The sequence below is a fragment of the Ornithodoros turicata genome, chromosome 8 (genome assembly GCF_037126465.1).
Source record: "Ornithodoros turicata isolate Travis chromosome 8, ASM3712646v1, whole genome shotgun sequence".
NCBI lineage: Eukaryota > Metazoa > Arthropoda > Arachnida > Ixodida > Argasidae > Ornithodoros > Ornithodoros turicata.
This window is the reverse complement of record NC_088208.1, coordinates 28,617,116-28,870,502: the sequence shown is the minus strand read 5'-3', so window position 1 is coordinate 28,870,502 and position 253,387 is coordinate 28,617,116. Positions and strand designations below refer to the sequence as shown.

The 253,387-nt window shown below is 46.2% G+C and overlaps 14 protein-coding genes and 1 long non-coding RNA gene across 22 annotated transcripts; 13 read left to right on the top strand and 2 right to left on the bottom strand.

Moving 5' to 3' along the window:
- Nucleotides 1–15,845: 15,845 nt before the first annotated feature.
- Nucleotides 15,846–49,588, top strand: LOC135366325 (uncharacterized). The gene is made up of 8 exons (XM_064598997.1): nucleotides 15,846–16,358; nucleotides 28,079–28,186; nucleotides 28,306–28,374; nucleotides 29,186–29,452; nucleotides 29,551–29,962; nucleotides 45,337–45,494; nucleotides 47,536–47,598; nucleotides 49,146–49,588. Exons 1-8 carry the CDS (start codon nucleotides 15,846–15,848, stop codon nucleotides 49,398–49,400), a joined length of 1,845 nt encoding a protein of 614 aa, XP_064455067.1. The 3' UTR covers nucleotides 49,401–49,588.
- LOC135366114 (uncharacterized) lies at nucleotides 35,070–36,147 on the bottom strand. The gene is made up of 2 exons (XR_010414100.1): nucleotides 36,060–36,147; nucleotides 35,070–35,293 (listed from the first exon to the last, which is right to left on the bottom strand). It is a non-coding gene; the product is annotated as an uncharacterized LOC135366114 (long non-coding RNA).
- Nucleotides 49,589–51,106: 1,518 nt separating the features above from the next.
- On the top strand, nucleotides 51,107–56,463 carry LOC135366113 (uncharacterized). The gene is made up of 3 exons (XM_064598765.1): nucleotides 51,107–51,164; nucleotides 54,789–54,860; nucleotides 55,207–56,463. Exons 1-3 carry the CDS (start codon nucleotides 51,153–51,155, stop codon nucleotides 55,510–55,512), a joined length of 390 nt encoding a protein of 129 aa, XP_064454835.1. The 5' UTR covers nucleotides 51,107–51,152; the 3' UTR covers nucleotides 55,513–56,463.
- A 4,390-nt stretch (nucleotides 56,464–60,853) lies between these two features.
- On the top strand, nucleotides 60,854–62,876 carry LOC135366112 (cuticle protein 16.8-like). The gene is made up of 3 exons (XM_064598764.1): nucleotides 60,854–60,931; nucleotides 61,741–61,845; nucleotides 62,067–62,876. Exons 1-3 carry the CDS (start codon nucleotides 60,920–60,922, stop codon nucleotides 62,319–62,321), a joined length of 372 nt encoding a protein of 123 aa, XP_064454834.1. The 5' UTR covers nucleotides 60,854–60,919; the 3' UTR covers nucleotides 62,322–62,876.
- A 3,854-nt stretch (nucleotides 62,877–66,730) lies between these two features.
- Nucleotides 66,731–67,732, top strand: LOC135367567 (cuticle protein 10.9-like). The gene is made up of 3 exons (XM_064600858.1): nucleotides 66,731–66,838; nucleotides 67,160–67,294; nucleotides 67,403–67,732. The coding sequence occupies exons 1-3, from the start codon at nucleotides 66,731–66,733 to the stop codon at nucleotides 67,730–67,732; spliced, it is 573 nt and encodes a 190-aa protein (XP_064456928.1).
- Nucleotides 67,733–86,779: 19,047 nt separating this feature from the next.
- Nucleotides 86,780–93,242, top strand: LOC135366110 (cuticle protein 10.9-like). Its single transcript, XM_064598763.1, has 3 exons — nucleotides 86,780–86,838; nucleotides 88,583–88,714; nucleotides 92,241–93,242. Exons 1-3 carry the CDS (start codon nucleotides 86,827–86,829, stop codon nucleotides 92,589–92,591), a joined length of 495 nt encoding a protein of 164 aa, XP_064454833.1. The 5' UTR covers nucleotides 86,780–86,826; the 3' UTR covers nucleotides 92,592–93,242.
- Nucleotides 93,243–97,746: 4,504 nt separating this feature from the next.
- LOC135366875 (uncharacterized) lies at nucleotides 97,747–245,054 on the bottom strand. Of its 5 annotated transcripts, XM_064599835.1 has the most exons (6): nucleotides 244,866–245,054; nucleotides 227,558–227,733; nucleotides 216,917–217,101; nucleotides 187,000–187,132; nucleotides 99,150–99,269; nucleotides 97,747–99,098 (listed from the first exon to the last, which is right to left on the bottom strand). In XM_064599835.1, exons 3-6 carry the CDS (start codon nucleotides 216,991–216,993, stop codon nucleotides 98,139–98,141), a joined length of 1,290 nt encoding a protein of 429 aa, XP_064455905.1. In that variant the 5' UTR covers nucleotides 216,994–217,101; nucleotides 227,558–227,733; nucleotides 244,866–245,054; the 3' UTR covers nucleotides 97,747–98,138. The 5 variants fall into 5 exon arrangements, with proteins under 5 accessions (XP_064455905.1, XP_064455906.1, XP_064455903.1 ...); XM_064599836.1 differs by lacking the exon at nucleotides 227,558–227,733; XM_064599833.1 differs by lacking the exons at nucleotides 216,917–217,101; nucleotides 227,558–227,733 and adding an exon at nucleotides 190,478–190,554.
- On the top strand, nucleotides 114,932–123,295 carry LOC135366869 (endochitinase-like). Its single transcript, XM_064599822.1, has 9 exons — nucleotides 114,932–115,100; nucleotides 116,651–116,742; nucleotides 116,986–117,213; nucleotides 118,152–118,414; nucleotides 120,643–120,746; nucleotides 121,044–121,167; nucleotides 121,412–121,606; nucleotides 121,760–121,882; nucleotides 122,190–123,295. Exons 2-9 carry the CDS (start codon nucleotides 116,673–116,675, stop codon nucleotides 122,874–122,876), a joined length of 1,794 nt encoding a protein of 597 aa, XP_064455892.1. The 5' UTR covers nucleotides 114,932–115,100; nucleotides 116,651–116,672; the 3' UTR covers nucleotides 122,877–123,295.
- On the top strand, nucleotides 125,390–142,913 carry LOC135366324 (uncharacterized). The gene is made up of 19 exons (XM_064598996.1): nucleotides 125,390–125,561; nucleotides 125,748–125,837; nucleotides 125,965–126,186; nucleotides 126,987–127,249; nucleotides 127,379–127,482; nucleotides 128,112–128,235; nucleotides 128,834–129,025; nucleotides 129,342–129,464; nucleotides 130,446–130,639; nucleotides 130,952–131,035; nucleotides 132,907–132,977; nucleotides 134,223–134,654; nucleotides 134,886–135,086; nucleotides 136,106–136,368; nucleotides 138,265–138,368; nucleotides 139,645–139,768; nucleotides 139,835–140,023; nucleotides 142,041–142,163; nucleotides 142,238–142,913. The coding sequence occupies exons 1-19, from the start codon at nucleotides 125,555–125,557 to the stop codon at nucleotides 142,370–142,372; spliced, it is 3,045 nt and encodes a 1,014-aa protein (XP_064455066.1). The 5' UTR covers nucleotides 125,390–125,554; the 3' UTR covers nucleotides 142,373–142,913.
- LOC135366323 (uncharacterized) lies at nucleotides 144,285–159,739 on the top strand. Its single transcript, XM_064598995.1, has 18 exons — nucleotides 144,285–144,459; nucleotides 145,859–145,941; nucleotides 146,037–146,258; nucleotides 146,699–146,961; nucleotides 147,095–147,198; nucleotides 147,327–147,450; nucleotides 148,205–148,396; nucleotides 148,530–148,652; nucleotides 148,983–149,176; nucleotides 151,371–151,654; nucleotides 152,543–152,689; nucleotides 153,998–154,198; nucleotides 155,038–155,300; nucleotides 156,647–156,750; nucleotides 157,857–157,980; nucleotides 158,051–158,239; nucleotides 159,041–159,163; nucleotides 159,236–159,739. The coding sequence occupies exons 2-18, from the start codon at nucleotides 145,860–145,862 to the stop codon at nucleotides 159,368–159,370; spliced, it is 2,874 nt and encodes a 957-aa protein (XP_064455065.1). The 5' UTR covers nucleotides 144,285–144,459; nucleotide 145,859; the 3' UTR covers nucleotides 159,371–159,739.
- On the top strand, nucleotides 167,812–178,371 carry LOC135366870 (endochitinase-like). Of its 2 annotated transcripts, XM_064599826.1 has the most exons (12): nucleotides 167,812–168,065; nucleotides 168,113–168,155; nucleotides 169,039–169,108; nucleotides 169,310–169,352; nucleotides 169,587–169,906; nucleotides 170,057–170,257; nucleotides 171,113–171,375; nucleotides 172,504–172,607; nucleotides 173,832–173,955; nucleotides 174,023–174,211; nucleotides 177,688–177,810; nucleotides 177,972–178,371. In XM_064599826.1, exons 3-12 carry the CDS (start codon nucleotides 169,054–169,056, stop codon nucleotides 178,104–178,106), a joined length of 1,557 nt encoding a protein of 518 aa, XP_064455896.1. In that variant the 5' UTR covers nucleotides 167,812–168,065; nucleotides 168,113–168,155; nucleotides 169,039–169,053; the 3' UTR covers nucleotides 178,107–178,371. The 2 variants fall into 2 exon arrangements, with proteins under 2 accessions (XP_064455896.1, XP_064455895.1); XM_064599825.1 differs by having other exon boundaries at nucleotides 169,310–169,906.
- Nucleotides 181,448–186,762, top strand: LOC135366878 (endochitinase-like). The gene is made up of 9 exons (XM_064599840.1): nucleotides 181,448–181,635; nucleotides 182,099–182,184; nucleotides 182,423–182,623; nucleotides 183,526–183,791; nucleotides 183,891–183,994; nucleotides 184,501–184,624; nucleotides 185,762–185,950; nucleotides 186,060–186,182; nucleotides 186,576–186,762. The coding sequence occupies exons 2-9, from the start codon at nucleotides 182,124–182,126 to the stop codon at nucleotides 186,714–186,716; spliced, it is 1,209 nt and encodes a 402-aa protein (XP_064455910.1). The 5' UTR covers nucleotides 181,448–181,635; nucleotides 182,099–182,123; the 3' UTR covers nucleotides 186,717–186,762.
- Nucleotides 193,509–201,483, top strand: LOC135366874 (endochitinase-like). 2 transcript variants are annotated; one of them, XM_064599831.1, is made up of 9 exons: nucleotides 193,509–193,655; nucleotides 193,767–193,862; nucleotides 194,833–195,027; nucleotides 196,585–196,847; nucleotides 197,995–198,107; nucleotides 198,744–198,867; nucleotides 199,964–200,155; nucleotides 201,034–201,156; nucleotides 201,271–201,483. In XM_064599831.1, exons 1-9 carry the CDS (start codon nucleotides 193,577–193,579, stop codon nucleotides 201,439–201,441), a joined length of 1,356 nt encoding a protein of 451 aa, XP_064455901.1. In that variant the 5' UTR covers nucleotides 193,509–193,576; the 3' UTR covers nucleotides 201,442–201,483. The 2 variants fall into 2 exon arrangements, with proteins under 2 accessions (XP_064455901.1, XP_064455902.1); XM_064599832.1 differs by lacking the exons at nucleotides 193,509–193,655; nucleotides 193,767–193,862; nucleotides 194,833–195,027 and adding an exon at nucleotides 195,250–195,612.
- LOC135366872 (endochitinase-like) lies at nucleotides 201,741–215,881 on the top strand. Of its 2 annotated transcripts, none has more exons than XM_064599827.1 (10): nucleotides 201,741–201,806; nucleotides 202,775–202,891; nucleotides 203,020–203,104; nucleotides 203,725–203,919; nucleotides 204,762–205,024; nucleotides 211,752–211,864; nucleotides 214,209–214,332; nucleotides 214,442–214,633; nucleotides 215,481–215,603; nucleotides 215,683–215,881. In XM_064599827.1, the coding sequence occupies exons 1-10, from the start codon at nucleotides 201,756–201,758 to the stop codon at nucleotides 215,863–215,865; spliced, it is 1,446 nt and encodes a 481-aa protein (XP_064455897.1). In that variant the 5' UTR covers nucleotides 201,741–201,755; the 3' UTR covers nucleotides 215,866–215,881. The 2 variants fall into 2 exon arrangements, with proteins under 2 accessions (XP_064455897.1, XP_064455898.1); XM_064599828.1 differs by having other exon boundaries at nucleotides 201,766–201,801.
- Nucleotides 226,024–238,626, top strand: LOC135366877 (endochitinase-like). The gene is made up of 8 exons (XM_064599839.1): nucleotides 226,024–226,238; nucleotides 230,846–231,058; nucleotides 233,481–233,743; nucleotides 233,854–233,957; nucleotides 234,059–234,182; nucleotides 235,301–235,492; nucleotides 237,124–237,243; nucleotides 238,346–238,626. Exons 1-8 carry the CDS (start codon nucleotides 226,184–226,186, stop codon nucleotides 238,490–238,492), a joined length of 1,218 nt encoding a protein of 405 aa, XP_064455909.1. The 5' UTR covers nucleotides 226,024–226,183; the 3' UTR covers nucleotides 238,493–238,626.
- Nucleotides 245,055–253,387: the final 8,333 nt, after the last annotated feature.

Here is a 253,387-nt window from a genome sequence, read left to right as displayed (position 1 = left end):
CAACAAAGCTTCTTTGCGTGCGCTGCTTATGAACTGCACTAGTTACGCAAACGCAATGGCCCGCATGAAGTAGTTGCCGTCACCGCGGTTGCTTGTCACGGCGTTTTACAACCGGCTTTGCGTCAGACGCCGCTTGGAAATGCACGGTCCAAAGCAGGAGACATAAAGTCGTTAGTGGGGGAGCCTGCAGACACGTTGTTTGCTTAATAGGACACCCGTTGGTATTGTATTGAAAACGCAACCTAAGCTCTGTGTGATTAGGGCAAAGAAGTCATCAATTTAAACGGAGTTTCTGTAAAGTGAGTCAAGTACGTTCGAGACATAGGTGCATGTTTTTGCTTCAGTGGGTTGTTACAGCTACAGGGTTTCGGCGTGATGGATGGTTGATGGGGTTTAAATGAATTATTTCTCGTTGGAGGGCAAATTGCTCTAGATGCCCGTGGCCGGTGAAGGCATCTAGAACACCTACATTGTTACGTCCTGCAGTTTATTTACCTTGAGATTATGCTGAATGGATGTAGATGGCCTAGTTTCGGTGCTCATAGGTTATGTCGTCTAAAACCCGGAATTACTACATCGCACTACCTTTAATCATTTTTACGAGGTTTTTCTCTTGGAAGAGTTTGGTCTGGCTGTAAATACTGCCCACTATATAGCTGTAACAAAAACCCAACTTCTTGAACGGTGTTAAGTGCTGGACATCTAGTGCCGGACAAACGAACTCACAGTGCAGTCATAGGCTCCTTTATATGTTGCATATACCAAGGACATGCATCGACACGGACCCCTGGGTCAAAAGTTTTCCCAAGCGCTGGACTTCCTTTCAATCTAATATCTCGTAGAATTCCTTCTGGTCTCATATACTGTGTGAAATGATACCGCATGACAAGTTGCTATGCGCTAGTGCTCTGTGTGGCCTTTGCGCAGTCTTTGAGCACCATCCAGATATAAGCGTCTTCAGATCTAAGGAGCATCATAGATAATTAGGCATGCGGCCACATTGCCTGTTTCGGATATCGTCGAGTCATGTGCTTCTTTACAGGCGCTTTCTACATGGACGGGAAATAGCTCTTTGCCATGTTTGAACTCATTCGTGTTTGTCGTTTCGTACTGGTGTCTTTGTACGCTGGTGAGCGAAGGTGCGCGTATGACTGCGGTCACCAGCGCAGGTTACACGAAAAAGCGCTGAAATTATACAGTGCTTCAAGTACCAAACTCCTGATAAACTTATCATTTGGCCGCAACGGCCAAAGAAGGCGAATCGTCAGCGTGTGCCCTCAAAAGAGCATTCGCTTTCCTATCCACACCTTAAAGGAATAAAGAGCTTTTTGCTTTTTCAATCAATCAATCAATCAATCAAACAACCGGTTCCGCTACCATTCATCAACGTCACGCCCGGCCGGACGCACAACGTTCACGCCACTCCATCAATACTTTCACACCCATAATGGCATATTACAGTGAGCAACTTCGAGCACGACGCCGTGTTGCCGAAACACACGATGCCCTCCAAATGCGAGGCACACGCGTCTCAACTACGCTACATGTGCCATTCACGGGGAACGTCAGGATCGTTTACGAAAGCCAGATGACACAACGTGCGAAACCACTTTCCCACTATTACGTACACTTCCTTCTGACCACGCCAGGAGATAAAAAGTAAACGACTGGCTTACAAGAGAGTGACCACAACCGTGGACTACCGGCCTCAATAAGAGAAGAAAACTATCTCCCTTATCGGTGAGCGCAATCTCGCTCGTTCCCCGTTTCGAGTTCCCCTTCCGCCGCTCTCTTCGGCAAGGGCAGTTGGCGACTTGACGAAAATCAGTTTACGGTGTCAGCAGCAAGAAGTAAAAAAAATCTGGGCAGGTGTTCGATCTGGTTCAGATGAATATGTAAGGAGAGCCCCTCCTCGTTTTTTCCCTCGTCCCATCAGCTGGACAGCGGCGGCGGGCAATTAATTCTTCTGAAACGAGTACAAGGTTCTCATTTACCGGAGTGGCCAATCCGCGAGGCCCCACTCACGTGTGGTGCGAAAATGGGCAAAGGACATTCGTCAAAACTGCGAGCCACTGGTTTAAATGAGCTGGGTGATAAGGGTTGTGCCCCCTTTTTTTCGATTATCTAGGTAGCTATTTAGATCGGAAGGGTGGTACCACGTGGCGGGGCTGCCGCTTGGCGAGGGTGAAGGTTACATCAAGGTCTCGGTTGGCCGTTTGAGGTAAGCCCGGTGTAAGGTTACGGACATTCAAGATTGTCGTGGACGTATAGTCCTGACGAGAAAAGGATGCGGTAGGTCGCAGAGTGAGTTTCTTCCAAAATTGAAGTTGTGCTTTACATGCGAGCACATTCGATACCCTCCGGAAAAGTGTACGACGATAGTGACTTAGTACAGCTGAAACTTAGTACAATTGATAGCGCCGTCGGCATTGGACCATCATTTTAACCGTCCAATTCTAGTCGAAGAAGTAGGAAGGGAGTTGCCTCAGGACAGAAGCCGCCGATATTTCGAACAGAGACTGTTCTTCTTCTGGGCACCGTCCTCATCATTGGCATGGTATTTAAGAACAGCCCAGAAGAAGAACAGTCTCTGTTCGAAATATCGGCGGCTTCTGTCCTGAGGCAACTCCCTTCCTACATTCTACCGGTTCGCTGGATTTCTATCCATCTATAGTCGAAGAAATGTATGGTAAGTCAACAGCAGCGCTGTGAGATCATTCTTGAATCACATACGATCGCACACAGAACAACTGTACCCAAATGGGTCCTCCCTTAATTGGCATAGTAAAGCCCTTCGTGTCTCCTTCAGCTTTCGTTTGCCTCCGATCTGGCAGCACGAACTGCTGGGTCTCTCTCTGCGTCTATGATGTTTTGCCTCCGCTTCCGCGGCACGCTCGTTGGGATCCTCACGTGGCACTCTCTTGTTTGCGGCCTCGGCTGCACGAGGAGTCGTGTCTTCGCGACCTCTGCGCTTCCGTTCGCGTTCTCGTGTCCGCCAGAAAGCTTGTGCGTCAGCAGGACCCTGCATGTCCATGGCTTCTGAAGCAGAATCACTAAGGGTGTCCCTGTAAAAAAAAAAAAAAAAAAAAAAAAAAGATAATACAGCGAAACATGAGTCGCGACATTTTCCGGTTACACCAGTAATGAGAAATAAATAAATAAGTAAAAAATCTGTGAACAAAGTTCAATATATGGAGAACACTCGCCGGATGTGCGCATCCTTTTCAGAGGACCCCACATTGTTGCTATGAAAGGAGGGGCGTCAAGTCACGAAGAAAGGAAAGACAGAAGAAGAGAGAGGAAACAGTAGACGAGAGAAAATAAAGAAATATAGCCGTAAGTCGATGGATGTGCGCACAGCTGCCCAGAAGTATTGGCATTAAAATAATACGCGAAGAGTCGTTTGTATAACGGCTCTTGGACTAGTACGACGCGCCGCTATCGCAGCGCTTCATGCGCCGTTGTACCGGCGTAGTCTTGGAGTTAGTGCACGGGTTGAGAAGCTCTTCAGGACATCCGGTCCTCAGGGACATTACATCACCGTCGATCAGCGCTCATGTAGGGGACCCGTCCTTCTCTACCGTTGGTGATCCGGACGACGAACGTCACAGCCCGGTAGACATTTCACCATTCCATAGTTTACGACTTCAAGATCATCTACTGAGGACTCCGAAAGTCACCGGGAAAGGTTCGGTGCCCCGTTCCTCCGAGGGCTCTATATAGGTGGCGATGACTCAAATCATTCAACGATATGGCATTCGCGGCTACCGTCTCGCACCAGTCACAGCACTCCAAGGTCACCTCCAGTGCACCGCACCGCCTCACAGTTCGCAGTCCTCCTCTGGTATATCCGCCAGCGGTATTTCCACGAGCCGGCCGCTCAAGTATCGGTGGCGGTACACCGCTGTCCGGCGCACGGAACCAACCGCATCTCCTACGACAGTGGTGCAGGAACACAACCGGCGCTAACCTCCACACCTGGCCTTCCCAGTCAGTCCTCTATTTCGTTTCTAGCAATTTCTAGCTATTTCGTTTCTATGTCTTTACTTCTTCTGGCGGACATGTTTCGCAGGAACGTCTGTTCCATCGGGAACCTGCAGTGAGCTCTGTTCCCGGCCTCCACTTGCTTCGTAAAAGTCCTCACAGGCACTTCTTTGGTGACAACCCTCAGCGCCCACGCTCACGTATCGGCTGCCGTACCGTTACCCACCCGCCCTGGAGTCAACACTGATCACGTTGCAATTGCCCACGCCATCCTGCTGCTGCTGCCATAACCGCAAGCTGTGTGCCCAGCTTTCCGTCATCCACGAGTCGTCCTCATTATCGTTATCGTCGCACCAACGCAGACCGCAAGCACCGCTCCGCGTTTGAGGAAGGTGTGATGCAGTGGCCCACGGACGAAGACACCGCGCCTTGCACCAGCTCACCCGCTGCTTAGTTCTATTGACGCAGTCCCGGAATGAGACCGTGGGTTGACTAGCTTCCCAGCGCGTCTGGTGCCCCGCGACACTCCATCGCCGTCGATCATGACTCATGTAGAGGACCACCACCTCGTCGACACCTTCTTGGATCCCTTCACATCTGTGTTACCGCAGTGATAAAGACATTGCATGGATGAAGGCTATAGAACTCAGAATTTCTTCCTTACGTCGCCGTCACACACAGACACACACATAAAGAGGATGAGATGGGGCTGATGCCGGCCAGCAGGCTGGGTCGCCGTCATTTTTCTTCGTTTCAATGCGTTTTCAATAAATTCTTCTTCATTTCAAGCAAAATCATACTTCACCCGTGATAATGTAATTACCAGCTCCCGTGGCATAGCGGTTAGGATGATCGCTTTCCACGCAGGGACTGGGAGGTGACATGGGTTCGAACCCTGTCACCGGCTGTGCTGTCTGAGGTTTTCCCTGGGTTTTCCGAAGACTTTCCAGACGAATGTCGGCACAGTTCCCCCTGAAGTCGGCCCAGGACGCATAGTAACCCCCCTGTTCCCCACTCCTTCCTGCTGTCCTCTCTCCACCTAATCACGTCTGTACGGCGCTCATAGCCACAGTTGCTTCGCGGCGGTAACACGGAACTTTAAAAAACGTAAAGCTAGTGTAATTCTAAAGCATCACCCCTGTATTTGTTCCCCTGGCAGTGCTGAAAAAGCATCACACAATACTGCGAGTTTCTTAACTTTTCATTACAAGGCACAGACTATACCAAGCTCATTATTACGCAACAACCGTAGTAGGTGTTTACTTTCTTTATCGCTGCCCTCCATTTACGTTAGAACGTGATTCGTAATCTGCGAAATCATAGACGTCATTTCCTCTACCCGAATTCGACCAAAGACGTAAATGCTGGCCACAGCACGTACTAACCGCATTGCATCGCGGCTTTAAACAACGATCTGCATATCTCTTCTCTCGTGGGTCGAAAGGCGTGCGCAGCGGAGAACAGTTCCTCCCGGTCACGCCTATCTGCAATATACGAACTTTATCGACGCCCGAATCGCAAGACCACCTGGCTGCCCATGCGATATAAATCTCTTTCATCTGTGCGGACGAGGCAGAATCCAAAAAGAATATGTGTGTCAAAAAGAGTCGGCTGTCCGAGTAGGTTTCTGACCAGAATGAAACACGCGAAAGCGCAATTTTTTTTTAAAGACAACCTCGGTTATTTTTAATACAAAGCGGATGGCACATCGCAATTTCGTTGAATAGTTAAATAGGCCAAAGGGATGTTTTAGTGTCCGCCTCATAAGGCTGCAGTGCAACGTGATACGCCTGGGTTAAATTAATGGCTCGTTTAATGAATTATACGGGAAGGGACAATAAAAAAACGACACCGCTGTTTTGGTGCGCCCGCTTCGTGTAGGCTGCCAGGGATCATTAAGCTGCATGTATAATGAGGCTAATAAAATGGTCGTAAACGTTAAGATATGCCGAATGTACGACGTTGTTAAGTCCAGTGCGCCGCAGCTTATTGTGTGCGTAATTGGCACATAACAGTTTAGTCCCAGAGAAGAAAAAAAATTGAGCGATCCAGTCGTTATCGTGTTTTTCTTTTGTGTTCGGAATAAAAAATCTGGACCGTCACGTTTTTCTTTTTCTTTTTTCCCTCTTCTTTTTAGCGCCACATCACGCCACGGGAGAAACGGTCCCGAAAAAAAAAAAGGTCCCAACGGGCAGGAAGATCCCAGAAAGGTCCCAGAAATTACCCAGGCAGGTTCCGAGCAGGGCCAAGAAGGACAAGGGAAGGGGGGATATGTTTAATGCAAAGTAAAAGCAAAAAGAGAAGGGAAAGGTTAGCCACGGTGTAGGCTTGCTACTCCCAAAAAGCTATCAAGCAAACAAAAGGACAAGCCATAGAGTAGAGTCTTCCATTTGCAACTGTGGCAGCTCCAGACCTCGGGTATCTGCCTCTCCTATCTAATTTCCTCTATAGTCATTTATAAGCGATTGCAGGCCTGATATACGATGTTCCCATAGACTGAAAGCGAGAGTGTGACGCCATAATGGCATGCAGATCGCCCGACTCTTGGGAAAGATGAAGGCGATAACGCATTGCGACACGTACGCAGGTTTAATTATGCGAAAAATTGCGCGCGACATATTAATAGCCAGAGTGCAACAACGCCCATACTTTCTTCTAGTTGCCAGGGCACTCTACGTGATAAAGAAGTTTGATGGGGTCATTACATTGTATACGGTGCATTCTAACGACTAGCGAATGCCTTTACTACCACAATGGCGGGTTGTGCAGTCTTGCGCAGCATCGAAAAGAGCTGCGCCCTGACTTCAGTAGATGGAAACAATTGCAGTGTGTATTTTTTGTCGGTGCACTGCAACAAATGGTGGACAAGCTGATATTCAGCTCATTCACTCATTCATTCATTCATATCACTGGATTGTACACGTACCAGGGGTACGAAGAACCACAGACAGAACAGAGTGACCGATTAAATGATTGAATGGAAAAAGAAAATTATGGACAACAGAGTAATCGAACACGGGAGCTTTAGATTTTAGTACATTGTAGCACCCAGTACATAGCAGGCATATACTTCAGAACCGCGCTATGAACAACAACAACTACATGACTCACGATGGGATGAGGTGATTCACCGCAACAATTGCTGTACTATACCTCAGTGCATGTGGGTTAACATATGAGTGGGATGACGATGAAAAAGATGAGGAATACACACTCGCACACACATGACACACGCAAATGAGGAATCACACACGCGGGTGCGTCTAACTGTTGGGGATAGCACTTCATCCGGTCGGCCACCAGAGATGTAATGCTGTAAAGATGACATCCCCGCATTCGTGGCAAAAGCTCTGAGGTCAGAGGAGTTCAAGCAACCTAGTAGACGTCATGAACAGATAGAATGAGTGCAGGCATTGACCCACCGCTATATGAATTGGAAATATTACTCCCGAATCCTGATTGAGATGCAGCACAAAATATTGTTAGCTGGCGCAGTCATAAAAAATACTATTTTTTTACGATTTTAAGCGATTATGGATCCAATAAGCCTCAGTGTCCAATGAAGACATACTATATACTATAAATTAGGTTGGTACTCCATAATGGACAAAAAATCTGAAGCCTATACCCCAGGAGCATTGCCTATTATCCTCACGCACAACGGTATACAATTAAGGCCACCAGATCTGCCAAGTTCGCGTGCAGTCCATTGTTGTCTGATGAAGTCGGCATTGTAAAGGTCAGTTATGCGAGTAGGCACAGCGGGAAATCGATTCTGCTGTCGAGCTCTATAATGATCAGGCCCAGTTTGAAGCACGTGACCACCCAATCGTGCAACTTGCTTTACGCACATCTGAGTGAGCAAGAATGTACCATTTCCATTGTGACGGAGGTTATGCTGCATAGCCAGCATCAATAGACAACGCGGGAAGATCCCTGGTTGGAAAAGTGCACACACACACACATATATATATATACAGGGTGTCCACGCTAAGTGTGAACATATTTTTTTAAAAATATATCAATCACTTTTTCCGAGATGAAATCAATTGCAATATAGCATATGCTGAAGGGCATTCCCTAGGGGTCATTAACAGACTCCTAAGGCAATGTCTTAATTAACTTTCAATAATTAACTTTTTAATTATAAAAGCTACGAAGTTGCTTCAATGAGAACATCTGATCTCTTCGGTCACCAGATACCAAAACCGTCTCTCACACTCTCGTTACTTAATCAACTCAAAAAGTTTTCGCACTGCAACTAAAAAGTTTAATGAGTAAAGCAAGAAGTAGAAAGTACTGCATTCGGCTCAACATGAAAAGAAGCGGCCAAAAACATTATTCTAATGCACAAAAATAGCATAACAATTCACACTTGGATATTTTGGTAAGGTCATTGTCAAATGTATTTAGCAGCTTACTTAGATTGTACTGCAAAGTTTGAAAGCCATAGGAAGTCCTACATTGAAGAAAGGAGTATCTACAAGGATTGCGGTAGCTATAGACGTGGCTCACGCGTTTCAAATTTGCCATGTCTAGAAACTCGTTGTCATTTTCTCTAATGGCTTTCTTATATCCTAGAGCAAGTCTGTAGTTATACAAGTTGTGAATTTTTGGTATATAATGTTTTGTGAACAAGCCTAACGTTGTATGTCTATAAGGCAAGTTTTCTAAAATCCTTAAGATTTTTTTCTGAACCAGTAAGAGTTTGGAGAGTGAGTGTTTCGAGGATGTGCCCCAAACAAGAAGACAATAGTTGAAATGCGGTTCAATTAGCGTACGATATAACAATGTCAAAATGTTGGCTGGTGAGATGAATTTGTACTTAAATATTAGTCCAAGACTGGAGCACGCCTTCGCCCGAACATGTTGAATGTGAGCATCCCAAGTTAGAAAGGCGGTAAAATATACTCCTAGGAGTTTAACCTTTTCAACTACTTCAACTTTTTCGCCACATAAAAGTATATCATTTGTTAATTGGAAGCTTCGGTTGCGAGATCTGAAAATGATTGCCTTGGTTTTGGCTGGATTAAGCCGCAGACGGTTTGTATCTGACCATTAGTCAGAGCTTTCTGCTAGGTTTTTCGTTACGAACAGCATGGTCATATTTTATTGAACTCGTACTCTATATTTATTGTATGCTAAAACAGTCCGAAAACCACGTCAATAACAAAGACATTGTGACACCTCTTACCCCCCCCCCCCCCCACACACACACGAATATTGTGAACGCCGCGCTGATATCATGACAGCACTCGGCAGCGCTGTGTACGAAGCGTTCAGCTTACTATTGACCCAGAAAGCGCATTCAAAACAATTGTTCGTCCGGTCCACCGCGCTGCTGTTCCAAGCCGGAAACGCAGCGTATGTGACGTGTCACCATTCTGATGTGGTCAACGCATCAAACATTGTCGTACACAACGCACGAAACAAGGGTCACGAACTCCACTCACAACATGCTGTAGGCCTTTGTCTATGAGTGCCGTCGCGCATATCGACAGCATAGCCTCCGGTGACATTCGATCTCCACGGAGCAAGCTCGTGCGCAGTGCCTTGCAATGGCCAACATCTATCACCTGCGACGCTCTTGCGAAAGCATCTGTCGAAATCAATGCACATCGCCTTTGCAGTCGACTGGAGGGGAGTTTTGACAGTTGCTCAATTCAAACATCATGCAACATTTTAGAACGTCTTTTGTGAAAGCGTTTAATTTGGAATTTAAGCGTGTTTCCGTGTCGTGGTCCTCGAGTCGCACGGATTGGCGCAGTATGTGAAATGAAGGGAGGCACTCCGACTGTCAATCATCCGGCGGGTGAACCGTAGCAAATTAAGAGCGACAACCAGGGCAGCTGATGGGACGGGTACAAGAATGTCTGATTCCAGTCAACTCGGGACCTCCGACCATGTCATGGAAGGAGGTTGCAGCCCTTCGGCTGATTTCAGTGACATTCGTGCGTTTCCGCGTTCGAGGCATCTACCGACGTAATCAAGGACGCAGCCGCAACGTAGAAGAGCCCTGCATCTGTAAACACATGCGCGCTAACCCATACTTTATTCTGTCCGTGTTTCCTTGCTTTCCTGATGTCCATCTTGTCCTGTTACGTCTTTGTGTAAGCAGATAACCCGCGAATATAGAGCAAGGCGCTACTTGCAAAACAAAGGACGACTCCATAACTCCATGTCTTCCTTTCATCCTTCCAGTCCAATCAATTCAAATGACAATTTCATGCTTATGTTGTTGGGAAGCTCAGTTGTCATGCTTTGCACGTGCCAACGAGGACAGGAGCCACCATTTTTTATAGTAGTTTACAAGTTGAGTTATGAGAAATGTCTCAAGCGTGGCTGGCAACGTGGACCGAATCGAAAGATAACAGGAAACAAGTACTTTTCTTGGACACATTTTTATTTATAAACGGACGGAGAATATGGTGTCAACCTGGGCATTTGTCACCCGTACTACCCGTATTCGATACGCGCCATGTGAACAAGTTGCCATGCTAGGCTTTTTCCTCTGCGGAATTCGAAGCACTGCCACTGTGGGGAGTCATCGAAACTTGAATAATCTTTGCCGACGCGGCAGGTGGCGTGTGTACGCACACGAAGCATGTACCCTATATGTCAGTTCCGATATGCAGCTGCTGTGTGGATCATGTCGGCATTTGTGGAAAAGAAGGAAGAAAAGCGCTTCATCAAACACGAAACAATGCATTTCACTTGCGATGGCGCAAAACCACTAACTGTAACTAAGTGCAGTGGTTTATCCAGATCACCCCCTACACCCCCCTAACATCCCCAAATGTTCAGTGACACCCCTCTAAGGTTTTCACCTGTGTACCCCCTACAGGGTGCGCCCTGGCGATTTCAGCTTGACACATGTCGGTAATGATATGTTAAGCTGTAATGACGTAACTATAATAATGTCCCCCCTCCCATTTTTTTCCAACACCCTTCCGTGCGTGGGATTCTGGATAAACGACTGACTAAGTGGATGAGTGAAGTGACATCTTCATGTGATAGCTACACAAAATGCACCACCACCAGGATTACACCACATGTTCCCAGTCGGCTAGAAGTACTACCTGATTGCCTACACTTGGGCATACAGAAGCAAAAGGCTCAGGCCACGGATATTTGGAATATGGGTTGCACTGGTCACGTGGTCTACACATATTACACTAGGACATGCGTTTCAACAGAACATAGACGAAAAATAGCTGAGGACTACGCATTCTCTTTCTTTTTTTCTATTCGATTCCTTGTTATCCATTGCGCAGGAAATCCGAAAGTTTCTCTCTTTTTCAGTTATTTTTAATTTACCACAATTACATTTCTCGCCACCGTTTTGGCGCATTATGGCCTGAGTAGCTGATGCGCCCTTAAAACCTGAATCATCCTCATCTCTTTCTCACGCACCTGGTATTACCACCGCGACGCAACTGCGGCTGTGAGCACGCACACACGCTGGACAGACGGAGAAAGAATTAAATAGGAACCCGTGGAACAACTAGTATGCTCCCTGAACTGTACCGGCATCCGTCTGGGTCGTCTGCCTTCAGAAAATGAGCTTGCATCAACAGGCCGAACTCGCCGTGCCGCGTCGTCAACAGTGATGGGCGAAGTACCTCAAAATTCTACTTGCAGTAAAGTACCAAGTACCTGGCATAAATTGTACTTTAATTACACTACAGAGTATCGCATTGCATATGTACTCTTTTTAGGAATTCCGCGTGAGCGCCACGAAGCAACTGTGGCTATGAGCTGCGTACAGACGTGGACATGTGGAGAGAGGACAGCAGGAAGGAGTGGGGGACACGAGGGTTAGTAGGCGTCCTGGGTCGACTTCAGGAGGAAAGTCTGACGGAAATGCCCAGAGGGCGCAGCCGGTGCGGGAGGAATCGAACCTGCCTCACCTGCCAGTCTCGGCGTGGAAAGCGGTCGCCCTAACCACTATGCCACGGGAGCTTACTTTTCTTTTTTTTTGTTTTTTTGTTTACAAAGCTATGCTTACGGGAGCTTGTGCCAAATGTACTTCAAGTAAAGTACGAAATACTAGGGGAAATCATCAAGTACGTTGCCAATTTAGGTTGTTCGTAAATGCATGAAAAGCGCGATGCAAGCTTTTATGTGGCTTTCTGCAAAAATGCAATCCGTGTGACCATTTAAAAAATGGTACAGTGCACAAATCGAAAGCATACGTCCACTTCAGTCTTTTACTTTAGTGAATCATGGGATACTAAAAAGTCAATCACACATTGTGAAATGGAATATTCACTAATAAAAAGTGTCCAATGTAAAGGCAACGTAAAAATGCATTAGAATCGTGTATTGCGAGAACCAGAGAGGTTTTGTTTTCATTCATCCGACGGAACTCTTCTTCCTACCAGCGTTCCCCCTTTCCTTTTCAATTTTGTTTTTTGCTTTACGTAGGTGTACTCGGGCAGCCTGTCCGATTTAATCGTGACTCACCTCCTCTTTCTTTTCTTCTCTCCATCATCATCACCATTATCTTTGTATCTATCGCAGTGTCATCACGTGCGTATGTCTGTGTAACCAACTTCTTACTCTCCTCCTCCTCTTTCTCTACCTCGCCACCTCTTACTCTAGGACAACATTTTATCTAGGAGTTTCTCCAAAAATGCCCCTTCAAGCCACAAAGAATATTTTTCCGTATTTTTCTCCTGGAGTAACAGTTGGGTACTTGAGTACTTCACGGGAAAGTACCTTAAAGTACCTTAAAGTAATAAAAAAGTACCTTAAAGTACACTACAAAGCACGCACTTTAAAACGTACTGCAAGTAAAGTACAAGTACTCATAAATATACTTCAACTTGTACTTGGTACTTCAAGTACACCCCATCACTGGTCATCAAAAACACCGTTTCATTCATGAAGCACCCGCAAGGCAAAACGCATTAAGTGCTCACGGCAAAGATGCTAACAAACTGTCGCGTAAACAGATCACGATCGTGTCAATACAAAAATGAGATCGATACACAAATCCTGCTAAACGCCCGACGAGGACTGCTCTCTCAACGCCCCTCCCAAATTGCCAGAGGCGACGCAGCAGGTCAAACACGTGTACATGTGGAGGCCCTTGGTGGAATATATCACATTTCGCGAAGCAATTAACGCTATTAGTAGTTGGCCGAACTTACAGGGGGGGGGGGGGGATATGTTTATTGGGAAAAAAAAAGAAGAAGAAGAAGAAGAAGAAGAAAACGTAGAGGCAAACTCGTCTCGCAAGTGAATTTCGCGATATTTGTAGTTGGGCTATTCGAAGAGAGAATAAAACTCTTGCGCCATGACTGAAGGTGTCAGGGCGGAACATTCTTATTAGTGACCCACGCTTTACTGCGCTCCCTATATCTTAGCAGTGAGATGTCATAGAGATGTCATAGATATGTCATAGATATGTCATAGATATGTCATAGATATGTCACAGATAGCATTGATAAGAGCTAGGGACCAGCGGCATGGCCGAACGGGTTAAGGCGTTCCGCTCGTTCGTGGGAGCCAAGGTCGTGAGTGAAGACACGAATGTTGGCACAGTTCCCCCTGAAGTCGGTCCAGGACGCGTACTGAACCCCCTGTCCCTCATTCCTTCCTGCTGTCCTCTCTCCCTCTGTCCACTCCTCTCTCCCTCTGTCCACGCCTGTACGCCGCTCGTAGCCACAGTTGCTTCGAGGCGCTAACCCGGCATTAAACAAAAAATGAGAGCTAGGAACTGGTCAAAATTTACCACCCGCATAGAAATCTCCCCTTTTTGTGCCTTCAACACAAGCAAAACAAAAGAGCAGAAAAATGTATTTTCTGGATGCCCAGTCTTCAATGCACTCTATCCCTTGGTCCGCTGAAGTCGCAAGATGCCTTTATCGTGGATTTTGTTCTACAATGTATTGAAATATATCAGTGAGGAAAATAAAAGTTGTTTCAAAAGCCTGATTTCTTCTAACGCCAAATCGACTACCTTCGACGAAAACAGTTTTGTGAGGAAATTGTATGATTTGTCCCACACAACCATGCTCATATTCTTTATTCATTTCAGCACAGAGTTTGAAGATCGGGTAATAAGTAGAGTAAACCATCGTTATAACGAAACCGTTTTATTACAAGACCAATGTATGATGGATAAGTGTTTTATTAGAATTATCGCCTTATTCGAAGTCTGACGCAATTCCGTCGGAAATGGGTGCGTTTCGAACCCGATTATTCAAATGCCGCTGTACGCCGACTCCGCCTACTGCGGTGGGTCAGTCAAACCAAGAATGGCAAACCTAGCTCATGTCTTTTTCTTTGCACCTAAATTAAAATACTGGCGAAGTGCTATTCACCACGATTTGTCTCGTAGCTTGAATATTTCTTAGGGCTCCTGTGGTGGCAGCGTTCACTTTCGAGTCTACTGGCGCTATTTTTGTGCGACTTCCGGGTATATCGAACAACTGCTTTTGTCGAACTCCTTCCGGTCCCGTTGAATTCGTGATAGCGAACGTATACAAGTCTGTCTTAAATGATATTTCTAAGTCTCTTCGTCTCTTCTATCAATATTTCATACGCGAGAACTTTCCGATAACCCTAGCTTACTTCCGAGCCTAAGGAAAATGCAGGAAAACCATAGCTGCACGCTCACAAGGCAGGTCACAATGACAATCACTCCAACCTTTCATCTGAAATCTTTTCATTATCTGTTAAATTACATGAAAGACATTTTCTTTCGTGTCATTCGAGTGGACTGTGCAGTCCTCAGCAAATTGAAAAGATAAGCGAATGCCGTCGCCGACTCCTGAAAACGTTTTTGTGCAGGGCGATTGTTTTGCATTTCTTTCGCGTGCGGCTATTGAGGAAACGGTGCCACAGACATTTGTCTTTGTGAGCAATGTCCTTTTGAGCTGTCCACCCTATTCCTTTGGCCACCGTTGACAGTTCTCGACTGGCATAGATAACTAACTATTAGCATTCACCGTTTAACTGATACGAGGCTTTTCCTTGTGACCATTGCGTAAAAGAGTGCACGGCCCGGAGCGGAGGCGCGATACTGATCGTGGTATTCCAGAAATGTCGCCTGCTCTCGGACTGTCCTACCCGCTGGTATCTCTTGACGTCGTCAGGTTTTGTGTGATGCAACGCTGTGGACTCGGCCGGTATTTACGTTTTAAACAACGTAAATACCGGCGCACTACAGCACACACCACATGCGCACTATGTGGTCATGGTCTTGTACGTGGTGTATTGTCTAAAACGATACCAGTTTATTCTGCCGCAAGTTTGCCGCGCAGAGGATGTGGTGTGATGTGATAAAGAGGGAAAAAAAGGGGGGGATGTGAGTGAAATATTTAATGCGTTTTATTCTTGTAAGGTCATATGAGCACCCTAAACAAACTTAAAGTTAGCCCAGTTTCAGGGTTACAAGATGCTGGCGTGCTGGATACGCGCTCTCAGGATGCTCGGCATTGCTCATGCTAAATGAAATGGCTACAACGGCAGCATATGAGCTATATTAGGGGAGGGGGGTTATGTTTATAAAAAAAAAAGAAGAACGGGAAGGTTAGCCAGGCAAAGAGCCGGCTTGCTATTCCAAATAAAAGAAAAGAAACAAACAGAAGAAAGGGATATTAGGCTGCAGGCTTCTTGTTATAGAAAAATTTATGTATTTCCTTTTATTTATTTTTACTTCTCACTCCCGGCAAAAATAACCTGTTTCCACGAGAGAATATATAGACAGCTAATATTTCTTAACACTACCTTGTATCTGCTCCGTTTTGCGGCTCTGTCACAGACTGTAGTCAACAGATAACGAGACCCATGGCAATGTCTCCTTGGATTGTTGAATTTTTGTGCTCTTGTTCAACCCTCTGCCCCTACACATGATCATGCAGTGGAGCCAGCGCACCACGGGCGTGGATAGTCCTTCACAGCAGGGTGGCGAGCACTACACTGAACACTACACATCTACACTACACTACACTAAACTAAACCAAACTCCAGACCAAACCGAACCAAACTCCAGACCAGAACAAACCAAACTCCAGACCAAACCAAACTCCAGACCAAACCAAACTCCAGACCAGACCAAACTCCAGACCAGACCAAAACAAACTCCTGACCAGACCAGAGCAACCTCTAAACCAAACCAAACTCCAGACCATACCAAACCAAACCGAGCCAAACTCCAAATCAAACCAAACCAACCCAAGCCAAACTCCAGACCAAGCTCCAGACCAAAGCAAACCAAACTGCAGACCAGACCAAACCAAACTCCAGATCAGACCAGACCAGACCAAACTCCAGACCAGACCAAACCAAACGCGAAACCAAACCAAACCAAACCAGACCAGATCAAACTCCAGACCAAACCAAACTGTGGTAAATACAAAAATGTGAGCCATTGATACGCTGATTAGAAATGACTCGTCCGTGCAATCCAATGACGTTGGAGGTTGTCATGCGGATGGGGAAGGTCATCTCGCGTTCTTGAGCAGCACAAACTGAAATGTTTGTTGCTGGTTTCTAAGTGCGGTAAGACAAATATGTAGAAGTAAGCGAGAGGTGGCATGTTTATTTTTGTTCTCGACAAAAGCGCAATGGTGTCGTCTACAAAAGACTCTGTCGAGTGTTCTGGTCATGGCTCAGGCAAAAACGGCCATATATGCCACACGAGTCATCAAACGTACCAGAGAACTGCTTAAACACTCCTCGCCGCAGGATAAGAGCCTTTCTCGCCAAGTATGCTTCCCTGCATTGATCAAACACAGGGCGACGTCCTTTGCTGGAGCCCAAATCTGCGTTTTCCTGTACCGTCTCAGCAAGGCTACTGAATGGCATGCTGCTACTCTTCACGCAGCAGGTTTGCACATAGAGTATCACGTAGGATAATTGAGGGGCATAGCACCTATTCGGGCGAATTTCGTCTGCTATTTTTTTAAACCGGTGTTCGTTTTCATTCTGCGGTAACAGAGCTGAAAGCGAATCTGTCTTGGGCGACAGCTACGGATGAATGATGGGGTGGCGGCGACCGCCCCCCTCCCCTGGTTTCCCCCACCTTCCGACGCCCTTCCAACATGCTCATTCCGATTTCTAATTCCAGTGTGTGCACAGGGACAGTTCGCAGGATAAATTTGCCTTAATTGAACGTGACCCATTTCAGCAAATAATATTTCAGATTGAAAGTCAACAACCACAAGACAGACATAAAAGGAAGTGCTGAAACATACCGTGTTATCGACCATAACACAACAGCAGCCTAACCGAGCCAGCGTGATGATTTGATCAAATCCCGGAAATACACGAACTGGATTGGCCACACACGATATGGAATCATATTTTCGCTTCGCGATCGTTACAGTAATTAAAGTGAGTCACTGCGTTTGAATAGGAATGCCCGATTGTAGAACTCACCCCTGCTAAGCGAGAAATGATAACTAATGATATTCTCGGCGATTGGAGCCACAGAGTTGTGTATGATCGAAATCGCCGCCCGGGGGCGCTGAAATCCACTTGAGGCCCGTTTTGGGTGCTTCGCCCCGACACAACCTGGAATTTTGTTCCTCATCTTGCTGCACTTGGTCGGAGCGACACTGGAAGCTTGATCTGCGGATTTCCGCCACGCCATTTAGACACCACACAGCGAGGTGGATAATGCATATTTATGTGTTTTTGATATATATTTAGCAGCTGGGAATGCCTACCGGACGGTGGTTTTACGGTTCATTATTGCGGGGTCATGTTGTTATTTTATACGCTTGGAGTCGTTCATAATCGCTGAGGGAAACCGCGCTGGTGCGAAATTGCGCGTGCGGGTAATTATACGACAAATTAATGAGCTTCCGGAACTTCCGGAAACATGGATGGTTTAAGAGATATCGGGAGCATATTCTGTGAAACTGTAAATGGATAAGGTTGCGTCGAGATCACTGAGGTCCACAAGCGAAAGTGGAACTTACTATAAAAGGACGCTTAATTATATACTGCATTTTTCTAAATTTCTGTGTCAGACTAGTGCTACCTGCAGCACGTTGACGTGAACGACTCCCGGGGCCTTCCCGACGATGGCTGCAATCCGCACCTGCAATTTGGCAACGCTATAGAGTTCACACCGTTGTCCACCTTACGTTCAAGTTCACGGATGAACGTACATATCCTGGAAAAACACTGCATGCGCCGAAGTCACCACAGAATAATAAATAATAATAATAAAGAATAATAATAAAATAAATAAATAAATAAATAAATAAATAAATAAAAATAAATCAATAAAAAAAGGATAAAATAAATCCTCTTATCTCCTCGGAAATGTCGAAAATGGAAGAACGTTGAAAAGAAATCCTTTATTCAGAAATTATATTGTCGCCAAGGTAGTGTTTCCGGGAGAAATCTGTACATTCATATCTGGGAAACAGTTTTTGTCGTACTGATTGCGGACACATCTTTATCGTCATAGCATAGTTATGTCTACTTTGTAGTATTTACCTAAGTAATGAACAACATCCTGACCAGCATAGGTATTGTGAGGGTGAACGAGCATCATCGGCCATCATGAAAATATTTAATGGTTCTGGAAAGCATGCGTTATTAGTTCAACGCAATATACACAAAAATAAATAAGCATAAAATGCAAAAATAAACAACATAATGCAGTGCCTCAGCTTTATCGGCAGCTCACAACTTTCACAAAGGGGGGAAAAAAATAAAGAAGGAAAGAAAGAAACAGAGCATTACAGTACAATGCTTCGACTGGAGACGTCTCGAGATCTCCATCTCCGGCGAAGTCATGTCACTGTCCAGCGTTTGCTTATCAGGTCGTCTCCACGCATTCTCCCGCGCGAGACCAACGCTAACGACTAGTGACCACGTGCACGCGATTGCGGGGCGACAAGACTCTGAGCCGATGGCATCGCCCCTCCGAGGTACACGGCCAACGCCCCAACGTGGAAGTTTGCTTTCGCTTTCTGCGAAGTGTGGGTCCCACGTGGGCGCCTACGCAACCAAATGTCGCCGTTGGAATTTCAACGAGGAAATTTCATTCCGGCCTGCATCAAGACCTCGTTAAATTACCGGGGAGGGCCTTCGCTCCGGCTACCTGTCGCCCGTCGTGACTTTGATAACTGATCAGTCTCCAGGTGCGACACTAAGCTTGTTCCGTTACATCGGGGATGTGCGATTGCTGATTGATGTTTTACAGTGGATCCCGGATTTATTACGTGGTGCGTGTGCATGATATCCAGTACTTCACACAAGAGGGAAAAAAAAAGGTGTGGGTTGGTACAGCTTGGGAGAAAAGTTTACGGAAAACCGGGGTGTCGCATTGCTCTGTTGGGGCCATACCCTGCGGCAAACAGGAACGGTCACACATACTGAGAGATGGATAGAATATCCGATCACCTTTTTTCTTATTCGATCTCTTCCTGATAGCAAGCAGGGAGCGGCTCCGATGAAGAAATATGACAGTGCCGTCTTTCGTAAACTTTTGTCCCATGCTGTACATATAGGATTCCCCATAACCAATAGAGACACTTGGAAAGCGCCATATTTTTCTGTTCTAACTCTCAACTCTAGGTGCTACCGAAGATCTGTACGTAGTAACAGCAACCTGAAGTCTACCGATCGCAAACATTATCCGATATATTCGATCCTGTTCATTAAGTCACGCGTCAAAATCTTGCATTTGCGAGTTTTAAGTTTGTCGAACGGGCTCTATATTACTGACGACGAACGCTTTGAATGTAAGCTTTCAGAAACAGTATTTCGTTATTATGGAATGCCAAATATTGTTCGCAGTAATGTCACACGAGGACACTTTAGTAACACATATCCTATTGATAAAATAGCATAAATGCAGGCAAGCCGGTGAAGGAAATCCATGATGAAGTCTTGTGTTCTTGTGAGCTGCCTTCTGTTCGTCCTTGTTCTTGTAGACCACGCCCAGGCTTCTTCATCGTGCATATCATATTCATCTATGGACATCGACATCGTATTAGTCTTCCTTTAGTCTGTCCACCCGCCTATTTCCGTTCCAACTCTTACTTACTGCCACCGCAAAGGACATAAAGGAAAGTAAGAAGAATAATCATAATAAAAAAAGAAAGGAAAAAGGTTGACATATGCTGTAATGGGTGTCATTTCCTACCTAGCCTTCGTACGTGGTCTGGTAACCATGTTACGTGTGACTGTAGCTTTGCTAAGCTCATGGCACACTACAAACTACTTTTTTTTTCTTACCCGCGCAATAAGCGTAGCACAATTACGGACTCATAGCCACCATTTTGAGACGCAGTTCTATGCACCTTGCATCCCACAATGGAAGGTACTGTATTCCGTTTCCTTCGACCTACAATTATCTGTATCACGCACTGCCTTGGAGGAGAATGAGTCTTCACTGCTGCGGGTCCATTACCAGACTGCATGCAAAATGGAGCCAATGAAGCGTGAAGTCTGAGGGTCAGTGTCTGGATGGAGTAAGCGACCGGAAGCCAGTTCCTCTTGTTGTGATCGCCCCTGATGCAATCCAGGTACACGCTGAAGGAGGAACTTCACCATATAGCACGCTCTCCGGCAATCATTCTGCTGAGCGATAGTTATATCTACTTAGATCGCTCCTGGGCATTCGATCGGGTTGGGTTGGGTCAGACATGTGCAAAATACTACGCAAAAGTATTTAAAATAAGATACTAAATACTCGACGTAAAAAGTATTTAAAATAGAGTATAAAATACTCGAAACTGAAAGTAATTAAAGTAGAGTAGCAATTCTCTAAAAAGTACTTTAACACTAAGTGAAACGCGTATTCTGAGCGTGGCCGTACGAATGAAAGGAATAAACTTCAGCCGCCATAAGCATACCTTTTATTAGCAAGGTCTTGGTGTCAAGTAATGTTTGGTAAACTTTGGAGGTTCTGCCCCGAATCTTCGTAATCCCTTCTGTATGTCAGCTCGACCCTTTCGACCTCTGGCGCGTGTTTATTGCTTTCGTGACCAATGAAATAAATGCCGGGATTCTCTTGACAGAAGAACTCCCCTGAGATGAATAAAGGAGGAGGGAATAAAACAATGCAGATCGTGCATGAGGCGATGGAATTTAAAGCCACGTTCACATGGTACCAACGTAAGTACTTAGGGTACTCGTTAGGGTACTCACTTAGGCTGAGGAAACAAAAGTCTCAGGTCGTGAGAAGCAGATACTTTGAACAAGTGATCGGAGTTGTTCTTCAGCTCAACGAAGCGTCCTAATATGATCACAATAATCTGATCAATATTGTTAATCAATTAATCAATATTGGTCATCTGATCACTCACATATAATGAGGCTTCGCCGCACTTCAGCCTTAAAACACGTCGTCATCACCACATCTGCATGTCATTGTTGTTGTTGTTCGGAGTACTGGAGCTCATCGTACCTCCTAGCGCCAATAAATAGATTAACAAATATATTAAGCAGAAGATGCCCTGATGTTGACACATGCGGAACCTCTGACCACATGATGGTAAGTCTGAGAACAAGAACCCTCGTTATCGATGTAATTGCATGTCCAACCGTGTATCAGCTACCTAGATAAGAACACCACTTACATAAATTGCCAGAAATGTCATAGTTCGATGCTACTGGCTACAAGTAAATAACGGGTAATTTCGATAATTGTGTAATGACCGAAAGGATTGCCGCACCACCCGACAATCTGCTTGTGAATCTTTAAGGGCCACGTCTGGTTTTGAGGATGGAGTCGTGTTCGGTAGCGACGTGTAGATGCTGCACGTAAAATGCGATCTCGCATTTTCTAGGGTAAACAAGAAAAAAAGAACCGCTATGCGTGTACATCGTGTGTCCCAGGTCGCACGATTCTTTCGGTGCAACATGACGTCACATGCGAAGGCAGATCGATCGGTAATTAAACGCCACAGGCCATTCAACCGGTCATGGTGGAGGTTGCTGAAAATTGAAATTCAGTTCCTTTATGGTCAGGATGTTATTTATTACTCAGGTAGACACTACAAGGTAGACGCAGCATTAGACATTTTTTAGTAACACCATAAATTCACACTGTATCGAATGTGAGCCTGCTATAGGTCTAGGCTATCAGACTGTACCAAATAGAAACATTTTGCAGGATCAGCAATTTTACACCTCTTGCGGGGGGGGGGGGAATATGTTTAATGCAAAGTAAGAAGGAAAGGGAAAGGTTAGCCACGGTGTGGGCTTGCTATTCCCTAATGCTTTCAAGCAAACAGAAGAAAACAGCTGGGGTACAGAAAATTATCAAAAAATACAGAAGTAACAGCTCCTTCACTAATCGTTGCGCATCAGAGAATGCCCAGGAGTTTAGATTCCCGAAGGAATCGTGTCAGCGCGGACGTGACTTCAGCGTGCTGGGTAGGGCCAAGTAGCACCGCGAGGGAAAGCTCTCGGTAGCCTAGATGAGCAAGGCGGCGCCGGAGACTCGATCGGTGGACTTCGTACCGCTGGCAGGCAATGAGAATGTGTGGCACATCGGCTTCTACGTTGCACGTTGGGCAAAGAGGTGATGGGTGCTGATTCATCTTAAATAGGAGGAGAGGAGTTCGGGCCACCTCTTGCGGATATCATAAGTAACTAACGTCTAGCAAAACTGCGACATCACACTGTTGAACTGAAAAAAAAAGAAGAAAAAGATAGCCAACAGTAAATACGACGCCCGTGCAGATGAATAAGACGCAAGTTATAAAATTCAGTAATACTAAATAAAAATTAACTGCGAATATTTTGCATGGCGACGCTGAGCATCACAGAAAATTATGCGATAGCGTCTTGTGTGGCGGAGGGCATCGAAAGATCATTCCAAAAATCACACTTCACTTGACATGATTATACGCAGATATGTGTCGTTAATTGAGATCATTTCTCAATTAGCACTCTGTGTCTTCATCGCGATAGTCTCATTCTCATGCTCTTCGCTATACATAAGATGAATCTTCCCTTCTGATGAGTTTATGTGGTACACAGTTCTTCATTATAACTCGGCTACGTGATCAATGGCTTGACTTGGCTTGACTTGACGAAGCCGGGAGAAGCATTTACCAATCATAATATTTATGTCTCTAGGGCACTTGGAAGTGAGGAAATTCATAATACGTGTACATTTCCTCTCTATCTGACGCATTCCATTCATGGGCACCTTTAAGATTCACAGCTATTCGAAGTGACCGAGAAGAAAAAACAAAAAAGAACTCTCTTTCTTGAACATGTCGGTCACCGAATAAATTTGGTTCTCACCTGTAATCACTGGGGCGCGTTTTCAATACACATCACATTCGATCGACACATTATTATAAAAGTGACCTCGCCGCTGTATTTACATCTGAATGCCGCGGATCAAAAGAACGTACGATCAGCGGACACACCTACACCTTCTCGGAACGCTATGCCTTCATTGCCGGATGGAATATAGGCGCGCCAGTTGTGGCGGTATCTGTTCTGTAACGTGGCCACATTACTCTTCGCCGCTGACTTGCCCGAGGGCTAGAGCAGGAGGGCACCCGCGAAAGTCAAAATTCGCGATGTAACATGAAGTGAATAGAATATTTATTTCACTTGTCTACGAAATGTTCAAAATATCGCAAAGCCTGACGGCAGAAAAATCTCAGACTAGTGTGCCACACGGTCGCCGTCCCCCAGAAACAAAACGATGTCATTTACCTTCTCCAGTTCCAGTATACAAAGAAAAAATGCAAAGTACGTACTATAAGTGCATTAATTTGTGGTTGCCTAACTAAGAGAAGTACACTATGTATAGATGAGCCCCGTTAGTTGTACACGTCCGTTGTGAAGAGCAACGTGGCGGCAGGACCACTGTCGCAAAGACTCCTGCTCACCCAACAAAAACAGTCTGTGTTCTAAGTAGTCTGTCACCAGTTGAGTCACCATGGAGAGTCTAGGGTGCATCAGGCGGTTTCTTCTATTCTGAGCTACGGCTGTGCAGCGAAATTTCCAAAGCGTAAAAGCTGTCGTTATCATGATTAGCTATATACCATGAAGCTATATACCATTGGCTCGTCTGTTCCATGATGGCGACCAACTGTATAGAAGCTAATTTCTACCTACACTCTTAAAAAAAAACTACTTTGTGTCTACTTTAACTCCTTTGGTTGCCACATATATCGCATTTACTCTCACTCTCAAGAAGGAGTCTGCTCACTCCCTTCAGAGCCTTTAACTCGCTACGGGAGAGTATAATATTAGGGAGCTAATAGTAGGGAGCTAAAGGGTCCGAACCTCCTAAAACCAACCTTGTTTCCAGTACCTTTCGCTTCTTGGTATGAACGAGACAGGTAATTATGGGTCCAAAGTGTGGCAGTTCTATTGCTTCTTGTTTGCATATATTCCGCGTACATAACCGCGAACATATCCACCAATTCAACCTGTTCTTGTAAAGCCTTGACTGTCTTTTACCTTTTTCGAGCACTTTCAGAAGCAGCAGAAACACCACGCTTTGGACCCATAATGACCAGTCTCGTTGTTACCAAGAAACAAGAGGTACTCTAAACAAGGCGCACACACCATTTTAGGAAATTCTCTTGACCTGCTGTAGCGGAATTAAAAAACTATGCTATTCAGGCGAATGTAAAACCGAAACCGCACAAGCCGCGAATAATTAAATCCGCGAAAGTCAAGGGTTACCCCTACATAAGGAAGAAATATTACCAAACCGAGTTGCGCGACGCGCGCCTGAAGGCACCGAAGGCGTACCCGTGCAGCCTGCTGTATCATCATAGACGCTTTTCGCGACAACGCGTCGTCTGAATTCTGAAATGACCAGTTGTAAGATGTGCTTTGGGGCCTAGACGGGTGAAAAATGGGTGCTTTGACAGCGTTGCGTAAAATCTCACCAGGCCATGTCGCTACCTTACGCCGCTGTCGAGTGATATATAGAGACTAACGGCGTTCATGAGGCACGAAGTCAATTAGCGTACGGGGCTTTGTAGCGCAACGAGGCTGATATATGACCGCGCGCGCGACGCACACTGCACTGCTGTGGCCCGAGGCCTGGGAGTAGCGTGACTTTATCTTTAATTGCCTCAGAGTCGCACTGTCATGGCGAATTTCGTGCATTCTATGTTTTATAGTCGCATGCTTGTACGCTGGACGCGTGCGACATTGTGAGGTGACGTAGCCGGACAGCGCGGATAATGCGCGATGGGCGTGTTCCTCGTGACACCAAAGGAGCTTCGTTGATTGGTTGGTGTCGTGTCGTTGCACAGCGATCTGCATGACGGCGTGGTGGCACGTTGCTGACGGATCTTGCGTCCTGGGCTGACTTCACAAGGAACTGATATTTTGTGGTGCAGAGTCTGAGGAAGCTCCAGGGAAAGTCATCTTAATCACACACCTACAGAGATCTGCTACTTCCTTTCTTCTTTTTTTGTTAGTTTTTCTTGACGAAGCAGTAGAGTCAGAAAGAAAAGAAAAACGGAAGAAGCTTACGCGGAGCCCAATGTAACCTGCCTTTCGGTTTAGGAGAGGATAAAGAAGCGTTATCAGTCTCAGTTGCGCAGATGGCAGCTGTGGTCTCATACCCACATGCTGTCTACGGTGCTGTCGCTTCTCTCTATCCGCTTGAAGTTCGTTTTCAATTGGCGGGTTGAATTTTATTGCGATTAAAAGTTTGGGCAAATAAGTATTGATTCACTAGGAAACAGGGTTATAACCCTACCTACTTAAGAAAAAAAAGCGATGTGGGATTGTGGGCCAATCCATCATCCCAATTAAATTCTTACATATAATACACTTCCACGTGGCTGCAAGATGACGTGCTCGTCTTTCAAGTTGTTGCACGTCGCAGTGATGCCGTTGTGGCTTGGGTGCACTTCTGTGGGTCGCGCTCTCCTAATGTGGACATATGTTTCTATTTTATTTTTTTGAAGAGTTGCAAGCCAAATATTGGCTGACCTCTCTCAACACTTAAAAAGAAGAAATGTAATATAAGCGAGCGTGCGTCCAACAACGCATGAATGCGCAGTAGAAATTTATGCATTACATGAAAAATTAATGAAATTAATTTTTCTATCTTGCATTAATTAATGAAATACATGAAATTAATAGACCACGCTGGGTGCGACGTCGCACCGATATTGCAAAGAGGCAGCAAGGTCAAAGAAGAAATACAAATACAACAGAAAACGTAAATTGAGTCTACAGCTTTCGTGTAGCCGGGTTACACTGAAACGTGGAAAAAGAAACGTCAGATTAATAGGAACACGAACCATATATTAATGATATGCAGAATAGCCGAATAATTTACTTAACTGATCATTAGTCGAATACCATAGTATAGTAGTCGAATGATCGATTAGTCGGATATTAGTCGAAAGGATAATTGGTCGAAGAGTTTAGTCGAACAGTAGTGGAGTTAATAATTAGCCTAATAATTTAGACGAAGTGTAGTGGAATCAAGTAGTCGAGTAGTAGTCGAGTAATAGTCTAGTTGGTCGGAAATGTCCGAAATCAAAGTCGAATTGGTAGTCGAAATTAATAATTAGCCGAATAATTTGCCGAATATGGAGGGATTTGCCGAAAAAGAAACACTGGTACCACACTCACCCAATGGCATGTACACCAGCGCGATAATGGCACAGCGCTCACAGCTCCACAAACTAATTGAACATTTCCCGATACCCGGCCTTGAGTGAAAAGCTGCACGCTTCCTCTGAAACGCTCCCTACAAACTAGTTCCTGGAACTCGACCTAGTTAATCCGCTTTTAGCCACGAATTTAAATGTGGCATTCACCATAATACGAGCATATGTGAGTACAGACAACAGCTTGAAAAGATAAGCGCATACGTGATTGTTTTATGACGTATATGCAGGATAAAGAGGAAGAAAAAGCACTTGTGCTGTATAGTTGACCGAACGATACGAACGATTCCGCTTTCCAGGAAATGCAGCCACATGATCGATGAATGCACAACAGCCACAGGCACCACAACTATATGACGGCCCAACTCTCGATCCACTCGGATTTCGCCTACACAAATCTAGGACTGGTGCCGAATTCATTAATCGGACTATTAATTAATGGGTTAATTAGACATTACGGCGTCGATGCTGATTAATGGCGCGCATGTCCGTCGTTTCCCTGGTTCCTCTGTGGCCCTGCTGTTCGGCAAGAGGAATTCAGTCGTTGTCTTTCCGTAGAACACATGTGTAGCTGCAAGTCGGAAATAACTGAATAGAAACAATATCGCATAATCAAGATCAGCACCATGAAAACTAGGACATACGATCAATCAACGGGTCCTTTGACTGATTCAGTGCGGGCTCAATAGGTTTCGTGCTGCTACACTGTGTTGCCTTATCGACGATGAGTGATAGACCGCAACGTCTTTAACGGCTACAACTAAGACTAAGCGCCTTCACATTGGTGACGGTTCAGCTTTGCAATATATTGTGAAAGTATAGTGAGGCAACACCCAAGAACCGAGAACACGAATTATCCACAACGTGAATCAAGTAGCTTTGGTTCAATACTCAATAAGTGAAACCTAAATGACGGTTATACCGATGCCCCGAATGTGGTGAATGACGCATATACACCCACATGCAGTCGAACCAATTTTTCGAACGTCATCGTCGTCAGACAAGGCGCTGAGGGCACTGACGATTTTCTAGATACAGCCGGGCTTATGGACATTCTATGGCTCGTTAAATGTGTGCTGTGTCCGCCCCCAGAGATTCCGACAATTTTTCTCTCACTTGGTCTAAACTTTTGAACTACATGTTGGACTCCACCATTTTAAGTCGTCATTTCTTTTGTACTTTCTGTGCCAGTATTGGAGTAGCCAGTTCGACTGCGTTGTAACTCACATCCCGATTTTTTTTTTTCTTTCTGTATCACATCACCATCGAACGAAGGCCGCTACTCGAGTTGCCTTCCTCATAGTCTACATATGAGAGCTCACATTTGAGAACTCTTAATACTCGTATGATTATAGCCTATATTACCCACAGTTACCACACAATGAAAAGAAATTCAAATACGCGTACTACTGTTAGCTTTTATACCGGTTAACCGCTGCTCCTTTTCTCTTCATGACAGATTTAATGCGTTCGGACTTTGTCATTGTTCTGCACAGCGCAGGGACGAACGTGCTCGCAACGGGGAATACCTCTCCGGCAACAAATTACCTGCCCAACCAAAGACAAAGGCCGAATCGTCGAGCGACCTTGAAAAAGACAACAGTGTGGGTTTCCCTTTAAATTATGCGCCCGCGCGCGAGGTATGGGCGAGGGCGTCCGTTTTGCCTTGCCCGATATTAGCCAGAGGAGGCTGGACACGCCAATTGTTCCATTTTGCCCTTAGATAGATTGGAAGACAGATTTTTTCAACCGGCCGCTTTCTCTTTTACCTGTCCTCACCTTCTCTCCAAGGGTGAGTCTTGGGCGAGGCTACTCCGTAACTCTTCCGGCCGCCACCGACGGTCCTTCCGAATGTAGGTCATACTTTTCTACTATAAAACCGCGTGGACGGTCGCAGAGAAACCACACTCTCTAATCGACTCGAGACGAGAACCAACCAACAATGATTGCTCAGGTAGGCACCTGCCGTGGCTTGAGCCCCCAACGCCCTCATGGACTTAGGATACCTTGCCGGGCAACGGACGTGCTTCTTGCGTCGCGACGGCGCATGTGCTACGCCGACATTCTCTGTGCCCTTGTAGAGTGCTGCGGGGTTGGGGTTCGGGATCGACGAAGTAGGGTCCAAACCTGTGCTTGATCCAACGCAACCGTGAATGACCATGAGATAAGCTTGTGATTAGATACGAACGTTCGCACCCTGGTGGTAGCCAGGGGTCAGGAAATCGGTGCAAATCTACATTCGTGACGAGTCCGCGATTCAACGTGGGAAAACACATGGGTGTGGTCGCTAGCAGGCGCATGCGTAACTTCTCGAGGAAACAAATTGTTCGGTTTGTAACGTTACAAAATCTCGTGCTCCATTTTTGTATCTACATTAAAATTTCTCTAATTGCGTTCCGCCAGCCAGCTTGCGCCGCGAATTAGCACAGGCGGCAGGAAGAGATTCATTGCCAGATACCGCAGCGTTACACATGAATGATCGATGGCACTCGTTCTCGTTCTTTAGATAGCGCGATATTTAGAGGTAGTATGTTCATGAACAGTGCGTTTTCCGAACGACGATTCACAGGCACAAATATAATTTGTTCGAATGCTTTCCACAGCTCGTTGTCCTCTGCCTGGCCTCCGCCGCCTACGCCGGCGTTGCCCCAGCCTTCCACGGTGCTGCCTATGCTGCCCCAGCATACGGTGCCGCCTATGCTGCTCCAGCTTATGCTGCCTACGCCGCCCCAGCCTACCACGGTGCTGCCTACGGTGTCGCCAAGGCCCCAGTCTTCGCCGCTGCCGCCGCCCCAGTTGTTGCCAGGGCTCCAGTCTACGCTGCTGCTGCTGCCCCAGTCGTCGCCAAGCAAGTCGTACAGGAGGTCTACGTAAGTGCCTTACCGCCACGTCTACTCCACCCCCCTCCTCTAACTATTGAGTAAGTACGAGAACCCGCTGGGTAACTGGTTCCCTGTCACTTCTGCAGGCCCCACAGCCATACAAGTTCGGCTACAACACCGTTGACGAATACGGAAACCAGCAGTCCCGCCACGAGGAGGCTGACGCCTACAACAACCGTGTTGGCTCTTACAGCTTCACTGATGCCTACGGTCTGAGCCGTCGCGTCGACTACGTCGCTGATGCCGCTGGTTTCCGCGCTTCCGTCCACACCAACGAGCCAGGAACTGCCGCTTCTGCCCCAGCTGCTGCCGTCTACAACACCCCAGTTGTTGCCAAGGTCGCCAAGGTCGCCGCCCCAGTTGTTGCCGCTGCCCCCGCCGTGCACGCCCCAGTCTACGCTGCCCCAGCCGTCGCTAAGGTCGCTGCTGCCCCAGCTTACGCTGCCTACGCTGCCCCAGCCTACGCTGCCCCAGCCTACGCCAAGTACGGCGGCTACGGCTACCACTAAGGAACGTGCTGTGTGCTAGGACCTTAAATATATTATTTATGTGCTTCCTCAGTCTTCCACGTTCGCGATAGCAAGTTGTGATATTGTGCATCTTCTTCTTCTAACTTCCAGCTGTCTTTTCTTCGTTGAAGCGTTTTAGTCTTGTGCATCCTCCTGCACGAAGCCATTGGGATTCGTTTCCTTCTGATGCTTTTTTCTGTTAGCGATGCTCAAATCTGAAATGCCAATTCCTCTTTCGGTCTGTCGTCACAGTCTTATTTCGTTTTCCAAATCTTGCTTCCCTTTTTCCTGTCCTTCTCCAACCATACCTCTCGTTTGCATGGCTGAATCTCTCTCAGAGCGTGTTTTGTGCCAAGTATTCGGTATGACATGTCCATGTTTACTGTATTATACTCAATGCGAATAAATGTTTGTTGTTTTGTTGTTATATCTGCTACAGAGTGAAGTTAATTGAACGACTGCCACTTGCTCATCCACACAGCCAATCGTGGAATATGAAATCCATTTTTTTATGCGATGATGTCACTCCGTAGAGTAATAGGGGCTGCGAAGTCACACGCGTAAGCAAAAGTGTCCGTTATGTAACACAAGTTGGTAAGGAAGAGTCAGCCCAACTTCCGGTACTCCCTGTGCAACTTGAGAGCAAATAGCGCCTAGTTCCTGAAGTTTGTGGGCAGAGTCATTACGAGCAATCGCCTGAGGCTTCGGCACTTCACTATAGCCCCATTCAAAGGCAAGGCCCGAAGGGCTCGTGAGACAAGAGGCCTATTGCGTACATGAGCGTGAACGAGCGAGTATATCTAGGTGACTCAATAAGGGTGGGGCCATGGCTCTATCTGCTCCACTATTGCGGGGAGAACGGACACATATTACGTGAGAAGCGCGACGCTGGAGCATCGGTTACGCGTGAACAGATGGGTGTTTAGACGGCGTGCAACACGTCGGAATTTGCAGCCGCGTAAACTGCGACGGAAATTGCTGAGAAACTCGTTGGTGGACGACCGAAGAGGCGACTCTAGCATTGAACGCATGAGCGATTTTACGGATTACCTATAAAGGGAACATTGTGACTTGGTTCAAAGAATGACAACAAGACTTCTTCAGTACTCTCTGCCTTAAGTTGATTGATTGATTGATTCCGTGTTAGTGCCGCGAAGCAACTGTGGCTATAAGCGGAATACAGACGTGGACAGACGGAGAGAGGACACCAAGGAAGGAGTGGGAGACCGCTGGGGAGTTACTATGCATCCTGGGTCGACTTCAGGTTCTTCCTAAAATGAGTTTCGTCACTCTTTGGACACTCGGTTTGTCTTCGAGGTCTCTCTACGCTCATTTCCTATTATTTTGCCTCATTACCTTTCATTAGCATACAGCACTCAGGTACAAGAGCTATGAGATAGCCGGCATTCGTGTTCATCTCATAAACTGCCATGACTTCTTTTATGTTGTCGTCATTTTTGGAAAGTGCAGCATTTATTTATATCTGAAAAGCCGTTTCGTCGTTCACTGAGCTATGTAACTGTTCACACTTCCGTTTTTCAAACGACATGCTCACCTGTGCTACTTGAATCACAAATGCATTAACACGAAAATCGAAATTCCAGATAAATCTGTGCTTCAAGGAGCTAGGTATCATAACCCTTACGTTCGAGATGCACCACGCACTACTGAGCGAAAACGAGCCCAGTGCCAGCGACACGTAACGGTAAAAAATGAATAAAACCAATGAATGCTCGCTTACGAATATGTCTTCGAAATTCGACTGAAAAACTTTCGCAAACGGCAGAAGCAACGGTTCTGTCTAACTTGTGCACGCTGCGCAGGGTACGACAGATTCATAGATCCTACGTTTTCAGAGTGTACCTATTGTCGTGCGGGCTTTTTGTCTCATTTCTCACTAGAATGCCTATACTTTCATGATGGGCCTATGCCCTCCTGCCCGACCAACGAGCGTTTGGTGGAAGTGGCGTTCGAGGAAGTCTCGAAGCTTCCATTTTTGAATTGGCCACTTCTTGTGTTTCAGTGTCGTACCTATCGTTTTCCGAACAGTGCGCAGCGACCCTTTCAAGCACTTATAGAATATTTGCGGGGAAAAAAAAAAGAGAGAGAGAGAGAGACAAATTCATCGACACATCGTTTTGGACTGAATTCTCGAAAGCACGTGTCGTTGGAGACACACCGAGAACCGAGTGTATAAGGAAACCACACAAGTGATGCTTGACTGCAGATGTTCTGCACACGGAAGAAGCAATCGGCCTGAATATGACTTGTTGAAAGCTGCTCTTAAGAGCTGCGCTGGTTTCCGTGAGTGGAGACCATATACTAGGCGTCATGGAAAATATGAGCCAGAACGTCACAAGCATCCTACACTTCGAGGCAAGAGCACGAAGTTCCCCCCCCCCCCATTTATTAAGGCACTCGAGAGCTTCTTGTATCGCTTGCTGTCTATTTGAACCACAAAAATCAGATAAATATGAAGGTGCACAATTTACTCTATACGCAGCTTGCTCTGCACTCCCTCAAGACGATAAAACGAGTATTTTGTGGTTGACACCAATTTCGGTTGATCCTCGGGATATGTAATTTGCCTGGCCTGCATCAGTTTCGTTTCAAGTTCATATTCAATAGTACGATTAAGTTGTAGATCAGGATTTTGCTTGAAAATATGCAGATTGCGCGGTGCAGAATGTAGACGGTTAAACATCCAGATTCAACGATGATGACCTAGGTCAGTGGTTCCCAAAGTGTGGTCCGCGGACCCCCGGGGGTACCCGATAGTGTTCGCGACGATCGAAGACAACCCGAAGACCGTCTTGGCGAGTGCTGGTCACGTCATCTCTGAGGGGGACGATATTGATATATGACGATATATGATACTAAAGAAATATATTACCTTCTCGTTTCCTTCACGCCGCTTATTTATGTAAACATGAATCGTACTTAACGGGGGTCGTCGAATGGATTTTCAGTGCTTTTGAGGGTCCGACACAACGATAAGTTTGGGAAACGCTCCTAGTTCATGGCGAGTTCCACAAGAGATAGTGATGCAGAATAGCTTACGCTAGCACTGCTCGCGTCAGTGTAACATGTGTCGTGTTTCATTGGTCCTTCTGTTCGCTGTTCGTTCGTTTCTGCACTGAACCCACACGGGCAACAGTGCACAGCGCTGCACGGAAACGTCCACGGGAGTTCGATTTCAAATGGATTCGATTCAATCTGATTTCGAAGGAAATAACGGGGCTGAACGAACCACAGCCCGTATAAACTTGGTGCATCTTCAGTGAATTACTATTGATTCGTTGATTGATTGATTTTTAAAAGAAAAAAAAATTGAGATGTTAGTCCCGAGCCACTCGGGACTGGCTACTCCAGAACTTATTGCTTGTGCATACAATCTACTCCTATTCTTAAGAACGTCAATTCAAATTTTCACTTATCCCTTTTTATCTAGCTTAGAGATAAATTCGTTTCTCCGCGTCCATTTACAGAACTGAATCGAACTGAATCAAAGAATTCACGAAGGCCCTAGACGGGTTAAATCGACGTCCAACAGCCCCACCATCTTATGAGACCATGTGCGTGGAACCCAGCTTGGAGCACTACGCCCGCAGCAGGCACACGAAAATATCGAATGCCTTTCGTCACATCTCATCAAGATTGCATCATTCACACACCCTCCAGGTACTCTTGAAACGAAGTGAAACTTCCACCCTAGATACGCTTAATGTAGAGCAATTGCTGTTCACATATACGAAGAACGTAAAAAAAGTAAACGGTGCAGCTTCCGCATTGCTGTGCAGTTGGAGTCGTTACTCGCGTCACGTCGGCAGTCCCATGGAACCGCTTTCAGGTTCCCAAGCCAAAGTGGTTTATAAGTACTCGAAGAGCATCTTCTTCGATGAACTTTTGTATCAGCTTACAGGTAAGAAGCAAAATAAGTGTCCCAATTAACCGCGCTCCCGGTAGTCCATGACATTTATGACAAAGTAGAACTGCACGCAAGCAGCTTAATTACCGACATGCCTTAATTAACCTAGTTTGAACTTCTTACTTCGATGAATTATATGGTGATTCGTGTGTACTGATTTCTGTTTAAGAAAAGCGTTTTCTGTCACGTGCTATTGCAACATGCCCCACATAGTATACCCCAACATCTCGCGAGATGGAGGCGAGGGAAACTTATATCGAAACGCACTTTATTAGTGAGTTCTAGTGCATCGTACGCCGTCGCCTTTGCGTGCGTTAAGGGGGGGATATGTTTATTAAGAAAAAAGAAAGGAAAGGTCAGCCAGACGGAGGTCGGCTTGCTATTCCAAAAAAAGGAAAATGGGGAAGAAAAGAAAAGGCAAAAAAAAAGAAGAAAAGGAAAGGAGAAGAAAAAAATGAGAAAAGGGGAAAGGAAAGGGATAGCGTGGTGGTCCTGTGCAATGCGCGAAGCCCTCTTTATGTTATGCGCGTGCGCAGAATCACCAACGCTATCCCTTGCGTACGCAAAGACGATACGGTAACCACCACCTTATTTGGAGTTGAGGAATGGGGACAGCAGCGAAGCTAAAAAAAAAGAAAGAAAGCATTTCGGGAGGGGTTCTATGGGGACTTCACATGGGGGAGGAGGATATCATCCTCTTTTCCCTCTCTCAAATGCACTACCAAGGGTACGATTTCGAGGGCCACTGAATGAGGAGTTTACGACATGCAGTACGACTGTACTACGCCACTGAATGAGGAGTTTCATCGACAGGGGCGATACGCTACCCCAATGCTGGTGGTGATGTGGGGAATGAAATAATGAGCGCCCTTCACAATAACGATGGAAGCCCAATGGTGTCCAAAGACGTCAAAAGAGCTTTGAGGGCAGAGCATTTTTTGGGCTGGATTTGGCCGGGGCGATTCGGGGCTGGGTTTGGTGATACCGTACGGTGCACTAAAACCCACTATTATTTCGAACCTTATACCTCACGGTCACCCTAACATTCCCGCTGCATCACCTCGCTTCAAAACACTCATCATCCTAACCCTCATATATACCAGGTACGTGAGAACTCGGACCAATTATCACTGGTTTCGTTATGCACGCGTATGTGTTACGCAGAGTGTACAAACAGGGAGATTTTTGCTTTAGTTGGACGTTGACACCACAAAGTCACTGTTGCTATGAGCGACGTAGAGACAGATGCAGATGCACGCAGAAAGTAGCAGCACAGGCGAGAGGTTAGTATGTGCATATCTGTGCCGGGACTTGTCGGAGAAGTCAGTCGGAGGACGCAAGAAAAACCCGCGCTTAACTGTCGACGGAGTAAGTGGAGCCCGCTCGAACAGACTAAGAAAAAGAAGAATTCGAAGAGTAAGTTCAGCAAAAAAAAAAAAGAACGACAAAAATACGTGTTACAGATAAAAGGGAGATGGTACAGGCAAGCTGGTATTAACTCATGGTGAAGGTTTTGGTGAAGGGAACCGAAAGACACGGTCAAGCAAGGCAGACAACAATTTCTCAACGTTGTTGTCGTCTGGCTTGGTTGACCGTGTCTCTCGGATCGTGCCCTTCGCGATGAAAAATATCTGTTCTTCGTGAATTTGATGGAATAAGTCCATGTAACTGAGAACTCTTCAGCTGAATTTGAAGTGCATCATCAGGCATCATCATTTAAATAAAGTTGTTCTGCTCAGGCAGTAGGACATAATTAGCTGTTCTTTTTCGGCAAATTGTGCCCTATGCATGTCACAAGATTTCATATCAGTCGACATATCACGGTTCTCGATTCAATTCACAGTAGTTTCATTCATGCACGTGGATTATGTATACATAGGACTGTGAGCACAAAGCGTGAAATGCGGTTCCCATTATGGGGCATCCATTCAGTCACAAAACGGACTAGTGGTTCTAGCAATGCGTTTTGTCCTCAAAATAAGTCAGCAGCCTTCATCATGAACTCGCAAGTAGCACTAACAAAAAGAGTAGAATGCTGAAGAAAGGACACACTCCTCAGTGACGCTGCTATTACTATTGTTACTGTGTCCTGGTCAAGATGTTGCCTATTAGTCAGGTAGATACTACAAGGTAGACGTAACTACATTAAGACACTCACAATTGGATAAACCTAGGGAAACCAGTAGACAAGCACGCAATTGTGGGACATAGACACAGAAGAGATATGTACAATGCACGCAGTTCCAGTTACTGCGTGTTCGTCGCGTTACGCTACGTCACGCATCAATCCAGAGCCATCTGTTGGAGATAGCACAGACCTTCCTTCAACTGCCTGGCGCCGCCTGCAGGTTTCCAAAGGAACGTTCCACTTAGCGTATTCTGAGCTCCCGTTGTGAGAGGGCAGCGCTGAATGTTGCCTACGAACAGATGACGATAAAGTTTCCTGACTGGAGAAAGGTAAATAAAAAAATGCACAGCGACGTACACGGTGAAGTGCGCTTGAATCGACCGGTTTTTTCCCCCCGACAAAGATCCGATTGCACGTTTATCGGTGATATTATTAAAGAAGCACCACAGGAAGATTTTTTAGGATAAACATAGGCGTCGCATTTGATAGTGCAAGACGGTGGTGCAAGAGTACGCGAAGCTTTTGTGTGCAAAAAGAATACAAAAACATTGTGCCTCTGTGGACGTGTATCTGTCAGAGACGCACACTTGATAACCCTCTTCAAAACTCGTAGAGGAGCTTTAGTTCCTCCACATCAGTCCTGATCGGCAATGATGGGATGTGCTCGGGAGCTTCTCAACACGTGGCTCCACTCCAGGACGTTGCCGATAGCACTGACTTGCTTGTGCCTTTGCGCGCGGTGGTAGTGGGGCGTCGTCGTCGTCGTCGTCGTCGTCCACGGGCCGTCACAACACTCCTAGTCCTCCTGAGACGCGGAGGATTGCTTGCAGTTGAGGTCCGCGTCGATACCATGAAGAGAAGAATGAGGATGACACCTGGATGAGCTACGGCTGGACACACGACTTGTTATCTCAGTGGATGCAGCAGTAGCACAATGGGGTGGAAAAGTGCACTGCGAGCCTTGCGGGTTCCAGTGAGGAGCTGAAGTAGCGTGGGCTCCAGGGAGTGAAGGTGCCAGTACCGCAACGGTACATGAGCGGTGGGCTCCAAGAGTAGTCGCAAGAGAGGTGCCAGGGATGACCATCGCGAAGCAGGCGGAGGTCGTGAACAGAGCTCACTGTGGTATTGTAACGAAGACCGGACAGGTTGGTATATATTGCTGACAGTTGCGACGAAGAATACACAGGACGAAACAGACGATGTCGCACTGTGGTAGCCCTGCGGGTCCCTGGTGGAAAACAGGGCCCGGAGCCCGTCTGCCAGTGGATGTTTGTTTCTTTATGGGCGTAAGAAGACGTTAGCCTTGTTAAATTACCGAGGAAAGCCAGACGGGCAGGTTGGGTGGCCTGGGTTCCTTGACAGCTAGCACAGGAGGTGCGTGTGGTGCAGTTGACAGCGACCTAGCGCGACCGGTACTAGAGCACGTGGCTGGGAAAGGTGAAGCTGGTGGGCACCCGAGGAGGACCGACGCGAAGGATGGGGCGGCGTGACACAGTGAGGATGACCGCTGCGTACTCAGTGGTGCGAGGCACCGTGATATGCCAGGGGCTCGGTGCTCAACTTTTCGTTATTCCATACAGCACGGTAAACCTTCCCAGGCCACACTTTCCGAGTCTGTCACTTAATCAGATGGACTGTCACCCCTTCTCTTTGTCAGAATTGCTTGGTGCATGGCCAAATCCATCCAGGTTCAGAGGCCAGAGACAGGAACTCCCCAATCATCATAATAAAGGAAAGTTGCTGATAAATGCATCGCTTCTCTGCGGTGGTGCTTCTAAAAGACCTCGCTGTTGTCGGCCTCACAGAGGTGGGCAACGTCACGACTAATGATCTGGGAAGGTGGATGTGCCTCCTGGGCCGACTTCTAAGGGAACTGTGCCGATATGTCTAACATCACCTGACGGAAAACCCAGGCAAAAAAAAAAAAAAAAACAGACAGCACAGCCGACCCCGGGATTCGAACCCGGGTACCTCGTCGGGATTCCTTCACAGCTCCCGCACGCTGGCCAGTCGTGATGTTTATTTGAAATAGCGGTGTACGGAAACGGTATTTACTTTCACGTGCCGCCGCGTGGCGTTTGGATCGCGCCAACTAAAAAACATTTCAATAACGAATGGTGTGTCCACCATAGTTTAGTTCAGTTCAGTTCAGCATCGCGCCCCAGGTCGTAGAATGGGCATGCAGCGCCGATGCCTAGAGAGTTCTCTGAGGAACTACCCCCCCCCTTTTTTTTTCTTGACCTTTGTTCTCTGAGGGTCACCAAATGTATACAGGAGGTGGCATCCCTCTACATGAGTCCTGATCGGCGATGATAGCATATCGCGGAGGGCCGGATGTGCTGCTGGCGTCACGTGACGTGACACGACCTGGCGTTGAAAAAAAAAATGCATTCTGAAAAGACTGCGTGGTGCTGGAGAGCTTCTCAACCCATGACTTCACTCTAGGATGTTGCGATAGAGCTGACTTCTGCTAGCTTGTGCTAGCTTATGCCTTGGCGCGTGGTGGTAGAGGCGTGTCGTTGTCGTCCATGGGATGGGCCGCCATAGACTCTTCAGTAACTTGGTATGCGCTGCTGAGGTTTTGGGTACCCCGAAAGCGGTCAGACCTTTCTCGAAAGTAATAACATGTCGAATCTTCCAGTCTCCACTGTTTGGCATCTTCATTTAATAAGGTGGACAATTTATGTTCAAACAACAAGTGCGAGTTCCAAACAAAGCAGCCTTTGTCCCAACCTTTGTCTCCTCTAAATTTCTAACACATAAGTTAGATACGTGTACAAGGGCAATCTAATACCACCAGAATGCTTCGGCAGAGAACTTGACAGATAAGCGGAAGCTGGTTGAAAGCTTTGAGATATGATATCCAACGTTTCAAAAATTGTAAGACAAATATCGGTTTTCCACAACGCGTATGCGCGTCCGCGGCCAGCTGCAGGCGGCCGCCACGTTAGATGGCAGGGATTAATCTGCTTCAAGGTCACGTCGACGTTTGAGGCCGAGACTTGACGAAGCTTTGTACGAAGGTTCGAGTCCTACAGCTGGCAAACATTTTCAGTGACTTTCATCTTTCATCGAAGCTTTGTACTCATAATCCCGTAATGCGCTTTCTTTTTTCCCATGCGCACTCTTTCTGCCCGTCTTCTCATTCAAGTTTGCGGCACGGTTGCCATGACTACTGGCATGAAAACGCGACGTTCGACATTCCACCGACAGGGGCGACGCGAACGTAAAAATGGTATATTACTCAAGTTGTGACGACTTATGTTTTCTATGGGTATAAGAAAGCAGCGCGTTCAGATCCCTGCTAGTTCATGCAATCTTGCATTCTCTCGGTTTTTGTTTTCGAGCGCCACACGATGACTCCTGTTACCAGCACGGCGAGTTTTATGGAGACCGTGTGAAATGCCAGTACCTTCCCATTAGCCTGAGCAGCCGATTATTGTTACCTCGTGGGCAATGTATCAATCATTAATCTAATTTCGGAATAATCCAATTTAAGAAGTAACGGGCATCGTGTCGCTTACAAATATAACCCTCTACGCTTGACTTCAAGACGTCATCCCACGAAGAGAAGCAGAGAACCTGAATTTTGGCACATTGTTACCGACCCGTATAGATCAAACGGCCGAGGACGACGACAACTTGGCAGTTGGCCACAGAGTTGCTTAAACGCATCGTTTTCCGCGAGTGGCGGTTACACACAGGGTGTTTTGTGTTGATATTTAAGAGTACGTTAAAGAACGTTCAGTACTGATTTGCCTTGAAAGTAACATAACTATCACCCCAAGCTAAGAACAGTCAAATTAAAACAGGGACCTACGACAGTGGCCATCACTCACGATCATAGTTGCCTTGTGACACCCCCCCCCCCTTCGCTTCCCCCTTCCGCCACCCCCTTTTCATCATTTCTCCGAGCAAGGTACCGCCAATCTAGGCAGGCAGACCGCTGGAACCCCCCCCCCCCCGTCACCCCCCCCCCCCCTCTTGAGACAACTTTCGTTGATTGTACATACGTCACGATTCCTTAGCTGAAATAAGCTTTTGTTACAGAAAGGCATACCTGTACATTATGCCTCCTACAAGATGATGATGATGATGATGATGATGATAAAAAAAGGGGGGGATGTGACGTCCGCATGACCTATTAGGCCTTAGGAATACGGCGGAAATTCCGCTGAGACGCTCGCTGTACTTTTATAGCCATTGCTACTACCAATTTCCTATCACTCCATTAACTTATAAGGCATAACGTTTTACTTTCCTGCAAAATTTCTCTGACGATCCACTTATCATCTAATGCGTTCAGACGGCCTTATTCAGCGTCTCATAATAAAGCAATGGTACTTTTAGCTATTTTTCTTTTTATTCAAACCAACCAACCAGCCAGCTATCGACAGAAAAATAACTGTGTCTCACATGTCAAGTTGTGTATGGTAAGTTGATCAATAAGGTGTTAAAGTAACTTATGGAAGTTTTGCAATTCTACACCGGCTTCTTGTCATACGTGGAACTGATGTACGGACACGTAGAACTCGTGCTACAGCGATAGGCAACTGGAACATTATCGGCAAGTTGAACCCCTGTCATCACACTTTTTTCTCATACATCTCACGCAGATACGAAGTGTGGGCTTTTACGAGAACGATACGTAGATTCTTTAGCATTCACCGACCGTGCCCTTCTATCAACGTACAGCGAGCCATACCCATAAAAGGAGTGGGCAATCGCAGCCTACACATAGAGGCGTGTAAACAACTGTCACTCACAAAATAAAAGTGCTCGGAGAAGCCCTGACTGATGCTTCATCGAATAACGTCATCTCCCCTCCCTATTTTTTGAAGAGACCTTGACAAGGACTCTCAGGCAAGGCCTCCCTGTCGGTGCAAAGCTGGAGAAAGGGACAAGGTCTGAGCCGCGCGGCGAAGAAACAAAAGGCGTTGGAGAGGTCAGCAATTATTGGGAACTTCGATCCAGGTCAGAGACATTACGTCAAGCACCATTATGTGCCCAGCGCCCTTGACGGTCGGCGCGCGAAATGTTGGACGACCCAGACGCACGCGTACGCATATGACCTGCATCTGGATGGAGGCATGCCGCCGTTTACGTCGGACTTTTCACTTTCGATGACGATAACGATCGCCATTGCGAGGTGTTACCTTCGATGAACAAAGCAATATCAGGCAAAAAGTCGTTAGGCACCCCCTAATTTCGTTATTCATTCAATACGTGTGAGGGAAAGCGCTACGTGGTAGGCGGCTTATCCGTTCGTCGTGCGTACGCATCGACGCAAAAAGTGGCACGTTGATGACCTGAACCTTCGTTCGTTTGGTTCGTTTGATTTCCGTCTTACTGACAGTTCCAATATAAGGTCCAACTGGATTATATGGGTATGTGTGAGGCGTGTCAAGTCGGCGTTACGCAACAACTTCAGTTTACATATCCCATACCATCAGAGACGTATTTCTTCCGGTGGGATTAATCGTCACGAACAAGTTATATAGAGGTCTTTCACTTGTCAGTGTACTCCTAATCCTGGTGAGACTTAATTCTCGAGCCGTTATCTAAAGCTACTGGAGCAGTTACACGTGTTATTTTCTTTCCTTGCGGCTTCTCATTAGATTAAGTCCTGATTATCCACATGTCTGTTCTGAAACGGAAAAGAACAAACTCTAAAGAGAACAATTGAAAGTAATTCAAGAAGGAGTTAGACGTGTATTGAAAAACGCATCCGTTCCTGGGATCCCTGGAATCCAACGGGATGATCTCTGCCACTCTGGGGTGTTGATGAATTCAATTCGAGGGTGTTCTACGATGTCTACACATTCTTTCAAACGTTGGACAGGAACACGCGGGCGTCTTTCTTCGTAGGTTTAGAGATGCCCCTGTCACGCATAACAAGCATTCCTTCGCTTCAGATGATACCACACCTTTCGTGTCCCGTAACACATGTCACCTGCCGATGCATGCATGCAGAATGAAGCATTAAACCGCGCACGTCAGCCGCGTTTTCTTTGTCTGTCGTTTTCACTGACTGCCTGGGGAAGACCCCGCGCATACATCCGGCAATTAGCCTGTCACAGGGAAGAGATCCTGAGAGGATCGGCTCTGAGACAATCTGCAGTCTGTCAAAATAACGCCCACCGCTGTCGACCTGCAAGAACGAATTCGTCCCATTTCTTTGTTCTTTTTAACGGCGGCGTCTCTTCGACGCATGGGTGTCGCAGTAGGGCATATATTTCTCTAGGTCGCATGGGACGCCTCGGATTCCGGTGAAACAGGTCCAATGTGAGATTCGATTCGTATAGGCTCAATATACGAGATTGCGACCGCGATACGACGCCGAAGTTGAGTAAGTTCGGTAAATCTTCCCGGTCATTTCTGTCACCCTTTAGAACTGTCTACTCGAGAGACTACCTCTCAGAGCTTCCCTGAACTGCAATAACAGGAACATGCATGACGATACGATGAGGTATCTCTCCGCAGCACTGCAAGCCAACTGACTACCGTTGGGAAAGCCGTTTCAGCCGCACTAAAATACTATATACAACAACCTTATATTGGTGATAATTAATAGAATGACCCATCGCCAGAGAGGAGGATACTTTATCCCATTGATGGTATAATGATAAGCCTCAGAACGAGGACAGGCGTCCTACAGTGTCCAGAAAGGCAATAGGGCATGGCGCTGGTGTGCTGGATTTCACTGCGCACCAATCAATTTTGTTATTGTGAAAGAGCGAGGGTCGAGCTGACTTACAGACACTGGTTAGGGTAATCCTAAATGTTAGTAGAATGGACACGGGAAAGGGACTGAAGAACCGCCAGAAATACTTGTGGGAAAGGAAAATTACTTTGCTGCGAGCGCGAGAAGTCATCTGCCCGTATGTGACGCCTTTTACGTTGAAGGTACAGCTCGCGTCAAGGTTAACTTGAACACGGCTCCTGTCTGCGAAGCGCTCCGAGACAGCCAACCCCGGCAGCGCCTACCCGAAAACAACGCTTTCATAACGATGGTCACCCCCCCCCCCCCCAACTGGAATCAAATGACCCAAAACACCCTTCGCCGTTAGTTCTCCTAAGGACCGCCAGGGTCCGCAGGCTGGAACAGCTTTTTTGTTAAATCTGTTGCGAGCTGTACCATGAAGCAGGAGAGGCGCAATCTCGGAAAATTATCTATTCGGTAGCCTGGGCCTTCAGTAATCTTCCGTCTCATGTTTCGCCGGCACTTATCGTTGTTAGAAAATTAACATTGAAAATTACTGGCAACACCGCGTCAAAGAGGTCACCAAGTGCGCATTGCTCGTAAAGCATGGCGGCGCAACTATACATTGCCTGCGGACAACACTGGGTCTAACAACGGAAGAAGTTGGCTAGGTCTCGGCTACGTAGCCAACAGAAGCCGCAAATCAGTTCATTTGGGAACATAGATCACTGTTACTTGGCGAATTGGGGATAATATCCTACCAGACGAGTTTTGTTATTATGTGTGTGTGTGGGGGGGGGGGGATATGTTTATTGCTCATAAAAAAAGAAGGGAAAGGTTAGCCATGATTATTAGAAATTTTATTAAAAGGAATTCGTATTAGGAACGCTCTGTCACGTGTATAACTTGTTGTGCTTGGCTTACAAGCAACAAGCTGTCAAGCTATATGTCGTCGGCCCACTGCTGTTCTACGATAACTCTAAAGACAATCAACCTGTAACGTTAACAACAATATCATGAAACGGAGAGCGAGACAAAACAAATAAGAAGTAACCTTATTATCCTGTGTAACGAACCACGTTTGTTCGGATAAAAGTCCTTCTTGTCTCTTTTTGCTTTTAAAGTTGTTCATTCGTTTCGTGTACCTATAATTGAGCGTGCCGATCTTGAGTATACAGAAGGAGCTGTAGCGTGAGACCGTCATTGTGCATATCTAATCGTGCATATGTGCAATGGTACTATTCAGCACGCAAGCGTTCAATACAAATCGTACGTAAGATCGTGATGAGAGATCGTGATTTGACGTTTGCAGACACTAACGAGAACAATATGTTAGTATAACCTACTCCTAAGACTTGGGAAGGTGAACACGTTGTTTACATTCTCATTCAATGCCTATAAAAAACGCGACGGCTGCACAATGCATTGGGTGGGAAAGTATCTCGGCACTTCGCCAGCGTATCTCTCTGAAAGAACTTTCAGACATGGCTTAGCAGTCGAACCAGGATTTTATGGAAAACGGGAGGAATAGTGAGCACGAGGACATCTTTGCCCTCGTCCAAGCCTCCTCGCCCGAGTGTAATCTCAACCAGCGACCTAGGCGAATGTCCATGAGCCAAGGGAAGGGAGACTATCTTCCGCGATCAGGAACATCTGAAGCTCTCGTACGATGTGTAAATGGGTCATCCAGATCCACTACACGTGACACCTTGGGATGGTGAAATAGAGGCCTTTACAGGCTTAGAAATGTCTAATGAAAATGGAAAATGAAAGTGCCAAATTGCACCTGATAAAAGGACCTGCAGCCTCACACCCAGCTAAAGGATATATACGCAACAGCCACATGTATACACGTGACGAATAGTTGAGATTGTTCACTGCTGCAGGGCGGGCACCTTTCTTCATTCTCTAGTCCGAACTATGTAGCCAGTCTCACGTGACGGTATGCTGCTCGGGAGGTATCGCGAGTCCTGGGCTTACTTCATAGGCAGCTGTGCCGGCATTTGCCCAGGCCCGTGGCAAGAAACAAAAGCATGTTACTAAGAAGAAAATGTGACAAACAGAAACTTAAGGACGATTGCATTAGACTGGATTACGTAAAAGATATATATATATATATTTTCTAACTGCAAGAATGAGCGGCACAAAGTTCCTAAGCACAGGAGTTTCCAAATATTGTCCGAGCAGCGGGGAGGCACATGAAAGGCGAGAAGACACGAAAGGCAAATGAGAGATACCTAAAACATAGTGCAGGAATAATGAGAGATTTCAACCACTGCACGCATCCTGTCGACAGTCTGCTACACACCAAGAACACAGGTTAAAAAAAGAAGAAAAATATATGAAACAAAAAGAAAGAAAGAAACCGAAAATATGGTCTAATAAAGACATCCCCAGACTGAAACTCAAACATATTCGCGCAAAATTCTGCGTTGCGACCGTAACCTTGAAGCAGCTCTTACTTGCCGCACCTATACATTTATCAGATACGCATTTCCGATACCGTTCCTGGGGGGCGAATAATGAACGTCGGTATCTAACCTCTGTGGAGATTTATCTCGCGTTCGCGATTTCCCTCCTCCAAACAAATGATCAGGATTTCAGGGGAAAGACAAAAACGAATCGGTCGTAAACACGGTAGGCTGTATCTTCGTTACTATTCAAATGAGCTCCTGTTAGCGCAGAGTATAAAACCTCGAGGAGGCACCCGGAGGCACAGCGTCACTTTCAGTTGTGCTCACGCAGTCAGGATGTTCGCCAAGGTACGTAAAATGCAGCTCTTCGGCGCCGTTGTGTGTGCTATAGACGCTGTGTTCACGTTCCGTCCCCAGGGATCTCTAAAACTAAATAGGCTTCAGGGTCCCCTCGCCTATTGCTTCAGTCACACTGTTGTCGCCGTTGTACGGTCTGAGTGTCAGCCTCGGTGTCTTCTGTTAACCTAGTCGATATACGTATGCCACAAACTGAAGAACAATATAGACGCACTCTGTTTGAAGCTCACTCTGGACAACTAAGGGCTGCTGGAAGGTGTTCCAGTGCGCCTTTGTGTTTGGGGAATCACAAGGAAATTCGTCGCGGTAGACAGCGCTTCGAACATCAAGGAACCTTCGAAGTGCACTAAGCTCTGAGGAATCGCTCAGGGCGGAACTAGAATACGGTGGTAAGAAAGATAAACCAAGTCAAGTCATAGTCGGACGTAAGGTTTGTGGCAGGGTTCCTGGTCGGTGAAACTTACAAGTTTCTGGGCTCTTGCAAGTCTTTTGAATGTTAAGCTAGTTCAGGTAAGTACCGCAACCTAGCAGCAACATTGGCGCGACTGGACGAAGAGTGTGAAAGAACCCTTTTGGGACACTTAAAAGAGCAAGAGGGACCAGACCAGGAGCAATTTCAAGGAATTTCATGGAATCTTTGTCGAATTCACATCGATTAACCGTTGAAATTCGCAGAGTTCCCACTATTGGATAGTTAACCAATTCCAGGAGTGAATCTCAGTGCAGTGCTCGTAGACAGTCAGTTAATTTCTCTTTATGGTACCTGGACTACCGAATGGAACTGTGATTGTCCACAGACTTTGATACTACAACCTCAGTTGGCGTCCATACCCGTACTGTCGTCCTTCGGGTAGCTTATACATGTATATATAGTTCAGGACCCATACTTGAACCTATTGAATATAACACAGATAGCAGGCACTGTCAATATCAGTGTTGGGGATTTGAGGAAATAAATCGGATTTAAACTAAATCCGCGGTTTGCAGAAGTCGATAAATCTATCCAAATCAAGTCCGGATGCAAATTTATTCGAGTAAATCAAATCACTATAAATCCGGATGTATTCCCAGCACGCCAAATCAAATCCCTTTTTAAGTCCGGATTTTTCAGATCCATCACAAATCCGGAAGAGGAACTAGCACTGCTGAACAGCTGTGGAATGGTTTCAGAATCGACCGCAGTTTTAGAAGCTCGGCTTTTTACACATAATATCTAATTACTTCTAATCAACTAACTTCTAACTAACTTCTAACTACTGTACTTCCCTGTCGCTGGTCTTGGTACGGGTACACCTGCCACATGATACATTTTTTGCTGTGCAGTACGCAAGAAAATGCGTCAAATAAACAGATGGGAGAGAAGCATAATGACTGCACTGCAAAAATTGGTGGGGAGTAGGAAAGATAACATGGGTCCTAGCGTTTTTGTTTTTGTTTTTTTTTCGGCGCGTGAAGTATAATAGGCCGTACATTGACGTATAAGCACCATGCAAAACCATCGTCGCCGTGTTCGACCAGTACCACAGAAGCACAGTCGTTTATCCTATGAAGAGTAGTCGAGGTCTTCTGTGTGGCCTATTTGCTGAACATTGAAGTGTATTGATTTTCTGCTAGCATTACATTACAAAGTATAACAGAGACAGGCAGAGCCGGAGCAAGCGTTGCGCCACAGTCGCGCTAGCATGCGCATCGCTCATGCATATAGGCTGAATTTCATAGCAAATTATGCAAATCCGGATTAAAATCGAAATTTCAGAAAAACGTGATTCAACCAAAATCAAAATCCCTTAGCAAAAATGTGATTCAATCGAAATCCAAATCCCTGAGCAAAAGTGTGATTCAATTCAAATCCAAATCCCTGAGCAAATGTGTGATTCAATCCAAATCCTGTTCACAATGAAGCCGCCAATCAAATCTAAATCAAATCTACCAGTCTCTTTTGTGGATTTAAATCCGGATTTAAATCAAATACGACATTTCAAACCCCCAACACTGGTCAATATATGATTTCTCTTTTCCTTTCCACTTGCAGCTCGTGTTCCTCGCAGTCATCGCTGGTGCTTTCGCCCAGTTTGTTGTTCAGCAGCCATTCTTCGTAAGTTCATTCACTGTCCTTCACGCACACGTAAATGCAGGAGAATCCTAATGACGGATCGTTGACTCGTTCGACCTGGTTCGAAGACATCAGCACGCGAAAGACGAGTGCTGTCGGGGAACATTACGCGCTCTCGCGAATTTTCCAAAGAACACGCAGAACACCATAGCTTCGGATTTTCCAAGAGGAGGTGACATCAGCATGAGCTCTGGTGTCTGCACCACCTTGGAACATTGCCAGCAGCTGTCATGAGGGGGGAGGGGAGGATATGTTTAATGCAAAGTAACAAAAAAGAGAGGGGAAAGGTTAGCCACGCTGTAGGCTTGCTATTCCCAAAAGCTATCAAGCTAACAAAGGGGGATAGAAGCAGCTGAGACACAGAAAATTATGAAAAAATACAGAATAAACAGCTTCTTAACTAATCGTTGCGCATAGGACGTATCAGAAAATGCCCAGGAGTTTAGATTCCCGAAGGAATCGTATCAGCGCAGACGTGACTTCAGCGTGCTGAGTAGAGTCAAGTAGCACCGCGAGGGAAAGCTCTCAGTAGCCTAGATGAGCAAGGCGGCGCCGAAGACTAGTCCGGTGATTTTCGTACTGCTGGCAGGCAAGCAGTATGTGCGGCACGTCAGCTTCTACGTGGCGCGTGGGGCAAAGGGGCGATAGATACTGACTCATCTTAAATAGGAGGAGTGGAGTTCGTGCCACATTCAGCCGCAGCCGAAGAAGCAACGATTCCTCGATGCGCGGTATGCGGCGAAGAATGCCTGTCATATGAGGAGATGGAAATATACCTTGGAGTAGCAACGTTGCCAGGCGGGTTGCAGATCGCGCACACTGTGACGTCATACTCCTCAAAACTACATATTAATGTTATGATACTTCCACATCACAGAGCAGGAAAAAAAAATCGGACAATATAACGCGAGACATGTAGTTTGCAACGCCATAAATTCTGTACGACTATGAAGACACGAGACCTAGTCCGCACTCCGAATAGTGTCACTTTTAAGCAATTATTCTTAGGGTTCTTCGTTTTCGGGTTAAACCCGATTTTGCACGATAGTTTCCCCTCGAACAAATCTTCAAGAATTCGGGTAAAACCCGATATCTACACGAAATCCTTGCGGTCCTTCAACTTGCCGTCCTCAGTAAACCGTCGGAAAAGTGAATCATAATATCAGCAGAGAGAGCTATTTGTGACAGTGGATTTGTCCTCCGTTTATGTTCCTATCCTGCAGGAGTCAAAGACGAGCTTTTGTGACGGAGCTCGGGCAACTGTTCAAATAGCGCGGTCATTCACTATCCCAGTTTCGAGCAGAAATATAAAGATTATTGGTTTTCGTTCCAGTGTCACAGTAGTGGCTTGTTTCGTATGCCCTTCGTTTCAGCCGAAAATTTCCCGGTGACGCGTCAAATAGAGATCATAGCGCCCGATTTCTCCCCGAATTCTCGTGCGTAAATAGCACCCGATTTTTCACTCCCCAATTTGAAAAATCATAAAACCCGAAAACGAAAAACCCTAAAATTTATTCTTCATGCTCCAGGGCCAGCAGCCATACCACTTCAGCTACGAAGTCCCCAACCCCGTTTCTGGAAGCCACCACTTCCACACCGAGTCCGCTGACGAGAACAACGAGCGCAGTGGATCCTACGGCTACACTGACGCCTTCGGACTCTACCGCCGCGTCGACTACACCGCTGGCGCCGCAGGATTCCAGGCTAGTGTGAGCAGCAACGAGCCAGGAACATCCCAGACTCCATCCGCCGCTGTTGCCGTTGGAGCTCCAGGTTTCTTCTAATCACAGAACACGCCTCCTAATTTATAAACCAAAAAAGAACAAAAGAAAGAGAATGTAGTAAGTACGCTAGGGATAGGTATCCACTCACCAGAGGTGATGACGGTTGTATGTGCTCCCATGGAAGCCTGGTCTGTTTGCACGAAGAGAAATGTGCGTTGAAATAAAAGGTTTGTTTTTTTGTTTCTGGAGACCAGATGTCATGAGGTTAATACTGAAACGAAATGTATCATGCCACTGCAAACGGAGACCTGGTTTCAAAGACGTCCGTCGAAGCTAATGCTTATCTGTTTCCTTACTAAGACATGAGCAGAGTGCTCTAGGCTAGGGAAGGAGGAAATGGGTGATATGTTGCTGGTATACAGGCAACGTCCGCCCCCTATGAGGCGGAGGCCAACACCTACAAGCTGTTCACACCATCAATACCACCACCTACAAAAGGTAATTGCTTCGGTGGACGACACAAAAGTGTAGGCAGTGTCCGCAAACTAAGCCTGGCAGTGGGCGCTCAATGAAGCCTTCGAAGATATTTACGTCTTTCGCTGTGCGACTCAAGCTCAAGCGGCACTTCTGAGATGAGCAGAGCAACCGCGGCGCGAGTCCTCTCTCAGGGTGCCACGAAGTGTGACTGGCGTATAGGAATACTGCCGGTTGGTTAGGTGCTCGGCGTGCCGCTCTCCAATGGAAGATGGCTCACTGGGTTCTTTCTGTGTGGTCGCGCCTGTCGCGCTTTAACATCTTCCGTGCTGACCGATTTCCTGTGGGGCATGTAAGGCTTCCAAATCCGCAGAGCATGTCTTTTTGCAATGCCACACGACACTACACCTTTGAATCTGTGTATAGGAAATGCATGGCTTGCCTTCCATGGACTGGGCCACTGTGAGGACTTTACACCCTCTATACCTGTCGCATGGAACGAACAGAAGCAATTGGCTTTGCTGGTTACGGAAATTAACTTCCAAGTGTGGATTAACCGGTGCCGCTTAACGTTCGGTCTCCCAGACTTCGGAAGAGCATGGGCCCATGTCCCGTGGCAGGCGTTATTTTGTTCTTGGGGCGGTTGAGCTCGCTCTGTAGTTGTCCGCGTAGGTAGCACGCGAAGCGTTGCGGAGGTATTGCATTTAGTTAGAAGTGGAATCCGCCGAGTACTTCACAGTCCTTGAGGCTCCCCATTTTGGCAACGGTTGGCAAACATCTTCAAATTACTTCACTTGATAATGCCTACTTGGTAAACGGCGACCTAATTCATAAAGTTAACAAAGTCCATCAGGCACTGTCCGCTGTATGCAAGGACCTGCACCAGGACCATGTCTACCCTATACTAATGTTCTACGATTACCACGATTTATGGTCACCCGCACAGCTGAAAAAATTAATCTGAAACCCCATCTAGAACTCGCCAGCGCAAACAACCACCACTAAGCCGCTTATGTACGTCGTCTCTCGGCATTACTTTACATAATTCTTAACCGTCCGGTAACCCGCGCTAAACCCAATCTAGGGAATTTCACTCCTGGTAAACACTCCATCTAGAGCGCCAAGGTGTTATCAATGTTTATCGACGCACAGACCTTTTTCCGTCGCCATAATCCTAAGCGGCCAAGAAGTCGACCGCATTCCAGAAGAAAATTGCACCTCCATGTGGCAGGGGAGCACGCAATTTAAATAAGCTCAACAGCCGCGGGGTATTTAAGACGGATCCACCCGGCGCAAGATTCACTATTCGCACGCTGCATCTGAGTGTTGTACACAGCAATGACCACCAAGGTAAGCGGCGTCGCGCGTTTCACAAGATGGAGCAGCCGCTGGATAGGAAGGCAACCTTGTGGTCCTCCGGTTATTAGATCACTGCGGGAGACGATTCGTTCGGATGGCAGTTCGCAAGAAACTGGAACTAACGGGTCGCTATCGCGATATTCTTCTTCCGGCTGTGTCTAATTCAAAGGGGGCTACGAGGAAACAGTGCTATGTTGTATAGGCTTTGTGGGGCCCTCAAGCCAGCCGAAGGAATACAGAATCTAATGGTATTAAGCCTTGTACTGCAAGTGTCAACTATACTACCCCGAACGCGCTGTGACGTATGATGTAGATCGGTGCCCAGACCTGGTCGCTGCAACACCATTTTAGGGATCCTTGCCGTCCGCACTTGACATCGGGGACCCAGGGAGGAGCGTGTATAGACGGCCCTGTACCTGGTTGTCACTTACTTCCACCTGTCGGGAACTGATCGCGTTGGCCACCGAAGTGGTGAACTGAAAGGCAATATCGCGTTCAGAGGCTCATAAACAAAACTTTTTCATTTAGCACTGCCAAGGTTCAGCAAGTGAGCCTCCCAAACGTCTATAAGGACAGTTATTTCAGCGTGTGTCCAACAGCCGTTCTTCGCGCGCTCCCCCAAAGTCACCGAGGCGCTGTGCGGCTCGCGTCGAGAACTGCGGAGAGAAGGAAAGTAACTCGGAAGCACTGCGCCTGCGCAAACCCTCCCTGGGGTGTGTAATCCCGTTCGGGAACGGCAGACAGATGTCCGCATCGTTGATCTCGGTTACCCAGACCCAAATTGTCTGCACGCGACAGTCGCAGACTGATCACGATTCTTCTTCTTCTTCACTAACTGAGCGGGAGTTGGAACTTGGTGGCTGTCCAAAAGGGCGCCTGCAGCTCCATTTCTTGTGAGTTTCGCCAATATGGCAGTGACTATCATACGTGACACTCTGTAGTGAGCATCACATGTACTATTGTGTTTTGTTTACACTTTTTCTTTAGTAGCGGCTCGATATGCCGCTATTCTTCAAGAATGCACATAATGCTTTCATGGCCTTGTCTTGTTGTTGAGGACTGGACCAAGGTCCAAGAATCTTGTAGAAGCTGAATGGACGGTTGTCAAGTTTCTCCAGTGTCGTTTGAAGTTTTCTTCTATGTTTCTCAAACACTGGACAATGCATTATGACGTGGTGCGTATCTTCAGGGACGTTGCAAGTTCTGCAGAGTGGGGAGTTTGCTAGCTTCATTTTGTGAAGGGTTTTTCTTGTATATAATTGTCCCAGTCGGGTCCTGTGAATAGCTGTTTGAATAGTTCTGTCTAGGCTGACAGGGATATTTGTTGTCAGACCTGGATCTATTGTAGAGAGGTAATCTGCGGGCCGTAGAGATGCCTTCCAGAGGTTTCTAGTGAGTTGTTGAATCGTGTTCTTCAGATGGATTTTGCTGTCGGCCTTTGAGAAGGGTATGGCACTAAGCCTGGTCTTCTGCAATGCTGCTTTTGCTGCCTTGTCGGCAACCTCGTTGCCTGGAATTCCGCAGTGGGAGGGGATCCACTGTAGAGTTAGATTGTGTCCATTTTGTATGACCTCTTGGAAGGTGACAAGAATTTTATAAACCAAAAAGTTGTTGTCACACTGTTTGGTGATTGCCTGTAGGGCTGATTTGGAGTCGGTGCATACTAGCCAACTTTTGTGCACGGATCTCTTGATAAAACGGAGTGCCTTCAGTATCCCGTGAAGCTCCGCTGTGGTGGAGCATGTGTCGTGTGAGAGTCTGTATCCTTTGACTGTCACGATTGCCGCAGTCCAGATCCACCGCCAGTGGGAATAGCGTACAAAAACACGAACTACTAAGTCCGCAACGTCGATGCCAGGTAAACTAGCACGTAGAATTTGGACAGGTGAACCATCTTTCTAGGTTTATAAAATTAATCAATAACTATTTTATGCCGTATTTTACTGCACAGAGCCCCAAATTTTTATTATAGTGACGTTTCAGTAAAGCGGCGTGTAAAATGTCCAGGCAAATCGTTAAAAACAGCGCCCTGAGCGTTCGTACTGATCTGGTGCAGCTATACGTAATAAGCATATGACTACTAATACATCTGATCAAACACAATTGCTAAACGGCTAAATGACTTAAAATTACTTCTCTGCAACAGAACTGTACGCTCCACTCGAGCGGGATAAATATGCTTGGAGAGTTGTTGTTTTTAAGTGCTTGGCTTGGCTTGGCTGCTTGAAGAGTTCGCACTAAATGTCACTTGTTTCATATTCGCCGTTGAAACACTGCATGTCATCATGAAAACGTATTTTCGTCGTTGCGTTACATATATCACTCTAACTCGATTGGTCGCTAGCTGTATACCCAACCCGTAAAATAACCGCTCTAATCGATTCCCCCCTGTCCCCTTGCGTTTGCCCCCGTGTTATACGTGCGCATAGCTAAGGACAGAGGGAGTGATTGTAAACGGACCTTCAATTCTTCAGATGAGCCGAGTCTCAAGGTTTTTTCGTCTTCGCTTCCACATTCCCTTCTGGAAAATAAACTTTAATTGAAAGCGCGATGTGATCAGAACGTAAAACGCGAAGGGAGGAAGCGCGGCGATTTAGGAATGTAACCTCATTGTTATCTTGCATCTCTTAGAATGATGGATGCCCTATGCGCACGCCAAGTACTTGAACGGTGTTCCAAATATGTTACTTGATATGCAAGGGGTAACCGCTCTTCAGAAAACGACACGCTGTCCTATTGCACCAGTCAATGTTTTCTTCAATAGGTATATAACTGGTTCAATACTGTTGACTCGACTACTCTGCTGACTTTTATATGACCAATGCCACAGAAGGAGAGGGGAAGACTGTTGATACGTTAAGGGAAAGAGCATCACGACGAGAGACTGTTCTTCTTCTGGGTCAAAAACCGAAAAGTATCTGCTCGAAATATCGGGGGTTCTCGTTGTGAGGCTCTTAACATTTTCACCCGATTTTCTTCTTTACTGTGTTCTGTGATACGGTTAGCCGACGACCATTTAACCGTATGTTGATCAGACCGTTTTGTGTCGTATCACGAACTTCTGCCGTGAGTTACATTTGACATCTGAGTGAAGTGCCCGAACTCATCGTCACCCAGTCATGTATACCTGCGCGTTCTTTTGATGCGGCGAGAAATGCATGTTCCACACTTGGGGTTGGCACCTGTGCTTTGTTCTGTTGGGTTGGATTGGATTGGCCAGTATAAGAAAGAAAAATATGAAGAGGTTAGTCCCGACCCAGTCAGGACTGGCTACTCCAACACGCGTATGTGGTTGGAACAATAGAGCAAGAAAAAAAGAAAAAGGAAACAAACAAACAGGAAAGAGGCAGAGTAGGTCAAGCAGAAGAAAGCATAAAGGAAAAGGGGGAAAGGAAAGGGGAAGACGTTAGACACCGAGAAACACTCACTGGCTCATAATGTCAGAGAGGATGCGAACACAGAGTGTCACAGAAGCTGTCACAGAGTATCAAGCAGGCTCGAAGCAGTGAGGAAGTCGAGAAGGGCGCGCAATGATTTTATTCTGTTCCTTCTACCTATCACCATAGGAAATTGAAAGTGTTCCTAAATTTTTTTTTTCTCCTTCATCTTTTTCAGATCATATGGATATGTTTCGCAGCTGCTGTAGCGATAAGCGTTGAGGCTATGCCGCCCAATGACCCGTCTCAAGTAAGTTTATTCGAATACAAGTGACTCTGTGTTGATAAGTGTGTAAGTGTCGACTGCGTGTGCAAGATGTGTCGTCCGTATTGGTGGCCTGCCCCGGTCAATTCTCGTTGTTTACGTAAGTTTGTTCCTTCACTAAGTTGTCACCTAGGGTTCATGCTTCTTCTTGAGTAGCCATGCGGAGAAACCAGCACGAAATGCTCTGTCGCTCAATAACGAAGAACAAATGAAAATGTCCTGCGGCTGTCGACACGTCGACATTAGTGCATAAGATAAGGAATGTGTTGTCAGCATCACATCAACAGCACTACTTAAGCACAATGAGTGGAATCTATTATTTTCGTTCCAGTCGTCAGCGGAATACTACTTCTTCAGGTACAAGAGCACGAACCCCTTGAACGGATCGCACACAGCCAACGCCACAGGTCAACACTTCCACGAGGAAATTAGCGACAGCGACAACGTTCGCTCAGGATCCTACGGCTACGTGGACGCCAATGGTATCGAACGCCGCGTGGACTATGTAGCCGATGCAAGCGGCTTCCGAGCCGTTGTGCGAGCAACCGACACTGGTCCTTTTGGAAAGGACTCGAATGTGTATCGCTACATCACGCACAATACAGAATTCCCTAAGCCAAAGAATTTTCCCCAGTAGTATAGTTGCAGGGTCTCCATCTGGCTGCCATCTGTTGAACTGTCGTAGAATTTGGAAAGCAGACTGAGGCTAGTTAGGCTGATGTGAACTATGCACAGGTGCCACTGCCTCGAGAATGAGGATCGAAGGTAGACATGTCCAGGTATGATTTCATTTAGAACAATAATAGTCGAAGACAGACAACGTATAGTCAGTGACACGTTAAGTCCTACAATTGGGACCGCCCACTCATCCGTGGAAGGCTCCTGCGATTGGCTACGAGCCTTCGCACGACGCTCCATGTATAGTGCCGGCTCTCTCTCCCCCAGTCCCCACTTGGCCGCGCCATCTATCGTCCCACACGCTTCGCTCTGCAGCCTGTTCTCAAGGAACGACTTTCGAAGGTTACCGTGAGCTGTTAGTTTAAGTCGAAGTGTGTAGTCTCTGTCGTCCAATCCTCATTGCCAACGAAACGATACCTGGACATGCCATAAAATAAAATCTTCCTGCGTTGCGTCGGATTCGCCGGAAAGAAATCACTGTGACAGACATCCTCTCATATTTCCTCATCACTCCCCTATCTTCCACTCACCCCACAAGTCTTCTAGATATTCAGGTGGTCACACGACAATCCTGTCGTCAACAATCATTGCGATCTCACGAATAATGGCTGTACTACGGACCGCGCCAGCGTATAACACCTCGCAGATAAAACCGGTACCCTAGTCAAGTAACATGCTTCAGCTTTCATTCGTATGTCCTCTCATTGTTTTCATAGGACAAGTTCAGCTGTTCGCCCTTGTGCTTGAGACGTCTGAGCGGCTTTTAGAAGAGAAGTAGAACATGTATGGCTTTCTAAGTGTTGTGCTAATTGTACCTGATGGTCGTGTAACCTCTTGTTATATGTTCCAGTGGAATTCAACATTCTATGTATTGTCTTGCCATAGGCTTATTAAATACCCTACACAAGTTTTTGGTTTGCTCTCTCGGGAAAAGTTTCGACTCACCACTTTCCATTGCATGATGATGATGATGATGATGATAGGAGAAAAAAATGGAGATGTGAGCCCACTCACTGCGGGACAAGCTACTCCAGGTCTAGTAAAGAAAAAGAAAACGGAAAAAGAAAACGTCTGAAAAGACGAGAGCTCTGCTATGTTCTTAACGAAGGTGACGAGTGAGCGTTGTGCACCCTGACGATGAATCGCAGGCCATTCGCTCAGCACTTTCAGGACGTCAAAGAGTCGTTGCAAAGAGTGAAGTTGCAAACGTGCAGATCGAAACCGCACACATTCGAGAAGAATGTGTTCCGAATCTTCACGCACACCACACGTTGAACACAACAACGAAGCATGGGGGCATATTTTGAACGGAAATGCGTTCGCCAACGAAACATTGAGTCGGAGTCTGTGAAGCAAAGCTTCGAGCGGCCGCTACATCCGGGGAGGGATTCGGTAAGACAGGTCCGGGTCAACATTCAGTTTTACGCAACAGTGACGTCGGGTCTGCAGAATTCGACCACTGACTCCGAACTGAACGAAGCTGGACGACTCACAACATACGTTTCGCATCCTCAGAGGTGAAATATATCTTTTGCGTGGGACCTCGTTGGTGAGCATCACGTGCCTCTCTGTCAGCAGCATCATTCCCAGCAATGCCGATGTGGCCGGGGATCCACTGGAGCTCGATTGTGTGCCCTTTTGCAACAGAGGCATTATACGCTAAGATGATTTCGTACACTATGACCACAAGGCCACTGGAGGCCACAGGTGCGCGTAGTGCTTGAAGGCCGCTCTTATAATAAAAAAAGATTGACCAGTCACCAGGTGTTGCTTGGTTTGCAATGTACTGAACGGCACTGAGAACAGCATACAGCTCTGAAGCCGTAGATGTCTTTTTACATTTCCGCATTGCATCTCTGTTGTTGTCCCTATCAAAGAGGCAGTCGAACTCGTTGAACAAAAAATAAAGAAGTAAAATTATGAAAGGGGAAGGGTGATTGATACTTGATACTTAACGGTTTGGAAATGAATTCGCTGCAGGCGGTCTTCCACAATGAGCGCCGAATAATAAGGAACGCTTGCAATGAAGTGTGAGGACCTGAGTTCAGAAGAAAACGTAAGGCCAAGGTCGGCTTCTTTCGGCACTTTAAAATTAAAAACGTCAACCCGACCAAGCATGTCTAGAAGGTTTGCTGCTTCTCTACATGAGCGCTGCTGGGCGAAGATGCAGGATTACGGAAACCCGGATGTGTTCATGATCCTCCCAACAGGTGGCCTCAGTTCAGAGATGTCATTCAGACGCAAGGGAACTGCGACTTAACGCTTGAGATGCTCTGTAGCGAGAGCGGGAGAGATAGAAATAAATTGGAGGCGTTGGCCGCTCTGGTGCAGCCAGATAACCCAGACCACTTGGTGCATGTTATATCGGGACGCTGACCACTCGTGAGAGTTGAGTCTTAAATGGCAGCGGTCCTTATGTCTTTCATAAAGCGCACAAGGCAGCAAGGTGCGGGTGCCTCAAGGCTGCCAAATATTCAGCATTTAACATCAGACTGTGCGCCTGAACAAGAGGGGGGTGGGTATGTTTAGTAAGAAAAAAAGAAAGGAAAGGGTTAAGCACTCATGCTTGCTTCAGTCAGATCCGCCGTACAAGATATATCCGGGGGGTATATGTGTATTCACACAAAAACATATATCGGTTAAATTCGCAGCCAGTTATTTACGATTCCATTCTTTTCGCGGCGCGCCGTGACGTCACTGATAAGAACTTTCGATTTATGTTCTGTCATGCTATCAAGCCATAGATTCGATATACGAAACTTGCTAATTACTTTTGCCATACCTCAAAATAGCCCTAGATCGCCCCAATCTCCACGTACACACTTGTGACGTGCACTAAGGTATGCTACGTCATGCTTATATCCCAGTGAAACCGAAGCTGGACGGGAACATGCGGTTCGTCTTACTTTTTGATCTCCAAAACTACGCCGTTCTGGTGTGTGAAACTTCGCACTTGACGTCAACACTTCACTTACAGTCGGATGCACCTGTAATCTCAGTTACCAGCTCTGGAGTGTCCTTTTAAGCTGCATGATCAACTCACGCAGCGTCTTCGTAAACAACTCGAGATGTACAATGAGTTCGCCTTGGATGGAACCTTGACCAGAAGCAACTGTCACTTCCCTGGAAAATCTTCCGCGCCCGACGTTATCAGTTTGAATCACGTGCCGGCCTCTCGCACTCATCAATGAGCGTAACGGTACGCCCCCCTTGTGGCCCCAGTGGCCTAGTACTTGGTAGCGAGTGCACCAGTTTGCGAGATAAAAAGATGCTGAAGACCGGTAGCCATCAAGTTTGCGGTGACATGTAGAATTGTCGTTCTTTGCATTATCTTCTGAAATATGGATGCGAGGATTGCTCTTATTTCTCCTGGTTGTGTTTTGTAAGAGGTCTGGTTATCATGTAATGAATAAAAGTCATGCTTTGTATTGATCACTCTGTGTTGCGTGGTGGATAGTCACGTATGTGTTTCAAAAGGCTTCGTATAGATTGCTAAAACGTTAACTGAAACGGAGCTTTTGTCCAGCGGTGCGGGGCGAGAAGCACTGAATGGAAGCACAGTGTGGAAGCACTGAGTGTAGCACTGAAGCGTGTTAGCAATTCAAATTGAGTGCAGTTCACTTCCGCGAGCGCGTTTTCAAATTATTTAATGATGATTGTTTTACGAAATTAGCGTAGGGGGTGCACGTGTAGTTTTATTGGTTTTGAGTGGAGCCATTCGATATAATTTCGTAGCTTGTTCGCGCCAAGCAAACAAGTATGAAGAACGATGAAAACACAAGTCACTAGCCCCAATTTATGGCAATGAATGTGAAACATGTTCTTTAGTGTGTACGACTTACGAAGCATAAACGTCTACACGTATGCTGTGAGCTACCAAGGCGAAAAAAATATTGATGATGATGATGTAAACGGATATATCGCACGGAGCGTTGTTATTTAATCAACACAGTGAGTGATTATAATCGCAGGGAACACGTTTGGTGCGGTAACAGGGAAGGTCCCCCAGTGAGAAGGTCAATCTGTACCAACCATCATTTTCCGGTCCAATCAATCACGTTTTCTTCCACTTTCTATTGGCGAAGGCTGCAATGGCATTTTTTTTCTTTAATTCCGTTTTAGCGCCGCGAAGCAACTGTGACCATAAGCGGCGAACAGACGTGGACAGATGGAGGGAGAGGGCAGCAGGAATGAGCCGGGGACAAGGGGTATTAGTATACGTCTTGGGTCGACTTCAGGGGGAACTGTGCCGACATTCGTCTGGAAGGTCTACCGGAAAGTCCAGGGAAAACCTCAGACAGCAGAAGAGCCGGTGAGAGGATTCGAACCCGCGTCAGGTTCAGGTTCAGGTCACCTCCCAGTCTCGCGGTGTGGCAAGCGATCATGCCAACCACTATGCCACGGGAGCTGGTGGTTTAACGGCAAGAAAGAAACAGCTGCAGCCCAACCTTCACAAAGGTGGAACGGGGAGTCATCACTATTCTGAACTATTTACTAGCCTCATATTATATAAAGGAAAAGTCGAACTCATACAAGCTACTGCAAAAATGTCACAAGGTCGCTTACGATACAAGAAGAAGCGCCCGCAGGCCTCCGTGCCTTGCGCACTTTATTCTTCCTCAATGGCTTCATTCGGTCAAATGGCGTTGTCTCAAACTTGTCTTCCCTTTCCCTCTTCCATTCGAACGTGCTCTTCGTTCTCCGCAAGGAAATTCACCCTAAATCAGCTTTGTGCTCACATCCTTTCTGAAATTGCATGCTCCAGCAAGATGATTCACAAAACATAGCGAAACTTCATATTTATCACTCATATTTATTGTTTCCTGTGTTTGGTTGTTTGTTTGTCCTATTTGTCGCAGCTGACCTTTTCCTTTCTTTTTCTTTTTTTTCACCCACAAACGCGTTTTGGAGTAGCCAGTTCTGACTGGGTCGGGACTAACCTCTCCATATTTTTCTTTCTTTTCCAATCCAATCAAATCACTCAGAATCAATAAGTTTCGTTGCGTTCCCTATCCACTACCACAGCGCAACACAAAAATGTTCCGGTTCATTCCGGATCAACACTAAAGAGCGAGATTACGCAACTCAATAACGAGTGAAGCGGAATCTTCCTGACCGCGTTCATCATCTCAGGGCGGTTGGAAGCGAACTTTCGCCTTCACTTATCTTTCTGGGATGGCGAATGCCACCGGAATATTTTAAAAAGAAGAGAAAGGAGTCGCATTGATATTACTGGGTGTTTCCTGATGCTTCTCTTCGATAGGAACGCAATAGGGTGCAAGAGAAGGAGTTCGCTTTGGTATAAAAGCCGCACGGTGCTCTGTCCAAGACACTCTGCCTTTCAGACGTCCCGCTCCTCCGACAACATGCTCAGCAAGGTGAGTCGGAAGGGGCTCCTGGATTTATTGTCAAGCCCCTCAGGTGTTCTCAGTGCGCCTCTCGTGTGCTCCCCGTTCCCTGGTGTCTCTCGGCCCGAATGACGTTTACCCTCTGTGACGTACGCGGATCGTCTTGCGGTGCTTCCATCGGCTCAGAGTGCTCGATGCAAGATTAGGTTATGTTTGGTGCTGGATACGTTCATGGACAGTAACTAGGCAGCAAGGGAGCTCTCAATGGACACTGGAACAGTGTGCCACAGAGCTGTTGCTGCTCTGAACCACGGTTCCGGAGAAGGATTCATTGAACTGGAATAGTAATGAAAGCTATCGACCGATGATCTTAACCAGCGCAAGATCAGCTAGTTACGCATTTGCACCTGCACGGGATGTTTTTTTTTCTTTTCGGCTACAGCATCAGTCGTCTTACGCACCCTCTGGGTATATTGTTCCGCATTTACGTTAACTTAATAACTTAATGAGTGCTACCGCGTGGCGGAGCATTAGAAAGGAGTACCACGTTTGTTTCATAAATGTATGCTACGTCACTGCAACTGCGAACGAAAGGCTTCCAACAATATTACTGCACTAGCGGGGAACAAAGTACTATCGTGAAGGAGTAAGAGAGAGAGAGAAAGAAAAAGGTATAGAAGGAAATAAAATGGAGACGTTCACCTCTCCGGTGCAGCCAGGCTGTCCCAGAACACTAATACTAAAAGTCAGTCTTCAAAAAAATATGGTCACAGCATCTAACGCACCACGGCGCGAACAAGAGAGCTGCTAAGACTAACATGTTTCCTTGCATACCTCAGGTCGTATTCCTCGCCATCATCGGCACTGCCCTGTCTCAGGTGTTCCTGCAGCATGCACCTCTGGTTCATCATGCACCTCTCGTTCATCACGCACCTCTGGTTGAGGTAATTACCAAAATGTTCTAGCTTCTGGTCATATGGGGGATATGAGTCTCGCAAAAGTGTTCTACAATGACGAATGTTATAGAAGACGTGTGCACATCGACAAGTCCTATAAAATTTGGTCTCTAACTGTTTAGCTTCCAACTGGGCGCCCTTGGAGATGCATACAGAGCATGCTTTCGTCGTAGACGTGTTTACGTCTGACACCGTATTTCCTCTTGCAGGTGAACCCACCTCAACCGTACCATTTCAGCTACGATGCCGTGAACCCCTTGGAGGGATCCCACAACTTCCACGAGGAGTCCTCCGACTCCAACAACGCTCGCACCGGATCTTACGGGTACACTGACGCTAACGGCGTTCAGCGCCGCGTCGACTACGTCGCCGACGCCGGAGGTTTCCGCGCCACCGTCCACACCAACGAGCCTGGAACCCAGACTTCCGCCCCTGCTGACGTACAATACAACTCCGCCTACTAAGCAGTGATCCAGGCGAACCCCTGCTGACTTCTTCCGATTGCGTCGTATCGATGCTAGGAGTACTCGCAAGGAAGAATGGCACATGTATTCGTATTTATACTGTGACTGTGTATCGTTCAATTTGTGCCCGAGTGTCAGTGTGATGTATGCGGCACCGGCGTGCTTCAAACGCAAAACGAATTTCGTCAGAAGAAGAATGAGTTGGACCATCCACGGTGGATCCCACGATGCTGGTTTCCGGACCCTTGCCAATAACGGTGCATGAAACGTTGATGCTTCAGAGCTTTGCTTTCGAGAAGAAAAATGAAAATATATGTTTTTTTCTTTATCTATACCACTGTCTATCTATGCGATATGTACGCGATGCTTGCAGAAAAACAAAAAGAAAAACGCGAGAGAGACAGATAGGCGGAAGTGGTCTTTGCCGGTGGCGGCCCGTATTGAACGTGTCCTTAATCTCTCGGTCGTGCAACTCCCAAGAGAGAGCGATTCTGTAAGAAAACGGTGTGTCTCCGCGAATGACGAGTGAGAATAAATGTTGTCATGTCGATTACACCTGAGCGTCGTATTTGTCTTTGTCACCACTTCAGTATTAGGCACGGGAGATAGATGGCTCCAGGTATATGGGAATGGGCGCACAGAAAAGTGAAAAGCGTCGAAACTTTGCAGAAATTTTTACATCATGAAATATACCCGAACGTTATATCTGAGTAAATGTAAATCAGGTGGTGGTGGTAGTTATACTGCCGAGCCGCTCTCCCGTCTGATGTAGCGGCGTGCCGCACCGGAACCATGGGGGTGGTGGTGGTGGTGGTGGTGGTGGTGATGGTGGTGGTGGTGGTGGTGATGGTGAAAGGGGTGGTGGTGAACATCACTGCATAGCACGCTCCTAGCCAACCACCATCTTGAATGGCATCGTTCTTTCCTCTGATTTGTGGGAAACGGAACGCGTACGCCTTTTTTGTGACAGTTATACAATTCATAATTGTCGCAAAAATAACGCATGCCTCCCGTTTCCAGCAAACCAGGGGTGCGAATTATGCCATTCGAGATGATGGTTGGCTAGGAGCGTGTTATGCGGTGAAGTTCATATCTAAGAGGTTTTCCTCAGACGCTTTCAGACATATGTCGGCACAGTTCCCCTAGAAGTCGGCCCAGGACGCACATTTCCCCAGGGCGTCAGTCGTGACGTTGCCCACATACGTGAGGCCGACAACGGCAAGCCCTTTCACCATCACCACCACCACCACCATCATATCTAAGAGTGTGGGGTTGCCACCTGTCGGTATTTCACCGGAACAGTTCGGTGTCAGGGTGAAGGTGTGATCCGACCCAAAAACGTTAGAAAATTGGCGAAGTCGGAGTAAAAACGCGTGCAATGCGGTGAAGTTCTGTTTTCCCCAGTAATTCCCAGGCCAACTTCACAGGGCTCACATCGTGCATAACGATACGCAGTTAAAGTGCCAGTACAGGCTGAAAACGAAATTATAACGTGGTACGCAAAGTATAAACGCCGCCATTACGGGCTTCCACGAATTTTCAAGAGGATCCGCAAAACGTTATAGTTTCGGATTCTCCAAGATATGACGACGTCATTGCGAGCTCTAGCTCCTGCCTCTTAGTAGTAGCCCAGGCACCTCCCGCTCTCCACTCTCCGCCCCACTATGGAAGACCGCCAGCACCTGTGATGAGAAGACGGGAGCCGAACCTTCGAGAGGCAATGTCGCGTGGCAGGTTCCTCGAGCTATGACGTCATACTTCTCATCATATCTCATCTCGTCATACGTCCTAGATGGCATTGACACTCCCCGATGCTGTCACAGCGGTGCTCTAGAGGATCTGGAGCACATTCTCCCTTATTGCTCACACTATCAACGTTCCCGAACCGCGCTCTCCGGTCCTCTTAAACAGCTGGACTCGCTCTCTCTCAAAACTGCTTGTTCCCCGGCCGAATCCATCCCACCGACCTCAAAGCTCTTTTGACCTTTTTGGACACAATAGGACTTCGACCCTTATTGTGAAGGGACTCATTATTTCTTCCCCCGCATCACCACCGGCAATTGGGTAGAGTATCGCCCCCTGGCAATGAAACTCCCCATTCATGACCTTAAAATAAAGTTGTTGTTCTCTGCGTACTTCTGCATTGAAACAATATTTTTTTTGTTTGGGGGGGGGGGGGGGGGGAACAGTGTGAGATACGTGGACTGCAATGGCATGGATTGCATGGCATGCAATGGCGAATTCGGATTGGACTGGCATGTATTCTGAGGACGCGAGATTCAGACCGCAGGGGCACCTTGACGAATCACGTGCAACTAATGGTGGCGTACTATTTATGTACAAAGACACTTTGGGAGCACTCAAAATGCAGACGATGATTTTGTTACACGCAGGTCCCGAACCGTACCACCGTACCACGTAAGATTGATTCTCCAGTGTGTTCTATTAGTTCAGCGCTACCTCGCGCTACCGGGTAGCGCACCCAGCGCTACCTCGGCTACCTCGGCTACCGGGAGGTGGTGTCCTGACAACACGGCTATGTTACGTATACGTTGTTCAACGTATTAGACACGTTTGTTTAGCAAGGAGGCTGAGTTCGCTACGTGTCAAGCATACGGTTTGGTGCCACGAAACATTACCTGGGAGCTAGTGTCGGAAGCGTCGAGTTTTCTTGAGAGGTTACCAAACATTTCGCACTGCGTCCCACACTAGCTATGTCGAAACCAGCGATTCGGAAGTGATCGCACGTTAGTTCCTCACCTGTATCTGCGCACTTTTACGTCAGCCTGGTGGCGCCGAGACGAGCACTATAGCAGAACCTTCTCCAAATGTCATCAAAGACGCAACGAAAATCAGTAGAACCACATTAGAGAGTAGAGGTGGTGGCGGTGTTTGTGGAAGGGCCCGCCGTTGTCGGCCTCACAGAGGTGAGCAACGTCACGACTAACGCCCTGGGGGAATGTGCGTCCTGGGCCGACTTCTAAGGGAAATGTGTCCAGGAAATACCACAGACAGCACGGCCGGCACCAGAATTCGAACCCGATGCTTGATAACATGGCCTAAAGAGTACCGCACCTATCTACCGCACCTATCTACCGCACCTATCTACCGCACCTATCTACCGCACCCAATCAAGGAATTGTTCTGAGCCGCTGCCGGTATGCACGATAACTTCACATAGACGTTAATAACGGTATACTGAAACTGTCTATCGCCCTCACCCATGTTTATTGATTTTCTCTATACCAGCACTATCTGTACGCCTGCATTTCTTTGCAGAAGTCTATCTGTTGCCAACTTGAAACACCTCTGGAGAGGAAGTAAGGTAAAAAGCAATTCTGTCACACAACGAAATTTAGTATTTTCGGCAAAATGCAGCGAATATGCCTAGCCATTCCAACACGGTAATCCTTCGGTATAACGAAGCCAACGGGACTGAAAAGCGAATTCGATATAAGCGGAAACTCGCGAAAAGCGGAAGTGTCACAAAAACAGTAACAGTAGCGTCGGAAACATCGCGAGAACCTAAAAATAGGTATTCATGCAAGCAAACTGGCAGGCCTTGGTGGTGATCAGTTTTGGCAGCACTTTAATTTATGCAAAAGAGAGAAAGAGAGAGAGAGAAAAAAAAACGCGTAACCTGGGTTTGTCGCACGAGCTTCCGCCGGCTCGCTCTTCGTACTAAGCGGAGTCGGCTGGCAGGATTGCTTCGAATAACCATGTTCGAAACGCATCTACTTCGGTCGGGTCAGTGCGAGACCTGGAATAAAGCCATAATTCGAAAACAAACAGAAAATTCGTTATAACGAAGGTTTGTTGTACGTCATGTTCGCACAATCTGTTCAAACTGCATGATGTGCATGTCAACTTCCTGCTGCACGAGCCTTTCTTCCTTCACAGTCGCGTGCTCTTCTCTGTCGCATCTGCACAAACATCAACTTAAGAAACAAGAGCTCCTTGAAAGTCGTTCGTCACAAAAGAACTGTTTATTCGGTCATTACTTCCCTGTTTTACAAACTACGCAATCTCCAGCTGAATTACATATCCTCACATCTGTGGGATACACGCTTGAGAAACGTCGCATCTACACAACAAAACATATTGAATTCGGGTTAAGACCTTTATGTCCAACGTCGAGAGCTGGACACACATGTCCTTGCCGCCACCTTGACTTGCCACACAATAGCTACGGGAGGCAATCAAAAACATCAAATATTCATCCACCATCACGAGAGGCAGACACAAAGACAGTTGATGCAACCGGTCCTGAGGAGGCAAAGACAAAACAGAGTCTCTCTTTTTTTAAAGTCACTTTGCTTCATCAGGGAAAGGCAGGGCCAGAGAGAGAGTGAGGGGTGCTTGACAGATCAGGCGGCGGAGGAGTTGCATGTGACCCCAGAATTAGGACAATGGATGAAGGGGTTCTAGAGTATAAAAGCACACTACCTCTGAGCATGTCAGTCATCGGAAATATTCAATCACTCCCATCACAGCTCAAAGGAATAATGTTCGCTCAGGTGAGTGCGAGTTGACGCCTGCTTTCAGAGGCTACAAGGCGTTGGTTAAACCTAACTCGCTGTGTTGACGGCGCAAGACAAGTAACGCATAAATAATTCAATTCATTCAGTGTCTATCACTAAATTCAAAAAGTAAATCAGGATGTATGTTTGTATGTGTACGTGTGTAAGAAGAGGGAAAGACAGCTATTAATATTCAGTTCAATTATTCAAATTCAATATGTGGAAGAGACCGAGACGTCCATAGTCCTCTAGCCCCATAATGTCTGGGTGTCCCCTATTCAGGACCTTCGCTACGATTCCCACTGTACTGCCTTATAGGTTCTTCTCGCCACTCTTCTTGGATATGCCGCGGCTGGCGTCCCTGCCTATCGGCCTGAAGCAGCTTTTGGCTATGGCGCTCCTCTGGTAGCTGCTCCAGCCGTACTCAAGGGCGTTGAAGCCGAACCCGCTTATGTAAGATTGCGCCTTTTTGACTAAAGTATTGCATACCCACACTGTGCCGTACAGACAACACATCCTTTCTCTGCTCGCATATCGTGACCTTTGACTCACTTTCCACAGCCTCCTCAGCCATATGAGTTTGGATACGACACCGTTGACGAGTACGGAACACGGCAGAGCCGCCAGGAATCCAGCGACAACGCCAACCAGAAGAAGGGCTCTTACAGCTACACCGATGCGAACGGCATCTTCCGCCAGGTTCACTATGTCGCCGATGCCGACGGATTCCGCGCCACTATTCATACCAACGAGCCAGGCACCGCTTCTGGAGAAACGGGAGGCGCCCTCTACGACGCCAAGCCAGTGGAGGCCAAAGAAGCCGTAAAAAGTGCCGCTGCATACGCTGCTCCTTCGTACGCAGCTCCCGGTTACCTCTACGGCAAATACTAAGACCCTTAGTTCCTAGGCATGCTTCCCTAACGTGGCAATGTAGGTTTTGCAATTCCATGCACTTCACGACAGGGGAATGTGCGTGATGGTGCAATGGAGCCAAATCAAGTTTATAGTATGAACAAGGCTGTCCCTTCCCGTGCATCAGCACGTGCTATTGATCACGCCAGAGATTTCTCATACTGCATAATCGGGACACCATGTTGCGGGAAATTTGGCAAAATCCACTTTGTGCCTCGCTTCATATTGTTTGTAAAGTGTCAGCCCGAGGGCTGGACATACAGCCCTCAGACTGAAGTTTCGCAGCTGTAAATCTGTGGCGTTTGGTCATTCGTGAAGCAACAACGGGGTTCCCGTGGCTTTGAGTTTATCTTCTTGCCATTTTCGTGATATGTGTGTTGAGAAAGTGTATTTATTTTGCCCAAAATAAACTGTACAAACAAATGAACAGGAAGCGTGCATATTTTTGCCGTGTGCTGAATTGCGTCGAAATGCAAAGGACAGTTCAGGAAGTTCATTACCCACAGTGCGCTTGTCGAGATAGTCAGTAAGACCACAAACCGATGAAACTTGAGAGTACCGTATACCATACAGTAAAGATAAAATAGCAAATAGTAAAACTACCGACGCCTCAATCAGTGGTCACATCAGAATACACCTAACAGCAGCAAAGACGACAGATAATACGTTTAGGCTATGGTTAGGTCTAGTCTGTTGTAGGTTTGTGTCCTTAAGGAGCGGGCCAAGCCCAATATTTTAGGTATACCGAACGGCCTTCCGTCAAATGTAGCAAGGATTGACTGGAAATACCGACGGGTACCTTCACATTTTGAGCACAAGGACAGCAGGTGTTCGTCCTCTGCTGACTCCTCTGTTCGTCCACGTCTGTCTTCCGTGGCACCTCTTCCCTATAGCAGCAGGTGCCTTTCACTGAGCGGTATTCGTTGCAGTTCGGTACATCAGGATTCTCTGGATACATAGAACGCATTTCGTTGGATGCCTGCAGATATGGTGTTGAAGTGTACTTTGAGGATAGGGCACATCAGAAGTATTTAGAGTTGTCTGTAGCGCTATAGGGACCGTGCAGTAAAGTTTCGGAGCGGAGAAAGAATGCGCTAAGTGGTCGTGTAGCTTCCGCAAACGAATGCTCACGAACGTACAGAGGCCTTGTTTCGATCGCAAGAATAGTCCACATTTCGTTTGCTTCCCTTATGATTGTCTGTTTTTTCTGAATGGCAGTGAAGTTGGTAGTGATGAAAAGGCGATGCAGGGAGCAACCGGAGAGTTAAAATTCTACCACTTTGGCGCTGTCGCCACAGTGTTCGGCGCGCCACCTGGAGAAGCGCACGTGCCCTGCGCACCACTGCGTGCGGCGATAAAAGCTGATCATCCGGGAGTGGAGCCCAACCTTTTGGATTGGTCTTCTCAATTCTGTGTCGCTTTTGATTGAGGGTAATGACAGCCAAAATCCGAAACGTCACCGAATCAAATGAAGGGGCTCTCCCTCGATACAACCGTGTATACAATAAAGAATATTTGTAGGGTAGTGAGGTAGATCGCTAGAATATAAGAGTTTCCGGTAGCGGAATGCATTCAATATTCATGGTGAGTCTTACTTTGATACCGTCAGTACGCCATTGCATCGCGGTGGCTACTTCCAGTACTTGCGATGGCCACTGCCTGGGGAACTCTCCCAACTCGTGACAGGCGTTTTGTGTTTTTCAAAACCAGCTAGAGTACGATGCAATAAAGAAGAAACAGCACTACATGCTTTCCGGTCGATACTCGTCAGCGAATCCAGTCTATGAATGTCGTCAAAATCAGTCTATGACTTCCTGTTTGATTTCATTGGCGATCGTACATCAGCGTAGAAGGAAAGGTCAATTGATGCCGAGGCAATGGTGCCCCGCCGCGATGTTAGCTGAAAGAATCGAGAATGAAGTCGCACAATGCCTTGCGAGACAGTCGCTAATAGCAGAACCATTGTGCGCCTGCGTGAGCTTGCCCCTAGTCTTTCTTAGCACCTTTTCTTTCTTGGAAGAAAATTGGAAGGAACCCTCGAAAGTATTTAAATATCGTAGCGCTCATGACAGCTTCGTGTTTCACACCTATTTTGTAACATAATCAAATGCTTTATTTGGATACCGTGGCCGTCATTCCTGGGGCTCAATCTTGATCTGCGCAAAGCGATCGTTATAGCTATTATTCTTTCAAAGCGTTTCAAAGCGTCGAGGTTAGTGTAGTTTCCCTTTCTTTTATGAATAACGCGTCCTGGAGTAGCCAGTCCCGAGTGGCTCGAGACTACCATCTCCATTTTTTTTCTTTTAAAATCAATCAATCAATATTTGCGGGCTCATTCCGTCACGCGCATTGGCCGTGACCCGGGGAGAACGAGCGTTTAGCAATCGTTACGGGATAGCGAAAACTTCAAAATCTAGCCCCTGGTCTGCGTGTCGAACTAAACCATACCGGCAGAACAGGCGCTGTCGCTGAAATGGAGCTACATGGGTGTCATCGAGCATGCACAGAATCGGGTCACGACATTAAGAGTGGAGCGACATCTGTTGTTCGTAACTGCAAATTACGGGAATGGCGGGTCAACGGAGGCTGGGCGGGAAGCTTTGAAACGCCTGTAGAGGAGATGGTGTCCCTCCACCACGTGAGTCCCGATAGGCGATGATGCAATGTCTCGGAGGAGGACCGGATGTGCTGGTGAGCTTCTTACCTCGTGTCCTTACCCCAGGCTTCTACCTCCTGCGATGGTTTTCAGAGTGGTCCTTGGGTGGTCTCAAGTGCAACGTGAAGTTTGGGATGGTGAAGGGTCGAATTGTCTACCGACTGTTTTTGTCGATGTACGGGTCACCAAATGTACAGGGGAGTGGTGTCCCTCTACGTCAGTCCCTGGGCGCGGCAGTGGGATCGGATCGGTTCACCTCTTTCTCCTCCTTCTTATTAATACTAAGAAGTAGATTTACACGTAAGGTGAGTCAGCCTATTTTTGGGGTGACATAGGCTGCACGTGCCGCAGGGTAGGACTGCGGGTAATTTGGACCACCTGGAGTTCTTTTGACGTGCGCCGGGAACTCTCCGACACACGGTGCTGGAAGCAATGCTTACCTTCTTCCTATTCTTCAAAAAGTGGCGCATAGTTCATTGGCGTTGCCGGGTATGTTCCTTGGCACGCGATAGCAGTGCCGCGTAGTCGTCGTCGTCCACGGGCCGCTACGCACCGACTGAAGTTGTAGCAAGTATAGCAGCATAACACTGGTCGATATACTGACTGCGCGATTGAAACATTTGTTGAACTAGTGTATAAAGGCTTGAACTGGCTCGACATATGTACGGGTATTTGCGAAGCAGCACAACAGAAATGCCGAATTACTTTAACATGATACTTCTTACTCCGCGCGGCTTCAAGAAAAGTGAACACTAGCAAACAATGGCTTATGTGGCCAGGTCAGGTCAGGTAGGGTCATGTGTTAGGTCAGTTAGGTCATAGCCACCAGAATACTGAGCTAAGCTATCCCAATCATAACTAGGGTTCCTGGTTTTCGGTATTTACCGAAAAGCACCCATAAACGTAGGCCTGTAAATTTTTTACGCGTTCGGTGAAAATAATTATTCACCTATTGTCGCCGAAATGAGGGCTTCAAATGTCTTGATATAATTTGCCGTCCCTTGGTGCTGAACTGCTTGGCAAGGGACAGGGGACATGAGGTCATTCTTGAAAGAGCAAATATTTCGTATAGCGAGCGTTTTCGAACTTAACGCTCCTACAGCGAAAAGAGCGGTGTGCTATGTCACCTGCATCGCTTAACATGTACCTCACAATTTTTTTATAACAAGTTCTGGTTTTAATAGTTGTCAATTTATTGAAAAAGAAATGGAAATAAAGTGTTGGTTCAAGTGCGCGGGAAACTCCCATATCGTTTCTAGCTGGTTTCCACCGGGTGTCATCACATTTCAAAATATTACCATAGAAAGCAACCGATTTTTAGTGGACGAAATAGCCACCGAATTTTCCCACCGAATGTACAAAAAAGTTAACACCGAAAACCAGGAACCCCACAGTCATAACGTTCAATGGACATGCTTGAGGACCGGTGTGTATTTTGCCGTCCACAAGACATCAGTGTCGGCAACACTGTACAGAGACCGCAATGCAGAACCAAGAAAGTACACATGCAGAAAGAGAAAGCGGAAGCTGTATTGGCTACTAGGGTAGTTATCAAGAATGCCGGATGGCGGATGTGATGTGGGTGCCCTTTCGGTCTGAATGGGGCTGTTCAGCACTGACATGAGTGTCATCGGACAGCACGCAATTTCGCAGCCGCTTAGCTGCGCCAGGCGCTTCCTTGGTATCATTCTTTCGATGCCCTGCAAAATAGCATCCGGATTCCACACAACACGACATACGTAGCTGGACGCAACAATTTCTGCGTGTAACATCGCAATCAAAGTTTACGTCGGATCGACCATTTCTTTCGAAACACACATCAAAGACTTCCCTCGTCCTGCTCCTGCTACGAGGACCGCCGCGGCGCAATAAGAGTGACAGGGAGGAAACTGGTGCAGGATGCACCATTAAGACACGTGTAAAGAGACGACGAACGTAAGAGTTTCGCTAACGATAAGGTGAGGCGGCCTATTGTTCGTCCGGAGGCGGGAAAGAAAAAGTAAACGAAAGGCAATAAAAGAGGCATTTATGCTCAACCTATCGTGCATGATTTTATCACACGATCCGAGACCTCAAAAGCCACAAGCGAGCGAATATTTACCCGTTATTCTCGCTTTCAACGTCCGTAATGATACGTCCGACTGGTTTCCGGAAGATGTAACAAAGATGTAGAGTTGCAATAGAAGTTGTTAAAGCAGTCTTCTAGGCATCATTTTGTAACAACAAAATCGCCCGGAAAGACGATGAATACAATGTACGGCTCCACTATAACCAGCGTTCTTTTCACACAGGTATCATTCACAAAGGATAATAAATAATATGTAAAATGAAACGTTAAAGTCAGGCTTGTAAAGTGTGTCTTGATTTGAGTGCTCACTTTGTTGTTGTTTTTTTTTGTTTTTTTCTTTTTATCAGCAGACTTTTGTTCTGTTATTTGCTTGTATCACTGTAGGTTCATCGTGCGGTCAGGATGGCAATGAGGGCCTCACGTCATACAAGATACTTGACCGTAGTCCTATTATTCTCCCATCACTTCATAATTTCATATATTCATCCTTTCACTGTTTACAAACAGAAGGCGCAACCGGAAGTTGCCTAGGGTTCCACAGCGTTAGCGACTACATGTGGCGCCACGCCGTGTCACTCATTTCAGTTAAACCCTTTCACTGTTTACAAAGAGTGAAACGGTTTAATGTCTTTTTTTTTTAGTTCCGTGTTAGCGCCGCGAAGCAACTGTGGCTATGAGCGGCGTTCAGATGTGGACAGATGGAGAGAGGACAGCAGGAAGCAGTGGGGGACAGGGGGGGTTAGTATGCGTCCTGAGCCGACTTCAAGAGGAACTGCGCCTGGAATTCGTCTGGAAATAAGTCTTCGCAAAACCCAGGGAAAACCTCGGACAGCACAGCCGGTGACAGGATTAGAACCCGTGTCACCTCCCGGTGTCGGCATGGCAAGCGATCATCCTAACCGCTATGCCACTTGAGCTGGTTTTAATTCAAATTAACACGGCGTGGCGCCACATGTAGCCACTGACGCTGGGAACTTAAGACATCCGGTTGTGCCTTCTGTTTGTAAACAGTGAAAGGGTGAATAATACTAACCGGTGTGCCCTGTGGTAGGGAACCAGAAATTAAACGAAAAATATCCTTGCATATTGTTTCCCATTGCAGCCCTCAAGCCGATCACTTCTTGTTTGCAATGGAAGCAGCACGTATGAGCGACAATCGACTGAGAGTCAAACAGTAACCTACAGTTTACTGATCGAAGCAAATTAATAGGTTTAGAATAACTGATAACACTTCGACTTCAGAAGAGGACAAGAGGAGAAGTCTGGTACACAGTGACATTATTTCGGAAAAATAAAGCTTGGTTGCCAGTTCGGTGATCCGTATTGTATCCGTCCATTCTGTGTACGCTCCGGGATTTTTATCGCTTGTATCAAACAGTAAACCATTCCGTAATATCTTACGTCTTATCGGCTTTATTCTTGTTAGTAAACCGTATACGGTTTAGCTAGGTGATTGGCAGTGCATGAAATTGCGACACTCGGACTACATTCGTTCGTCTCGCAGTCACATCGAAGGGACTGTGCTAACGCCTTAAACAATGCTAACCCCTTGTTGTCACTGCCGCGATGGAACTCACGACATCAGATTGCAGGAACTGCGTGGGAAAAGAAACAGTAATGTGCTTTTGGTGATGCGTCTGTCAAAGAGTCATAATGCCTAATGGCAGTCATTTAACGCCGCTTCGACTGTGCACGGGCAATCAAGGGACGACCTTTGACAGACGTGCACCATTGTGTCTCATCCGTTGTGCAAGCTTTCATTTACGCGCCATAAACAAAGAATACTTTGTGGAAAGAAAAGCCGTTTCCTGGCCCGCATTAATGCAACCAGTCAGGTTAAAATTTGGGGTTATGCTTGCTGGTACGTCTAGTTATATGAACCCTTTTGTGTGTGCTGAGTCAAGTATAAAGCCATATGAGGTTTGAAATTATTAGCCCACCTGGTTTCACTAACGACTCAGTTCGTGGACCTATTTGACGCTTGAAGCCACATGTGCTGTGAAATCCCAATGCTGAACTTTGAACGCGAAAAATTTTAAACTTGCAAATATGTTCTGTTTGGAAGTCGTCTGTGAAGCTAACTTTACCTAGCACGTTTTCGAATTAAATCATATTAACAAGGTCTTGCAAGCACAGTCAGTTTAAAACCGAAGCAAGTAGGAAGTGAATAGACACGTATCCAAAGCAATTATGACGATGGATATCCTCAGAATATCCTTCGGACGTACGAATCCGTGAGGACATTATTCGTGCATCCAGAGGATATTCGGTGTTGTTGGGGGAAGGGGGGGAAGGCGACGTGGAGTCATAGACGAGGCAGAATCGACCTAAAGCAGCGAGGGAAGCCAACCAACTAGATGACTAATTACCATTAACTTTTTAATGAAGGACTTTCCGCCACAACTGAGATAGCAGAACGGGACACAGCAACTTTATTTCAATGGTGATTGGGGAGTTTCATCGCCAGTGTGATAAAGGAGACAGTCCTTGTTGAAAGCCATCTTTTCCATGTCTTTTTTTTTTTTGTAATTATCCCAAAGCAAAATCGCAAGCAAACATCCTCAGGCGCACATGACCTTCGCCGTCGGAGCTTATCTGGGCCCCAAAGCGGTTGATCTGGAAAGCAAATCTGAGATCCCAATCATCCCCATCGCTCAAAAGCACGTGGATCCCTGACGTGGGATGAGTGTTGTCCTCCTTGCGCTCCTAATACGCACGGTTTCAGTTCATTTGCACAGCAAAATTCGGCTATATGGGTCTTTTAACATACCTCATCGTTTCAGGATATTTTAGAAAATAGACTTTTTTTTTATCTGGTGCAGCTGAAAAAGCAAACGAGCCTTTTGGGCTTGCTCCTATTCAGCTTGGCGGCACCGTCACGCAGCCTGACCCTTCTTTCGTTGTCGGTCCTCCCCACAGCTTTCATAGTTCACGACCGGCACTCACAGACAATCCGAGACTGTCGGACACCACAGCTGCACCTGCCACTGCCGCCACGCCGGCGCTGCGTTGGGACATCCACGTGCCCTCTTTTCCTCTCCCCTTGGAGCGCGTCTCTCCACTTCCGTGGCTACAGACACAACACGCCGCGATTCTTGTCTAGCAAGGACTCTAATGCTAACGCATTAAAACAGAAAAAAAAGGAAACCCGGTATACATACACACATCATGTACACATAGAGATCAGAATACGAAGCGGCGCTCATTAGATTTATGTCATCTCTCGCTTGCTTTTCGGCAATACTTGTACAGCTTTGTAACTATTCGGATATCTTCGGTTTGGAAGAAATATCGATTCGGTTCGCATTACAAACATACATAATTATTGGCTTACGTATCCGAAAAATTCGCGCAGCTCTATAACAACAACTTCCGTCACTGCGGGCTTTATTACACTCTTCGTCGTGTACAGACTCAATTCCCCCGTGCCTAGTGCATGCCTACTATTACACAAGTGCTGGCGGATCTCTATAAATCTAGGAAGCGACATTGTGCATTATATGTGGTGATTGAGAGGGAGACCCGACGTGCGATAAAGGTGTTGGTGGCACTGCGTCTTTCCCACGACGAGCCGCCTGCACTGGAAACCTCGTGGTAACCCCTCGCCTTTGTCTACGACGTGCAATTGTTTTCGACGTTTCCATTGTCCAGGCGCGCATCGCCTATCGACGCATTAGGCGAGTTTCTTTCTCTCGTCCAGGTGTTAATCGAGAACCTCACCACTCGCTCCAGTTCATCGGTTCCTTATTTCCGTGCTAAAAGGGGTTCGAGCCCATGAGACAAAATGCGAACTTAAAAAAAAAAAAAAGAAAATGGAGAAGAAGAAGAAGAAGGGGATTGAATTGACTGAAATATAAGAAATATGCGAGTCCCGACAGAGTCAAGGCAGGCTACTCAAGTACACGTAATTGGAAGGGAAAGTACAAAAGGCAAACCATATGGAACCCAAGATGTCCAAAAGAAATCACAAAAGACAAACAGGTTGTTACCTGCAGGTTCAGCTTCTCCCTCGCTTTTGGAAATCTCCTGAGCAATGTGCTACGTTACGAGTCGTGCGCTCGTACGAAATATGGGTTGGTTAATTTGAAGTGGCGTTTAATTACCGATAAGACGATCTGCGTGCCGATATGGCGACGTGTTCCTCTGGGCCATCGTGAGGGATCGACTTCACCGGAAACTGTGCCGACCTTTGCCTTATCGCGTGACGTGACGTGCCTTTTGAGGGTGCCTCGGAGCGTTCTACAAAAACCAAGAAAAAATGCGCAGACACCGTATAGACTTAGCGAACCCGTGCCACCTTCTTGTCTAGGCGTACAAGGCTTTGTATTCTACTGAACGATTCCTTGGAACACCCTGCGAAAAATATTAATTTTATTGTATGTTGATCTTACATTCTCTTTACCACTTTTCACTCCTCATTGCATTCCCATTCATCTCAATAAGTCGGAAATCACGCACTCCGTCGCTAGCCGGCTACGACTATTAACTCTTTCAAGATGACTGATGGGTGCTACAATGAAGCACGGACAATGGATAAACTTCTTCGCCTGTTACCTATTACTCGAGATACACCCCTTACTGAAATGCATGCATGTATCTCCAACTTCGTCCTTCAAGATCAACAAAAGAAACACCCAATGAAGTGCTTCAACGCATAACCACTTCCTTCCAGCTAGAGCAACGGTTTTTCCGGCACTCCACTTTGGCAATTCAGTCACGCATCACCTGCACCGGCACGTAGTCTTCATCCGATGTGAATTCGATCAGGGACTTTTAGTGCCCATTCGTGATCCAACACGAACCGAATTGTCAGGCCAAGCAACTTTTCACAGACAACTACATCCACAAGGCCTGTCCACGAAGACCGACCGACGTACCTCAAGATTACAGGTTGCGTCGCCTTGAGGCATTTTCTCGGAGTCACCCCTCCAACCGTCCTGATTAGTGGTGTGTCTGCTCTCGACTTCTCACCCTCTCTGTAACGAGGAACTCCCCGCGAAACAATGCCGAATCATCGCCGGTGGACCTGTCGGCGGCGCGACCTTGCGCGTAAAGAAGCCACCTAGGAGGTTTTCCGTCTGCCCGTTCCTTTGTCTGCTGTTGTCCGCTGACGCAACGGGCGCTCCAGCAGTGTCGTTCGGCGAGATCGGAATTGTGGAAAGTGGTTTTCTGGGCCTCGCCCATAATTGCTCGAGCTGGCGTAGGCAGGGATAAGGGCCGGACGAGACGACAATGGAAGGGTGCCAAGGAAGAATATAGATTACGACTCCCACAGTCCCTTCGATTGGGCCCGGTGCATTGATATAAATGTAACAAGTATGCGGCGTAATAATGGGATCACGAAAGCATACACGCGTTGCGCCACTCAATAAACAATTGTGTCGCAGGCAACGTGTGCCCGTATGTGTTCATTACGGCCATTCTTCCCGCTTTCCGAGCATCGATACGTACATTGTTACAGCTACACAAATCACGATTTAGGGGCAGTCCATTTTCGGTGTAAGTGAAACCGTGTAGAAAGTGAAGCCACGAATTACCATTGTCATCTTCGCAGGTTATGGCAGCACGTACAGCTCGCATCCGAGTTAATCTGAACGCCATTCCGGCCTGCGGACCCTGGCGGTGCTTAATAGAAATGACGGCGGACCCGTGTGTTGGTAATCCATTTACAGTTAGAGGGGATGACCCTCGTTAGGAACGCATTGTTCTCTGCTAGGCTCTGCAAGGGTCTGCAAGGGTCTTCACGCTTTGACGGGAGCCGCACCTTAGTGAACCTCAGATTGTCAACGATTATCAGTTTCTTTTTTTTTAAGTTCCGTTTTAGTGCCGCGAAAGCAACTGTGGCTATGAGCGGCGTACAGGTATAGACAGGTGGAGAGAGGACAGCAGGAAGGAGCGGGGGACACAGGGGTTAGTATGCCTCCTGGGCCGACTTCAGGGGCAACCGTGCCGACGTTCGTCTGGACAGTCTGCCGAAAAACCCGGGGAAAATCTCAGACAGCACCGGCGGTGGTAGGATACGAATCCACCACCTCCCAGTCTTCAGCACGACCTCATGGCTACGACTAACGACCGGACGCTTTGATCCAGCCGCCCATGCCGCTGGTGACTGTCAGTTTCCTCGCGGTGTGCTGACTAGCCGGCAGTTTAGTAAAGTTTGCGCGTGTATATGTGTGTGCCTTCCCATAATTCAGTTGGCTTCCTTCTTACGCCGAAAAAAATGCTGTATCTTTGGGCATTGGGCCAAGCGAGAAAGTTGTAGCCTCACCGCTGGCGGTACATTTCTGGTCGTACAGTTACTATCACGTGGTCCTATACAGAGCGCAGTAGACAAGGACGGAGGCAAGGGACAGGACAGGCAACAGAAGCACTTGTCCTGTCCCTTACCTACGTCCTACTGCGCTCTACCACGCTCTGTATCATAGGCGTTATGTACTAATGAGCCCAACTCGTTACCCTTCTGTTATTAGCATTTATTTTTGTATTATCAGTGTCAACTCAGTCATTCTCAAAGGTACCAACAGGTCCATCGGCCGAGAAACACATTATGCGAATCATGATAAGTAGATTAGCATGGCGTTTCGACTTTTTCGGTGGCCAAAAGAAGAAAAGAAAAAGAAAACCGTGAACAGAACATGGCACAGTAAAAGGTACAACTTCTTTCGCAATTGTCGTATAAAATTTAAAACAAGCATATATTGTCATGCTAATCTGTATGTTCTATGCACATATTTTCATAAAACCTTTCAGAATACTGTTTTTTGAAGCTGTGTAAAACATGCTTCGTACGTATAGGATCCCCCCTTTTTTAGTATGAAGAACATTGCACACGACGCTAGAATGCTATGGACGCTCCCAACGAGTAAAACAGAAAATAAGTACACACACACACACACACAAATAGAGATACGATGATGAGATGCCGGCCAGCAGGCTGGGCGCTGCCCCAGTGCCACTTGTACGTGATGAGAGATGATGATGATTATGATAAGGGGTCCGGTAATCAAAGCAGGGTGGAGAGGCCTGTTGATGACAAGAAGTCCCAGAGGTGACGCAGACCTTGGCGTGTATGAGCTGGACTGGACCATGGGCCCAGCACCTTGCCTATGGTAAAGGGGCGATGATCGATCGCATGCAGTTCGTGCTGCAATATCGCACGCTCCCGCTGGTAGTCCGGGCAGTCCATAAGTAGGTGGTGCAGGTCTGCACGCACACTGCATGCTGCACAAAGGTCCGAGGGCGCACGGCCAAGACGCTGCCTCATAACTGGTGTAAATGCAACATTCAGCCGCATGCGGTGAAGCAGGGATGCGTAGTGTCGCGGAAGGCGATGAGGAAGCGACAGTGAAAGAGAAGGATCCACTGCGTGGAGCAGAGAGTAGGGTGTAATGTCATGCAGCCTGATCTTGTCTTGTCTGCAGAGAGAGCACGGACGAGTGCCTGACGATCACCTTTGGGCAAGATGATAGAGTGGGCTGAAGCTATATGATGACCCCGCAGGGCCGCCCGGTCGGCCTCTTCATTGCCGGGTACGCCGACATGACCAGGTACCCACTGTAATACTACGCAGTGGCCCAGGTCTAGCAGCTCCTTGTAAGTTTCAAGCACGTCAGCAACAATGGACGCGAGAGGACCTCGAATGCCCATTGTTGCGAGGCATTGGATAGCAGCTTTCGAGTCTGTGTAGAAGACCCATGGCCGAGATGAACACTGCAGGATCTTGCGCATGGCAAAGAGCAAAGCATGTAGCTCAGCACATGTTGACGACGTCAGATGCGAGAGACGGAAGATACCAGTTATGTCTTCGGACGGAATAATATAGGCGCATGCAGAGCTGGATTTTGTGGACGAGCCATCCGTAAAAACAGGAGTAAAGCCTGCATACAGCTCGCTCATCATATCCAGTGTGAGCGCCTTGGACACACCTGCAGCGACATCATCCTTTCTCTGCAGCCCGGGAACGGATAGTGAAGCAGATGGCAGAGGGAGGGTCCAAGGTGGTGTTGGACGCGCCTGGGGTTCAACTTGAAAACGTGGCAGGTGAGGCTTTAGCTGTTGAATGCAGGGCCTGAACTTGTTATTCCTGCGACGGGAAAGCTTCAGCAGTAAAGGGTGGTGCCGGTGATGAGCCAACAAACGGAGATAGTGACGGCTCGTCTCATTAAAGCGCTGGATAGCAAGCGGAGTCTCTCTCGCTTCTGCCATGACTAAACAAGTATCCGTTGTTCTTGGCACGCCCAGGCACACACGAAGGCTACGTGCCAAAAGACACTGAAGCTTGGACTCGGAGGATGGCGAAATCCCGTGTAATACTGGAAGGCTGTATAGGAGCGGACCACGCACCAAGGCTCGATGAATGGCCAAAAGAGATCGCGCATCGCAGCCCCACATGAGGTGGAGTACTGGAGCTGCTGTCCAGCCACAGAAAGACGATATGGAAGCATGATAAGTACAGCACACCGTGTTCCCTACTAATTTTGATTCGTTAACCATCCACGGTGCATGCGTTTACAGTAAGCCGTTCACGTACCTTAGCGCGGTGCACTGCGCCGGTAACTATGACCTCATGTACAAGAAATCAGCAGAAACAAATTGAGAAGAAGAAAAAAAAAGGCAACAGAGCACGCATTGTGCTTGTGCACTGCAAATGCATTCATTTAAATGAGGGGAAAGCCGTAAAAGGGGGGAAACAAAAAGATGTTACGAACAATGCCTCTTGGCTTCTCCAGACAAACGGCGATCGCCGAACCCAACCCAGCATTGTCTCCTTCCGGAAGCTGTTTGTGTCACCTGGACGGAAACGCCCTTGCATCAAGGGGTTTCATCTGTAGTTTGAAACGCTGCTCTCAATGAAACATTGAAACTTAGAACGGGGTCTTTATAGGTGAACCAGCTGCGCTTTAACGTGCCTGGTGGCCTGGGTCGTTCAAAGAGTAGGAGCACTCCTAGCCTACAATTCTAGGACGTTTTAGACGCCCACTACAAGTACAGTCAGTGTTTGAAATATCGGCGGCTGTAAACCTGAGGGTTCTACATCAATCACGCCAAATTATGACTTCCTAGTGGCCGCAAAGACAATATAGCCAAATATCAAGTCCAGTCAAGTCAAGCCGCATAGACAATATCAAGTAGGGCTGCTTAGATGTTGTGAAGAATTGTTAATTGTCACCACGTAGAACGTCTACATCCACTCGGGAGCTGCCACCCTGAATCGCGCAAGAATATATTTCTTTATTTCATACGACAACTGACGCCTGATTATGATGACGGTATTTTCAGTTACGACACTGTAGCCCATTACGTGTGGTTTACCATATACGAAAGAGATGATTATCACCTGGACGGAGCACACACGGTAGGTGATCAACTCCTGGAGGCGAGGCAAAATCGAAACTGGACAGACATGGTGGAGGAGTACAATGAGGGCGTAAGTTATTTCAGCGCACAGGAAGTCGCTTAGTGCCACCTGTATCACCTTGTTTGGCCATCCAAGCATGCTACAAAAAGACATATCGTGGACTTCCTTACACTGACCAAAGGAAAATAAAAACGTCAGTGAAATTTGAAAGCTTTCAAGAAAGGAGCCAACCCGATTCCTGTCTCCATTCTTCTTTTTTTCTTCACATTACGCATCGCGCTGAAATGCGGAACGCTCCGGCCGCTCGCTTCTGGAATGTCAGGCCGTAACTTAACTCAGCCATTTCATGGGTGGGATTCGTTCTGTCAGCGAGGCAAAGAAAAGTAATGCGCCAGCCCAAGCCGAGCAATGCGTTCCCGTCACGAACCCGTGACAATGGAGGAATGCCATTTACCGGGGCAGGAAGCGCCAGCGCGACACACGAGAAATGTTCCGCTCAATCTCAATAACTTTCGAGCTGCATACTAAAGCGTCTGTAATCGGGGTGTACTGGACAGGAAATGGAGCAACAGATATGCCTTCCGACGGTGATCGTGGATTCACACGAGCGAAGCGACATCTCCACGAAATATTCCAGTTGAAGAAGCCGAAAACTGCTCACGGGGCACAAGTTCCTCCGCGTCTTATGTTGAGCGTTCTCGCGGCGCCGGAATATCGAGAGTGACGTATACTGCGCCCATAGCACACGACACCATCGGCTATGTCGTCTGCTACGTTATACGTAGAGTTCCTGGTTTTCGGTGCTTAATATTTTGGACGTTCGGTGGGGAAAATCCGTGGCTATTTCGTCCAATAGGAATCGGCGGCTTTCGGAGGTAATATATTTTGAAATTTGAAGACACCCGGTGGAGATCAGCTAGAAATGATACGAGAGTTTCCCCTGCACTCGAACCAACACTTTATTTCCATTTGTTTTTCATTAAAACGACAACTGTTAAAACCGGAACTTGTTATAAAAAATTGTGACGTACATGTTAAGCGATGCAGGTGACATAGCACACCGCTCTTTCCGCTGTAGGAACGTTACATTCGAAACCTCTCGCTATATAGACGAAATATTTGCTCTTTCAAGAATGACCTCACGTCCCCTGTCCCTTGCCATGCAGTTCAGCGCCAAGGGACAGCGAATGATATCAAGACACTGAATCCGTCATTTCGACGACTATCGGTGAATAATCATTTCCACCGAACGCGTAAAGAGTTTACCGGCGTACGTTTATCGATGCTCTTCGGTAAATACCGCAAACCAGGAACCCTAGACGGTATCAAAGGGCTATGGTATAAAGGGCTTATACGGTATATCTTGTGGCTGAGACGCGGAATATTCCGCACGGTTAGAAGAGCACGAGAAGGCATGATGTTCAGCGCCCACGGGGCAGCACAAAGCTGTGAAGTTTAGCACATCTTCCGCTGGAGTATCCCGGGGGAACATGTGAATATACAGCGGAGACTCTCCCAGACGGATGAGCGAATGAGACGCGTGAAACGTGATAGAATAAGATCAGAAGGAGGGTCGTGGTCACGAGCGGAAATAATTCTCTTGTGGGGGGGAAAGCTGTTAGCCCACTTCATCACTGGTGGTACAGAGAAGAGATAAGGGGTCATTGTTGTTATTTCAGCGGTCGAGTCACGTTAGGATGCCGAGTACAGTTGTTGATTGTGACTTCTGCTCTCGAGTGGTTGCGCCAGACGTGATGAAGTGTTAGAAGTCGAAATAAGAATTTGTGTTAGAATTATACAGGGTGTGTGCAGAAAAACATGGCCGGCATTTAGGCACATAGCTTGTTGCCTACCTAACTAACGAACTTCCGGTGGCGCACGATGGCGCATTTATGCGTGCGAAATCTGCAGAAAAATTGTGGAAGCCATACTCAGCTTAAAAAATAAACGGAACAACGAAAACGTCGGCTTCCGTGCATCAGAATCTTTAGCATCAGAAGCTTTAAAGGCGAGCCCCGTATGGTTTGCTGATTGTTTGTCTTGTCTGATGACGATGCCCGTATGGGTGTCGAAACGTCATAGTAAAGTTGTTACTTTGTTACGTTAAGCCAGTGTCCCTTGATTTCAGAAATGAAGAGGAAGAACAGTTGCAATTGCACGCTTTCAACTTCTTTGCGCTTTTGGACAAATGCTACCCAGAAAACCTTTAGCTGCAAAGCTTTCCCAACACTTCTTGGCCTCGTGCAGCGAGCTAGCCATGGAGTGTCACAAAAGCGGTGCTCCGCATTCTGCGTGATGCGGGCCTTCTGGGCTGCCTGTGAGCTGGGTTTCTTCTGCTTTATATATATATATATATATATATCTGTATGTCTTTTTATGTTTTATTTCTTTTTTTTTAGGGAATAGCACGCCGGCGTGCTGCATGGCTGACCTTTCCCCTTTTATCTTTTCTTTTCCTGTTTTTTTTTTCAGCCAATAAATTCCCCCCCCCCTCCCCAAGCAGCACGATATGTTGGCCCAATATTGGTGTAATATGGCCACTATCCAGCCATTATTGGGCCAAGATGCTGTGGTGCTTGGGTTGGCAAATCATGATGTGTACTCCGTACATTGGCTCCCAGCTGTAAGAGCCTTCTATTCGAGGGGAGCCCAGGAGGAAAGCATGCTGAATATGCGGAAAAAGGATGCAGCAGTCAAAATATAAAAAAAAGGGGGTCGGAGTGCAACACATCATGTGGGATCGTATTCCGAAGGATGCGGACTCTTCAACAAGTAAGTGTGGGCATTTGGTGCCGTGTTGATCAACAGCCGGGGTATGTGCGTCCCGCTGCCTCATTATGCAAGTCAGGACTTTAGATGTCGACAGTTTGTCGACCAGAGGATACGTCTTCCGCTGCGTAAGTGCAGAGTTGCAGAGAGAGTGTCACGAGATGCAGATCATTTGACGAACAGACGCAAAACAGACATGGAGGGGCATAATGTCCGCGTCTCTTTGTTGTTATCTTTGTTGTTCGTTTTCTCTTGTTCATCATGTCCTGAGCGGCGTCGAACTCACTGCCATACTCTCCTCAGATTGCAAGAGATCCTCACATTCAACAGGACATTCCAGTGGAGTCTGTAAAATACCGAAGAGGTATATTCCAGTGTCACCATTAGCTCTTCTTGTGGCCCCATCATAAACTACCTTGTCAGGCTGTCAGGTTCCGATACAATCAAATACAGTGAGCGCCCATGACAGTGTTTACGTGGGCACGTGCGGTGCGCTGCAGTAGCTGGTCCACCCATACTCAGTGGATAACTCGCCGCGTGAAGACCAGCCATTGAGCCGTCCTACGGCGTCCACTTACCCACGAGAGACGTACGTAAAAGATAACCAACTTACTGATAACGCAATAACGCGGCAGCATAATGCTCGGATGTCACGGGTGACAATATGTGACATGTCCTTGTACGTTTCGTTTTAGCCACACGTTGAACTTGTCATGGCATGCGCCGCGTCTTTGCGGACGCCTCCTTGATCAATACTCTGCCAACAGAGATCTCGCTGTGCCACCCGCTGTTAGGGCATTCTGTTTTCAGTAAAACTGGGAATTGCAAGCAGCGCTACAACAGAGTTCGACGTTAGTTTCGACTTATATTCAAATGAGGAATCATTCCTTACTTTAGGAACGGAGAAGCGTGTGGAGTATTTGGCACAACATTGAGCTAGGCTATTGAGTTATCCAAATGTCAATAAATCAAAATGGCGTTCTCGTAATATCTAATCTAATTTAATAGTGGTGGTGGTGCGGATACATCATAAACTTACAATTGCTCCAATACTGGACCAATATTAGACCAGTACTGCCAAAATCCAGCCAAATAATATAATGGTGCGCTGTGATGCCACTCGTAGCGTTACTCTGGCCAGTGTGGAGACCAACATCCAGCCAATGTTGGAACAACTGGTCGTTCTGCTTGAGAAGCTTCACACAAAAGGGTGTTTCAATTTTAATTCCGTGCTAGCGCCTGGAAGCAACTGTAGCTAGAAGAGTGTATCCGAATGGTTACTAAATATACTCTAAGCAGAAGGGTGTTTCTAAAAGTCTTCATAATGGTGTGTTTGCATATTCTGGTAAACAAATTCCACGCCAAGTGGGGTGTATTCCATTTAAAACGCTGTTTCACATATATGAAGGGAGTGCCTCAGGACGAGAGCCGGCGATATTTTGAACAGAGACTGTTGTTGTTCTCTGTTCGAAATATCGGCGGCTCTCGCGACGAGGCACTCCGTTCGTACTTCCTTACCGATTCGCTGGATATCTACCCGTCTGTTTCGCGTAGGTATGCTGCTACAATTTTGAACACTGCTAGTACCCCTTTCTGTTAAGCCCCTGCCAATGAAAAAGGTGTTTGTTTTTTAAAAAAACAATTTTCTGCTGAAAGGTTTTAAAAATACTAAAAACGATATCTTAAATATCTTAAAAATGTAAATACTAAAGATTTACAAAAAATATCGTGTATATTACCGCTTCCCCTCGCTGTGCTGCCACATCCTGCCTACTCGATCACCACGTGTGGTAGAGTGAAAAAAAAAAAAAAAAAAAGACTCCTCCCGCTGGAAAATATGTGATTCATCAAAAAGTATACTCACTAACCCTGACACGAACAGGGTCTCGTTCACTTCTTCATTCAGAAAAGAATAGCGTAATAAAAAGCGACCGTGTCTCTCCCATTATTTCTCGGAATCCTGTACTGGGTGTTCACAAGTCCATTCTTCCCCTGCATGATGAAATATCATGAGGGGGGGAGGGGGCTGGACGCAGGGAGGGGAGAGACGATCAGGATGGGCAAACAAAACGTGGAAGGAGAAAGCGAATTTTCCCCCGAAGTAGGACAAGCAGTGTGGTGCACACCTTATAAAACGGAGCGGTTCCCACGATGGCCAACACAAGCTCGCAGCTTTTGACCGGACATTCACCGTTGAGCGTACTCTTCCGACACAAGCCGCCATGATTGCCAAGGTGAGAGTCTCCTTTATGCGCATTCGTCACAGCGAGAGGCTACCCAGACGGATTACGGGATTATACCGACGACTCCTCTCGCTGAACGGTCTTCACTGGTGAATGTGGTGTGCGGCTGCATGTGGGATTGTGGCCGTCGGTAAGACGCACGATTACAGTTTTTGCGCAGCTGAGTTCTAGACAGCACCATGAAGGAAAGACGAATCGTTGGTACCGGACGCGTTTTAAGGGTTTGCAATATAGGCGATATATGAGAAACATGATGAGGGTCCTCTTGTAACCATGAAAGAGCACACAGTGAATACCCAACTTTAATGGTGTTAATTATTGGGTGATTGGATTCATGGAAACGGATATAACGAACCCATGTATATAATGTATATAACGAATTGCTTGACTCTCACCTGTGGCTCCGAAATTTCGCAAATTTTAGAATACTCAATTTTCGATACAAGTGTGCTGGGTTTCTACGAAGAGGCGATAGCCAAATACTTAAAACTCTAAGTCCGAGAAATCAAGAAGTAGGCATCCTGCTTAACCTCGAATTCGAAGTTGCGTTCTTGTAATAGGCACTTCAATTTCGAATCCCATAACAATGCTCCGAAGTATTAAGATGCTGTTATAACAGTAATGGGACACATTGAGAACCCACTTGTCATGATGCTCGAAGAACGACTACGGCATAACCACGCGGCTCTGGATTATCCGCCATAGGTCTGTCGCACTAACCAAGATCTCTTCAATAGTAGCATCGCCATGATAGTTTTTTTTTTTGTTGTTTTTTTGTTATTGTTCATGAGAGCATGAATGCGGGTATACGAGAGTAGAAAACGCATCTTCCAACGGAATTCAACCATTGCAGACAATTTAGACTTTACAAACAGTGCGGAAACAACCAGTTAACCTCAAAGTACTTGGTATACTCCTCGCAAGGTGCAGAATACGCTCTATGAAGAGCACAACCCGATACAGTAAATGTTCGTTATAACGAAGCTGCTTTGTTCGAATCGTTTTATTCGAAGTTTTACGCATTCCTGGGCGAAATGCATGCGTTTCGAACCGAATTATTCAAGTTGTACTGCCCGAATTACTGCGTTGGGTGAGCTAAACGAACCCCGTATTGCAAAACCAGCTCACGCCTTTTTCTTCGTTTGCACCTAAATTAAAAGGCAGGCAACGTGCTCGTCACAAAGATTTCTCTCCATAATATTAAATACCTTCGCGCGTCTTATATTCGATTCTAATGTCACTGCTTTGTGAGATCTTCGCTAATATCGAATTACTTCGTTATAACGAGACTTCACTATATTTCGCTTCTGTTCCATAGAATTTTGTCGGATTTCACGTCGGATACTACAGTCGTTGCTGGTACTGAAAAAAAAAGAAAGAAAAGTCGTTATGCCGCTATCAAAACATTGGATTAAATAAGTGTCTCTCACGCTGCACGCATATACTGATGTATTTTAGAATAGAATAGCACGGGGAATTGTTTTTGCTTATAGAGATAGCTCGCCACATGTGCACACAGAAACTTTCAGTGAAGAAAAACTTTTTTTTTTCGAATTCGCTCTCGTCCTTGTCCACGGAGAAAATACATTCTTCAAATACTTCTTTGTACGCGGTGTTACTGAACACCGCGTATGCTGCACAGAAAATAGGGTGCACAGAAAACAGGGTGTGAAGACCAGGGTGTACAGAAAAACATGGCAATAAACGATATCACGAATCATCCTTTTATCTTCAGGTTGCTCTTTGCCTGTGCCTCGCCTCCGCCGCTTATGCCGGAGGCCGGTTTGGCCCAGGTCCCTTCGCCGGCCACGGAGGTTTCTACGCTGCCGCAGCTGCTCCCAAGGCTCTCGTAGCCGAGCCCTTCTACGTAAGTTTGAATGCTTCAAGGATATCCTTTCCAGTTTCTTCTCGTTTATGCGGCGCTACCCGTTAAACGCCCCGCGGATATGTTTTCAATTTTCCAAATTGCGCGATTACAAGTGGCCGCTTTTCAGAGACGTGTTCATGAAGTGAAGGAAGGATGTCGATACGCTGACTTTCACGTAAAATCCACTTGTCTGATGTAGCAGGGCGTGTGTTTATCCTCCTCCTTCTATGATCGCTCAGAGGCGCAGCGCTCTTGTTCTTTCTTTATTTTAATTCTCCTTTGAAGTGGATCTGCTCCGCGTCGCGATGTTCGCTTATTTTGAAAGACAGGAAGAAACTGGCGAGACGAGCATGTTTTCTTTGTACTTCTGTAGCAGGAGAGGTATCAACCAGGTCAGTATAGAGAAGAACTAAGAGGGCCCCCTCCCATGGGCGCCTCTGGTTGCTACATTATTTCGGCAGTTTGCTAGGAACTCACTAACAAGAGCTAACACTGTTACTATTTTTGGTGATCACACTTTAGTTATTATCTTACCCCCCGTTGCTTCGATGAAATCACTCTTTGACAGTTCCATCATACAGTAGAAAACCTCAACTTTAATAAACTTATCCGCTGCACTTTATAACTGCTGAAGTATTCTACATGGAACCTAACCTTCTCGAAGACTCTTTGCGTTACGCAAAAGCAATGGTTCTGACTATGACGTGTAAATGTACTTTCAATTATTATTATTATTGTTATTATTATTATTATGGCTGTGGACTCCTGAATGAGGGGCAGTCCGGTCGGTCCTGAAGGTGATGGCAAAGCTTACTGTTGTTGCCCTGTATCAAGTTAACAACGTCATGACAAAAAGAAGAGTGTCGAGAGGAATACCTTGTGCACGCCAGAAATGGCACTCTCAGGCCAAGCCAGAGGTCCTCCCCCACATCCCGCAGGCCCTTTCGTCGAAAGACACTTGAAAATACATACCCCAGTCTGCTAAACTTTCCTTGCTTAAAGACACTGCCATTGCAGTTAAAGTGCCTGGCCCCTTACTCATGCTGCATGAAAGACATTCTACTAGTGCCTTCAACCCTTCTTCCCATCTGGTTGGGGCCCCCCTCCTGATGATGATGATGATGGTGGTGGTGGTGCTAGTGCTGAAAGAGATCGTCGTTGTCGGCCTCACAGAGGTGGGAACGCCACGACTAAGGCTCTGAAGAAATGTGCTGTATTGAGCCGACTTCAGAGGGAGCTGTACCGACATATGTCTGACGCCGAGGGAAACCCCAGACAACACAGACGGCACCGAGATTCGGACCCGGGTACCTCCCGGTCTCGACGTGATACGCGAACTGGAGGTCCCCCTTCTGAAATCCTGGGTACGCCCCATTGGTTTCCAACGGGGAACACGGATTTCCCTGCCACGGGAACGGACGACGATTCGCATAAGTATAGATATAATAAGATCAACGGCCGTGGCAAATTTTTATCCGGTCATTACCGGTAGCAGAGTTTCCCCGCGCGTGACCTTGCGGTGCTTGTGGTCGAAAGTTAAGTGGCGGGGAACCTTGTATTTCGGTGTTGCACGAGAAATTACCTCGTATTATTAGTGCGGGTCATTTCACAACTGTAATCCCCTTTTAACAACGGGGAAACCTATTATTAGCAGTCGATGAACTGTTAGGGACTCTGTGAGAAAATGATGGGGTGAAGCTCAGATTACAGTTAGACCGTGGTGTGAGTTACAAGTCTGTCGTAAGAAACAAAATACCAACTGGTGCTATACTGCGTTGTGCCATAACAAGTTAATTTTTTTTTCTATATTGGAAAAATGAAATCCCAGGTCGGGGCCTGATATCGCGAATACAGACTGTGCGTTCTTCTGTACTGTGGATGGACTGGCTCCGTTCGAAACTTGGGCACCTGACTTGAGGGTTTATTTTGATTGATATTTTGCTTTGATTTTGATTTATTTTTTGGGTAAAGTGATAGCCGTATATTCCTCCTGCCACTAGTAAACCGTGTATGTCCATTAGCTACATTTCAGATGGCCCCACATTACATCCTCTCTAACGTTGGCAAAATCTCGAAGCTTCCCGCGCGCATTTCTTGCCAGATGGGCAACACAGACTGCACTGCTCGATCTAGCTCGCGCACTGTGGAATAAATTTTCTTTCAACGTTCCTCTTCATGTAGCATATCCAGTATGGCGGGCTAGAATATAGAATATAGAATATAGAATATAGCTAGAATATAGCCTTCTAGCCCGCCATATATCCAGTTAAAGCGAAACAAAACATCAGTGCCGATGCCGATGATGATGATGATGATGATGGTGATGTGAGCAAGAAAAAAATTAGTGCGTAAGTCGCGAAACTGGATTTGGCTACCCGCGCACCCGCACCGCAGATTAACCCAGGAAAATTAAATAAGAATAAAAAGAACAAAAAACAAGAGGAGTTACAATGAAAGGAAGTAGATCGACAGGCACCGGGAGAGGGTGGAGTTCAGTGGAGGAGAATCAAAATTGGGAAACACGTGCATCGCATTACTACACATCCATCAGCACATGACCACATGCACTTAACGTCAGTCTTTATCAGTCGAACTATTTCAGTGCGGAACTAAACCAACTTCCATGGCGTGCGCGAAACATTTTTCCCGTTCATTACGAAACGTGCCGTATAGTCGTTAGGGTCCAAAAAGAATTACTTAACCGTCCACAGTCATTAGACGACCTCGTAATGTCGTCGGAAGGCCCAAGAATCGTGGCTACTTTCTTTTGTAGACGCCGCGCCTGGAGAACAATACGCCATCTAGAGCAGGGTGGTCGAGGCCAATCAACCGTGGGAAGGGCCTTCTCAGACGAAACAGAGGAATGAATTTCGCAATTGCCCACATAACCCTTCACAGACTAAGGGATAGTCGGATCAACACTTTGTCACGAACTATGTCATCATCTGTGGCACCATGTAGCCTACAATTACTCCTTTGTTCATCTAGTGTAAAAGCTTATTAAATCTGTCCTTGCTCAGCATTACAAAAATCCTCCAGACTTCCGCTCTGGAGGATCTCTGCCTATTTTTCCATACTTATACTTTTAAAGATGCCTCGAGTTACGTTCGAACCTCGAGACACTGGGCGCGCAAATGTCCTCCTCCCCATTCTGCTGGCCAGTAACGATTTGCTACAGCTTCATCGAAGGTTGAGTGGATTGGATTTATGTTAAAAATAATATGAAAATGCGCCTCTACAATTGTGGAACCGATTATACCAGCTCATTTTTTATTATCACCAGACCACCAGGGGTTGCTGGGGTTAATGATGATATCATGACAGCATAAAGAATGAAAGTTTTCCCCCATGTTTCGCTTGTTTGACTTTTTATGCCCAAGTTATCTTAACAATAGTAATGATAAAACAGAGTACGAGAATAAGAGTAAGTTTACTTGAGAGACTCTGCCTGCTTTGAGCAGTTCAAATCTGTAAATGTCCTCTCCTCCTTCACCTCCTATTTATTTGAACCGTTTCGACCTTACAGGCACCTCAACCATACAGCTTCGGCTACAACACCGTTGACGAGTACGGAAACAAGCAGCACCGCAACGAAGAAAGCGACGCCAGCAACACCAAGACTGGATCTTACGGCTACACCGACGCTCACGGCATCTACCGCCACGTCAACTACATCGCCGATGCCCATGGCTTCCGCGCCACCATCGACACCAACGAGCCAGGCACCAAGGCTGGAGCCAGCGCTGACGCCGTCTACAACGCCAAGCCCGTCGTCACTGGCCCCGTTGTGAAGGCTGCCGCTGCATTCGTCGCGCCAACTTACGCAAAGTTCGGATTCCCTGCCCACGGTCACCACGGCTATGGCTCACGGTACTAGGCGTAGTCCTGTGCCGGACTCATCTCTTAACAGAGGCCCGAGGCAAGGCCCTTCGAGACAAGGACCCATTCTCATTCCTCTCACGTCTTCACGGCTCGGTTGTGTGTTCAGGTGTGCGGTTGAGCTATACAGGGTTTGCGTTGGTGATATATTTCACTCTTTATTTGTGAAGTTGTTCTGCCTACCTTAATATACTCATGGCCAGGGAGTAACCAACCAGAGAACGGTCGGTTCCGCTGCTGGACTTTCTACCAATCTTATTTCTGTGGAAACATGCCTTATCATCGATGAAAAGGCAAACAATTAGACGTCATATGTGCCGCTGGCATGTATTTCAGTTGCCCACACACGCTTAATTGAGGCGGACGGCCTGAAGAATTGATTTCGGGGAATGTTAAGAGCATTAAACGTTGTCGTCCTTCGTGGGTTCCGATTCCTCAAGTTCGTATGCGTAAAGTATTTTCATGATTGAACTTATCATCTCTGCTTTGGTGATTATATCCTGTGGTATTCATCTGTCTCCTCCTCATGTCCTGTACTTGTGACTAGTCTTCCAGTTTTTGTGCTGCAGTTCGTTTGTTGTACTGGATACTTGCACGTGATAAGTGTATACGCTGTCATTATGCACGAAATAAAATGTGCTTGTAGTGATATCCTAGTTAAGCTCATGAAGTCAACGTGTCCTGTGTAAATAGTGATATCCCAGTCACGCTCATGAAGTCAACGTGTCCTGTGTAAATAGTGATATCCCAGTTACGCTCATGAAGTCAACGTGTCTTCTACAAAGAATCGGATGAATCCTTTCTAAAATCAAGCCAGAAGCAGCACCAAGCCATACATTCCTTACTGCTGCCTTTGTGCACCTTTCCTGCAAACCGTTGAACTAGAACATAAAAACATGACGAAAGCAATACAGAAAGTCGGCAGACTTCGTTTCATTGTCTTTTCACGGTGATAAACTTACGTGATCCAGGAAGCAACTTGCACAAGCAGTCCTTTTGGCTACGCAGACGAAGCACCGTTACATAAGGCAGTTAACATTAATACGCACAAGAAACTACAAAAAGAAGCATGCATACGGGCAGTAGCAAAAAAAAAAAAAGAGAGAGAGAGAGAGAGAGAGAAAGAACAGAGAGAGGAAAACGAAACATTCTGGTCCTGCCACGAAGTGAATGGAATGGTGTGATCTGGCGACAGAGCTAGATAATATAAATAAAGTTACAACGTCGTGGAGGGCGTTGCGTTCCCAAGGTGGTGGTAGTGGAGGTGGTGACGAGGACAGTTGACTTGTTGCAGGGCCGTTGTTGACTTGACAATTGTGGGCAGCATCACACCCCTAGCATTGCACGCCAAACAACGCAGATGAATTACCACTATTCATTCCAGTTTTGGAATGCATTAAGCTACTCTTTACTTTTTCATGCTTAGTAATGCATTTCTGTCATTACTTTCACTGAGGAATGCCATTACTTTGGCATTACATTTTCCGCGAAGTTCCATCCGTCACCCGTGGTGTTTTGAGCGCGGTTAGACTTTTCCTTTGTTACACATTACTGGTGATAGTAATTAGAGTTTCCGCATAATGGCTAAGTCCGAATGAGTCCATCGAGATATGAGAGCGGTATGCATAATCTATATGAGCAATCATAGATAAGATTAATTGCAGCGTAGAAGCAGTTGGTGTCCAAAGATTCCACTTGGGCTCTGTCCTCCTTCTTGATAACGTGGTGGGTGACAAAAACGGCTGGCAAAGGCCACCTTGGGACGTTCCTTGGATGTAATAGGCACAATTCCTAACTGATGGCTTCAGAGTTTACACAATGTCTGACCTTTCAGACAAAGTAAACAGTAATGTCATTACGCATCGCTCGGCCGAAACCTAATGGCATTACAGTACTCATTACTCCTGCACAAAATGTAATGCATTACCGCTACTCATTAGCGATATGTAATGCATTACTCTCCATCTCTGATCAGACGGGGGACGACACCGGCTAACTTCACGAGGAACTGCGCAAAGACAATTGTGGAACGTCCGCGAAAAAACCTCAGAGAGCGCAGCCGGTGGGAGGATTCGAACCCTCCACCTCCCAGTCTTCAGTATAGCCTTGAAGCTACCACAAACATATGAATGCTGTACCCACAGTCCGCATGTCGACACAACGTCTCACATGAAACCACGCCATGCATAATGCGACCACATGTCACTGCCGCTCAACCAGTTCCCTACAAGGTCTTGCCACATGGCCATCGTCAAATGGATCATGCATCCATACGGAGGCCATCCGCCGTATCCGCGCTATGCTTTCAGGGATTCCTAGAATGTAGCGTGCTTCGAGAAGTTCTGTACTTGATTCTCGTTGCACATTCCACCGCAGGTCTTTCCTTTGCCGCTTTCTCAAATCAAGGGCGCGTTGGACATCCTGCCAGCAGCACTCGAGCGTCCCGAGTGAGCTTTAAACAGAGCGGACGACTGTGGCAGCACTGCTCCGGAACGGTATTCGTCGGTTGCGTCGTTCGTGATTGACCACCACCACCGATCCACCGATTGATAGAAGAAAAACGTAAATTACTGTTTCTCTTTGCCTTATCAAGAAGCGCAACAATATGGAGATGGTTCCGATTGGTCTCCTCAAACGCGAAACCTCTCGCGATGATTGGACAAATCGTTTGAGGAGACCAACGGGCGCCTGCTCCTCATTGTCGACTTCCTTGAGGGAGAGGAATATGGTATAACTTATACCCCTGTCACACGGGTTGTCTTAAATGATCATCGAAGCCAATGGCCACTGAACGCGCGTAGTGCCATCAAGCGCGTAGCGTGTCAACCTGTCAGAGAGCATTGGGTCCAATGCCCGTTGAGAAGTTGACGCGTTATACGCTTGGTGGCGTGCTCAATGGCCATTGGTTTCAATTTTCATCGAAATCAATGCCCATTGAACGAGCGTATAGCGCCATCAAGCGCGTAGCGTGTCAACCTGTCGGAAAGTATTGGACCCAATCCCCTTTGAGAGGTTGACACGTACGTTACACACTTGGTGTCGCTACGCGAATGCTCAATAGCCATTGGTTTCAATCATCATTGAAGACTACCCGCATGACAACTACGCATGACGGAGCAATTAACAAGCTAGAAAACATTCAGAAAAAACTGTTAGATTTGTTTTTATGACTACGGGAGGAGCATTCCAATGTCTACTTTACGTAGCCAATGTAGTTTACCACTCTTGGCAGCCAGACGACGAACGAACAGGTTAAAAAACATTATCAGCTAGTTACGCGCAAACTTAAAATTGCTGCTAACGATTACCTCACACCTTTATCTGACTCCCGCACCAGAAAAGAGCAGATGAAAGCAGAAAAAAGACCGTTATCGAATGGCATCGCTTGTCCGCAGATGCTGTCAATGCTAAGAATGTTGAATGCTTTGTTAAACTGGTGGAAGGGTAGTGACATCAATGCGTTATTCATTGTTTTCGTTTGTATGAGTACACACTATACTGTAGCCCTCCCCTGCCTTGGCCCCCAACAGGGGGCTGGACGTATGTCTAAATAAAATAAATAAATGACAGGGATACTCAGAAGCTCCCAGAAATTCTGATAACATGTGGTGCATCACACGGACAAACGCATACAGATAGTGTAAAATACACCCTACGAGATGGACGTAACTATAATATCCATTTCTGAACTTTTTGCGTCATTTAGCCAGCCTAACCGAAATTTTACGTCCTTTTATGTAGCACAGTAGCACATAAAAGCGTTGTGCACCTGTAAAATATTATCGGCTGTTGAGCAAGAAAGTAATGCAGAGTAGGTCAACTAATCGGGTTTTTCTGAACGATTTAATGACTCCAAAGTTTTGCTTCTGCAATGACGTACGCTGTCGCTCCGGCCAGCGAAAAGGTTCGTGGCGTATTAAGAACGTCCCACATAGACAATATGAATTCCTGCCTACGCGGGAGTTAAGTATTTTTCTCTAACTTGCCCACCATTCGTTGTTTTCCTTTTTGTTTGTTTCTCTTTTTCCTTTTCTTTCTTTGCTGAGAATGGCAAGCGCCATCATAGCCCAGGCTAACCTTTACTTCCTTTTTAAAAATATATTAAACATATCCCCCCCCACACCATTGTGCTTATTGTTTAGGATATTTAATATAACCAAGTATTGTGCTTATTATCATGAAAAATTATTACATGAGCCGCCGCATGCTCATGTAACTGCCGCACGCTGTCAACATAAAGAAAGAAAGAGTGAAAAACGTAAGTTTGCGATGGTAGATACTGGATGGAGCAACCTGCGCAACAACTCTGCCTGTAGACAGGAAAGTAGCGCCACCTTGGCTTCAGGGTTGAAAGAGACATGCAAAGCCTTCGACATGACGTACGGGAAACAGCGATAGATGGCGGCTGGTTTACGTAGCAGAAATACAACCACCACCGAAATACTGTACCTATGCCCTCTTGCACAAACGTTCAGGCAATTTCTAAGTGCTGCCCTCGGCAGTTTTGCCAGTGCTCTAAGAAAGAGAAGCGTCGAAGACAGTACCGTGCGCAGAAAGCACTACCGAAGCTACCAAAGGCAGGACTGAGGAATTGTCAAAACGTCCGTGCAAGCGGGTCTTGGTATTCGCCTCATTGACGCACATTGAGTCGAAAGCTAGCAGAAGTACAAACGGCACGCTCGGAAGGTAGTGTCATAAAACGTCAAATCAACAGAAAACATGCACCAGGGGCCCGAGGTCACGTCACATGCACAACACGCTTTTTTTTTATAACCATCTCATCTCAGTCGTAAATCAGGAGATGAAATTTCGGAAAAAAGGTGTACTGCTGGACCCAGCTAAAGTCGCCATTTGAGATATACGGCTTCAGGGTCTCAGACCCAAGTCTTACCACGCAGTCACAAGTTCGCTGTCTTCATTTTCCTCTTCTTCTTACGCTTCTTCTTCTCGCTCTCTTTCTCTACAGTCTCTCAGCACGGGTAACAGTAATAACGTTGCACAGCGAGAATATTTTATGAGTTTAATAGTGTCGTGCTCACCATTAATCACTGGTAATAGATACTATGTATTCATGACGTTTTGTGACCGTTCGTCTTCAAGACATAACGTGTCTTTGCACAGACAGCGCCACAATGAATTTCATTACACACATAATGAATATAAACGCTATATTCAGAAGTAGAGCATAATCTCAATGTCCACGAAAGTCGAGTTTGGGATGCCTTGAAGTAGTCACACATTTTGTAAGCTGTCTCACACCGTTGACTGCAGATGTCTCAATACACATTGAGATTAGTGTCACAAGTGAAGCATTGTACTTTTCAAGTTTACGGCGTTTCGCCGAGTGTATCATGCAGCTCCTGGAAAAGCCACTTCATGGTTTCAGAAAAACATTCCACCGAAGATGGGTACATCCATCAACCAGAAATAAATACCCTGAAAGTAGTAGAGAACCAGTTTGGGCTCGAGAACAGGATCGGAAGATGTTAATGCATGAAATATGTACAAAATGCTGATGCTGAATTGCGAGAACGGGCTATTACGTTCATGAATTGCTAATGTACCCTTGCCTTTCACTTTGCGCTACTTTTGCTACTCTTTCTAAGATAGAAACTGTTGTAGGACGGGGAGCCGTTCCTGAAGGACTATTTGCGTAGGTAACCCCCTGGGGCTCTGCTGATGCACGTCTTTGATGGCTAATATAGTCGGACACCGAGTCAAAAGGAAGGGTTGGAAATGGCCGTACGGAGGTGTACAATGGAACTGCACGCGTTACGTGGGTAACAACCGGCTGAAGCTGTCGAGTTTGCTGACCAAAGGGCCAGTACGTCACTGATGACTGGATGGGAGCATCCTCCACGTAAACATGCGGTACTTGCTGGCGATGGAAACTTTGCAGTCCCTTCGGGACTCGAACCACTGGAACTACCCGTGTAATAGGAATGTAATTTGGAATATAATGTACTCGTTGTACGCGAGGCGTCTCTCGCATTAGCGGCTTTCGCCGTGGTACGTGTATGGCATCGGATAATGTAAACTTCGTAAGCTTTTGCGGTGCTGGATCGTGAAACGCAGGAAAGGCAGCTACAGCCGGAGCAGGGACTCCTGGAACTGGGTGCACTTCAGTCACGGGCTTTTGAGGCACGCCGCTTGACGGAGGGTTAACAAGAGGTCGTGCTGTACGCTGGTGCTTGTCCTTGTGGACTGCTTTGTCGGATACCCCGTTGGGTTTTAACGCTTGCGCCGGGGGCTGTTCTGCCGTTACTTCTACGTCCGCCGAGTGTTGACTCGACGTGCCGGGTTCGTTGGTCTTAATCCATGCTCGAAATCCATGTTCATCGGCAACGTAGTTCACTTCGCGATAAATCCCGTTGGCATCGTGGTAGCCATATGAGCCTTGACGCCTGTTGTTCTGGTCGCTCTCTTCCCTGTGGTACTGGATAGTGCCGGCTCCGTCGTCGATGTTATACCCAAACTCGTATGATTGTCCTTGCTTTGGGTAAGCCTGGAAGAGAATGTACTTTGAAAGAATGAAACTGAGTAAAAGGGAACTTACGCCAGCGTCAACCTCAAATGCAGGAGCGGCATGCACTGCTGGCAGTCCCTGGTTGCCATTCCGGTCAAGAACGTCCACTCCTGCCGAAACAAGGCCGGTCACCAGACACAGCAGAGCGACCTGTCACAGAGCACCTATATGTAACATGATACAGGAATGCGGAGTCCATATGGCAGTTCTCATAATAACGGGGATGCTTAACAAGATGCGTATCAGCAGGACTTTGAATGGGAAAAAGAAGCTTATTGTTCAGCCTCGTCGTTACACAGTTTAAATATTTGTTGTCAGCTGCCGCTATGTTTGTGTCGTAGTGTTGGGAATGCTACCAGCTTTAGACAAGCGCGAACAAACGAACACACGAAGGCGAACACAGGCAGGCGTTAACTCACAACTGGCGATTTAATGAATCGCACAACTGAAGAGGAGCCCCCCCCCCCCTCCCCGGCTGTCAAACTGGAGAGGAAAATACACAACAAAAGAAAGGACAAAGGGAAGACACAGTGGTGACAGAGATAAGGTCACCGGTTGATTACCAACTTGTACTCCTGCTTCATTGCTACTACTGTTGTGATAGCAGGACAAACCTGTGGTAACGTACACATTATTGTTCCCATTTCATCATTGTCATCACCATCATGGTCATCACCTGCTAACGTCTGTACCAGGTTATAGCTACTGCTGTTTCTTTTCAAAGAGATCTACAGCGCGCTGGTTGACTTGAACCATGTTGAAGCGACGCGAAACAGCGGCTGCGGACACGATGGACGGTCGATTGTTTGATTGATTGATTTAAAAAAATGATGGAGGGTTCGTGTCACTGTCTTCGTCTGTTATTTAGCGTTACTTCGACGTAGCGTTCCTTTTCAGACAAACTGAGGTACGTTTTTTTTTTTATTCCTGCGCTATTTGCCGTGTAACAAATAGGAATGTTGTTAATTGGACAAATATTACAAAAGTATAAAACCATGGCGCTTGTTACCAGAATCATTTTTCCAATAGCTAGAAATCACCTCGGCCTAAGCAGGGGTACATGGCAATTCCTTCACTGCCTAACTCCACTACTATACATGTGGTCTATCTCCACTATACCGCTCTGCGCCACTGCGGGTGAATGACACGCTCTTGTGTTTTCCTCGTCTTTTCACTGCGACACATTCTATATAGGTGTGGATCGAGAAAAAGAGAAGTGGGAAGACTTCTTTTTTTTCACCTGTTATCAACCGCTGCGATATATTGTCGCTCTTAATTTGTCACTTCTGGTTAGAAGTTTCGAGTCACGTAGGTCTTCAGTCAGCTCGGTTTATCTTTCCTCCAACGCCAGCGGTTTCCCAATATGGGACAAAACTACGTTTCATAGCGACCGACAAATTGCGTTCTTCCTTTGTTTTTGTTTTTTTTTTCTTTTGGCTAAAGCACGGCTATTGACCGTGAAACACTCGTCGCTTCACCCAAGGACTGTTTTCCTCTAAGGTTAAGGTGCCAGAACCAAAATATCCCTCCGTGCCGCCATCCTAGTTTTGTCAAATACTACCGCAAGACCAATTATGATACGGTTCGATGGTTGTGATTAGTGGAGGGAACAGTTATAGTATTTAGAAAAATACGCTGGAGCATGGAGCGTGACTTTAGTGATGTATCCGGCAAAGCGGAGGACCATTTCCCGGTTATATTAGGAAATGAACCGCAGTTAAAATGTAAGTAATTTCCATAGCTTGACAGAGTTAACTGAGCCTCTTCTGTGTCTTGTGTTCTCTGAGTCTCGACGTTTTTGTTCAGGACCTTGAGGATTGCGCAAAAGAACACTCCATCATGACTGTACTCAGCTGCCGCTCACCTCAGGACCACATAGCACGCAGACGGTACTGTACGTACCGCCACCCTGATCCGTTCGCTATACTTTCTTCGGCACTATAGACGAGTTTGCGGGCATGACGTCACGCTCTTGCGGTGGCGCTGTAGCCAGCAGTCGTCTGCTTGGTGTGGGCAAAACAGCAATCAATTGGAGTGATTGGAGTGATCGTTTTCATGCAAAGTGAGCATGCCGCGAAACTGTGTATCTTTCGGACACACAACCGGATGGGGAAAGGGTGGCGAAATCACTTTTCATCAGTTTCCGCGCAACGCAGATCGAAGAAATCGTTTGGTTGTCAGTCGTTTTGATCAGCTAAACGGAAAGATTCCCCGACATCGTCTCTATGAGATTCCCTCACGATACCTGTGTACAAATGAACGTCGCTCACACGAATCGGTGCACGGTAGCAAATCAGCGCGGTTTTCAGAAACGCCCCGATCAAACAGCTCGCCTAAGGTGAAGTAACTGTGTGCTTCCAGCGACTTGTACGCTTGCACAGTATCAGTAGTGAACTGACTCGGCGAAAATATTAGATAAACTACAATGCGACTGTGATCGGCGGTATGTTTTGTGGCCGGGCTGTCCAGTTGTCAATGTGCAGCGCAAAAGGATCGTCATGTTGTATACCGTTCATAAACAACTTTGAGCGCTTCCGTTACAAATTCGTGTGGCGTGGCACCTTTGTGCAAGTGAGGGGGATGGGGGGTATGAAGATTTCTTAAGGAAAAAAAGGAACGGGAGGGTTTTTGGGTAGCGTAAATGTGTTGCGTAAACGTTCATTTCGGCATGGTATAGCCTTATCGCCACACTTTCCAAAAGTGGTAGCGCTGGTCGTATACAAGTCACATATTGAGCGAATCTGCGGATAGCGCTGTACGGTTGTTCAATTCAGGTAGCAGTCCCCCCTGAAGTATCGACCTTACGAGAGTACCTCATCCTGAAACGCACATTATTGATATCCAAAAGTGGAAGATCAACAACAACAACAACAAATAAGTAATGATGATGTAATGGGATGTTTCGCCGCTGAGGCGCCACGCTATCCTATTGGTTGAGGCGGAGAAGATGGTGAATGATGATGAATGTTCAGGGTTCACGCAGGAGCCCCGTTGCTGCTAAGAAGGTGATGAGGGTTCAGTCAAGGTGAACAGCAGGGTGAGCTAGAGATCGTGCACGTAATGTTATTCAACCGGAACATGCTGTGTTCGTAATGTCGGCGGCTGTCGACCTCTGGCTTCTGCTTCTTATACGTAGCCCCCCTAACGCCTACAGCCCTGAGAAACTGTACGCACGAGGTACTCAAACTGAGGAAGTGTTTTCCGCTGTTCTTGTTTTCCGCTCCCTTCTAGATAACCCCTTACCCGTGTCGTAGGAGTGAAGTGCATGGAAGTTGAGCGCTGTGTGGGTCTGAGCATACAGCTATCGCGCTCCGATCAGAAAATGAGAAGAGTGGCGAGCGCAATTTCAAGTTTGTACTATTGTCCAGCATAAGTCACGATATTTAATTGCTCGCGAGAGGTTAGTTATTAATCTCGGCGCTAATTATCTTTGTGTCGCGATATTACTTTTGAACAGAGCTTTCGCAGCAGAGTCTTCGTCAAGCCTTCTGGCTTTTTACTCTCTCCCATCCGAAAGGAAAATAAAAATTGAATTGCATTGAATTGAATTTAACATGTTTTTGGGACTTCTTCGTATCGTAATTAACAAACAGATATGGAGCCCGACCTACAATATCTATGAACCGTCTAACGCGTCATCCTTAACCGTTTAAATATCGTGCCAATATGAGCACGGTGGCCAGAAGAAGAACAGCCCCTGTTCCTGTTCGAAATATCGGTGGCTCTAGTCCTTCGGCTTTCTTTTCTTGAAGACACCGTAACAAGGCGTGCAGCAATAGTATACATTAGTTATTACTCGAAGGCATGGGAGGCCTATCCTATGTCGTCGCATGCCTCCCAAAAGGGTCGGAGCCCGTATATACTTAGTGAGATGGAGTGGGCACTTAAGACTCCTCAACGGCTCATTACAATAGCTTGGTCAGAGTCCAATTTTGCCCCCGGACGCACTGTTTATACGTGTGCGTGTACATGATAAAAACAGAGTCTGACACCTTACACTGGGGAGTCCGAAGAAGCTGTTTTTATAACCATCATCACGGACATTCCCGAAGAAGAACGTAGATCAGCAAGAGCTATCCCCTTGGCAAGATTGCGCAATGATTATGCCAGGCTTTCCTCTTCCGGATATTTCGACGATTGCCTAATGACTCTTACGGTCAGGGACGCGCGTGTTGATTCCGACGACGCTCAAAACCGCTCACATGTCCTCCCTACATAATCCGATGGCAATAACAGTGACGTGCTTGAAACCACTATACCCATATCAATTACGACGCACCCGCGTATGCAGGGTTGTTTGGATTTAATCCACATGGATTTTATTCTGTGGTCTCTTTTTGGGTTTTAGCCACACTATTTTATCCGGATTTTTTATAGAGATTTTCTCCAGATGTGGTGTGAAGGACAATCTGAATTCAATGTCAAACGAAAAACTCCCGGTTTGTTTTCTTGTAGTGTTGACCAGCTGTTTGCGAAAGCCCAGTTAGCAACATTAGCTTTTAACTTTTTTAACTTTGTAACTTTAACTTATAACTTTTCAGATTTAACTTTTTCCCGCATTCTTCTACTTCTGCCCATTCAGGGAGAGATTTTCTTCCGCTTCCTAGAGGCACTGGAACTGAAGTGCGCCGAAACACGGCAGCTAATCCAGTCGTGTAGGATCCACGCCATTCAACCACGCGTGCATGGAACTCCACTTTTCGGAAAACAATAGAAACTGATACAATGTGGCTGGGACAGGCAGTTCCGTAAACAGAAACTATGAGGGGTCACCCGAAATCAAGAACAGCAAAGCACATTTGTTTTTACTCTGTGTCACATTTCTAGCCTTTTATATAACCTTGTAAAATATCCTAAAATATCAGGGTTTTATCCAAAAAAAAGCCCACTGGAGAGGATATTTTTAAAAATATCCGGATTTTTTTCAACCCTGTGTTTCACCATGTGTGATATCTCATTTGCGTGTCTCATGTGTGTGTGCGTGTGTGTGTATGCTTCATTTTTCATCGTCATCCCACTCGTATATTATCCCACACACACTGAGGTATGGTACCGCAATTGTAGCTGTGAAACACCTCATCTCGTCATTCATGTGGATTGGATTGGATTGGATATGAAAGAAAAATATGGAGATGTTAGTCCTGACGCAGTCATGACTAGCTACTCCATTCATGTAGCTGTTCTTGTTGTGCTTGAAACGGTAGAAAACATTATGAAGCCATGAACAAGTGCAAGAGACCATGTGATTTGCGTTATGGAGACAGTGTATTAGGTTCGTGAGCATGCAAGGAGAATGTGCAAGGTGTTATCGGAGTTCTCTTGCTCTGCAGCATTTCGGGTAGCCGTACACATGTAGGGGAGGTGTAGTATTAGGGTTGTTCAGGTTGTTCCTGGGCACATTATAAAAATAAAACTTGTAACTAGGGTAGCTTTCTAGCCTCATTCCTTCGGAAGCGGGAGGAAGGGGATTCAGCGGTGTGTAGCAGAAGTCGTCGGGCGACGCGTCCAATTTTTCAATCTCTCTTCCTTTCCTCATGATTAAATTCAAGTAAATTAAATTCAAGTATGCAAGACTGGTGTAGGGGTAATGAAAAATTTACGTTGCAAATTTGTTTTACGTATAACTAAGCCAGATCGGGGCTCCTGAAGAACAACCGGCACGGCTCCTTGTGGTGTTACATTCAGGAACGCTTAAACATAAGTCGTTACTGTTCCGGAATAGACACTAGAAAGTACGCGTAGCAATACGTACGTAGCTGTAAGCCTGTAAGCATGATAATAGGTCTGCATATTTGAAGTCATTTTCGACGAACGCGGGTTGGGAACAACCAATGTTTGTAGAATATTAGCGGCTGTCAGGCTGATCCACGTCTCTTAGCAGTTTCCTTATAATAACGTTCGCCAGATATAGATAATACCAGGATTCTTGTCCGCTGAAGGGGAGGTATCCGTACACGAGAAGTATTAAAGTACCCAAGTACCCAAGCAGCACAACAGCCTGGCCCAATATTGGGCCAAGATATTGTCCTGCTTGGGTAAGCTTTAATGCTCGCCGGAAGAAACCCACATGCCCGCTGTAGGGGAGTGTCCGCCAAGGAGAGGTGTCCGTAAGGAGAGGTCTCACTGTATACAGATTGCTACACATAATATGAACATAGTGAGCTTTGTTATGGTAAGTATTAATGCGGTACTCGCCGATTTTCTGTGAAGCGGACACATTCTGCAGCTGTAGCGTGCCGAACAGAATTCTGAACGCATTGTGAGCCTCCACCATTTTACCATTTAGATGAACAAGCAAATATATTAATACTGTCGGGCAAACAACTAAAAAACACTAACTTAACTCTGGAATAACGACTCCGGAAGAAACATAATGTGATGATTTTCAATTTAAACTCACCGCCTGTTGCACTCCTCCCGGAAAGAATTTTACCGCACTGCTGATCTCTTTCCGGAGGATGCTCTATCACGAACTAACCGCCTTTCCGCATAAACGGGAAACGCACGTACATCAAACTCTATCATTATCGTGATCAACACGTTCCCACCGCGACGAGCACGTCAGTCGCCGGAGACGCTTAGGCATCTTCCCTGCTAAGCGCATAAAAGAGGACGAGACGCGTGTGACATCCATTTACTCATGAGTGCCATGTAGTCTAGCGCAAGGGTCATTGATTTTTTTCTTCTTTTTTTTTGCATGGAACTACTACTGCTCTCTATGTCCTTTTTTCCTCCATGTACAACTGTCGAAACGCACTTCCGAGCTGAACGATGACAGCGCTAATCTTGAAGAAGCATGCAGGTAATGGCATCGGCTCCTCTAAAGTATGGGGTATACAGTATACGAGAGATTGCAGTTTTCCGTTTGCCCAGCGATAATGCGGTCCTTACGTGTTATTTCGGAAGTTTACTATGTTCCTCTGGGGCTATTTATGACACTAATTTGCATCTATATCTTCGAGACCAAAGTGAGTATTACGTATGTAAAAAAAACGACAAAAAAACAAAAACAAATGGACTGCCAAGCCTTCACCACGGAAGGCGTTGTGGGATTTGCTGCAAATAGAAATTCTGCCGTTTCGAGAAGCCACTCAAAATGTTCCTCGACTTGTGTTACATTATCGTCTAATGACAGGAAATCTTCTGAAACTGATGAGCACCCCCAGCAACTGTTTGTCCCGTGGAGACTCAACGTTCTTGGTCGGCAAGCCGCACGCAATGTGGTCGGAAGAAAGTTCTCAGTTCAATGAACCCTTTATTCGTAAAAGATATCTGAGATCCACTGCTACAAAATGTTGACACGCTTTGCTGCATTGATACCCGAACCTGCACTGCATGTTATAGTGCGTTATATAGTGCATAGTGATATACAGTATAGTTAGTTAGTTAGTTAGTTAGTTAAACAAATTAGTAGAATAAAGTAAGCCTTTGGAGCTTTCAGCAACCCACCATGGGTGCTACCTGCTCCATTGCAAGAGCTGTATAACTATTACATCCTCTGAATCAAGTGAATCAATCTGAATCAGTATGTATATAAAGTGGGCAAGGTGGACTCGCCAAAACTGTTTACTGTGCGGGACAGTGGAAAACACTGAACATATCATCATGCATTGTCCAAAACATGCTGCACAAAGAGGCATCTTGAGGCAGACCCTTGGCCATCTCGACAGCAGGGACTTCAGCATAGAGAAAATCTTAGGCGTATGGGACGCTAAGCACAGGGACGCGGCCTTCAATGCTCTTGTCAATTTCATTGGATTGGGAAATCTGGACTAGAAACCCTGTACTAGACGGTGCGTGGACATTACTATGATCCTTGATGTGAACGGCGCGCTCGGTCCTGCGTGGTCGCGTGGTCGCGGTCGAGACGCTCGCCCCGGTGAACTTTTGCGGTGCGCTCGCACCTTCTGTGGTGCAATCGTACCGTTTCCTTTTTTTTGGGGGGATTGGGGGTAGCAGAATTCGCTTGCGCGAATTCAACCTCCCTTTGTTATTTTACCAACCATCAACCCAACCCAGTATATATACCGTTATATAAACCGCTGTTTCAGTTAAATCCCCGGGCTAAATAATTCGCGAACCGGTGCACCAATCGAATAACTTTCTTTTTTACAAGTATCTGTTCAATACCGCCTACAAGATGCGCGCCGTGTGAATGAGCTGGAGGCGCTCATTATTTAAATAAAAATTCAAATGAGTTTCGTGAAAAAAGCTAACTTCTAAAGCAGGGCGCCGTCGGCAATAAAATGGGTACTACCCCTTCTTGGACCTTCAGTAGATACCTTTTAGAGAAAAATCTGCAACCGAAGTGGGTCATTTGTTGCAGTAATTAATTGGATTCGGTTTACATATTTTTGTCGCAGCTGGTCGCGGTGAAGCGCAAAAGGACGCTCTTTCACTCCCATGTCCACCAATGAATTACGTCCTTACGCCAATGAATTACACCAATGGATTACGTCCTTTTGCGCTTCGCCGCGACCAGCCGCAACAAAAATACGTTAACTGAAACCAATTAATTACTGCAACAAATCACCCGCTTCGGTGACAGATTTTTCTCTAAAAGGTGTCACTGAAGGTCCCAAAAGGGGTAGTACCCATTTTAATGCCGACGGCGCCCTGCTTTAGAAGTCAGCTTTTTCAAGAAACTCATTTGAATTTTTATTTAAATAATGAGCGCCTCCCGCTCATTCACGCGGTGCGCATCTTGTAGGCGGTATTGGACAGATACTTGTAAAGAAAGTTATTCGATTGGTGCACCGGTTCGCGAATTATTTAGCCCGGGGATTTAACTGAAACACCTGGTATAGTGCAAAGAATGTAATTGACTTCTCCGTGACACAGGGCAATATGAGTGTAACGTCTGGAGTAATGCATGAAGTGAGCGCTTACATAATGTTACTACAAGTATCGCGATAATAAAATAACTTGAAATACACCTTCTCAGCAAAATCACAAGCCGTGCAATTTTCGCACTGGGAAACGGAAAATCCTTTACTCATCAGTGTGTGCACATTGCATATTGAACACCTCATCAAAAATATAACTACTTCACCCTTTCTGAGAAGTATTTGTTTCGTTTCACTCACTTTCCTCATTGGTACTGTATTCAGTAGATGTCACGCGCGCGCTGATGTGCAGTATCGCATAATACTGCAACGCGCAAAGACAAAAATAATTGCATATTGAGTGATGGGGGCTGATCCAACCGAAACCTTATTTCCACATAAATCTACACATCCAATACATAAACAGAAGGAATTATATATTATAGGCAAAACAGAAACAGACCGATTTACCCACGAATTATTCTGCCTCACAAAACAAAGCATCCATAAGTGTACAAGGACCAACTTGCTCTCCTACCTGCAACATGATCGTGAGCATAAACCTCTTCAGCGAAGACTGCGTATATTTTCACTGCTTTTGGGAAGATCCGTTCGAATCGCGCACCCAGGTGATTTTGCTCTCACTTTCTCTCCCGTTTACCGACTTTATACGGCACGCAGCGCCATGCCCTACTTTACATCCTGGTAGCGCAGCTCAACAGGGGAGAGGAACCACCGAAGACTTTCGCTCGTGTCATCCTCGTGGACAAACTCCATGCCTGGAATGTTGGTACATGCAAAACATCTGTCAAACGCGTGAACTGTTATGGATGAACTCGTGTCAGCGTGCCGGTGTTGATGACCCTTGCAAGGGAACGCCAAGGCCGCCATAGGTGTTTCAGGTTTAGGAACTTGTACTTCTGCTTGCACTGTATGGTGGTCAATTGCACGGTTGTTTTTGCATTTGCAGTGTCCATAGGCGTGGCAGTGATAAATGGTTTCAACATGTAGTTGTGACGCTGACGGATAAGAGGTCCGCCACTATGTCTGCGTAGATAAAAATTATGAAGGTGTGCCTTGTGGCTTTTAGTAATGCGATGAGCAGGGATCGAACGAGAACCGGTGTATTAAGCATATGGCCGATGGTGATGAGCAGGGATATTACGCATTGCAAGAGTCTTTTGATTGAGTTTAATGTTACGCGTACTTAAGACTAGAACATAATGGCAGTCCGCTGTAGATGCAACGACCAAGAACATGAGAAATTATATGATGACGATGACATGGTGTGCAGCCATCCAAACAGGGGACGAAACCAGTCTTGGGAAAAGTCAGTTACAGCTACAGTGCGAAAGTAAGCAAGTTACACGTGCAGCTGCTCGGCACAAATAGTAACAGTTAAGTTACAGCAATAAGTCACATAATTATTCTACAGTTACTTTCCAAAATAGCAAAAACAAAGTACTCCGGTTCAAAAACTTTTATTTTAAATTGTTTAGTGGGACATTAGACGGGACCAACGCTTCTTCCATATTGCACTTAGGAGCGCTGACCACAGAACTGTTTTCTTGTCATCAGAGTAATCGTAGCGTTTCATATTGTAGCGATAACAAAATTAACTATAATTTGAGCCCTTTTACAAGACTCGTGCCATGACGCGCCACGCGCTTTCTTTGTAAGTAGGGGTGATACCTGCACCCTTTTCACCCGTCTGTTCTTTTCACCCTTTTCCATCTCCGCCAAACAGCTGCAGTCAGTTGCGTGAGCCACGAACAACATGCGACAACGGGTACTGAAAGAAAATGCGAACGCTTTCCGAAATTATTGCGAAAAACTTACGACTCTGAAAGTAGCTCGTTAATGTAACTAGCGACTGAAAAAGGTAACCTAATTACAGCTGAAAGTTGCTTTCTTAGGAAGAGTGATTAGTTACAATTACTAGTCACTAGTCCCTTCTGATCAAGTTACTTCCCGCAGGAGTGATAGGAACACATGGCCTTTCTGTTCCGCCTCACTGTGGGCGCCAAAAGACTAGGGAGGACAAAGGAAACGAACGCGTGGAATGTCGAAACCCCACACTTGAGTTATATTCGTTACCTCACAGTCACAGGTTGCTCTATGTATTTTGGGTGTTTTATTCTGAGAACTGGCAAGGGAAGCAGGCAAAATGAAATCCATTTGAAATCATCCGGTACTGTATCTCGATGTCTTGCTTACGTAACCCATCTGACACCTCTGGTTGGTGAGAAACATGTGCTTTTTCCTGACACGGCTCGCTGTTATCCACAGTTCACGATCGCTTGTTCCCGTCACTCACGCATCGGTCTTTGGCAGGTCAGTGGTGCTATTACGCCAGCCGCTGACCTAGCAAGAGAGGTGCTGGCTGCGTATACAGGAGGTCGGTACCAGACCATAGGTTCCGGGTTGGACTTGGTGAACGTATGCGTCAGTGTCACTGTACGAAATTCTCAAGTGCGAAGTCTTTAGCGATGGAATCTAGGCACGCTGAAATCTCACCGCATGAAAAATAAGTTAGCAGAATGAAATCGAAGCACACTGTCTAGTCGTCCAGCTGACTGGCCTCGTGCTTCCCCCTCCTACCAGTCACCCACACACGAGATGTATGCAAAGTTCCGCTCCGCCCGCCATAATCCACGTGGGACACATGTCGTTCATAGCCGGGCTTGCTCGACGAAGTAACCCTAATCGCGGTGGGCGTATCGTCCATGGTAACGAAGGTGACGCATCATCGTAAAAGGAAAACTAACGAACCATATACACAAGCTTCTTCTGCATGGCGAAGCGGGTAATAATAGCGGCCATACAAGTAGAAGTATCGGTGTTTGTGCTTCTGGGCTTCTGTTACTTCCTCTTGTAGCACCGTACTGGGCATATCACATCCACGGAACAAGTTATAAGGTCGTTCGACAACAAACGGAGCTCACCTTTCTCGCAGAGGGAAAAGAAACAACACGATCGACTTTCCTCTTTTTCTTCTTTAGCTTCTTGGTACGTAACCAGGAGTGGCTTCTGTCACACCTACGTGCCTACAATATGTAAATACGCGTTTGTCTGGACACGAACACCTCACAAACTGTCACATACATGTCGCACCCTTTTTTCGTTTTTAAACAAGCTTCGAGGAAGGCTTATAGTAAAAAAGGGAGTTCAGCAGTCACAGCAATGACGCAATGCACATGACGTAAGTAAACAAGGAAGGTGGATACCCAGTGCATACGGGAAGAGAGAATGACTAGACGAGAGTGACAACCAGAGGAAAGTATCTGCCCCTCGGATATTACAGCAGTAAACTTGTCCAGGCTCTAACTTTTCTCACACAGTTAATGGTGTAGATGACGGCACTCTGTTTATGGCGAGAGTTGTTCCATGTACTGTAGTAGACATCACCTCGAACATTGCTTTCCAGAAATGCTTTCCAACACGCACAGAAAAATAACCGTTCTTCAAGAGTTATTCATGGTGCTGGAACATTTCTCTGCTCCTTTCTTACCTCCAAGAACGAAAGCGTGGCTATAAGGATTCTTGATCTCTTGGTGTATCGCTTTTTGAAGAACCTTTTATATGTGAAAAATACGGACAGGCTGAAGAACTGAAAAAAAAAATATTTTTTTTCGAACGGTTATTACTTTTTTTTTTCAGACATTTTGAAGCAAGCTAACCAGGTGGGGACAGTTGGTAACAGCCCTGCACCTTGTTTCAGCTGCAGATTCTTTATTATAGACATGCAGAGTGAGATGCGATGAGGCTTGAGTCTGTGGTCCGCCTGCTGGGACTACGCTCTTATGCACGAAACCTTTCAGGGTCCTCTATTTGACATTTAGTAGCTAAATAGCCGACCGTTCTTCGAAAAGAAGGTTGTGGCAGGGTGGCCAAGCACGCAGCGACAATGCGCACAACCAGGTGCGATTACTGGGGAGCACTAGTGCTGCGGCCATCTTTAAGACGCGTAAGACTCATACCTCATAATACCTCCAGAAGGAAATTAGTTTCATGTCTTTACACCAACAGTTATGGACCAGCTAGCCATGCCACTGCGAACCTATGTCTCGCTTTTGAACACAGTTCTTGGGCTTGCCTCGCCAGCTTTCAGCCTGCGTGCCTGCGTGCGTAACGTTCGCCTCCTGCACCAGTATCAGTAACGGAACAACACAAAATTGCAAGTGCGATAAACTTCTATGTCTGGCCTGCAGCTTGATGCAGTCCCCGACTCCGGCATATTTCGGTATCATCGATATCCTGCGGCTTATTGTGGGCACCACGCAGCTTCATGCAACACCCACAGGATGGCGTGCCACGATCGAGGCTTCGTCCATCATGTCAGCTCGCTAGAACAATATCATTTACTTTCCAATGCGCAAAGCATATACCAGTCCACACCAAGGGCACATTCTATTTTCTTTCTCTCTCTTTCACTTAATGACACACAGATCTTGAATCACGAGTGGGTGAGTCAAATTCCGGGCGACACTGCCACAGCGTAGCCTAGAGATGTCTCATAAATTTTAAAGAGGATCCTGCTTATATCCTAACCTACAACCAAAGCACTGTCGGCGTACCACTGGGATGTCTGATGCTCGCATGCTCTGATTGGCCCGTTAAATGCCGTCGTAATTTACGTCATAATGCATGGTTGTCGTCTTAAAACCTGAAGTAGTACCCAGCTGGAGAGGGTGGACACGTAATTTGAGGCCTAGAGAGACTGACGCTGAGATGTCTTGCAGCGAAATTTACTTTTTTAGTTGCACCCTGCTGTGTCTGTGACCGGCCTTGAACCATATCCACGTAAATAGGCTCAACCTTCAAACTTTTTGCTCTCTTGGACGGTTGATTTATGAAAGTGAAACCACAGCAGACCGCCCCTACGGAGAACCACGCCGCTGAAGAAAGGGTTCCCGCGGGTAACATTTTTATGGGCTAAGCGGCTTCCTGCTGCTTGTTTTACATGCACGATGTCTTTAATCCTCACAACACGATCGCCGATTAGAATAGTAAACAAGAATGAAGTAAATATGAAGCGAAGGTATCTTCTCACGCCATTAGATCAAGAGTTCAAGGCTATAACCTGAGACAAGTTCCACTCGTAGTAAACACACCTTCCAATACAATACCAATCTTCATTGTGCAATATCATCAAATTATGTAATTCATGTGACTGTTACACGCGGAAAAATGACACATATGGATCTAGTGATAACACGTAGTGTGGATAGATCCTGTATAAGGCAAAGCTGCTTTATTTTTAAGCGCATTAAAATTTGGTTCGCGCGAGCGCCACGCATTTCACAGTACAAAAAACTAGAAAGAGTATGTGTAAATCGCAAGTAGAAATAACCTAATACAAATTTGCTATTCAAACCTAGCTGTACTACACTCCACATGTACACACCTTATTTGTAATCAGGTTTTATGCATCAAACATTCTGAAATGGCCTGCTTCACTTTTTCATAATTTCTCGATATCAATTCAGTGTTTTCCAAACTGTGGATCAAGACCCCCGCACAAGCGTCGTGGCAGATTCAGCAGGGGGCAGCGTGGTAGCAGGGGATGCAGCCGTAGAAAAACAGTAATCTACGACTGCAGTTTCTGCTGAAGTCATGCACTTCCCAAATTTTGAGGGGGGGGGGGGATTGTTAGGGGAGTACCTGCTCTTGAGCGCTAAAGCCAGGAGTGTGTATTGTCACCAAGCAGGAGAACTACCTATGGATGTAGTCCACTTTGGACAGACACTAACTTCACGTTACAATCCTACAAGCTACATAACAACACTCTCTAAGGAGAGTTTGCTTTTCGTACTGGCCATACTAAACGAACAAACCAAACACGGGAGTGTCGCTGCGCAAGGCAGTACAGTCCTAGCGAGCTGACTAGAACATGATAGCTTGAACCTGCCCTTGAGTGCTAAAGCCAAGGAAGTTCTCTCTTTCTTTGCCATGATGTGCTTTCCGAGCTTGGCTTCTCTGTGGTGGCATCGATGAAAACAAAGTACAGGTCACGGGTCAAATGAGAGGAGATCTGCTATGCGGAAAATGTGCTCTCGTTTCGAGAAGCTGTACTCGAACAAACCAGCTCACTTCAGCCACTCATTCACCACTACTTGCACGCGTGTTTATTTACTATTTTTTCCTCTTTGTGCGATGCTTTCTAGCCCAGCTGATTCACTCAGACTATATGAACGTCCACGTCAATTCTGTTCATGCACTGAAATCGAAGAGCTTTCACCCTCACATACTACACATGCATGGTTGACGGCACAAGCCACGCCTACAAGCCTATAGCGCCTTTAAGCCACAGGGAATGACGCAGAAGGACCTTGCGTAATTAACAGGTATCGAATCAATGATGAGCTTGGCATGCTCCTGACTAAGATACAAGAACAATAATTAAATTATCAAACTACGATGTCATGGGGGCTTCCCCGCTTATGCCGCCGGATCCTACTGAGGTCATGTGACTTGAACTAGGACAGAAGCTTAGTATTCCTTCAGTACTCCCGTGTCTGCTGTAAGTGACCAAAGAGCCCAGGACTAGTGCGCGGGATTTCCTCCAATCCCCAAGAATCATGGACGTACTGAGCGGTCTGATGTCGATGGCTTCTAGGTGACGCATAAAGGCGTGTCGTTCTCTCGTGTGCCGTATAGGCACGGGTCATGAGGATGTGCTCACGGTAGCTGGTAAAGCACAGTAGGTAATGCACAGCATTGTGTTGCTGAGGCCCATCGTACGCCAAGACAAACTGGAGTAAGATACGGCTGCCACTAAACGCGAATATATTCCTGTGTGTGGTACACGCGGAGTCTACAATGACGTGAGGAGAGGGATGGCATCGCCTGGAGCGACACTTTTTTCGTGTAGTTATTTTTCTCGTGAGGAGATGTGCAGCAGCGACAGTGGATAAACACGATAAGAGAAACGAATGAAAATGGAGTCGTAGAAGCCGGTTTAGGTAATCCAGGCGGACAGACGTCGCCGCGGAGGAACGTCCCTTGACTTTCGCGTCGGTCGTCGACCTTCGCCTGAAGACGACCGGAATACCGGATGGGACGACTTTCGGGGTGGGGGTCTCTCACGTTCGGAGCCGTCCCCTGAAAGGGTCTGTCAGAACCTCCTTGAATCTCACGACGTTTGCGTCCACGGGTGAGTCCGTATACATGCTTGTTTCATGTTCCGCGTATTACGCTTACTTATAGTTATCGATTCTTTGTACTACCGTTTCCTTCTCTTTTCCTACCGTTAATGACAATGGGTGAATTTCATTGAGTATGTACCTCTTCGTTTGTACCAAAACTTGAATACACAGCTCTCATCTGGGGCCGCTATCAAGTATATTTCCAGGGCACCCAAAAATCCGCGCTGTATGCGCTTTATTCCGGACTATTTTAGCGCTACCTTTAGAGTTACAGCAATGAAACATCTCTTATCTCCGTCTTCATTATATCACCACATGGAGCATTTGATCCTCACGTATCTTCCACTTTCATAAAAAAAAAGGAACAGTAATCTGCGCTCATTAATGTGCCGCCCTTCCTCATGCATCTTGGAACGATTCGACCGTCATTCCAAGGTTAGGCTATATTCTTGCAACAGCAGTTACTACCTCGAATCTTTCATGTCATCCATTTCTCTTGAATGACCTCCCTGGTGAATGTGCCTCGCTTAGTAGCCTAATTAAGTTTAAGCACGCTGTAAGTAAAGTTTACTTCGTGTTTGATGAGTAGCTAATGTGTGCTAATATGGTCTCTATGTAACTGTATGGTACAATATTTAGCGTTCAGCGCACTAATTTGTATTTCATCACTGCCATCATCACCATCATCGTTCCAAGTGTATTTCACCAATGCCACTAGTGTAAGTGATGTGTAGTTGCTGGTCTTACACTAGGGTACCGAAATCTCCATTTTATTGTTCCTTCAAAAGAATCAATCACATATTACATCACTGCAAACAATCGCAGCCGCTGTAGTAAACACTCTAAGCGTTACCTACGTCGTTACGGAAGTCGTTCAAAATGTAACAGAGAAATGTTCAAATTCATATCGACCACTCCGCACAAACTCACCAGAAAGAGCACAACTTAAAATCAGTCACACGCATAGTGATTGCGAAACTACAGTCAAATCATCAGGGTCGTACATGGAATAAGGGTGCATAATAATAACAATAATGGTGCCGGGATGTTACACGTACGGTTTGTCTGCTAGTAGTGTACTCCTGCTACATATCCAGTGGTTCGTCATGCTTACGTAATCGTAAGACCGAAACCAGACATAAAGGTGCCGTTCATTTTTCTTTATTTGTCTCAAAACGTAGGAGGCTCTCCTGGATCAAATTTTGCATATGTTATCTGTACGCAACTCACAGTAAAATAAAATTATAATATCAAAATCGGCTGATTTTACTTGATCGTTGCCGTTCAATTGAGAGATCCATCTTGCCCCTTCTTTCTGTTCCCCGGACATTCATATCTCCGTTCTGTCGCACGGACGGATGCGCCATCTCATTTGCGTCCGCATACTTTGAAACAGGATTCAGTACATCCTGTGTTCCCTCTTTTTAGAAACGTAATCTTATTGTTTCATTCTCCAGAACCTGACGTAATGAAGCATGCAAAGGACCATCCTTCATTCACGCCCTGCTCACATGTTGTTTTATCGTCTTGTACACTGATTATTATCCATCGGTTACAGAGGGAAATTCTGCAATTCCACAATGCATATACGTCTACGGATATTATGGCTGACCTATTACGTAATTACTTCCTACTTCGTTACTGCTCAATGTAAGTACTTTCAACTTAGGGGCTCAGAGTTTTGTCCATAAGTTATGTCTGCAAAAAATGTATTCTGGTGGCCAACATCAACATAAATTCTAGTCAAAAACTAAAAAAAGAAACCGGTGAAATAAAGCTCTATAAAGCTTACTATATAAAGTTAACGTTTACTCTATAAAGGTCTATAAAACTTACTTTTTTTACCCGTAATACCACGCCGCGAGGTGAAGAAGACATGCGCTTTTGTTTCAGTTGGAAGACGGATCAGCAAACAGGTTCCGCGGTTACCACACAAGCCAAATACACCACGTATCGTGTGCTACTACAGCGCATGGGCTCTTTATCGGCCAGAGCCCATGAATTACGACATCGAGGACATTCCACTCGACAAGTGTACGCACCTGATTTACTCTTTCGTGGGCCTCAGCAACCAAACGTGGGAACTGTTCAGTATTGACCCCGAGTACGACTTCAATAAAGGTAAACTGTTTTTCTTTATCTGGCCGCATTCTAGGCACGTCTCTCATTTAGTACTTTGTAGGCCAAGTTATATCTCTAAGCCAAAGATCACGGTGTAAGACTTTTAAGGACTGCTGTAAGAAAGTGTTGCAGTGATATGGTAGGTGTTGCGGTGGTTAATGTTTGTTTCGTGTGCTCAGGGGTGGGATATGGAGTTTATTAGAGGAAAACAGAAAGGTCAGACAGACAAAGGCCGACTTGCCGTTCGTAAAATAAACAAAAATTAATGAAAATATAGAAGAAACAGATAAGGCACAGTCAAAGAATGTTCTAGGTATATCTTGTTGGGACACCTCTTGTTAGCTGCCAATGCTTTAGGCCAAGAAATCAAACTTGTGATTTATTGTGATCATAAGCTGTGATTATAAATAGTAATCATATATAGCAGATCACCAGTGTAGATTATAATATACACCAGCTCCCGCAGAACAATGCTGTGTGAGATACGCTGTCATTACCAAAAGTGTACCCGTCGTCTAGGCAATTTATGTCCGGAACGTGTGGTAGTGTAAACCTGTGATATGATGTTTCAGGAAAACAAAAAAGCGGGGGGGAGGGGGTGTAAACCTTTTGATTTCAAACACATTTTTTTCTTTTAAGTAGACACACAGCAGCTTCGGAGGCTATATGGCAGCAGGCATATATTATTGTGCAAGAAATAATTTAAAAGGAAGTTCCCTTTCAGTTCTTTCAGCATTAAACATATCGTCCATGTATTATTGTTAGATATTGTTAAGTATGAAAGTATGTACATAGCGAGGACCGAGTATATGACAACTACACTGACCGATAAGAGTGTTAAATCGGAGTGGTCGTTTCAGTAGATTATCCAGTTTGGCACGTTCCTCAAAATTTGTCCAGACTGTTTTTCTTCCATGTTTCCAATTTTCTCGTTGCAGGAGGTTATCGTCGGTTCACGTCTTTACGTAAAAAGTACCCGCACATTCGAACCCTCCTGGCCGTCGGTGGATGGGCAGAAGGGGGCAAGAAATACTCGGAGATGGTGAGCCAGACCGGTCGCCGCCACACGTTCATCAACAGCGCCCTCAAGTGGGTCCAGACGTACGGTTTCGACGGTTTTGACCTCGACTGGGAGTATCCCGGTGCGTACGATCGCGGAGGTGCTTTTTCCGACAAGGCCAACTTCCTCCTGCTGGTCAAGGTACGTTGCACCGGCACCGTGGAATGACACTCCAGGTCAATGGCTTTCTTGGGGACGCGTATGAGCGAACGCTACTTTCACGTTTCATTTGTTGCTAGAAAGCTTTAGTCTATCGCACCCAATCAAAATATAAGATTCTGAGTGACGCACACTGTCATGGCGCTGTCAGGACACGTAATAGCGCTCATAATTTTTTTATAACATTGAAATTGAAAATTGTAGGCAACGCTGTGTCGAAGTGATCACCAACTGCGCATTGTTTGTAAAGTACAGCTGCAAAACTACATCGCATATGGACCACACTGGGTCGAAAACGAAAGAAGTTGGCTATGTGTCGGCTATGTAGCCATCATGAGCAGCCAGCAGGCCAATCGGGAACGTAGACCATTGTTGCTCGAGAAATTGGCCGTCCAGATCCAGAGCCGTTTTTCCTCAATGTTACTAACAAACTAAAAAAATACTAAGATTCTTTGTCACATTCGTAACTCATTGCTCTGGATTTACAAGCAACAAGCTGTTATGGAGAAACAGGTGGGAATTGTCGCAGTTTTTACTTCTGACTTTGCTATGACGAAAGCACGTTCCACAGACTGGTTAAACCAACGCTGGATGTTAGTGCGATCTTTTGACTACACAATGCACATATTAAACTACAGCTGACTTTTAAAAATAATGTATGAAATAGATTTGTGCGGAGCTCGTCAAGTGTGACAATACGCTCCAGTAGCGGGAAAGATGGTCACACAGGCTGGGACAGATTGTCTCAGCTGCATTTTCTCGAAATCTTTATTGTGGAGATGTACCGAATGCAATACAATTGGAAGTGCATGTGGAAAACGAACTAACCGAGCAGAGAAGAACTTATTATCTTAAGCCATACATTTTATATTTCAACACCTGTCCGAGCTGTACAGGATTCATGCAAGCTAGCCATTACGTGTTGGTAGACCTGCATTGTAAATGTAGAGAGCGGCGCTAAACTACGTAGATGTATTAAAAAGCTCCTGAAGCACTTTCTCGCGGATATAGTTTGTGCTGTCAGTGGCTGTACCAGTTGAAGCACTTGACAACTTACCCCGCCTCATATGGGACGATTGACCCCTATGACATCCGCAATGACTATACCTCAGCAGTTGACTTAACTGTGAAGCGTATTCTGCTGAAGATTCGTGAAAATGTTTCCGAAAGTTGAGTAAACATTACGAAAACGTGCATTCACGTTTTAGAGCGTGTCGTGCAAAATTTGAAAATTGCAAGAACGGAGAATTTTACTTACTCGTGACAGAAGCAAGTCTTTTGCTGTGCGCACCTTGCCATACTTTCCATGACTATGAAAGTTTCTTCAGTTAGTGGATGCTCGTGTCTCTAACAAACAGCTGGAAAATGGCTCAGCTGCTCTGCTTCGTTTTCTTTAAGTAGCGAGGGGGGGATATGTTTATTAGACGAAAAGGAAAAAAAAAGTGCGACAACTGAACCATGTGACAACTTTCCCCGGTCTCTCCTACTACGCCGTAAGCATAAACTGCCCGTCAGCAGCTTTACGGTACCATTAGGGGAATGTCGGTTTTTAAAATGGTCGACGTGCACAGCTGAGCATAATAAGAGCTCTCTAACAATCAATGTCGGCTCGGTTCTCGAATGACGCAAGCGTTAGCAGTTGCAGTTTCCGCGGCGCCACTGTGGTGTGAAACCGAACTAAATGCGACCGACGACAATTCTGAGAGTTCGGAAAAGATTAAACTGAAACGCTTCGTTTCAAATCGGTTTGTTTCGATTCGCCATAGAGCAAGAACAGACAGGCGCGGCGGTGATGTCACAAGAAAGACAACCCTGACAGCAACATTCAATGGATGGTATCACCCTTGGGGATGAAACTCCCCACTCATCACCATTTAAATAAAGTTGTTGCTGTTGTTGTTGTTCAATTATAAGTACCTTATAAATAGCTATAAACAACTTCACTTAAATATACATCTATGCATCTGCACAGCAGGAGTAACAGGAGGATTTCCTGCCTTGAATGCTGCAAAAGAACTACATTTGAGACGTTTGCTGTGCCTGTATAAAGAGGACGTGAATGAAACTTTGTTACGGCGTGGAAGAGTGACCTTATCGTTAACATCGTGTCAATATATTTTTATGCATGTACTGGAACCTTCACGTTAACGACCTGTGAATGATGACTCATCATATTTATTGAAAGCGTCTTCTGTCGCACGCTGTTTTAGGAACTGCGGTCGGTCTTTAACCAGTACAGACTACTCCTGACAGCCGCTGTACCGGTGGCTAAGTTCAGGCTCCAGGAGGGCTACGAAGTGGCGGAACTATCCGAGTAAGCACAATTTTTGGCATCAGGACTCTCAAAAATGGGCCACTAAAGGATCTCATGTGGAGAGACCTTGTTGAACCTCTTCACTTCATTTAGAACAGAAAGACGGTTTCGGTTCTCTTGATATACCGCGGCGGTATAAAGCATCCACTGTCAATCCAATGGAGAACCAGTTTTTACTCGAAGTATTCTATAGTGCGAAATAGTTGCTACAAAAATAGAAAGTGGATGTTTATAGAGTTGTTTGCGTCGCTATTCATTTGGTTATCTATGACTTACTTCCCTGGTAATCCTTGTCAGGATTCTGGACTGGATCAACGTAATGACCTACGACTTGCGTGGAAACTGGGCGGGGTTCACAGACGTCCACAGTCCCCTCTTTAGAAGACCATTCGATGAGTGGGCGTATGAAAAGCTGAACGTGGTACGTAGTTTCCTCAGTATAGGTCCCGGTGTTACTTGTACTACTATCTGCTTGGGGGGTGATGTCGAAGTTTGGAATGTGGAAGTTGGCTGCCTGCTTGGACCCTGAAGAAAAGCACCACGTCCACCTATAGCCATAACCCACCACCACCAGAGTGCAGTTGTTATGCTCACTGTTCCTGATAAATGTTCCAGTAGGCACAGCTTAGAAGTGTAATACCTATCGTGATAAATGTTCCTTGCAGCACGACGGTCTTCAGCTGTGGGTAAGCCTCGGGGCTCCCAAAGAGAAGCTGGTTGTGGGTATTCCTTTCTACGGGCGGACATACACTTTGAGTGACAAGGTTAACACTGGTCTAAGAGCCTACATCAACAAGGAGAAAATGGGAGGGCTTCCCGGGCCCTATACGAATGCGACAGGATTCTTGGCCTACTACGAGGTATTCTCAAGGACGGTTCTTATCCATGTCGCTCTCGAAAATGTTCTCAGTAGTATACGGTTTCTCAAGTTATCGTGTGCTGTAAATGCCATGGTCACAAGCCACGTCGAGCCGAGCCAAACGGATTGTTAACCAAACATGTTCCTTTTCAAGATATGCCCACACGTCAACTCCGGTACGTGGACAAAGAAGTTAGACGACGTGGGACACTGTCCATACGCCTATTACGATAACCAGTGGATCGGGTATGAGGACGAAGAGAGCATCGCCATTAAGGTAAAGTCGTGAAATCACATTTATCCGCCACACTTATGCACTACAGAAGCAGTCTAAATAGCTGACAGTTTAGCAGTGCCCATCCATGACCATTGGAGTTGTAGCATACAATGAGAGTTTATAACAACCTAATCTCGAAAGTAATAGTGCTTTGTATTTCGAAGCTATCGCAGTGTCGAAATTATAGTGTCGAAAGAAGAGGAAACTCTAGTGTTTGCCGTCCTTAAGTTATTAGTGGCGTAAACCTCACGTGACTGCATCCATTTGCACTTCAAACAAGGTTGCGTATTGTGACACTTTCGTTTAGGCGGACTACATCAAACAGCATGGCTACGGAGGTGCAATGGTGTGGGCAATAGACATGGACGACTTCCAGGGCGTCTGCGGCAAAAAGAATCCCCTCATCACAGTGATCAACGAGAAGCTTGCCGATTACGAAGTTCCACCTCCCGACGCCTCTGCTACGACTCAGACACGGTCTACCTATGATGACGGCCTGTGGAAGCCGAGGTCTACTACGCCACTTTCCACGACGTCCACTACACCATCCACAACTACAACTACAACTACAACCACAACCACTACTCCACCCACCACAACAACTACAACAACTACTCCACCCTCCACCACAACTGCAACGAGCACAACAAGCACGACTACCACGGAGCCCACCACCACAAGTACCTTAGCAGCTCAGAGGATTACTTTTCCTCCAGAAACGATACCACCCACGACAACAACCACTACGACCACTGTCGCGCCTCCTCCTAAGAGTTACCCACGTGACTGCGACAGCCCAAACATCTCCTTCATACCGCACGAGAACGACTGTACAAAATATTACTGGTGCGTTTACGGTACTCCCATAGTCATGTTCTGCGAGGGCGGCACCATATGGAACCAAGATGCTGGAAACTGCGACTGGTCTGAGAAGGTTGCCAGACCCGAATGCAAGCACATCACGAGGAAATCCAAGAAGCCGAGAAAGAATTGAATGCCGGATAAGAAAGTGCTATAAATAACAGTATTATCTCTCGTGTGTTGGAGCGCACTGTTGTGCCACTGAAAACTGCTGCAAGCGTAGTTGTCCTTGAGTCTTCTTCTTGTCATTCCGAAGGATACACGTAACGAAAGGAAGGAACAAATGATCCTGGTACTTAGTCGTGCGCGGCGACTACTTAGTTTTTTTATTTTATTATTACTTTTTTTTTTACGGTGTGACGACATGAGAGTCAGGTGCTTCCCTAGATTTTGAACAGTGTGGACAAACGGACCGACGTTTCTTGTTCCCGGTGAATGAGGGATTGCCTAGCTGTTTCTGTTTCCCTTTGTTTGTGGAATCCCTGAAATTCCGCATCGTCTGCCTGTCCAAGCTATTTCACGTGGCGTCTAATAAATAGTTGTTCTGTCCAGTTGTCACTGAAGGATTGTGAGTTGCAGTGTTCACGCGTGACAGTGAGTAAGCACCGTCGGTTGCAGGGATAGAGCAAAACGCTGGAGAGAATCGCAGTCTGCTGGTTTGTTTTTGTGTTAGAGCTTGCCGTAGTATTGCGATACAGTAACTGATGGAGGAGTTCCAAACAAATTCTTTTTTATACTGGTTTGTTTTTGCGTTAGTGCTTGCCGTAGTATTGCGATACAGTAACTGTTGGAGTAGTTCCAAACAATTTTTTTGTACTGGTTTGTTTTTGTGTTAGAGCTTGCCGTAGTATTGCGATACAGTAACTGTTGGAGTAGTTCCAAAAATTTTTTTTGGTACTGGTTTGTTTTTGTGTTAGAGCTTGCCGTGGTATTGCAATACAGTAACTGTGGGAAGAGTTCCAAACAAAAAAATGCATGGACTGGTTTGTTTTTGTGTTGGAGCGTACCGAGTGTCGCGATACAGTAACTTTTGTTTATTCCGTATTAGCGCCGCGAAGCAACTGTGGCTATGACCGGCGTAAAGATGTGGACAGATGGAGAGAGGCCAGCAGGAATGAGTGGGGGATATGGGGGGTAAGTATGCGTCCTGAACCGACTTCAGGGGGAACTGTGCCGACATTCGTCTGGAAAGTCTTCGGAAAACCCAAGGAAAACCTCACACAGCACAGCTGGTGGTAGGATTCGAACCCACCACCTCCCAGTGTTCAGCACGACCTTGGCTACCACAAACGAGCGGGAGGCCTTAACCCGCTCCGCTATGCCGCTCGTGATACAGTAACTGTTGAAGGAGCTCCAAACAAGTTTGAGTTTGAGTTTGATTATAGAAAAAAAAATCCATAAGAGCTCCAGACAAACATTTTTGTAGTCTTGTTCGTTTTTGTGTTAGCTTGCCGTAATATTACTATACAGTAACCGTTGAAGGAGTTCCAAACAAAAATGTTTGTAGGCTGGTTTGTTGTTCTTTTAGAGCCTGCCGTGGTATTGCTATACAGTAACTGTTGGAGGCAACATTTTTTTTTTTTGTGTGTGTGTAAACGAGTTGATGAAACAAAAGTACACAAAAATGGGGACCTCGGAAAGCGGTAACAGTAACGGTTTAGCGGCAAAGTAGAAATTAGTGGATTAATAAACTGGCCTGCACCTTGTACTGCTTTCGCCATAGTTGTCAGAAATCGATAGATCATGGTCTATCCTTCCTCAAATCTCCAGCCTTCGCACATTTATTTCTCCCGAAGGCGACAAAAAAGAAACAAAAAACAATACGAGCTGCTGAACCACTGATTGAAGGTTTCCGACAAGTATGTCGCAAGCAGCACATACGTGGCAGCTGCATAATAGCACTGAACGTATGCTCCTGTTTTTCGTGTCTCCGAATACGATGATCTCAGACATAATCTCGTTCGTTGGTTGTCTTTCTTACCCAACATTTACTTATTTATGATACTCTCCGGGCTTATTAGAAGATTAAGCTTAAGAGACTAAATAACACTATCAATATTCAACGATTACATGTCATACTGCTAACCGAAGAACGGAAATAGCGAACCAATGAACAATCTGATGAATTTTACATTTACCACATAGTTTGCCGGAGGAAAAGATAATAATTATTCGTTTTACATCGCGAGGCAGCTATGGGCAGGAGAAAAGAAGCCTGTCAAGTGACAGAGGAGGCAAGAAACAGAATAAATTATGGAATCATGCTGGTCTGTAGCGACGTCTCAGGGGCAGGTGGGAGGTTTCGTTCTCGCTGTTTGCATGCTGCATAACATTCTTTTCACTTTATCCTAGACGTGCTTCCTGGGCACAGTAGAAGACGACGGGTTACTAGACGCCGGTTCTGTTCATAAACAAAGGCGGCGTCATGAGGGACGTTGTCATGGGGCAGGCTTGCTTGTGGTACATGTGGAAAGAAAATCCTCGACGTACAGGAACGAAAGGAACAATGCAACAAATGTGTTGTCTTCTCGAAGTTGTTATTCCAGAATGTTACGTCACTTCCGCTGCTAAGTTTCACTTTATTGCACGTTCTGCGTTCATTCCCCTCACTTCCTCTGGCAACCGTGGGGCAACCTCAGCGACGAGATGAGACGAGATATATATGGTAAGAAAACACGTGTCGAGGTCGACCATTCGCCAGAGGTTAAGTACGCCGACGGCGTTTTTTGGTCAGCAGCGATGGAATGTAACGATCACTCTCCACAGACGATGAGCTTCGGAGCGTAACGGTTGCAGAATTGTTTCTCCATTATGGCATGTAAGTAGTCAAGGTTCTCACTTGAGCTTACAGGAAGACTAGGTAAGGTAGTCGATTGCAAGCATGTTACACATCCATATTACTCATCCATGTACGGTCGGACGCCATGAAAACAGAGCTCTTGCCTAAAAGCGGATCATTCACGTGAGAGTCAACGCTGATGCTCTTCACTGCTCTTGATTTTAGGGTTTAGGATGATGGAGAAGTCCGAAAGTCACATGCTGTTCATTCTCGTGTCCTCGGTGTGTATAGGAGTATGCTACTGCGTTAGCGGAGGTAAGCTAAAACGATGGTGTGGGTAAGCACACGTAATTTTTTCATGCTGATGATCCTTGATTTCTCATGTATTTGTGTGAGTGCGAGCAGGCTTTCTCATACGACTACAACGCCTGTGCGTTTGCAGGTACGGACGCGCTCCAGGGCGTCGTAGTTCCTCGCAACAAGTTCACCGTGCCCGTTGTGTGTTATTACTACGGCTGGGCCATCGCCAGGCCAACGCCTATGAACTACAAGATGGAAAACGTGCCTCTGGACATGTGCACATATGTCGTGTTAGCATTTGCAGGGATAAACAGAAAGACATGGGAACTCAAGAGCATCATACCCACCTACAGAAGGGACCAAAGTAAGTCGACTCTTCCATACGTGCACTTATGTTTGGTCTTCGGAGTTTAGTCACCCCGTTATCTCCGTTTGCATTTCCGCAGTGTGTATGGCAGGTCTTGGGCAGGTGCGGTGTTACCTATGCTTTGACAGTGCTTCACACGAAGCTTCACATCTATAGATTGGACCGTATAGTGAAACATAGTGAAATTCGAGGTATACCTGTGATATATCAAGTGCGTCAATTTGTGTTGCCATGGCAATTCTTGAGCACTGGTCGGAGACTGCCAGAGGTCCTAAGCCCTTGAAGCCCTGCACAACACAGTGCAAGAATGGTACAGCAAAGCGCTTGTACAAAAAAAAAACGGTTGGGCCCTCAACTATCATGGGACAGGACATACATGCGGTTATCGGCCCTATGCTTGTTGTAGGAAAATTTAATACGACGTGGAACGGTCAGTACATGGACAGTGCCTCAAAACAATATTTACAATTTATGAGCTATGAGGCAATGAGGGGCGATATATACATTGCTACGCTTCATGATACAAGAGGGATATGCACTATTTACATTCGATGGAGGATGAGACGAGTGATGGGAGTGATGAGTGATGGGAGGGGTACTGTTCACGGAGGGGCACCTCGGACAGATACGGAGCCCCCTTGCACCAAAAGCGAAGGGTGGAACCGCCATCGCTGCAGAAACTCGTCGCCGCCGAGTGCAAAGAGTTCTTGTTGCAAGCTATTGCCCTATGCTTTGACACAGAGATGTTGCTGCATCGATTGAAACGCAACTGACGCACGGCTCTTTTTGTGTTTTAGGCCTCTACAAGAACTTTACAAACTTAAAGACACAGCACCTATACCTGCGAACTATGCTGGCTGTCGGCGGCTGGGAAACGCACGGGAAGCTCTTCTCCCAAATGGCGAGGGACCCGAAGAGGCGAGCGGCTTTCGTAAAGAGTGCTCTCAGGTGGATGCAGGACTATGAGTTTGACGGACTAGAGGTGATCTGGATGTATCCGGGCTACGACAAACGCGGTGGCATCGTACATGACAAAGAAAATTTCGTGCAACTCATGAAGGTATTGCTGCCTTTTTTTAAAAATTTATATCGCTCTCTGCCTGCTTGGAGTACTGGTGACTCTTAAGTGACGTCACTCTCACGAGCAACTACCTATACGAAGGTATAACCGCAGTCATTCTTTGTTTAGGAACTCAAGGCAGCTTTCAAACCACACCCGCTGTACCTTACCGCAGCTGTTCCCCTGGGAAACATGTACCTGGAGCAAGGCTATGACATACCACGACTTGGAGAGTAAGACAGTAACTCATTGTACATACTAAGAAACGTATAAGAAGTATTATTGCAAATTCCACTGCTGGTTGTAGTGCAGAAAAACTTGCACTGACTTGAGTGCACGTGCTGCACTGGTCGCTTCAGTGCAACGTGCAATGCAATTCACAGGTCATTCCCTTCGCTCTCTTTTTTTTTTTCTTCTTTGCTGTACTCAACGCATATCGGCGTACTACACAGCGGTGTAAGAGAACGACCAGCGGAATTCACCTTTGGGCATTAGGCTGGCGTTTGCCGCAATTACTAGTCCCTCAGACACTAGCTGCCAGACATATGTCAGTAGAGTTTCCCTAGATGTCGGCCTAGGACGCATATTGCAACCAGTCCTTTCCGAGGGTGAATGTCCAGAAGCTTATGTGAAGATTAAGGACTATTTGAACCGCTGGAGAGCACATACTTCAGGATTATGGGACGAAAATGTGTAGCAAATGCAATGCAGGGTGCAGAAGCCGTAACTGTAAACGCAGTCAAATTTACGCCTTTTTACTCAGAGTGCATAATGAATAGCCTACTGGTTACAATTACGGTGGATGCAGATTTAGACGGCCCTTTCACCAACGAGCTGTTCAGAAACACCTCCACATTTTCAGGAACATTGACTGGTTCAACGTGCTCGCCTTCGATTTGCGTGGAACGTGGAACCGATTCACAGACGTCCATGGCATCCTGTACAAAAGAAAAAACGACACAAAGTACTACCAAGAACTCACCATTGTAAGTACATCAGCGAGTTTGAAACTGCGGTGAACCAGAAGCTGCTATGCGTCGACTGTGCATGACCAATGCATAGTCGATTACATCAGAGTAGGGATCGTTTTCGGGTTTTCTGATGTTTCGAATTGCGGGGGGGATTGGGTCCTATTTACACACGAGAATTCGGGTAGAAATCGTGCGCTACGATCTCTGTTTGATACGTCATCGGGGAATTTTCGGTTGAAACGAAAGGCATACGAAACAAGCCACTGCTGTGACACTGGGACGAGAAGCAAAAGCCTTTATATTTCCGCTCGAAACAGGGGCAATGATTGACTGCGGTATTCAAACACTTGTCCGAGCTCCACAAAGTCTCGCCTTTGCAGGAGAGGATTATAAAAGGAGGACAAAGAGTTTGTCACAAAGAGCCCCCTTTGCTGATATTACGATTCACTTTTCCGACGGTTGAACCTAAAACGACAAGTTGAAGGACCGCAAGGATTTCGGGTAGATATCGGGCTTTATCTGAATTCTTACTGCACACCTCCACTATTTACTAGTCACACTGGGTAGAGCGATGTCAACAAGTTTCTTTCTAACTGTAACTTTCTTCCCCCAGGAAGAAGGAATGAAGCGGCTGCATCAACTGGGAGCCCCGAAACAAAAACTCATGCTGGGAATCGCGTTCTTCGGACGTTCGTACGTCTTGAGAGACCGGAAGAAGCATGGCGTCAAGTCACCAATAAACTACGATGTGAGGCCTCTGAAAGGGCCATTTGTCAGATCTGATGAGGTCGTCGGGTATTATGAAGTAAGCTGCTACAGCTAAGTTCCTTACCATACGTATAAAATGCGCCGGGTGTAACGCAACAAGTAAAAAGCGATAACTTGACGTTTCGCAAGTCATGTAACTTCCGTCATCAGAAGGCGATTGAAGTGATGCATCATGAAAGTCGCATAAATTCAGAAACGTCAATTAACTGTTTTTCACATGTTTATTACTGTCTTTAGCTAATCCGGTACATCAAACTTGAGGACATAGGAGGACGATTACCAGTACTCAATATCGCACTTCGCAGTCTGTAAGGTCGCGAGAAAAATTATACGTGTTGAATTTCTTCTCACAGATTTGTCCTAACGTCAATTCCGGAGCCTGGCACCGAGTGTTTGACGAGGAGGCGAAATGTCCGTACGTGTACTATTCCGACCAATGGATAGGCTATGAAGACGGAGAAAGCGTCGGTCACAAGGTAAAACTTTTCACCCGTTGATCGTGCACTCACTGAAGCGGCATCCAACCTTGTAAACACAGTACGGATGTAGATTATCGTATTCCAGTTTGCATACTGGCACCGGTGAGCCTTATACGTACGAGTGCAGACCAGAATATTTTCTCTAAAGGAGGGTAAAGTTCTGCGAGGGGGGGGGTGCAAGTGTGTACCCCCCTACCACCTCTTTTTCTGGAGGCGTACATTGCGGACTGTGCGGTTGTTAAGAGATTCCTATTATGACATCAGAGAACTATCATTACGACCTATGACTAAAGAGCACACACGTTTCACAAGGGACCTCGGAGGTCCAGGGTGGGGGCCACGGCCCCGGTTGCCCCCCCCCCCTTCTTCCCTCCCCCCTCCTCGGTACGCCCATGGCTCAGGATATGAATAAGTGAAAGTAACGTGCTGGAGCAGCAGTGCCACGGTCACATTTTAACTCCTGATTAAACACAAAAATTGTTATAAATAAAGTGGCGTTATAAAAACAAGCAATGAATACTCTGCGAGAAACACTGTCGCTGCATAAAAGATCAGTTCATCAGTTTTATCAGTTTATTCGCTTTTTTTATTGTGTGTTAGCGCCGCGAAGCAACTGTGGCTATGAGCGTATGAGCGGCATACCGATGTGGACAGACGGGGAGAAGACAGCAGGAGGGGAGGAGACAGAAGGAGTGGGGGACAGGGGGATTAGTATACGTCCTGGGCCGACTTCAGGGGAACTGTGCCGACATTCGACTTGAAAGTCTTCGGAAAACCCAGGGAAAACCTCAGACAGCACAGCCGGCGGTAGGATTCGAACCCGCTACCTCCCAGTCTTCAGCACGACCTTGGTAACCACCAACGAGAATCTTTAACTGTCTGCACCCCCGGTGACTGCAGTTTTTGTGTGCACGAAAGATTATGAATTCAAAGAGAGCTGTCTCCTTGAAAACTGTACGCTTCCATTTTCCCACACAGATGGATTTCATCATTCAAGGGGGCTACAGAGGGGTGATGGTGTTCAACAACGACCTGGATGACTTTAATGGTGTCTGTGGCCCAAAGGATCCGCTTATGACTGTCATATTCAACAAGGTGGGAGAGAAGGAAGTGCAACGACAGAAAGCCGAGCGAATGCTGCAATTAGGATTGAACACTTCAGAACCCTACACGCAATAAATTATTCTTCTTATTTAAATGTTTGACGTCGTTTGTATTTCTTACAAAGTTTATGTACCTATGCGTCTAACGTACCCATGCGATGCCGAAAGAGAGCATAACCGTTACACACTACGAAACACTGCGTTCTGCAAAGTTCTCGCACACGTGCTTGCTCAGCCTGCTAAGGAGCCGGGTCCACTGTAATGTGATATCTTGGAAAATCGAAGGGCGTCTCTCACAAAGTGATGAGACCGCTTCATCAATCCCATCGAGTCTTTCATTCGCGTCATAGAAAGTGCACTCAGAAATAGATGAATGCACAGAGAAATGACGTGGAAACTGGAAAGAACAGCCATGGCAAGTCAACCAGTGACACTAGCGGAGAGTGAAGACCTCAAGCAATGCCTGTAAGTCCAGGTGAAAATCTTGAGTCGGGTCACCAGCGGGGAGTGCGTTAAAAATAGCATCCGATTAGTCTCCCACTACACCTCCTAACGTCCCCCAAATGTTTGGTGACATCCCATATCTTTTTACCTGTGCTCTCCCTACATGTGAGCCTTTCGTATTCCACGTGTAATGATACGTCGAGCTCTTATGACGTACCTGTAATAATGACCACCTTTTGAGAGTCACCCCTCCCCCCCCCCCTCCGTGCTAGTATTCCAATAAACAACTGGTGCCTAACCTATATGTGGGACTAACGTCTTTCATTCCCCACATCACCACCAGCAATGTAGTAGAGCATTGCCCCCTGGCGACGAAACTCCCTATTCATCATCTCACAATAATGGTGTTGTTGTTGTTGTTGCTAACATCTTCGAGCTAATAGTTTCGTCTGATCTTCCCAGTCATATTTATCCATAATTCCAACTCGCAGCGCATTGTATTGGAGTCACCACTCATATTAGACCCCTAGCTATGGGGTAGCGTTCCACTCCTAGAGTGGAAAACCTCCCCACTACATCATCACAATATATATGTTGTTGTTGTTGTTTGGAGTCCACGTGCAAACAAAGAACTCGCAGCGTGAAACTCAAGGTTTGACGCAAATGCTTGTGCCAAATCTCGTAATCTATTGCGCAAAGAAAAAAAAAAGAAACCGACACAACTTCCCGGTGAAACGGAGTGACTCCCGAGGCAACGCAAGAGTGAAATTCCGCTCGTTAGAGGGCATAAAAATTCTTTTCACCGGACGCGACGGTGCCATTCTCTGTCACGCCACACTTCTGTAGGTATGTGCACCATACGTTGTCCCTATTAACGTGTGCATGTTCTAGAATGTTAAAGTTTTCGTATAGGTAATATTTCCTTGAGCGTGAAGGGGAAGACAAGAGACACGGAGGGACGAAAATCGAAGCACTCTAGATATGGGAAAGGAGGAAAAGGGATTCACTAAAGAAGGTGCTATAAATTGACCGACGGCTATGTAACACCACACTGGTTACGGATTATTTCTCACGGCCCATAAAACAACACCGTAACCAGCTTTGTATCAGCCAGCCGTCATCAAGACTGGCGCCTTCCAAGGTCAATCCCCTTTCCCATGTTTCATGATGCCGGTGCGAGTGCCAGCCTTCGTGTCCATCTGCTTTGTGTCTTATCCTCATACTCAAGAACATGTTACCTATTAGTTCATTACACCAGCTTGCTTTTCTCTTACTTGATTGTTGAATTGCTAAAGTTTGTTTGTTTCTTTCTTGCCTTTTCGGACCATCTAGGGGATCGATTATGATGATGATGATGATGATGACTGCAGTTTTTATGGCGCACCAGCATCTAAGTGCGCCAAAACAGTGATATGTGTGGCGAGGTAAAACTGTGTGATCGGTGTGATATGTGGGGATCGGTGTGACAGTTTACGTGACTAAATTTTCTTTTAAATAGGCTCGAGCGTGTCTCTTGCTTTCAAACCTCTTTTTAAACTAAACGGTGTTAGAAGCATCAATATAGTTTAAATTTACATTCATTATCAATTTAAACTACGCTTCAAAGTGTTCCATTTATTTTCCGTGCCTATTCCTACCTGGACTTGACAACGTTTTTAGTTTTCATAGCGGAGGTGAATTGCCCACCTCATCATCATCATCATCATCATCATCATCATCCAATGCGTGTGTGTGCCATTCTTATTTATTTTTATTTTTTTTACGTTGCTGTCAGAATATCCTTTTAGTAAGTCGAGATCAATATGACTCGTGCAAGGCAGCGTTGCCAGCCGCACTGACATACGCCGCTGTATTGCCAACAATGGAATCATTCCTTACATGTTCTGTCGCAGCAATACTCCAAAAGTCATGGGGCCATTCTCCGTCTTGCTGTGTGCTCAATTAGTACAGCCGTTCCTGACAGGTAAGGCTGCAACTGGGCAACAAGAACATATTCTGTATTTATTGTGAGCATTACTGTACTGTACACCTAATACACTGAGGGCATGTTACCCTACCCTTCCCAAATAAGGTGGCGCTAGAAGTTCTAGCAAATTATTGTTCCAGAACAACCGGCGGCCTAGACACCATGATAGTCGCAATATACAACCGACTTCTATCCTTTGGTCACAGCCTGTGTTTCCAATGGGTAGCCGGTCACACCGGCCTGCACGGAAACACCCGCGCAGACGCCTTAGCACGTCGGCAGATGGGGACGGCACCTCCAATAACTGTCTCCTACCACTTTCAGCCTCATCGTGTCGGTTACAGACACAGCGACTCCGTCATAACGGCACTCGGCAGTTTCAAGAGGACGCTGTCCGACTCAACGACCATCTCCGGTCTATCGACCCGTCGATGGATTTCGTTGCCACACACCACTGCTCGCGTCAAGAAGCGTCCATTCTACACAGACTACGCCTTAATGCCGCCAGGACACCCCTGCTTCTCTGTAAAATGGGTCTTCTCCAGTCGTCCAAATGCCCCACTTGCGCTGTTGAAGCTGATGTTCCACACCTTCTGCTCGACTGTCACAGATTCGACACCCCTCGAGCCACGCTGAGACGACGCCTACTCGAGCTGCTGTGCACGGACTTTTCTCTGGCCACTCTGCTGGGCCCAGTACGAGATCACACACAGCGGTCTGTGACCAAAGCAGTTTTGACTTTCTTGAGCGATTCAGGTCTTATGAACAGCCTGTGAACTCAGTCGTGCAATCCCACTCTTCTGTGCCCCACTCTCACCCTCAGCGCTTTAACCTCATGCTTTCCTTTTAAAGTCATCTTCTGTGATCCATCTCATCATTCTTTCCCCGTCTGTTAGTCGCCTTTCTTTTTTTTTTGTCATCTTTGTCTTTAATCTACCTCATCCTTCTTTCATCATTTGTTAGTTTATCCTTCATTTAATTCCTTTTTTTATTTATTTATTATTTCTTAATTTTCCTTCTTTATTTATTTCTTATTCCTTCCTATTTCTTCCCTTCTGTCTTTCATTCTTTCTTTTAATCTATTTTTATTTCTTAATTTTCCTTATTTATTTCTGGAATAGCAAGCCGACGTCCCGTTTGGCTGACCTTTCCCCCATTTTTTTTCTTTTCGTCTAATAAATATATCCCCCCCCCCTTACCCAACAAAAACGCAAGTTCGAAAAAGAGCTCTTCTCTCGACAGGGTTTGCTCTGGCAGATGCAGGAATGCCCACAATTCCACAAGAGTACGGATCCCAGGCTCCACATCCCATACGCAATCCAGGCATGTTCAGGCCGCCATTCAGGCAGCCATTCAGGCCGCCGTTCAGGCCGCCATTCAGGCAACGATTCAAGCCACCTTTCATGTCGCCGTTCAAGCCGCCGTCCAGCCCGTTCTTCGATGTTCAGATCCCATTTTTCTTTCCCACCACCAAACCCCCCGGCCGATCTACAGTTCAAGATACGTCTAGTACCCAAATACTGGACATAACTCCTGAAAATCCCACTGTGAACGTACGCACTGAAAGTTCCACTGTTACAACTACCACGACGACACCAAGTTCCCCCCCAGCTACACAGACAACCGCAACTCCCAAACCGCTAGAACCAGTTGAACGACCAGAAACAACAATCGGTGAGCAAATTTGTTTGCATCTTGTGCACGTACCGAACGTATATTCCGATGACCGCTTATCCGATGAATGTGCTGATGATGGTAGGAGAAAAACAGAAGATATGTGCCCGCTTACCCGATGCAGTTTCTCCTCCAGCACCTTCACGTTTAATACATATTCCGTGCGTTGCGGAACAACAACAATGAGTGATGACGAACAACTGCGCAGAACCACTTCTGCTTTCGTTTCAGAAAATACGTTCATAAGCAGAGGTGGAATACCTGTGGTCTGCTACTACCATGGCTGGGCTACGACGAGGCATAGTCCAATGAACTACAACATCGAAGACATTCCAGGCGATCTGTGCACCCACGTCAACCTGGCGTACGTTGGGATTGACATGGACAACTTAGATATAAAGTCGATAATCCCGTCATACAAGAATAACACAGGTAAGTTCTAAGCATGACAGCGCCACTGATGACGTTCCCGAATGGACCATTTATAATACGCGTTGCCTCCCCCACCCCACTCCCCCACCACCGGCATAATGTCGAATGTTGTGCAGTGTGTTGCGTCTTCTTTACAATTACTTTTCCATACAATTTGTAATGGACTTGGAGATACTTCTGGAGTTACGTACTTTGCATGCGACTTGGCATTCTGCTTCATATTAAGTCCTCAATTGTTTTGCACTATCGTTTTGCATATGTTTCTAATAAATTAGGAAAGGCCTCATTTTACCGTTTTATTGCGCCATTTCTGAGGCGTTCACCGAGTTTCTGTGAACAAGCATTTTATTTCAGTTTAACGAACTTGCCTGTAAACGGCCCAAGAGCCTAAACGATAGTGCAAGGACAACCAATGAAACAGACATCCAGTTGTGTTAGTTAAATGCACAGTGTAATCTGGTGAGTTACTTGTGTAATCACTCCTCCCTCTTGTCCTTTCTTCATCTGTGCACGTCAGTATGACACTGATCTGCGCCAACTAGGAACAAAAAAAAAAAGAGAGAGAGAGAAGATGTGGGTTTGAGTCCTACAGCTGGCTAACCTTTTCAGTAACTTTCACCTTTCATCGTCAAAAAAAGAAAAAACAAGGTAGCTGCCACCAGGTGGTAGCGCACGTGCATAACCGTACCGCAAATGTTAGTGGTGGTGGTGGTGATAGGGCTATCCGTTGTCGGCCTCACGTATGTGGGCAACGTCACGACTCACGCCCTGGGGGAATGTGCGTCCTGGGCCGACTTCTAAGGGAACTGCCGACATATGTCTGAAAGCGTCTTAGGAAAACCCACGAAAAAACCCCAGACAGCATAGCCGGCACCGGGATTCGAACCCGGGTACCTCCCAGTCTCGACGTGACATGGTCAGCACGCAAACCACTGAGCCACAGGAGCTGGTGCCGCAAATGTTCCATTGCACTTTCCGCACAAAAGAACTACCAATGGGAGTCACCCGCTTATTTCCAGAGCGCTACCGAGACTTCGGCGCCTTGAAGAACAAGTTTCTCATACTGGAGACCATGATTTCCATCGGGGGATGGGACCATGGAGGTGGACCTTTTTCATTCGTGGCCGCCGATGCGAGTCGCAGGCAGACGTTCGCCAACAATGTCCTCAAGTTCCTCCAGGAGTACAAGTTAGACGGCGTCGACCTTGACTGGCGTTTTCCTGTCAAAGAATCACGTGGAGGAGATCCAGAGGACGAGGAAAACTACGTTCAACTACTTAGGGTGAGCAGACAGGAGCTTCCGTTGTAGCACGTTCTTTTAGATTGTCGGATGACCTTCTCGTTCAAAGAAGGAAACTGGACTTGACCGACGGTATTTCTGTCTAACTGGTGCTGGTGTGGTCGCATACTGGGGAATCCCTCCATTATCCAGAGCCATCTCTGCATTCTGATTGCAGGGTCATTCAACTCCGCGAGAGTGCGTACAGGTGGGGGGAATATGTTTATTACGAAAGAAAAAAAAAGAAAATAAGAGGCAGGCAAAAAGGAAACGTCAGCCAGGCAGAAGCCGACTTGCTATTCCTTGCAAAAGAAAGAAAAAGAAACCAGAAAAGGAAAAAGACGAAAGCGGCACATTGGCAGCAGGGGGTCATGAGTGCACGATCGCTCAGAGGCGTACATGTGCTATTTGTATCGCGTTACCAATAATCAGTACTACCGAAGCATTTGGACGCAAATCGTAGATGCCGTTTCCTGCAAAGGACGTGTCATTTATTTATTTATTGTCGGTGTCCACCAACAGCTGAAGCCTACATGGAGGTGCACGCTAAGTGATACATCACACCAATACAATAAATAATACACATAACAAGGAGAAAACGCCGTGCAACATTAGTCACACAAAGAATAGTAAACAGCAGATCTAAAAACCTTTTAATCGAAAAAAATATCAGCATCATCATTTTGGATATCATTGCAAGAACACTCTATGCGAACAACCGGAGAGGATCTACCAGCAAACCGGGGTAAAAAGTGAAAGGATACCCTTGGAGGCGCGTAAGGACAAACAGACAAAATGATAAAAAGGCATGATAAATACTTTTCAGAGGACAAAATTTGCGGATGAAGCTCTCTAATTATCATCACAAAATAGAGTAGTTTTTTTTATAATGAACACCAAACGCTATCCACTTGCGAAAGATGTCCATGGCTAAGTCCATGCAAAAGAAAACGCCCACGGCATTCAATTAAGGGGTCGCTATGGTGCGAGGATATATCTCGTCATAGAATGAAAGACGGTGTTACCTTGACACCAACATCAAAGGAACGGGGGTCATCCGTTACGTCGTTCGTGATTTATGATCGATAGAAAAAACGCAATGTACGTTTTTCCCTCTAACCTCTCCTTCTCAAGAAGCTCAACAACGCGAAGCGCGCCCTCATTGGTCTTCGCGAATCGATTAGCCCAATGATAGCGTGAGATCATTCTCTCCGCACTGTCGCACTTCTCGACAAGGAGAGGGAGAGAAAAAACGTACATTGCGGTTACTATCGCTCATGGATCGCGAATGACGCTATCGATGAATTCCGTTGCTTCTATGAAGATCTTAAGGTAACGGGGCACCTTTCATTCCACGAGGAAGAAATTTTTGCACCCCAGTTCCCCTTCAAGCCGTGTGGGCTTGTGGTTCTCGAAGGAAGTGACGTAAGCTGCTTTGGGCTTGTTCTTTTACTCTGGGGAGGTCTTACTCCCAGAAGTTCGTGTCCAAGCTAACTCGAACATCGAGCTTCATGCACCATACTCCATTACAAGAGTACCACAGTCCTTCGCCTGACGTAGAAGAAAGTAGAAAGAGGTGCCCACGTAGCCTGTTTGCTTCTCCCCGATACACTACGTCCATGCAGTGGAGGCAAGCTTCACGGGAGACCGTCACGGACGGACACACGCTTTGTCTGACTCCATTTCCGATGCGTGTAATGCTCTCCGCACTACTGTGTCAACTACAAACCCTGCCCGGTGATACATGCATGACTTGGCTAGTAACATTTCTTTTCATCTATGCCTATATCCATTCGAACCCCTTGCAAAGTAACATGACGTCACACCGTAACGCCGAACTGCAGTCTAAAGTGCGCTTTTCCGAAAACCGTTCTGTCGTGATGTGCTCCTCCTTCGCAGGTGTTCCACAATACTCTTCGTACCAAGGGGTACACGGTTACAGCAACGGTGCCTATTACTCCTTTCTACCTCGATGACGCGTACAACATTCAAGAAATGGTGAAGTACGTCTTTCACACTCTAACCTCTGACTTCCGCGAGATATACGAGGTTACTCATGAGAAGGTGCAGTATTTCTACCGTTCCGTAGAAGCTACCACAAGAAGTGCAGGAGCCGAAACTTGCAATGATGCAACGTCAATGATGAGTGGAGGGCTTAAAAATCCTGCAAAGAATTTCCAGCTTCTACAGGATTAGTCTAGCAAGCGTTACACATTTCGATGGCATCGTAAAAAATAGAAGACGGGGTTTATCCAACTCTAAACTTTGCATACTGGTAGTCATTTGTCTGAAGTTTCGTTGGAATTTTTTCGTGAGCGTTATGGTCCTGTGGAAGAAAAATTAAAAATCGAGCAAAATTTCACTCTATGCATTTTCTATGGCCCATCTCACTCAAAAGCCGCCATTTTCTTCTGTGTGCGCTACATTTTGGTTTCACCACACGCAGGGGGCACAAGCATACAGAGCAAGACTGGAACAAGAGGATTGGTGCATAACGCCAGAATCGGCATATCACATCGGTGTAGTCAGCGCCGCCTGTGTGAAGTGATCTCAATGTGAAGCACACACAAGAAAAAATGGTGGGGTTTGTGTGGGATAGGCCATTGAAAATGCATGGGGCGAGATTTTGCTTCATTTCTAATTTTCTTTCTATATGACCATAGAACTTACAAACAAATTCGAATTAAACTTCAGACAAATGGCTATCACTCTGCAAAGTTTGGGATCGGCCAAACCCAGTCTTCTATTTTTACAATGCGAAAGAAATCTGTAACGTTCGCTAGGATAACCCTGTAGATTCATTTACCTAAATTACGAAAAGCAGAAACCGCTCTTTTCTGTACATTGTCGATATCCCATCACATACACATACCAGGAGAGAAAACAACCCAGGCAATACCGTAGTCAGTCAGTGATACCCTTTTGGCCATCTTCCTCAGCGGTGAGAATTGCTTTGAAGCTAATTCTAGAAGGCACATTTACTGGAAGGGTAGCGGCAAGAGTGAATGTTATACTTCTAAATCGTTAAAACTAAAAAAGAAACGAAAAAGAACTAATCCTCGTATTATGCGAAAAAAAGAAAAAAGAAAAACAGCTACGCGAAACCACATACAAACGACGGTTGACCGGCAGTAAAGGTTACTGAAGTGAAAATGTCCGCGATGAAGACCCGGACCAAGTGAGCATTTGTATATTAAAATTTAGAGCATAACACGTCACCGGGCAACCCTGTAAACCGGACACAACCAGTGCATATTAATATCCTCAACATTATTTCAGGTATATCGATTGGTTCAATGTGCTCGGATTTGATCTCAGAGGCAGATGGAACGGAAAAGCAGACGTGCACAGCCCGCTGCACAGAAAATCAACTGACACCGCTGATTTACAGATGTTAAATATAGTGAGTGTCATGGGCGGAAATCGCGATAACGGCGCCGCTCTAACACCCTTCGTTGATGAACCTTAGGAAGATGGACTCAAGTGGCTAGAAGAGCTCGGAGCCCCGAGAAAAAAACTCGTCGTTGGTATTCCTTTCTTCGGACGAAGCTTCGTGCTCGCCAATGAGAGCAATCATGGATTGGGAGCCCCAACCACTCAGGCTCCGGCAGCTCCGGGAACATTTCTCGGCAGCGATGAAATCCAGGCTTACTATGAGGTAAATACCAGCACATCGTGCAACAAATACTATAAAAGAATACTCAGAGCGTAACATAAAGCATATTTGCTCCTCTTCTCTTTCTTTTTTCGTTAAAAACAAAGAAACATACAAACATATTGAGAAGGCGACCAATAATCTCTTTCTCTTCTCCTTTACCTTCTTTCTCTTCCTTTTTCTCTTCTTTTTCGCTTATTGTCTTCTTCGTCTCTTTATTTTTCTTTCCTTTTTTCTTCTCTTCTCTTGTTTTTCCTTTTGCTTCCTCTTCTCGTCTTGTTCTCCTACTTCTTATATTGTTATTTTTCTTTTTCCTAGCTTCTGTTCTTCTTGTGTCTGTGTTTGTGGTTTCATTATACGGGTGTTGAAAGCGCGACAGAACGTTTCAGGGAATCGACTCTCCGTCGCTGTCAGCCAATCAGATCAATCAGCCAATCGCTGTCCGCCTGCTGTGAGACGGAGGCTGATGCGACCTGAACGGAAACTGCATTCCGCATCCACCTCGTACAATCAAATTGGCGACCTCAACATATACGACAACTGCTTTGGGAACTCACGCAATTTGAGATTTCACGCAATATTTCACGAAGAACGACTATTTGTTCCTCCTTCGTGAACTGTCCAGCGAAAATTCATTCGACGATCCGGAACTCTGTAACAGCAACCATCGCCTACAGGTGCCGCTGGGCGCAGTCGGAGCCGTTCCACGGACAGACGTCCGTTTCTCTAAAACGCTGAGAATGGCTCTCCATATCCCGTTCGCTAGACGTACTGGGAGACGGAGTCCGGTTGCCTTCTTGATACTTTTCGTGAACTTATTTATTTATTTATTTGAAAGATACTGCCGGCCATCTCTTGATGGCCATGGCAGAGGAGGTGAGTACACTACATACAACACATACAACGTACAGCTATACACAGTGCAAAATGTCAAGTGTTAAACATCGGAAGTCAAGAAAGAAAGTTAGTCTACAAGACCTTGTAAAAACCGGGTTGGTGATGAAATTTGTGTAACACAAGAGGGCAATTTGTTCCATTCTCGTACAGTGCGGGGAAAAAAAGAAAATTTAAAGACATCTTTATTGCAACGAAACTCACGGATTAATTTACTATGTTTCAGTCTTGTGGATCGGCTCGAATTGTAAGTTAAGTAATCGCAGAACTTGAGCCCATTAGTACCGCTGACTATATCGTGCAAAAACTTGAGACGCCGAATTTTCCTTCGTTGAGCCAAGGTTGGCAAACCAGATTTAGCATAGAGTGAAGTCGAAGATGTGTGCTGACCATATGCATTATATATAAATCGAAGGGCTTTTTTCTGCACAGATTCTAGCATGTTAGTATGCGTCTGTACGTAGGGATCCCAAAGAATATCCGCGTACTCGAAAATTGGCCGCACTAACGTAGTGTAAGCCGTCAGCTTCGTTGCAGACGTACAGTGGCGCATCGTCCTCCTCAGTGACCAAAGTTTACGGGATGCTTTGGTAGCAACTTGTTCAACATGCTCGGCCCAGCTTAGGTTTGATGCTATTGATACACCAAGGTATTTTTGGTTCTCCACTTTACTCAACACAGTAGTGTTAATGCTATACGGAAAGGACAATGACGTTTTCTTCGTTGTAACACACATGAACACGCACTTTTTCACATTGAGCTCCATCTGCCACATTTCACACCACGTAACAATAGATTGCAGACAGTTCTTTAATTTGACTTGGTCGTTAGTAGTGTTTATACTAGAATACAAAATGCAATCATCAGCAAAGAAACGACACTGGATTCCCGGAATGGCGATGCAGAGGTCATTTATAAAAATGAGCTTATGTGTTAGCGCCGCGAAGCAACTGTGGCTACCAGCGGCGTGCAGACGCGAACAGTGGGGAGAGGGGACAGCAGGAAGAGTGTGTTTCGGGAGGGGGTCTTGATAGTCTAAAACTACCTCTGATATCACTGAAGTTACCGGGTCTGCTTTAGAGATCTTCCGTTATAACGTATCTGCTTTTTTTTTTTTTTTTTTTAGATATGCGAGAAAGTTTTGGACGGTATAGCCACAAGGGAGTTTGACGACGAAGGAAAATGCCCCTACGCGTATTACGAGGACCAGTGGATCGGGTACGAAGACGAAGAGAGTGTTGGAATGAAGGCGAGTATAGAATACGAAGCTGGCAGCCGAGATAATTTCGTTTCACGGCTTGACGCTTTCGAAATCTCTTACAGGTGGACTTTGTCATAAAGGAGAATTACGCTGGCGTCATGGTATTCAACAATGACATGGATGACTTCAGAGGAGTATGCGGTGTGAACAATCCCCTGCTCAAAGTCATCTTCGAAAAGCTTGCGGATGCACCGTGATGCAAACAAGACTATCACTCCGTGACACGCATATAGTGCTGCGTTTGTAATATCGAAATTTCTTCGGCGTTGTAAATCAGATCATCACGTCCAACGAGAGTTGAACACGTGTATTCATGCTTCCGTCTACGTTTCTTTTGTTTTATTTTTCCAAAACTGGTACGCTTGGAAGAAGCGAAGCAGCGGATCCCCTATGGCCGTAACCAGCTCTATTGTTTGTAAATAAATATATGGAGTGCATTCACCTACGTCACGTTGTGATGTCGCATACGCGAAGCTCAAACCCACTGGTGGTCACCTTTCGTGCTGGCAGTATGGTGAACTACTGGTAGCATTGGAAGATGAACAACTGTGTCATTTTTCAATGCGGCAACCATATAGTCTTCATAAAAGAAGACGCGAGAACGACGACAACTTTATTTTGTGATTATGATCGGGGAGTTTCGCCAGGGGTGATGACCAAGTGTCTTCGGTAAAAGGAAGGGGGTCGATGCCACCGCATCAAAGAACACTGCTCCATGCAATAAATTGTTCAAACATTCGACGTTGTTTGTGTTTCTCTAATACCCCTGTCGCGCGGCAACTTAAATGTCATTCCCAGCGAATGTCATTCGCATTGAAGGACATTCGTTTCGTGTCACACGGTGAAATCAAATGGCAATGATATTCGCCCTGCGAATGAGCTAGGGGAACTCATTCGCTTTTCCATCAAGCACCGACAGCGTACCCTCGCAGTAGAGAGGTATCAAAAACAACTACGATAAACCGTTCGAAGAAATGGAAGACGAATGAAAAGTTGTACTCCAATATTTTATCACGAATTTGATAACTTTTGACACGAAGGAAGGAAGGCTAAACACTGTTTTCCGGAGAACAACCCTCGTTCCCAGTCGCCACATTGCCAAGTGCGGTGCAGACAGGCTTCTTAGTTGTCTTTGCTTGTGGTACTTAGCCAATTAAGTGTCTTTGAAAAAGGAACGATTTTGTGAAATAATCTAATGTTTCACTAGTTTCGAGCAAAAAATAAATAAAAATAGAACTAATGTACGTGTATAATGCTTTACATGATCGGCTCTGGTTTCCTAATTATGACACTGACGTCATTTGGGAATGACATTTTGTTTCTTCTTGTGTGATTGTTTCATACGCGTGATAGAAAATAGTGATAGCTGAATAGTGATAGCTGAAAGAATGCCAGAAGAAATGACGTGAAGACCGGAAAGGAAAGCCATAATGGGGGGGGGTGGGGGGGTCAGCCAGTGTAACTAGCAGAGAGAAAAGACCTGAGGCCATTCCCATGTGTCCAGGTAACAATTATGAGCACGTTCACCAGTGAAGGATGCGATGGGAACAGCATCCGATTCCTGCCCGAGACGACATGTAGGGGATAGTTTGGCGAGATGTCTCTTTCGAAACACCACTCTAGAATTGTGAAAGACACGCTAAAGGACCGAGTGTCGAGAGTCGTTCATTGCACTTCGTGGATGTTTAGATTTTAGACAGGCAGACCCTGGCGGGATATAAAACGACGCATCTCTCGATTTTTCTTGCTCTTAGGCACCTTGACGCTTGTGCTGTGTTCGACCGTTGTGCGTTTCAGCCGCAGAGCAGTTCCTTTCCAGAGCGAGTACTCTTCGGCCGTCAATGTCTAATTTCTACGCACGGGAACTAAGAAGTTTAATAATTAGTTGAATAAGAAGTTTAACTGTAATAGAAGTTTCATCAGAAGTGTAACTAAGAAGGTGCCACAAGAAACGCGTTGTCTTCGCAAGGATATCCCTCCAGAAACGTACGACGGTTCCGCCGACTAAGGGAAACCATTTCACCTTTTTTTTTTCTTCTTTTTTTTTACGCGTCACGCGTTTATTTGCATTACTTCCTCGGGCAACCTTGAGGGGGCAACGTACGTGAGGAGACGAGGAGGCACGTGTGATGAGAAAACAGGCGTCCAGTCGAGGCCAACCATTTGCAGGAGGTGCAGTAGAGATGGCGCTTCCTGTTCAATAGCGATACAAGCGGAAGGAGCACACCGCGAGAGTAAGAGCAAAGAGCGTGAGAGCTGCAGAATTGTCTCACCATTATAACAAGTAAGTGGTCATTCAGGTTCCCGCGTGAGAGGAGGGTTCTACGGCCATATTACGCAGTTGGGAAAGTGCCGTATCATGTACGGGAAGGTCCCCACAAAAACGGGGTTTGTGCACATAACGAAATCTCAAATGTTGGAGTCTTTTGAGTTGTATACGTGACCCAAACACTGTATTCAAGTTACTCTGCCTTGAATACTTTTCCGAGCAGCTTGGTACCTTACAAATGTACTTATAAAAGAGTATGTTCATACTTTTTGGAAGTATTTCTTACTCCTTTCGTGAGTTACTCTTTTAAGATACTTAATTTGCTTTTAGGGGGGTAAAAAATCAGCCCAGCGAACCGGCCGGCCCCCGGCGGCTCTCGGCCTGACTTCCATTCACATTAATTTGTTTTTCGTTCTTCGATGATTGATTGACGATGATGAAAATGATTAACTCAATGTGTTTCTTGCTATGACACTTACATATGCATACACGGAGCGAGGAAGAGAACATCCACCAAGAAGGTGTCGCGCGACAAGAAGTGTGTCCATTCGAGTTGTATATATATATATATATATATATATATTTTAAGTACAAAATGGACGAGTGTCCATTTTGTTTTTATTTCTTTGACAGTAAATTTCACACATTGTAACTTGATAGAACCTTGAAAGCATTTAGAAGTGAACATTTAGTATCTTAGTAGCTTCAGTACTTTTCAAGGTTGAGTATTTAGTATCATACTCAGTTACTTTCTGTCTGGTACCACGTAACTTAGAGACACGGTGCAGCAGTTGAAGCAGAATCTCGTAAAATACTTTCTAGTGTATGTCCTCAGGACACCAATGACACAATTTTCGTCCCCAATCACGCTCAGTCTTTCTTAGAACATAAAATTTGAAAATGGCGGGCAACACTGCGCCGAAGTAGGCACCAATGCTCGTGAAGTACGGCGGCGAAGCTGCTTTGCATCGCACAACACTGGGTCTAACACGGCGCGGCACCTGCAGCACCGCCTGGAAACCAAAATTGCAACACAAAAAAGGAAGCATACATGAGCTCCAATGTTGCCTGCTAAAATGAGGGTTGTTTCACACCAGGCGTCGCACCTCGAGCGATTTTATCGCAATTTCGACAACAAATTTAAAAGAAAATTGGAGCGACATATCACGAGTGTGTTATGTTGTGAGGACTTAAGTTAAGCATAGCAGCAGCGCGCAAAAGTGTTCACCATAAGTGTTGTCAACAACTTCACCTATTACCTCAATTCAGAACAGTATGTTGTGAGGCAGCATCTACAAGAAACAATCTCTTAAATTAACAGCAAACACGTTAGCTGCTTGTTTGATGCTCTACGGCACCTTTTAACTTCTTCGATCATCTTGTACTAGTCCGCTCCTCACTTCATTTGTTTTAGGATGATGGAGTCCACAGGGAAACGTGTGCTGTTCATCGCAGTCTCTAGCCTGTGCTTAGGGGTATGCTACTGCGTCAGAGGAGGTAAGTTGAAACAGTGCTATGACGCGAAGAACGTCATGGATCTTTCATGGTTTTCTGAGTACCAAGAAGCTCGAACGGCGACTCCATCTCTGCAGGTACGGACGCTATCCAGGGTATCGCAGTTCCTCGCAACAAATTCATCGTGCCAGTGGTGTGTTATTACTACGGCTGGGCCATTTCCAGGCCAAGGCCTATGAACTACAAGGTTGAAGATGTCCCTCTGGACATGTGTACATACGTCGTTTTAGCATTCGCGGGAATAGACAGGAACACGTGGGGGTTGAAGAGCATCATACCCACCTACCGAAGGAATGAAAGTAAGTCGACTGTTTTGTGCGTGCACTCATGCTCGATTATTCGGAGTTTAGCACAGCTTGGTCACACCATTATCTGCGTGTACACTTTCTTTATGTGTATGACAGCTCTTAGTACAAGTGTGGTGTGGTCCATGCTGTGACAGCTCTTAGACACGAGGCGTAAACTTTGCAGCTAGATTTAACCGCGGTGAAATCCAAGACGCATGTGACATAAATCATGTGACGCTATGGCGGACTCCATGCACAAGCTGCAGCTAGAAATTACAATATCCTGGAAGTCTGATTGAGTGCTACAATACCGAGGACTCGAACACAAAATGGTAGAGGTCTCTACTGTCGTGGGACAAGACATACACGATGGCCTCGGCCTTTTCCTTTGGCCAGGGATGTTGCTGCGTGGGTTGAAACACAACTGACTTATTGCACTCCCCGTGTTTTAGCCCTCTACAAGAACTTTACAAATCTGAAGACAAAACACCTGTACCTGCGAACCATGCTGGCTGTCGGCGGCTGGGAAACAGACGGAAAGCTCTTCTCCGAGATGGCGAGCGACCCGAACAGGAGGGCGGCATTCGTACAGAGTGCGCTAAACTGGATGCTGGACTATGAGTTTGATGGACTAGAAGTCATCTGGATGTACCCTGGCTACGAGCCCCGCGGTGGCTCGGGAGTGGACAAAGAAAATTTCGTGCAACTCATGAAGGTACTATACTGTCCGTTTTGCAGTCACTACATATGCTTGGAGCAGCAATGGATTTATCGTGAAGTCAACGAGCTTTTGATGCTTTTGATGGGCACCTCCCACAAGGCTGTAATAGCGGTAATTCTTTGCATAGGAACTGAAGAAAGCGTTTAAACCACACCCGCTGTTCCTCACTGCTGCAGTTCCCCTGGAGAAGTCGTACGTGGAGCAAGGCTATGACATACCACGTCTTGCAGAGTAAGCAATTTCACATTGAATAGCCCACAAACAGAAATTACACAAATGCGGTGATGGATGCGTATTTAGACGCCTCTTTGCTTTGTTGTTACAATATAACAACTAGCTCTTCACCTCCGCATTTTCAGGAACATTGACTGGTTCAACGTGCTCGCCTTTGATTTGCGTGGAACGTGGAACCGATTCACAGACGTCCACGGCATCCTGTACAAGAGAGAAGGCGACAGAAAGTACTTCCAAGAACTAACCATTGTAGGTACAACAGAAGATTTAGAATTGCGGCGATGTGCAAACAGCGAACATAAAAGTAGGGTGCAAGCGAGTCGGTGATACGACGAACAAGGGGCAACAGGACAAGTCTCAAGACTTTTACTGTTGCTTCTTGTTCGTCGTTGTCTTCCCTCAATCTCAAGGAATATCATCATTTCCAGTGAAGACAGTAATGCGTCGCCAAGGGCGCGAATACATATAGTGTATTACATTCGCGTAAAAATAAACCAGAAACACGGAGGACTGTACTATTCCACGGCAGACCTTTGGAATCGCACTTGCTAGGGTAAACAGCATACGCATTTCGTAAGATTTTTAATTGGTACACGAGCACTAACGGTACTCTTCACAGAATTGATGTTGACGAAGTGTCCCTTCACAGCAATGAACTGCGTGAAGCAAGACTTTATAATATGATTGACAAGACCACGTTCAGACACATTCAACTTCCGGGCATCTAGTAGTAGTAGTAAGTCACCGGACATACATACCCCAAAGGAAAGAAGAAGTGAGACACCAGAAGAAAACGTGTGAGGGGAGGGGATATGTTTGTTGAAAACATGAGGTGGAATAAAGTGCATATGGGAACGGTAAGAGAAAAAAAAGAAGAGAGTCTTACCCGCCATGGGACCGGATATGTGTTACTTTGATGTGTTACACGTCTCCATTGTTGGCACAGACACTGAAGGGAACGATGTCGAGAAATTACCTCCTAGCCGTAATTATATTCCCCCAGGAAGAAGGAATGAAGCGGTTGGCTCGACTGGGAGCTCCGAAACAAAAGCTCATGCTGGGAATCGCCTTCTTCGGACGCTCTTACGTCTTGAGAGACCCGAACAGACATGGCATCAGGGCACCAATAAAGACGAATGTCAAGGCCCAAGCGGGACCATTCGTCAGATCTGATGAGGTCATCGGGTACTACGAAGTAAGCTATTACAGTTAAGCTCCTATACTTCAAACTGGAAGACATAGGAGGACAATACCAGTATTCAAATATCGCACTTATTCCCAGTCGGCAAGGTCGCGAGACAAATTATGTGTGTTGAATTCTCTGGCAGATTTGTCCTCACGTCAATTCCGGAGCTTGGCACCGTGTGTTTGACGAAGAGGCGAAGTGTCCGTATGTGTACCACGACGACCAGTGGATAGGCTACGAAGACGGAGAAAGCGTCGGGCACAAGGTAAGATATCCCTCCATTGAGTGCGCGAATATGTGGTTCTTTAACTATGCTATACCTCCTGTGGCTGCTATCTTTACGTGTAGGAAGGGAGTTGCCTCAGGACAGAAGCCGCCGATATTTCGAACAGAGACTGTTCTTCTTCTGGGCGCCCAGAAGAAGAACAGTCTCTGTTCGAAATATCGGCGGCTTCTGTCCTGAGGCAACTCCCTTCCTACATCTCTACCGGTTCGCTGGATTTCTACCCATCTATCTTTACGTGTAGTATGACAAATTGTTAATTCAAAGGGAGCTGTCTCCTTCAACGCTGTCCGTTTATGTTTGCCCACATAGATGGACTTCATCATTCGAGAAGGCTACAGAGGAGTGATGGTGTTCAACAACGACCTGGACGACTTTAAGGGTGTCTGTGGCCCAAAGGATCCGCTTATGACTGTCATATTCAACAAGGTCGGAGAACAGGAAGTGGAACGCCAGAAAGCCGAGCGAATGCTGCAATTAGGATTGAACACTTCAGAACCCTACACGCAATAAATTATTCTTCATATTTAAACGTTCAAACGTTTATTTATTTATTTATTTATTTATTCAAACGTTATTTAAACGTTTTAAACAATTTGACGCCGTTCTTGGTTCTTATACAATTGATGGCCCTAGCTGACTCGAACGAACCCAGACTTGTACAGGAACTTGAGTAGAGTATTTCTATTACGTATCTTGAATGCTTTTGCGAGTAACTGGGCATCTTGTAAATGCCTTCAATTGGGAGTATTTAGTAATCTAGCTTCGATACTTTTTTCTTACGCTTGTACTCATTTGCGTGACGAGTAGGTCGGGCGAAATATTCTCTTTTGTATTTTTTTTTAAGTTCTGTGTTAGCGCCGCGAAGCAGCTGTGGCTGTGAGTGCCGTACAGACGTGTACCGATGGATGGAGAGAGGACCTGCTGACGGGGAAGGCTATCGGTTAGTAATTTTGAAAAAAGAAAAATACTGCGAGCTAATAAACTTTTTGGCAACGCCATTTTCGACTTCAAATCTCTCAACTGTGACACCAAATTATATTGAAATAACGAGTTACTTTTATATTAGTACATAATACTGTATCTTAAATATTATTCTCAAGATTTTTACATATTATACTCTATATAATATATTTAGTAGTAGAGTACTAAGATATTTAGTACCCTACTCCGTCATTTTTGCCTCCGCTGCTTTTAAGTTCAGTAAGTGAACTAAGTGAACTTAAATACTTTTTGTGAGTATCTTGTACAAGCTTGCACGAACCCCTGCAATGCCGAAAGAGAGCACTCCCAGCGCAAACCACTCAGCCGCGCGAGTTGGTGACGCACCAGTTGAGATTCTTTAAACACTTTCCGCGAGCTCCGGGAAAGACGCGAATCGGCACTAGAGATGCGAAGCCTAAAGAAAAAACCCAAAGTTCTTTTCCAAAGCAAAAAAACAAAAAAAAACAAGTTCTTTTCCTCGTCTACCGAAAAATAGCTTAAAATTTCCAGGTGACAAAATTCAAACGTGTAAATTTTCGTGCCTTTGATGCGTCCCAACCCGTCAACAGTGTCTTATGTGCCTCTAATCCGCCGACAACCGGCTGCTCCAAGCGATCGCTATCAGTTCACATAATGTCGGAGTTCTTGTCGAAGTGGGCGGGTTGTTCCAATTATCTACCGCTGAGTAGACAGCAGTCTCATGGGATGCTCTGATCTGCATTTATGCCTAGAGGGTGAACACTACTAAAGTTTCTAGCTCATTGTATGCTATGGCTTGGCTGGCAATGCTTCGACTCAGCAGTAACCGCGCTTGTTTCCATTCTTTTGCAATTTTTCGGGGGAAAAAACGAAATAATCCTTTTTTTTTTTGCGATTCAAAATTTCCGGAAATTTGAATCTCTAAATTCGGGGCCAATCAGCGTGTCCCGCGAGAGAGAGTGCTGGAAAGGAAGTGCAGGCGGCGCGTACAGGAAACATAGCGGACGCGTAACCTTGTCTACGAAATTATAATCAAGGCTCTAAAGCAGCACTAAATGATGTACGACAGCAAAGACAAGGGAAACAGAAACGTAAATATGAAGGCCGCCGCATAACAGCTGCTGAGAGAATATGTTGAAGAACGTGTGTCGGATGTGTGGAGACAAATGTGGAATGCATGTCATGTGCTGTCCGCAGCGGGCATCGCTTTTTAAGTCGCTGAACAAAATATAATAAACACGTATTTTGCAGCTCTTATCTTGATTTATTACAACGACATTTTCATATTACAGGCAGAGCAATTTTTGAAGAGTCCCATAATATAGATATCGGAAATGTGAAAGCTGCTCGACGAAAGGAAGCCCGTTACAAGTTAGGTTACTGAGTAAAACATGTAACTAAGTTACCAAAAAAATGAACTGAACACAACTTAGTTTTTGATATTTGTGTGATTACTTCAGAGACTGGTGCCACAATGGGTGGGGCAACACAATAATAAAAATCACAATTTTCGTAATAATGAAAATCATAGTTGAAAACTATGAATACGAAAAAAAAAATCAGAGCCAATCTTCAGTATTATCAAACCAGCGGTACTTTTACGTACTTCCTCAATTTTGCGTTTGATGATTTCGGTGTCCTAATAGACACTTCGTCAGGGGAGCACAAAGCAGGCATCGGAATTCTAGGTTGGATGGGTCTGGTCTTGTTTTTTGTGGACAAGAACTGAATGAGCAGGAACTTGGAATTTACCCCAAAGTTGCAAGATTACCCAAAACAGGAACAAGTTCCACAAGAACTCCAAAGTAACAAGTTGCGTTACAATATAAGTTACAGTGGAGAGCTGCTTGCAGCTAATATACCCCCAACATTGATAAACATAAAGCCCATGGTTGCTCCTCCCAACGACGAGCTGGATCCACTGCGACGAGATATCGAGGAAAGGAGAAATCCTCCTCGCCAGGTGCTGTCCAGGGACGTTTTGTGTACCTCGAAAAACAGCGCAGTTTCATTTAACCTACGTAGGGCTAACATCTTCAAGCTAAGACTTTTCGTCTCATCTTCGCTGTCATATTGATCCAAATTTCGAACTTGCGGCGCAACTGGAGTTGGCCTACAAGCAGAGAAATCGCAACGTAAAATTCAAGGTCCGACGAACATACACGTGTCGACCCTGTAAATAATCTATTGTGCAAGGGAAAAGAATCCGACGCAGTCTCTTGGTTCAACGGAGTGGCTCCCGTCAAGGTAAGGGAGAAATACCTCTCGTTAGACGTACTACAAGTATTTTTTTCATTTATTTCAGCGGATGCAGCTGTGCCATTCTCCGTCGCGCCATACTTCAGTCTGTGAGTATGGACACCATACGTTGCTCCTTTTCAGCTATGCTAGAATGTTAAAGTCAGGGAATTTCCCACACACACCCCTTTATGTTCCCACAAAATCTTACCACAACCTAATCCAAGATGAAATATTTATTCCACAAGAAGCACGATATAGGTATGGGAAAGGAGTTTCACCAAAAAAACGGCGTAAGATTGACGGACTGCTGGCTGATACAAACTGGTCACGGAATGTCTCGCCGGCCTCCAGACCAACACGTGTTAGCCAGCCGTCGGTCATTCTGGCGCCTTCTTTGGTGTATCTCCTTTCCCATACCTAATAGGGGCCTCTCGTGGAACAAGTGTTTCATGTTGCTGATTTGGATGCGTCCCTTTCGTGTCTTCTGCTTATACTCCGGAACATGTTGCCTACCGGTTCACTACACCAGCTCACTTGCCTCTTACATCTTTGCCCAATAGTTAAAGTCTCTTTGACAGCATGCAGGAGACCGGTGTGGCCGTTTACGTGAAATCATTTTCTCTGAAATGGGGCTTGAGTGTGTCTCTTTTTTTCAAACGTTCTTTCAGAACCTTCTTTCGAAATCGATACGAACCGTGCCAGCTACCGTTGCCAGACAATGAGATCATCGCACGTTCTGTCGAAGCAACACTTCAAAGTCATGTGGCCATTCTACGCCTTCCTGTGTGCCCAATTAATACAGCCGTTACTAGCAGGTAAGGCTGTCACTTGTGATCAAGAACATCTTCCGTGTTTATTCCAAACGTCATTGTACTGTAGTACAGTGAGAGCAGGTTTTCCCTTCCCTAATCATTTCTGGAAACAACGAAAACGCAAGCTCGAGGAAAGAGCCGTTCTTTCAACAGAATTCGCACTGCCAGATACAGGGCTGCCTATATTTTCAGACAGGTACAGCCCCGATCCCCATAGGTTCGGCACCCACTATGCGCAATCCCAGCACGTTCAGGCCGTCGTTCAGGCTGTTCATGCAACACCTACCTTTTTATACGCCCGTTTTATACCCACGCCACACGACCTAGCTATAGGCGTGTTCAATTTAAGAAAGACACGAAATCTAGTCCATCAGCTCTTAAAATATTACTACGCCACAGAGACCAAGATCTTATAGATAACGGAGAATGCCTCTGCACTCTTTGAATTTGTTGTCAAGTCGAGCACTTGATCCTGCACTCTTCATGCTTTATCTACTTTATCGCGAAGATTGCAGGATCAAAGGTTCGAATATTGGTTGATGACGCGTGACCCCCAGTTCTGTTCTTCACTCCTTCTTCACGTAACGACCAACGACGAGAATGAATGAATGACGAATGAGTTAACGACGAGAACAGGGCCCCTGAACGGTATGACCAAAACGGCCTGCGTATGAATCCTAAAAGCATGGACAAACATCCTAATCATCCTAAACATCCAATGAATCCTAAAAACACGGACAGACAAAACACAGACGATGCACGTCAGTGCATCGTCTGTGTTTTGTCTGTCCGTGTCTCCTGCACTGGGGTTTTATCGCTTTTAGAATGTACCACCAAACAGCCCGGTTTTTATCGCTTTTTCTCCGTATGAAACCTCTTCCCATACCATACGCCGGGGAATGGACGGACAAGTCTGTTAAGACGTGCAGGTAGTGGAGGTGACTACTGGAAAAAAAAGTTTCGAGCCCCGAATTGTTCTACAGTTCTCTCCCCAGACAGAACGTGGCTCCTGAGCGATAATAAACCTGATATAAGGTATTGTTACATGTTGGAGAAGATATTGTTACATTTGTAGACGCCGGCTCTGTCGTTGAGCAAATTTGTTTGTACCTTGTACGTCTGCCGGACGTACATTTGGCAACGTGTCGAGACCGCTTACCCGATGCAGTGTCTCGTCCAACAACAATAAATCATGGAAAAGTCATGATGACAAGCGATGCTTTCTCGTGGTAGCCACAGGACCTTACCCCAGCAGTTTCGCGTTTAATACAAGTTCCATGCGGTGCAGAACAACTTGAGATTTTGTTTCAGAAAATACGTTCATAAGCAGAGGTGGAATACCTGTCGTCTGCTATTACAACGGCTTGGCCACGAAGAGGTGGAGCCCCATGAACTACAACATCGAAGACATTCCAGGTGATCTGTGCACGCACGTCAACCTGGCGTACGTCGGGATTGACCAGGATAAGTCAGACATAAAATCGCTAATCCCATCGTACAGGAATATCACAGGTAAGTTCAATGCACGAAAACGTCACTGGTGACGTTACCGAATGGACCATTTCCAATACGCCCCCTACCGGGGGAATGTCGAACGTCCGCAGTTGTCATGTTTTCCTTGTATTTGTAACGGTAACTTAATTACTTAGAAGTAATTTGTAAACGACTTGGAGTTACTTTTGGGATTACTTGCGTGCCATTTGTGATTTATGCTCATTTTATATCTCTCGTCGTTTTCACGATGTCTGCAGTTTTTTACTCGTATGTTTTGTTATAAATTAAGAAATACCATTTTTTACCGTTTTAATGTGACATTTCTGTGACATTCACTAAACTTCTGTGATGCTTTTGTAGTCTAAGTTCCGGCATGTTGTTACGCTTCTGCTCAGCCTCGACTTGCAGTAAAGTTGTACATCGGCATTGTATACTGAAACACAGTTTCTCAAGTACTTTCCAGGTTAACTGTGATCGTAATTAATAATATACGATTATGATTCTGTAATTGTAGCTGTTTAACTTTAAACTGCTTTGACTACTGATTTAACTACTTTGACGAGCATTTAGTTGTAGTTGTAATTGTAATAAATTTATTAGTAATGTATTATTAGCGAAAAGTTGTGTTGTAATCAATTACTTCGCACGTCTCAACGCCGCTCGTAGCCACGCGTGCTTCGCGGCGCTAAGACGGAATAAAAGAGCATTGCCGCCGCCAGCACGTGAGAGCGCACGTGCATATTGATTGATTGATTGATTTTAAAAGAAAAAAATGCACGTGCATATATGTGCTCGGAAATGATCCGTTGCACTTTGCATGAAACAAATAACCAAATTCGTCGCCCGCTTATTTCCAGAACTCTACAAAGAATTCAGCGCCTTAAAGAACAGGTTTCTCATACTGGAGACCATGATTTCTATTGGAGGATGGGACCATGGAGGTGGACCTTTTTCATTCGTGGCAGCCAATGAGAGTCGCAGGCAGACATTCGCCAACAATGTCCTCAAGTTTCTTCAGGAGTACAAGTTAAACGGCGTCGACCTTGACTGGCGTTTCCCGGTCAAAGAGTCACGTGGAGGAAATCCAGAAGACAGGGATAACTATGTCCAACTACTTCGGGTGAGCACACAGCGCGCTTCCGTTGTAGCAGGTTCTTTCAGTTTATTGAATGACCTTCAGGTGTAAAGAATGAAAAGGAGAGAAAAAACTGAAGTTGATCGTCAGTGCTTTTGCCGTGCCTCCCTTTTTCGGTGCTTGTGCGGTCGAATACTGCAAGCGCGCCAGCGTCGAAAGCCATGGTCGCGTTGTGAGGTTGTGAGTGCAAGGTTATTCAACTCCTCACAAGAATGGGTGACACGTGCAATTTGTATCGTGTTACCAATAATCGATACAGCCAAATCATTTGGATATAAATAATATATACAGTTTCCTGCAAAGAACGTATCACGACAAAACGTTTGCAGAGGACTAACTTTACGTACGAAGAATAGATGCGACCGTATGCGATAATCGCTTGCGAAAAAGACAGACAATGTGCATGGCGATAAATTAAACTGTGGATTCTTTCGCTCGTCAGTTACGAACGACGCAACGTAATAATTCCGTTCGTTCCTTTTATGTTGGTGTAAAAGTAGAGGAGAAATTTTTGCACTGCAGTGCAACTTTAAATCGTGTGGGTTCGTGATGCCTGCAGGGATGGACGTACTACACGCAGTGGTGGATCCAGGGAAGCATCTCGGGGGGGGGGGGGGGGGGGCGAAAAGTAGTGTGAGGTTTTGTCGGGAAAATGTGCGTCAGAAGGCGGACGTCCCTGGATCCGCCCCCACGTCATGGGCAGCACAGGCAGTATGGCAAGTACAGCCTGTGCCTCTTCCTTTGTCCTCGGGCGGCCTTGGTCGCTCTTCTTTCAGCCTCCTTCATTTTCAAGTGCACCGCGTTACTGTCGTCTCGATGGTTATATCTGGGGAAATATGCAGGACGGGTACCATGCACCATTGCAACAGTGCAGCAATATTTCCTCTGCTCTCGAAGGATGCAGGAAGAGGTATTGCCCATTGCTCGGTTGCTTCTCCTTCATACACCATTCCCGTGCAGTGAAAGCACGCTTTACAGGAGACCGTCATGGACGGACCTACACTTTGTCTAACTCCGAGTGATAGCGGTATTGTTCTGTGCAATGGTTGGCCTCTGCCGTGCTATGTGGTGAATTTCTGTTTTGTGGTGAAGCCGATCCCGTCACCACCACACTCTTAAAAATGAACTTCACCGCATAGAACGCTTTTAGCCAACCATTATCTCGAATTATATCGTTACCTGACGTGCTGACAACGGGAGGCGTACGCCTTTTTTGTGACACTTATGCTGCTTGTAAGTGTCACAAAAAAAGGTGTTCGCCTCGCTGTAGTTGAAACAAGTAACGTGCCTCAGAGAGAACCCCTGTATCTTGATGTGCTTCTCACTCGCAGGTTTTTCACAATACTCTTCGTACCAAGGGGTACACGGTTACAGCAACTGTGCCGATCACTCCTTACTACCTCGATGACGGGTACGACATTGGGGAAATGGTGAAGTACGTCTGTCATATTCTTACGTCAGACTAATCCCATTACACATACATTCGTGTTCATGATAAAGTGGAGAATTTCTTCCACTCCGTAGAAACCAGAACCAGCTTCCAAATTCCTTTCTGTTACATTACGAAAAATGAAAAACCGCTCTTTCCTCTTCATTGTCAATACCTTACCACACACATAGCAGGAGTCAAAACGACGAGCAATACCGTAGCTTGTCAATGCCCTTTTTGTACCGTCTTCCCCAGCCATCGGCCAGCGGTATAATGCTTTTAAACTAATTCTAATCATATTAAGCAATGCGTAAACTAAGTAACGCATGTTTAGTAGGAGTGTATCGACAGAAATGCATGTTATGCCTCAAAACCGTTAGAACCTAGCAAATTAAACCTCGTAATACACAAAACCACCCCACGGTTACCAGGCGGTAAAGACAATTGAAAATGCTAGTTGGTAACTGCTGAAACGTCGCCATGCTAGTACTGGACAACTGTTTCGGCCTTATTGGGCCATCGTCAGCAGTACGCAGGCAGGCAACGTTTGAGCGGATGGCGTCAGAAGGTCACGTAGCACGTGATTCCTCCCGTCAGGGTGTGCAAGTTACCACTGAAATCCCAGTGCAAAGCCAGTGAAGTATGTAACAGTATGAAGTATGTACATTGAAAATGCTAGGTGGTCAGCGTTCTTTCTTTTTTATTTTTAGTTTCCACGATTTGTCCACAAAGAACTGGACTAATTGACAATTAAGCGTATAATATACGCTACCCAACGTATAGTTAGCTCCTAAACACTCTTTTTTTATATTGATTTTGTCATCATTACACACAGTGGCGTGGGCCAGAAAAATGTTTCGGGAGGGGGGAGGGGTACTATGGCAACTGCATGGGGGAGGAGGATAATCCCTCGTTTCCCTCTGCGAAATGCACTACCAAAGTACGATTTCGAAAAGGGGTTGAATCCCCTAAACCTTCCACTGGCTACGCCACACACACACACACACACACACACACACACACACACACACACACACACACACACACACACACACACCGTACTTTATTTTCGGATACCACGTACCCATACGCATTTCTCGCTACTTTTCCAGGTATATCGATTGGTTCAATGTACTTGGATTTAACCTTAGAAGCAGAGCGGACGGAAGAGCAGACGTCCACAGCCCACTGCACAGAAAATCAACGGACACCGCTGCTTTAGAAAAGTTGAATGTAGTGAGTGTCGTGGGCTGAAACTGTGATAACGGCGCTATATACTCTAATGCCGTTCGTTGATTAACCTTAGGAAGATGGACTCAAGCGGCTAGAAGAGCTCGGAGCCCCAAGAAAGAAACTCGTTGTTGGCATTCCTTTCTTCGGACGGAGCTTTGTGCTCGCTGATGCAGGGAATCATGGAGTGGGAGCTCCAACTACTCAGGCACCGGCAGCTCAGGGACCTTTTCTCGACAGCGATGAAATCCAGGCCTACTTTGAGGTAAACATCAACATAACGCGCAAGAAACAATGTAAAAGAGTACTCAGAGTGTAACGCAAAGCATACTGAGACGGTAGCTCGTGCAATAACAAGAAGCGCAGCGCCAGGTGATGGCATAGGAATATGTTACGCGCACTGCAAGAAAAATAGGAATAATCTTAGTCCCTTTTGAGGCAAGATGCATTTTCACAAACCACCTTTTCGGACTAAATGCATGGGAGTTTAGGCGGATGTTAAAGGAGGACTAAAATGCAAAAACAACTTGTTCTCAGAGGAAAGCCCGTGTTTCAACAATCACCATGCATTTTTTTTTTTTTTACTTCAAGGGCCCTTACGGGCAAAAAATATTGTACTTGGCGCTAACGTTCGTCACGATAACGCATTCTGCCGCATTCTTTTTGCAACGTTTCACTTTCACTTGTTCCTGTGCTATGTAGTGCTTCTCTGAGCCAACCCGTGGCGGATATTCGCCTGGGGCGGGCCAATAGTGAAGCGCATCCCCTCCTCCTCCCCGCTTTCCGGGAGCACGGTCTAAAATATGTTTCAACAACACCACCCCCGAAAAAGGTTCCATTCCGAGCTCTGGGACAGCTTTGGTACTTCAAAAAATGCTTGGGTTTGTGACATTAAGGCTACTTCTGCGGCTACTAGTCTGTTATGTATGGCTACTTTTGGCTACTTTTCGGCACCCGGATGACTACATTGCGTCAGCGAGTTGGCAACCCTGGTATCAGACGCTATGGGGCGGCCACGGGGGGTGCGACAGCCGTCCGCATCCGTGTATTTTTTTTTTTTTTTCAGATATGCGTAAACATTTTAGACGGAACATTCACAAGAGAGTTTGACAACGAAGGAAAGTGTCCCTACGTGTATTACGATGACCAGTGGATTGGGTACGAAGACGAAGAGAGCGTTGGAATTAAGGTGAGTGTGTCCAGGAAGCTGCATCCAGGATATTTGCGTTTCATAGCTTGACGCTTTCGAAATCTTTTACAGCTGGATTTTATCATAAAGGAGAAGTATGCTGGCGTGATGGTATTCAATAATGACATGGATGACTTCAGAGGGGTGTGCGGAGTGAATAATCCCCTACTCAAAGTGATCTTCGAAAAGCTTGCGGATGCACCGTGATATGAACAAGACTGCCATGCCATGACACGCTTTATGCGGCTACCAAAATGCAGGAAATGATGCTCTCTGCGTTCGTAGACACCGAAATTGCTTGCGCGCGCATTAGTACCGCGCATGTAACAACAACAACAACAAATTTATTTTATGATGAAGAATGGGGACTTTCATCGTTACTACGTCCCATCACTTGAACATACGTGTATTCATTCGTACACGAGCGTTCGTTTTATTTCATCTTTCCGTCACTGGGACTGAAGTAGCGAATCCTCGATGAGCGTCACCGGCTCCACTGTTGATAAATATATTTCCTTCACCTCCTCCTGCCAGTGTACTTTTGAGTGGTGAATAAAGCGACCTTGGTTTTCGGTATATCTCGACTCTCTAATGTGCGTTTAAGATCGTAGTCTGGCTTACGTATTTATTCATCAAACAAATTGACATTTTGGTGTGAACATGTGCTCTTGTATACGACTATTTGTGTTTTTTTGCGAGAGCAAGGCGTCAAGGCTCGATGCGACTCCTATTCCTATACTAAGCTGAGCCACTATTGAAACTCTACTAGCCACTCTACACTAGCTTGAAAACAGGAAATCTACTAGGAGCGGTGGTACCATTATTTACTTATTTATTTGGTGGGCAATTACATGACGGAGGGGCTAAGTCGTTTGGTTGTTATACATCAAGCACAGTTATCGAAAAACACTGAGAAATGTAAGATAGACAACTATAGTAATAAGGAAAAAATGGTTGATGATAAACAAGTTTATGATAACAAGTGCAAAACGCTGGTTCTAAAATGAGCTATGTCTCAGTTACATACAATGTTGTTTCATTCTTGTCAAACAACAACATTTTGATGACGATAATGATAGGGGAGTTTCATAGCCAGGAGAGATACCCTATCCCATTGCTGGCGGTAACGTGGTGAAATGGAATAATGAGACGTCTAACAGTGAAGATCGGAGTCCTACGGTGTCTAGAAAGTTCAGAAGTGCTTTCAGGCTAGCGCGTTTGTGTCCTGAATTGGGCCATGGACCCAACAATTTCAACATACTCAGAGGACGAGAGTTTAGTTGATTTAGGGACTGATTTAGTTGATTTAGAGTGATTGCAATAGAGAAGCATGGGTGCATCTTCAATATCACCGCAATGATGGCATCTTGGAGAGTCAACGTGTAGCAAAGCATCCGATGCAGCGTCTTAACGAGAGCTGCTTCATGGCATCCGGAAAGCGAGCGCCGGATCAACTCCCATAAGCATAGGTGGGGGGGTATGTCCGTTGTCCATTGGCCGGAATCCAGGGGTCCAACAAGGTGTCGGTGAATGGAAGGACGGTCTCCTCTCAGCAGCGCGATACTCGCTCGTCTCCTAGATGAGAGAGCTGCTTCTGCGGCGCTGTCAGCCTGTTCATTCCCCATGACATCACGATGTGCTGGAACCCACTGAAGAACCAGCCTGTGTCCTGCTTCGTAGACATGCTAGTAAGCCATTAACGCATCCGTCACCAGGGGTACGGACGAGCCTCGTATGCCTGTGTTCTCAATAGCCTGCAGTGCAGACCTCGAGCCAGTGCGCACTGTCCATACCCGTGGACTAAAATCAACTATGTACTGCAGAAGGAATGGATTGGAACAGAGTTCGTTCTGTAGATGTTGGTGAGGTTGTATGCGATAGGCGTCGCCCTTGCCCTATGCCTTCGGATGGTTTTGCAAAGGCCAATGCAGACTTGTCATTTCTGGAAGCGCCATCAGTGTATACCGCTGCAGAAGTGTAAAATCGGATTGAGTATCCCCTATCGCAAGGGAATATCCCAAAATAAAGCCGTTCTTGTTGTTACTGTTCCACCATCCAATGTATATGTGTGTGTGTGTGTGTGTGTGTGTGTGTGTGTGTGTGTGTGTGTGTCTGTGTGTGTGTGTCTGTGTGTGTCTGTGTGTGTGCGTGTGTGTGTGTTGGTTTACGACGTCATCTGCGAGAAACGGTCCCGTATATGGTGCCACAATGAAAAAACTCGAAATAAATGTTGTTCAATTATCCATGAAGAACGAAATCTTAGCGTGGGCAACACAGAAGGGACAGACAGTCCTGCTTCGCCCCTGGGATATCGAGTGACGAAGCCTAGGTCTCGGGATCTTGACGTTGAGGTGCAGCTGGTTGCAGCATTACAGCAGCTCTTTTGAGGTTCCGTATTTCTGCTTCTAGTCAGGGTTTCTGACTGGCATGCTTCGAGGACGACGAGGATCAACCAGCTCCGGCAGCACAGGTATAGTCGTTGTAGAAACGCTCGAGGTAGTCACACATTCTATGGTTCCAGAAGTCGTCGTCCCTCAGAATTCTTTCGAGACAAGTGTTGTTACTGCCGGTTCAAAATACAAAGAGGTATAACCTCTGGCAGGCTGTGTGAAGCTCACCCTGAAACCGGTACCAGTAGGCATGGTTGTGCTGTGGGCGCACAGCCTCAAGAGCGGTCATACCGTGCAGATGATCATGCAAACGAAGGACATTTGACTTCTATATACTAGGCCATCGTCTCCAATCAGCCCATCTGGACTGGCTGCGAAGGAAGCTGTGTACCTTGTCAACGAAAAGGCCGCACAGAGTCGCAGTAACTCCTTCATGTCGTGCGATGTCAGAAATGGCAATGGGTTCATACACTCTCCCATGTCTTAACGAAGCACCACCAATGTCTTTGTACAAAATACCCTCGATTATACTTGCACGGCTTATAGATGAAAGCATCCTGCATACCACGCCAAAGAAGGATGCAGTCAGGCACTTTCTCCTTTCCTGTATCCGCCGGAGGCGCAATGCCTGTCGTACTGTGTCTTCCCGAAGCGGTGCGAGTTCCTCCTGAGTGAGGTCAAGGGCTTTCTTGTACTCCACACATGCGGCCTCGAAGGACTTCGGTTCCATGTCTGGCCTTTGTTCGTTTTCTTCATAGTCTGCCTCTGTGTCCTCCAAATGATGAGATGCAATTTTATGACAGTCCTTCTACTTTTCGCGAGACGAATGCCAGGCGCCGTTCAACTTTCCCAACTCCTGCGTGCTACGGCATTTTTGTGGTTGTACGGCGTATTTACCTGGGCTGGTAAGGTAAGGGCACTTTGTGCAGCACATGGTGGACTTTCTCGGGTGAAGTTACGGAGATAGCAGCTACAAACGCGCGTGTTTCATTTAAACGTCGTTGACAGAAGTTTGTATGTTTGCCTCCAACAAACTTGGTTAGAATAGAGTTGTGCGAGCGCAGATGGAGCAGACGGCGAGATACAGGACTTTTTTTGTGCGGAAGTCCACAGCTACGTCCCGCAAAAACAAGAAAAAACATTAATTAGCTTTGCACGGCAGCACTACACCGCAAAATAGCTTGCCACGCCCGAAAGAGAATCGTATTTCGTCTTGTAGGATCGCTTAGCCCAAGCTCCATCAGCAACGACTGGAACGGGCGGGCATCCATCCTCGTCAATGTCGCCTTGCTAGCGCGGAATAGTTGCCGCTTCGTTTGCAGCTTCTGCCATGCTGCCTTTTTAATGCCATTTGGCTTTGGTGCTTAGCAAATGTTCCCTTTGCCATGTACGGCATGTTGAGAGCCGCGCAAACCTCCGCTAAAGCGGCATATCCAGCACCAGATGGAGAGGACACCAGAAACAGCCGCAGAATTCGGTTTCAACAAACCTCTTTAGCGACACATCGTGCATTTTACCGTGATTTTGCTCCGCAATCCAATTCGGGGTTCTCAAGCTATCTCCATGTGCGCAAGCGAGCAGCTGAACGGATTGTGGACTGCAAGGACTTTGAGCTTGTTCAGCAGGCGCATAAAATTAACCATTCTTCTTCCTTCTATGGCATATGGTCTACTCCCAGACGTTTCCACCTGCATGCCTTGGACAGCACCACTACAATTGTCTCCCGACTCCAATACCGACGCTTGTTGGTCCTGCGATATTGCCACACCCCTCTTCTTCTTGAGTGAATGAGTAAAAGGAAGAAAGACATGGAGACATTGGCACCAGAGAGAGCCGATTGAGAGCCTTCTGCTTGCTCCTCTTCCGCTTACCGTAGGTCTCTCGCTTCCACAAGCCACAAACCAGACGCATGAAATGAAGAACACCCAGCTATGGCGCGCAAGGTTAGATAAGGCGCTGCTGCTGCTATCACGTGTCACACAACCAGGGACTGGAATTTTGTATTTTTTTATGAAGTAAATTCTTCCACCAGCGAAGAGGTGGCGCCACCACGCACACGTCTTGATGCCCAAACTTTAGTGAGCTAACCATACATACAAAAGCACATAAAACGACAACGCTTCATCGTAGACACACTCTACTTGGCCTTATTGAAACGAGGTATATTTTGCTGGGGCTTAATGACGCCAATTTTATTCTGGGCCTCGCTTGCTTTTTAAATGATCAGCAAATTTGAAGGAAGACAAATTGCACTTCTTGGCACCCTAACAAAATGTCTAACATACAAAATGGAAAATCTAGCCTCATTAACGCGCTAGAACTCATCGAATTCTATCATCCAAGACCAATTCCATCAAGATCGTGTAATCCCTTGTGGCGCTATGCCAGTTCCAAAATGCATGGGAGATCCCACAGAGGCAACAAGGGTGTTACGCCACTTTAATCCTCAAGTAGGCTCGCACGCAAAGTCAATGCGACACCAACACAACCTTGTCCACGTGCCTTCGTGGCACCATCAGAGCCCGCACGCATCCCCCATCCGCGATCATCTGTGCAAACGAAACCCATAAACAAACGCCAGCGAGTCAGGCATTCAACTAGCATTCGTGTAATAGTTGTATTACTACACTCCGAATAAAGATCTCGTATTCAGATGCTTCCGTCCAGTCACATTTATGCTTGGGAAAAAGTATCCTGTGAAAGAACAGACATACACAGGAGTACACGAAATATACTTTAATGAAAGACATATATGCACATATGCCGCGTTAGGCCGGGTTGACAATCGACCCTTCGGAGTGCAGAAGGTGCTGGGCCCATGGCCAACGAGCACTCGACTGCCAGCTTTGCGAGCCGTTACACAGTTTTTAAGGGACACCAAGCTGTTAGACGGGCTGTCTGTGGCGTTCGTCGCCGCTTCGCGACATCTCCAGTGTGTGTGGGTGGATGTGTCTGGCATTCCTTTCCTTAGGTGATCTGGGGTAGCCGGCCCTCGCGATAAGGGCTACAATCCCCATTTTTTTCTTTCAATCATCATCATCATCATATGCACATAAAGAGCGAGTAGAAAGCAGGTGAGCTGGTGATATCTGATCTCCATAATGAACCCTGAGACTGGTAATAACCTTTCAGCGTATGTGTTTGAAACCCGTGTTTGTGTGTTTCTAGCCCACTCTCAGTGTTCGTTGTGGAGATCACATATTCACAGTTGGCGGAGGAGCACGTGTGCCATTAAACAAAAAACAAAAAAACATGTAATCATTATTGGAAACGAACACACATACAGGAAGACTCAGCGACTGTTACAGGCCCGCATTAAATAATCTTAACAATTTCATCGACAAATTCATACTTACAGTGCTTAGGTGAAACTGGTGACTTTGACAATTAAAGAGAAACATGTCATTATTTAGAACAGAAGACAATGATTGTACTAGGATAGAATCGAAGCGAGCAAATCATATTTTACACCTGCTATCATAATGTACGTACCACTGATCCCGTCACACAGAGACAACTAACATACAGAACACGTTGGTCCAGCCAGAGGAAAAAGAAATCAATGAAAGAAGAGATTCTTAACCAATACAGTGACAATCCTTCACAACAACAACAACAATAAATGAAGAAGTAGTGACGATGACATGGGATGTTTCCCCGTGGTAGCCACAGGATCCTCAATCCTTCACAGCACAAACATATACAAACAGCAACGCTGTAGATACCGCAGAAACGCCTCTCCTCTTTTTTTAATACTACAAACAAACAAACAACAAACCTCTCCCGAAGAAGTAGTGCGAACAGTATTCAATCTTTTGTATCAAATCTACTTGGCTTCACGTTTTTTAGATGAGTCTGCATAACCAACACTAACTAGTACGTCATAAACAAGAACGGCATGGACGAGCCGCTTGCGGGCTCCGAGGTCTGCGCTGCGGCAGATGCCACCAAAGCGCCCAGCATCCTTATATGGCAAGGTGAGCATTCAGCTGAGAGAGCAGTGCATCCGGCTCGCCGGGAGGAGGACAGCTTCACTGAGCTCTTGGTGGACATTGAATTGGATTTAAATACTACTACGGAGGTCTACTAGGTCTACTATAGTAGCGGCGACTCTGGAGTTGATGATGCTGGTGAAGGCGGTCTTTTTCAAGTTTTGACGCGCCGAAGAAACAGAAGAACCGGCATTCCCGTGGACGTTCTGATCAGTTTACCTCAACCGTTAAAGGACAGCCAAGGAGACGCGGGAGAAGATTACACGTCATCGTATAACCGGAGATGGCGATCTGATAACTCCAGTTGCCTCTGAGGGAACCGCAAACAGTCTGCTTCTCATAAGATCCGTGACAGGTGTGGCTGTCGAAGTGTGTGTAGCGACCGCCTAGCTTCAGAAAATGGGAAGAATAACTGAGGTTCCAACGTGGTACACGGAAGATCAGCTGCTAGAGTATCCCACTTCCTTGCGGAGTAACAGTATGGTGAAGAGGGAAGTCGCTTTTTCTCGACAGGAGGACGGCCCCCCCCCCCACGCCTTACGTCAAACAGAGCGTCATACTTACCTTTCGAGTGGGTCAACATCTACCTCGGAAGATAAAGCTTGGTTTCAACTTCCACCCAGTGACAGACTACGTTCCCCCACCGTTACGTTGCTTTAAATGTCAACGTTTTGGACATATGGCGAAGGACTGCAGGGGGAACCAGAGGTGCAAAATTTGTTTCGGGGGCTCATGACTTCAGCACGTCGTGAGCCGTGGTGTGCGAATTGTGGAGGTTAGCACGTGGCGTCCTATAAGGGCGTGTAAAACTGCCGGGTCGGCTGCAGCAGCCCATCTACGCATGGTCATTGAAGGGGGAGAACGCATTAGACCATCTGCGAGGCCTAATTCAGATTTTGTCAAGCTAGCGGCCGAGCATCCCTGTTCACCGCTAAGGCGCACCGACCAACCGATTAGTATAGGGCATCATATGCAGATACTGCACTGTTAAAGCAGAACTTCACCACATAGCACGCTCTGAGCCAACCACCATTCCGAATGATAGCGTTGCGTGTCCTGATTTGCTGAAAATGGAAGGCGGCGCCTCTCTGGGACGCATTATGCATGTCCCAAATAGGCGCCTCCCCCTGTTCTCAGCAAACCAGGACACAGAATGATATCATTCGGAATAGCTAGTGGTTGGCTAGGAACGTGCTATGCGGTGAAGTTCTGTTTTAACAGTGTGGCTCGGGCTGTGTGGTGATATCCCGTCTCCTCAGATGCTGTTGGTAAATATCGGCGGTGGTGGTGATGAAAGCAGCTCGTCGAGGTCGGCCACGCTTTAAGCGGGCAACGTCACGGCTAAAGGTAAATAACGGCACAGTTCCTTGTTCCTTGTGAAGTCCCAGGACGCAGCCCCGCCATACAACACGCTGCAACACCGGGGCAGGCGGATCCCTCTTCAAGAGCCGACAAATCAACCAACCATTCGACGTCGTTTTTGTTTCTCACAAAGTTGATGGGCTTGATTGTGACGAACGCCTCACGATGCCGGAAGAAAGCGAAGGTATTTCACTCTACGGTGTACAACGACTTCTACTAAGAAGTTGAGCAATATTAATATCCGAAATGTAGAAGGTACTTGGGAGCTCGTTACAAGTTAAGTTACTGAGAAAAAACACGGAACTAAGTTACCAACGAGGAACGGAACACTATCTAGTTTGTGATTATTTCAGATTTTGGTGTCACGATGGATATCACAAATGGTGCCACAATAATAAATATCACAATTTTCACATCGTGAAAATTACGCTTTAAATATTTGAAAGAAAGAAAAAAAAACAACGAAGCCAATCTTCAGCGTTTATTTATTTAAACTTTCGTCAGGCGAGCACAAAGCAGGCATCGGAATTTATCGTTCTAGGAGTTTGGCCTCGTTATTTGTGGACGAGAATTGAAGAAAAAGAAACAAACTTCGAACTTGCCTTCCAACTGAACTCGTAACTTAACTTTTGGAACTTAAGTTACAAAATTACCTAAAACAGGAACAAGCTCCTCAAGAATTTCACGGCAACAAGTTGAGTTGCAAGTTACCAATAAATAGCTGCGTTACAGTTTAGAGTTACCTGCAGCAAATTCCTCCCCCCCCCCCTCTTAACACCTCATTAACATAAAGCCCATGCTTGCTCCGCCCCACGGGGCGTTTCTTTCCACTGCAATGAGATATCGTGGAAAGGAAAAGGACCCCCCCTCACCAAGTGATATCAGGGACGTTTTGAATGGCACGAAAAACGGCGCAGTTTTACCTAACCCAAGTACAGCTAATATCTGCGACCTAAGGCTTTCTTCTGATCTTTGCAGTCATAGTTATCCGAATTTCCAACTGGCACTCAATATATTGGAGTTGATCCACACGAACGAGGAATCCCAACGTAAAATTCAAGGTCGGACGAACTCGCACGTGTCAAACCTCGCAATCTGTTGCGCAAGAGAAAAGAAACCGACACAACTTCCTGGTTCAACGGAGTGGCTCCCGACAAGGTAAAAGAGAAATTCCGCTCGTTAGATGTATAAATGCTTTTTTTCAGCGGATGCGACTGTGCCATTCACTCTCACGCCACACTTCAGTTTGTAAGTATAGAACCACACGACGTTGTCCCTCTTTTAAAGTGTGCAAGTACTAGAATGTTGATGTTTTTGTGGGTAAAATTTTCTTGAGTATGAACAGAAGATAAGAGAAACGGAGGGACGAACTCAAAGCAGCAAAATGAAACATTTGTTCCATAAGAAACACTCTATAGGTATGGACAAGAAGATTTACCAAAGAAGACGCCAGATTGACCGATGGCTGACTATACTATAAAGTTATGGATTGTTTCGCAGGCTTCTAAAAGGACACCGTATAGCCAGCTTCGTATTAGTCAGCCGTCGGTCATTCTGGAGCCTTCTTTGGTGAAACTCTTTCTCTTGTGGAACAAATGTCAAATTTTGCTGATATGAGTTCGTCCCTTCTCCTTCTGCGCAAGAACATGTTACCTACAGGTTCATCTCACCAGCTTTACTTTTACTCTTACTTCTTTGCTCAATTGTTAAAGTTTCTTTGTTTCTCTTTTGCTTTCTAACATGATGCTGGGAATCGGACATGAATGCATGTGCTCTGAAATAGGCTTAAGTGTGTCTCCTTATTTCAAACCTAACTTTTGGAATATCGAAATCAATATTAATCGTGCAAACTAACGTTGCCAGACACTGATATACGCGGCTGTATTTGCAAACTACATCATACTTGGAGTCTGAGTCTGGGCAAAGAAAACAACCACAAACGAGACTCAAGCCAGCAACTGATTGCCGGTTTGAGTCTCGTGTGTGGTGTTTGCTTTGCCCCGTTGTTCCTCGTCTGTGTGGTTGTTTGCTCAGATTCGGGCTTCAAGTATGATGAAGTTCGTCCTCCAGCTAGCTTGCGTGCATGCCATCTGTATTGCAATGGGATCATTCCTCACACGTTCTATCGCAGCAATGCTCCAGAGCCATGGGGCCATTCTACGCCTTGATGTGTGCCCAATTAGTACAGCCGTTACTAGCAGGTAAGGCGGCCACTTGTCAACATGAACATATTCCGCGTTTATTCCAAACCTTATTGTACTGTAGTGCATCGAGAGTACGTTTCCCTTTCGTAATCTCTTCTGGAAACAAGGAAAACGCAAGTTCCAAAAAATATGTTGATGTTGATGAAAAAATAATAATATTAAGGAGAGATTTTCAGAAAAGAGTTCTTCTTTCGACAGGATTTGCGCTGCCAGATCCAGGGTTGCCTATATTTCCAGACAGGTACGGCCCGGAGGTTCGGCATCCCGTACGCAATCCAAGCATGTTCATGCCACCGTATAGACCAACGTTTAGGCCGCCTTATTGGCCGCCTTTTAGGCCGCCTCTTAAGTCTCCTTTTAAGCCGCCTTTTAGGCCGCAATTCAGGCCACAATTCAGGCCGCCGTTCATGCAACACCGGCCTTGCCGGCCTTTTTGGAACACGTTTTACGATGACACCTTCAAACCCCCCCTCAGATTTTCATTTCAAGATACGGCTAGTACCAGACGACCGAACCGACCTCCGGGATATCCCATTGTGAATGCACCCACCGAAAGTTCCACTGTTTCAACTACCACGACTACACCAAGCGTCCCAGTCACACAGCCAGCCACGACTACACCAAGCGTCCCAGTAACAGAGCCTGTCACGACTACGTCAAGTGTCCCAGTCACAGAACCAACCACGACTACGTCAAGTGTCCCAGTTACAGAACCAACCACGACTACATCAACTGACCCAGTTGCAGAGACAACCACGGCTTCCGAACCAGTAGAACCTGAAGAAACAACAATCGGTGAGCAAATTTGTTTGCACCTTGTGCATCTACCGGACGTATATTTGGCAACGTGTCGAGACTGCTTACCCGATGCAGTGTCTCGACCAGCAGTTTCGCGTCTAATACAAATTGCATACGGTGCGGAACAACTTAGGACTTTTGTTTCAGAGAATGCGTTCATAAGCAGCGGTGGAATGCCTATCGTCTGTTACTACGACGGATGGGCTCCGACGAGGAAGAGTCCAATGAACTACAACATCGAAGACATTCCGGGTGATATGTGCACGCACGTCAACCTGGCGTACGTCGGGATTGACCAGGATAAGTCGGACATAAAATCGCTAATCCCAGCCTACAAGGATAACCCAGGTAAGTCCAGTGCACGACAAAACCAGTGATGACGCTACCGAATGGACCATTAACAATACGCCCCCTACCGTGTTTTTCTTCTGATTGCGATGGTAACTTAATTACCTTTTGAAGTAATTTGTAAACGACTTAAAGCTATTCTTTTGGAATTACATTGCGTGCGATTGATGATTCAATCTCGTTTTATATATTTCATCGTTTTTACGGTGTCCGGAATTTTTTTACTCGTATATTTGTTATAAATTGAGGAAGGCCCTGTTTTTACAATTTGATTGTGACATATCAGAGGCATTCACCAAATTTATGTGATGGCTTTGTAGTAGGAATAGGCCAACCGAATCCGCGAATCCTCGAATCCTAGCTAGGGATTCAAGATTCGGGAATCCGAATCCCACTGCCAAAAAAGGTGAATCGAATCTTCCGAATCCCCCAGCCACGTTTCTTTGTTTCTTTTTAAAATTGTCGCCTCCCGGAATCCGCCGAAAGCCTGATTGTCCACGTCTCTACGCCGCTCAGAGGGATAGGTGCTTCGTGGCGCTAACACAGAATAAGAAAAACACACGGCAGACAAAACACAAGACGTGGACAGATTGAGAAAGTACAGCAGGAAGGACGGGGCGAGAGGGGGGTTAGTATGCGTCCTGGGCGGACTTCAAGGGGAACTGTGACGACATTCTCCTGTAAGGTCTGCAGGAAAACCCCAGAGAGCGGGCGAATTCGAACCCGCATCACCTCCTGGGCTCGACTTGGAATGCGGTCACCCTCACCAGTACGCCACGGGAGCGGGTGATCGGAAATGGTCCTTGCACTTTGCGTAAAGCTAGTCACCATAATCGTCACCCTGCTTATTTCCAGGGCTCTACAAGGAATTCACCGCCTTGAAAAACAAGTTTCTCATCCTGGAGACCATGATTTCCATCGGCGGATGGAACCATGGAGGGAGACCTTTTTCGTTCGTGGCCGCCGATGCCAGTCGCAGGCAGACATTCGCCGACAATGTCCTCAAGTTTCTCCAGGAGAACAATCTAAACGGCGTCGACCTTGACTGGCGTTTCCCGGTCAGAGATTCTCGTGGAGGAGATCCAGATGACGAGGAAAACTATGTCCATCTACTTAGGGTGAGCAGACAGGTGCTTCCGTAGTAAGCAGGTTCTTTCAGTTTATTTGGTTACCTACAGGTGTAAAGGACGAAAAGAAAGAAAAAAAAAACTGCAGTTGACCGACAGTGCTTTTCCTGTGCCTCTCGTTTTCAGTGCTTGTGCGGTCTCATACTGCGCCAATGTCGTGAGCTATGTTCGCGTTGTGAGAGCAGGGTCGTTCAACGCACAAGAATGCGTACACGTAAGGTAGCCACCTGTCCGGATTTCACCCGAACAGTTCGGTGTCCGGGCGAAGGTTTAGTCTGGCCCTAAAATGCTAGAACATTTGTGAAGTCGAGAGTAAAAACCTTACGATTTGAGGTTTTCCTTTTCGTCATCCCCCCAACGATTGAGACATAGCTAAAATGAGCAATCAAAGCTACGTTGACCCATATGAAGATACTGTAGACAACCTCTCATGTAGAACCTATACAAGGCAACCTCTTGCGTGGAATTTTCGGCGTTATTATCAGTGATGAGCACGGCACTATAGTTTCAGAATCAGCTGCGACAGATGCGATAGTATCTTTAAGTCGTGTGTGCTTGTGATGCCTGCAGGAAGTGACGTACTGCACGCAAAGCTGAAGCCTGAACCTCTTCTCTGAGGCTGCCTTGCTCGCTCTTCTTTCAGCCACCTTCATTTTGAAGTGCGACTCGCTGCTCTCGCCTCGAGATTTGTATCTGAGCGAACCCGAAGGTTGGGCTTTGTGGCACCATTGCAACTGTGCAGCAAGATTTCGCCTCGTCGTGAACGAAGCGGAGAGACATGCATATTGATCGGTTACTTCTCCTTTGTGCACCAGGTCCGTACAGTGTAAGCACGCTTCCCAGGAGACCGTCTCGGACGGACAATTTTTTTCTCTTTTTTTTTTTTTTGTCTGAATCCATTCCCCGTTCGTATAATCCGATTTGCACTAGTGTCTCGATGGAATCTCTGGCTGGCTATGCATGCATGAATTGGCTAGTAAAGTTTCCTTTTATATCTGCATATACCCTGCGAACGTCTGACAGGGTGGCATGACGTCACACTGGTGGCATGACGTCACACGAGTTGAAGCAAGTAATGTGACTCAGACCACTGTACCTTGATGTGCTTCTCACTCGCAGGTTTTTCACAATACTCTTCGTACCAAGGGGTACACGGTTACAGCAACTGTGCCGATTTCTCCTTACTACCTCGATGACGGTTACGACATTGGGGAAATGGTGAAGTACGTCTGTTACATTCTTACGTCGGACTAATTTCATGAGCCATACGGGGTTGTTCATGACAAAGTACAGGACTTCTTCCAATTCGTAGAAACTGCCACAAGAACGGCAGAAGCCAAAATTTGCAATGATGTAACGTGAATGGTGACGTGTGGAGCGTGCCTAAAAATCGTGTCAAGAATTTCCAGCTTCCTTTCCGTTAAGTTATGAAAAATGAAAAGGCGCTCTTTCCTATACCTTGTTAATACCATATCACTTACACACATACGAGGAGCCAAAACAATGACGAGGCAGTACCTCATAGCTAGTAATAGCCTTTCTGGCCATCTTCCCCGGCAGTCGGGCAGTGGTGATGCTTTGAAGGTAATTCGAAAGGGCATGTTTGCTTGAACTGTAATGACATAAGTGTATGTTATGCTCCGAAATCGTTGCAACAAAGCAAACTAAACTTCGTACTACGCGAAAAAAGAAGAAAAAGACAAAGCAAAACCGCATACACACGACGGTTACCAGGTGGAGAGGGTCATCGAAAATCATAGGTGGTCAGCGTTTTTTAATGTCCGCGATTTATCCACAAAGAACTGGACCAATTTTCTTAAAACCAAGCCAACCAAACAATATCAAAATTTAGAGCATAACGCTTTCCATAACATACAGTCAGCCCCAAAGCACTCTTTCCGTTCATTTTGTCACCATTACGCACAAGGGCGCATTCCAGGATATGTCTGAGGGGCGGTTCAGCCTTGGAAAGCATGCTAGTTACACGGTCTGGAATAAATTAAACACTATGTGAAGACAGAAATTGAGATGGGAGTCAGGACAGGGTCCGACCCCCTGTTCTGCCCCGCCCTGTACACTCTAAGTAAAAAGGGTGTGAAAAGGTGGAAACTTCTATAGTTACCGCCTAGGTCAAAGTAGCGTCTGATAAAGGGTGTAAAAGGGTGGTAAAAGCTATTATCATATATCCATATTACTACAAAAAGGGCGTTCGTCCCCATCGCTCACCGAATCATAAGCGGTAACCCTGTCATTCGTACGTAGCAGGTAGAACTTTGCAACCTTTTAGGCGACAACTATTACCTCTTAAAAGGTGTAACTGCTCCACCACTCCCCTTTATTTCCTAAGAGTGTAGATCCGCGCCTCATTACATGCGCCATACTTTATTTTTGGATACACCGAACACACTCAACGCGTATATGCATATATTTTCTCCCGATTTTTCCAGGTATATCGACTGGTTCAACGTGCTTTCATTTGACCTCAGAGGCAGATGGGACGGAAAAGCAGACGTCCACAGCCCACTGCGCAGAAGATCAATTGACCCCAATGGTTATGACACGTTAAATGTGGTGAGTGTTGCGAGGTGGAAATTGTAATAACAGCGCTGCTCTAACGCCCTTCGTTGATTAACCTTAGGAAGATGGACTCAAATGGCTAGAAAAGCTCGGTGCCCCGAGGGAGAAACTCGTTGTGGGCATCCCTTTCTATGGACGGAGCTATGTGCTCGCCAATGCGAGCAATCATGCATTGGGAGCTCAATGCACTCAGGCCCCAGCAATTCGGGGACCTTTTCTCGGCAGCGATGAAATTCAGACCTACTACGAGGTAAATATATCGACATACCGTCTAATTAACAATACGAAAGTGTACTCGGAGTGTAGCACAAAGCATATTGAGAAGGCAGCCCATGCAATAACTTTAAGCAGGGCGTGGAATACGAAGACAGTTGAGAACTCCGCCGTTATACGCACTCTATCTTGGACATTTTAGGGACTATGCTTTCAGAGATTACTTTTTTTCTTTTTTTAGTGTGTAGTTTTATTACACGGTGTTAAATGTATGTACGATAGAAAGTTTCAGGGAATCGCGAGCGTATACTACTCCGATTTCGACTTGCCCCATCGCTGTCAGAAAATCACAGCGCAGCGTGCCGAGTAGTATAGTCTGGTGCGCTATATGAGCCAATAATTCGTTATGCGTGAAAGGAAGGTCCATTCCGAATCCATCTCGTGAATCAAATCGAATTGGCCGCCTCGGCATGTACGACAACTGCTTTGGGAAGTCAGACGAGCACATCACGAAGAACGCCTATTTATTCCGGCTTCGCGAAATGTGCTCAGTGAAAATTGGTTCGATGACTTGAAACCAGGGTTGCAGAATGGGGTCTCCCATTCCGTTCCAATTCAAATTCCATTCCAAGGAATGAAGATTTGTGATAATTCCATTCCTTTCAATTCCTCGGAATGAAAAGGTATGGCAGTTCCAACTGCTGGAATGGCTTTGCAACCCAATTCCATTCTGTTAATTCCCTCAATAAAAGAAAAGGACCGGTAACTATACTGGCAAGTAAAGCAGTGCTAGAGGAGATTGGCATTACTAAGCATGGAAAAAGCACAAAGACAAGGTTATTTTACTCTTGACCGTGTGCAGGTGCGGTAAAAAGTGTGCGACGACAGAAACCAGCACATTGAAACCAAAACTGCCACCGGGGCACCCAGACCGTTCCATTCCCATTCCTAGGACAGTTTCTGCCATTCCATTCTTATTCCATTCTGGGCTCTGCTAAATTTGGAATGATTCCGGAATCATTCCAACTCCGGAGTAGCAACTCCACAACCCTGCTTGAAACTGTATATAGCAATTATCGGCTACAGGTGCCACTTGGGCAGTCGAATTCGCACCACGGAGAGATGTCCGTTCCACTAAGACGTCTGTCGTGCGGGCAGCCTTCAGTGATGATTGAAAGCAATGGCCATTCAACGTATCAGGGCCGTTTATACAGAGGGTTTCGACATTAGGAGGAGCTAATCTGAAGCCCATCACGGCTCCAGGACATTTCGGTACAGGACGTTTCGGTACGGACATTTTGATACGTACAGACGTTTCGCCGGGACTGTCCACACGTTGCCGTGTCGAGAAGTACCTCATATCCGTGGTCGTGATGCATTAATGAGATGTTATTGCCACTTCAGAGCCTATGTTCTATATACAGGGTGGTCTACCAACCATGATAGAAATTCATAGTAAAAAAACGTGGGCCCCGGAGAGACATGCGGTCAACGCCTTTTTTCTGCCAATGACTTTTGCCACACGTTGGTAACATTATTAATTTATTTCAATTGATGGAAAGTTAATTTCTTGAATTGAACTCTGAAATTTGCGAAGGCAACCTAACGTTTTCTTTGCGGAAATGGGTTCCCCGTGGTCATATTACTCAGGGGGGGGATCTATTTATTTTCACAGGAAAGGTCAGCCAGAAAGGCAGCACAGCACATAGCACAGCTCAGCATAGCATGGCTCAGTATAGCACATAATCCCATGCATAATGCAATGGCAATTGCCAAAATAAATTCGCCGAAAATCCGTGGAAATGAGCCCTTGGCTCCGCCTCTTTTTTGACGGCTCGTGGTTGGAGCGCAAAGCTGCGAAGAAAGGAGGTTACATTGACACGCCACACGAGGGGGAAAGGTTTACAAGCAGTCGGGTGACCTATTTGTAGATAAGATAGCTCTGATTCCCACACTCACCGCGCGTGTTCGTTTCGTGGGTAAGGCTTGGTCTATTACGAGAGTTCTATGCTATAAACGGCTCTGCATTGAACATGTATGTGGCGCCACCAAGCGTGAAACGAGTCAACTTCTCAAAGAGCACTCGATCCATTGGTCTTTGAGATGCTGACATGTTAGAAGTCATAAGAGGCGCCACGCGCATGCTCAATGGCTGTTGCTTTCAATCACAGGGGTGGCATCCAATGTATTGCTGCATAGACGAAAACGTGCTGGGCGAACGCAATGCATCCTGGACAGGTCCTGGTCGCACGTCACTGCAAACGTCTATGCACACGTGACCTTAAAGGGACTATGAAATTTCCCGAACCCCCATACTTTTTTTCGATGGAAACTGTTCTTCCCGCAGAGAAACTAATATGCCACAAATTTTTCCGGACGAAATCGCTCCACTCTGCGAGGAGCGCGCGCTGGAAATGTCTCTTCCGCGTTCCTCCTCTCCCACGCATATTTCCCTGCCGATGGTGTAACTGTACGGACCGCTCTTCGGTTCCCCGTTACGTCACCGGCGTTGCACAATGGCAAGTAATGCCGCGAGCTCGCGCTGTGGCTGCCGCCGCTGCCGAAATCTGCCGATCGCGCGAAAGCTGCTGTCATGGAGATTTCCACTCCCGATGAACGCATACGCGGGATCCTACGGCGCATGCTCCTGGCGGGATTCCTCGGCTCGGCAACACGTCACGATGACGTGTTGCTGAGCCGGCCGTGGTCGCGTCAAGTTACCCGTTGTGTCTCCGCTCGGCAGCTCGTCACGGCGCGGCGCCAGCTGTCCTCCCTTCGCCGCTCTGTTTAAATTCGCTCCCGAGAAATCTGCTCGCGCGACGAAAGTAAAATTTCGGTTCTAGACTCAGAAAAATGTCTTCTTTCGAACGAAACGAAGAAAAAAATCGTTTCATAGTCCCTTTAAAGATGGCCGCGCCCGTGATCGGCGGCCAAAATGTTTGTAAACAATGCGGCTGCTGTTTCTGCGTGACGTTTTGGATGTCTTTCGACCATGGTAATTATATTTATCCGATAATCTCGCAGTAAAACGCGCCGTTTTGCACATAAGGCCTCGTACTGTTGACGACTTCCAAAGATGTGATGACGACCGCGCGTTAAGACTCACTGAGCTGATGCGATGTACTTAAACTAAGGAGAAATGGGCTGCCATGCTGCGTAAGAAGCTCCGCATACTTTACGCTGGCAAAATAAGTTCATCTCTTGGCTTTAGGACGAAGGAAAATGTGTCGGTAAGCGGCAAAACGACATGTAAACAAAGTCACATGACCTCAAAATGATGACGTTTTCTATGATGTGCGACCAGAACATGGTGGCGGTTTTGCAAAAAGCACCTGCTGGAGGGTACAACAATGGCGGGTTTATGTCATCCCTGTGGTTTCAATGGTAATTGACGACCTGCCTGTGTGACACTGGGGCATAAAACACTCAAGAGGTGCGTTCTGTATCCAGTTGGCAAGACGTACTGGGAAACGGACTCGGGGTGCCTTTCCTGATACCGTGCAATTTTTCCAGATATGCGTAAAGGTTTTAGACGGAACAGTCACAAAGGAGTTTGACAACGAAGGAATGTGTCCCTACGCGTATTACGACGACCAGTGGATTGGGTACGAGGACGAAGAGAGTGTTGGAATTAAGGTGAGTGCGGAATACGAAGCCTGCATCCAGCCCAGTCAGAAATCTGAGCTGGAATCCCAAGTAGATCCACTTCAAAAACAAGTGCATCCCCTTGATATTCGAGCTCAAATTTCTGCCTGCGAGGATAATCGCCTTTCACACGCTTTCGAAATCTCTTGCAGGTGGACTTTATCATAAAGGAGAATTATGCTGGCGTGATGATATTCAATAATGACATGGATGACTTCAGAGGGGTGTGCGGAGTAAAGAATGCCCTACTCAAAGTTGTCTTCGAAAAGGTTGTGGATGCACCGTGATGTGACCAAGACTGCCACGCTTATGACACGGCCATGGTGCCCTATACGTTCGTAATATCGTAATTGCTTGCGCGCGTGTTAGTATGGAGCGCGTAAATCAAACCATCACATTCCAAGACTCGAACATATGCGTTCGTACGTATATGTGCGTTTCTTTTATTTTGTTCAGTCTCCGTCCCTGATACGTTTCCAAGGGGTGAAGCAGCGCATCCCCGTTGGGCATCAGCAGCGCCACTGTTTGTAAATAAATATATGTTTCCTCCTCCTCCTTGAACTCTCCTGAGCGCTCACTTTCGAATGATGAATGCACCGAGCTCGCTTTTCGGCATATCTCGACTATGCGCGTGTCTGTTTACAATGGTGGTCTGGCTTATGTATTTATGATAATAATAGTTATTTATTTCACACTAAGGGTACAGGGTGAGGCAGTCATACGTTATACAGCGTATACGTATAGAAAACGTGAACAATAACATTAAACGAGAAAAGGCTTCTTAATATTTCTATTGGTGAGACAAAAAACAATATCTGGGTTTCTAGAGTGCAGGTCATTTAGTAAACCAAGTGTTTGGCAGGCAACAGACCCAAGTCCATAACACGTCCGAGAGGAAGGAATGTGCCAAGGATACAGTGTTCTGTGGGATATATGTGCTCGCATTCTTCTCCAAAGGAAAAAATGGTGGTGTGTGGATTTTCTACTTTGACCATGTTCCTGTAAAGAAAGCTTGTAAAGCCACAACAGGCGATATTTATATGGAGAACCTGTCTTTAGGCTTTCATAGTTGTTAAACAAAAATTCGGCATGATCTTTGTAAACTAAACCTGCAAATGTGCGTGGAACCCTTTTATACATAATATCGATATTGTGTTGATTGCGCTTTTCCGTTGCGCCCCGTACTAGCGTGCAGTAAGCGTGCAGTAACAAGAAAAGAAATACTGGTGTATAACGTTCATTTAACATTTGTTGGAAGAATGTACCTGCACATATTTAGTGTACCAGACATACTGCACAATTTTTCCATTAAAACATGAAAATGGTAGTTCCATGACATGTCATGGTGTTTCACGTGACATGTCATGGGGCATCATATGAGATGCCATGTGAAAATAACACCTAATGATTTCGTAGTGTGCCTGTATTGTATCTGGATGTTTCCAAAACGTAAAGGTGAAAGACTTGATAGCCTCTTACGTTTTGTCGTAAAGACTACTGCTTTAGTTTTTGTTGTATTTATACTTGCAAACAGTTTTGCTTGCTTACTTGCAAACTTGTTTAGCAAAGTTACTTGCAGAATGTCTTGAGCAAGGCAATGTACAACGCTGAGTACTTCAATTCGTTATGTCACACATATATTTAATAATACAACGTACACGCACAATAGCCACTTAATAGTTCAAACGAGTTTCAGCTAATTAACATAGAAACACCTCCTCCCACAGAACCTCCTTCTCAGTTCTCGAAAAATTGATTGGAATAAGGCAAAAGAAAGAAATCACTCTCAGATTTGTACCACGTCTCAGTAATAATGACTACATCAATTTCCAGTCCTAAAGCATTCATCAGTACCAACAGAATATCATGCTTTGATCTCATTGATCAAGTTCTTGATCTTAGTCATTGATCTCAATTCAAGTGAAAAACTACAGATGAAGTACAGCGTGATTGAACAAGAAACTTTTGACACTATGAGGGAGATAATGGAAAGTTCCCAGGGTAGACAGAATATAAGAGAAAGTGAAAGTTTACTTAGGCAACCTTGTCGAAATCTTCAAGGCAGTTGATATGGATTGTCCTTCTTTTTTTTTTTCATGAAGACTGTACCATTTTTGTGCGATAGCAACTTGAAGTTAAGTTCCCTACGACTCAGCCTTGCCTTATGGAGCCAATCCCTGTTCGATGCTGTTAAGTTGTCGTTGATATACACATTCCTTATGTCCGTGCTCTTTGATCGAAGCTTCTATCCGTTTTTTAGCCATAGTTCACAAATCGAACAAATGGACACTTTGTGTGAACATGTGCTGTTGTACGACTATTTGTACTTTCTGAGAGCGACGTCAGGGTTCGATGCGTCTCCTGACGATACACTGACTTCTTCGATACACTGACTTCTGACGATACACTGCTCGAATACGCGAAAACAGGAAATCTGCTAAAAGCCAATACTTCTATATATTCAGCTCCATGCGTGTCAACTATAGTGGCGCCATTGAACAACAACAACAGATATATTCTGATGATGAGGTTGGGAGGCTCCATAGAGGTCTTAAATAGCAGAGCGAACATAATGCTAGAAGGTGTAACGCGGAACTAGGAATGGAAGGCCATAACGTGCAAGAAGATTTGAAGCAATCACAATGTACCCAGGCGAAAATCCGCTTCACCAGTGAAGACTACGAGTACGACAGCAGCATTCGATTCGTGCCACAGACGGCACTCAGAGGATATGTGTGTGATGTCTCATGTTTTCTTCTTTTTTTCTGTTTTGTTTTTTTACAGCACTCTAGAATTGCTAAAACCCAGAACCATCTGTCGACCGTTATAGGATACACTCGGTGGACACATTGAGCCTCATGCATGCGCATCGTAGGAAGCACACATGAGAAGAAGAAATAAGAAGAAAAATTAGTAATTTGGAGAGTACTCACAGCTTCTATAGTATCCTAGACTGTAATTACTCCCCATTATAGTCCGGGACCCTGGAATTTACGTCCCGAGCACTGCTACCGTCCCAACTTTCATGCATTCGGCTTCTGAAGGCAGCCCAGTAAAATATTTCCGGCGCGTTTCTATGGGGACTTTACATGGGAGAGGAGGACTTCCCTTTCGTTTCCCTTTCCCATATGCAATACCCAAAGGGATTAAAATACCTACTTATTGTTTTCTTGAAGTGTGGATTAACTGCCTTCGTTCTAGACTTTGCGCAGCAAGTATTCCTCAGTTGCTGACTTGGAACCCCCTCACTTTTTTCCGGGAGAGGGACGCTGCGGACGGTGCCGGTGTTCAGACGATTATAATACTATGACATCTGAGATAATTCGTAACGACCTATGAACATAGATGGCACAAGTTTTACAAGTGACCTTGAAGCTCCACGGGTGTGTGTGTTGGGGGGGGGGGGGGCACCGACCCTCTTACTCCCTTTCAGTACGCCCATGCTTCAGTCCCGATACGAACGAGACGCATGCAAAGCGTTTCTTCCTTCTTTTTTGTTGCGACAGAAACAAGTCTATTCCCTTCCCAGCGACGTCAAAGATACGTTGCAATTGTGGACGCAATGTGGACGTCGTCAACATGACATCATTGGGAAAGGACGGTGCCATAATAGTAATACACTCGTGCGGCAACGTGGAGTCGACAGGTCATCAACGAGCTCGTGTGCATAAAGGAGATCCTCCCTGTTCGTCGTTCTCCCTCATTCGTTGCGTCTCGTTGCGTCGAGTGGTGCAAAGCGACATCTCGAACCGGCTCTCTCGAGGCCACGCCGCACAGGAGGAGCAGACCGCATCTCAGACACGCCGTACTAAACATGTAAGTTGCTTGACAAAATACCTCAGTAGGACCCATCAGCAGGCTGCTTCAGAGTGACCCAACCAAGCAGGATCTAACGGGCGTCTCGTTACGATAGATCTCACATAACTGTATTGCAGCATGAGTCTTATTCGTGACCAGATAGTTGAGGTCGCTAGAGTGCGGTTTGTCAATCCATCTTATGTGACAATCGTAGCTGCTATGAACGCTACTTGACCATGATCGTGGACAAGGTCGAGTCCAGACCCTCACGTTGGTGGGGCCGGTGGCTCGGTCGAAGAGCGTAGCTGGCGAGTGGAGAGGGGGAAACCTAATGTTTAACCTCATGAATTGGGGGGCGATCGCCCAATCTCATGGTCCATCAGGGTTGCCAAGATGTCTCGTGGCTTCAAGGCTCAAATTATCATTATTATGTTTCAGACTGATGAATGTGATTCCATTTCTCTCTTTTGTCCTGTTTTAGCTCCATATTAAGGGCAGCGCGGAGTATGATGAGGCAGTTAGCTGTAGTGCTCCTGATCCTGCAGGCAATACATGGTGCCCTTACAGGTAAGTCAACACATTATTAAGAACGACCCTGGTAGGCAACCTCTCCATATTTTCTTTCATATTCAATCCAATCCAATCCAATCCCTTCGTCCTCACATCGTTGTCGGAATCCTTGTACGTAGTATGCATGCGCCGCTTGCGTGCGTGTGTGTCTGTACGTGTCATCACCGTTTTAACCGAGCGTTCGGACAACGGCACATTATGAGCATGACACTACGCTCACTTCATGACTTTGCAGACGATGACTTCATAAAGCAAGGAGGTCTCCCTGTCGTCTGCTACTACTCTGGCTGGGCAACTACGAGGGCCAGTCCTATGAACTACAACGTAGAAGACATACCGGGGGACCTGTGCACGCATGTCATCCTGGCTTATGTAGGAGCCGACGGCGAGCAAAATGACATAAAGAGCATTATACCATCATATGCGAATAATACACGTAAGCTATGCACATTCTGTGTACAGCCATGTACACACTTACATGTAACAACTAAACTCGTATGTCTTGTATGCTCGCGCGTGTGAAACGTCCGTGGTGTGAAAAGAAAACCGCGTCTCGCTGGTTCCCTCTGAGCACTCCATAGTAGAATAGTTTAAAGGGACCGCGCAGCGACAAAGCATGTACCTTACATGTTAGGAGTCGTTCAAGAGATTGTTACATATAAATGGCTCATAACAACGCATTGTGGTAAAATAATTTGGGGACTACGCCTGGTCTGAGGCAACCTTGATTTCAGAGGGCAACACCGACTTCATGTGTGCAGCTTTCTTTTTTTTTTTTTTAATTTTCCTCTTTTTCTTTTTTTTCCTTCTTCACTGTGTTAGATTCAGTTTGGAGTGCTCTTGAGCAAGGATATTGTGTTAGACCCAAAGTTAGACGTATGCAGTGCTGGGCGGGCAATGCAAAGCGTGCGGTACAGTGTTGTCCGCAATGGACCTTACTCACAACGCTTCTGCGCATGCTCTGTGACCCTGGCGGCACCGAAGACGGTGCCCTACATCTCAAGTGACGACGCCAACATGGCGCCGGCTGCTCTTTGGCGCGCGCTGATCGTGTTTCGCTGGACAGCTGCTAGGATAGGACGCGAGTGTGAAAACGGTCCATTTTCAATTTTGATTGCGTAAAAAAAATTTGTAGTGTAATTGGGACAAAAATGGTTACGTTATAGTCCTGAAGGCCTACACTATTGATTGATGATACTCGATTGATGAGATTGTGTCTAAACTGATTTGCGGTACCTGTAAACGACAAACATCACATCACAGACAAACATCGCGGACAGGAAACGCGAAGTGTTTTTCAGTGTTTTTATCAGTAATATACCTTTTTCCGCGTTGCAGGACGTTATAAGGAATTTGCTAACATAAAGAATAAGTTCCTGTTCGTAAAAGCAATGGTATCCATTGGAGGATGGGAACACGGAGGAGGGTCTCTCTCGAAAGTCGCTATGAATCAGCAAACAAGACGCGCTTTCGCCAAGAACGTCGTTAAATTCCTCCGGGAACATAACCTCGACGGGGTTGACATAGACTGGCGATTCCCAGCCAATCGTGACCGAGGAGGGTCTCCCGACACAGACGAGAGAAACTACGTCGAACTATTGAAGGTGAAACTGTAATGTTAAGCAGAAGGACGGTGCGTTTTATCAAGCAGCTTGTCAAATTAACTAATTAATTAATTAACGCTTGACATATCCTAAATTTAGGAGCTTTCCATGATATTCAGAGGCAAAGGCCTGGTTCTGACGGCCACTGTCCCAATCACCCCGTTTTACCTCAACAACGGCTACGACGTTGCAGAAATGGTCAAGTAAGATTGTTAGCTCTGTTTCTAAGGCCCGGTTTCACCAACGCTGGTCGACTTTGGACCTAGGTCAAGGGTAGCTAAAACATGAAGTTAACACTCAAATCTGTTTTGTAAACGTTAGTTGGCAACGTAATAAATGTTCACCTCATCTCATCGTCATTCATGTAGTTGTTGTTGTTGTAATAAATGTTTCAGTGACAATAGCTCCCTTCAGTGAAGCAGAGTTAAGCGTTAAATTCAAGTTAAGGGACAGTTGACCTCGGCGGTTCAAATGTTAATCGGCGTTGGTGAAACCGGGCCCAAATGTGCTAAATGTGCACTACTTGTGCAAGATGTGCGCTAGAATATATCGTTCATGAACACTATGGCTGTATGCTTGCCCACTCATGTTGCTAGACATGTCACGTAGCACTCTCACGTGGCATTGTCACGTGCCACCACCACGTGGTCGCCAGACTCTGTTTGCGGTAGCGCAGTGTTAATGCAACTTTGAGCACTTCTCATTATAGGCACGTTGACTGGCTCAATGTCCTCGGCTTTGATCTGAGAGGCCGCTGGAATGGTCGGACTGGAGTACACAGTCCTCTTTACGGCAAGGCGTCCGACAAAGACGACGTCGTAGGAGTCAATGTAGTAAGTAGCAAAAAGAGAAAAAGAAAAGAACCCGTAGGACAGTTACGGTTGTGTAACGCGAATTGCAGCGACACCACCGTCAGCATTTGGCCGTCATTTGGGCCGCTGACTGTGCCTTGCCTCCATACCAGCAAACGGAGAGCTGTATAGAGTGAACGGTAACGAGGTTATCCGGACCGCCGCGGGCGCTATAGAAAAGCGGGGGTCCGGTAGCGGCTCTCTCGTAATCAGCTCGTCTGCGTAACCAATGAAATCATAAGGAAAGAGGCTAGATAAGCAGCTGGGAGAGCGAGAAATGGGAGGAAATAAAGTATTTGTAAGCCAGCGCTGCCCTTTCTCAACATCTAGTACTGGAGCAGCCTCGACAGATACGGCACCGGCCAACGCCACCTGGATATAGGAGGCCTTCTTAAGGCCTCCTCTCACTCCTTCGCACGTAGACGTTATAAAGTCAGCCAATCGCCGCAGCCAGCCAAAATGTCAAAGGCCAATCGCCGAACACGATTCTGAAACACAGGCTTTCTGTGGCTTCGAGTGACTGCCCATGCGGCTGGTGGCGGCTCGTCTCCATAGCTATGGCCGCTGTAAGCACAGTCGTGATTGGCGGGCTCTGGACTCTTAATAGTTACGTCACATCGCTCAAGCGATCAGGCTTTGGGTCTAGGTGGTGTTGCCCACGGGCCTTCAACGCGTGAATACCAATCCGCCTCGTCATTTCTGGTATCCAATACAATCCAAGCCGTGTCCCTCCTCCCCTGGGCTCCATGTGTGAAGTGCGTTCGTCTTGTCTGCTATCATCGGGTGCGCTTGGATTGGTTCCTAATCCGTAAGGAAGAGGAATTGTACCATCCGGGCCTTGTATTGCTGCATGAGAGAACGGACGACATATGGAGCTTGTGGAAGGTACCGTTCGTAGCACGTGAGGGCTACCGTATTTATCATGGCGGCTCAGTTGTTGAGATGTCCTTCTCCGCCATCTTGGAATTCTGGGAATTATGAAAGTTCTGTGGGGCTAGTTGTGAGCGAAATAGTGAGTATGACCCTGATGACGGCTCCATACTCCTGTCACCGCCTTAATGTGGGACAACACACGTAGAGTGCAAGTAAGTCATCGTAACCATTTCCTGCACACTTCAGGAGGACGGGATAAAAAGGCTTCTGAAGCTTGGAGCACCGCAAAAGAAGTTGGTACTCGGAATTCCATTCTTCGGTAGAAGCTTTGTGTTGGCGGATAAGAACCAGCACGGTATCGACGCACCGGCTAGGCCGTGGGCTGCGATACCAGGTCCATACATTGGAAGTGGTGAGATTTTGGCGTACTACGAGGTAATTCTTCCTTCTATTTCCTTCTATTTCACTTTCCATTTACTGATTTAGTTATTTTATCATTTGTGTTCTCACAGGGGGCATTGCATTCTCCTATTATTTTACGCAGATATGTACGAACATAGCTGATGGTATAGCAACACGAGTATTCGACAATGAGACCAAATGCCCGTATGCCTATTATGATAATCAATGGGTCGGCTATGAAGATGAAGAAAGTATCGGATATAAGGTAAGCTATAGTGTCAGTAAAAAACAAAACGTGGTTGAAATATGGTCGTCGTCGAAAAACCAAGGCGATGGCGGCAATCGAAGCACGCACCTCTTGATTGCCGGCTAACTATTACGCTAAGTGTGCCAACTATTACGCTAGACTGGCGCGTCTTACAGACAACTTGCCACGGGGCCCGATTCAGCGAACGGGACGCGCGCTCACTCACATTCACATTGTGTTCGTCTGTTTGCATGTTTTTTCTTTATCACATCACATCACATCAAATCTAGCCTCAGAACAGTTAGTTTCTATCCAGACCAACTGAATTCTTCTGGAGTCGAACATGCAAACTGCACAATAAGACCAGGTTTTTTCACCTGCAAACTAAAGTCGGCTTCTTCTTTGTTTCAGATGGATTTCGTTATCAGAGAGGGGCTCGCAGGTGTCATGGTGTTCAACAATGACATGGATGATTTCCAGTCATTCTGCGGAACTTCGAATCCACTCCTTAAGAAAATATATGAGAAGCTGGCGGAAGCGGACGATGAGTGAACTATGCAACTCACAATGCTTCTACATAAAACTATCAGCAACCGTATACTGCTGCTAATGATGTCATTAATCGCCAACCGGCATATTCGCACTCGAGTCATGTCTTAATTTCATTAGTTGCATACTTAAAGAACTATGAAGTGATTTTTTTTTTCTTCTCATTTTTGGTTGAAAGAAAAAAATGTCCCTGAACATACAACGGAAGTTTTACTTTGGACGAGCGGACAGCATTTTCCCGAGACGATTTAGACTACGTACCCTAGTTCTAGGAAGGCGACCCCACCTTGCGACGGGGATACGGCGTGCGGAGGCAGGAGTATATGTTGTGCAGTACGGGAACACTTGGCCCTGTCGTTCCGTGGCGTAGCCAAAGGGAGACGAGAATGGGAGAAGACAGGAAACGGAGGCAGCAGGGACTGAAACCGAAACAAATATCGGTTCGGTTACAGTTACAGGATCCCCCGTTTTAATATTGGCGGTTACCCGTAGCCAAAACAGTTGAACCGGTATGTTTTTTTCTTTATCTAGGATAAAATAGTAATAATAATAATAATAATAATAATTTTATTAGTGCCCAAGAACGGCCGCTAAGGCCATGGTGTTGGCGCACACAATACACATAACTAACAGCGGATACAATACAGACATAAACGCACAAACAATTATGTACATGTATATACATAATATAAATAATTATGTACATGTATATATATATATATATATATATAGCTAGGCCGCGTGGATTTCGCAAACTGAGCTACAGAGTACAAACGAGTTAAAAATGATCATCTGTTGCGCTGGTTGGTGCAGTGCCATCTGCCAGATCGAAGGAAGTAAACTCCTTCTTCGACGCACTTTGGCCGTTTGCGACATTCCCCGTAAAACAATTTGTTGCGGTGTCTATTATCTCGTGCACATTCATTTCGCTCGTGCTGTAACAAGCTATAAGGCAAGAAAAACTGTGTGCGTTGAGCGGTTAAGCAAACAGATGTGGAAACAAACAACGTGGAACGCTTCGTATCACAATAATACAGTTCATAGCTCATAGCTCATAAGGGACGTACGCAATACACATCGTACGACGCGTATGTTGTCCGATTATGGATCCAAGCGCATAAGATGGTAAGTTGTCTACAGAACTTCTGAATAAAAAACACGTGACGAAGAGATCTCCTTTAACAGAAGCAGGTACTACACCACTAATCAGAGTTGTTAAAACGATGCAAATATCGCATCCAAAGTTGTTCGCGTCCACACTTGAACCGATTCGTATTAACCGGTAACCGAAATCACATTTTTCGGTTCAGGTGACGGTTAATTGTGATGGTAAATTGAGGTTACGTTCCGGTTACGGTTCTTGAAAAAATTTGGGTTCTAAGCGGCTTTCGGTTCCGTTCTGGTTTCAGTCCCTGGGGGGCAGAGTGAACTCCTCCTCTTTCACGTAAAGTTTCTGTAGCTCCCTCATGAAATATTTTTCGGGCCACTTTACTGTTGTCACCGTTGCGTCCGGTTGCATCACCGACGACGTCACCTCTGGCCGCGTGACATGCATCGTACAGGAAGGAAATACAGGAGCGGCATTTTGAAACCGATGTGCGTGGGACCCACTGGTGGTCGCTGTCGACCACGTGACCTTATCTTCAGTTTCGGTTTGCATCGCTTTGTTGCATGCTTCGGTGTCCGCGTAATTAATTCTATGTCACCTTTTATACGCGTATACTCTTCGATGTTGACCTTCGGACAACACCAGATTCGCCCGGATCCCTTTTCAGCCATGGACGCCGCCATGTTGCTTGGGGCACGTGTGTGATCACGTGATAGACAGCACTATCCCACAATCGTACGCGCCGGAGGACGGGACGGTGGCTTCTGCTTCCTCCAAAACATCGGTTGGGAGTAGATTTACACGTAAGGTGAGTCAGCCTATTTGTGGTACGACGTGTTGCACGTGCCGCTGTGCATAGGTGGCGTGCACGTGACGTCACACCATAGCCTTACCAGTACTTTTTCCCTCTTTCTGGTGAACCGCCTATACGTGTGCTTCTTTTTCCTCTTTCCGGAGAACCGGCGCACCCTATCGCACCCCACCTACAGGACTGCGGATAATTTCGTCCACCTGGGACTCTTTTCAGAAGCGCCGGAAATCTCCGACACACGGCGCTGGGAGCAATGTTTACCTCCCCAACATTGCTACCGTCCTCGGCAGGGATCGAACCCGCGGTGGTGGTGGTGATAGGGCTTGCCGTTGTCGCCCTCACGTATGTGGGCAACGTCACGACTCACGCCCTGGGGGAATGCGCGTCCTGGGCCGACTTCTAAGGGAACTGTGCCGACATATGTCTGAAAGCGTCTGAGGAAAACCCAGGAAAAACCCCAGACAGCACAGCCGGCACCGGGAGCCGAACCCGGGTACCTCCCGGGGTTCCCGGGGTTCGAACCCGCGATTTCTGCTTCTTCCATGTAGTACGCCAATGGTGCACCGACGCTCTTTTCTGCGAGCTGTGTGCAGACCTAATATAGTACAGGGCCCCACCCAGGCTGGAAAACGCTTCAAGTAGCAAGAGGAAGGAGAAACATGGAGAGGTTCAGATACGATTTTGACCGCACGTGGTTAAAAACGGTGCACTTTAACCGTAGGAACGATTCTTGATGCACGAGTCTCTCGAGTCAACACCCGCCCAAGTTGCCATTGTGTCTTACGCCGTCTGCATGGAACAGTATGTCACCAGCAGTCTCCCATTCCACTACTCCAAGACAAGGCACGGGCGTGACGGCACACATATTGTGCTGGTCTGCACCATTACAATTAATAAACGTGTTTATCGACGTTTCAGAATGTTCCTTCGCGCCCAGATATTTTGCCATTATTGTGCGATGGTTGCAAGGGGTAGAGTTTTGTAGAAGTAAAGCAGCGGTACAGGATGAAAGAAGAAGTCGCCGCCTTTCGCAATGTGTTAACGTTCTATCAGATTTGTGCATATTTGTAAATTAATGCGGTACCTGCTATTACTATTCCTGGTTGTCAGTGTAGCTGCGATTGACCCTTGGTTGCAGGACATGTTTGGCCGGCAACGTCAGAGGAAGGACGTCCGCTTTATAAGGATCAGGTTGCACCACAACCGCAGCAGTAGTGACCCGGGAGATGAACCCGCCACAAACGACAAGCAAGGTCAGGGGACGGTTACGAATCCCAATCACGTAGTAAGCACCCGTAAAGTGAATCGCCCCCGCAAGCCTCTAGTGAAGTGCTATCCTAGCGGATGTGGAGTACCTCAGCGTAGTGGAAGAACTAGGAGCACCACGCGGCGTACCCATCTGCTAACCCCGAAGCGTCCGATCGTAGTCCCTGCTGCCTGTCACAATCAACGCGGCATAAAACCGCACAAGTCGTTCACTGAACTGGTGGGGTTCCATAGCACATCCACGACCAATGCAATACGCCAGACTTGGCTCTTACACGCTGCAGGGATGGCAACTTTTGCTTTGAGGGCGCCGAAGTCAGCAGAAGACATCGTATTACGGGATCACAATGGGCAAGTGGGAAGTGCCACCGAAAAAGTGATCCATATACACAAAGGATGTGTCCGCCAGGAGGCTACACGAAAGACGCGCCCTCCAATTGACCAATTTCTTGCATCTTGGGCGGTTTACAGGCATCGCGTGGGCAAGCACGCAATGACAGGTGCCCCCGTTGGGACTCATCGGGGTCTTCGCGGTGCCAGTGCGCCACTTCACGAGAGACGAGGATATAAAATACTTACATTGACTGTTTGAATGTCAGAAACCAAGCTCCTGTATAGTGTTCATGTGGTGGACCTCGGTCGTTGCCACGAGTATCCTGTTTCATGAAAGTAATTTTTGTTGAAATTGTTTATAAATTACACTTTCCGTAAACATAACTGCAAGAGAATTAAAATTAATACGATACATTCTGTCTGCTCTGATGGGTGCACAGTTTGTTGCACTCCAGAGGCGTCGTTCTTGTTTCGGCTCATTTGCATAGCGAAATTCAGCGATGGATATTGCAACACATGTGCACGTTTAAGTGTGTTTTAAACATGGAATGGCTTTCAACGAGGAATATCTCCCGTGCTGCTGGATCGCTTTTGCACGAATTTCCATAATTAGAGAGTTAATTAATGAATTTTCGGTAGTTAGTGTTCTTGTAGCCACATACTTTCTTCGACAGAATACATATAACCCAACTGCGAAAACTGCATCTAGTTTGCTCTGCTAGTTTTCTATAATAATTATTTAACGAATAAAAAAAACACACCCTTTATATATATACCACTATAGAATCGGCAAGCAGTGCGCCGCCGACTATGGAGAACAAAATAAGAAATTTAACAACACTTCCCACTATTTTCATAGCTAGAGTTTGGCACGACGACACTGGCGCCAGCTTTCTTCACTGGTGGCGGGCGGTGGAAAAGTTTTCCAGAATATTCCACACGCGTAGAAGACGATTTTGGCGATTTCATACGTCATCGCGTGAATTCTGTCTTGTGTTCGACTTACCTCAGTGAATGTGTACAACGCCCGAAGAAACAATTTCAGGCAACTGCGAAACAGCGGGAATAAATGCTGGAAATAACTTAGCCTTAGCCACCACAGGTAGCACAATAGGGGTCGAAGTCCTATTCAAGAAGCAACACAATTACATAAAACTATAGCATTTTGAATTATGCAGTGTCTCGCAGGACAAGGCAAGAGACACCGTCCCTTTCTGGAAACTCGTTTATTGCTTCCACACTTTCTCTTGTCTACATCCCAACCTCCTCTTACCGCCTACCAACTTGTCAACCTCCTCTTCATCTACTACAAATAATAGCTGACCAACATCTATTATGAGCTTCTTCATCTTGGTACTATATGCAGGACCGTTTTTCTCGGATGATGTCGACAACACAATGGTAACAAGAACAACTCTATTTTGGGGTGTTCCCTTGCGGTAGCGGATACTCTTGTCAGATACCTGGAGGTGATATGGTGAGCATATAGTGGTGAACTTTCCAGCTATGCGAAGTGGGCGTATTTGCTGCATAAAAATTGAGCGAAGTATGTGGTGTCATCCTGGCCACTTGTGACGGACGGTACATTTCTTGGTCTTTGTTTCTGTAATTGTGGACTTGTACCACGAGACTTACCTTTCAGTTTTACTTTTTTTAATTATTTAGCGAATAAAGCAAAACACCCTGTATATATATATATATATATATATATACAGTCGACCCCCGTTTATCCGGACGGTGCCGTTCCCGGCGAAATCGTCCGGATACCGGGGCATCCGTATAAATGAAACGACCGAATAGAAACGTCCTACAGAGCAAGGCTTAATTAAAACACAGAAATCTCGTCAACGACAGCTGTTACATAGTAGTGTAGGCAATCGATTCCTGCAAACTTTTGCTAGTTGCATAGAGTTGAGCCACGCTGTTGCGCTGCACTGGCGTCATCGGCACCGCCTTGCTGCACATCATCGGAGGCAACAGCAGCAATCACACCGTCATCAGTCATAGCTGCACACGCGTCATCATCCTTATCAACGTCAACGTAGTCAGAAACTGCAGCAGCATCTACGGCGGTCCCAGTGAGCCTCTGCATCAGGGATCGCAGTTCAGCTAGGTGAATGTCTTCATCGGCCAACGGGCCGTAAGCAGCAGGCTTTCGGGCTGGAGTTTTCCCCTCTAGAACCGGACAGTTGCTCGAGATATTTCCAAATTACTCGACTGGTCAACGTGACCCAACGCACACCAATAGAAAAGGGGGTCATCGGGGGTCACGGAGGAATGTAGGTCCCTGACGTGTGACGGGAATAACCCCAACACAGCGAAAAGGGTGACAAAGCGGGGTCAGCGTCTCCTCTTACTCACGGTAGTCCGGATAACTGAAGCTGGATTACAAGAATTTTCGACTTTCGTTCCCTGGAATTCTTGTCCGAGTCCGGAAGCTGAAGTCCGGATAAACGAGAACAAAATACATGGAGGAAAATCCGTTCACGTGCCTTTTGTCCGGATACCGCGGAATCCGGATAAATGAAGTCCGGATAAACGGGGGTCGACTGTACCACTATAGAATCTGTAAGCCATGCACCGCCGACTCTGGAGAACAAAACAAGAAATTTAACAACACTTCCCACTTTTTTCCCTTTTTTAAGGACACTACATAATTCAAAATGCCGTAGTTTTATGTAACTGTGTTGCTTCTTGAATAGGACTTCGATCCCTATTGTGGAGGAGCTCATTGTTTCATTCCCCACATCACCACCAGCAATGGCGTAGAGCATCGCCCCTCGCGATGAAACTCCCCATTCATTATCTTTAAATAAAGTTGTTGCTTGTTGCGTCCTTATAGGCGCGTTTGGCTGCACAGGGGGAGCCCTCGCTCACTGCCATCAGTGCCACCTGTGGTGGCAAGGCTAAGTTATTTCCAGGATTTATTTCAGTTATTTCGCAGTTTCCTGCAGTTGTTTCTTCAGGCGTTCTACACATTCACTGAGGTAGGTCGAACACAAGACAGAATTCACGCGATGACGTGTGAAATCGCCAACATCGTCTTCTACGCTTGTAGAATGTGCTGGAAAACTTTTCCTCCTCTCGCCACCATAGAAGAAAGCCGGCGCCAGTGTGACCATGCCAAACTCTAGCCGAACGTCCCTATGGAGGGTCTTGCGCAATTTTTCAATTGCGCGATTTGCGCCAAGATGACATTTTATCTGCCACGGTCGTGCGAATTCCCCCACTTCACACATTCCAGTTTTGGATTGCGGTGCGCTATCGCAGTCTCAAAGTCTCTGGAAGCACGCGTAGGTAACAAACAAACCATCCGGTGCAGCAAGGGAGCGATTGACAACGGAAATGCGAGATTCTCTTGTACGAGCGAAGGAAGCTTCCAAACGCTGCGTTCGAACGCTCCTTGGCGCAATGCGAAAGCGAGGTATGTATAGCAGACTCTCGTACTCCGTCGTTATCGGGTTATCATCACCTTATCGTTCGTGAGTAGCCGCCAACAACGGAACGAGACCCATAATTCACTCATGCTTTTTAGCGTCGTCGGAGATCGTAGGCCGAAGCGGAATATCGGCAACAGTTATGGAACGAGCGGTGATGTTGCTGTTCATGTTCAACGTCGGGCTTTGGCAAGGCAAGAGTGTTAATTTTTCATATAAAACAGGTACGCGCGGAATGAAGTCAATGAACGTGTGAGATTGAAGGATGACACCTCTGATTTCTGATCAGTCGAACATTATTGTCTTCCGAGAGCTAAAAGCATGCGTATTAACCAAAAGCGATACGCTAAGCCTTTACTTGTATTTACGGATTTCTTCATGACGACGGTGTGGCAACGTCGTAAGTTTCCCAAGCAGTGTATATACGTGCCGATGTGGCAGGCATGACGCTTGGGTGGAGTTGTGCCTTCTGGGCAGACTTCATTTGACACGGCACCAACATGTGTCTTAAAGCCTCCGAAGAAAACACAAGAAAAAAATCAAACCTCAACCCGTGCAAGGATTAGAGCAAGGTTCACCCACCCCACAGAGTTTGCTAACGGGAGTGCTGCCATTGTTTATCTTTTCTCAAACCCCAGCATATTTTTTTTTTTCAGATGTCTTCTTTGCCATGTTCGCTCACCTGAGATCTCTCAACGGTTTTTATCTCCGGTAACGCTCTAACTGTACATCGCCTTCTTTTATATTTTCTTTTACGCGCCCTCAGTCCTCTCTAATAAGAATCGATATTTCCTCCTCACCACCTTCTTTGTCCCCTTTCTCTGATGTACATAAGTATAAATATCTCTACCAAGTGTTCAATGTATCGCACCCTGGTGAAGGACGGACTCAGACCAAAAGCTTGTTTTTCAGTAAAATGAATGTTCCATTCTCTCTAAATACTTATCTTATTCACTTGCGAGTGCTAGACTTCTCCAATTTTTTGTCTGTTAGTTTGGGCGCGTAAGACAAAATTTCCTAACCACTCCTACCAGCTCCCGCGGCTCAGTTTCTACTGCATTTCCCTAATGACCTCCAATAGGGCTACATAGTACAAGGCTTCCTGTAAAGTGGAAGCGCGTTACATGTTGTTATTTACCTGACATTCTCTCTTCTGCTCTTTAGCCACGTCGACTTTTGTCCCACGGTACAACCACGGCCGTCGCGTCCCCGTTGTGTGCTACGTGGACAAATACGCATTTACCCACCCAGCGCCGTATGACTACCATATGGGTTACGTGGCGACGGAGCTCTGTAGCCACATAATTTATTCCTTCGCTGACATCGAAGAGGACACTTGGAAAGTGAGCGACACCGACGGTAAGCATATACACGTCTTCTGTCAACGACTCCCACTGCCTATACTTCAGTCATTCCATGTTCTGTCGTCAAGGGAAAAAATAGCCGAACATCATGTTGGCCACCGGAGACATAAGCGAGGAAGAAGAAGGTAGAAAACGAGGAGAGGAAGAATGGAATAAACGTGGACAGTCACGGTTGGAAAGACTGGACATATTACACATCATTCTTTTCGGAGCACCCGAGCATATAACGCGGGAAGGCTTTTTGAGTGCAGTCGCCGTCGGTCCGATGAAAGGAGGTTGCAAACACCAGCCCACGGAGCCGACGTCCCGTTTGGCTTAGAGTCACTAAATAGGAAGCAGAGTTGAGACACTGAGCCACGCCCGGCGAGCGAGAACGCCATCTTAAGTCAAGCGCGGTTGCGTCATCCAGCAATGGGACGCCAATCACCCCTTCTCCTCCAGAGAACAGCATGCAGTCGAGGAAGCCGGTTTTGGAACGGAGGTGACTCAACATGGACGGCGCGTTCTTGGACGGAGAAACCACGTGACACGATCGGCCCAATCGCGGACACCGAACAGCGGTTCCGGCACGGAAAATGCGGTACTTTGTACCCCTATTTAGTGACTCTAGTTTGGCTGACCTTTCCTTCCTCCCCCCTTTTGTTCTAATGAATGTATCCCCCACCCCCACAGAGCGATAGTACAAAAAGTGGCAGTTCCTGAAATTGGGAGAGGGAAGGCATGGTTCGGACGCGACAAGCCATGCCTGTGTTATCTCTTTCTACGATGCTGGAGTGGGCTGAGTTCCCAACCTCCTTTCGTCTACGAATAAGTCTATGAATCTATGTCTATCTATGTCTATCTATAATCTCGTCTATGAATAAGCTACGCTTAAGCTAAGCGTAGCTTATTTAGTGACTCTGGTCGGACTGACAATGATTGCCCTGAAAAATTCGTCGCGCGCTATAGGACTGCTCCGTAGAGCGTGATATCCGGCTATTTATTCCTATGGGATAGCACCTCAATATCCCTGTGAATTATCATTAATTTGAGTAACTTCGGCACGCTCTTCACATTGGTGAAGTAAAAAGAGTGACCATTGCTTGGCAGATTTCCGAGTTCAGATTGCAAAATTTACATAATTAAACTTACGTTACATGACATTCACCTTAGAAGGTGTCAAAAATGTAGTAGGAACAAATGCCGTTGACCGCATGATTCTAGGTGGTGTAGCTTTCTTTACTTATAATTCAATGGCACGTTTTCTGGGACACCCAGTATATGTTAGTATTAGCATTGAGTGCCTGTGAGTATTTTGAATCAGAAGGTGTAATAGCTATACAGCTCTTGCAATGGAGCAGGTAGCACCCATGGAGGGTTGCTGATAGCTCCAAGGTTTACTTTATTTTACTAATTTACCAACTAACTAACTAGTATCAGATAAGCCTACGGATTGTTTTCTGTTGCATATTGTACTTACTCTTATATGAGTGTTAGGAACAGTGAAAACCGAACTTTCACAAAACTGTGAACAACTACACAAATATATTCTTCTTCATCTTCTCGTAAACAGAAACTCTCATCGACTTCAAAATTCTCAAGGACGAGCTGCCTCGGCTCAAAGTAATGCTTTCCATTGGAGGGTGGAGCAGCCAATCGAACTTGATCGCAAGAATCGCATCAAATAGCGAAGCTCGAAGAAAATTCGTAGACAATGTCTTGGACAAGCTGCAACAATTTGGCTTCGATGGCATCGACATATTTTGGCAGTTCCCAGGGTTCAAGGAAAGGGGTGGCGGCCCAGAAGACAAGCAAAACTTCGTCCATCTGGTCAAGGTATTGCTTGGGGTGTTACCTTAACATTTTTGCGACAGTTATAACTTTATGTAGATGCATAACATAGACAAGAAAACAGGGAGTCCCTTTTGTGCAGTGAGTTGCTCCATGCAGGTCCATAGGTGTCAACGAGAAAGAAAGGACCACTAATCCACACTTTCCGCTGCGGGGTCTCCTCGTTCCATAACAGCGGAACGGTAATCCGCACGGTAGCGCAGGAAATAATTCAGATACAAAATTCGCAGCGAAATTATTTCTCCGCTACAAATTTCAAATGTATTGAAACCACACACTAGAGGTGATGTGCATAATACTGACAAAACGTCCTCGGTAGCTCAATCGGTAACGTGTTGGCTTGCTGAGCTCAAGATCGCGGGCTCGATCCCGGCCGAGGGCGGTAGCAATGTGGGGGAAGGTAAACATTGCTTCCAGCACCGTGTGTCGGAGATTTGCGGCGTACGTAAAAAAATCCCGAGGTGGTCCAAACTATCCGCAGTCCTACCCTACGGCACGTGCACAATGTCGCCTCACTGCACGACAAACCTTACGTATAACATCACCGTACCGTTCATGTCAGCGTGCCTCTTCACTGTATCTGAACGCTATGCAGCTTCCAGTCCTTTAGATTGGGACTACTCCCCATTTTAGTCCCGTGACCCTTACATTTACTCTTCAGCTCCGCAAATATTTAGTCCCGAAACGGCTGTGCCAATACATCGAGTTCTCCCCCCCCCCCCCCCCAATACGGATGATGGGTACGGATGACGGATGGTGATGATGAGGGAGGTGAAACTGCTTGCTTTAGTCGACCACGCTCAGGCGGGCAACGTCACGGTTACCATTCCCCTGGACCGACTTCACAAGAAACAAGAACTGTGCTCACATTTGCCTTACAGCGCCTGAGAAAAACCCAAAGAAAACAGCATCAGACAAGCTCAGCCGGCGTCGAACACCGGTAACATCCCAGTGTTGGTGCGGAATGCCATAATCGCAGCCGTATAGTGTGAACGATGTGACGTCACAATTAAAAGTTCGCCAATCACGTCCGTGTTTCGGCTGTGGCAGCTATGGGAACAAACCACAATAAGCCGGATGGCCAGCCACTTGGAGCCATATAAAGCCTGTGTTTGGAAACGTCTATTCGCAGGACTTCAGACAAGCCATGGAACAGAAGAACAGGACCCATTTACTTCTTACTGCGGCAGTTCCCCTTAGTCCCTTCATCTTGGACAATGGGTATGACATATACCAGCTGATCGGGTGAGTAGACGTGCCAAAGGGTATGGGATGGCTGCATCCATTACGACAAACCCAAACACTACGCGCACTGAGAAAGAAGAATAGAGAGAGTTTTATAGCATTGCGTATGAGCTTCTTGCGCACATTGCACTCAAAGAACTTGCGACCCTCAAGCTGACCCCACCTATGGTAGGTTTAGTATGGCGTCGTGTCCCACCAAGCGCAAACGGTAACTACGCCATCTGGTATAAAGGACAACACAACTTGTGTTTCCTGCATATCAAACAAGAAAAGTTGCTGCAAGAGACGCGCGCAAACAACGCAAAGTACTTTTGCGTACCGCACGCAAAGTTCCCAAAATAGGGGGCTCACGCAACGTGTAATGGCAACGGCTTTGCGTTCACCGGGTGCACAGTGTGCACGGGCTATTTCTTTTCTCAAGCAAAAAGCTCAGAGTTTACCCTAAACTAAAAATTACAAAGCTCTCCTCTAGAGATTCTCTGTCGGAAGTGCTCAAGCATATGTATTTTCGTACCTTGCCTCCTTGAGCTCGCGCAGACGAGAATTTGGAAGACGATCTTTATCTTCTAGTGGCATCTTATTTTCTGTGCTGATATTACGGCAATGTTTTCGACTCGTTCCTGTGCGTGCACGCAGGTACCTGGACTGGATGAACGCTATTTCATATGAACTGAGATGGAAGTGGCTGGGTCAAACGGACGTGCACAGCCCAATCTTTCCTCGAAGTATAGATCCGCAAGAACTTCAAGAATTAAACGTTGTAAGTGAACCGGTTGTAAAACCGCGAACGCATTTTTATTTAGTGACTGTACTGTGACAGCCTTATCTGTGTTGTGACTGTTTCTGAAACAATTTTGGCGGTGTTCTGTGACTGTTTTGATGGGAGGTTGCTTTCCCCCCTGGGTCTTTGCTTCCTGTTTGTTTGTTTCCTCCTGTCTTTTTTCGCTTTTCTATTCCTTCCCCATTCAGCATTTTTCGCTGTATTTTTCTTTTGTGTAATGTCAAGTCTATACGTACACCTGCAGTGTCTTTAAGTGAGTACGTGCCATGGAGTAGCTGACGTATGTGGAACCAATTTTCTGAATGGTTTTCTTTTTATAATCAATCAATCAGCATTTTTATTGAAACCATATCCATACAAGAGAAGGCGAGAGTTCAAAGAGTCATAAGACGCACGACCACTGGCAGAAATGTAGAAAATATTATTTTCTTGTACTCAATGGTGTACGATGTACATGTTGTTTGATTGGAAGATTTGCTCTGTGTATTCTTCACTACAGATTTTTTTTTTTTTTTACTCTCTGTACTTCCCTTTCCCGTTTCTCCTCCTCACACCCATGGAAACTGTTACACTAGCCAGATTGAATCTTCCTGCTGCGTTTGTCATTTGCTTTCCTCAAAGGTTCAGTGAAGTGCAAACTTTTTGCTTCGCGGAATGAAAGATACCGTTACCTTGACACCAACATAAAAGGAACGGGATTCAATGATTTAAGCGTGAAACAAGCCGCAGTTCACGCGTTCACACTTCTCTTCTCAAAAGGCGCCTGCGCTTGCACTGGTCCTCGCAAACGATTCGCCCAATCGTAGCGGGACATCGTCTGATGTGACCAATGGGAGGCACCCGTGCACCTTGAGAAAGAGAGAACAAGGAAAGCGCAAATTGGCACGAACGACCCTATAGATCAATCAATTTCTTTTGTCGACGTAACGGCATCTTTGTTTCAACTTCAGTGTCTTGTTAGGACAGTGTCTGTCAACTGGCATCCCCGCTAGGCATTACACACGCCCTGTACACCTACTTTCGCTAACCTTCGAAGAAAAATGGAAACAACTGAGCATACCTTTTCCCCTACTAGAAATACGGCATGAGAGACCTGTTTGACCGCGGTGCCTTGAAGAGGAAAGTCATGTTGGGAATAGCATTCTACGGGCGCGTCTACAAGCTCCTGTACACAAACGACACGGGTCTACATGCACCTATAGACACGAAAAACGAACCGCGTCCAGGACCTGCTGTTAATAGCACCGAGATCTACTCGTACGCCGAGGTAAGCAATTGCAAACTGTGATGTGTCTGCAATGAGCACGATGAGATACTCTCGAGTATTTGCTATCTTGAGATAGATAACTGCATCTTGAGATAACTGCAACCGTAAACATTGTCCGACCTGTCGTTTCTTCTCGTATTCTCGTCCAATCTAACCGAAAAGCCCATAAAAGATGATGAATTAGTGAAGATCGTTTGATACCACGAAATATCTCTCGTCAGGATGTAGCGTTACTGACTCTTTGGATGCGACTGAATATCACTTGCAGTGTTCAGCCGCGTTACAGCTTGCGAAAACTGTGCTCTCCAAGTTGCGTCCGCCGTAGTGGCATGCAAAATGGGGAACCCATCTTTCTCCATTGCCCGCTGTGCCGACATATCAGGACTGCACTTACTGTGTCTCTAAATCAACTAGACTTTCGACCTTCCTCATAGACAAAATTGCTTGGTCCATGGACGACGATCAATCTTTCAGGACAATATAGGAATCTGATCATGACTGTGATGCTCACCACTATATCTTCACCTAATTACAGCGAGTTCCACCACAAGTTCACCTCACGGGCCATCACAGACATCATTCACCATCAGATCATGAAGAACGATGTGATGGTGAATGATGCGATACGATGTGATGGGATGTGATTTCGAAGATGGCGTCGAATTTTTGAAAATGATCTCCAAGCATTGGTTCTGGCTTTGAAGTCGAATCATGTTTCGTTTCACGTCGAATTGCATTGATAGGTGTTGAAGTTGATGTCCAATGGTGGGATATGATGTTTACTACGTGTTACGTTTGAGGCCAACAACGGCAAGCCGGTTTACGCCGCCACCACCACCACGTTTGAGCTCTATGAAACTGAATTGGCCTCTTTATAGATATGCAGGTTAATCGAAAAAGAAGGCTGGACGAGGAAGTTTGACTCTGAAGGAAAGTGCCCATACGCTTATTTTGGAGATGAATGGGTTGGCTATGAGGACAAGGAGAGCATACAGTACAAGGTAAACCTCATCCCTTGTGCAAAGCCTATATGTACGCATGTCGACGCTGTAAAATGCACGTGCGCCGTGCTTATCTAGGGTTTCTCACCCGCGCATCTCCCCTTACCTTGCTAGATGGATCTGATGCGAGACGAAGGCTATGCTGGTGTAATGGTGATGAGTATCAACATGGATGACTTCAGAGGTGACTGCGGGGAACGAAACGTTCTCCTTGAGACAATTAACAACAATTTGCCGCGCGAAAGAGCTCCAATCTATCCGTTGGAAAATATGGACATTGATTAATAAACTTAAAGGGAATGTGAAACGATTCCTTTTCTCGTTTTAGTTTGACAGGATATGTGTTCTTGAACCGTGACCGAAGCTTTGCGTTTTGCAAGCAAACGGCATAGGAAGCTGGCGACACCAGGCGACGCGATACGGCGTGCTGAGTCATGCGGAGAAACCTGACACCGTCCCCGCTGCGACCAATTACATCATCCACGACGTCACCGCTCATCGCAATGCACGCTCATGATTGACCGGTGCTCCCTGCAGCGAGCCGTGTGCCGACCCTATGCACCCCCCACCCCCACCCAGGACCGCATATGGAGTAGTCAATGAGCGAGATGAGGAACACGTACGATGTGGAGGAGGAACATGGAGGTGAGGTACGGCGATTTCAACCATGGAGGAAGGAAGAAACGGAGGCGCCTTTTGGGTATTTGAAAGAACATAAACGTGTCGGGCAAGTGACGTTTGAACAAAGGGTGAGTTTTAGCTTGCTTGAGCGGAGGGGGGGGGGAGTACCGCAAATCAAGCCAGCCAAACGGTGCGTACTCCGCAACATCCGTCACAGCCTCCAAGTGGTACTGCTTTTCACTGGGATGAGACGAGGGGCGCGCACAGGAAGTCACTTTCGAGCTGTTAAGTGGTCCCTTGAAAGCGGGAACATTCTCGGAGCACCAACTTAAACAGACACTTCGCAAGAATTCAAACAATTAGATGAGCATCATACCGAACACGAACCACCCCCTCGATACCGAATACAACATTCGCATTCATTTTGCTTGAGTAATTAATTCGTAAATGATGGCAACAGTAAACCGAAACCGAAATGCGAAGAGCAGAAATCAGAGCACCACGCTATACAGTGACGTCATTGTCGTCTGCTATGAAGCCACCATTCTCCCATACCGGATGCTGGATGACGTCAGCAGTGTGTTGCCTTCAGTGCCCTCTCGCTTCACGGAGGAAAGCCCTCGCTTCGTGATAAACTCGTTTGCACAAAATCTGCGCAGTTTTGAAACGAGATATTTCGTACACATGTTCTTGACATCCCAAAGGTTACGGGTATACCCCATTTAGCGCATAACGCAATGACGCATGCGCAATAGCGCATCGGGGGCTTTAACAGACAAATAACAGAAACTGGCGCAGCCTAAGGCAAACATGCGCGCCATACGCTAACCTGTTTCTTTTTTTTTTTTTTTTGTCCACAGTATATGTTACAGGGTATTCCCGTGCAACGTGGGAACACACAATCACTATGTAATCGCGATTTCCAATGTTTGGATAGGAACTTATCAGACAAAGCCGCTTTCAGAAACCTTCCCTTCAACCGACGCTCCCTTTATAGCAAGCACGACAACGGAAATGCAAGTGTGCGTCTTCCGCAGCTGAGTTCGACCGACAAAATTTCACACCAAAGCGAAAGAGGTTTGAAGCGTCAGTGCCGTACTTGAAGGAAAGCATGGTAAGTAGCTGACAGCCACATTTTTTATCTGTTGACGCGCTTAACTTTTGGTGGTGGACTACAGATGTTTTTTTCTTTTTTATTGTTTTGTTATTGTTGTTGTTGCTTTTATTTCCTGTCATTTGCAGAGTCAAGGCTCAGAAACACTGCCTGCAGCCGGTATGATGCGGTTGTTGTTGATGTGGTATTTGATCAGCGTCGCAACGTATCAAGGCAAGAGAGTTAATTTGCTCAGTATATTCTAGGTATTTCTCGTCATGTTGAAAGGTTGCGTTGCTAGTTCAGATATATTCTGAATATTGTTCTTTATCAGCGTACATCCCAGATTCGTCGTACTAGACCGACAACGGAGTTAACACAGAGAATGTTCTAATACTAAAGGACCACAGATATATTTGAGGTACAGCAAAAACGAAAAAAAGCTGTCGAAAGCTACAGGGTAAGATAGCAACAAAAAATTGTTCCATCTTTGGGCGTTGTGCCGAACGCGGTACAAAAGCAGAGCACGTATACTTACATATCTGTACAGGATGGCCCGCCCGAGGAGATATCGCTTTAATAGACGGGTATGTAAGGTTCGTTGAAAACGACTATCATTTCCACATTTAAAGGTGAAGTGCAGAGGACGAAGAGAACCAGTAATGACTTGCGGCGTTTACCACGTAGCGATATTACTCTGCACACGTAACGATAACGATACTACGCTGCATAGCGATACGTTTATTTTTCTACGTAACAACGTACATTATATGCCAGGCGGCAATAGGAATGCCTAACCCCCCCCCCCCCAAACTGTTCGCTCATTCTTACTTTTCGTTCTTTCCCTGACATAGGAGCGATGAGTTTCGGTCCGAAGTATAACCATCGTCGTCACCTTCCCGTCGTGTGCCACGTCAACAAGTACTCCTACGCGCACACAGCGCCCTACGACTACCAGACGACGGATATCCCCACGCATCTCTGTAGTCACGTCAACTACGCCTTCGCTGATATCGAAGAGAACACCTGGAAAGTGAAAGACGTGCCAGGTAATAGACTGTCGCGTAGTGAAACACAGATATGCATGCAAAGCAATTAACTATATGTGCGCGTAGCACAATAAATGTTTTTTTTTGTGTATAATACCGTCCATGCATCCTATTAGATCTATTTGATTGTTATAGTCAGCGTGTATATGCGTGTGTGCAGCGTGTGCCTCTTTTCAGTTTCCTTTTTACTTCTTCAACAGCGTTTGCGGCATATATACATTGACACTGGAAATCTGTGTCACATACTTACTATAACTTTCCAGTAATTGATTAATACGAAGGTGACAACATAATAGCATCAATATGGAGTATACCAATAGTTAATAATAATAATGTATAATAATGAACATTCATCTGGACTGATAGTATCGGTATAGTAACCCGTACTAACGTGTGGTAGTCCTGCGTGTAATGAAAACAACAAGCACCGATAGCTCAGAGCCGAATGTTGTTTCTCACGAAATTCATCCGCTCAACGCCCTGCCCTGAAGCCACTGACGCTTCCGGACAACCTCGAGCCGAACCGGACAACCCGTAGAACCTCGATCGTGGCTCTCAGGCTCATCACAATCACTATCTACGTTCACCAAATTACAGCGAGCAATAGAATCGTATACGAAGAGGGGAGTCAAGTCCTGTAGATCACATAAACAAAATACAGAAACCGACACTGAAGATTTTTGTTTAAGTTTAATTTGTACAAGCAATAGAATGTAGAATATCGCCTCTGGCAACGAAACACACCAGTTAGAATCATCGAAAACAAACTGTTGACTCTTTGTTCTCTCATCATGAAATAATTAAATAATTATTTTATTTCTGTTGTTCTGTACGGTTAACAGGGAACTTCAGGAACTTCACTGCTCTGAAAAGTGAATCGCCACGTCTGAAAGTCATGCTGTCGATCGGAGGATGGAGCGACCAATCAAATCTCATCTCGAAAATGGCATCGAGTCGCAAAAATCGACGAAAGTTTCTGCACGATATTTTCGCCACCCTGAAAACATACGACTTCGACGGACTCGACATATTCTGGCTCTTCCCAGGGTTTCAAGAAAGAGGAGGCGTGCCAGAAGATAAGGGTAACTTCGTCCGTCTCGTAAAGGTACGGCATCTTATACTATACAGGGTGTTTATTTTAACCTTTACAGATTTTTTTATAAAGAAAGCTATTAGAACGGCACAAATGTCGTTTTTGCAGTTGACATACTAGGCTGACATCCTCTCGAAGAAAGTATGCAACTACAAGATGACTAATTAGCTAAAATTCATTATTTTTTATCTCTTTATTCAGGAGATTTCGGGCAAAAGCGCGATAGCAGAATGAGAGACTATCCTCGTTGAACGCCATTCCACGTTTTAAAATTCCTGAAACACTCGCGCGCGCTAAAATATTCATTCAGGAATTTTGATATGATAACCGAAACTGCGTCGACCAGGAACGCAGGAAGCACAGCGCTCATAGCGCGTCAGGGAGTCACGTGATTTGGTTGAAGAGTGAAGTTGAAGAGTATTTTACTCCTACGCAATGTTTTAAATGCCTACGTTTCGGCCACCTGGCTAGAAACTGTAGGGGGCACACACGTTGCAAGTACTGCGCCGGCCCCCACCAACACAAAGAATGTACAACTAAACGTGAAAAGAAATGTGCTAACTGCCAGGGGCCTCACACTGCCACATACGGAGGCTGCCCCAAACGAAAGATTGCTGCAAGGTCAGTCAAGCATAATGCGTATGAAGAGAAAGTAACCAGAAAAGAAATCCGGACCATGAATGCTGAGTTGGTCCATATACCAGAGACTGCACCCCCAGATATGTCAGAAGAAAACTTCCCAAATCTTCCGCGCATCTCTAAGAAACCCGAAATACAAAAGGCTAACACAAGTGGATCTCAGCCCCACCCTGCTGCAAAGCCTAAGGCAAGCGTGTGGGAAACAGAAGACACCAAGAAAAGGGCCAAAAGCCCTGTGCCAGCCCCAAGACGTAAAAGGCGCACTCAATTTGAGCAACACAACGCCGAGCAACAGAATACAAAGCAAAGAAGCATGCAAGACAAAGAGGCTGTAGCTTCACACGACAACCGCCGAGATGCCCAAATAACCCCATTTGATGGATCCACACTGGTTATGCAAATAATACCCTTCGTAATAGCTGCACTCAAAGCAGTAGTAGCCTCGCTCCCAAATGCACGGGATATCCCAGAAGTCAAGCAAGTTCTCGCACTTGAACCGGAGCTTCTCAGAGTACTCACCGCAACCCATCATGGATAAGCTCTACTCCACAGCTTTCGCCATCCAATGGAATACAAATGGACTGCAAAACAAGCTCAACGACCTAAGAAACTTTCTACATAGATACCCCGTCCCAGTCCTAGCTATATGCGAAGCAAACATCAAGGGGACCATTCGCCTGGCTAACTATGAAGTGTACTTCTCACAAGGCAACAACCCTCGTACCTTACTGGCAGTTCGCAAAGACCTCCCTTCCTGCCTCCTCTACGTCTCCAATGCATGTGATATGGAATACGTCGCCGCAAAGATCAAACTGAAAGGGAGAACAGTCACTGTTATCAGCGTTTACATACCCCCTCATTGCACAGTCTCTCTACGGGAAATAAATAACCTACTTGGGAATCTACCCTCCCATACTGTCATCTGCGGAGATCTAAACGCTCACTCACAGCTCTGGGGGGGACACAAGACAGACAGAAGAGGACGGCTAATCGAGTCCGCAATTGAGCAAAACGACCTCTGCCTGCTCAATGATGGCTCCCCAACATACTTGAAAGGACCCACCTATTCTTCTCCACTGGACCTCACCATATGCACACGTGATATTGCGTCGCACCTAGGCTGGACAGTTGACGTTGAGACAAGAGGAAGCGACCATATACCAATCCTCATCTCCTATGATGAATATAAGCCTCACAGGAGAACCTTAAGAATATACAACTGGAAAAACTTCAGACAGCACAATACAGCATCCCTCCATGAAGGACACACGTCGAAAGAATTTGCCCAGGAAATTGCAAATAACCTAAAAGCAACCAGCAAGCAGATCAACGTTCCAAAGTCGTATACAAGTATCGACATAGAGTATGAACGGCTGCGAGCAATTCGCCGCCGCGCAGAGAGAAAATACAGGAGAAACGGGGACATAAACTGCTGGTTCGAAGCCAAAGCTACAAAAGCCAAAATAAAACGACACCTGAAGAAACTATCGATCAAGAGCTGGACAGATACCTGCAACAACCTGTCCCCGACAACTATACCGCGAATAAGATGTGGACCATAGTAAAAAGCCTCAAATGTGTCCCCTCCCAAACAGCACCCTTCCGCACCATCTCTCTGAAAACGAACAGCACAGAAAAAGAAATTGCCAACAGTTTCCTGGCAGCCCTAAACAAGACGTCAGAGGCCTCCATAAGTGCCCTTCACCACCAGTCTCTACGGTCAGCAATTGTGGACAACAGTATGCAAGGCAAAGCCGCCCCCAAAGAACTGGAAATGGACTTTACAGTCCATGAACTTAAACGTGCTATCCAAGCAGCCTCCAACAAAAAGACAGCCCCAGGTCCAGACGGGATATCCTATAAGTGCCTAGCAAACATAGGGCCCAAAGCCATGAAGATCCTCCTCGAAATCTACAACAAGAGCTGGAGGACAGGAATCGTACCAGAAGAATGGAAAACGGCACGCGTAATTCCAGTCAGAAAACCCCTGAAGCCAAAGGAGGAAATTACCTCCTACAGACCAATCAGCCTCACAAGCTGCATTGCCAAAATCATGGAGCGAATGGTTCTGTCTCGAATACAATGGTGGTTGGAGCAACCAAACTACCTACCCGAAGAATTCGCCGGATTTAGAACATCCCGCTGTACAACAGACTGCATCACAGACCTCGTAACGGCCGTACAGCATAACAAAGCCTTGTCCATCGTCACAGTAGCAGTCTTCCTTGATATCAAATCAGCGTTTGACTCCGTCAGTCATGCTCACGTACTGCAAGCAGTAAGAAAATCAGGGCTGAATGGAAAAACATTCGCATGGCTCACCAGCTTTCTCACCGACGGAAAGGTCTTTATGGACATCAACGAAGGGAGTACACCCCCAGTCACACTTGTACAAGGAGTTCCGCAAGGAGCAGTTCTCAGCCCGACACTCTTCAATCTGCTCATGTCGGAGCTCGCCAGCTTACTACCACCCAAAGTAAAATATACCATGTATGCCGACGACCTCTGCATATGGAGCAGTGGAAGACAGATACAGGCGATAGAAAACACACTTCAGTATGCCCTAGTAACCATCGCCATCTTCCTTGAAGAAAGAGCCATGGACCTCTCAACCAGCAAAACCGTCTACTTACCCTTTACAGGAAAACGGCTGAAAAACTTTAAACTCACAGTGGCCGGAACCGAAATAAGGCGGGTCACCAAGCACAAATACCTGGGAGTCACCATCAACAGGAATACAACATGGGGTGACCAAGTTAACCACCTGGAAAAATCCACAAGAACCTACACAAACATAATGAAAATCATTGGCGGATACCGATGGGGTAACAACAAGGCTCTTCAAGCAATGCACCGTGGCCTCATCAGGCAAACAATAGCCTACAGCATCCCTTGTCTTCAAAATCTCTCTCCGTCTCAGGATAACAGACTGCAACGTATCCTAAGCCGCAGTCTACGCATCTGCCTGGGACTTCCTAGAACTGTCAGAACGGATATAGGACTTGCCGAAGGAAGAGAGCCACCCATCCAAACCCTTCGCAAACAAGAAACTGAGAGGCACCTTATCCGTCTCCTCACAAGACACTACGGGCACCCCCTCATCGACAAGATAAAGCAACGCACCAAATGTAGCATCTATAAGGTCATCCGATACATTGACCGCATTCTTCCTAAGCATCGTGCAAAAAGACACTATCAGGACACGGCCCCCTGGCTCCTACTCCCACCAAAGATATCCACTGAAGTACCAGGGATTGACAAGAAAAACGAAACACCACAAGTGGCCCTAAAAGCACTAGCCATTTCACATATTGAAGAAAACTACCCGGTAGCAATGCAGGTGTATACCGACGGTTCCACATCGAAAAACAGATCATCCAGTGCTTTCGTAACCGACGGCATAACAAAAGCGTACAGGTTGTCCCACAAGACAACATCCACAGCGGCAGAGCAACATGCAATTTTGAAAGCTCTACGCCACATCAGAAAATCCCAAGCCGGGACATGGGTAGTGTGCTCCGACTCCAGAGCGGCCCTCTACTCCATCCAAAAGCAGGACCCACAAGACCGTATTGTCTACAACATCATGAAGGCGCACAGCGAAGCCGAAGCCTTAGGACACAATATATCACTCCAATGGATACCGTCTCACTGCGACATCTCCGGAAATGAATGCGCAGACAGAGCTGCAAAGGAAGCCCTTAGCAAAAGTAGGATATCTGCAATCCCCTTTACAAAGTCAGATGCCAAGAGCCTTCTTCGTAAAAGTACAGAAAGAAGATCGCGCACAATTTGGAAACAATCAATGAGACCAAAGGACTACCTTGCATTCATCGACCCTGAAGCAGACAGCATAATTCCAAATGGAATTGAACGATCAGTCAAAACAGCCATACATCGCGCACGACTTGGAGCGCTGTACACAGGAACTACAAGGCGCCAGCTAAGGCTCTGCGACTCAGACCTTTGCAAACGATGCAAAGTCCCAGAGGATACACACCACATAATCATGCACTGCCCAGAATATAGCCAAGCCAGACTTAAACTCCAACAGACTCTAGCGGCACTTGACAACAGGCCTTTCTCCTTTTGCAAGATTACCGGAAGATGGCCCAGAAGGCACCAACAATCCAAAGCACTGAAAGCGCTCTGCGTTTTCTTAAAAGACAGCGGTATAAAAGACCGCTTCTAAATTCCATCACTCCCAATTATTATATTTTAACGCGTAAGAACTGGAGCTGCAGGCGCCCTTACGGCAGCCACCTAGCTCCAATACACCACAATCTAGTTAAATTTACTACGTGATTTGGAGCGACGGAAATGATTGGAGTATAGGTGCCGCTCAGCTGGCCAGATAAACCGCTTTCCGGCCCAGAGTAGTGACTCTAGCCCAGATAAGCCTCCGTGGGCGAGCACGATGCGCTCCTCAACGCGCGTGCGTGTTTCAGGATTTTGAAAACGTAGAATAGCTTTCAACGAGGATACCCAAGCACCACACAATATTCGAACCATATTGGATGGGCATTGACGATAAGGGTTCAATATGGGACCGGTTTTGCCAGGATTTCCCCAATATCGGCTCAAACTTGGCAATGTGAGGTCTATATTGCTAAATTTGAGCCAATATGGAAAAAAATCCTAGCAATATGGGCCCCATATTGCCCGAAAATGCAGAAAATGGTGCGTACCCGTGTTGGTATAATTGTGCCGAATGCCCAAGCAGCACGGCAAGATTGGACGTCGAAGCGTGTGAAATGCCCAACTCAATACGTCGTTACGTCCAACAACTTCCCGCAGATGATACGCGTTGTTCGAAACAGTCAACATGTTCTGCAATACGACTGTAACACCCACTGCAACTCAACAACTCAATTTTCCACTTGCAGCAAGCAGCCGCCATCTTGCTTCGCGATGCCAGTCGGTCGAACCGAGTGACAGCGTACGAAGGGAGTTGCCCAGAAGAAGAACAGTCTCTGTTCGAAGTATCGGAGGCTCCTGTCCTGAGGCAACTCCCTTCGTACTTCTCTACCTGTCCGCTGGATTTCTACCCATCTACGACTGACAGAGTGGTCGTTTGAATGAAATAATGCGTCCTACAACTAATGCGCATGCGCGACACCCGGATTGGACATTTCATTCGGGCTAAAATGTCGCTGGTTCCTGTAGTGACAACGAAATTGCGGCAGGTCAAATAGAAAACACAATGTTTGATAGGAAGGGATGTTTCTTCTGTAACGCTAGGTGCTCTCAAGTTACTGCAGGCACTGTGAGTTGCTGAGGCGTATGTCCGTCACCGTCACAAAAGTGTTTCGCTCCTTTGTACTCTAGGAGCGGGTTGGAAATTTAAGGTTTACACACTATTGCGATCCCAATGAACGATTCTGAGAGATGTTTGGCATTGGCAGTTTTGTGGGACTGCCTGAGTCCTTCACCAAGACGGGCGTAGCACCTGTTCTTCGTTCTTAGGGCGATGCAGTGTTGTTTGTGTAACGCTATGCAACGTGCATCAAGAAGAAGATCCGAAGAAATACAAAAGGAAAAAGAAGAGAGAGAGGTAATATGAGTGGTGGGTACTATATCGGATAATGCTTTATTATTACGCGGACTCACCGTTGGCGTTATCACGGAAATAGTGGCGCAATATGGGCACAATGGGCTTGCCAATATAGGCAGCCCATATTGGTCCAATATGGAGCCGGTTTGCACTCCCCATATAGGTCCCATATTGAACCAATATTGGTAGTCGTGGCAGCCCACATGGGTCCAGTATTGGACCAATACTGGCGTTCTGCTAGGGTAGTCTCATTCTGTTATCTCGCTTTCGCCATAAAATCTCCTAATTAAATAGTTAATTAATGAATTGTAATCGATTAGCCACCTTGCAGTTGCATAATTTCTTCGAGAGGATGTCCGCCTGGCCGTATAACTCAACTGCAAGGACGACATCTATGCTGTTCTCATAGCTGTTTATTTAAAAAAAAATTAAAGGATAAAAATAAACGCCTTGTATATCTACTATGCTTGAAGTACGCAGCAGAGCTTCGAACGTCTCGAACACCTGCCAAAACAAGCAGCACCATGGTTCTTATGTTTACCCTAGGAATTCAGAGAAGCTATGGTCCTCAAGAATGCAACCCATTTGGAGCTTACCGCAGCTGTGCCTCTAAGTCCCTTCGTTCTTGACAATGGCTACGACATATTTCAACTGAATAGGTGAGTACGTGGTTAGCTGCTTTCGCTATCTTTACTTTATCTACTATTTCTTTGCACATCTCTTTATTTTCTAGTCGTATCACTTCGCCGTTGTCCCTGCTTCCACAGTTGTCAATCTGTGCATATCGTTCACATTCTAATTTACACACGCACATGTTACCCTATAAATCGGAAAGTAGGTAGTATACAATACAAGGGTAGAAAATCCAGTGAGCCGTTCAGGAAATGTTAAACGGAGTGCCTCAGGGCAAGGGAGGCCTATATTTCGAGCTGGGACTGTTCTTCTGGACGATAGGTAAATAGGTAGAATCTATCTATATAGGTAGATTCTGTTTCATAAATCAGCGAGAATAAGTCTACCTGAATCCAGTATATCCGTCACTGACAGAAAAGGATACGAGCCTCGCTACAATGGACGGCCCCATTTCGATCTTGTTCCCTTGTAGTAGTCCAGTGTACTTGTCGCGTTCGCCGCGTGTTTCTTTGCTGCCCTTTTCGAAGCATTCTACATTGAATTATGGATGTCGGTTTGGATTTCCTTTCTGTCCTTTTTTTTCTTTATATTGGAAGGAAAGTATGACAGCTCTTTCTTTTTTAGTGATAATTCGTGATTTCACGTCCTGAGGGTACTTTAACTGCACCGATACCTCCGCACACTGCACACCAAAGTTAAAGAGACAGTCACCTTCATAAACATCTGTATATGCCACGTAACATCTGCCTGTACGAAGCAAGTACTACAATGAGTAAAGAAGTAAGAGACAAGCGAACTGCTGTAATGAAGTTGTACAAGTATGTACTTGTACAGATCTGTAGCATCTGTCTGTACACTGTTAGAAAAATGTATACCTTTTAGGGTATAAACGGCTTGTCCCAGGGCGCATACCTTTTGAGGTATAAACGCTATACCTCCTCCGAGGTATAGTAACTTTATACCTCCCTGAAGGTATATTATTTGCACCTCATGGTATAAACATATATCCCCGTGAGGGTATATTTTCGAACCCGGGCTGTAATCTTGAAAAACTGGAATATTCGATTTTTTTCAGCGCTATATAGGGGTGGCACTTCCCTGATCCAGCTCGTAACAAAATTAGAACAAAATAATATTGAGCGACAAGTGCTTTAATAACAACAACTACCTCAAGAAGGAAAAAGAGAAAGAAAATACCTGGACACGCACGCACACAAACGTACCCACAAACTCATATTCACAAAGTGCAGGTATAAAACGTAGAGGAGAGCTCATGCAGATTACTCGCAACGCAAGAAGCAACGTGGGAGGATTTGGTGGAGAACAGATACTGGTATAATACATCGTGGCTTCGCAAAGTGTGGGGCACCTTCGCCCGGCAAGCAACTATATGAGTGAGGACGCGTAGATTTGGTCATTTCAGAAACAAATAGCACGCAGCTATAAACCATTCCCCCTATTAATTACGATGCAACTGTATTGATGACTGTGTTTCCTAATTAAATTACTGTTTAGCTGAGATGGTATACTGTCTCCACCACAAATTACTGTGGTACCACAGGTTCACATCTAAAGGTATACAAAACACCGAAGGTATAAACGCAAGAGAGAAATACCTTATTATACCCTCAACTGGCGTTGAAGGTATAGCCTCGGCGATTTATACCTCCCACATGGTTTAAACGGGGTATAGACGTTGGTGATGAGGTATAAATATGGTAGTTTAGTCCTGGTTTATCCCTTCGTTATACCTCTTCTATACCTTTTCTTCTAACAGTGTATGAAGCAAGCACCACAATGAGTAAAGAAGTAAGAGGCAGGCGAACTGCTGTAATGAAGTTGTACACGTATGTTACATTCCCTGGAGCATGAGGGGAAGACATGAAGGGACAAACTCAACAGTGAAGCGGCTCTGATCGCAACATAGCGATCCCGGCCGCTTCAGTGCTATGCGTCACGACGCACTCTGGGGCGCAGGGTCCTAACTGCTCTGCGCAACACCGCCATTTTGACTGTTTTTAATACGATATTCGTATACGCTTTGCGTTATAACTTTGCGCTACAATGTTCAATCACCTCAAAATTTACCAGGATTGGATCTCCTTCACAGCTTTATATGTTGGCTGCTATGTTGATTGCTTTATATATATGATGTTATATATGTTCCCCCTGCGTTAAGTGCCAATAATGTCATGCCAGTGTATTGTTGTTGTTTTTTTCGGAAACTAAGTCTATTTGCTGTCTCGTAGAAGGCGGAGCTTCCGCTGCCACCTTGGTTTATTTATTATTTGTAGAAAAGGATTTGAGCATTGATAACCTGCATGTTTTGAGCTGCCCTAATTCTGATTCTCCGCTTCGCATCTACACAAGGTATCTTGACTGGATGTACGTTATTGCATATGAACTAAGAGGAAAATGGCTAAGTGAAACAGATGTGCACAGTCCCATTGTGACCAGGAGCATTGATCCTCCCGACCTACGACAACTGAACGTTGTAAGTAAATCTGTGCAAGAATCCTTCTATAGCCTGCAAATCAATGAAGTTTTATTGCACATACCTGTCTATAGTTCGCCTTCAATGTCTACTGATTTTATACAAATAGAGAGACGGTATGAGGGACCTCTTCGAGCGTGGTGCCTTCAAAAGAAAAGTCCTGATGGGAATAGCATTCTACGGGCGCTCCTACAAATTGCGGAGCGCCTACAATACGGGCCTGCATGCGCCTATCGATGTCAATGGTAATCCCCGTCCGGGACCCATTTTAAACAGTTCTGAAATCTACTCGTACACAGAGGTAAGTGACATATGATGAGCGCCAACACGAAATATTGATATAGTTGTTTGTTAAGTAACTCGTTATAATTTTTACAAAACACGGCGACAGTGTCAAACTTTCTCGGTCAGGTGGTCCTAACACAGAAAGTCATGTGTTGGAGCTGACGTGTTCGTGATCATTACTATTTTAAGGCGTTAGCATTAGAAGCCAGATTTCGAAGAGAAGCCGGCGTCGTAGCGGGGTGACCGAGGTGTCCGTGTACACCGCGGCACGTGATGGAGAATAGCGAGCCAGGCTGCGCTCCGCAAGCTGATTCGCTCATCTCCGTCACGTGGAAGTGCGGACAGACGGCAGCTGTTTTGTTCGCTCAACCCCAGATAAGCTGTGACTCGACCGCAGCATACCCTAAAGGATAGGTGGTGGTGGTGGTGGTGGTGGCGAAAACCGGCTTGCCGTTGTTACCCTAAAGGATAACTAAAGGATAACTACACCGCTTAACACTCTAATAACCAACCGCTATTCAGAATTATGCCGTTTTGATTCCTGATTGGTTGAAAATTACGCACGCCACTTCGTGACAGTTTGGATACATGGTTAGTCGTCACAAAAAGGTTTACATGCACTCTGTTCGTAGACTCCCACAACATATTGGCCAAGTATTGGCGCAATATCATATGTTATATTATATATACGATATTATATAATATATTGGCAATGGAGGCCCAAAATTGGTCCAATCCCTTGCCGGTATTGCCAATATTGGACCAATATATGGCCAAGATGTTCTGCTGCTTGAGCTTATTGCGGACGACTCTGATTGGCACGAATTAGTTACTCCGGCAAAACTGTGTCACCGTATTTGCAGATATGCAGGTTTCTACAAAACGACAGCTGGACGAGGAGATTCGACTACGAAGGAGAGTGTCCCTATGCTTTCTCTGGGGATGAATGGACTGGCTACGATGACGAGGAGAGCATACGATACAAGGTACCCTTTGCTAAACGCACAGACATGTCATTCCATGATTGCATCTTCAGGATTTATGTGTGTTTCTTTTGACTGCCAGATGAATCTCATGCGAGATGAAGGCTATGCTGGAGTGATGGTGATGTCCAGTGACATGGATGACTTTCGGGGCGCTTGTGGGAAGACAAATATCCTCCTTCATGCCATTAACGACGAATTGCCACTCGAAAGAGACGTAATATATCCACTGGAATCTCTACAAGAAGATGGTGACGAACAATAAATTAATGTGAAAAGAAGATCTTGTCCTCGCCAAACAACATTATTGCGACAAAAACAGAGGCGGACAGCTGCACACACCCCACTATAAGAAAGACAGCTTTTACCCACATAGGTGCAACGAGGCTGAGCCTCCCAGCCATTAGCTTTTCGGAGGCTTAGTCTGATTCCACACAAGCGCGTACGTCAGTATGCAGCTGAACGGGGAAACTGTTGCTGTCAGAGTGATGTCGAGACAGCTTCTAATGCTGAACATCAGGGGCGCTGCTCCTTCACATCTTCTTTCAGGGAAATCAGCTCTTGCGACGTATCAGCCCGCACTGGTAGACGTAATCTGCAGTCCTGAAGACACTGCCAAGTCTGGCGTCCGTTCGCGTAGACCTCATTCGCGCGCACAGACGATCTCCAGACTATGATCTAGCGTGGAACGTCGAACGTCTGTTCGATCACAAGGCAACAATGGGGGGTAGGCCGGCAAAGGTCCGGAGAAGAAACCGCGTGCGCTTCACCTTGAAATGCTGCCCCTCATTTGGGAGAGGAGGAATGTATTGGCAGAAAAAAAGAAAAATAAAAAATAAAAGGGGATAGGTCAGCCATGCAGCACGCCGGCTTGCTATTCCCTAAACAAAAAAAAAAGAAATGAAACATAAAAAAGGCAAATATATAAATAAAACTAGAAGAAAATGAAAGAGAAACCCGGCACACAAGGAGCCCTGGAGGCCAGTATCACGCAGAAAGCGGAACACTGCTTTTGTGACACTCCACTAGCTAGCGGCAAGGAGTGCTGCGAGGGAAACGTCCCTTCCGTCCGTCCGTCCATCCGTCCGTGCACTCAAGCTCCGAGAGGTGGCTGAGAGGGATCAATAATGTCGCTCCGCCAGCAAGGGGAAAGAGGGAACTGGGAAGCTGCATAGACAGCTGACCTACTTCCATGGCGTACATAGTGTCAGTTTGTTCATCATGGGGCATAGAAATCACAAAGGGGTAGAGGCTAGAAGAAAAGCTGGGAGAAAGAGAAACGGGAGAATTTAAAGGATTAATGAGGTAATCCATACCCTCTCCCAACGTGCAAGTCTGGGAGCCGCCACGATGGATACGACGACTGTCGTTTAGCGCCACTCCGCCTCGGCATTCCCGGTGTTCAATCCAGCACGCATCCAAGGTATCCAATCCAATCCAATCCACGGAAGCAATGAGTGTCTGTCGGCGGAAACGTGGAGAACCTTCCGGTTGGCGTCACCTGGAACCAGATCAGCGCTATTTTTCGCTACTTATCGGGCTACAGGTGACGTACAGTTCCGCTCCTTCTCGTCCTTTGCTTTCTCCTCGGCGGTCCTTTATTTCCGCTTTGTATTGAAGCATCAAGGACACAGGATACTGAAAACAATAACAAACAAAATAACAGTAAGTAATAACAATAACAATAAACAAAAACACAACAGAAAAAAGAAAAATGGCATCGCCTGCCCGACGCAAATAGCAAACTAATCTCGTACGCTAAATCCTCCAAAAACTAAGAACGAAGCTCGTTCCTATAGAACAAACTTATTGTGGCTGATCATGTATGCATATAGATATGCGCGTTTCTACAAAACGGTAGCTGGACGAGGGGATTTGACTCCGAAGGAAAGTGCCCCTATGCCTTCTCTAGTGATGCATGGACTGGCTACGATGACGAGGAGAGCATACGATACAAGGTAAATGCTGCCCGTTGCTAAATGCGCGAGAATGTCGTTTCACGATTGAATCGTCAGAATTTATGTACGTTTCTTTTGATTTCCAGATGAATCTCATGTGAGATGAAGGATATGCTGCTGCGGTAGTGATGAGCAGCGACATGGATGACTTTCGGGGTGTTTGCGGAAAGAGAAATATCCTCCTTCACACCACTAACGACAAATTGCCACTCGAGAGAGATGTGATAAGGTCATTGGAATCTCTACTTGAAGATGGTGACGGAAAATAAATATTATGACAAAATCGAATATCTTATCCTCGCCGAACGACATTATTGCAACAAAAGCAAATGGCGGACAACTGCCACACACTGCAGTGTAAGAAAGACAGCTTTTACCCACACAAGTGCAACGAGACAGGACTGGATTTGTCTGTCCTGCTCACTGTTTTATTTTGAGTTACACAACTTCTAACTTCCCTAGTCTTTCAGAGGCTTAATCTGATACCACACAAACGCGTACGTCAGTATGCAACTGAAAAGGGAAACCGTTGTTGCAAGAGTGATGTCGAGACAGCTTCCAATACTGAACACCATGGGCAGCTCCTTCACATCTTCTTTCAGCGAAATAAGCTCCGGCGACGTATCAGCACGCACTGGTAGACGTAGACTGCACTCCTGAAGACACTGCCAAGTCTTGCGCCCGTTCGCGTAGACCTCATTCGCACACACAGACAAGCTCCAGAACATGATCCAGCTATGCAGGCTGGTTAGAACCTTGTAGTACAAAGCAGACCAAGTTTCATTAAAAAACGCAAATGCTGTTAGCTCGATACAAAACCCAACAAACGTGAGGCCATACCAGAAGAGCAAGCACGAAGCGAACAGCGACTTGGCTTCTGCCTGAAGCTGCCTGATTCTGTAGTGTTCTAGTCTTGCTTCTCGGTATCTCATCGACGAGTTGCTGTTTGGCTTGCTAAAATACGAGCACGCAAACATAACAGGAAACGAATTATTGTACGCGTCCAACAACTCTGCGAAAGTCCGGCAGATGACAACAAACAGAGCTGGTATCAGGAACAACTGGTACCATATGGAAATGACGAAGAAGAAATCTTCATGGAAGAGGAAGAGACGCTCGACGAAGGTGTGCCCCTGGCGAGCGTTCGTAAAGAAGATGATGAACGCTGGCGCAATCAAGAAACATGATACCATGATTGCCGATGTTGCTATCGCGAACCATCTTGCTTTGTGGATGCGCTGGACACCTTGCAGCGGAAGTATTCGACTGCAGAGTTCCTCAAGCTCCGTTAAGAGTTCCTCGATGCGTCGCTCTCGTAGAGCAAAGAGGATGCACGTAAAGTGGCTGGCCAGGACACGTGCACCGTACAGGAGTATATCGAGGACTGGGAATTCTGCTGAACAGCTCAACAAGTACCAGTGTATAGCGACCAAGGATCCCTTCAAGATTGCGTTGACGACACGCTTCGGTGTGCTGCCTGGTGGGTAGTTCCAAAAGAAGCCAGTCATCTTCAGAAGTTGTTTAATGGTACTGAATATATCTGCGTGCGAGCCTGACTTCTTGACACTTTTGCTGAACATGATCGCTTGCAAAGCAGGCAGGTTATTGGTTGCCGCAATGAATGTCAGCTTGGTTAAGTAAGACCGCCGCAGCGCTCGTAAAAGATCGTGTTACAAGACCATTGAACGGTACTCGTGTTGAAAGGTCATCATTCGAATGATTGCCTCGGAAATTACTCCATTTCGACGTCCGCTGCTGCGTCCGGCCAGGCTGCGTTTTCCATTTGTCGTGCCAGATTCAGCGGAGCGGTCGATGAGGCTTTTCATTATTGCGGTCCTAAACTGTTCTAATGTTGTCCTCCAGCTACCTTGGTTCAGCTGTGACATGCTCACGCGATAACACAAAAGAGCCGTACAACGTAATGGGTTAAGTTCTTCCTAAACAACATTTTGATCGAGCTCAACCATTTTGGCCACATTGCATAGTACGATGGGGGTGGGAACTCCGAAAGACGGCGAGAAGGGAGTGCCTAGGGGAAACGCCTTCGGAACAACAACTGTGTGTGTGGTACATGCGTGCACAAAATGCTGTAGGTTTGTTCATGACCTGGAAACAAATTCAACAATGAAATGTTATATGTATCGACTCACATCTACTTTAATGCGAAGGAAAGTGGGAGTCGATGGAAGTCGTCGATAGGTAGACGTAAGGGGTTATTTTTTTTTTTTATCCGTCACAGAATTTTTGTAAAAACGCCATGGGAGCAGTATATGTCGTTTTTGCAGTTGAATTCTACGGCCAGGCTCACATCCTCTCGAAGAAAGTATGTAACAACAAGATGACTAATTACCTAAAATTCATTAATTAACTCTTTTTATGAGGGGATATCGGGCAAAAGCGGGATAGCAGAATAAGAGACTATCATAGTTGAAAGCCATTCCCCGTTTAAAAAATCCTGAAACACCCACCTGCGTTAAGATATCCGTCCCCCAATTTTGATATGCAAATGAGCCGAAACTGAAAAAGCGCGTCTGAGAAGGGCATCGCATTCGCAGGCGGAGGCTTATCTGGGCAGGAAAGCGGTTTACCTGGCCCGCAGGTCGGCACCTACTCCAATCATCTCCATCGCTCCAAATCACGTGGCCCTCTGACGTGAAAGGAGGGCTGTACCCTCTGCGTTCCAGGCCGCCGTGGTTTCGGTCTCGGCGCATTTGCATATCAAAATTCGTATGTGGATATCTTCACGCACGTGAGTGTTTCAGGAATCTTTACACGTGAAATGGCTTTCAACAAGGACAGTCTCTGATTCTACTATTTCGCTTTTGCCCGAAATCCCCCAATTAAGGAGTTCATTAATGAATTTTAGGTGATTTGTCATCTCGTAGTTGCACACTTTCTTCGAGAGGATGTCAACCTGGCCGTAGAACTGAACTGTAAAAACGGTTGATTGATTGATTTGTAAAAGAAAAAAAATTGAGACATGTGTAAAAATAACGTCTATGCTGCTCTCGCGGCTTTCTTGATAAAAATTCGGTAACGGATTGTCTGTGGTTTTCCCTGCCATTTCCGGCAGGCTTTCCAGTCGACACAGTTCCCCCTGAAGTCGGCCCAGGACGCATACTACTCCGCTGTCCCACCCTCCTTCCTGCTGTCCTCTCTCCATTTGTCCATCTCTGTACGCTGCTCATAGCCACAGTTTCTGCACGGCTCTAGCACACACAAAAAAGATTATGTAAACCGAACATTTATACCCAATTCAATCTAATTCAACAAGAACTGGATGGAATCAGGTTCAGTTGAACCCGATTACACCCGAATTATTGGAGCAAAATATGACCCGACATTTTGACTATTGACAGCCTCATGGAAATAAAAGCGACAGACTGCTCACTCCATGTCCGAAGAGGGGTGATTCACAACAACATAAGTATTTCCTCCTCTTGGGATGAGGACAATTGGGATTACTGTAAAACCATTTATATTCGTGGTTCCAAATTTTCGCGATTTTCACAGAAGGGATATATGCCGTATAGGGCCTGACTATTTCGGGGTATATTTTCCAGCAACATCGGGGGGAAATATATAAGGCTATATTTTGCTTCAATAATTTGATGCAGTCGAGCTGAGCCTGGTTCAACCCAATTCTGGATGAATCGGATTGAATCGGGTGTAAATCTTCTGTTTACTGAGCATAGTACACACGAGTAGACACAGTATCAATATTTAGTCCATGCATCTGAGAAACAGCGGGGTCTCAGTTTCACAGTGTGCGGGGTATGCATAACAATATAAAACTGAAACCCTACGCCCTAAAACGTCAGGCGCTATACAGGGTGTCCCAGAAAACGTGTCATTGAATTATAATTTAAAAAAACCTGCGCCACCTAGAATCACGCAGTCAACGGCATCTATTCTTACTAGATTTTTGCGACCTCTTGATGTGAATGTGATCCAACTTACGTTTTATTATGCTAATTATTACGAACTGAACTCGAAAATTTGCCAAGTAAAGGTAAAGCTTTTTTACCCCACCAATGTGAAGCACGTGCCGAATTTACTCAATTTCATGATAAATGACAGGGACATTGAAGAGCTACTCCATCCGAAGAAATAGCCGAACAGCATGCTCTTCGGAACCTCCAGACATACCGACCCTTACTTGGCAAATTTTCGAGTTCAGTTCGTAAAAATTGACATAATAAAACTCAAGTTAGATGCCATTCACATCAGGAGGTGGCAAAAACATAGTAAAAACAAATGCCGTTGCCCGCATGATTCTAGGTGGCGTAGTTTTTATTATTATTATTATTATTATGCAATGACACGTTTTCTGTGACACCCTGTCTATTCGCGACCGCTAACTTTCCCGAACTCTTCACGCCACGATGTCCATCCGTATATGCATCATCTCTTACGAGCTACAATTGTACCATACGAAGAAGCTCTAACGGGATCGCGTGAAGGAGGGAAAGAAGATCCATGCGGCAAAAAGATCCATTAGGAGAGAAGATCCACTGGTGGAGCTTTTTTGCCGCATGAACTTTTTCCCTGAAACCCACACCCACCTCGGTCGTAAAAGACTGAATGGACCTTTTCTTTACCCGGGCTGTCGACCCACAATTCGCATGAACCTTTAACAGGTCATCCCTAAACCTTTAAACACCATGTCAATGATGAGGATGGTACCCAGAGGAAGAGCAATCTCTCGTCCTGAGGCACTTCCCTTCAGACACAAATAAGAGCGCGGCGACGCGATACTCAGAGGAGAATTTTGGTATGGCACCGCGTTTGTTGGCTTCTAGATCGAGCTATAGGGCTCTCGTATATTCCTACGAACGTTGGTTTAATATGCACTGTAACGTACTCATCAGCATGCATGGTGGGAACTGGAGCCTATCGGTGTAAAATCACCATGCGAACGGACGAAAGACTTGGCAGCATCTTCATGATTGCAGTCTACTTCCACAGTCGCCCGAGCTTATATCGCGGAAAAAAGACGTCAATGAGCTCGTATCGCTTGCGTTGACTGCATAGGGAGCCTGCCTTGATATCACGCTGATATCAAGGACCAGTATAGAGGACCTCCTGAAGTGTGTTGTTTGCAGCTGACAGAAGAGAAAGACTTGCTTAGAAAGAAGCAAACGGTGCCATAGTCCATGTTATTCGGTATTTGCTACAGGTATGTGCTTGTCAATGCGAACTAAGAATAATGACGTACATATTCCAAGACTTCAGGTTGCTTTACTTATGGAAGGTAAAACACCAGATACATGGGAAGGCAAAAAAAGGACTCTGTGGTACGGGGTCAATGACATTTGCTAGTAAAAGACTTCCGTAGCACAGAATATAAGAGGAAAACAATCACTAAGGAAGATAAAAGATAAGGAAGATGGGCTCACTAATTTTGTGACTCATCTAATCAGTCAACAATACAAACTATCACAACATACACAATACAACTACGTAGATGGGGATGTTACAAGAAAATATGCGTGTTTTTTTTTCACTGTGCCTGAGGGCAGCGTAACTGATCTTTGCATTAATGATAATTTGAAAAAGTGAATCAAAGAAGTTAAACGAGTCTCTGTTTTATCCTGTGCCATGCTATTTTCTTTCTGTCGCACGTTTTCAACTGGAAGAAAAGTAGAGGGAGCGGAGAAACCGAGCGCGCTACCCGATTTGTAGCGGAAATAGTTTTCCGTCACCAATTTCACACGTAAGCAAACTTTTGTGGGCGTATATGGTACGAGGCAAAATATAATTTTTAAAACAAACTGTTTTCAAGCGGTAGTTCTCGGCGTCTGAGGAGTAGCCTTCACATTATGCCAACATGTGTTCGAAATGTTGCTACACCGCGTCACTATAAATAAATGACGCGCAGGCGTGCCACTTGCATCCCGGCACGTGGATACCTCCACGCCAAATGCATTTAGAGTTGGTGCGAGGAAACGGAAACGGAACGTAGCCATTTCCCGGACGCGCGATAAAGTGTAACACGTGCGACGCTTTGATACAGTCCAAATCCGTTTTCCAGCATCCCCAAGCAACGGAATGCAACAAACACGCAACGGAGTGGACGGGTTTGCCCAGTGTTGAAAGGGCGATGCAATAGGAAGCAGCTTACGTATTAGAATATGTGGTACAGCTTGCTATTAGCGGCGCTTAGAGGAAATAAAGGTAGGGAAGGCTTGGACTATCCCACTCGTGTTACAGGGGTGTCCGTCGCGTTGAACCGCATGCGGGCGACAACCCTTCACAGCGCCTGGCGAATGACGGACACCCCTGAAACCACGAGTGGGATAGTCCAAAACTCCAAACGTTGTGTCCCTTTATTTCTCCTAAGCGCCGCTAGTGTATCTCTCGCCCTACGCGGGAGCAGCGTTCAAGTCAACGTTGCAGCGAGCTGTACCGTTGCTGGGTCATGCAAAACAAAGGTCACTGAGCTCAATGAAACACTTTGGGACACCACGACACCGGAGAATGTATTCTTGTATGATTTGGGAAGGGCAGGACGACAAAGCAGAGTTTTTCAAAAACGATAGCTTTATGGAACCATCACCGTGTAGGTCCGTCCGTGGCTTAATAGGGGTCAACCACAACGTGTTGCCTTATGACGTGATACCACGTGATATGGTCACGTGACGGCCCTATAACAGTACTTGAATGTGTTTCGCACAAGAACGAAACATGCAGCTTTTTCTTTAAATTCAGTCTGATCTAGAGATTAACTGTGATGATGAACTCGATGAACACGGAATAGTTCGCTCTCTTTCCGTTCACCCAGTACTGTGAGCTCTGGGTACTTTCTACTGTGTGTGCAAGTACACCACTAAGGTATATTTTGCCCTTCGCTCCGTCTACTTAGGCAATTGGAGTAGAATTACACGCATTCTTGCTACAAGCCTATTCTTGTGACGACATCCTGCACGTGCCGCGGGGTAGGGCTGCTGGTAATTTCGACCATCTGGGGCTCGACGTGCGTCAGAAATCTCCGACACACCGCCGCTCGTATCAATGATTACCTTCCCAACATTGCAACAGTTCTCGGCCGGGATCGAACCCGCGACCTTGAGCTCCCCGGAAGCCAACACGTCACCGACTCAGCTAGTAGCATACCCAGACTGGAAGGTGACGCCGGTTCGAATGCCTGCGCCGACTGTGCTATCTGATGACACCCGATGTCGTCGTCACTTTTTCATCATTTATTGTTGTTGATGAGGTTTTCTCTTGGTTTTCCGGCTCCGTTTACGTTATGGGTATGGGGGCTGCATTAACCGATAGCCGCGTACAACCTAAGGACAGCATGTTTGGAACAGCTTGGTAGAAACAGACACAGCGCATCTACTACTGCACTGTAGACGTTACGACACTGCCCGCGACACCCTCAAAAGACGCCTGACTGCTCTGGGACACGCACACCTAGACCTTTCTGTATTACTTGGCCCTGTGCGACACTCCAGTCAGTGGTGCGTCATCCGAGCTTCCTCCAGGACTCGAGGAAGCTCGAGGACTTCCTCCAGACGACAGAGCTCATGTAAACATTATGAGTTGACCTTTCATACACACTTCACCCCATCCTCGTTATCTAATACTTGTTTTTTCTTCATCTTTGTACTGTATTTTTGTTTTAGGAATAGCAATTTGTTTAGGCTTCGGTCGTGCTGACCTTTCCGAAATAAACGTATATCCCCTCACCCCCCCCCCCCCATGTTTTGGCCCTATACGCTTGTTCCCATTGGCTACAATAGCTAGCTGCATCACTATTACGTTGCTACGAGAGCACCGACACCGAAACTATATGAGGATACGTATGGGAGGATCTATAGGTATCGGAGCCCTATACTTTCCAGTTCTCTACTTTCTCCTGCGAAGTAACTCTGATTACCGCCGCGGTTACCGCCGCGATTACGTGCCGCTCTGCGGTTGCGCACCGGATATAGACTCTCGCTCAAGGGGCTCCGTTTATAGAAAGAGGATTACTCGCAGACGTCTTCCTAGTAAACTATCACAACAAATTCGAGCAGAGTCGTCCAAAACGTAACAGACCCGCTTTTTCCTCCAAGTCGGAAGAAGTCGGAGAAGGTTTTTCCTTTGCAATCACGAGGCCATGCCGGACCTTGACACGATATCATCGCATTTCGCAAGACGGACCGCCGCTGACAGAAACACTTGCGTGCTACAGGAGACACGTTGCCGTCTTTTACTGTGGTTCTGTTTACGTCGCAAATTTGGAACCTCCTTTCCCTCTCAGCAGTACTGACACGTGCGACGTCTTCCGTATGTCGCACGAGGTCGGTTCACTGCCTGGTGACGTTTTGCGACTTTCGACGAACCCGTTTGAGCAACACTGCGGGCTAGTGCCATCATTGAACAAGTTTATACCGACGCATGATGCTACGCTATCGCATCCTGTTGAGAAATGATGTAAGGTTCCGCCCCCTTCCTCCTGCAACAAAACGGAGGAGGTGAGGCGCGGGGTTTCCCCTCTTTTTTGTATCGGAGGCAGGTTGCGCGGACGACATTTGTTCGTCCTGTATTCACAGTGCTTATATAATTCATCATCGCCGGCTATCAGCACTCAGACATACAGGCCTGCGCTAGGAGACAGAGGAAAACATCGTCCTGATGAATTTGGTTTTACAACTGGCGTGCGCCGCGGTTGCCCTTGCAAATTTTGCAGGTAAGGAATGTTCTGTCATTTGTAATGCCCCGTCTCATCATCACGTCACCATTATTGATTGTTGTTGTCACCGAAGATACGGAGGATCGCGCTACTCTTGAGACAGACTGTGTAGCATTGGGGGGAGTTTTAGCTGTAGCGTACGCAAGGAAGTTGCATGTTCCCACAGCGTTCGTGTTGTACGCATGCTGTGCGGAGTGTGCACCCGTTCTTTTCTTGCGTACGCAAAGTGATTGCGTACGCAGTTCTAAAACTCTCTATTACCAGGAATCGATGACAGTTTTGCGTTTTATAAATACTCCGCAAGCTGTCCACGTTCATTAGAAATATTTTGCGCGTTCATGATTACTAATTACTAATCGTGGGGTATGTGAGATGCGGCCTATTGATGATGCTTCAAGCGTCCAGGTCCAAGTACATGCATGCGTTTCGAGGCACCGGACTTGCCGGGTTCATTAGAAGTTATAGCCATCGCTCATTGCGTCTTTCCTATGTCAACAGCGACCTCGCAGTCGGGGGATTGGACGTTCACACAGAGTGCTAGATGGTGAAGTCTTCGATAATAACGGTGTTCTAATTCACGCGAATTCGAAGGATTCTGGCAGCTGGTAGTATTCCGAGTGTGCCCGCGCTCTATAGCGAGAAGCGCGTATGTGTGCCCGGAGTGCTCGCTAAAAATAGAACTTATCGCCATAACAAAATCAAGGGCAGCTAGCACTGATGATATCCCTCTACCTCCTGATTTGCTGAAGACGAAGGGTGTGTGCGCCATTTCTCCGACACCTTGCGTACTCCCCTTTCCCATTATCAGGGGTAGGAGGAGTTTCTTCTGGAGTGCTGCTTGGCCATGTGCATGTCATGCGTTTCAGTTCTGCTTTTAGGGTTTATGCACAATGACACACCTCCCTTTAATATTTGTCAAAGAGTAATAATAAGGCCCGAGCACTCCCGTGCCTCCTTCGAATGCAAGATTTTGTGTGCCGTCCTGTCCTGACCATAGCGCAGGAATTCGTTTCTGTAAGACACCTGTCAACAAACAAGGACGTCAGCGCCCCCTTGCCGTACTAGATTGTAAAAACACGCCTGTTTCATCGCCAGGGGAGTACTCTAGGGGAGTAGTGTACCGCTGTTCTGTAAAAGCCATAAGCCAATCACGCGCTGTCTTTAAAGTAGCTGACGTCACAACTTATTTTTTATCCATAGTATACTTTTTCTGTTGCGTGCTTCTTCCGGTCAAGGGGTGCTGAAAAGATACCGGCCCGACAAAAATGAATTCGGCCTAGAGTCATAAACCTTTTACTACAATTTGACATATTCACCTCGAAGTTCTCATTTGACACATCGTTCCTGGAGCTTCTTTAACACTTCAAAAAAGATATTCGACGTCTGATATCCGGGCAAGACCCGGCGACTACTGCGGATGTCCAGTGCACTCAAATCGCTGGCCCTTCAGAACTTGCATTGCCTCGCCTGCTTTTTGAGTCGGTGCATTGTCCTGCAAAAGGAGAAGCGCCTTTCTGTAGCTTCCTGCGCCGTTTTTCTTTCAAGGTCTCTTTCAGAGTTGAGAGGTCAAAATCCTGAAACAGGGCTAACGCGTCATAAGAAAGTAGCCATTTCTGTAGCAGGTATCATATGGCAGGCATTTTGTGGTGTGCAGGCATCATATATTTAGGGCCTGACTTTTTAAGGTTATACCCGATTACGCCCGATATTTATCCCCCGATTCAAATGAGAAGAAACAGGGTTTAACCCGATATTTCCCTGAAAACTGCTGGACCAGGGGGATCTGAACTCATCACAAGTAACACAGAACTTTGGAAACTGTTGTAAACGCATAAATATGTTCATAGTATACAAACTGCCAAAACAGAGACCCTGCTATACCTCTTACATGCATGGACTATGTCCACTGTTGTGTATTATGCCAAGTAAACCGAAAACTTACGCCTGATTCTCTTCGGTTCAACAAAAATTGGGTTGAATCAGATCAGTTCAAACCGATTGCACCCGAATTATTGAAGCAAAATGTAACCCAATATTTACCCCCGATTTTGCTGAAAAGTAAAACCCGAAAAAATAAGGCCCTGCATATATCGCGTGAATGAGTTGTTAACTGGTGCTAAAACGCAAGCACACAAACAAAACAGTCCGAAGGACATCGTACCTACTGAGAGAAGGCCGATCGTCAAGGGAAGCAGGACTGTGTGTACTTCGCTATTATGCGGTGCACGATGAAAAATACTCAGATTTAAGTGCACAGGAGTCTCAAATGCAGTGCGAAGTATCCGCAAAAGTATAGCCCGAAAACACCCAAGTCGCCATTGCCCAAATTTCGGCACCACGACAGTCAGAACGTAGCCAAATTTGGTGCAAAGTAGCTAAATCTGGCAACCCTCGTGCCGTTTAACCGGCAGAGCAAGCTGTGCCCATGACCTTTACCGCTCATCGTTGAGTCTTCAATTTCTTCGACCTTGGAGCATCCGAGTGTCGCCATTCCATGGACTGTTGTTTTGCCTCAGGGTCATAGTGATGCAACCATGTTTCATCCCCTCTAACCAGTCGCTCAAGAAAAGTGTCACTAGAACGCTCACAATGAAAATAAACATGGAGGCATCGATTCGGCGTTGCTAACATCGGCATTCAAACATTTCGGCACCCAATGATGGCCACCCTGACTGCTCCCGCATACCCACTTCTCATGAATTACTAAACCAATGCCTTCATGGCCTATAGTCTCCGCAATTGTTTTAGCTGAGATTCGCCGATCTGCCAAAATGAGGTCAGGGATACAATCAACAATAGCGGGTGTTGGCACCGTTGGAGGTCTCGATCCCTGATTTTCAGGCGTCTTTGGCGTCAAAATCTCCACGCTGAAAGTTAGCACGCGGACTTCTTCGGAGTTCAGTAGGGTGGGAACTCGTTACTTAATGTTCGCATGATGCAGGCACAGGTTTCCCTTGGGTTTTTCTTCTGCATGAACAGGAACTTTGTGACAGCCCGAAGTTCCAACCTCCCGAAAATTACACGCTTCTAGTAGACACGTGTTTAGAGCCCTTTCGCCTTTTCTTTTTTTTTAATAGTAATACGGCTCTTTGCATGACTAACCTTTCCTTTCTTTTTTTTTCTTAATAAATATATACCCCCCCCCCCCCCCAACGAGCAAAAATGAACTCTTGTAAAGCCTGCAATATCTCTTCTTCGTCTATCTCTCTGTGTCTCTGATGACGAGATCGCGTTCATATACTGAAACAGCGTCGGGACGAGAACTTTTCAGCATGCCCCCGTAAAACTCATCAGGACTTTTACTAGTTTAACTAATTTTACTCCTCGATTCACTCAAACTCCACTTGTAGTTAATGTCAGTTATTCAGTATTGTAGGTAACGCCGTTACCGTAATCGATACTTTTTTCGGTGTCAAAGTGCGCTATACTTTTTTAAATCGGTATCAGAAAAGTATTTCGGTTGCAAATTTATGGTAACGCCATATCCGTATAGTTACCGGTACTTTTGTTAGTGTCCCACCCTTTCTTCACCTACCATATTTCTTACTCTTATTCATTGTCACTGGTCCGCCTAGCGTTCGACAAGAAGCCTGTCGACACGCCTACCGGAAATTATACCAAACACATGTTCATTTTTTTTCTTCGAACCATGGAGGTTAACGGACAGAAGTCAAGTCCTTGACAGTGCACTCTGGATTCTACTGCTAACCTACTGTGCCGCACTGAGTCCCGCTCACATATACTGTGTATTAACAGTTCGGATAGGTTTCCTTGGTCATTGGACTCCACGGCATATATGACACTAACTTACACTGACACTAACATATTTGTCATATCGGCCTCTCTCAGCTGCCGGAGAGAACACGGCCTGCTAGGATGACAGAATAAAGCCTTGAGAACCAGCAATTCATAAAAGTCAAGCAAAGTGTCCGAGCTACATAATAAATATGCTGTCGTTCTGCTGCAAAACTGTCTTCCCCTCCATGATAGGCAAGCCTGAGCGATGGGCAGGACACGTAAACAGACACAAACACGAAGGCTCAGAACCAACAAGACGTTTAATTAATTTAACAAGAACTTCATGAACATGTAGACGGTGCGAGGGAAGACAGAGAGAGGGGAATAGGGAATTTATACACCAGCTAGCCTGCATTTACGCCATTCTGTCAACTGTCTTCCCCTAATTTACTATTATGCAAATGATGTGTTGACGTATAAGCAAGACTTCTATGTTGTATCTTCTTCGTATTTCCAACGGTAGCGGTACTCCGTTACTTTAAAAAAGAAGTATCGATACCGGTATTTCGATATTTTTTAATCAAGTAACGAGTATCGGTATCGCGACACCATATTCTCGTAAGGGGTACAACACCGGTTATTCCTTTACCCTCAAGCGGTCAGCGAACCGTTGTGTCACTGCACGACCGGAGGGTTACATCCTGAGTCATTTCCCCTTCTAATTGGCAACCCGCAATACGGTTAGCGAAGCGTTTGAGCAAAAATAATTCGCTATACCGCTCCATTCACCGAACTGCCGCTGTGTAGCTTAGACAAAACTGTGGTTTATAAACTTTCATTTACGCCCACATATCTCGTTCTTCCAGGAAATGCTTATGCGCAATCTGCGAACGTAACGTCTGACCTGCCCGTCGTGTGCTACTACTACGGATGGGCCAATACGAGGCCTCACCCGATGAACTACGAACCGGAGGACCTTCCTGGAGATCTTTGCACTCACGTCAACTTCGCCTTCGCCGGTGTGGATGCGGAGACGTTTGAGCTCAAGAGCGAGGTACCACAGTACGAAGCTAACAGAGGTACGTGCATGTGCGTGCTCGGTGTATGCTAAGCAAGTAGGTCAACTGCCTGTGTGGCTCCACACTTTGTCTTTCCTCAAGTCCCTGGGAAGCGACCTCATTGGTCCTCCCAAAGAAGGGGACCACGGACCATCGTAAGACGCACACAAGACGATGGATGGATGAATGGATCCTGCGGCTTTACCCTTTGGAACGGGCAGTAGCTTGCGCCACCTAGCCTAGAATTAGAGTATTACAGTTTCGATAATCATGTGCCAGAGCCCGCACGCCGTATTCACATTGGTAAAATTATTCCTCGCCCACCAATCGTTTAGAGGTTCCCTTATGTTTTGTGTTGCCAAAAAAGTTAACTTCGTCTCTCTAGTTTCGAAACCACTGCGCTTTCCATATGGCCACATCCCCTTACTGAATACCCTTACATTTCAGTACTAGATGTTCTGCGGTCTTCTTCCTGCCCAGATATACCACATGTTTTGTCTGTGATTTCCGAATATTTAGCTACATAGGTTTTTGTTCTTAGAGTCCTTGTCCTTGCTTCAAACAGGAACGCGCCGCAACGAGATTTGCTCCGACAGAACTCCGACAGTGCTTCCTTTTTGTTCTCTGTACATTCCGAGACGGTTTCACTTTCATTTTACTTGCCCGTTGTCTAGTTCCCGATGCTCTTACCTTAGTCTTTAAACTTTTGTTTTTGCTTTACTCATCCCAGGTTAAATACTTCGCAAACAGAAGTCTAGTCCTTTTGAGCCAATTTTGTATGTATGTTATCAGATATACATATGATATTCCTTTCCTGACCCACATCTTATCGTTTAAATTCTTCAGGTGCGCTTCATCTTACTTTTTGCTTCTCTATCTTCAAACGAGGACCATTCCCGCCCCCCCCCCATTAACCACTAATTGGTTGTATTATCTGGGGGTATTGGGTGTAGAGAGAGTTTGACCATGCTGTGATAGTTCGCCGCCTCGTAGGTCGAGCCTGTTGTGATGTCACAGTCGCCGGTGCGCCGCCCAAAAAGCCTGAAATCCAAGCAGAATCCGTCCGGAATCCGCTTATCAGTCTGGCCTGGCGTGGTCTTATCAGTCTGGTGGGCGCCATTCCATTTTGACGCAATCCCCAGCTGGTAGACATGTGCTTTGTCACGCTCAATGTAATCTACCGCAATCGCTGGCTTATCAACAGCCGCCTGTGCTGTGAGCGCCTTTGTTGCCAAACTGAAAGCATTCAAGGACGAAGTACGCGCGTGCTTTCCCTCCTTGCATCGTAAACTACGTTTTGCATCATAACGGCGCCGGCGACCGGATAAGGACGGGACAACAATGGAGCCCGCTGAGGGAGGCCGTTTAGTTGTGACGTCGCATGACGCGCTTCCAGTTGGGCTCCTCCTAATGGCCAATCACCCTCTTTAGACACCTCTCACCCTCAACGTCAAACTGCGCCATCTCTCACGCAGAGAGACACACTGTCATATCGTATCTTGCAATGTACGCACAAAGTTTAGCTCTTTGACGCTGTTTGCTACATGAACCGCCGAAGGCTTCGTTCATTTTCTTTCGCTTTCTCGTTGTTTCAATTTCATGAACCATGTAGCCACGCGCAATCTGCGATGTCGTCAAAAGAGAAGTTAGCTTAGGAAAACAATTCATGCGTTCTGATGCTAACCGTGAGGAGGAGGCGTCCTGCGACTTATGGGTTGGCTTCACTGAGGAGAGTTGAAGAAACGGGATCCTATTATGGGTAACCGTGAAGTCCAGTTAAAGTGTTACTAGCACATAACTCTCTATACAAAAGCCGTCCCTTACTCTACGACCGTTAAGAGACTGCGACACTTCATCCTAATTTGTCCCAAATAGACATGCACCGCGGACGTCACAACGCCCCCACCCCCGGCCAGAAATTCTCTCCCACCAAACTAATGCCCCCGAAATCTTGCAAATCCGCCCCACCCCCAAATGACTGATAAGAAGTCCAAAAACTGTCGGGAATGTACCAGATATGGCCGTTACCCCCCCCCCCTCCCCCCCTGGGGACGCCTTCCCACGAAGTGAAAATCATTGGAACATCTCTGACATCAAATGCAGTTTTCTGTTTCTGCCAGTGAGGCCGCGCTGGAGAGGTCACCTGCTTACCACTACCAATGAGAATGGCCGTAGCTCTCGCTCCCTGACGCCAGAGCTTGATGCGTTCTTGTGCCAAGTTCCTCAATACGAGCCGTATTTTGGCAAGCTGTGCACAACGCATGCATGATGCAATGCATACACGCATCCTTCCTTCATCTTGGAGTCGGAGTCGATATATCGACTTTGTACTTTGCCTTTGTACATAAGCTTTTCGACTGCAAAATATCAGTTACAGACTTTAATAACTTGTTTCCCAACTTACCCCGCTTATAAGCTTACAATGTACAACGTCAATTTGCAGCCCTGTTCAAGAAATTCACTTCAATCAAGGCCAAGTACCCTCACTTAAAAACGGTGCTATCAATCGGTGGATGGCAACACAACCTCCGTAGCTTCTCACCCATGGTGAGCTCCCAGGCGACCCGACAGAGGTTCATTAGGAGCCTGATCTCGTGGATGGACGAATACGACTTCGACGGTGCTGATATGTACTGGATGTACCCGGCAGTCCCAGAGAGGGGAGGCGCACCGACAGATCGTGAGAATTACGTTCAGCTTCTGAAGGTCAGTCTCTTTTCTCTTATAGTAACAAAGCTGTGCCGATGTTGCGGAGTGGTAACATCTGCTACTCTGCATGGATGCGAAATGTAACGGTTTTCTATGTCTTTTCCCAGGAAATAAGGGAGGTCTTCAGGGAGAAAAAGTTGCTGCTCACACTCGAGATCCCAATTCTTCCGAAATACCTCGACCCGGGCTATGACGTTGCTGAGTTGTCGAAGTGAGTGTTTAGCTTCACCCTCTATAGAAGTTATCTTATTACACGAAAAACAAACTCAAATATACGTGACAACACACATTATGCTCCGTCTGTCGCTTCAGGTACGTGGACTGGTTCAATGTCCACACGTTCGATCTTCGAGGCCGCTGGAATGGAGTGACAGATGTGCATAGCCCTCTATACTCGCGATCTATCGATGTCGGCGAATTCAAAACGTTGAATGTGGTACGTACTCGCGATTACCAATCGACGAACAGTGTCACCATGTGATTTCTTCCGTACGTTATGCTTCTCCGCTTACGGCGTGTTTACACGGGCGACATTCCTCGCAATACTCCAGCATACGATGCACAAAACGACATAGCTTTCTGCTTCGGGTGGGCGACAGACTGATAGCAGACGACGGTAGCAGACGACAGGGCTGATGGTGTCGTCTGCTATGTGCGCTGTACGTCACTTCCCATATTCATGGGCCGTGTGAGTGCCTATCATAAGACTCGTCTGTACTTCCGCTCAGTGAGCACTTTTATTTTTTATTTTTATTTTATTTTATTTTATTTTATTTTATTTTAGCTCTTTCTTCCCCTAGAACAGTTGTGGTCCCAACGTGTGGTCTGCGGACCCCCGGGGGGTCCCCGAGAGTGTTCCTGGGGGGTCCGCGACGATCGAAGACAGCCCGAAGACAGCCTTGGCGAGTGCTAGTGTTTCACGGTAACACTGCTGTGATGCTAAAGAAGGCAGAAATCTCATTTCCTGCATGGCAGTGCCTTGTTTGTTTATTTGTTTTTCCTTTTCTTTCTTCACGTCCCTTATCTATGTCAACATGAATCGTACTTAACGGAGGCCTTCGAACGGATTCTCAGTGGTTTTTGGGGTCCGACACAACCAGAAGTTTGGGAAACGCTGCCATAGAATATTCCTTGGGGACGTCGCTCGTATGAACACACTGTTATGCTGCTTGTGCATGTGAAGGACGTCTAAAAAGAACGTAAGAGGTGCACTAGGGCGCAAAAAGTTCTCGTCGCGGAATAAAATATGTCGTTACCTTAACATAAATGCAAAAGAAACGGGACTTTTCCTCTTCTTTCCTTCTCAAGAGGCGCGACAATTCCCATTTCATCCCATTCCTTTTGTATTGCTGTAAAGGTGCGTGGAGAAATTTTTGCACTCAAGCGTTCCTTTAAAGAAACAGTTGCCTTACTGAGGAAGGTTGACCGTTTCAATACGATTTATTCCTTATGGTACACCAGGGTTACCCACGACACCGGGATCTTGCAGCATGCTCAATACTTGAGGGGGAAAAAAATTTGATCCGAATGGCACCTCTATTTCCACTCTTACAGAAAGATGGCATGGAGAAGCTTGTTGCTCGTGGAGCCCCGAAGAAGAAGCTACTGATGGGAATACCGTTCCTTGGAAGACAGTTCACCCTTCTGGACGAAGCACAGCATGGACTCCATGCTATTATCAATCCAAGTGTCACTCCAAACGAGGGAGCTTTCGTTCGTAGCAGCGAAGTCATGGGTTACTACGAGGTTAGCGCCACTGTTTTTGTCCACGCATCCTAAATACGGAATTTTCACTTCATGTACTGCTTGCGACACATTTGTCCAAGATTTTCGTTCAGAGGTACAGCAGCTCGTATTGGCTTGACTGAAGGACCTCTGCCGTTATTGTGCCTGAGGGAGGGCAGTGTTCCGTACGGGTTCATTAGTCGAAGAAACAATCTTGCAACACAAGGAGATTTCAGGCATGATAAATCGCGACCTGCCGATTCTAGACAAGTATGTCGCGCAAGCAGTACCTCATGTCATAACACTTGTCGTGTCGCAGTACGGATAAAATTCGAACGGTTATGAGCATCAAGCTTTCGCGCAAGCTTTGACAAGCTTTCATGCAGGACTTGTACTTCATCCGGTGCAAAAAAAAAAAAATTGACCACGCAGTGGAATACATAGAGCAAACAAGCAGGAGAGAGTAGGATCCCGATGGCGGAACCTGGAGGAAATGGCGGAAGGGAGCGATGAAGAAATGAATGCTTTTCATTCGCTCTTTCCAGCTTGATTGCTGCTTCCTTTGCTTGTTTCCTGCTTGTTATCAGGGATCGGGGCTGAAACTGAACCTGAACCAAAAACCGCTAAAAACCCGTATTTTTCGCTGAACCGGAACTGAACCGAAGCAAAATATTTTTTTTTCTCGCGTTGAACCGAACGGGAACTGAACCGGAATCATTTAGGCGGTTACCGATTCGCGAAACGGTTCAGACATAATGTGCGTTCTAAGAGATCGGAACTACGATTTACACTGATTGAGCCCCGTTGCCAAACCAATTCGAAACCGAAACTGAACAGAACTGCAACCCTATTGCACAAGGTATTTCCTGGATTGGATTGGATTGGAAAAAGAAAGAAAAATATGGAGAGTTATTTCCTCCTCGCAGCTATTGCGTTCATTCAGTTATGTTAGTTTTGAGGTCGTCCTTTTTGGTAGTGTTCGCTTCCTTGTTCGCGGTTTTTGTCGTCCCGCAACCCCGAGTTTTCATTTTGGGCTGTGAAAATAACGGCCAGTCCCTGAGCAGGATGTAACAGGTTGTATACGATGAGTGAACATAGAGGGTTCAGTGTGCTACCATAACGTTGTATCTGAAACCCATATCTGTAACACACATTGTTGCTGTGAACCTCTGCTGTGTCGGCAACAACAGCCACAAAAGTACATTTTTGTTGTTCCATAATCGTAAGGACGTGCTTGCCTCTAGCCCATGGCAATCGCTCAAAATTCGCTTTCCTGAACCGGTTTAAACCGGATTAGGAAACCAGGTCCCCATGAAACCGGTTCAGACTGATTCAGTCAGTTCAGAAACACACAGAGATATGGCAACTTGGTTGAGAGATATAACCAGTTCATAACCAGTTCAGATATTTTGCGCTGCTGCGGAGTTGAATCCGAACACGCAATATGCGTAAACCTAACCAAAAACAATAATCCGAAAGCGGTTCCTATCCCTGCTTGCAGTCCCTTTAGAAGACGACAAGGGAAACACAAAGGGGAGTTCATTAACACTTATAGGGACTGATGGGTGGACGGATGGATCGGAAGAACGCACACACACTATGTTAATTCCATCGCTTCCTGCATTAATGATACCTTGATGTCTTTATTATAGATATGCCTCCTGCTCCGATCCTCGTGGGTCCGAGAGTTCGACACCGAAGGAAAATGTCCGTACGCGTATCAAAAGAATATGTGGGTCGGTTACGACGACGTTGACAGCATCGACTACAAGGTAAGGCTCGACTATATCAACTATAAGAGTAGGAAGTCGTGAAGTACGGCTGACATGTGTTAACTCAATACAACAACAAGGTAGGTAGTCTCTAGGGCAAGACACGCGCGGATGAAAGAATAATAATAATCCGTGTAATAATACTATAGGAACGCTTTTCGAACATAGGAGTATACGTGAACATCAAGGGAGTAAACGATGAAAGAATTGTTATAAAGTAGGCGAGCTGGTGAAAGAAATCACACACGGGCAGATTTTGTCCGTGTGTGACTTTGACGGACTTTGTCCGGAAGAAAACTGCGCCCACAAATTTAAATATGCCTGTGATTTGCTTAAGCGCGCATGACGCCTCGCCCGCATATTTCAAGCTGCTGGTGGTGAACTCATCATGGAACCTTCACACTAGTTGGAGAAGGCGAACTTAGAGACATTTGCATGACCCTTTAAGCTAGCACGTGAAGCATTCGCTTTAACAACACATATTGAATCGGTTTCCTCGTCTGCCTATAGAGTCCACGATCTTCTCGTAAGGTCTCATGGTTAATGCGTGAACTATATTCTCCCCTGGCGTAGGTATCCTCCGAGACAACGTAAGAGCTCCAGTCACAGACCCGATTCCGCACGGTTATTCTCCCCGAACTAACCTCCGACCAATTCGGGTTAAACCCGATTTCTCCCCGAATTCCAGTCACTATGAAATCCTCAAGTGACGTTTCCACTCAAGACGAACAAAGCTCGTCACGTGTAACACATGTAAGAATGGATCACCCATGTGTGTCGGCACTATCTACGCCAATGGGAATTAGCGCTATGGTAGGTCACCCACAGGAAAAAAGAATAATAATAATAATGTGAAAGCACTTAATAGACAAGGGGAGAGACAAAAACACGCGATAGCACCCGAAGATACAATTATCGCCAGATTTCTCCCCGAATTGGATTTAAAAATAGCGCCCGATTTCCCACCCCCGAGTCTGAGAAAGGCATTTAACCGGAAAAAGTCATTCCCTAAGTATAAGTCAGCACAGCTTACTTCTCTATGTTCGTTTTAGTTGAGAGTACCAGCTCTGGTAGTTTCACACGTGCATGTTGTCTTTTCCAGACAATGTTCCTCATCGAAGCAGGCTATGGAGGTATGCATGTGTTCAACGTTGACCTGGACGATTTCCGAGGTATCTGTGGTGCCACCAACCCACTACTTAAGGCAATCAACGCTCGCCTGCGTCCAAGTCAGAACTATGTGAAATAGAGAGCCTGGGTGGACGCGAAGCTTGCGTTGGGCATCGTTGACAGGGAATGCCCCTGGAATTGATGCAGTAAACTACTTTTTAAATTATCGTTACTCAGTGACGCACTTATGAATAAACAGAATGTTTCTGATTATTTTTTATTTGTTCTGCATAGTACGAATAGAGTGCATGAATATTGAACTACTATAACTACGTCTGTCCACCTCATACCAGAACTGGATTTCTTAAGGTTGGAGAGGCTTTACATCTACAACTTGCAGCATGCAACACATCTACACAGCTGGGACTAATAACGTGCCAAGTACACTACTAATCGATTGAAGTAGACATGACTCATTTGGTACTGTGAATGATCGGTCACAAAATCGGGACAGGACAAAGATGAAGCTTAACGCCTTCGCATGAGAACCGTCATATATTTCTCCAGAAATACCTGTTTGGAAAAATATTAGTCAAGTGAAACGAGAATTACGGCACAATTCCTATTACAGTCGACAAAGAATCTATTCGACAACAAACCTGATCAAATCCCAGTTACAGTCGACAAAGAATCTCTATTCTACGACAAACCTGATCAAATCCCAGTTACAGTCGGCAAAGAATCTCTATTCGACAACAAACCTGATCAAATCCCAGTTACAGTCGACAAAGAATGTCTATTCGACAACAAACCTGGTCAAATCCCAGTTACAGTCGACAAAGAATCTCTATTCGACAACAAACCTGATCAAATCCCAGTTACAGTCGACAAAGAATCTCTATTCGACAACAAACTTGATCAAACCTCTCGTACAAAGAGCAACATTCCCAATGGGGATTCGGATCCTCCTGTCGTGCACACCAGGCTCCAACAGCTCCTCATAGAGCCCATAGTTTGAGATAATTCACACAACACTGGGCACACGGCCAATGGGAGTGCAACGTTGTAGAAATTATGCGTAGCCAGTCGGCCAATCAGCAGTCCAGAAACAGCACAACACGCGTAGAATCACAAGGACGCATGAATAAACCCAGGAGCATACTTCTACAAACTGTTGTGCCGACTGACACCACCGAAACACGGAACGCAAAGGACGCCGTACCGGCCGAGATGCGCTATTTCGAAACGCTGCACACACATGCGCGCGTACAAAATGCGATTTCAAAACATTGTCGGCCAATCGGGGCGCGCACACTGTCTCGGCCAGCATGTCGGCCAATGAGCTTGCAACGTTGTAGATGGGCGAAGTGGTACATATTCTACATCCGTATCCTCGGGTACCTGAGGAGGACTGGTGCACACTACGCTCCGCAATCTCGGGACTTATTTTGCACCACGTGAGGTTGGTCTCCCAAACGCCATCGCCATCTCTCTGTCTACCCCTACACTACTCCATATGCAGTTACCTTTCCTGAAGTCCAGATGGCTCTACCAGTGCGAGCGCACTCTATGAAAATGACGAGTCACAGGGCAGTAGTGTGTGAAAATGACGTGTGATTTGTTGAATTCAAACAACTTAGGGGAAAAGATAATTCGTTAATTTCTGTGCGTTTGAGGCTCATGTGTCTGTGTCGTCCCAAATTGTGATCTGCCTCGGCCAATTCTCGTTGTTTATGTGATTTGTTGGCACGTTTCGTGTCATTTACAATACTAAAATGGTGTAATAATTATAATTAAGTAAACCTACACCAAATTAATTATAATTATCACAAAAATTTGGATAATTTTTAGAGTCCGTTTTGAGTTATCTAGAAGTGTGCTAGAGGTGCATCGCGCACTGAAAAAACGAAGTAAGCCGGACGTCTGACATCAGAAGTTAATTTGTCATCAGGATCGTACTAAACGTACTATCGTGAGCTTTATGGAACGGGACATGCGAGCGTGTAGCAGATAACCTCCTCTGCCACTTGTGGCGACCCTCTGTGACGACACATTAAAGGAGACGACGAGAGTTTTGCTGTTTGCTGTGTTGCCGGCACCCCGCCCTATCAGCCTGTGATACCATGCAATAAGAACGTCGCACTCGCACGTCATTATCAGCTGTCAACGGAGTGCAGCGGGGATGACGGTGATAGAAGGCATGGCAGCGTCCTTTCCACTCCCACACAGAAGTAACCACAAGGCGTCGCTGTAAGTGATGGACGAGGCAGAGCCGTGTATAGGGAGAGTTTGGCCATTGGGCGGAGCTTGACATCACGATGCGTCGTTTGACGCCACGTGCTTGGCGGAAAAGCAGCACTCCCAAGCTGAGCCAACGCTACCTAGATAGAGAGAGCCTGCGCATTGCCTCCTCACCATGTGCTTTTACATAATCGCTCTGCAGTAGCTGGTCACGTCACATAAGGGGCTACTATCCATCTTGTTTTCTGCTACCGGCACCAGCAGCACTATGTCCAGCACCATCATCATCAACAGCGTCGTCATCCATCCATTTAGTAGTGGTAGTAGGTATGGTTCCTGACATTACATTTGTGAGGTTTTCTGTCATTGCTGTAGAGACACCATCTTTTTGGGTACGCAGAGAAAGCACCGTTCACCATGAGAACTGCAGAAGTGGCCGTTACTTCTGCGCCATCAAAACTAAGTTAATCCTCATCGACAACAACAGCAGAAGTCACCTCCCCGCGACATTCCAATATCTGCAACGTCACTAAGGGTGAACGAAACGGGAATGCAGTCTGACGAAGGTTGATGTATCGTACTCTGTTGGACACTGCAAATGAAGACTGAAGGTTGCAGACTTCCTGTTGGTAATAACCAAAATGGGGGCAGCCTCCTACGTGGAGCCCAAGAATTGGTGCATCGTGCAGGAAAATGAGGCAGAAACATGGTGTTTGTAAAATTGTTGTTTAACAAAACATTGTTGTTAAACAAAACAAGGAGAAATTGAACTCGTCTCCCGATTTGTTCTGCTACTCATTCCGTTTTCTTCTCGACCCTTCATTTCGCTTTTATTCCTGCCTTCACGGGCACGGGCTTGGGATTTTGTGCGTGAGCGTGTTGGGATCGACGGCCTTGGAACGTACCCTTCCAGAATTTATCTTTTACCGGGGGGTACTGTTGTTTTGTTTGGGGCTTTACTATATTACTACACTACGATAGTTCGGGGCGCTACGTCCCGAGCCAACTATACCCGCGTTTAACGGCGCGAATTGTAGTAGTCAGTCCGCCCTCACAGAGTTACACCGTAAGAGAAATTATACTGCAGCGTCACCAGGTGTCTCCGATTGTTTCGTCGTCGGTGCACGTAAAGTTATGCGGCTAGCTGTTGCAGCCAATAGGAACAGGCGTAGGGCAGGGATGAAACGTGAGGTTCTTATAGGTGGAACACGACAACATGATGATAGGCGACGCCACAGCGGATACAGTTAGGTACATAGTTAGGATCTAGTAAGATATACAGATGAAGACCCCACAAGGGCCGTATACCGCGAGTTAATTTTGCCCACGTCTGTGTTCCACGAAGTCCACTCCAATTTCAGAGCAGGGCGGTTCCCACAGTTTAACTTCCCTCGCGAAAAACCACAAGTCTAAGTATCTCGTACTACGCCACGAAGCGTCTGGCGTTCTCGGCCTGGTCTCAACCGACACAGCGTTTGCGGAAACTGGACTACAACTCGCACTTTCAAAAACGTTCCTTTGTTGGAGAGGAGTATAACGTTTTCTTCTCCCACTAAAGTTTGCGTAATAGCTATACTCCGAAACAACACAAGAGCTACAGCCACAGGGGTACACCTCCGCCAGCGTAGAATGTAGTGCGCACATTAAGGCGGCGGAAGACAGGCGTCGTCTCCGACGAGAGTTTTCATAACATGACCAGAGAACAGGCAGCGGTTTGAAAAATGCAGGCACACTAATTGTGACTCGGTTACGTCATGCGCCCGCAAAAGCCAATCACAGACGTCTTTAGATTTGTGGGGCGGAGCATACACGTAGGAGATAACTCGTTCCGAAGTATAGTTGCCCAACAATGCTGTATTTTCCAGTAATCAGCTTTTAAAAAAATTACCTACTCATCTTCTCAGCAGCTCCCGCCTAGGTACAACACACAGCTCATCATGCCTTTCCCTTTCCGAACCGCATTAGGGCTAAACGTGGGTAATCGCCACCCGTCCAAATTGACTTCCGGGGTATCGCCTTTCGCAATTTACACCGGGCAAACACCTTGTTAAAAAGATATCGCCGTGTTCCGTGTACGTGTAAGAAATCACTGTAAGGGATCACATTACAGCTCGCTCTCCTTTGCCGCTTGTCTTGTGAATTGAGATGTCATGCGTGAACTTGTGACCCAACCGTCCGTTCGCAGCATTGGGTGACGCGCGTTCGATGGGAAACACGTGGTCATGATGATCAATTCGCGTAACACTCCTTTGTATTGAATAGTGCGTCCTTTTGCATTCAGTCCGTTTGTACATGTGTGTGTCTCTGTGTGCGGTTTACTGCACGTAAGGAGTGCTTCCTGTACGACCACGGCGTATGGATTAAGGAATGGACGCGAGGTATCTATGTAAGACATCGTGTTATGTAACGCCTTCCTCGTAGCGTAATCCGATTTAGTTCCCCTTGCGCTTTTCCGTATATAAAAAAGTCACTTTTTCGTTCTCGTGACACGAATGTACACCTGGCAGCGTTCTGTCCTCCTGGTGGCTGCGTGTTTGAGGATGGGAAATACCGTCACGTAAGTGGACAGACAGCAGAACGCCGCCACTACCACAGCAGAACGATTCCTCGTGCTCGACTGTGTTTCCGAGGTTTATTAAAAATGGAAGAAGTGAAAACCGAAAAGTTTCCTCAAGTCGCGGACAGACTTACCACGTCGCCTTTGCTTACGCATGTGAAAGAGAGAAGATTGTATAAGCACACGTATTCTTTTCTTCTTTTTTTATTGGGGGGGGGGGGGGTTGCTCCTGCACGACGAGCGAGTACGTACGTTATTTCTGTCCTCGGTTGTGTAGACGCGTCAAGCACATCAGCCCCATAGTACATCAGTCGCTGAGCTCGTGAATCACCAGCATGTTGGACCATATATGCAGGCTCAAAAACTGAGCTTGAGACAAACGCGTATACGGAGAACGATCTACGGAACGGCCGTAGCCTGTATGTAGCTCACCTCACCTATGGCGAACTCGAAAAACGGGAACCACGGTTATCTCCAATGGCGAAGAGAATTTTCTCACTAATCAATCACAAAAAAAAATGACTATCGGTGGATGTATAAAACTATCAACCATCAAAACAATTAATCAATCAATGATTTTCGTGCAATCAACGTGATTTCGATGCGAGCAACTTCGTTTCGTCTTGTAAAACCATTCAGGTGTGTCCGCTTGCTTGCTCAAGCTCATGGTACCACGCGATACCTTGTGAACGCTTGTAATTCTCCGTTAACGCCGGGAAGCAACTGGGGCTATGAGCGGCGTACAGACGTGGACATAAGACACTAGGGGGTTAGTTCGCGTCCTGGGCCTACTTCAAGGGGCACTGTGCCGACATTCGTCTGGAAAGTCTGCGGGAAAACGTCAGACGCCTTGGAAGCGAAGAAAGACAAAAATAAGCTGTTTTAGGAAGACAGCTCGTAGCATCCTTACATATATGTGGAGAAATAGCGTAGCTTCCGTTCACTTCTGGGGTATTGAGGTCAGAACTTCAGTGGCACGTCCTTAGTGTCACCATGGTAACAGCCAGTTGTAGAGAAGCATTAGCTGGAAGTGCGCCACCGTCAGAGGTGTTGCAGTAACTATGTCGATCAGAAAAATTCACTCCGACGATTTGAGGCGTAAGAGACGGAATGCCTTCGTCGTTTTTTTTCGTTCAAAGTACAATACGTCATGACAGCAAATGCTGGACAAACTCCAGCAAGAACATCAGACTTCTGCAAAGTCACGTTCTTTTGGTTGCGAGCAGGCTGTTCCTGTGTGCAATTGATGGATGGGTAGGTGGAAGGCCTTGAACAGACTCGTGAAACTAAAGAACATTGATAAGGCAGATACCGTCCACCGCTATTGCACACGACTTTCAGTACATTGTGCTGCTTGGCGTAATACAGATATGTGCCAGGAATTGCACGTGTGACGTGTGCAGGAAACTTAGAGGGCTTTTACTTCCTTCATCACTTCTGCTTCAAAACAGACAGGTCCCGAAACATAACTCTCTCAAAGGTAACCTAGAATTTTCCACGCAACCACTCAAAACACCCGGACAAACTTTACACTACTGTGTTCGGCAGACCATCCACCACACTCGTTGCCCAACAGCTTAAAGAAGGCGCATCGTAGAACGGATTTCCGATACGCATATCCAAGTCTCATGAAACGTAAAACAATAATTTCCCTGGCTCGCACAATGCGGCAATAGAAGCCGCTATGTAAAAACACGAAGACATCTACACTCACACGAGCCACGGACTCCATCTTGTCACTATGTCCAATCACCCGTCGACGTCAAAGAAGGCAGACGCTGAACTATAAAGCCGGTTGATGGAATACCCTCCGGATCACACCTACGAGGTCGCATTAATCCACCTGAGAGGCGTGCTTAATTTGACAGCCAAAAATGAGCACTGCGCCGACACAAAAGGTGCGTTATCGCATCCTCATTCGCCACGCCACGCCCCATCCAGTTTCAAGGTGATAACGCGAAACTTTTACTGATGAACCCATTGCAGAGTGGGAGACCTTGAACGGCTTTTTTTTCTTCTCCTAAACACTGTAAGGATCTAGGGTCAATCGGCGGGGAGCAAAGACAAGATGGCTCTTGGATGGTATATCCCCACATCAGCATTATTAACTGCCGCCGTACGTTACCTTGCGCCATCGTGTAAGAACCCATTTATAGCACGGGGTGAAACAGAAGGCGATGGAGGTCATAAAGATTTCCTGTTTTTGGTGTCCCATGTAGAATATGCAGGGCGACGCTGCAGCGACAGTGGTATATAGCAATGTGAAATTAGTAATTCACGCACGGAATGAAATGCCGACCCAATTATTATCTGTCATTTTGTTGCGTAAAAAAGTACTCGCTTCGTGTCAGACATGGTCAAGGTAAAGGGAAATTGGATTTCTATTGGGGGATGTCGATAATGATCAATGCAACACCGTTTGGAAGAGTGCGGGGCACTTCTTTGAAATACTTAAAGATGCGCAGAGAAAATAAATAGAGCGAGTTGAAAGTTGTCTTGCATCCCGGTATATATGCTATCCGCTCCTGGGTAGAGATCGCCTGTTTCCGTCACAGGTAGTATTCCGAGCCGTAAAATCATGCGTTGTGTCGGTCATCTGGACGTGTTCCGGCAAGCCATACAATGTCCTGTCGCAGATAAAGTGACGATAAAAGCATGAATAAACTGCATCGATCCAAAAGTAACAACGTTGTGTCAATCATCAACGTTCAATCATTAGAGTTTCTATAGAATTGCGGTGGCCAATGTTCCATAAGAAATCGGTAGGAACACATCAGGATCTCGTAAGAATTTCTATAGACTCTCTATGGCGTATTTAATGTCTCTATAGAGTTAATACAATACAGGGTGTTCAAAATTAAGGTTTCACAAGCACTTTATAAATAGGCGAACAAAAGAAAAGTGGTGCTACTTTTTCTGTTCGTTGAGTAAGAAACAGGTGCTACATAATTAGCAGCACCTGTTTCTTAGACAACTAGCGTAAAGTTATCATCCGGTTTCCTGTCATCGCTGTGTTTGCGTAGCGCTCGTGAAAGCTTAATTTTGAACACCCTGTATAGTTTCTTTAGAAGATCATTTCACATTTTCCAGCCCAGGCTTTCTGTTTTTGAGTACTTTCTGTTTTCTTTCTGTTACAGAATACTTTCCGCGCTGGGTTTTCTTTTCTTTTTCTTTTTTTAAGAAGAAGAACGTTCTCAAAGGGGCAACGCTCCAACGCTAAGTGCGCAGCTCAGTGAGATGACCTACGAGCTGACATTTGCCCAAAGATCACTTGGACGAGATCTCCATGCACTAGCGGTCCACAAAACTCACTTTGTGAAACACTGCTCCACATACACGCGTTGCCTCGTTGCGCAATACCGTCCTTGTTGCGTTACGCACCATTTAAAAGCCATCTTCAGCCACAGGAATTTGCGAACTTTCGGTCTCTGCTAGGTTAGGCCATTGAATCGCTGTGACCAAAAACGACCTTTTGAGTGTTACGTGTTCATTATAAGCCCCGTCAGCCCACTCAGTGCGGATGCCATTCTTTTGACGGCCCGCGTGCTTGTAAGCTGCCGTTGACCCAGTCTACTTTTGCTGTGCACACATCGGGGAGAAGGATTCGCAGTGATCCTTGAACTGATGGTGATCGACTGACGCTTGTGCAAACTCTCCTCTTGTCTTCGGGACGACACACAAACCGTGTTTCACTTGAGGGGGGCGAAGGAGACCAGTTAGAGCCACTCGATGCTCCGAGAGAATCTTCTATTTGTCGATCCAATGGCTTCACTTTGCGCAATGAAACCAGGGATAGGCCTTCGCACCAGGTGCAAAAGTGACGTCGAATGTCAATGTCGTCTTTGAATGCGTTAGCACACGCGGCCATCAATGGCGGTAAATTTTTGGCGAAACTCTGTGAAATGTCATAAAGTTTCTATTGAACGCCTTATAGCGCTTTGTGAAGTCGTTTCATTTTCGCGCATTGTTACTCTGTGGTGGTTAGAATTTCACCGTACCAGAAAAACACGGTCCGGCGAGCACGTAGACGTGGTACTGTCACGTGGTGCCACGCGACCCTATAAAGCCACGGACGGACATACAAAGCTATCGCTTTAATATCAAACATCTTTATTTTAGTGGTTGGTAACGCTGTTTCATCGCCCCTGGCGATATTCCACACCGTGACTTGTGGTTATTTGGTGAAAATATGATGATGATCCTGACAGTGAGGACAGAAGTCCTTTACACTGCCCATATTACTAGCGCGTTTGTGGCAGAGCGTTGGCTGGCTGAGTTTTTACCGGGAACCAAGTACGTTTGTCTGAGTGAGTAGGCAGGGTGGGTTCAGAGGCACCACATGTGTGGTCCTGAAAAGTTGCGGGCAAGAGGGAAGGTCGCGTTCCAGATTTTCCGACTTCTGACAGTGACGGCATCTTGGAGAGGACACTGGTCTCAAGAAGCGAGACAGCAAGAAGAAGAGTATAAGGACTAGGGAAAGAGGATCGGAAACTAGACAATGGCTACGTAAGGTGCAAGCGAAGGCGTAACTCGGAATGTACAGGGAACGTAAAAAGGAAATACGATCGGAGGGAACTTTCGACAATTCTAGAGGGAGCGCGTTGCTGTTTGAGGCAAGGACTGGGATGCTAAGAAAAAAAAAACATGTAGGTAAATATTCGGGAATCATAGACAAAACAATGTGGTTTATGTGGGCAGGAAGAAGAGACAGCGGAACATGTCGTGTTGAAATGTAAGGACCAGCATCATGGTCGATCGGGTTAAGGCGTCCCCGCTCATTGGTTGTAGTAGTAGCCAAGGTTGTGCTGCAGACTGGGAGGTGGTGGGTTCGAATCCTACCACCGGCTGTGCTGTCTGAGGCTTTCCCCTAGGTTTTCCGAAGGCGTTTCAGACGAATGTCGACACGGTTCCCCTTGAAGTCGGCCCAGGACGCATACTAACGCCTGCTCTGTCCCTCCACTCCTTCGTGCTATCCTCTCTCCATCTGTCCACATCTGTTCGTCGCTCATAGCCACAGCTACTTCGTTGCGTTAACACATATTTAAAAAAAAAGATATGTAAATGTATTCAGCCGGCGCGAGGGGTTGTGGCCATATGGGAATCACTGGTTAACTTTTTAGCAGCACAAAACTCGAGGGAACGCCTAAACGATTGGTGGATAGGAATAATTTTACGAAGATCAATACGCGCACAGGTGCCGGTATATGATTATTCAAACTCTCATTCTACGCTAGCTACAGGTGGTGCAAGCTACTGCCCGTTCGAAACGATAAAGCCGCAGGATCTATCCATCCTTGACGCAACGCGGTATATGGCGCCACCGGGCCGTAAAGGCGGCTCTGAGTCGCATCCGATGAATTAGGGCAACATCCTGTCGAGAAGTGCGCTTAGTGGCATCCGGAGAACCAGCGTTCGATCAACTCTTGCAAGCGCGTGATCTCCATTTACAGATCGGTCTCCAAGAACAGTGTGTTGGCTTGCACCACAGGGGTGGCATCCAATGTATGGCTCCGTAGACGAAAGTGTGCTGGGCGAACGCAATGCATCCTGGACAGGTCCTGGTCGCACGTCACAGCAAACGTCAAGGCACACGTGACCTTAAAGATGGCGGCGCCCGTGATCGGTGGCCAAACCGTTTGTAAACAATGCGGTTGTTGTTTCTGGACGATGTTTTGGATGTTTTTCGATCACGGTAATGATTTGTATCCGATAATCTCGCAATAAAACGCGCAGTTTTACACATAAAGCCTCGTATTGTTGACAACTTCCAAAGATGTGATGACGACCGCGCGTTAAGACTTACCGAGCCGATGCGATGTACTTAAACTAAGCTGAAACGGGCTACCATGTTGCGGAAGAAGCACCGCATAGTTTACGCTGGCAAAATACGTTCGTCTCTTGGTGTTATGACGGCGAAAATATGTCGGTAAGCGGCAAAACGACATGTAAACAAAGTCACATGACCTCAAAATGACGTTTTCTATGACGTGCGACCAGGACAAGATGGCAGTTTTGCCAAAAGCACCCGCTTGAGGGTAGTTACAACAATGGCGGGTTTGTGCCACCCCTGTGGCTTGCACACACATAGATAGAGGTAAAGAAGTGCAGCCACTATACAATACCTCAATGCAATACTCCAGCCTAAGAAGACGTGGAGATATACCACTCACAGCCACGTTATATTCTGTACGAGAACTAGTAGTAAAGTAGAACTAGTACAACGTTTAGCTTAACGATTCCTAGCTGCTCACAGACAAGAAATACCTGTATTTTGATTGGTTGAAATTGGAATTACGTGCCTTCACTTTGCATCTTCCAGGTGGCTTCTGCTATGTCCGATATGTATTACGGTCAGTAGTTATAGACTCTACCACGTTTTTTTTTTTTTTTTTGTCGTTCCAAGTTCTACGTGCGTCGAACAGTCTCGGGTGTACGTGACGCGTCGCTAGATTAGATTATATTAGATTGGAATTAGAGAAGAAGAATATGGAGATGGTGGTTTTTTATTTTTTCAGGGACTGTATAACAGGGTCCGCCCTAACAGTCCCATATCTGATTCTGTAGTGTACCAAATCGTCTACCAAATAAAGAAAGAAAGTGAGAGGCGCTGCAATGTCCACAAGGAATGTGATTAAAGCGGATGTCGCACGTTGTCTAAGATCCCACGGCCATTCTCCGAGGATCTTCACTACATCTAGAAGAAGGTGGTCCAATCTTTCCAAGGCGGCTCTAAGGTCATTACGTTGGGCACTGCACCTGGAGCGACGCGACGCGACGCTGTTTCCGCCTGGTGCCAGGTGCATAGCCAGTGCCAGGATTCGAACCCGTGTCACCTCCAAGTCTCGGCGTGTAAAGCTATAATCCTAACTATAGGGATGGATGTGCCAACCGAATTCGCGAATCCTCGAATCCACGAATCCTAGGCAGGGATTCGAGATTCAAGAATCCGAATCCCAGTGCACAAAACGGCGAATCGAATTTTTCGAATTTTTCCACCAACCACGTTTGTTCCTTTCTTTTTCGAATTGACTTCCTCCGGAGTCCGCAGAAAAGCCTCATTGACTGACGGGTGTTTTCTTGTTTCTTTGTTTACATTGCTCTTGACTGAAAGAGTTCAAGGCTGGACCTGTTACGTTACAAGTTTAAAAGTAATATGGTTTTGATTTGGATTGTTGCTTTAGCTTTATGGAAATAATAAGCTAACTTTCTAACTAGTAACTAAACTAAAATAACTTTCTTCTTCTTCTTCTTCAACCTCTAACGAAACTCAACTATTATATTTATTTATTTTTTTCATTAAACAAATGTATCATATTTTGCTTCAAAACACGACTCTCCAGTAGAAGTTTTTTTTTTTCCTTGGCTTTTTGAACTCTTTTTAAAGAAAGGATTCGAAAGATACGAGATCCGTAAGATTCGTGGATTCGCAGAACCTTCCTTGGATTCGGATTTGGATTCGGATTTGCAAAATTCTGGATTCGTCCCATCTCTAATCCTAGCCATTATGCCACGGGAGCTGGTGTGTTGTACAGTGCTTGTACGTCATGTGATATAGCGTGCATTATCCACAGACAATGTAGATTCGCGGTCCAGGCATCACAGGTGTTGCGAAAAGTTCTTTCATCAGTGAGAGGGAAGTGAAAGAGTATATAGATTGATTGATTGATTGATTTGTTTTTTTTTGTTTTTTTTTGCGCAAGAGCAGCTCTGGCCATACTGCGCCAAGACAATGGTTAAATATAGCAAGCTTCTGTATAGTTAAACAATTAAAAGCTGTGACTATGGCAATTTGATAATGAAGTGAATGATGAAAGTCACCCATGTGGGAGAGTATATAGATATGAACCCTGCTGGCGGTTTAGAGGAAGCACGTCTAAACTACGAAGTGGATGGTACGCATCGACCGCAAGAATCTTCTGAAGTGTGCCAGCAATTTGCATTGTATACATCAGCTATTCTGCTGGCTTCCACGATGTCGACAAAACGGCATATGTATGCCTGAAGTGAGGAAATGTGACGTCACAAACTGTTCCACTTTTCCGTGTAGCGCGACGTGCAAGGAATTAGGGGAAGTCGGGCGGATGAGACCCAAACGAAAAAAACAGAAAAGTCTGAAAGAATGCCACCGGAAAAAAACACGTGTACACACGTGATCTCTGCAGTCATGCTCAAAATGCTTTCCTGCATAGTCGACCGCTTTCCACAACATCGTGTTGTATGGGGGAAATGGTTTCGCGGAAGAAATGGCAAGAGCGACTTAACCCGTTCGGAGTACTGGCCTATGTAACTGCTACCGCAGGGTGAGGGGCGAATTCGTGAACATATAGGAACATAGAGGAAACACAAAATGGGCAGACGAAAGGTTTTACAGTCAAACTCCTTTACAACGAAACTCAGGGGACAGCCAAAAAAATTGGCAGTAAAGGTATTTTCGTTAAAAAGGATGTCCATTATTGGACCTGATAGGGCTCCAGCGGGACCGCAAAAAAATTTTCTGTAGTGGTATTTTCGTTAAAAAGGTGTTCGCTATAAAGGAGTTTGACTGTATAATAGTTGCGTTGTGTCTGTGGGGCCTATGTGGCCGTGGTTCCTCGGATTCGATGCGTCGCGGGAAAACACGAATTTGAAACAAATCGAAATTCGCAGACCTTATTATTGCGTGTGTGTGTGCTGAAATACATGAATTTTTTTTTCGCGTTAGCGCCGCGAAGCAACTGTGGCTACGCGCGGCGTACAGACGTGGGCAGATGGAGAGAGGACAACAGAAAGTAGTGGGGAACAGGGGAGGGGGGTTAGTGTGCGTCCTAGGCCGACTTCAGGGGAACTGTGCCGACATTTACCTGGAAAGTGTGCCGAATGGAAAACCTCGCACGTTCGAACCGGCGTCACCAGCGAAAGTATTTCACTGGGAAAATATTTCAGGGAGGGGGGCGGGGGGGGGGTTCTACGGAGACGACACATGGGGAGGAGAAGTTTGCAGTCGTTTCCCTCTCCCAATTGCACTGCCAAGGGTACGATTTCGGGGGAAGGTTGATCCTCCCGATCCCCCTGCCTGGGTACGCCATTGCGCGTCACCCCCCCTCCAGTCTCGGCCTATGGAAGGCAACCATCCTAGCCACTAGGCAACGCGGAGAGGTCCGTGAATTTCGTTTCTGTGCGCGGAAGAAAATAGTTCTAGACACTTCGCCATGAATCTTGGACCATTCATTCGTCACAGTTTTGAGCGGATCACAGCGGCCAATCGTAATCTCACCAACAACAGCATATTCAGAGAACATGGGAAGATATCTTTGCGCAGAGGCGAAACGATCACTTTCAGGGTGGTCCTTCAACAAACTCGCGTTATACGTGCGTTGAAATAATGCGATGAAAACCAGGAAACGAAGGAATAAAGATCCAGGTATAATGTTTGCTTGCCTCCAAGATATTTGCTTCCTCATCCAGTCGAAAGTCCAGCCACCTCTTTACAGAACTCGTAAACTTTCATGTGCTGATCGGTCGATATAACTATGTAGTGTGTAGTTTGATCCTCTGTACAGGGGAAACCTGGTACTTGAATGTACGTAATCGAAACTGCGCAGAATTTCCCTTCACAGAGCACGGTTTTCACGGTTTTTCCCTTCACAGAACACAACATCAGCGCCTCGGCCCGCTCAGTTCTGCACTTCACGAGCAGGAACCGCAACATGCAATAACCTTACCTGCCACACAGACGCATTCCAAAAGTCGTAGCGCCCCGCAACACGATTATGCCACACGTGTCCTTTTGGATACTTCTCTTTTTTCCTTCCATCTGAAAGAAAACCGAAGTAACGGCTGCTTAATCTTCAAGGTTTAGGTTGACATATCGGGGCATCCCGTAGGGCCCTCACGGCCTGCTCGCATGAAGATTGAAACGATTCAAGGATATGGCGGTCACAAATACCCCTTCACCATTCTATGCCAACACAACGGTATGCGGGGGGAAAAATCCTCTTAAGTTGCGTGATGACCGGTGTATTGCCTTGTCACTCGTCAAGGGACAGGTCCGCTTAATACCGTGTCCTGTCTGTTATTACAGAACCTCTTGTCACTTCGCTTTCAAAACGGAGTATACCTTGAGGTGACAAAACTTGAAGCAGCACCGTGAAGATTCACATTTTGCGTCTGGCAGAGCATATTATATCAGCATGTATCTGGTCATTGCGCAGTTGCAGCATAATGCCTTTTCTGGTGAGTATGCGTCTTTCAATGCGA

Bases quoted from the DNA above. Each gene is read 5' to 3' on its own strand.
- LOC135366323 (XM_064598995.1), top strand. From the start codon at position 145,860: ATGATGGAGTCCACAGGGAAACGTGTGCTGTTCATCGCAGTCTCTAGC. The intron at 146,259-146,698 runs GTAAGTCGACTG...CCCGTGTTTTAG, and splicing joins CACCTACCGAAGGAATGAAA to CCCTCTACAAGAACTTTACA. The intron at 157,981-158,050 runs GTGAGTGTCGTG...GATTAACCTTAG, and splicing joins CTTTAGAAAAGTTGAATGTA to GAAGATGGACTCAAGCGGCT.
- LOC135366113 (XM_064598765.1), top strand. The intron at 54,861-55,206 runs GTAAGTTTATTC...TTTTCGTTCCAG, and splicing joins CGCCCAATGACCCGTCTCAA to TCGTCAGCGGAATACTACTT.
- LOC135366877 (XM_064599839.1), top strand. From the start codon at position 226,184: ATGAATTTGGTTTTACAACTGGCGTGCGCCGCGGTTGCCCTTGCAAAT. The intron at 234,183-235,300 runs GTACGTACTCGC...CCACTCTTACAG, and splicing joins AATTCAAAACGTTGAATGTG to AAAGATGGCATGGAGAAGCT. The intron at 237,244-238,345 runs GTAAGGCTCGAC...TGTCTTTTCCAG, and splicing joins TTGACAGCATCGACTACAAG to ACAATGTTCCTCATCGAAGC.
- LOC135366112 (XM_064598764.1), top strand. The intron at 61,846-62,066 runs GTAATTACCAAA...TTCCTCTTGCAG, and splicing joins ATCACGCACCTCTGGTTGAG to GTGAACCCACCTCAACCGTA.
- LOC135366872 (XM_064599827.1), top strand. From the start codon at position 201,756: ATGAGCGAGATGAGGAACACGTACGATGTGGAGGAGGAACATGGAGGT. The intron at 202,892-203,019 runs GTAAGTAGCTGA...TGTCATTTGCAG, and splicing joins CGTACTTGAAGGAAAGCATG to AGTCAAGGCTCAGAAACACT. The intron at 203,920-204,761 runs GTAATAGACTGT...TACGGTTAACAG, and splicing joins GAAAGTGAAAGACGTGCCAG to GGAACTTCAGGAACTTCACT.
- LOC135366878 (XM_064599840.1), top strand. From the start codon at position 182,124: ATGATGAGGCAGTTAGCTGTAGTGCTCCTGATCCTGCAGGCAATACAT. The intron at 182,185-182,422 runs GTAAGTCAACAC...ATGACTTTGCAG, and splicing joins AATACATGGTGCCCTTACAG to ACGATGACTTCATAAAGCAA. The intron at 183,792-183,890 runs GTGAAACTGTAA...TCCTAAATTTAG, and splicing joins ACTACGTCGAACTATTGAAG to GAGCTTTCCATGATATTCAG.
- LOC135366875 (XM_064599833.1), bottom strand. The intron at 99,270-186,999 runs GTGGGGTCGCCT...GCTCTGTGACAG, and splicing joins CGCCGTATCCCCGTCGCAAG to GTCGCTCTGCTGTGTCTGGT. The intron at 99,099-99,149 runs GTAAGTTCCCTT...ATTCTCTTCCAG, and splicing joins CATTTGAGGTTGACGCTGGC to GCTTACCCAAAGCAAGGACA.
- LOC135366874 (XM_064599831.1), top strand. From the start codon at position 193,577: ATGCGAGATTCTCTTGTACGAGCGAAGGAAGCTTCCAAACGCTGCGTT. The intron at 193,863-194,832 runs GCAAGAGTGTTA...TCTGCTCTTTAG, and splicing joins CAACGTCGGGCTTTGGCAAG to CCACGTCGACTTTTGTCCCA. The intron at 198,868-199,963 runs GTAAGTGAACCG...TTCCCCTACTAG, and splicing joins AACTTCAAGAATTAAACGTT to AAATACGGCATGAGAGACCT.
- LOC135366870 (XM_064599825.1), top strand. From the start codon at position 169,054: ATGGGGCCATTCTACGCCTTGATGTGTGCCCAATTAGTACAGCCGTTA. The intron at 169,907-170,056 runs GTGAGCAAATTT...CTTTTGTTTCAG, and splicing joins ACCTGAAGAAACAACAATCG to AGAATGCGTTCATAAGCAGC. The intron at 177,811-177,971 runs GTGAGTGCGGAA...AATCTCTTGCAG, and splicing joins AAGAGAGTGTTGGAATTAAG to GTGGACTTTATCATAAAGGA.
- LOC135366325 (XM_064598997.1), top strand. From the start codon at position 15,846: ATGATCATGCAGTGGAGCCAGCGCACCACGGGCGTGGATAGTCCTTCA. The intron at 28,375-29,185 runs GTGAGTCTTGGG...TGCTTTCCACAG, and splicing joins TCCTCACCTTCTCTCCAAGG to CTCGTTGTCCTCTGCCTGGC. The intron at 29,963-45,336 runs GCTACCACTAAG...TCAGGATTTCAG, and splicing joins CGCCAAGTACGGCGGCTACG to GGGAAAGACAAAAACGAATC.
- LOC135366110 (XM_064598763.1), top strand. The intron at 88,715-92,240 runs GTAAGTTTGAAT...TCGACCTTACAG, and splicing joins TCGTAGCCGAGCCCTTCTAC to GCACCTCAACCATACAGCTT.
- LOC135367567 (XM_064600858.1), top strand. From the start codon at position 66,731: ATGGATGAAGGGGTTCTAGAGTATAAAAGCACACTACCTCTGAGCATG. The intron at 66,839-67,159 runs GTGAGTGCGAGT...ACTGCCTTATAG, and splicing joins AAGGAATAATGTTCGCTCAG to GTTCTTCTCGCCACTCTTCT. The intron at 67,295-67,402 runs GTAAGATTGCGC...CACTTTCCACAG, and splicing joins TTGAAGCCGAACCCGCTTAT to CCTCCTCAGCCATATGAGTT.
- LOC135366869 (XM_064599822.1), top strand. From the start codon at position 116,673: ATGCATATACGTCTACGGATATTATGGCTGACCTATTACGTAATTACT. The intron at 116,743-116,985 runs GTAAGTACTTTC...CTTTTGTTTCAG, and splicing joins CTACTTCGTTACTGCTCAAT to TTGGAAGACGGATCAGCAAA. The intron at 117,214-118,151 runs GTAAACTGTTTT...TTCTCGTTGCAG, and splicing joins CGAGTACGACTTCAATAAAG to GAGGTTATCGTCGGTTCACG.
- LOC135366324 (XM_064598996.1), top strand. The intron at 136,369-138,264 runs GTGAGCAGACAG...CCTCCTTCGCAG, and splicing joins ACTACGTTCAACTACTTAGG to GTGTTCCACAATACTCTTCG. The intron at 140,024-142,040 runs GTAAATACCAGC...TTTTTTTTTTAG, and splicing joins AAATCCAGGCTTACTATGAG to ATATGCGAGAAAGTTTTGGA.